Below are 288,358 nucleotides of genomic sequence, written 5' to 3'. Positions count from 1 at the left end.
ATTTTCGAGAAAGAGCTAACTGAGCCTGTTGTATTACACCTCCTACCTACTATAAATAAGCTCTCCTACCCACCTAATTCTTTTGTAGTTAAATCAATGGCAAAACTAGTTTGAATCTAAAAAAACACCCAATAGATATATCACTATGGTTCAATACCTCAATTTATAACAAAGACATTTCATATCTCAATTGGCAAATATGGAAGAAAGCTGGAATATGGTTTGTTTCTCAGTTGCTAAGTAATGGGACCTTTATCCTCTTTGATATGCTACTATTACTTACCATTTCTATAGTGCTACTAGACGTACGCAGCGCTGCTCACACAATAATATAACCTATCTACCTCTGAACATGCCAACTGGGTATTTCTGACAGATTATATCACACACTTGGTGAATATATCTGAATTTAATCCATCTATATCTGACTATTTGGTGCCACTCATTGTCAGTATCATTGAAGACAGCCTCCAAAATATACAAAACCCAGGTATCAGACACTAAATCCTGTAAACCTCTGGAGTCAAACTGGGAAAAAGAACTTGGATATTCTAGTGATGCTATTGACTGGCAAATCTTTTGGTCAAAATCGATCACCCAACTTTATCTGCAGCTATTACACAATCTTCCTATTTTCTTATCCGTATGGCATATTGGACTCCTTCAAAATTGGAAAAGCTATCCTCAGAATCTGCTCCAACCAAATGTTGGTCATTCAAATGAGGCCCCACAATGAGTCTCTGCACGTAGTCTTGCATCCTTCCACATCTCCCACAGGCTGTCCCTGTTACATAACCGAAGGGATGGTTACCAAACAACTCACAAACTATCTCAACATGTTCTCCATACTGCATGATTCCCAATCAGGATTCCGGTCAAATCACAGCACAGAAACAGTATTAATTACCCTAATGACCAAATTTAAACAAATGATTGCAACCGGCACCAATATACTCCTCTTACAATTTGACATGTCAAGTGCCTTTGATATGGTAGACCACGGAATCCTATTACACATTCTTGAATATTTTGGCATCGGAGGCAATGTCCTAAACTGGTTCAAGGGGTTCTTAACCTTACGCTCAGATCAAGTCACATCAAACTCAACTACATCTGCTGCATGGACACCTGATTGTGGAGTACCGCAAGGATCCCCCCTCTCACCAACTATTTTCAATCTAATGATGACCCCCCCTGGCAAAACTTCTATCAAACCATAACCTTAACCCATACATATATGCCGATGATGTAACGATATATATTCCATTCAAAAAAGACATTAATGAAATCTCTAACGAAATCAACCAAAGTCTACACATCATGAACACCTGGGCAGATGCATTCCGACTGAAACTGAACGCAAAAAAAACTCAATGCCTCATACTTACCTCCCAATACAACACAAATAAATTTACCGCCATTAACACACCTAAACTAAATCTGCCAATCTCAGAAACTTTAAAAATCCTTGGAGTTACTATTGACCGCCACCTAACACTTGAGACTCACGCGAACAACACAACCAAAAAGATGTTCTACTCCATGTGGAAACTAAAAAGAATAAGACCATTCTTTCCAAGATCTGTCTTCCGCAACCTAGTGCAATCACTCGTACTCAGTCACCTGGATTACTGCAACTCACTATACGCAGGCTGCAAAGAATAAATACTGAGGAAACTTTAAACAGCCCAGAATACAGCAGCCAGACTCGTCTTCGGAAAACCAAAATACGAAAGTGCAAAACCCTTACGGGAGAAACTACACTGGCTCCCACTCAAGGAACATATCACTTTTAAAGTATGCACCTTAGTCCACAAAATCATTCATGGTGAAGCCCCTGCATACATGTCTGATTTAATAGACCTGCCACCCAGAAACGCTAAAAGATCGTCCCGAACCTTCCTCAATCTCCATTTCCCTAAGTGCAAAGGCATAAAATACAAAGTACTGCACGGATCAACCTTCGCTTACATGAGCACGCAATTCTGGAATACACTACCACGCAACCTGAAAACGATCTACGAACTAACCAACTTCCGCAAACTACTGAAGACTTATCTCTTCGAGAAAATTTACTGCAAGGATCAAAACACATGAAGTCCATACACACTAATAGATACGCATCAATACACTCTCTTCTGAATTCTTTTCCCCCGTATTTTCACCACACCTAAAACTCTACCCACAGATAAAATTGTTAGACCTTTATGTTCCCTTGCTTTTGTTTTATCGCCTTATCAATTCCCCACTGTTATATTCCATTGTTCTATTCCCAAATAATATCCTGACTCTACTTTGTCTTCCCATAACTCTTCACAATGTAACCCATAATCGTACTGCAACAAATTGTATTTCCATCATTCACAATGTATTGTAAGCCACACTGAGCCCGCAAATAGGTGGGAAAATGTGGGATACAAATGCAAATAAATAAATAAATGTTTGATACTGAGCAAGTGTGCTTTACCAATTAATTCAGCATACTATTCAGCAAGTCTGCACTATTAATGGCATTGCTACTGAAAAGAAAATTCAATTTAAAAAAAAACACAAAACTAAGCAAAGATTTCTCAAATGACATGGGAAACTAAACAAAGTGAACATTTTTGGACTGTACACTCCTTATGTGTTTTAGGACGTGTGAGGTTATCAATAGAAATCAAACAAAATAAAACATGGAAAAGAAAATAAGATGATACCTTTTTTATTGGACATAACACATTTCTTGATTAGCTTTCGAAGGACGTGTGAGGAAATTGTCTTGAGGAGTATCGGTGTAAAGGTGAAGTGTGTGTGTGTGTGTGTGTGAGTGGGTGAGTTTGGAAGGATGTGAGTGACGTATGTGTGTAGGGAGGTGAGGGTGGATGTACAGTTTTGGAGGTGTGAGATTGCATATGAAAGGATGTGGTGGATCTTCATGTATGTGTGTTATGCTATGCTATGTTTATATATTGAACAAAAACCCAGGATAATAATCAGATACTGTACATTGTTATAACCCTGGGTCTTGGGCTCCTTCAGCCCTCCAGGCAGTTGCTCCACTCTCCCAGCCTTGTATTTTCCTCAAGTCCAGGTCTGGGCCATAAAGTAGTCTGGTCCTGGCTTTTTCCCCTTTTTTTCAACAACAAGTGTTTAATACTTCCACCAAACAAAAGAAGCAAAAACAAAATACACAGCCCAGTAATCCAAAATCAGTCTCATTGTCTTTGGTGCCCTGTATGGGCCCCTACCAGCCTTCAAGGTGAATCCAGTTCAAAAGTTCAAAAGTCCAAACATTCTGCTCTCAGCAGTCTGCACTTCCACTATAGAAGGGCAGGCAGCTCACCTCCCTCTCCACAGCACTAATCTGAGTATGTCCTTCCACAGCTGCCTTTTCAGGATCCCATTCCATCTCACCTCCTTAGTGTTCAGAGTGCCCTCCTCTGTGTAATCCATAAGTTCCATACCTCCCAGAGAGCCGCCACCTTCCAGTTTAAGCCAATATGTTTTTAGCTAGGCTGAAAGGAACTCCTTCCCTTCCCTTTCGAGGAGGCATTACATATTGTTTCTTTACCCAAGGGAACTGGGCTTCATCCTTGGCCCCCCCTTCTAGTGACCACCCAGAGTAAGTTTAGCTCTACTCCTGATGGAGTTACCCTGTTCCAGTGGCGTAGCCAGAAGGCAATTTTTGTGTGGGCCAACGGGTTGGATGGGTGGGCACTACAACCCCACCCCCACCCACACACGCGTCTGTCCAGCACATTTAAAGTTATCGGCGCTGCCTCCACTTACCTTCTCCCACCCCCGCCGTAGCGCTGCCTCCTCTCCTGCACTTCACGGTCTCTGTCTCCCACCCTCGCGGCAGCGCTTGCAATTTGCTATCGGCGCTGCCTGCCTGACAGCTGACAGACGCGGCGTGACGACGTCCTGCTCCGGGACCTTCCCTCTGCCATGTGCATTCCACCCTGCGTAAACAGGAAGTTGAATCAACGCGGCAGAGGGAAGGCCCCAGAGCAGGAGGACATCGCGCCGCATCTGTCAGCTGTCAGGCAGACAGCACCAATAGCAAATTGCAAGCGCTGCCGCGGGGGTGGGAGACAGAGACCATGAAGTGCAGGAGAGGAGGCAGCGCTACGGCGGGGGTGGGAGAAGGTGAGGATGGGCCTGAGACAAAACTTAGTGGGCCTGGGCCCATCCAGGCCCACCCGTAGCTACGCCCCTGCCCTGTTCCTTTCTTTCTGAGTGTGCCCCGGGTCTTTCTTCTCTCCCTCTTATCTATGGCCCAGAGCCCTTTCCCTGGAGATAGGTTTCTTAGGAACACTCCCCCTAGGGGGGATCACTAAGCCTGCCTGATCCCAACATAGATACATCAAATTAAATATATATAGGGCTATAAGGATGGATGTGTATGCTGAGGACCAAGAAAGGGATCTAGGTGTCGTCGTTGATGATACAATGAAACCTTCTCAGTGTGCTGTGGCGGCTAAGAAAGCAAATAGAATATTAGGTATTATTAGGAAAGGAATGGAAAACAAAAATGAGGATGTTATAATGCCCTTGTATTGCTCCATGGTGCAACTGCTCCTCGAATATTGTGTTCAATTCTGGCCACCGCATCTCAAAAAAGATGTGGAGGGGCATAATCGAAAGGGCGCCCAAGTGTTGTTGAGGACGTCCTTGCAAAACATCCCGATGGTGGGGTAGGGAAACCTGTATTATCGAAAAAGATGGATGTCCATCTTTCATTTTGATAATACGGTCGGGGAGGCCCAAATCTTGAAATTTAGGTTGTCCCTAGAGATGGTTGTCCCTAGACTTGGTTGTTTCTGATTTTCGGCGATAATGGAAACCAAGGACACCCATCTCAGAAACGACCAAATGCAAGCCCTTTGGTTGTGGGAGGAGCCAGCATTTGTAGTGCACTGGTCCCCCTGACATGCCGGGGCACTGCAGTGGACTTCATAAATTGCTCCCAGGAACATAGCTCCCTTACCTTGTGTGCTGAGCCCCCCAAAACCCACTACCCAAAACTGTACAACACTACCATAGCCCTTACAGGTGAAGGGGGCACCTAGATGTGGGTATATTGGGTTTGTGGTGGGGTTTGGAGGGCTTGCTGTTTCCTCCACAAAACGTAACAGGTAGGTGGGGATGGGCCTGGGTCCGCCTGCCTGAAGTGCACTGCACCCACTAAAACTGCTCCAGAGACCTGCATACTGCTGTCACGGACCTGAGTATGACATCTGAGGCTGGCACAAAATATTTTGAAAGATATTTTTTGAGGGTGGGAGGGGGTTAGTGACCACTGGGAAAGTAAGGGGAGGTCATCTCCGATTCTCTCCGGTGGTCATCTGGTCAGTTCAGGCACCTTTTTGTGGCTTGGTCGTAAGAAAAACAGGACCAGGTAAAGTCGTCCAAGTGCTCATCAGGGACGCCCTTTTCTTTCCATTATGGGTCGAGGACATCCATGTGTTAGGCACGCCCAAGTCTCGCCTTCACTACGCCTCTGATACGCCCCCTTGAACTTTGGCCGTCCCTGCGACGAAAAGCAGTTGGGGACTCCCAAAATCAGCTTTCAATTATACCGATTTGGACGACCCTGTGAGGACGCCCATATTCCGATTTGTATCGAAAGATGGGTGTCCTTCTCTTTCAAAAATGAGGCCAATAGTGGAATTAGAAAAGGTGCAGAGAAGGGCAACGAAAATGATAAAGGGGATGGGACGACTTCCCTATAAAGAAAGGCTAAAGCAGCTAGGGCTCTTCAGCTTGGAGATAAGGTGACCGAGGGGAGATATGATAGAGGTCTATAAAATAATGAGTAGAGTGGAAAGGGTAGATGTGAAGTGTCTGTTTACTCTTTCCAAAAATACTAGGACTAGGGGGCATTGAATGAAGCTACAAAGTAGTAAATTTAAAACTAATCAGAGAAAATATTTTTTTTCACTCAACGTGTAATTAAACTCTGGAATTCGTTGCCAGAGAATGTGATAAAGGCAGTTAGCTTAGCGGGGTTTAAAAAAGGTTTGGACGGTTTCCTAAAGGAAAAGTCCATAGACCATTATTAAAATGGACTTGGGGAAAATCCACTGCTTATTTCTTGGATAAGCAGCATACAATGTTTTGTACTTTTTTTGGGATCTTGCCAGGTATTTGTGACCTGGATTGGCCACTTTTGGAAACAGGATGCTGGGCTTGATGGACCTTTGTTCTGTCCCTGTATGGCAATACTTATGTACTTATGAGGAAGGTCTTTGCGTGGGGGATGTATATCAAAGTATTAGGCATATTGGGGAGTGTCTGGCATTTGTATGTTGGGGATATCGGTGTGGGAATATGGGAGATATATATGCATGTTGGTGGGGTGTGTTTATGCAGAAAGTGTGTGTATGTACTGTATATATGTCACTCTCTTATACTCGCAGGGCTTAAGACAGATCTCTACGTTATTCTAACACATCAAAATATGATCCTATCATTAAACTTGGTTGTGGTGGTTTTTAAATTATGGAGGAAAAGCCTCAATAGATATCGGGGTTACTCCATTGTAGACTGCTTTACCAGCTCCGTCAACCTTAAGGAGCCCCCTCACTCATCATGGGCATATAAACCTCCAAATTGAGCTAAACCTTAATGATTAGTCTGCTACGCTCTCCAAGACATGAGATGTACAAATTCAAACTTATCTTTGCAGCTGGTCAGTCTCATGTACCCGCCCACGGCCAACTTTGGCCAAGGTTTCGGTTCCTGCGTCAGGGTCCGTGGCGTACTTGACTGTTTCTACAAAAGAACATATTCATCAGTGAACTATTCCTTACCGGTTTTCTTACCACACTTCCTGTCTCAACGCCTCACTTTTACTGCTCAATTCTGTTCTCTCAGTCCGGAGAGAGATCCCACCGTAGAGTGGGATCTTTATAGTCCTGACATCACACGCCTTCAGCGCTGTGACCATCTCTGATAGGTCAGATTTGGACTAAGCTCCACCTTCTTAAAGAGGTATCCCTTGGATTTGGCCGGGTTCGAGATGGCTGCCATTAGTTTCCATTATCGCTGAAAATCAATGCCAGTCATCTCTAAAGCCGGCTCAAATGTTGAGATTTGGCCGGCTCCGACCGTATTATCGAAACGAAAGATGGCCGGCCATCTTGTTTCGATAATACGGTTGGGACGCTGCTTTACGGGGCCGGCCTTGAAGATGGCCATCCATATAGATGGCCGGCCCTGTTCGATTATGCCCCTCTTAGTCCCAAGCAGGGGACAGCTAAGAGGGAAGAGAGCCTGCTGTTAAAAATTTACCAGCACACCACTGGATACAATTAACAATGTGTCAGAATTTCACAGTCACTGTGAATGCTCAAAGTGTCCACCCCCAGCTTTAACACAGACCCTCAATCACTTTAGAAAGTTCTTAACAGTCTTGTTGATCAGTTCTGTGGCAGGCTGTCCTAGATCATCTGCAAAACTTCCTTAAGTTTGGCAATTGCAGCTTTGGGTGGAGCTTGTGATAGGCATCCAACATTGCTCCCCAGACAAAAGTCTACATCACTGTGATGTCATTAACAGGAAGCTGGTACCCCAATATTTTTCAAATAATGGTAGTTTTATAGTGCAGGAGAGATCAGCCACAAAAAGTGGAAGAACGCTCTGTTCCTTGGTACACTCCGACGGTCACTTAATGTGATTTTCTTCAGAATAGCATACTTTTCATAATTCGGAAATTGATTTGTGTTTTACTGAAGTGCATTGTTACTCAGTAACTTTTCCTGCTTTTTTTTGAGTATAACATCTGATACACAATATTTCCTGTTGTACACCACACTTTCAGACTCCTGAGGCAACCTACCCTATTCTTGGATTGTGAGTTTTATAGTGCAAACATTTTTGAACGTGCAAGAGTCGTTGGGTGGTCATGCTGAAAAGTCTGTAACTTTGCCATGTTTAAATATAATCTCATTCCACTCAGCACATAAACATAAATAGTAACAACAAATAAAGCTCTAAAATGTTCACATTGAAAATTCCAAGTGCTTGCTGAGAAAATGGCAAAAAACTTCAGGGGATTAGTTTTTTTTACCCTGTAGAATAGTGCACAGTTAGATATGCGTGTAAGTCCTAATTAGTGCCAATTATTGCCAACAATTGATGGTTAACAGTTCATTAACTAACTAGTGTTCACTCAGATCTAGGATCCGTGTCCAAATTTGGACAACCTTTATAGAATCCAGGGGAGCTTAGTGGAACAAAGCCAACATGGAATTCGCCAAGGGAAGGCTTGCCTCATCAATCAGCTACACTTTTTGAAGGTGTGGATAATAATGATCCAGTTTATATAATGCAGTGTTTCCCAAGTCCAGTCCTGGAGTACCCCTTGCCAGTCCGGTTTTCAGGATATCCACAATGAATATGCATAAACTTGATTTGCATACACTGCCTCCATTATATGCAAATCTCTTTCATGCATATTCATTGTGGATATCCTGAAAACCTGACTGGCAAGGGGTATAGCTCCCTTACCTTGGGTACTGAGCCCCCCCCCCCAAAAAAAAACCCCACTCTCCACAACTGTACACCACTACCATGGCCCTTTGGGGTGAAGGGGGGCACCTACATGTGGATACAGTGAGTTTTGGGGGGGTTGGATGGCTCCCATTTACCACCACAAGTGGAACAGGTAGGGGGGGATGGGCCTGGGTCCACCTGCCTGAAGTGCACTGCACCCACTAAAAACTGTTCCAGGGACCTGCATACTGCTGTCAGGGAGCTGGGTATGACATTTCAGGCTGGCAAAAAAGTTTTTTTTTGGTTTTTTTTTTGGGTGGGAGGGGGTTGGTGACCACTGGGGGAGTAAGGGGAGGTGATCCCCGATTTCCTCCAGTGGTCATTTGGTCAGTTGGGGCTTCTTTTTGAAGTTTGGTCGTGAAAAAAAAGGGACCAAGTAAAGCCAGCGAAATGCTTGTCAAGCCTGGCTTTTTTTTTTCCATTATTGGGCGAAGCCGGCCATCTCGTGAGCACGCCCCCATCCTGCCTTCACTACCCTACTGACACGCCCCCTTGAAGTTTCGCCGGCTCCGCAACGGAAAGCAGTTGAACCCGGCCAAAATCGGCTTTCAATTAGTTTCAGGAGATCGCCGGCCATCTCCCGATTTGTGTCGGAGCATGGCCGGGGATCTCTTTCAAAAATGAGCTGGCTAGTGGTTAGTGCAGCGGACTTTGATCCCGGGGAACTGGGTTCATTTCCCACTGCAGCTCCTTGTGACTGTAGGCAAGTCACTTAACCCTCCATTGCCCCAGGTACAAAATAAGTACCTGAATATACTATGTAAACCGTTTTGAATGTAGTTGCAAAATACCACAGAAAGGCGATATATCAAGTCCCATTTCCCTTTCCCTTATTAGGAAAAGACCACATCTTTGGCACTGTGAGCAATTCTGTTCACTACATCTCAAAAAATATACAGCAGAATTAGAAAAAGTACAGAGAAGGGTGGCCAAAATGATAAAGGGATGGATCAACTCTCCTTTAAGAAGAGATGGCTGAGGGGAAATATAACAGAGATCAATAAAATCCTGAGTGGAGTGGAAAGGTAAATGCAAATCAATTGTTTACACTTTCAAAAAGTGAAGCTACTAAGTAATACATTTAAAACAAATAATAAAAACAGATTCCTCTTAAACAAATAGGAGAAAATATTTCTTTCACTCAAGGCATAGCTGAGCTCTGTAATTCACTGCCAGAGGGTGTGGCTGACAACTACAATCCTGCAGCTTCAAGGCAGAAGGAAAGTTCCTTACTGTGCTGTGTACTGCCCCACACAGGGCCAGATTTAAGATATTGTCACCTATAGGCTGGACTGGCGAATGCTGGCAGAGGAAGTTTTCTCCCCAAGAGATCATAGACCATGATCCTGCAGCAAGTGATGGTATTTGGTGCCTTCAGCATTTATTTATTTATTTATTTTTATTTTATTTATTCATGACACTTATTAGCCTGAAATAGACTCAAGTTCTATGTGACTTATAAACAAACAACAAAGTGAATAAAACATAATAATGTACAGAATATAACACAAATTACAATAACTTTCAATAAGCAAATTAATACATGTGCAGTAAGTAACCAGGGATTTAGACTATCTCAAGGATAAACAAATACTTAAGGGTGGATAGGTGAGAGCATAATTAGGCAGGACTAGATGGGAAACAAGATTAAGAAAAGGGTGTAGGTAAAATTCAAATAGAGTTCTTTGCATTCAGAAAGGCCAGACTGAAGAAACATGTTTTTAGAAGACTTCTAAAAGTTAAGTAATCATCAGGAAACTTGATTGATTTAGGAAGACAATTCCAAATGTTGGTGCCTTGATAGGAGAAATTAGCAGAGTGAAATTCTTTTCTATATTACATTCTTACAGATAGGGAAGATAAGATAAGATATTCTCTAAATGCTGCAACAGCATTATGAGGGGGTAATTCAATAAGGTTATTCATATATGATGGGGCTTGACCAAACAGGATTTGCTGAATGAAAACGCATAATTTGAGATATTCTGTCTCTTATTGGTAACCAATGTAGCTCATGGCAAAGCGAGGAGATCTACATATAAGATGAGCACCAGCATTTAAGCTGTTTATAGTACTTTGAGAAGACCACCTTTAAGTCCAGCATAGATGGAATTGCAAAAGTCGAATTTGGTGAGAACAAGGGATTGAACCAAAGTACGAAAGATGGATTTTGAGAACAATGGCCTCAATCTCTTTGGCTTCCAAAATGAGTGAAAGACACTCAAGATCAACTTTTAGAGACTTGCAGGCTCATTTTCGAAAGAGGATGCCCATCTTTCGAATAAATCAAAAGATGGGTGTCCTTCTCACAGGGTCGTCCAATTCGGTATAATTGAAAGCCGATTTTGGACGTCCCCAACTGCTTTCCGTCGCAGGGATGGCCAAAGTTCAAGGGGGCGTATCTGAGGCATAGCGAAGGCGGGACATGGGCATGCCTAACACTTGGACGTCCTCGACCCATAATTGAAAGAAACAAGGACATCCCTGACGAACACTTGGACGACTTTACCTGGTCGTGATTTTCTTACGACCAAGGCACAAGTTGCCTGAAATGACCAGATGAACACCGGAGAGAATCGGGGATGACCTCCCGTTACTCCCCCAGTGGTCACTAACCCCCTCCCACCCTCAAACAATATCTTTAAAAATATTTTGTGCCAGCCTCAGATGCCACACTCAGGTCCATGACAGCAGTATGCAGGTCCCTGGAGCAGTTTTAGTGGCTGCAGTGCATTTCAGGCAGGCAGACCCAGGCCCATCCCCCCCTACCTGTTACGTTTCTGGAGGAAAGAGTGAGCCCTCCAAAACCCACCACAAACCCACTGTACCCACATCTAGGTGCTCCCCTTCACCCGTAAGGACCATGGTAGTGGTGTACAGTTGTGGGGTTTGGGGGGGGGGGTTGGGGGACTCAGCACACAAGGTAAGGGAGCTATGTACCTGGGAGCAATTTATGAAGTCCACTGCAGTGTCCCCTAGGGTGCCCGGTTGGTGTCCTGGCATGTCAGGGGGACCAGTGCACTACAAATGCTGGCTCCTTGAGTTACTAATATTCATAGAATGGTGAGGGTTAGTTATAATTAGAAATTTAGTTTTATCCATAAGTTTTAGCCCTAGACTAATCATGCGAGTTATATCAAGTAATTTCTTAGAGAATGGGATATAAATTGTGACATCATCAGCATATATGTATGTCAAAAGACCATGTTTTTTCTAAAAGACAACCAAGAGGTATCATCATAATGTTAAACAATATGGGGGAAAGAGGGGAACCCTGAGGGACCCCACAGCCAGGAGAGCAAGTGGAAGAAAGTACACCTTTGTTTCCTATGCCTAAATACAGGCCTTGCCCCCATCAGACCTAGTATATTAGGCAAATGCATATTGGTACAGTTGACCCTATGCAACAAGGTGAGACGAAGGTGTGAGATAGACAATTATGAATGAAGAAAATGGAGGAAGATCCAAATGTGTACAGTAAGAAAGGGTAGAGCCAGGAAGTTGAAAGGTGGGAAACGTCAGTTGAGAACACAGAAGGAAAACAGAAGATGAGAATGAAAGAAGGGAGGTGGCATGAGGTAAGGAAACATAAAAGCAATGAGTAGAGATGCTGAGCGTACCATTGAATGGGATGGAGAGCAACCTGATGGACTTGGATAAGAAACAGACATGGTCCAAATGTCTCGAGCTATTCTGGCACTTATGTACACCGGGAATTTTGCAGAATAGATCCCTTACAATGCCATTCTACTATCAGAATTAGTCATAAATAAAACATGCTGTAGCTGCTGTTTCAGTAAGTGCCACTAAATTAAATCTTATCAAATGAAAAATGTTATTGCTGCATACAACTTTATGAGCACTACTCTAATGAGCTACATGAATTAATATAATACTAATATACAAATATGGCTGCTCCTAAGGGTTTTTCATTTTGTTAAAACTTTAAGGAATAGAAAAGCTTGAAGACATATTAAAACCACTATCTGCTGATAAATTACACAGTATATAAAATTTAAATGTGATCATGCCACACTTAAATTATTATAATAAACTATTCTGTTTTCCTTCCCCCTGACATTTATAAAATTCATTTGGAAGTGTGGGATATACCTTGAAGAGATTAGTGATAAATCATGTATTTTTAATGAATATCAATAGGAGAAACCCCATGACATAGCCTACCATCTAATTTGATTAAACTGTGCTTAAGGCAACACTACCTTTCTGGCTAGGGAATAGCACCATAATGATTTTGTGAGCATTATTGCAGGCTGTTTTAATGATTTAATGAACTGCCTCTATATTTAGTTCAATAGTCTTAAAATGATTAGTGTTTAAGAAAAATTAGCTCACTTTGATTTAATTCTATTTGATGGCAAGTTTAAATAATCTAACCCCTCAAAACACAATGGAAAAAAGATTCCTAGAACCACAGCCTGCTACCTGCAGAAAACAATGCACCAATCATTCACAGCAGTTGGTTTCTATACAGCTGTATGGAAAGATACATTTATCTCTTAAGATGGCCTTCAGTAACAAACATGTCTATAGTTGATAACTGGTAATTTTCCTCTTATAGCAGGTAAGAATAATCACTCTAATATAAAATCAAGATTACAGCCTTCATTTTCAGGATCCACAATGAATGTGCACGAAGTAAGCTGGCTTCTCTCAGTTAAGCACTTAGGTGTCTTTTTACAAAGCTGTGGGGAAAAGGGCCCTGAGCTGGCAGCAGGGGTCATTTTCCCACACCAGGGCCCTTTTTACCGCAGCGGGTAAAAAGACCCCAGGCACACATGGCCATGTGGTAAGAGACCTCTTACCGCATGACAGGGGCATAGCCAGACCTCAGCGGGAGGGGGGGCCAGAGCCCGAGGTGGGGGGGGGCACTGTTTAGCCGCCGACCCCCCCTGCCACTTTGGACCCCCCCCCCCCGCAATCACAACCCCCCTGCCACCACCACCGCCCACCCGCCCCCTCCCCCGCATCAGGTACCTTGTTTGCTGGCGGGGGTCCCCATTCCCCACCAGCCAAAGAGTCTTCTTCAGCACCAGTCGACTCCAGCACCTTCGTTATGTGATCATCTGTTTCTGACACCTTACGTCCTGCCTGTTCATGTCAAGGTGACCGCATACCTGGTTTTTCTGGCCACAGGAACCTTTTAGACCCCTGTGTGGGAGATGTTGCAGGCATCAGCCCATAAGAAGCAACTTTTCAAAATGATTGGGGGTGCTGAAATTTATTTATTTATTTTTTACAGGCAGTGCGTCCCCGTCCCCCCCAGTACCTTAACATCCTGTCTGCTGCAGTCTTCACCTGGACAGTGGCAGCACCACTCAAAGGCTGCCTGCAACCTGCACCAGGACTTCTTCCCTTGCCCCTCAGTCCCCCTGTACTGTGCAAATATAAAGAGATGCAAATTTCAAAAACTGACATATTTCAATCACTATAGGTTAACAAATACAAATAAAACAAAAAATGGAAAATATGATAATATTTTATTGGACTAAATACATTTTCAATTAGTTTTCAGAGGCCAAAACCTCTTTCCTCAGGTCAGGACAGTATACTGCTGTTATGGTATTCTGTTCTGACACGAGAAAGGAGGGTTTATTTATTTTATTTATTTATTGCACTTGTATCCCACATTTTTCCACCTATTTGCAGGCTCAATGTGGCTTACAAAGACCTGTTATGGCATCGCCATTTCAGGGTAAAGAAATACAATTGGTGTTACAAATATATTAAGAGTAACAAGGCTAACAAGTCGATCTAATCAAGCAATTATGGAAAGAAGGCAATTATAGTAAGGGAGGAGTGGTGAAGTGTTGTGGTTAGTTATGGTCTCCAAGCATTAGTCAAAAATGTATTAAAATTAGTCCAATAAAGATATCACCTTACTTCCATTTTCTGTAGTTATTAACACAGGTACCACACTACTTTATCCTAAACTAAAAATAAAATTCATTTTTTCCTACCTTTGTGGTCTGGCCGTTTACTGTTTCTAATTGTGTTGGTCCCAGTCTCTTGTTTCTTTTTTTCTCGATCTTAACTCTCTCCCTTTTCCATCCAGCATCTGCCCCCCTCTCTTCCCCTTTTCCATACAGCATCTATTTTCTCCATCCATGTGTAGTTTTTCTCTTTTCCCTTTCCCTCATCTCCTTCCTCTTTCTTCCCTTTCCTCCATCCATATACATCTCCTTCCTCTCTCTTCCCTTTCCTCCGTCCATGTCCAGCATTTTTCCTCTACCCCTCCATCCATGTCCAGCATTTCTCCTCTCTCTCCGCCCCTCCATCCATGTTCATCTCACTTCCTGTCTTTTCCCTCCCCTCCATCCATGTCCAGCATTTCTCCTTTCTCCTCCATGTGCATCTACTTCCTCTGTCTTTCCTCCACTCCATCCATGTCCAGCATTTCTCCTGCCCTCCCCTCCATCCATGACCATCAACTCTCCTCTCTCCCCTGCCCTCTCCCCCATCCATATCCAGCAATTCTCCTCTCTCCCCTGCCCTCCCCTTCATGTCCAGCGATTTCTCCTCTCTCCCCTTCCCTCCCATTCATGTCCAGCGATTTCTCCTCTCTCCCCTTCCCTCCCATCCATGTCCAGCGATTCTCCTCTGCCCTCCCCTCCCCTCCCATCCATGGTCAGCAATTTCTCCTCTCTCCCCTGACCTCCCCTCCCTGTCTAGCGATGCTCCTCTGCCCTCCCCTCCATGTCCAGTGACTCGCCCCAAGCCCCACCTGCCCACCCTCTTCTCCCTCAACAGCCCTCCTTGCCTTCCTGCCGCCTAGCGTTTAAAACTCATTTTACCTCAGGTTGCGGTGGCAGTGAAAGGAGCAGGCTCGCCTTCAGCCTTCCCTTCCCTCTCAGCATCCCATCCTCATTTTCTGTTTCCACGATGGCGGGACGCTGAGAGGGAAGGGAAGGCTGAAGGCGAGCCTGCTCCTTTCACTGCCGTCACAACCTAAGGTAAAATGAGCTTTAAAAGCTGGGCAGCAGGAAGTCAAGAAGGGCTGTTGAGGGAGAAGAGGGCAGGTAGGTTGGGCTGGGGACATTGGAACCGGAACTTCGGACGCGTTGGGTGACTGACGGGTCGCAAAATATTGGGGTGCTCAAGCACCCACAGCACCCACAGAGTCAGCGCCTATGCATCAGCCAGCAAGCCACCTCATATTGTATTGCACAGTATCTGAACTGTTTTCTGAGGAAGGAACACTCAATACAGTATACTTCCCATGCGTGAGGTAGAACAAGAGGGCCATGATGTTATTACTGTATATGTAACTTTGTAATCTGCCAAGAACGCAGGATTGTGTGGAATAGAAATGTAAAATAAATAAGTATAAAATAGAAGAAAAATCCCCAGATAACTGTCAATGAATGTTCATTATCCCAGATTAGGTTTACCAACGTTTTTGGGGACAGGCTAGTTGGTTCTTGCTTTATCCTATTCCCTGCATGGACTTGTCTTGGTTTTCTTAAGGAAATAAAAAAAAGGAGCACCAGAGCTACAACTTGGAGCAGATCAGCCTTTCTTGAAAATCTGAAGCCAGTTGGCAACCCTGACTCTAGCTGGAACTTCAAAGGAACAGAAGGAAACTGCCAGGTCCAAAAAAGTAACCCTACCCACCCTACTAATGTCTCACTGATCAATCTGCAAGAACAGATGTGCAGTGCTCATGCTGATTAGCTAGTGAGACTTTATGACAATCCAAACCATCAAACAAGATTTCAAGGTAGAAATCTGACCACAATATTTCTATTATTTTTATATGTGTCAAAATAAGTTATTTTTACAAAAGCAGGTGTACAGCATACCTAAGGCATGTATGTATTATGTGTGCTATATATATACACTGTATGTAACACACATATATGATTGTAGGGGATGGTTCTGTCTTTCTCCAAATGTGAGTGGGATTTCTACAGCACCTACAGCCTCTTAAACCAGGGATTAGAGACTTGCAGCTGAACCACAGAAGCTGCTTAGCTTATTTTGAGCTGCCGGAAAAGAAGGCCATGCTCAAGAGGAGTCAATTGGACCAGTAAGAGGTGCGCCTTATCAAGGACAGTAAATAAGGAAGCCCAACCAGACACACTCTTCCTGGTTTAACAGTTTTCAGTGGGCCTGTCCCGAGTCCACTGCCATCCCATTTCCTTGTGTTACCTTCAATGCATATTTGTTTCTGCTTACTTCACCTTTGATCCTTGCTCTACTTTTGGTTCCTGTCTCATGCCTGGTGCCTGCTTTACCTGTGGTTCCTGTTTCATGCCTGATGCCTGATTCCTAATCCTGCTTGCTTTCTGCCTTGCTTGACCCTGCCCTGGGCCTAGCCTCTCCATGCTCTTGCTCAGAGTTGGCTCTTACCGACTGTCAACCAGAATGAAATATAGTGAACCCAGCTAAGAATCATACCTAGCTACTAACATTCAGAGTTAATACGTAGAACAGCAAACACTGGACTCAGACCTCATTATTAGATTTGTAAAGTGTGTATTTATGCTGCTAAGATTATGTAGGCAATTTTAGTAATTTGTGGCAATTGAATTAAATAGTCACTCTAGCTCCAAAATGTCAAATTCAGTTTAAAATGAAAAATAAGGCTTGGTCTTTGGGATCTCTTTTGCCACAAACATTACAAACTCCTAGAGATTTCTAGAACAGGGGGCCTCATATTCAGTGGTACTTATCTGGATGGGAGGCTGTCTTACCTAGATGTGCCACTCACTGGGGCCAGCTACTTACTTTCAAAATTTGCACATTTTCATTTGAATTTTACATAAGAACATAAGAGTAGCCATACTGGGTCAGACCAATGATCCATCTAGCCTAGTATCCTGTTTTCCAAACAGTGGCCAAGCCAGGTCACAAGTTCATGGCAGAAACCCAAATCGTGGAAACATTCCATGTAGAACCCCAAAGAATAGCAAGATTCTGGAATCCTAAAGAGTGACAAGATTCCATGCAGAATCTCAAAGATTAGCAACATTCCATGCTACAAATCCCAGGGCAAGCAGTTGTTTCCCATGTCTGTCTCAATAGCAGACTATGGCCTTTTTCTCCAGGAATTTGTCCAAACCTTTTGTAAACCCAGATACACTAACTGCTGTTACCACATCCTTCGGCAAAGAGTTCCAGAGCTTAACTATTTGTTGAGTGAAAAAATATTCCTTCCTATTTGTTTTAAAAGTATTTCCATGTAACTTCCTCGAGTGTCCCCTAGTCTTTGTGCTTTTGGAATGATAAAAAAATAGATTTACTTCTACTCGTTCTACACCATCAAGTTGGTGATCCTTTCTGTGCATCTTTTCAGTAGTAGCTCGAGATGTTACATTCATATACACTAGGTATTTCCCTCTCTCTGGAGGGCTCAAAATTTAATTTTGTACTTGAAGCAATAAAGGGTTAAGTGCCAAAGGTCACAAGGAGCCACAGTGAGATTTAAATAAGGCTGTCAACTGGATCAAGATTCAAAGGACAGGGTTGATTCAGTCCTGAGTTTACCCCATTTCATTCCCTAAGAAAAACAAGACTATAAATCTCAGTGTAACCTGGTCCTGCTATCCCGGGTTAGAGGGGGTGGGGCTCGAGAGGCTAGCAATCATTTACTTAGATCCAGGTCCCATCAGCTCATTCACTCAAGAACCACATGACACTCAGAGGATTAAAAGTAACTGGAACACTTATTTAACTGTTTAACTGATGGTTTCACTGCATTGATCATCATACAGTTCACATGTAAAACATAATTGCTTTCAAGGTGGTCACAAGCAATAGTACATTTCGAGGTTAACACATGTGCACAACCCGTATGCCTGTCCTGCAGTCTAATTGGAATCCAGAATGGATTTCACTCTTCTGATGTACTTCAATACCATCCGGGCCAGACTCATTGTAACTGTCTTCTCCCTTCTGGCTGCCACCCCAAAGGTCTCACCTCAGCCAAGGGTAGACCACACTCCACCCGAACCCCAGTTACAGCTGGACTCCTCGATCTGCCGAGTTTCTGGCTCCTGAAGTGGCTGATGCAATGTAACAGCTCACTATCTATGGCTTCAATCCGCTGGGTACAGCACTAGAGAACTCCCCTTAATTTCAATGGGTCACCTGGCAGGGGGCTATAGGTAGCTCAGAACTCAGGCAACCAAGGATGTAGTTACTCTATCAGGAGGCAGAACCAGAGACAAATTTTTTCCTCTGAGTTTCCCTTTTATAACCTCTGAGCTCCTTCTGAGTCCTCCAGTCACTCCTTTAATGACCTGCTACCCAGGGCTCACTCTATCATATTTTTAAACAAACCAAGGGTTACACCAGCATGCGCTGGGGTAAACCCAGGACTGAATTAACTCTCTTCTGCGAACCTGGATCCAGTTGGCAACCTTAGATTTAAAACTACTTCCCCTGGATGTCAAGGCTAGCACTCTAACCATTACTTTAGTCACTAAATCATTACTGACTACCCCGGTGCAGTCCAGAGATGGAACCAAGGCAAAGTTGGAACTTATTTGGGTATGGTTGACAGTCAGTGCTACTACCCAGATAAGTATCCTGGGTAAGTTAAGACAGCCAGTGCCAGTATCTGGTTACAGCCCGGTGTTGAATATCCAGGTATAACTTTAGACCCCATGGTTGGCATTTTAAAGCAATCTCTACTTTCCAACTATGGATTTTAAATATCGAGAGCTGCCAAGTTATACAGCCCTGGGATGGGAGACTTTCACATGGCCCGTTCTAGCTTTGAACTTACATCCAAAAATATTTGAACCCCCTAATTCTACCCATTGCAATAGCTGCTAAGGGTTCTATAAGGCAACAGGCTAAGATTGTCAGAAATCCAGAACTGCTCCAAAATCTCCCTCCTGGAACTGGGCAACTTCGAAGAAAGCAACAGCATCATAGGAGCCGGCTCTGTGGGTGCTTGAGCACCCCCAATATTGAGAGAATTCCTTGTATGTGTCCAGGGAGGGGTTATTGCCATTGGGCTTAGCACCCCCAATAATTCTAAAAAGTTGGCTCCTATGAACAGCATTACTTAACTTCTTAGAGGGCATTTGAAATGCAAGAATCTTTTGCCAAATTGCCTCAGGTACTCAGAAAAACAAAATGCTAGAACACTACCACGAATACAGATTAGGCAAAAACCAATTGCAAATTTCAAATGCCTAATCTCCACCAGCTAAAGCCAAGCAAATAAAGCAAAATGACCATGACTGTAAACTGAGCCCTTGTATCCTCTGTGGCTGCCTTTGTATCCTGCTAAGAGAGAAAGAACTGGTCAAAGAAAGAAACCCAGTTGAAAGCAGTGAAATTCAAGCTCCTTCAGCTAGCACAGTTATTTTATATTATTAAACCTGTTGAAAGAACAGGTGAACCACATAATTAGTCATGGCTCCAGTTTGGAAGGAAAGGGGTTAGGCTCTATAGTCTCAGGAATGATACCGTATTCAACACATTTTCTATTGTTTAGGAGACACACAAGTAAGAACACTGCTAACAAAAAATACTGAAATATCTTAAAAAGCCAGAAATAGTGCATTGTCCTTCCAGGGTAGCTGTTAAATGTTCTGCCTTTTGTGTCTATATGATGTTTGTATTAGGGACAATGATTGCTTCATTGTTAACAATGAGATTTTATTGCATTTTCCATCTGACTAATTTTGTTCTTAATGTTGCAGGTTTATACAAATGTTGCAGTTTTATTATTGGCACTTTTTATGATTAAAACAAATAGAATGCTGGAAAATAATTATAGGAAAGAGATCAATGTTATGTCTGTCTGTAAGCATAATAACTCTCCAAAAAAGGGAAGGACAATTCACCAAATTTGGCATGCAGGATGAAAATGTGAATACTTTGGGCAGGTTTGAAAACCAGGAACATCAGGTCAATATTTTTACAGTACTGACACTCCAAAAATGGAAGGGGGGATGGGAACACCCATTATTTTCTATGTAAAAAGAAATTTCTATTGCTTTCTATGAGAACAAAATCCCCATTACTTCCCAAGGAAAACTGTTAGAGCTGTAGAAGGTGGATCACTAATCCTCTCTCATGTTTCGGGCACTGTGACACACAGCAACCTTGGAAGACAGGGGTAATGGAAAATAGCTGATTGAGCTGGTGACACGATTCTCCCCCTCCCCCCCCCCAACATACACACAAAGGAACACACTGAATAACACACACCCTAAATACCACATTCATACCACTACATGTACACCAGCCCCCCCCCCCAGCCCCCCCCCCCCACACATCCCTTCACATCCTACAATTCCACATCCACACCAGTGATGTAGGCACAGACCCACCCACTTTGACCTCAGGCCCACCCAGCAGGGGCACAGCTTGTTTGTGGCTGGTGGGGATCCCCAAGCCCTCCTAGCTGAAGACAGACATACCAAGTTGCACACGTATTCAGCTCCATTTTCCAGCTCAAAAACCAAAGCCCCCTCATCTCACACATTCAGCTTCCCACTGAGGGCTGTTTTTTGAATGGGCAAAGGGGGCAGCTGCCATAGAAGGAGGGTCATCAGATCTCCAGGCTTGGGCCTCTCTCCATCTGCCATCTCCTGTGCTGCCATACCTCTGAGTCTGGGCCCCTGCCAGCAACAGCAAAAGACCAGGTCCACCAATCAGCACTAACTTCCGAACCAAGGAGCCTTCCAGCCTATCTGCTCATGAAGGCCTTGTTGTTACCACCCCCTCTGATGCATACACATTTGCATCAGAGAGGGCGGTACCAACAGGGTGTAGAAATCTGAGTGTTATACTAGCCACTGAAACTGGCCATTTAAGTGCTTAGTGTACACTAACGTGGAGGGGCATAATCGAACGGGGGCGGCCATGTATAAGGGCGGCCATCTCTAATGACGGCCCTGTCAAGCAGCGTACCCGACTGTATTATTGAAACAAGATGGCCGGCCATCTTTCGTTTCGATAATATGGTCGGGGCCGGCCAAGTCTCAACATTTGGGCCGCCCTTAGAGATCGCCAGCGTTGTAGGCTAGGGGGCATGTAGGTAAAGGTTAGAATCCAATCAGGGCCAGAACTGTATTCCTGTAAGTGAGAGAAGTAGACTGATACACAACAAAAATACATGCTAGTCTGGGGCAATAACAGAGCTTCCATGTTACGCTGTTTAGGAGGGAGGCGTGTGGCCAGTCTTGGATTTCTGCCAAACTCATTCTGATGCATTTGATCTGCAGTGGGCAGAATCAGACACTACAAATCCCCCACTGCTTTTGGATACTATTACTAACAATCATGGTGATGGGGGCATGATTTAAAAATCTGCTCAAGCATGTATTGCACTGCACATCCCATACCAGTGTGGTCTGTGGTTAGTCACAGATGTTACATATCTAGCCTATTATTTATTTAGATTTTGCTCACACCTTTTTTGGTAGTAGCTTAAGGTGAGTTACATTCAGGTGCTCTGGATATTTCTCTGTCCCAGGAGGGCTCACAATCTAAGTTTGTACCTGAGGCAATGGAGGGTTAAGTGACTTGCCCAAGATCACAAGGAGCAGCAGTGGGATTTGAACCAGACACCTCTGGATTGCAAGACTGGTGCTCTAACCACTAGGCCACTCCTATGTATTATTCAGGGTCCCTTATAATAAGTTCCCTAATGGTTGGGGCAGCTGACTAGGAGCCAGAGGAACTGGGTTTAAATCCCACCTCAACAATTCTGTTATTAGTTTATGTTTAAATGTATTTTTATGTAACAAATGAACCTGATATGTTAACAACATCACATTTTCCATACCCCAAATTGGGTTTAAATAAACAACTAGTTACTTGTACTTACCATCTGTCTGGTTACTGTGTCCTAAAATCCTTTTAGTTTTTTTTCCTCTCCATGGTTTAGGACTTTGGAGACGAGGTTAGTTTAATTGTCTCCAAGCTTAGAGGTGAACTGCAGGCTTGAGGTATTCGGACAATGGTAATAGTAGAGCTTGCAGGGCCTTCTGAGTCGAGGAAGCTACATTCAACAGCCTTGGGCCAGACTGAGGTTAAGGAGGCCCAGGGGAGGAAGAACAGAAGCCCCAGCATATGCCGCTACAGCCTATGTCTAATGATTGTGACCTGGCTGATGTAAGCCACTTTTGTTTCCTGATTTGAGACTAGTGTGGAACGGAAAAAAGTTAGTTAACATTTCTGTCTTTCAAATGCAAGAATGAAATGAACCATAAATAAATAAATAAATAAATTTTAAGTGAATTATTGACAAATGCTAGCTTAGCTGATCTTAGAGGAAGGCCAATAAGTACAAACAGAAATATTTACTACATATTAAATCTAGTTGAGAAATGCTATGCAACAGACTTTCCATTGTACTATGCCCTTATACTTTAGACTTTTTGGCATATTTGCTTAGATTATATTAAGCATTCAAAAAAGATGTCTTGCTGATGCTATGGTATTCTATGTAGATGGATCAAGAACATCATATGTGACTGAGGGTATAATTGCAATCATTTGGGTTGTCAAACTTCAGGGAGACTTGGAAGGAGAGAGACTTCTCTCCCTGTCTTCCCTCCTTGTCGCAACAAGAAATCTTATGCAGCTCTAATAAAAAGACCAGTTTTACTGATCTCATGTGGTACAATGAATTTTGTTTCTAAAATTTTGTGTACATTCCACACTAGCAAGCCAGACTTGGAACTCAGAGAAGAACTTACAGGTTGTGTTTGGAACTGATCTTTGGAAAATCGTACTTTGAAAGAGACCAATATGGATAGAAAAACAAAGACAAATCATGGATTCATTCATATATCATAAATATCATTTTGCTAAATTTGGGAATAAGCCAGGAAGACTTGCCCACATAGTTAAGACTTAGAGTGGATCACGTGCAATTGGAGCACTCCGAGACACGAAGGGAACAATAGTTAATCACCCTGATCGAATAGCACAAATCTTTTTTGAACATTTTCAAAATTTGTATCAGGCACATCCCCTTGTGGACTCAGAGATAGTCTCAGCGTTTTTAGATAAAGCAAGTCTCCCAAATATCTCAGAGGCAGATTTTTAGGTCTTAAATGCACCTCTAAAGGCTAAAGAGTTGCAACTTGCAATTAAACAGCTTAAAGGTCACCCTGCACCTGGGGTTGATGGTTTTGAGGGAGAATTTTATTCAATGCTCCTACCGCAAATTATTGGTCCTTTTTTAGATTACCACCAGCCACTCCATGAGAATGTTGCATTAATCTACTATTACTATTACTACTTATCATTTCTATAGCGCTACTAGACGTACGCAGCGCTGTACATTTGAACATGAAGAGACAGTCCCTGCTTGACAGAGCTTACAATCTAATTAGGACAAACAGGACAAATAAGAGATAAGGGAATATTAAAGTGAGGATGATAAACTAAGGGTTCTGAACAAGTGAATAAGGGTTAGGAGTTAAAAGCAGCATCAAAAAGGTGGGCCAGAGGGTCTGCTTTTGTAATGTCTGTTTACCTGCACTGTGGGGGCGCTCTAAGAGTCCAAGCTCTCTACAGGGGGATTTTGCTCACAGATCTCTATGTTTTAACAGTTTTTGATTGTATTATTTGTTATAAAATATTAATAAACAGATTTCAACATAAAGGGCTTTCCCATACCTCCTACCTATCCCCTCCCTCCCTCCCACCCTGCCAGACTGTCAAAGTAATGCTTGGATGTCTCACTCATATATACTATCTGCTACCACATTTGCTTTTTTTCGATTTGACGAAGAAGGGCAACCTTCGAAAGCTAATCAAAAAATGTATTAAGTTATGTCCAATAAAAAAGGTATCATCTTATTTTCTTTTCCATGTTTTATTTTGTTTGATTTCTATTGATAACCTTTAAGAGTGGACTAACACGGCTATCACACCTCTCTAGCCTGAATTGAAAGGCTATGCCGCCTCCTCCCCCCATCCTCCGGCCAGGGATCCTCCATGCCCTGGTTGAACAGCATTAATCACTCTGATTCCAAAACCGGGTAAGCCTAAGGAGGAAGCAGATTCCTACTGACCTATTTCCTTGCTTAACGAAGATGTTGGCCATATGCTTTACCAATATATTACTCAAGCTCATAGACCCAGCGCAAGTAGACTTTGTTAAGAATAGAAAATCAGTTCAAAATACAAGGCATAAGACATAAGCATCGCCACACTGGGACAGACCAAAGGTCCATCTAGCCCAGCACCCTGTCTCCGACAGTGGCCAATCCAGGTCACAATCACCCAACAAGATCCATGGAGCAAAGCATTTTGTACTGCTTGTCCCAGGAATAATGGATTTTTCCCTACGTCCATTTAATAATATTCTATGGCCTTTTCCTTCAGGAAGCCGTCCAAACCTTTCTTAAACTCTGCTAAGCTAACCGCCTTAACCACATTCTCCGGCAACGAATTCCAGAGTCGAATTACGCGCTGAATAAAGAAACATTTTCTCTTGTTTTAAACTTACTGCACTCCAGCTTCATCGCATGCCCCCTTGTCCTAGTATTTTTGGAAAGCGTAAACAGACGCTCCATATCTATCTTTTCCACTCCAATCATTATTTTATATACCTCTATCATATCACCCCTCAGCCGCCTTTTCTCCAAGCATGCACCACTGTAAAATATTCCGGCTATATTAGCTAGTTTAGATGCAGCTAAGGTCTTTGATCAAGTACATTAGCAATTTCTTTTTTTAGTGTTGAACAGGGTGGGATTATCGGGTTGGTTTTTAGAGGCGATTCAGGCATTATATCAGAATCCACAATCTCATGTATTGGTGAATGGCAATTGTACTCTTCTAGTAAATATTGGGTGTGCTACACACCAGAGTTGTCCACTATCCCCTTTACTTTTTGTGCTCGTTAGAACCACTATTACGGGTTTTGAACTCTTCTGCTAATATTGAGGGAGTGCACATTAATGGTTATCCTATAAAAAGCACTGAATGTAGCAAAGAATCTCCACCACAAGATTCTTTGCTACATTTATTGGAACTGATTACGTACTGTGGTAGTTTCTCGGGTTTTGCCCTTAACATATCTAAGTCCAGGGCATTGCCTCTGTCTAGTGAAGTGCAGGCCACATGGACTGGGACATTCCCTCTAGTGTGGGAGGTCTCCACACTTCAATATTTAGGCATTTTACTGACTTCTGACTTGTCTTCTTTGTACATGGTAAATATTGTTCCTTTACTAGAAGATACTAGGTGGAGGTTAGCTCTCTGGCAAGCATATCCTTTATCTGTTTGAGGTAGTGTACATCTATTTAACATGGTATTAGCCCCCCCCCCACTGGCTCTACCTGTTTCAATTACCTTTATTTTTAAAGGGGAGGAAAGAGCGTAAATTGCAGACTACTGCAAAATGGGGAGGAAAGAGACCTCGCCTCCCAATGACCTTACTTCATACGCCTGTGGATCATGGAGATATGGGACTCATAAGTATTCATTATTTGTTGGTGGCCAGTGGGATGCGACACATTCATGATTGGTTTAGGAGTACCTCATAATATTCTATAAAAGAATTAGAGACCAAGTTAGTTCCTTGGGTACTTTTCAGCCACATATTACACACAGTCAAGGTGTTATCAACTGAAGTTGGTCTCAGAAGCCTTCACTGCATGCTGCAAGAGTAGTGTGGTGCTTTTCAGTGTCTGTTATACCCTATTTATCCATATGTGGCAATCCTGAGTTTCCTCCTGGACATGGTAATAGCGCTTATACTCGCTGGGCACAAAAAGTGATTGTATATTTAGTGAATGTGTTAACTGATGAGGGGCAAATTAAGCTTTTCAAGGTCCTCCAACAAGAACATCAGTTCACACAGAAACAATATTTTGAATATTTGCAACTGAAACACTACATGTCTAAATTACAGTGGACTGATCTCACTGAAGAAGTCCAAGAAACTTTATCCGACACGTATACCCTTAGAGCACAACAACAAATACCATTGGCTTTTCATCACCAATATTCAAAAGATACAACCCCAGAATTACATTAAGGACAGCTAGTGACTCGGTGGTCCACAGATTTTCAGTGTTTGGTACAGATTACTACAATTCAACAGTTTGTACAATGTATCCCACAACAGACTCAGTCATTGATTCACAGGAAAATGCTCTATAAATTTGTACTAAAGACTGTATATATCACCATGCAGGGCGCATCGAGCGACAATAATATCTGAGTCATCTTGCCCAAAATGTAAGCAGTTAGAGGCATCCCTGGGCCATATGTTTTGGAATTGCTTGATCATAACAGCATTTTGGACTGTAGATTTTGAGCCTTGAAAGACTGTTTGGGTTGTGATGTAAAACAGAATCCTCAAGTGCTCTTTGGTCAATATGTTTATGAAGGTCCACCACCACCTGGTTTCCGGAAATTCCTTTCCTTGGCAATTATGTTTGGTTTGAAAACAATTTTATGTTCATGGTTGAACACCACAGAACCCACATTACAAGTGTTTTGGCAAGTATGTTTAGATTGACAAGGTGTTTTTTCCTTGGACAGTGAAAATTGAGTAGACAATTTCAAAAGACTTGGGAGCCATTTTGGTTGACTCTTTCATCCAAAGCACACAGTTATCTGTTAAATAGTTAATTGTTTCTGGATATCAGTTTGGTAATAAAGATAAGTTAACGTGAATGGGGAGGGTTGGGGATAGGGGGTACATTTGGGGTTAACTTCTTTGCAAACATGTAACAAAAGAAAAAAAACTTATTGTACGATTTTACTTCGGTTTATTTGAATAAAAGTGATTTAAATATAACAGTTGGATAGCAGACTGAGCCTCACTAAGCTTGATCCCTAGGCATGTGCCTAGTTTGCCTATGCCTTAATCTGACTCTGCATATATTAACTTATGTGTGCACATAAATACCAAAAATCTGACTACACACTATTCTGTAAATACACGCATCTTTGCATAGCACATAATTTAGAGGTAACCATACACCAGAGCCGCTAGTTCACCGAGAGGGATATTTCTGCCCAGCCATTTCCCCAATACCCTCCCACTTTACTTCTTGGCTCCACCTCCAACAGACCTTGGATAGCACCAAGAAGCCATTTTCCCCTCCCCACCTACCCTGGGCAGTAGGAGATGGCTTAATAAAATGTCATCTCCTGCTGCCATGGGACCACTCTCGCTATTAGAGCTGTGTTATGACCCAGGCAGCCAGGCAGCCAGACAACCCCTAGCTTCACCTGGGAAGCGGCCACCGTTCACCAAGAGTTGAGCTCCCAGCTGCAGGTGGCCACCAGGACTTCTGGAACCGGCAGGGTTGCACAGCCGCTGACCAGGCTGACGGGCAAGCAGACACAGTCCAATAGCCAAGTAATCCGTAGGGCAAAGAACAGTCAAACCAGTCCAAGGTCTAGGCAGGCAGCAAACAATCGTGGTCAGGAAAACAAGCCGAGGTCTGGTACACAGGAATACAGGAACTGAGGAAAGCCGGTGAACAGAATTCCGGCGTGGACCTCTGAGACAATTGAGGCCGAAGCAACGAAGGGCTGAAGGCAGGGCCTTAAGTAGTGGAGGAATTAGGCTCAAGCATATGCAGCTTATTCAAGATGGCTGCCCCCATCAGCAGAGGTTCCTACGTCCAAATATTGGCTTCCTTCCTGACCTCGTTACTCCAAGATGGCTTCCCAGGAACTGATCTATCCAAGATGGCTGCAGCTATTGATCCAACCCAGATGACAGTTGCCAGAAATAGGAAACAGAAACAGACCCTCCTTCCTTCCTGAAGCTAACCAACATCAAGATGGCCGGCTATCTTCGCCGGGCCACGACTTGCTGGCGAATCGGCCATGCAGGCCTGGCACCAGGTGAGGGATGTAACAAGCTGTGAGAATTTGCAGCTCTTATCACAAGACTGGTGCCATGACAGTAGGGGATTATGTCTTATTTAACGCATCTCTTGCTGCCGATAGAGGAGGAAGCTACTCAGAGGGAGATCTCTACATCCCAGTGGGAGTGAGGCAGATGATTCGCAAAAGCGGGAGTCTCCTTCTGAATGCAGGAGCATTGGCAGGTTTGCATACACATAGGGGGAGAGTCTGGGTGGAGCATGAGCAGGACTGACACTTATGCACGTAACATAGTCTTCTTTGTTATATGCATACCTCCACCATCTAGGCCCGAGCATTTACACCAGATCTATGACTGGTATAAATGTCTACACCTAAATTATAGCTGCATATTTCACCTGTCAAGGTAGAATTCTATAGAAGAAAGTAGGTGCCTACTTTGCTTTATAGTGTAAAGGATTAAAAAAAAATAAAAAAAGTGGGCTTAACCAGTCAAGGGGGGGCTCTGGTCCTGGAGTGCTGCTGGACTGGGTTTGGAACATTTCCAGTTGATCCAGGGCTGGCCCGGACTTGTTCCAACTTTATTGGGACCCATTTTAGGTCACCATATGAACTTCCGAAACCTATTCCCATTTCCCTTCCTTTTGTGAATTCCCTAAGACAAGTGGTTGGTTTAAGTGGGAACCCTGCACCCATGACATATTTTCATCAAAGTTGTAGTAACATCAATTCACCATTAGGGAATTTACAATAGAAGAGGCTTCCAATAGGTGCTCCTTTATAGAATTGTCCTCTTGCTGTGCAACTATACATGCCTTTTTACTTGCACACAGTGTGGATAATTTTCAAATAGCTGATTTCTATAGAAATGGCTTTGTAAAATACTTTCTGATAGGCAGAGTTACTAACCTGTGCTAACACATTAGTGTTACATGGAAATATTTTAATAACAAATAGGAGGAAACATTTTTTTCACTCAACAAATAGTTAAGCTTTGGAACCCTTTGCTGGAGGATGTAGTAATAATGGTTAGCGTATCTGGGTTTAAAAAACGTTTTTAGACAAGTTCTTGGAGGAAAAGTCCATAGTCTGCTATTGAGACAGATATGGGGATGCAGCTGCTTGCCCTGGGATTGGTAGAATAGAATGTTGCTATGATTTGGGTTTCTGCCAGGTACTTGTGACCTGGCTTGGCCACTGTTGGAAACAGGATACTGGGCTAGATGGACTATTGGTCTGACCCAGTATTGCTACTCTTATGTTATGTGCACTAACACCCTTTACAAATGTTCGTAACTAGGTCCTGTTGTATAAAATGGGACCCGCAGTAAAATAACATGCTGAAGTGGTAGAGCAGGTTAGTGACTCCAGTTGTGAATATAGTCTTTCTTTCTGATATGTGGTACCACGTATACTGATGGCACTTTTGAGTAATAGGCCATAAAAATAATCATGAAGGTGTGGAAACCATCATCACTTGGTAATTACCAGATGGTCAAACAGATTCCAAGATTATTTCCATACACTGATACAGCATTAAAATATGAGAGAGTTTGTTTACAAATGGTGGCTGAGATTATATTGGAACAAAATGTTCATTTAACTGACATCAAAACTGTTACAGATGCAAACATGAAGTCTTCAGAACACTACCTGTGGAGATGGGTAAGTTATTGATTCTAAGCAATGCAAAACCCAAACCCAAGATGCAAGCTATTTCTTCAGATCAAGGCTGTAATTTATCTACTGTTCATAGCTTGCTAGGTTTTCATGTTAATTTACAGCAAAAAAAGAAATACTAATTAGTAATAATCAGTAAGTCCGTGAATTTGAACTTCTTTAAATGGTTCTGTTATGTTTTGCTCATAATCTCAATGCTGAGGGTTAGTAGAAACCTGAGGATAATTTTGCTATCAAATGTTGGTATTCGTAGGTGAGAATAACACAGCTGAGACTTTTGTCATCACCCCCTGGAACATTCTTCATTATTTGTAATATTATCACTTGTTGAATGTGTTCATAATCAACAAAATGAGAGCGCAGAGATCTAGAAACATCTGGCTCTTTGTTCTTATTAAAATTCACTGAGTGAAACACACAAACAAGGCCAGTTTGTCTAGAGAAAAAAATGGTAGTAGATTCATAGGGATGGCAGGAAAATGAAGGCTGTTGTTTCTCACAGATAAACAGTAACCCTATCAGTGCCTGAAAACATGTAACAACCAGTCACAAGCATACATCTGTTATGAGAGGGAAGGATTCCTTTTATCTCCACACAGAACTGTGACATATTGAAATAGGGAAGGTCAGTGTAGTCTTATTAGGCTGAAAACCATAATGCAAAGAGACTACATGCAGCCTGGCAGCAGTTCTGGTAGACATACCTTCTTCCATTTGCACTTTCTTTCTCCCCTGTTTCTCTTACAGTTAGCCTTGCAATATTCACAAGTTAGGGAAAGGCCAGCAGAGGAACAGGATGGGGGAGGGGGGCAGTGGCCTTTAAAGAGCATGCATGGCTGCAGTTGCTATTCTTCCTAAGTAGCATCTCCAAGCACCTGCCTACCCATCCCTTCTTTTGTGGTTATATGGTTGCCACAAACCAGTTCCTTTAGCTCAACTCTCTTGGTTAGGAACTCAGTACTAACTTTCCGTTGCATAGATAAGAAAGGGACACTGGTTTACTAATTAAATGTTTCATGTACATTAGCAACTTGCACATCCTACAGCAGCCTTGTACAACTTAATCTAAAGTGCAATTATAAACAGTAGCTGTTCTCCCCCTGCAGTCTTATACTATTTTTATAGTGTAGTCCTAAAATGTGTTTAATGTCTTTAATGTTATTCTCACTTCTAAGGATTGTTACTGCCATGGTCACTCCCTGCAAAGATATATGAGCAATGCATTGTGTGTAATATAGTCTCACATGTACTGCAGCCACCCCCGCTTGTTTGTATAAAGTTTGTTACTAGTGGTCTATTCTCCTGCACAGGCCTCCTCCCTCTCTCAGCCATGCTTGATTCCTGATTATTTCTACTTTGTCCTGATGGGTCAGCTAGGGTATGACCTGTCTCTCCAATCAAGGACTGCCTTCTAGGACCACCTCTACTACCTGTTCTCAGGTTCTGTCCCTATTGGTCCCTTTACCTCACCCTCCCTGGGCTTGTGGGTGCCTTTTCTTGACCTCTTTGTCTCAGACTCTCCATGAGGCAGATTTCTGTTGCTCTCCTACAGTGAACTTGTCTTTTCACCTCCGCTCATTCAGCATCCCATCTCTGAACCTGTCAGCTCTCCCTCCTCTGCCATAAAGCTTCCTTCTCTTCAAATTTCCATTTCCGCCCTCTGATACAGAACTATGAAGTCTCTTGCCTCAGGGCACTAACTTCTGAGAATCTACTAACTGTAAATACATTTTATTTATTCAATAAAGTAAATTTCAGAAAAAGATAAGAGACTTCTGGTGTTTGCTATCATGCCGATATTATACTATTTGATTATTTTAGCACATGTCTTCTTTAAGAAGATATTATGCTTTAAGAGATCAGAACAGTAAAAAGACAAATAATTATTAAAGGAGAATCTAAGAAATGTTTTTATCAAGCATGCTTCTAAAAGTGTATTCTGCAGAAATCAAGTAAATGCACTGAATCCTTCTGAAATTCTACAAGTCTGTATAGAATTGAATTCTGAGATAAGAAAAGCAATGTTTCTGACTTAAGTAAGACTATTTAAGTGCATTTATCAAGAGAGCTAGTTTGTGAAAAAGCAGAAAGTTTGTGGAGTTTAAAACCAACATTTAAAAGATTGTGATAGCATTTCCCCTGGCTGCATTCCAAAGAGTAAAGTCAAATGCTCTCCTTGGTCTTGCTAAAATCTTCCCTGCTCAAGAGGTGTTCACCACCTTTCCTTTCTCCATTGCCTGTAGTAGTTCAAAGCCAGTAACTTGAAAGAGAAACCATTTGCATTTGTAACCTTTTATCAAGCACAGCAAAAGATATTGGCAAACATATGAATATTTCAACTAAGAATGAGAAGCATTAAGAAATAAACTACGTCTGCAGCATGGACACCTGAATGTGGAGTACCACAGGGATCCCCCCTCTCACCAACTATTTTCAACCTAATGATGATTCTCTTGGCAAAACTGTTATCAAACCATAACCTTAACCCATACATATATGCCGACGATGTAACAATATACATTCCTTTCAAACAAGACATTAATGAAATCTCCATCGAAATCAACCAAAGTCTACACATCATGAACACCTGGGCAGATGCATTCCGATTGAAACTGAACGCAGAAAAAACTTAATGCCTCATACTTACCTCCCAATACAACATGAAAACATTTACCGAAATTAACACACCTAAACTTAATCTACCAATCTCAGAAACCTTAAAAATCCTTGGAGTCACTATTAACCGCCACTTAACACTTGAGACTCACGCGAACAATACAACCAAAAAGATGTTCTACTCCATGTGGAAACTGAAAAGAATTAAACCATTCTTTCCGAGATTTGTCTTCCGCAGCCTAGTGCAATCACTTGTACTCAGCCATCTGGACTACTGCAACTCACTATACGCAGGCTGCAAAGAGCAAATATTGAGGAAACTTCAAACAGCCCAGAATACTGCAGCCAGACTCATATTCGGAAAACCAAAATACGAAAGTGCAAAACCCTTATGTGAGAAACTACACTGGCTCCCACTTAAGGAACATATCACCTTCTAAGTATGCACCTTAGCTCACAAAATCATTCACGGTGAAGCCCCTGCATACATGTCTGACTTAATAGACCTGCCTCCCAGAAATGCTAAAAGATCATCCCGAACTTTCCTCAATCTCCACTTCCCTAAGTACAAAGGCATAAAATACAAAGTACTGCACGCATCAACCTTCTCTTATATGAGCACGCAATTCTGGAATACACTACCTCGCAACCTGAAAACGATCTACGAATTAACCGACTTCCGCAAGTTATTGAAGACTCATCTCTTCGAGAAAATCTACTGTAAAGATCAAAACACATGAAGTCCATACACACTAATAGAAATGCATAAATACACTTCCTCTGAATTCTCCTCCCCATACTTCCACCACACCTAAAACTCTACCCACAGATAAAACTGGTACACCCTAACGTTCTCAGGCTATTGTTCTATCGTCTTATCATCCCCCTTTGTTACACTCCATTGATATATCCCAAATGATATTCTGAATTGACTTTGTCTTCTCTAAACTCTTCACAATGTAACCAAAAAATGTATTGTAACAAATTGTACTTCCATCAATCACAATGTATTGTAAGCCACACTGAGCCCGCAAATAGGTGTGGAAATGTGGGATACAAAAGCAATAAAATAAATAAATAAATAAATCTTGCAAAACTGATAAGGAAACTTTGAAGCAGGATCTAAGAGTAAAAGAGAATCTCAGCTTACGTTTTTTGTGTTACATTTCTCACACCTCCAAGCTAATTTCCCTCAGAGACATCCTACCCCTCCCTTCTGCACCTACCATAACATCAAACTAGCCAGACTGTGGCAGAAGGTGGGGAGAAGCGTGCTTAACATCTCAGAGGCAGGAATAGTCAGTGAAGCCCACATATCACAACTACAGTCCAGGTACAAGCTCTATCAGCAAAAGACAAAAGAGTATATCCAGTTCCTAAATGAGACCAATACGGAGCAGAGTCTTGTGGAAAAGGAAGACCAAAAATCCATAGACCAGGAGCACAGAGTTATAGTAACAAGAGCCATAAAGAAAGCAGAGAATGAAACTGTAAATCCACAAGACAGTGCTTCTCAGTGCACTTGCATTTCAAAAAATAGTGCAAAAACATCCAGAACTGCTAAGTCTTCAAAGTCACACAAAACAAACTACTCCCGGTCTGCGAACAGCTCAGCTGCCACTCTGGTGCAGGTTCAAGCAGAGACTGCTAAATCAATGATTCCTTACATTGAACAAGAAGCAGTCATAGAACTTGAAAAAAGAAAGAAAGAAAGAAAGAAAGAGAAAGAAAGAAAGAAAGAAAGAAAGAAAGTGCAAAATCCAAGGTTGCTGCTGCCTCTAAACGTAATATGACAGAGTTAAGCATTGCCCTGAAGAGTGGCAGTGAGAGCCACCTACATGAATTGTGGCCTACATGTTGGCTCAGACCTCAGTCCCCAAAACTAACCAGAAGCAATCTCATCCAGAGGAAGCTTCAGATGATGAAGCATGCCCCTCTTCACCACTGGCTATCTTGCCTGTAAAAAGCTGGCCTGAGGTGCAACATGCCATAGCAGCTGAGTGCCACCACACTGATTTACATGCCCAAGTGCACACGGATGCTGTACCACTGGCTCACATCCTGTGTATGACCAGTGAAGCAGGGCTTCACCTTGACCTCAGGCCCCAGTATCTCATGGAAGCTGGACACAACAAAGTTTTGGGCTGCTTCTTTCCAGGAGAACACTAATTGTATACCCTTCACGCAAGCAGGAGACATCTGAGTGGTCATACTCTGCATCAGTTCCCACAAAGGACAAAGCCAGCCAACCAAAGAGCAAATCCCGCAGTAGCCAACCAGTAGTGGTCTCAACTGCTCAACCTGAAACCTCAGAAAGAGATGACCTTCATGAGTTGGAAGCAGCCAAAGTCCATCTTAGCAAAGCTACCGTACAATATAAGGCAGAAGTGGTCATTAATCAGCATGCAATATAAAGAAGAAAATCAGGGGAGATATCCTCCCTTCAATATCTTCACAAAGTTCAAAAGAGACAAGCTAAAAGGAGGAACAATCCCTGGTTCATGGTTGAGTCACCTGAAACAAGTGAGTCGAGCCAATTCCTGAATGAGAAACAGGTCACAATATAGGAAGTCTATATCTGTACATAAGATGGAGGTGTCACCCTCAGCATCTGCACCATCTGCCCCTTCTTCCACTACAGATAAAGAAAAGGATCCATAAGTACATAAGTATTGCCATACTGGGACAGACCAAAGAACCGTCAAGCCCAGCATCCTGTTTCCAACAGTGGCCAATCCAGGTTACAAGTTACTGGCAAGATCCCAAAACAGTACAATACATTTTACACTGCTTATCCTAGAAATAAGCAGTGAATTTTCCTCAAGTCCATTTTAATAATAGCTTATGGACTTTTCTTTTAGGAAGCTATCTAAACCTTTTTTTAAAACCCGCTAAGCTAATTGCTTTTACTACATTCTCTGGCAACAAATTCCAGAGTTTAATTACACGTTGAATGAAGAAATATTTTCTCAGATTCATTTTAAATTTACTACTTTGTAGCTTCATTGCGTGCCCCCTAGTCCTAGTATTTTTGGAAAGAGTAAACAAGTGATTCCACTCCAATCATTATTTTATAGACCTCTATCATATCTCCCCTCAGCTGTCTTTTCTCTAAGCTGAAGAGCCCTAGCCACTTTAGCCTTCCCTTATAGGGAAGTCGTCTCATCCCCTTTATAATTTTCATCACCCTTCTCTGTACCTTTTCTAATTCCACTATATCTTTTTTGAGATGCAGTGACCAGAATTGCATACAACATTCAAGGAGCAATACAAAGGCGTTATAATATCCTCATTTTTGTTTTCCATTCCATCCAAACCGACAGTGCCCTATACCCAAGAAACCTCACTCTCTCAGAAAGTGTCACAGGTTCACCGAGAAACCCCTGAAGGAGCACAAAGAGTTGCTCAAGAAATATAGAATCTGCTACAAATGCTGTTCTTCCTTAGACCATCTTGCCAAAGACTGCAGAGTACTCCTCAAGTGCACAGAATGTAGCAGTGCCCAACATATCTATGCCTTACATCCAGAGAGGGCTCAACCAAACTCCACCCCCAAGTTGAGTCATGGCAGGGAGACAGAGAAAGAGGAGGCATCAGCACTCCAAGTCACTCCAAAATGCAAAAAGGTGTGTGGAGGAAACCAAGAAGGGAGATCCTGCACCAAGATATGCCTGGCCAAAGTATATCCTGAAGGATGGCCTGACAAGGCAACCAAAATGTATGCTATCATAGATGAGCATAGCAACAGGTCCCTCACAAGATCAAAGTTTTATGATCTGTTTGACACCCATCAAGACTACTCCTCATATAGCATCAAAATTTGTGCAGGGGTCGTAAAAGTGTTGGGGAGAATAGCAAGCGGTTATGTGATAGAGGCAATGGATGGCAGCACCATGTCACAGATGCCCACACTAATTGAATGTGACCAGATACTAGACGACAAGGATGAGGTTCCCATGCCAGAGGTTTCCTGGAATCACCCCCAACTGAGGCTCATAGATAACCTCCCTTTGGACCCAGACACTGAGATCCTGCTCTTGCTGAGCAGAGATGCACCAGAACTGCTGAAGAATCATGACTTATGCAAAGGCCCACACGGTGCTCCTTATGCACACTGACTCGTCTTGGGCTGGATGATTGTGGGTAACGTCTGTTCAATCGAAGAAGGTCAAGCATCAATATATTTTCCACCAATGTCCTAGAAAGCAGGTGCACCTCCCTGTTCAAACCATGTACCAACCACCTAACCACCAAGGAGGCTCCCATTTACAAGGAACAGAGCATTAACCTGATGCACTGAAAAACTGTCTCTTCAGCAGATTTAGGAGAACACTTGGAAAGCTCAGTGTTCCCGACTACCAAGGATGACAACAAACCTGGCTTCTGCATAGAAGATAAAGAGTTACTGAACAGTAAAGATGAGTCAAAGAGCTGAGTGGCACTCCTCCCATTCCGAAGCCCAGGACTCGACTCCCAAGCAATAGAAGTCATACCCTTTCATGACTTGCCTCATTGCAGAAAACCTTGAAGAGGAAGTCTCCGCTGCATGCAAATCTCTCTCATGAATATTCATTGTGGATATCCTGAAAACTTGACTGGCTAGGGTGCCTCCAGGACCAGGTTTGGGAACCACTGGTCCAGACTACAACCTGTGGGTTTTAAACACCATACGTATAACTACCTTGCCTGCCTTTATATTATGCAGTTCTTAGACTTAGTACTGTTCTAATCAGGATTTTTTTTACCCCAGGGACCTGGTCAGTAGCAATTTGCAACACTATAAACCAGGTTATATGTGTAATGGCACATCACTTATTTCAGATTGTCTGTCTGCTCCCCAGCACAATGTTCCCCGACACTTTAAATATCAGACGAATGCTTGTCTTTGAATTCTAATCAAAACCCTTCACACAACAAACACAGAACTCTTTTGACAGCTCCTTAATTCCTTAATCCAAAATCTGTAACAGCATTTCGGTCCCTGCCTCATTTCAGGGTCTGACAACTGAGCCAGCATTTCCCACCTATGTACTTCCCCCTTCTGACACTATTCTGTAGCTTAGCAGTCCTGCTATTCCTGGGATCTTCTACCTTACTTTTAGCAGCTTCCACCAGCATCCTAACTGAGTGAAGGTGCTCAGTTGTCTTCACCTATGCTCTGAGTCCTGGCAGTTGCCTTAACTTCTCCTAAGCTGCCTATTTCAAATGCAGGAGTTCTCAAACCAGTCCTCGGGACATAGCTAGCCAGTCAGGTTTTCATGATATCCACAATGAGTACGCATGAGCTATAATGGAGGCAGTACATGCAAATCTATCTACATTTTTCAGCATTCCTGTGAGCTCACTTTCTTTCAGAGCTCTTCCATATCTTCTGGACCTCCCTCTAGTACCAGACTGATATATAATCAGTGGCACGCTACCCAGCAAATCTCAGTGCTTTAAAAAAAAATTGTTGAGTTAGATGTTGCAATGTTTATAGCAATATATTGGTTCAATTGTTGTTTACGGTTGTTAGCAGTGGCTTGGCATTCACCTGTATACCATGCATATATTAACTTGCTGCTGGTATAGCAAGGTACCTGAAAGAAAAAACTGATGTTTGTCAGGTAGATGTTCAAGAGAAGGGGTTCTCTAGTTGGCTATCATGGCAAGTACCTCAAGCAAACAGGGTACACTGGTGCTGACTGATTTGGTTTTACTTTGGAGGCCTGCCCTTTGGACAGCAGCATGAAGTAGTGGGAATGGAAAGGGCCTAGCTTGATACATCATAGCAGGCCTGTATTGCAACTTGAATTAGCAAAGGAATCATGCAAAGTAAGATCAATTATAGTCACCCAGCTGACAGCAGTTCCAAGAAGCTGGAAATTGGCTTAGTAACCTCTAAGGATGTGCTGTGTCTCACACCCCTTTTTAAATTGTTAATAAAGACAACATTCATCACTCATATTTGTCTATTAATCAACTCCATTTTTGTTGCAGTAATGATGGAAGGTTATGGAGAAAGGTACCCAGAGGTAGTCCACTTGTCCATATTATTCCCCTTCACTTACTGCAGGATCCCTCTTCCCAACTCCTGTACTGTACCATTCGCTTAGGTTTTTGCAACCCAAATGAATAACTCTACATTTTTGAAGCATTAAATCTCAGCTGCCATTTCTCAAGCTTCAATAGATCTCTCCTAATCTTTTCCAACCCTTCCAGGAAGTCTTCTCAGTGGCAGATTTTGTAATCTTCCACAAAAAGGTAACTCATAAACAAACACATCAGAAGACAAACTAGGTACCTGCTTGCTTCAGGAGAGTAAACTCTTAGCATATACAGTCATAGCTTAATGGTTCTAGCAGTAGACTGAGAACCAGGAAAGCCAGGGTTCAAATCTCACTGATGTTCCCTGTGATCTTGAGACAATGGAAGTTTAAGCAACTTGCCTAAGTACAAACTTAAAGGGCAATGCTATAAATTGGTGTTTCAGTCTAGGCACCACAATGCTGTGCGCTTAGTGCCAATTCTATAATGACATCTTGGCACCAAGATACTAGCAAGCATATGTCAACATTGGCCAGCCCATGTGTGGGTGCGCCCTCTTCAGGCATAAGTAGGTGCACCAGGTGATGCATGTAGTCTATTATCTCTATATATAAAAGGCACTTTGAAGCCTCAAGCCGGAAACTTGAGGCGCCCGAGATATCCGGTTTGGCCTGCAGGCTCCAGTCACTGTAGCTCCGCCCTCGCGTCAAAACGCAATGATGTTGAGGGTGGGGCGGCCCTCGCGTCAAAACACGATGACGTTGAGGGCGGGGCGGCCCTCGCAACCACGTCACTGAGGGACGAAGGGACGAAGAGGAGAGGTGTGCAACTCGGAACGGAGGCACGGAGGGGGTGTCTGCAACTCGCGAGGGAGGGAGGGAGGGAGGACGGGGGGGGGGGGGGGATTACCCTGCTAGCGCCCGTTTCATTTTTGCCAGAAACGGGCATTTCTTACTAGTATCCTATAAAGAACATGTGTACTGGAAGACACGTTCATGGCCTGCCCATGTATATGTCCCTCTTGCAGTTAGATGCTATGGCACATAGGCACAGCCCTTTATAATAGCATCTAGTGCATAAAGGTGTCTGTCAATTTAATGGTGCCTTTGGCACATATAAGTGGCACCTATGTCTAGATGCCACTGTATAGAATTGCCCCCTTAGATTTTAAGCCCCCTGGGGATACAGTAATACCTACTGTACCTTAATATAATTAACATTGAGCTACTACTAAAAAGGTGTGAACTAAAAATCCAAACCTGCGGAACAAAACTGTGTGTAGATAAAGAGCTGCTAACCCTTACATGCAGCACAAAGAAATAGTACATTTTTGGCCAACAGTCCTCTAGAAGCAATCATAAACAAACTATTGACCAGAAGACTTGCAAAATTGCAGTAACTATTGCTTCAGTTGCAGAACTTTGACCTGTCGGCTGCGTATAAGCCAAGCAATGAAATACTGATGGCAGATACACTATCATGCACAACTGCATATAACACACATGATTATATGGATAATGTCATGGAAGTAAAGGAAGTCATATCATATCATATATCATATCATTCATTGGGAGCAGAGCTGGTAGCTAGAATGAGCACAGCAATGCAAGCAGACACAGATCTGAGAAACATTAATTCTTTTTACATAGCACCTGCAAGACCAATAGCAACCAAAGGAGTGTACATTTGGGTATAGTAGGTGCTTTTCTGTCCCTGGAGGGCTGAAAAATCATCTACTAACAAGTGAAAATTACCTTGTGCTATATGGTGAAAAAGTAGTGGTTCCCAGACAGGTAAGGGAAGAAACCCTGAGGAGCTTACATAAGTGCCACCAAGGAATGTAATGTACCAAGGAAAGGACAAAAGCACATATTTTGGTTCAGCCTGTGAAAAGTCATAGAATACCAAATGACAGCAGATAAAGAACCACATGTTCCATCCAGTCTGCCCAAAAGAGGCCAAGCTGCACCCGCCACTCTGTGCAGACTGTAGTCATTCATGCTTAAACACTGGTTAGCAATGTGCCATCCTGCCAAACACATATAGACAGTTAAATATGATGCTGTCTTGGGACAATATTTTATAACCAAAGTACTGATAACGGTATTTAACCTGTAAATGTAAAAGATGCTTCCCCTCCCCCTTGCAATGCATAGCACTCTCGCTTGCAGCATATGATAATAAAATGATATACAATTACACACTTGGATCGTCATCTATCTTTTGCCATCTGTGGAACACAGACCACATCTGTCTTGGGTCCTGCAGATGAGAAAAGTAGACTCAAAGGGTGAGACAGTTGGTCCTTATGACGCATTTCACCACTATCAGACACTCAAAGCGGAAGCTGTTTGATGAGGACTGGGGAGGTCTTACTCCATTATCTGCAAATGCCTTAAGGGGGGGCGTGAAGGAGTGGTTTGGAGGTTGGGCTTGGGGAAATTATTCTATTTCTGTTTTGTTTATTGTGACTCTATTATTAAAGGCTTTGGGACATCCCGCTCATAACATCCCAAAAAAAAAACGCATCCATCTCACAGTCATTTTTGAACAGGAAAAACGTTGGGGGTGACACCTGAAGACTAATGTCTTTGAAAAAGTGCTTTATTTGAATAAGCACCTTTACTCACGGTTAACTGCAGATCAGAGGTTGTGCCCCACTGGCAAAGAGTCTCCCTGATACTGAGATCAGCAGTAGGTCTGAGCTGGCAGAATGCTGTACAATGCCCTCTTTCAGCAACATTCAAGGTAATAACGTTTTCTAACGTGGGTAACACATGAAAGGGATCTAAAACTGGCTTACAAAAATGGCCACTACCTCATAGACTACCGGAAACAAAACAGGGCACACTTTGACCCAGTTAGCAGGGGGGAAAAGCACCATGGGAGTAGAGCCCAGTACCCTACACCCACCACAATGCATTGCTGATGTGACTCTGCAGGGCACCTAACAGAAAAGGTGTCACACTCACCCGAGAGCCACATCGCAACCACGGAAAGGCTGTCAGACGATACAACACATTCTGCTGTCATGGAGGTGGGTACGGCATTTGAGGCTGGCATACAGGCTGGCAAAAAAGGTTTTCATTTTAACTTTTGTAGTATGGGAGGGGGTTGGTGACCACTGGGGGAGTAAGGGGAGGTCATCTGGTCAGTTGGGGCACCTTTTTGAGACTTAGTCGTGAAAATAAAAGGACCAAGTAAACCTGGCCAAATACTGCTTAACGCTGCTTTTTTTTTCCATTATCGCCGAAAGCTGGCCAACTGGTAGCCACGCCCATACCCGCCTTCACTTCGCCGGTGACACGCCCCCTTGAACTTTCGCCGGTGAGGCGACGGGAAAGTGGCGATGCTGTTTAAAAGCCAGCTTTCGATTATACGCTTTTAGTCACTTTTGCGAAATCGCCGGCGATCTCCCGATTTGTGTCGGAAGATCGCCGGCGAAAAGTTTCGATTATAAGCTGGATAGTAACATAGTAGATGACGGCAGAAAATGACCTGCACGGTCCATCCAGTCTGCCCAACAAGATAAACTCATATGTGTATACCTTACCTTGATTTGTACCTGTCTTTTTCAGGGCACAGACCGTATAAGTCTGCCCAGCACTATCCCCTCCTCCCAACCACCAGCCCCGCCTCCCACCACCGGCTCTGGCACAGACCATATAAGTCTGCCCAGCACTATTCCCCGCCTCCCAACCACCAGTCCCACCTCCCACCACTGGCTCCATTCCTTCTGCACAGGATTCCTTTATGTATATCCCACGCATGTTTGAATTCCGTTACTGTTTTCATCTCCACCACCTCCTGCAGGAAGGCATTCCAAGCATCCACCACTCTCTCTGTGAAAAAATACTTCCTGACATCTTTTTTGAGTCTGCCCCCCTTCAATCTCATTTCATGTCCTCTCGTTCTACCGCCTTCCCATCTCTGGAAAAGATTTGTTTGCAGATTAAAACCTTTCAAATATTTGAACGTCTGTATCATATCACCCCTGTTCCTCCTTTCCTCCAGGGTATACACGTTCAGGTCAGCAAGTCTCTCCTCATATGTCTTGGAACGCAAATCCCATACCAATCTCGTAGCTTTTCTTTGCACCGCTTCTATTTTTTTTACATCCTTCGCAAGGTAGTGCTAAACATCCGGAGACCAGGCCGCTGATCATACAGAACTTGCCAAATCTAACTTTGAAGAGCTTCAAGACTGATTCCAGGAAACAAAAGCAGAAATGGCAGCCACCAGACTGGATTTTGCGGCATTAGGCTTCAGGCTGCATGCAGATATGACTGAGCTGAGCCGGAGCATTGAGAAAAATGAGACACGGCTGGATAATCAGGCCACGTACATTACATTACCCATCATTTATATTCCACCCACACCAAATCTTGGTTCGAGGCAGATTACGCAATGCAAGAAAACCAGCAGCAAAAACTGGGATTATACATACAATAGAGTTTTATTAGTTGGAAAGTATATGACTCTTAAATAAAATGGTCTTAATGAACTTGAGAAAAGAAATATAATGAGTTGTAAGGACTACATATGCAGGCAAATTATTCCATAACTTAACTGCCTGATATGAGAGAAGAGCAGAAAAAAATTCTTTTAAATTTGGATCCCTTAAAAGTTGGAAATGCTAACTTTAAAGAATTACGAGTTTCACATCTAGAGTACAAAAATTTGATTAGTGAGAACACGCTACTGAGCTGGATCATAAAATGTCAGAATTGGCAAAATAACAGACAGAACTTTAGGAGCAAATGGAGGACCTCGAAAAAAGAAGTATGTGGAGGTTATTCCACATTAGAGGCTTTCTGGAAAATCTGGAGAAGGCGGGGGTTGCCCTGTCCTATGATGATATCAAGATAGACCGAGCGCGCTAATCAACTTAAGGACATCATTGAGTTTCCACAATTACTCATTGAAAGTCAATATTTATCAAGTGGCCCGCAAACAGGAGTGTCATCTAGGATACTTACACTATTGAAATCTTCTTGTACCTCTCACCACTTATGCTAAAAAGGTGCAGAGAACTAAGAGATATCACAGCAAAACTTTGTGAGGAAAAAGTTAGATACAGATGGACTTTTCCCTTTGGCCTGGACTTCAATGCACAAGGAAAATCCTACTGGGTCACATATAGAGAACTAGTGATCTCGACCCTATGCTCTCTTGGATGATGGAGCATTGAAGATTCTTCACAAGAAACCACAGCAGATTTTATTTATTTATTTAAAACATTTATAAACTGTTCTATCCAGCTGTACTAGGCAGTGTACATATTAAAAACATACATAATCATAATCTAAGCTCACTACTGAAATGGCAAAGAGCACCTACTGGTAAAGCGCACCTTAGACATCGATTGCATCCATCATCACGTATTTCCAGTGGCATTAAGTCAACTTTTTTGGATATATATGTTTTGTAATTATAGGATCTGCATATAAGGCATCAAAGGTCATGTGGCCAAAATGCTGCAATCCACTACTTTTCTTTCTATTTTATGTTACATTATTTCATATGTAAGAGGTGACTGATAGTTAAATCTTTGTTGATGATTTATAGCTGATCCCAGAGCAATGGGGTCCTTCCTCTCATTTTTACCTGTTCTGCTACAGAAATGGGGGTAGGGTGTGTCAGATAAAGAGAGGGGGAAGGGATGGGTGGGTAGGAGTAGGAGTTCAGGGGGGGGTTAGAGATGGGTGGGAGTTTGAATATTAGGTAGGTTGTTTATAATATGCAAGTTATTTTATTCTTAGGATGTCCCTCTTAGAATTATGTATACAGACTTACTTGATTATGGCTGAATTAAGGGTGGTAATGATGAATGTCAAAGGTCTGAACTCACCAAATAAAAGGAAGTGTCTCCTAAGGGAAGCGAATAAGCTCTCTGCCTCTATATTTCTGGTACAGGAAACCCCTCTACTGAGTCCTGCCACAGGAAATTGCATCATAGGAGGAAGGACATGGCCCATGGGCTGGCCAAAGGCAGCCTGTCATGCTGCTGCTGCTGCTGCTGCTGCCTGCAACCGACTCAGACTTTACAGGACCATGGGGGAGGGTGATAGGTAATGGAACACTGCTGGACCCATGGGGAGGGGAAGAAAAGGTATAACCTGCAGACCAGTTGAGGTCAGAGGCTGGGTATTTTGGTGCCCTTATTTGCCAACACCCTGGGCCAGAGTCTCACCTGGTCCAATGGTTAAGCTGGTCCTGCCCCTCCCACCAACATCTCTCCTTCTGGCTTCCCTTGTTGCCACCTGTTGCCCACCATCTCTTCCTCCCTCCCTTCTCACTTCCCTCCAAACCTCACCCCCACATCTCCCCCTCTGGCTTCCTTTCTTGCCTCCTGTTGCCCACCATCTCTCCTCCCTCTCCTCTGCCCCCAAGGCCAACATATCACCTTCTATCTTTCTCCCCTCTTCCAATTCCAACTTCTTTCCTTCCATTCCCCTCCCCTCCCCCCCCCCCCCCCCACATAGGAGATTCAGCATCTTTCCTTCTACTGTCCTCCCCCCACAGCCCAGCATCTTTCTTTCCATTCCCCCACCCCCTGCAAGTGGTCCAGCATTTTCCCCCACTCTCTCTCAAACTCCTTCTCCCCACTTGCCTTGCATATATCATCAGGTGCCTTCCGCCAGCCCTTGAGGAAACAGGGTTGCAAACAGAAGGCAGCATGCTTTTAAGGTCTAGCTTATTCCCCAATGCAGCGGTAACATAGATAGAAACTGCAAAACACTGACCATCGTGGTAACAAGGCCCATAAGTCTATATGTTAAGTTTAAGGGGTTTTTTTTTCAATTTGATCATTGATGTTTTGCACAAGAATATAAATATATTATAACACATGGGAAGGTTTGGGGTTTTTTTTAATGCCAATGACTGAATTTAAACCAGGGGATCAAATCCATTGAGTTCTCTGAGGCTTTTTTCTTCCTGTATTCTCTTTACAAGACCTACATTAATTATTAGAATAATTTGCAATTATATCTGGTATTTATTATTCTTCCTGTTTTTGAGTTGTAAGTTTAATTATAGAGCCACCCCCTAGATAGAAACATTCCGATATTTTGATCAGCAGGTATCCCAAGTAGTGCTTGCAGATTTCTGTACTTTGAAGATGTTACATTCAGTGAAGCCTTATTTTGATCATGCTGTGTTACATGTCTTTTTGCATGCTTTTGTAGTTTCAAAACTGGACTATGCTGATGTGGTTTATGTGGGAATTGCATGTTACCTCCTAAAGAGGATAAGGACATTGCAGAATGGGGCTATTTGGTTGTTGGGAAGCATAGGGTGGAGAGATCATGTGACCCCTTTGTGCATTTGATATCATTGGCAACCTGTGGAATATAGGTCAATATATAAGGTCTTGACTTGTATGCATAGAGTTTTGCATAAGAGGATGCCTGCTTATTTATTTATTTATTTGTTGCATTTGTATCCCATATTTTCCCCACCTTTTTGCAGGCTCAATGTGGCTTACATTATGCCGTAATGGCGATCGCCATTTCCGGAATGAGAAATACAAAGTGGTATTGCATTAAAGTTCATAAATGATAGAGTAAATTATAGAGTAAGTTAGATAATCAGTTCATTTAATTACCAGGGAACTTTATTTAAATTATACTGAACTTTTTCAGACTTATAAGTTCAACTTATATATTGTCATACAAGGAAATTTCTTAAGTCAAATTCACTCCTAAAGTTTACTCATGAATGTTTGGTTAAAAATACTATATTATAGCTTTTGTAATCCATGTATGGCGATTTCGCTCATATGGCTTTGAATCTTTAAGTTGAAACGATGAGCACCCCAGTCTGTAGTGTATATATTCGTTGTTAAAGTTAGTTGTGGAAGCTGGAGTTGGAAAGAGCATCCTACAGTGAGATTTGAGACTGATCCACCATTTCAGTGACAAGAGTATCCTGTTTGTTATTGGAACTTTCTTGCTGAGTGACTGAAGATGTTGGTTCAAATGTCATTTTAGATGCCACTGGAGTTGATGAATGGACATTCTGGATAAGCGAACGACATGAGGCCATGTGGCCCACAAGTTGTAGAAAGAAGTGAGCTTAAGCCTAATGCATGTATGACAATCTGTTTGTGAAAAACTGAAGGGATTGAAGTCTGTTCTCTGGCACAAAAAAAAAAGGCAATTGCTACTGTAGATCTAAGTAACTCTCAATGAATTGCAGGACTTTTGTTATGTGGTACCTATGTTACATCCTTATGTTCCAGTTCGAACATTGCGGTCTACCAAGGCATCATTGTTGGCTCCTCCTGCAGTGACTCAGGCTCACCTGACAGTAACTTGAGAGAGAGGGCATTTTTTTTGGCAAGCTCCACTTTTGTGGAATCAGCTCCCCCAGGAATTGCATGATAAAGCATCTTTCAGACAGTTTAAGGTGAAGCTGAAAATGTATTTTTTTTAACAAGCATTTGGGTCAGTTAGCAAACCTGTGTAAGCATCATTTCAGACCTGCAGGATGGTTGAATGACTGGGCTGATTTTATTCTGGATGTGTAAGTGGTGAACATGTTTTGTCCTATTTTGTAATGGCATTCTTTTCTGACTTTTATTTTAGTTTAAATTGTAAACCACTCTGGCTAATTTTTTTTTCTTTAGAAGAGTGGTATATCAGTATATCAGGTGTTTTAAAACTGTTGAACATGGTTCTTTGAATTTGTTTGACAGCAGTGGCGTACCTAGGGTAGTTGACACCCGGAGCTGGTCATTTTTAACACCCCCTCCAAAATCCAGTACTAGGCATACCAAGAATACAAAACACTCAGGACCTATAGAGCAATTCTAGCATACCATAAGCAGTAATTTCTACGAGTCACACAAGGAAAAGGAAAGCATCTTAAACACTACAGTGAGCACTAGAACATCAATTCACCTATTGCTGCCCAGTTACCACCAGGTTAGCGCGGGACCCCTTACCTCCACCTCAATAGGTGGCGGTAAGTGGTCCCCCTGAAATGGTCGTGTGGCAAGTGCAAACTTACCACACGACCATTTCTTTTTTGGTCTTTATTCCCACTGTGGTAAAAGGGGACCCTGGCGCAGGTCAAAAATGACCACTGCAGCTATCACAGGGTCCCTTTTAAAGCAGCTTAGTAAAAGGACCCCTTATAGTATTCTAGGAGTTATACACATGTGTGTGCCATTTCGTGCCTCTAGCCATGTACCCACCCACTTGCAAACTATGCACTATCAGAGATATATTTAAAGTTACAGAATATAGCACATTGATGCATAAATGCCAGTATTCTAAACATTTGCATGCAGAACTGGCACAAAAATAAATGTTAGCTCCTGCTTATAGAATTACCCCCTTAAAAGAGCAGTGATAAAAGCCATTTCCAGGAGTTAAAATATCATTTTACTGGCAGAAACTGAGGTGTTCATTATTGTTCAATATAGCCCCAACCACAGATAAAAGCATGCAGTTCAACAGAATACAATTTATTCACTTGTCTACTTAAGAGGTGGTACGGGGGCAAGACTGGGGATAGATCTAGGGAGGGTAAAGGGGAAGGTTTTTCTCATTTAAAAAGTTGGTAACCCTACCTGTGAGTAAGTACAAAAGCATCAGCAGGTTTAGGGCACAACAATGCCTGGGAGAATGGATGTCTTTTATGTAACACTCTAGGCCTTACACAAGAAATGAGGAAGAGGCTGTAAATTGCATATGACCCTTCAATTGAATTCCAGTTGTGTTTAAAAATAACTCACCTCTCTGGTTCCCTCCAGTCAGATCCAGGAAGGCTTTATTTTTATAACAATGTATACACCAGTGGTTCTCGATCCAATCCTGGAGGCACCCCACCCCAGCCAGTCAGGTTTTCAGTGTATCCAAAATGAATATTCAGGAGAGAGATTTGCATGCACTGCCTCCACTGCATGCAAATCTATTCATGAATATTCATTGTGGATATATTGAAAACCTGCCTGGCAGGGGTGCCTTCAGGACCAGGTTTGGGAACCACTGGTATACACAGTGATGCCAAGTTACTCAGTTCCAAACTGGAGATTTTTGGTCAATCCTGGTTTTGAACTTACATCCCAATGCAGTATGGGATTTGTAGTGCCTAACATGCCCACTGAAATCAGTGCTGAAAATCCCATAATGCACCCTGATGGAGTAGTCAGATATCCAAGACTGTCCAAAATCTCCAGACTGAAAGCGGGTAACTTGGCATTGCTGTGTACATTAGGCTTCAGAAAAAGGAGGAGAGGAAAAAGGAGGACACATTGATCCAGTCCGGGTTTTGCTTCCATTGGCTGTAAAACCCAGACTGGCTCAATCTGCCCGCCTTTTTCTGGAGCCAAAGGGTAACCCTAATAATAAATTATGATTATGATGATGCTGATGATTATTATTTGATTTTTTTTATATACTACCCGCAAGCCTGAAAACTATTGAAGTTGTGTTGCCAACCTAATACATAAAGAGGCGAAAATCAAAGGGAGAAACATATTATCTCCTTCCTTTAATGTCTGTGCCATGTTTCCCTGTCTATCGTAAAGTTAACCGACAGGGGCGCTAGCATCGGCCACGGCTCCTGATTGTACTCGGGCTGCTTTCTTGCTTTTACGTTTCCTGTAGGTAGGCCGCCCTTTAGGCGCAAGGAATGTCGGGAAGCCGGCGAGCGCCATGTTGAGACAGCTTTCTCATTATAAATAGGAAGCTGCTCTGGCTGTTCTTTATTGGTGGCTTGTAGCCGATTTTTGTTGGGTTAGACGGCGGCTGGTTGCTGGAGGTTATGAAGGAAATGTCGGTGTAAGTGAAGGCCTCGCTGGTTGGAAGCTGTGAGGGGGAAGGGACGGGGATTGTGGCTGGGTTTGTGATCCTCGCTTTCCAACTGCCGGCACTGGGTTAGTCATATTTCTTAGGATAGCCGTTAAAGGTCCTACGGGAGATGACTGAGAAGTGTGTGGGGGCTGCTAGCGGAAGGTCTGTGACTTTAGCTTAATGGGAGTCGTTGAAGAGTTGTCTGTTTCTGTCTGCCCTTTTTCATCAGGAATCTCTGCGGAGAGGTGGCAGCCGGGCGCTGGAGATCGTGCGTGAATCTTCTATGTGCCGGTCTCCTTTCTTATCTCTCTTTTATTTTATTTTATTTCTACTGCTACCTTTTTTTTTCACGTTTTGATGGATCGTCCTGTAGCATCCTTCTTTACAGTCCAGGAATAAAACCCTGACAGAGAAGTGTGAGAATTTCTGGAAGTGCTGGATGTCGTGTGGCAATTTATTCCCTTGTTTCCGTGTGTGTGTTTTTTTGTGAAATCCTGAAGCCTGTGTGTGTTTTATATAACCTGGGTATAAATCACTTGCTTCTCAGTTCTTACAGCCTTAACCTGGTTATAAGTCCTTGATTCTCACACTCAATATCATTAAACAGACAGTAAATGAAGAAATTAATAGGCCTGTAGCTGTCAAAGTACAGCATCTTAATTGGCTGTGCCAACCCCCCCCCCCCCCCCCCCCCGGAAATTATGATGGCAGACGTGTTTTCTTCCTGGTATGGTGTTATAGGCTGCAGTTTTTCTTTCACGTTTAGTCTACTGATTCTCTGCTTATACCAGGCATTCTTGCTGTCATTGTTTCCTCCAGTGCCAATGGACAGGCTGTTTTTAACCTGAAGACCTTTTTTGGAAATTTGTTTTGGAGGACTGAATTAAATAGTTTGTGGAGGTCATTGTTTGTAGCCAGGAGTGAGTAACAAGGAATGTGTCTGCTAGCTAATTTACGGTAACCAATATTGCTAGTGGTCAAAATAAATAGTTGTATTCATTCATTTCTGAATAACTCAAGTTTCCCAAGTGACCTTCCATAAATGTTGAGTATTGTGTTTTCAGAGATACAGCAGGCTCAAAAAAAAATATGGACAGGATTAAAGCCTGATGGACACTTTAAGGTGTGTTTACAAAATTCCATAGACTTACAAAAGGCTTTGAAAATTAACCGTGTTGTGTGACTTGGCATAACATTAATTTTACACTTTTCTTTTTCTTTTTTGTCTGTCATAGGAGAAGACACTTGCAAGTTATTTTCATTTAGCATTTCTCAGGAATATTCCCCCTGCTCCTGATCAATTACGTCCATCTTATAGGCATATTCCTATACACTACCTTGAGTAAATTGCTTTATGAAGGTAGTTAATCTAAATAAAAATCACTTTAAAATGGTACTCAAGCATGAGAAATGGAAAACTAATTCCAGGAGGAGCTTCTTAATAGATTCAAAAGCAGTAAACTAGGTTAGAAACTGATAGGCAGAAGGCAGTGGTATATGGTACACTTAGAGATGGGGGGGGGGGGGGGGTAGCCATCAATGGTATAGTTCTGAATTAGCAGTTGACTAGAACAGGACCTATATTTTCATAAGGAGAACTGTAGTGTGGCAGCTATTTTTGTAGGTAATATTTATTTATTACATTTGTATCCCACATTTTCCCACCTATTTGCAGGCTCAGTGTGGCTTACATAATACCATAAAGGCAATCGCTAAGTACGGTATGGAAACAAATACAATTTGATATTAGGGTCGGGTAAGGTTGGTATATTCAGGTACATAGGGATCGAAGATAGGAAGGGATTTATAATGTAACATAGTAGATGACGGCAGATAAAGACCTGCACGGTCCATCTAGTCTGCCCAACAAGAAACTCATATTTATTTATTACATTTGTACCCCGTGCTTTCCCACACAAGCAGGCTCAATGCGGCTTACATAGTAAAAAGTAAATAGAATTACAAAATACCTTGAAGGAAATTAACAATTTGTAGTAAACATAGTAGTAGTAGGGTAAGGCTATATAAATTGAACATGGAGAGGTAAATGAAGATAGGATATGTAAAGGAGAAGAATTTGCATATGTCCTACTTCTTGTGTGTACCTTACCTTGATTTGTATCTGCCATTTTCAGGGCACAGACCGTAGAAGTCTTGCCCAGCACTAGCCCTGCCTCCCAATCTCGGCTAAGTTTCTGAGGATCCATTCCTTCTGAACAGGATTCCTTTATGTTTATCCCACGCATGCTTGAATTCTGCTACCGTTTTCATCTCCACCTCCTCCCACGGGAGGGCATTCCAAGTATCTACCACTCTCTCCGTGAAAAAATACTTCCTGACATTTTTCTTGAGTCTGTCCCCCTTCAATAATGTCCAATACAATCTATTGTTTTGCTGTGTTGCAGATATGAATGATAATATGAAGATCTGTAACAAGTTTGACAATGCAGTTTGAAAGTTAACCTAAATAGTGAGGAGTGGTCAAGAGCTTTGGTTACCAAGACAGCAGTAAAACCCCTTAGATATGACATGCCAACATTTGCACCAAATGAGGCTACTCCAAATACCCTCTGTTAACCTTCAATATACCATGAAATTCAGTACTTAAGATTGCTGAGGGATCCTCCAGTCAACCGGTGTTGGGATCCCAAATGAATATTCACAAGCTTGCTGCTAATCGCATGCGTATATTAATTGAAAAACGTACACAATCCAACTGGTTTGGGGTCCAGTGAACAGGTTTAGGACCCATATACTAGCATGAAGAGACAGTAGTACTGTATACGCCCCAATCCCACTTCTAAGACTATGGCCAGAAGAATAGTGTAAAATCAGAAGAAAATAGGTGATAATGCCTTTTTTTTTTTTTTTTTTTTTTTTACAAGTCTTTAGTAAAGCTACTTAGGTTTGTGCAGATTTGGACACATCTATTTGTTTTGACCATTGTCAATAACTGTTACTGTAACTAGCTTGGCTGGCAGATACCAAGCAGACACACGTCTTGTTGCTCACTTCTGACTAAATATAGTGACTTCCACAAATTGCTATATTTTTTTCTCTAGAAATTTGTCCAAACCTTTTTAAAAACCTAGCTGTACTTATTGCCAGATATCAAATGCCATGACCTTTTCAGTCAATCCATAATAAAACAGTTTTCTAGAATTTGTTTTATATCTGCTACTAGTTACTTGGACTGTCCTCTAGTCCTAGTACTATTTGGTTAAATTGATCTGCTCATTTTACTCAATTATTTAACTTGGTCTTCTCCAAGCAGGCTTAACCAGTTCAGATCTCCTTCCTTCTTAAGGGAGCCATTTCGTCTTTTTGTGTGCCTTTTCTAGTTCTACTTTGCTGCTGTTTTTGAAATAGGGGACCACAGTTCCACAGAATATAATGCTTCTGTATAGATATACTGATAATGCAGCCACGCTGCTTTTTTTCTTTCTGAATTCCTAACTTTTACACTTGCTTTTTTCATCATCTCAGCACTCTGAACTGATGATGTCAATATGTGGCCCATAATAACTTGGGTATTATTTAGGAAAAGATGTTCAGTGTGGAACCCAGCGTTGTGTACCAGTAGTTAAGATTATTTTCCCCTAAGTGCATTACTTTGTGCTTGTCCATATTAGCTTTCATAATATGGCGTGTATTTCAGACTGGATAGTGACTATAAAGCCTGGTAACTCCTATACTACTCACAGGCATCTCCTTCTGAGTTGCTTCTTTTATAATGTGAAAGGGATTTGAGCTTGTTTTTGAAGTGCTGCTTGTCAAATTAGTTTATAAACTACATGTGGCATTCAGTTTATCTGTTTTGAATGGGGTTTCACTTTTTATCTTGCTCCAGAAGAAATATAGTGCTCGAGAGCAAGCCTGTGAAGCATTATGGCATCACCTCTCCAATTAGTTTGGCTCCTCCCAAAGAAATAGATCATATCTACACTCAGAAGCTAATTGAAGCAATGAAACCTTTTGGAGTGTTTGAAGACAGTGATGAACTTAATCACAGGTGAGGCTTCTGATATTTGTTTGTAATAAGTTCAGGAAGCATAAAGATGGTCTTGAAGTGCCTCTAAAAATATTTAGCTTGACTGAATCCTGCTATGTTAATGGTATTTATGGGTGCGTAGTGCTACAGTAGAGCATCACACTCTCAAATCTGAGACATATTTTGCTATTCACTAGTTTACAAGTGTACCAAGACAACTGTTCTCTGGGTATGCTGGCATCTCATCAAGCTGACCAGAGCTTTATGTACCCATTGAAGCTAGTTGTCTCCATTTGTGGAGAATTTGGGTAGCCAGATGAGTGCTTTAACTTGGCTTTCCTGGCACAGTATTGGAGTGAAGAAGTAGCCTTATTGCAGTGGGGTTTGATTTCCACCGCAGTTCCTAGTGACTCTGGGTAGGTCACTTAACCCTCCATTTCCCCAGGTACAAAATAAGTACCTGTCTATAATATGTAAACCACTTTGGTTGTAACCACAGAAAGGTGGTATATAAAGTCTCTTTCCCTTATTTACCTCTCTAGCAAGAGGCAGGCTTTGTGATAGTTTGGAGTTTCCAGGTTTAGATTGACACTCAGGTGGGTACATTGTGGATACCTGGAAGCCTTCAGGAGTTTGCAGGAATGATTGTTACCAACTATTGGGTAACTGTGCTGTGGCTAGCAGTAGTCATCTGGCTGCGGTAGTAGAGGTTCAGAAACTTAAAAACTTGGAAACACATATTCTAAAGTAACTCAAAATTGCATACTCTTCATGTCTGCTTTACCTTCCCAACACCTCTGAGGCATGTTTTAAACTCCTACCATATTTAAATTCAGAATATAAGACTCTTGATAAACAATAATTGGAGTTTGAAATATTCCTCAAGGGGTCTCAACTATGTGTCTATGTGGTGGGGGGGGGGGACCTGCCTCACTCTACTCGTCCCTAAACTTTTTTTGTGCCAGTGAGTAGTGCATCATGCATTTTTATTTATTTAGTTTTTTGCTGGAAGTTCACCCTTGTCTTTTTTTTTTTTTTTTTTTTTTGTGCAGCCCTTTCATTTATGGAGAGAGAAGCCACAGAAATGCTGCTTCTGTCCTCTTGGGGCCAATGATGTGACTACCTTCTGCTAGCACTCCAATTGAAGCCAGACTTTCAGAACAAATACTTGGCCAAAGCCAGTGGCATTGGCAATAGGTTATTTGCAAAACATAGCTAGAAAATCATGCTGCCACCTTTGCTTGTATAGGGGCATAGCAGCTGTGTGACACTCTTTATTGTCTGGTGGGTTCTATTTTTAAGAAAATTTAGGTCCATTCATAAGTACATAAGTACATAAGTAGTGCCATACTGGGAAAGACCAAAGGTCCATCTAGCCCAGCATCCTGTCACCGACAGTGGCCAATCCAGGTCAAGGGCACCTGGCACGCTCCCCAAACGTAAAAACATTCCAGACAAGTTATACCTAAAAATGAGGAATTTTTCCAGTCCATTTAATAGCGGTCTATGGACTTGTCCTTTAGGAATCTATCTAACCCCTTTTTAAACTCCGTCAAGCTAACCGCCCGTACCACGTTCTCCGGCAATGAATTCCAGAGTCTAATTACACGTTGGGTGAAGAAAAATTTTCTCCAATTCGTTTTAAATTTACCACACTGTAGCTTCAACTCATGCCCTCTAGTCCTAGTATTTTTGGATAGCGTGAACAGTCGCTTCACATCCACCCGATCCATTCCACTCATTATTTTATACACTTCTATCATATCTCCCCTCAGCCGTCTCTTCTCCAAGCTGAAAAGCCCTAGCCTTCTCAGCCTCTCTTCATAGGAAAGTCGTCCCATCCCCACTATCATTTTCGTCGCCCTTCGCTGTACCTTTTCCAATTCTACTATATCTTTTTGAGATACGGAGACCAGTACTGAACACAATACTCCAGGTGCGGTCGCACCATGGAGCGATACAACGGCATTATAACATCCGCACACCTGGACTCCATACCCTTCTTAATAACACCCAACATTCTATTCGCTTTCCTAGCCGCAGCAGCACACTGAGCAGAAGGTTTCAGCGTATCATCGACGACGACACCCAGATCCCTTTCTTGATCCGTAACTCCTAACGCGGAACCTTGCAAGACGTAGCTATAATTCGGGTTCCTCTTACCCACATGCATCACTTTGCACTTGTCAACATTGAACTTCATCTGCCACTTGCACGCCCATTCTCCCAGTCTCGCAAGGTCCTCCTGTAATCGTTCACATTCCTCCTGCGACTTGACGACCCTGAATAATTTTGTGTCATCGGCGAATTTAATTACCTCACTAGTTATTCCCATCTCTAGGTCATTTATAAATACATTAAAAAGCAACGGACCCAGCACAGACCCCTGCGGGACCCCACTAACTACCCTCCTCCACTGAGAATACTGGCCACGCAATCCTACTCTCTGCTTCCTATCTTTCAACCAGTTCTTAATCCATAATAATACCCTACCTCCGATTCCATGACTCTGCAATTTCTTCAGGAGTCTTTCGTGCGGCACTTTGTCAAACGCCTTCTGAAAATCCAGATATACAATATCAACCGGCTCCCCATTGTCCACATGTTTGCTTACCCCCTCAAAAAAATGCATTAGATTGGTGAGGCAAGACTTCCCTTCACTAAATCCGTGCTGACTTTGTCTCATCAGTCCATGTTTTTGTATATGCTCTGCAATTTTATTCTTAATAATAGCCTCCACCATCTTGCCCGGCACCGACGTCAGACTCACCGGTCTATAATTTCCCGGATCTCCTCTGGAACCTTTCTTAAAATCGGAGTAACATTGGCTACCCTCCAGTCTTCCGGTATTACACTCGATTTTAGGGACAGATTGCATATTTCTAACAGTAGCTCCGCAAGTTCATTTTTTAGTTCTATTAATACTCTGGGATGAATACCATCAGGTCCCGGTGATTTACTACTCTTCAGCTTGCTGAACTGACCCATTACATCCTCCAAGGTTACAGAGAATTTGTTTAGTTTCTCCGACTCCCCCGCTTCAAATATTCTTTCCGGCACCGGTGTCCCCCCCAAATCCTCCTCGGTGAAGACCGAAGCAAAGAATTCATTTAATTTCTCCGCTACGGCTTTGTCCTCCTTGATCGCCCCTTTAACACCATTTTCGTCCAGCGGCCCAACCGACTCTTTGGCCGGTTTCCTGCTTTTAATGTATCTAAAAAAGTTTTTACTATGTATTTTTGCTTCCAACGCTAATTTCTTCTCAAAGTCCTTTTTTGCCCTCCTTATCTCCGCTTTGCATTTGGCTTGGCATTCCTTATGATCTATCCTGTTACTTTCAGTGAACAGGAATGTCATAGGTTCTTAATTTTAGAAGGTTCTTAATTTAGAAAACTACTACAAGTGTCCTGTATATCAGAAGTTTTGGGTGAGATTTTTTTTTGTTTTGTTTTGTCTCTAGAATCCTTTGGAATGACTACATGACTTGTAGTAGCAAATTGCAAATGGGACTTGACATCCAAACTGTTGGGAATGGTTTCTAGTGTTGACAACTGATTACCTAGTTGATGCAACTTAAGAGCTTACTATCTTATTAGGAAGATCAGGATGTGCCACCCATTCTAGAACACTTCTAGCTACCAATTCTGTGTGCCTTCAGATGTATCTTGCCATTTGAGGGAGAGATTTGGAGAAGGAAAAAATTTTCATATAGGTTTTGTGGTTGACCTCTTCTTCCCCCCCCCCCCCCCCCCCCCCGTGAGTGTATGTGGCCAAGATCCCTAAAGAATGGGAGTTAAGTGCTCAGTGTGTAAAAAGATGTCTATATGCTGACACTGTATTGAAAAATCTATTATGTATAAGCCTGGAGTACATATCGAGAACAAGTAACTATATTGCTACATCTTCAAAAAGTATGTAAGTTGGGGAGAACAAAGGGAAAAACCTTGGAACAATGTAGCTTTTCAATTAATGAAAAGAGGTGATGGCCAAAATTGAGATCTACAAGGTGGCCTTAAATGCCATTAGTGCATTCCTTTTATTTTTCTTGGTCTCCCTCTTTTTTTTTTTTTTTTTTTTTAAATCTATTAGGCTCAGTGGCAGCAGATAAAGACCTGAACGGTGCCAAACAGTCACATTCATTATCAATTCAAGATTAAATCAATGAACATATACTTGATCATGGTCTTTCTTTGGTGTTTCTGGGAGATAGACCGTGTAAGTCTGCCCAACTCTGTCCTTATGTTCCAATTACTGCAGTTGCTGTTAAAGCCCACTCCAACCTATCCAAATCAGTCTTTGTCATTTGTGGGACACAGACAGCAAAAGTCTGCCTCGCACTGTCCTCGCGTTCCAAATTACTGGCGTTTGTCTGACCACTCTCCAGCCCTTCCTAAACCGGACTGCTATATGCGGGACTCAAACTGTACAAACCAGCCGAGCACTGGCCTTAGTTGATGCAGCCAGAATTGCCATCTAAGCACCACTTGACATGCAAACACTTATCAATCCTTTTTTTAATTTATTTTTAATTATTCCATTTATTTTCTCATTAGGGATCCTCTGTGTCTAGCCCATGCCATTTTGAATTCCGTGACAGGTGGTGTAGATATTTGCAGTAGGGTGTGCTGGGTTGTCTTTTTTTTTTTTTTTTTTTTTTTTTTTTTTGTCCTGCAAACAGGTCTGCAAGGAGTTGGTACCCCCCCCCCCCCTGTAAAAAAAAAAAAAAAAAAAAGCAGCTATTTAGTGCTTGGGGAGTGATTGAATATTTTAATGAAGTCCTGTACCTGTGGGTAAGATGGGGCAATGCACAAACAGTGCAACAAAGAAATGGAGTTTGCTTGAATGAAACACATAAATTGCCTTCTAAAAAAGAAATCTATATCTTGCTACCGATGAATTGATGTTAAGATTAAATTAAATATTATTGGTTGGTTTCACTAGAAAATGATAAATCTTACTAGTGAGGAAGGTTAAAATGTAAAATTTTCTTTAGCATTCTCACCAGAGTAGCCCAGAACCTGATGTCCCATCAACCAGCCGATGGAGATAAATGTAGTTCTGTGTGATTTGCCCTACAGGGCACCATGTAGGCACAGAATTGGTATTTTTGTCTCCAGTAGATGGTAAGTGACGGTATGCTGTGTACACAGTCATGACTGGATAAGCAATGCATGCTTCTTAGCCAGTTCATGTTGGTTAGGTTGAACTAAAGGTGAGGAGAATTATTTGGATGAGTCAGTCCCTTCCCTCTGACTCTCCCTTGTTCCCTGATAGGAGTTTTACTTGGAGTTGAAGGGCCTCTAAAGCAGTGTTTCCCAACTTCAAGCTAAGTACCCCTAAGTTGAACAAATTTCAATTGAGTATCCCCGAGCTCTGTTCAGCAGATATTTAAAAAATGTACACATAGCTCTGACAAATGTACATTCCAAAAACTTGACATATTTTTATAGAAAATAGTTTTTCTTTTGACTAGTTTATCAATATGATCAGAAAAATAAAGATCCCAGTATCTGGTCTTAGTGTTTTGTCTTCCCAACTCTTGCCAGAGTCTTCGTTTTATTTTTTGATAAACATCCTAGGGAAAGTTACCATCAACTGATAACAGAAAAGAATTACGATAAGGACAGGAAAGCAAACGCGTAATAGAGCTAAAAAAAAAAAAAAAAGAACAAAGTAGTACTAAAATAACTAGGTAAGTTTGGAGAGACACCATTATGAAGCCTCGTTTAGGCCTGCTTCCCATGATGTGCTGCAGGATTCGTAAGCAATAGTGAATTAGTGAGCCTTAAGGTCCCCATCTGACATTTTTCTGTCTCTGGCACCTGCTGCCTCAGCTCTGGTGGGACAAGAAACTGAAATCAGGTGCCCTGTGCACAGTGTGGCAGCTTGTACCAGGCCTGCCTCTCAAGCAGGAAGTTGAGGTCACTTCCTGTTTCAGAAGGACAGAATTGGTATGAGACACCACGGCATACACAGGGCCATTGCCCCACACCTGGTTTCTTTACAAGAAACCAAAATAAGAGGAATACCATAAACTTTTGCTCACAGAAATAATTACTAAATAGAAATAAAAAGGCATTTGGGTGAATTACAAAGTGTTGATTTTTGAAAAAAATCTCTGTGTATGTCACTTGGTTAACAGGATATTTTTAGTGTATAGAAATCTGTGTGAGAATGACATCATATTCGTAGAAAACAAGGTCATAGGACCTCCTATAGGGCATAGCTATTCCAAGTCTGGGACCTGAAGAAAGATTCAAATCATCTGTCACTCCTTCCTTAAAATACTATAATGTGCGTTAAACTGTGTTCACAAACTACAATAAAAGTAAATTAAGTGCATTAATGATACTTCAAATAAGTAGAATAAACAGCAGTTACTTATCTGAAAAACTAGGTATTGGTGCTGAAATGAAATGCCCAACAAAGGACAGCTCTATAGTGGTTATGAATCACTCTATATGTGAGATTGTACATCAAATCTTGGGACACATTTGTTTTATCATGATGTTCATTATGATCCCACTGTAAAAGTTGAACATCTGTTGGATGATTTTCTGGGTAAGGGTGAAGCTAAAGATCTGGTGAATGCTTTCCTGGGGTAAGGTTGAAAAGAGTTCTACTGCTAAGGAGTGTCTTTTTTTTTTTTTTTACAGGCATTTCATCTAATTCTTTTTAATTATTTATTTATCATTTTAAATCAAATTAAACAAATTGTTACATTTGAACAGGTAATGCAGACAAAAAAAATTTTTTTGAAGAACATTATTTTCTCCCATAAAGGGAGCAAAATTAACAAAAAGAGGATAAAACATTTTACTCTTCTTTAGACCACAATATAAAGGGGATTAACCCTTTAGATGCCTTTAAACTATACTTGCTGGAAGTATTAAATTTTTCCCCGAAATCTATTCCACCACTGAATAAAGTATATTATATTCCTTCAAAAAACATCTGTAACTTCTTTACAAGCTATTCCAAAGGAAACTCAAGAGGACTCTTTGAATATTACTGAGATATTAGAGACAACTTTAAGCGTGAACTCTGAAAGATCAACACTAATTGTCTTTTATTTTTCAGCCAGACTTAGATGCTGTGCTACAGTTATACTTTTAAAAAATGCAGGTATTGTTTAGGGGTAAAAAAGTATGGATATATCCGGATATAACTAAGCAGACTCAAGAAAGGAGGAAGCTGTTCTTATTACTGAGAACAGAAGTTACATCTATAGGGGCCTCCTTTTATCTTAATTACCCCTGTAAATGTGTAGTAAAGTATCTGGGCTTAAAATATATTTTTCATCAACCAGAGCAGTTAAAGGTATTCATAAGTACGAAGAAATTGGCTAACCGTTGACCTGCTTGAAGATAATTGGGAATTTCTTAAAGATAGGGTGCATGCTATGCATATTACCGCTGTTTAATTACCTATAATTTAGTCTTCTTTAGATGACGTTTGATTCTTGTGATTTCTCAGGAAATTCAATCCTGATGGTCACAGCTGACATTGAAGTGTAGTATACAAACATTCCTCAATGTAGCTAGGAGATTTTGGGGCCAATCTGTTCGACCAATTTATCCTCGGATTGTTTCAGGACAGATAATTTGGGAGAGGAAAGGAAAAAAAGGTGCTGCCATGGGTGCCACAGTGGCACCTAATGTGACTAACTTATATGTAGTTGAAACGGAGCCACATTATAAACAAATTGAAAAAAGTATATATGGTCACTTGGCTTCAAATATAACACATTTTCCCTCCTTTTTTTAAAAAGGTTTTGATCATCAGAAGCAATTTTCGACTCCTTTACAGGAACCATAGCACAACTTCCTCATCGGACAATTTTTATCACCATTTTCATGTTCATCTTGATAATCAAACTGTATTATTAAAACAGAGTAATTCACAACAAAAAAAATCTTTGAAAAGTTGACATCTGAAATGTAGCTGAAACGCAAGAGATTAACCTGTGTTCCCCCCCCCCCCCCCCACCCCCTTGGCTCATTGACTTCATGTTGTGATCCTTAAGTATTGGCACATTCTTCAGCTATATCAATATTTGTTCTTCACTGTTTTGCCTTTTGAGCGAGCAGGAATCTGTTTTTGTTCCATCTTGACTTCCCCCTTTGCAACCCACTGCTATATCTGAGATTGTGAACGTTCATTACCTGTGTGGGTATTGCATTGTTTGTGGTTCCTCCTCTTCTGGTTCCACACTGCCCCTGAATGGAAAAACTCTGTGGAACTTCTTCAGTATGTTAACTAGTGCCCTTGATCCTTGTATGTTGGAAAAAACTGACACATTGCAGTCAGTTGCAGTGCCAGGATATCGCTACATCGCTGGTTTCTCACTGTGGCTTTATCACATTCTTTTAATGACTTAACGTTTTGCTGCTCTGGAAGTGCTGTTAAGATCTCTGTAGAACTGTAAATAAAAAAATAATAAAAACCACTACCCTGTGCTCAGTTTAACAATTGTTTATTGATATAGCAATATGAGAACATACCTTGTCTGCCATTAAGACTTGTATGTTCTAAATTTTGGACAGGAGCCAGTTCTTTGTATAAGGAATTTTGCATCTTGAACACAAAAGGATCAAAAGAATACATAAAAAGATTGATTTATTACAGGAGCATAGGTTAGCTTACTAATGACTATGTACAAAAATAATTTTTAGCCTCTGTGATAGACTCCTTCACCCCTTGACCATCAAATTACAGATTATATATTGGAATCATTAATTGCTCCCTAAGAGATACAAATGACATACAATATTTTTCCATTCCTAAAGGTCTCTGGGTCATCTAACATCTTACCCTGTTTTTCATAGTTAAACAGTGAAGTAATACACATTCAGAAAGTGGTCATACTGACTAAATTCTAACCTACTATTAAAATATCTTTCTAAGGTAGAATATTTTCCCCATCTCCACCTTGTGAAGTTAATATTAGTCCCCTACAAAGGGAGAAATGGTGGATACACCAACTTTTTATTTAGTGTCTAATTGCCTTAATAGGACTATTGATTTACTGTGTAATTTTAGTGTATTTTCTGACTGACGAGTCTTCTCTAGATTTGGAAGAACTTTTTTTTTTTTGGGGGGGGGGGGGGGGGGGGGTGTTTGTTTTTTTTAAGTTATTCACTTCTATCACTTTTATTTTTGCATAGAATTTTTTTAATACGGACATTCGTGTCTCCTTTTTCATAATGTGTATGGAGGAAGCTTTTTTTTTTTTTTGCTATTTATGTCATTTTGTTATTTACGTATTGGACGTAAGCCACTTCTGTCTTGCACATTGAGCCACTGTTAAAAAAACAGTGTTATGCTGCTTTGAGACCTGTTGAGTAATTATATATGCTGACATTCATTTGTGCAATGTTGATGGCAACATTTTAAATGTTTTGTTTTCGGCAGTCCTATATTTGCAACAACCCCAAAAGCAGGCTGTATGCCGAAACACCTTCTGTTTCCCTGTCGGCGTCGGGTGGTTTGTTTTAAGTGCATATAAGTGATTTGTTATTTGAAGTATTAACTCATTTACCATAATTTTACTTCTATTTTGGTTTGAACAGTTTAATGCACATTGATATTTTGAAGTCTTCAGGTCCCAGACTTTGAATAGCTGTGCGCTATAGGAGGTTCTATGACTTTGTTTTCTGTTATGATCTCCTCCTCCTCCTCATCATCATCATCACCACACAGATTTCCATATATTTGTTGACATTCAGAACATGTTGTTCTTTGCAGTCAACATATATAGAATTTTTTTTTTCAAATAAGTTTGTGTTATAGTTTATAAGCCACCCAAACATCTTTTCCTTTCTATTTAATAATTTTTTTTCAGCCATGGAATCGGGTAGGCAGTGGGCAAGCCTATCCTAATGTCCCAACCTAATCTTACCAACCTCCACTCCCAATTCTGTTCTAAATTAGATAATGACCCCATCATTTGGTTTTACTTACCCCACCTCCCCATTCCCCCTCTACTCATCCCATCCTTCTCCTCTCCATCTTCCCTTTATTTTATCCCTCCTTACCCCTTTTCTCTCAAATTATACTATCCTATTCTTACAAAGCTGAAGGCAGTGATACCAGACTGCCAGCTTCTTCTTCACCTCAGTACATCTCTATCTCCAGTAGCTCCTGGGTCCTGTGGGCCAGTTGAGTTTAGGGGTGTCTGGCTGGTGGTGCTGATTTTGGGAGCATACTTAGTCTTCTGGGTCCCTGCTTCACCCTTTTCCCCCTTGCCTCCCGGTCTTTAGATCTCTAGCCTTCCTCACCAGTAAAAAAAAAAAAAAAAAAAAACCAAGAGAGCTCCTTTGCCTTCATTTGGTGTTAAAAAAACAAAACGGAAGATTTCTGACTGCACCAGGCAGTACAGGGTTTCCCTCTGTTAGTGCTGTGCTTTTAGTCTGTGTGCCGGTTAGGCAGCAGGCTGCTGTATCTGTAGGACTCTGCTTCTTCTCCGGAGACACCTGCTGTTCGGTGAGTCTCTGCCTTTCTCTTTCAGCGCAGGGGTACCGTGCTTTAATATGGGCGACGCTGGGGAGGGAAGTGCTCAAGTTACCCTTCCCAGAGCAGTGTTTTCCTGCGCTAAAATGGCGGGCACGCGCCTTTTTGTTGGCCTGGCCCTCTTTTCTCCTGATATCAGCTCTGATCCTTTCCCGCCCTGCGGCCTTGATGTGGGCAGGGGGGAGGGGCGGCTTCTCCTAAAGGACCTTGTCTTGCATTAGAGACTGCTGGTCCAGGGGATTCCCCTTTATTTTCTCCAGCCTTTGGTTTCCTTTACCAAAATCACTGTTGAGTCAGAAACTGTTTGCATGTAGCTGGGGCAGTGGCACACATTCTTTTCAACCTGACCCCACTATGCAAGGGGATCCAAGGAAAGAACAGAATTACTTTAAGCTGTTTTCTATATCTTCTGAGCAGGATCTCCTCTGCTCTGGGACCCATAATTTGAACCTTTCTTCTTAAGAGAGCTTGGCCTCAGTAGCCCTTTTTGTGATTGGGGGAGTTTTTATGCCAATCTCAGGCAGATGGGTTCTAGAGGGCTAAGTTTTCCAGAAGGAATCTGATGGTCCTGCGATGTGCCTTGTTGTTTTTGGGATGCACGCCAGCCACTGGGGGCTTCTTTGAGGTAGGGGATTTCTGACCTCCATGCCTCCCTCCCGAGTTCATTCTGCTGCTCTATATTTCTATATGTTGCAGAAGTCTGGTAGGGGAGCTAACAGTTCCTTTTGAGTTTTGTGGCTTGTTCCCTGTCTCAGGCTCTTCTGATGGACCCTGCCCCGAAGAGGGGATGTTTTCTCTCCAGCTGAGCAGTAGGGTCCATTTCTCCCCTGTCTTACTCTATTCGGAGGGAGTCTTTTTCAGGGCAGTCCCTTTATGCATAAAGGCAGCAAGAATCTCCTGAGTTGGAAAGCCATGTTTGCCAAAGTGGGTAAATTGATAGCAATAGGCCTCACTGTGGTGAGTTTAGATTTTCTTATAGTTCCTGCGTTGGCTAAGGCTGTTCCTGGTGTGGGAAACAGTGAACAGCATCAGAGTTCGGCCTGTGAAAGGGCCTATTTAGTGTTTGGGTTTTTTTTTAATTTACAGACTTTTCTGTCCCCTCTTTTTTTTTTTTTTTTTTTTTTTTTTTTTTTCTCTGAGGGCAGTTGCTTGAACAGCTTGGAAGTTTCCCTCCTTCCTTTTGTGAAACGTTTTTATTTATATACTGGCAGTACAGGGATTGCCTATGAGCACACCACCCTGAGTGTGCCTGATCTCTGATATTGGAAGCTCAGCAGGGTTGGGCCTGGCTAGTTTCTACTTGGATGGGAGACTGCCTGGGAATACCAGGTGCAGTAGGTTTTCTTTTTTTTGTTTGGTTTTTTTTTTTCTGCACCTTTTGCTCCTTTACAATTACAAGTGGGAGTTTCTAGACTTAGTGCCTTTGGCTCCGCCTTTCTATGGGAACTGTTACATATTGCTTTCTGGGGCTAGTGCTCTGGTCTCCATGGGACCATGGGGTCTTTTACTCCAGGTTCAGTAGCTTCAGCAAAATAGTTGTGTTTTTCTGGAAGATGGTTGGCTTTCAGCCTGAAGGTCACAGGTTTAAGGCTGGTGTGTGCATCATATTAGAAACTATGCCCCTCAGCTCCTTTTCTATGGGGCATATTTTACATCCCCCTCTCATATTGCCTTGACAAGCTGTTCTTTCCATAGCTGGGACAGTTTACACTAGGCTACAGTGCCAAAGGTTAGCAGTGGTGGTTTCCCACAGCAGCTCTGCTCTTCTAGTTTTGCTGTCTGACTCTGATCAAAGTATTGCATTTCAGCTCCAGCTTCCACTGTATCTGTGGCACTTCTAGCTAGCTGTTTGTTGCAGTGTCTCTAAGGCTTTTATTGTAGTTTTTCTTTATATTGGACAGCTAGCTATATTCAAAGCTACTTCAATTTAGCCTGCACATCAATTTTCCCAGCACTTCTCCCTTAGGAAGCATTTCTTTTCTTTCCTCTTTGGCCCCATCATCTGCGGTTTCTCTGTTTGGCCGTTCTGAGCCCTCATGTTCAGTTCCAGGCTTTGCATGTCGGCATGGCTATGGCACCATTCACCTTTTCCTAGGTTTGGGAATTTTGCGGCATTCTCCGCATGAACAGCATCAGAGTGCACCTCACTCTAGATGAGATCCGAGAGTTTATCTTCCCGGGTCTTCTGGAATCCTTGAGCTGGTGGTCACCCTTCAAATGAGCCACCTTGTCCCATTCCAGACAGCTCTGTACAATTTCTTTTCATGACCGAGGACTGGAGGATCTAGGTTCAGACATGGAGTGCGCAGTCTGCTCAGGGCACTGAGTCCTCGGGCCTGGCTATGCATTCATGTCTTGGGCTCTGTGGCGGAGATTTTGGAGGTAGTGCTGTGGTGGTGCTCATAGACACCATCTACAGCTCTTGCTTCTGACGGGTGGTGTCCTGTGTTCCAGGAGTATCAGCAGTGTCTTCCGTGGCTGTTCTTGGTACACCAGCGCATGAACTGGTGGCTTCGCAATTCCTCTCCCTTTGAAAGGGATGCCTTGGCGCCGCCACAGTGGATGGTGGTGGTCAAGGATGCAAGTCCTCGGACTGGAAAGCCCTTTGCCTCCTCCTTCCATCTCTGAGATGGTGAATGGCACAGGGGACGGGTAGCAGATCTCCCACCTGGATCTGCTTTTAGTGCTGGTTGTCTTTTAGCAGTTCAGGACACGTTGCGGGCTAGGGCGGTGCTTCTGCATCAAATATGAGGCAGTGGCTGCTTCTTCACAGATGTGGGACTCTGGTAGTCAGACTTGACCGATCCGGGCATGTTCCGCCCCCATGGAATGGGCAGAGGACCTCGTGTGTGTTTCTACACGCCCACTTTGCAGGCTTTTCCTACGGTGGAGCTCTCTTTCTGCCATCTTCTGGTCTCGGCAGAATGGTTATTCTGCACCAGTGCTTCTCCACATGGCCTCGGGTAGAGCGCTCCAATAGGTAGATCTGATGGCGTCCTGGCTGGACACCCAGGTGCCTCCTTTCTTCTGTCATCGGAGAGAGGGTGATTCGGCAGGGCTGGTTGTTCTATTGCATCCTTGGCCGGAGGACGTTCTTCAATAGTGTTTCCTCCATTGCCTTTCTGCAGCCGAGTTCTTTTCAGATCGCTGTCCACCAGAGTCAAGTCATTCTGGTAGCTCTAGATTAACCACAGCGCCCTTGGTATGTGGATATAGTGAGGCTTCTGGTGGTGCCTTCGTTTTGGATCCACTTGACTTCTGGCTCTTAGTTCTGGGTCTGCTCCTGAGTGGATGATCCCTCTCGCTTTGGTCTTACGGCCTGGTGTTTTGAGAGGTCGACTCTGAGGAACAGAGTTCTTTGGACGCTATGGTTACTGTTCTGTTGCGATCTTGTATGTGGTCCACTGCAACCACGTATTCTCAGGTGTTGAGGATTTTTTAAGGCTGGTTGCGGCCCACGCTTGGTCTTCATTGTGGGCGTCTGTTCCTCAGCGATTGACTTCTTTCTGCAGGATGGGTTGCAGAAGGACCTGGCCTGGCCGTGCACTCGGAGGTGGTGCATTTCTTACAGAGTGCTTTGCTCCTCCGCTGCTGCGACCTTCTCCCTGAAACCTCGTTTGTATTCTCAGTGTATCTCTTGGGATTCCTTGTCTACAGAGCATTGCTTAGGACTCCTTTTGTTCCTTTGCAAAATGCTTCGCTTAGGAACTTACAAGCAGTGTTCTTGGTTGCCAATTCTTCGTCACGCAGTGTCTGAATTTTTAGTGCAGCCATTCCCAGCTGTTTTTCTGCAATTTGCTGAGTCTGGAGTGACCTTACTTTCGGTTCCTTCTTTCTTTTCCGGCTGTGGTTTGGCTTTTCTTTTTCAGCCTCTCTTTCTTCCCTTCTTTTGGGAGGGGGATTTTTCACATGGAGTACACGGCGCTTCGTCTTCTGGATGTTCAGATGGCTCTCCGGTATTTGCAGATGTTGCATGTTTTTCAGCATTCCGATCTTGCCTTTGTCGCTGGTTCTTTCTGTGGGACGGCAGCCTCTGGTCCTGATCTGATTTTTGTTTTTCTCGTTGGATTGCAGCTAATTTGTGCATTTTTTTGGAAAGGTTGCATCCTGCTGGTGGCATTCCAGGCTTGTTTCATGAGTTTGCTATCTACTTCTTGGGTGGAACAGTGTGCTTTCACTGTTCAGATTCTGCCTTTGCAGCTGCGGTTCTGTCTCGGGGACCGGCGACTTCTCACCCTACTTAGGTATTGCTTTGGTACATCCCACCAGTTCTTGGATTCATCTGTTGCATACGCTAAGGAAGGTGAAATTATGCCTTACCTTCTGATATTTTCTTTAGTAGCAGCAGATGAATCCAGGATCCCGCCCTTTGTCAGCCACGCTTGTTTTGCCTGTTTTTGTTCTGGTCCTTAGTTTCCAAAAAAAAACAAAAAGAGAAGAGGAAAGAACAAACCACTGAAGAGAACTCCATCACAGTTGTGGTTTCTCTTAAGTCAAACTAACAAGTTTCTGTTTTGTATGGTTGGTGAGGAAGGCTTCCTGGTTTCTTGTCCGATTCTGCTTTGTGATGAGACATGTACTGAGGTGAAGGAGGAGCTGGCCGTCTGGTATCACTGCCTTCAGCTTTGTAATCTCTGTCTCCACCTGCTGGTAGATGGACACAACCCACCAGTTCTTGGATTCAGCTGCAGCTACTAAAGGAAAGAAAATCATCAGGTAAGGCATACTTTTACCATTTATTCTCTTAAGAGTTCAGTTAGTGGCATCTACAGCCTCTAATTTTTCTTGTTTCCTCTGCCGCATTTCCCTTGAGCTAGAGTTGGGCATAGCAAGCCTTACCACTGTTTCAGTTAGGGTCTTTCATCCATTTAACTGTGGTTGACATGGTGCTCACCTTGTTTTGTTGGTTCATAAAAGGATAATGTCTTCCTGCCTTCACTTTTTTAATTTTCCGGTTCACAAATTTAAGCAGCAGCATGTTGTGTTGAAGCTAGCCTGGTTAAATTTGTTAGGCGGTTCCAGATTTGCTGCCTCAGTCTATACCTTCTCTTGAAGTTTCCACTCTGTCTTCATGCCTGGGATTTTCATCTTGAATCTTTGTGTGTGTGTGTGTGTTTTTTTTCCTGTGATCTCATGCAGGGAGGATATCCTGAGCTCTTAAGTAGCAGTAACAAATACAGAAGAAGTAGCAGACCTTCTGTCTTATATTTATTTTGCTAGGGATTTTTTTTTCCCCTCCAAGCCTTATTGGCATTTTTAATGGATGCTTCACTTCTCTGCCATCAACCATTAAGTGTCTACTCCATCTTTTGGAGGTGTGAGGTTTTTTGTTTTCCTTTTTCCTCCTTAACCAGGAGGTGGGGTATCTGGGTTGTCTTTGCCTTTCTTCAGCATCTATATCGGCCCTAGAGATAGGGCTAAGTGTGCAAGGAATTAGTTTGTCATGCTCTTGGAAATGAGGAGCTTCTTAGGCTTTTCTGCTGATCCATGGCTTCGTCCACAAGGTTCTGAGTAGTTCTTTGGATAGATATGGTTGAAGCAGACTCATGGTCATCCTTTTTCATACAAGGGACACTTGATTGCAAATTTTCACAAGCTTTATGGCAGAGCACTCAGTAGAAGTGTTTTTTTTCATCCCACTGATATTTAGGATTGCTTTACTCCATCCCTTAAGTTCTGGACTGTTCTGAGGATTCTAAGGAAGAAAATTTTTGCCTTGTTTTCTTTCCTTTAGTCTACCAGACCAGTCCAGAAGTCCACTCTCTAGCACTTCAAAAAAAGTTTTGTGTTTTCTTTTGTCCAGTGGTGGCTTTGCTACTGTTCAGCCAATAGATTAACCTTCTGAAGTCATTTCTCAGTGGTATCTTGGTTGGCTGTATTATGGCAGATGACTTGATCTAGTGTTTCCGCATTTCCACACTGCTTTGTCAGTTGAAATACTGATTATCTGTGCATACATGGTGCCCAGCCCTTAGGGTGAATCACACTGAATTACTTTCTTAGTCATCGTCTGGTTGATGGATGCAATCCACAGGTTCTAGACTGGTCCAGTAGGACTAAAGGGAAGAAAATGTGGCAGGTAAAATTTCTTAAATTTTAAATGATTCTTCTAAAAAGTATTAATGTGGCTAAACACAAATGGCATCCAAGTGGAGGTGGTGAGCAGAAGGAAAGTATCAAAATTCAAGAAACAGAGAATCTTAAGGGAGAGGAAAGGCTTATAGAGCTTAGTAGTACAGTGTACTTGGGCAGACTTCGTAGGCCATATTATCTTCACCCACTATCCTGTAGTGGTGTAAAAGTCTGATGCTCTCATAGCTGTGATAGTAACATAAGTGAAATACAAATAAGCAAAATTGTGTACAAAAGAAAAGCATTCATGACCATTCTAAAGTTCTTTGTTTTTTTAATGCAGTTCTTTTCTCACTCTTCAGAAAATAAAGATTCCAGACACTTTAAAAATGTCATTCATGTGTTATAATGTTTCAGTTTAAGTCGGGTATAGTATAATAATAATGGAATAGCCTGTATAATTGAGCCCTTGGGCCCAGTCAAGGCTTGCCTAAGATGCTTTTTAGTTTTCATAGTATTTCTTTTTATTTTTGCATTCTGTTGAGAATTGTCTAATGTGTTTTGTTACAGGCTAGTAGTTTTGGGTAAACTAAACAATTTAGTCAAAGAATGGATTGCTGAAATCAGTGAAAGCAAGGTAAGAGCTTTATCAATGTGCTCCTATGTGAACAGTGAAAACGTAACATCTCCTAATTTTACTTGTGTTTGGGTTTTCTTGTGTTTAATACGTCTAGATGATATTTTTGTTAGGAAAAAAAATCTGGAAGATCACAGCTCCTCAAATGTTGAGATTTTTAGGTAATATGACTTCCCCAGTGCATTTTGCTCCATGGCATACCTGCATTTGAGAGGCTCCCAGTTTGATCCTGGGACTACTATTCTAAATTCCTACTCCTCCGGTATTGACAATGAATTCATCCACTCTGGCGTGGAGAGTTTATGTAGATGGGCTTAACACCCAGGGGAGTTGCTCCATCCAAGATTCCTAGTCTCAAATCAACCTGGAAATTTGGGCAGTCTTCAACAGAGCAGACAAAGATAAAAGAGCAAACACAGCTGTATTAAAATCAAGTGCCTGACATGGTCATGTTTTGCCTCACAGAGGCTGGTCAGGGCCTTGACTCTCTATAAAAACATACATAAAAAGAAATGTAAATAAAAGGATAAAACTTTTTAAAATCATAAGCCAAGGATGCCTTCTTTCTTGTAACACTAAAAGCGCTGAATTTTCACCAGGAACCCAGACTATACAAAATTTTGATTTTAAAATACAGTACAGCTTATCTTGTCTCTGTGGAACCTCCAGATTACTGTAGGAATAAACCAGTAATCATACTGACCATTAATGGACAGTGTAGGATAGAGACATATATAAAACAAAGCACTCTGGATATTTAAAAGCATGCCTCCCAATTAGCTGTACCAAGCTCAAACACGTAACTAATAGTAATGACCAAGAAATAATTTACGAAAAGAATGATGGCAAATAAGACTGGAGATAATTAGTGCATAAATTATTTACAAGTGTTTAGAGTGACAAAAGGTTTATGAAAACCGGTACTTTAAATGCAGTAATAAACACTTTGCAACAATAAACACTGATCAGGTACTGGAATAAACACATCCCGGCACAAAAATTAGTTCACCTGTTTGCTACCTGGTAGTGATTACAGAGCTTGAGTAATGTGACTTGGGTCAGTGATGCCATTCTTTCTTCCCTGGAACTGCAGGTGGTAGTTGCAGGCAGTGTAGGGAAGTGTTAGCGACTGTCAATTGATGAGAAGGTGTGGTGATCCCATCTTGCAGTGGCATATGGCCGTTTTTGCAAGCCGAAGGGGTAGGCACTTCAAAAGCAACAGGAAAGATGAAAAGAATCTTGTCCTAATTAAATTTTTACATACAAGATCTTTTCATCGTTTTTGGACTGCTTACCTCTTCACCCTACTCGTTTGGCTTGTTTATAATAGTCGTAGGGATTACTGTCCCACCTCTTGTGGATTCTTCCTTTTACTGTATATGCTCTTTTATAACTTTATCTGCAATGTCTGATCTGATAACATCGCAGAAAGTGATTTGCCTTGAGAAACCACAGGGATGTCTAACGTCATTCTGGAGGTTTCTTTCTAGAATTCTGGGCACCAGGTAATCTGAGATCAACATAGCCAAAAGTCCTTTCACATTGCCCATGTTCCTGTGTCTTGCATCAGCCAAATTGTTTGCTTAAGGACACGAGTATGCCTGGGCAAGTCTGAGCAAAGGTTTCTATGCTGGAGTACACACATTTGAGAAACTATATCAGCTGTGTACCATCGGTATATCATAGTCCAGGCTTGTCCAACCTACAGCCTATCGGCCAGAATCCAGCCCACCAAGTGCTTTTTTTCTTTTTTCTGCCCTTCGGAAACTTGCCAATTCTTGTGATGCTTTATAGCAGGGTTCCTGCTTCCCACCGCAATTCTGCTCTGTAAGCTCGGTCCACGAGGGTACAGAAGTTCAGGTTGGTCCTGCAGTTTCAGTGCTCAAGAGACCAACCTGAACTTCCAGCACCACACAGCCCAAGCTTGCAAGGGACGTGTGTCGCAGGAATTCCACTTCTGCAGCTGAAGCCAAGTGAGGGTAAAGACTAGGTTAAAAAGGCTAGGGGATACCTGAGAAAAGAGACCAGGTGAAGGCTGGGAAAGAGACAGTGCACTGTTGTATTTTGCCACTAACATGCAGCACAATACGATGGTGTGTGTGTTTTGGTCCTCCAAATATGTTACAATGTATAAGATATGCCCCCTTCCTCCCGATAGAAAAAAGGTTTCACAAGCCTGTTCATCTCTGTAATACGCTAGTTATCTTGTGGCAGGGGCTTTTACCCTTAGAAATGTACGTTGGCTCTTAATGCCAAAATTCAGCATGGTGTTCAGTCTTTATTTTTGGTGGTGGGGGGGGGGGGGGGGGGGGTTGTTTGGGATTTTGTTTTGTTACATAGGGGCAATTTTAACCTTTTGCTGTACTTTGTGTGACTAACAGTGGTTTTAGTACTGATTACTCCTAATCTTAAATTTTAGCACGAGGATCACACAGATTATTGCATCAGTGTGGTTCAGTACATATTCCTTTTCTTTGAATCATCCTTCAAACTGTCCCATTAGCTTGATAAGTTTGAACCAAGTGGCATTGTTCTGCTGAGACATGCCTTTTAGATGTGGTAAGACAGTCCTGTTTACCCATGCATAAAACATCCAAAAGGTACTTGTTGTATGAGTAGGGCTGCCAAGCATGCTGGTCTGTTTTTTTTTTTGTTTGTTTGTTTTGAGGTTATATTTACTCTCACCTCTTGGTTAAGGTGAGACATACAGGTACAATAGAAATTGCCATTAAAAGCTGATGTGCATGTAATCTTGCCGGATTTAATACTTTTTGCGTAATACCTTACTAAGGAATACATTTTGTAAAACTCTGTAGTGCATGTATTTGCACACTTTAAGTTCACTGATTGCATCACTGTTCTTTTATCCATTGTGAGCAGTGCATCTGTAATTAATCCAGGGGCAAGTGTGCCAGCTGAAATTTAAAAACTAAAAATCCCCCTATGTTGCAGTGGAAAGAATATAAGGGGAAGTAAACCTTTTTGGCTTTTTTTCCGCGTAGCTTTTTTGTGGAGCCCCAAACTATTAACAGGTGCCACATTCTAAGTAGGGTGCCCAGGATGTTTCACACTTGTGACAATTTATAAACTGTCCTTTGGCAGATGCAGCTAAAGGAATTGGTGTTTAGTACCGCATTGATATGTACATATATTTCTCCCCCCCCCCCCCCCCCCCCCCCCCCCGGAGAGCAAGGTGGCTGTGTTCAGTTGCAGCTCTGGGACCCTCACCTCTCAGTATAATTTAAATTCAACATCTTTGGCGAACTAAATAATATCATTTTGACAGCAGCACTTAATCTAACTGCATGGAAAGATATTTAGATAAGGCTCCATCTGCAATGACGCAAAAACCAGCAAAGAGGAAAAATAAGGCAGGAGGTGGGGAACCTAAGATGGTAGAAGTTCATCCCTACATGCTGGCAGTGTTTTCGAATGCCCAGCTTTCCCAACTTAAACGCAGCAGTAGATAAAGCATTTGAGCCACAGTGGGGGGTGATTTTCACAAAAGCTTGATACATTTTAAACTCTGCTGGATGGACTTACAATTCGGGCTGGTGACTTAGAGGCCCGTGTCTCTGCTATGGAGGATGACATGCACATGCAAGGCCCCAAGGTGGACCACATGCAGCAGCAGATTAAAGAGCAATTCGCTAAATTGGAGGACTTGGAAAATCGTTCCTGTAGGAACAACCTTCGCATTATAAGATTGACTGAACAGTTCTCAGAATGAAATTTTAGCTACTTTTGGCTAGAAGACTGGCTTACAAAAGAACTGGCTATTTCTGACTGCATGGGGCCCTTGGTCATAGGGCACATCGAGTGGGCCATGCAGCTGAAGATCGCAACAGGCCCAGAATTACTAAATTACAGGAATAAACTGGATATTCCTTGTGGGTTTCGGCTGAAACGTGATAGTTTAACATACGAGGGACAACATATCTTAATTTTTCAAGACTACTCCTTCAGTGCAAGAGCAGCAACAGAAGTTCCATCCGCTTTGTACGATAATCCAAAAGGGAGTTTGTCTCTTATGCTACTTTATCCGGCCCTGCTGAAGGTTTTTATCAGTGGCATTGGCAGTCTTTCAAAACTGTCAAGGAGGCCAGGAATCTCCTTTTTTGAAGGGGAACCTAATGAATCTGAATCTGAGACTTGAAATTAATGTCCTCAGCCATGTTCGATGTTGCTGCTGAATATTGGTTTATCTGCATTCTACCATTAGGCAAAAGTAATAGCCTCGATGTTTAATACTGTTTTCTCGTATGTGTTCATTGAGGAGTAGGGGTACCCTGCATTCAAGAGATCTCTCATTTGCCCTGAGAAAGTTCTGGTCTGGGTAAATGATTCTGGGGATTATAGGGGTTTCGGGGAAGGGGGTGAGGGAAAAGAATTTGGGGTATGTTGCCTGTTTCTTGTTTCTAAATTGTTTTCTGGCATTTATTGGTTGGGAAGAGGAGAGGGATAGGATGGGAAGTAATGGAACTTAAGACCATCACTGCATTGCTCACGAGTTCCTATTTTGCTCTTGGTATATGACTCTTGAGATATTGTCTAATTTAAGTCGCCCATTCTATTTATATAATACATTTAGCTGTTGGTCAAGAGGTAATTTGGAACCTAGGCGCGGCTGGGTGTCTGGGTTTGATTCAAGTTGGTAAGGAACTTGGACTGTTTCTTCTGATAGTCATTAGTTATCAGTGTCCACACGAATAGTTTCATGAATTGAAGGGGACGTAATGTCTCCTGTGAAACGTGCAAAAATATCAGCTTTGAAGCGTCACAAAGCGGATATTGCTTGTTTGCAGGAAACGCGCCTCATAGAAACAGTTACGACGTTCCTGGGTGGGAAAAGTATATACTTGGCATCTTCACAAGGGTGGAGGGGAAGGGTTGCTGTCTTAATTAGGTTAGCGATAGAAATCAAACAAAATAAAACGTGGAAAAGAAAATAAGAGACCTTTTTTTATTGGTCATAACTTAATACATTTCTTGATTAGCTTTCGAAGGTTGCCCTTCGTCAGATCGGAAATAAGCAAATGTGGTAGCAGATAATATATATAAGAGAAACATCCAAGCATTACTTTGACAGTCTGACAGGGTGGGAGGGTGGGGATGGGTAGGAGGTATGCATGGGGACGTCAAAGCATTTCATTGATAGTCTAACAGGATGGGTGTGGATAGGTGAGAGGAGGGTGATAAACAGAGAAATACAACTTTATGGTTTATAATGGGCTAGAAAACCCAGGTCCTTGTTAAGTCCTGTCTTTTGGGTGTCAAAATATTCAATCATTCTGACTTAAAAGGTCTTACGTTCCTGTATTGTTTTAAAGTTACCTTTCAGGATTCTTACTATGGCATAGCTGCATGTGGAAGATTCCTAAAAACATCCGCACTGGACCATCAATATTCACCAGAAACTATTACAAAATAAATCAAATTTATTTTAACTCGCAACTACTTTCACTTTAACAATGATATCTATCTACAAATAATGGGCACCGGGCCAGCACCCCAATATGCCAACCTTTTTATGGCTGAGCTGGAAGAGATACAGTGGGGGAAATAAGTATTTGATCCCTTGCTGATTTTGTAAGTTTGCCCACTGACAAAGACATGAGCAGCCCATAATTGAAGGGTAGGTTATTGGTAACAGTGAGAGATAGCACATCACAAATTAAATCCGGAAAATCACATTGTGGAAAGTATATGAATTTATTTGCATTCTGCAGAGGGAAATAAGTATTTGATCCCCCACCAACCAGTAAGAGATCTGGCCCCTACAGACCAGGTAGATGCTCCAAATCAACTCGTTACCTGCATGACAGACAGCTGTCGGCAATGGTCACCTGTATGAAAGACACCTGTCCACAGACTCAGTGAATCAGTCAGACTCTAACCTCTACAAAATGGCCAAGAGCAAGGAGCTGTCTAAGGATGTCAGGGACAAGATCATACACCTGCACAAGGCTGGAATGGGCTACAAAACCATCAGTAAGACGCTGGGCGAGAAGGAGACAACTGTTGGTGCCATAGTAAGAAAATGGAAGAAGTACAAAATGACTGTCAATCGACAAAGATCTGGGGCTCCACACAAAATCTCACCTCGTGGGGTATCCTTGATCATGAGGAAGGTTAGAAATCAGCCTACAACTACAAGGGGGGAACTTGTCAATGATCTCAAGGCAGCTGGGACCACTGTCACCACGAAAACCATTGGTAACACATTACGACATAACGGATTGCAATCCTGCAGTGCCCGCAAGGTCCCCCTGCTCCGGAAGGCACATGTGACGGCCCATCTGAAGTTTGCCAGTGAACACCTGGATGATGCCGAGAGTGATTGGGAGAAGGTGCTGTGGTCAGATGAGACAAAAATTGAGCTCTTTGGCATGAACTCAACTCGCCGTGTTTGGAGGAAGAGAAATGCTGCCTATGACCCAAAGAACACCATCCCCACTGTCAAGCATGGAGGTGGAAATGTTATGTTTTGGGGGTGTTTCTGTGCTAAGGGCACAGGACTACTTCACCGCATCAATGGGAGAATGGATGGGGCCATGTACCGTACAATTCTGAGTGACAACCTCCTTCCCTCCGCCAGGGCCTTAAAAATGGGTCGTGGCTGGGTCTTCCAGCACGACAATGACCCAAAACATACAGCCAAGGCAACAAAGGAGTGGCTCAGGAAGAAGCACATTAGGGTCATGGAGTGGCCTAGCCAGTCACCAGACCTTAATCCCATTGAAAACTTATGGAGGGAGCTGAAGCTGCGAGTTGCCAAGCGACAGCCCAGAACTCTTAATGATTTAGAGATGATCTGCAAAGAGGAGTGGACCAAAATTCCTCCTGACATGTGTGCAAACCTCATCATCAACTACAGAAGACGTCTGACCGCTGTGCTTGCCAACAAGGGTTTTGCCACCAAGTATTAGGTCTTGTTTGCCAGAGGGATCAAATACTTATTTCCCTCTGCAGAATGCAAATAAATTCATATACTTTCCACAATGTGATTTTCCGGATTTAATTTGTGATGTGCTATCTCTCACTGTTACCAATAACCTACCCTTCAATTATGGGCTGCTCATGTCTTTGTCAGTGGGCAAACTTACAAAATCAGCAAGGGATCAAATACTTATTTCCCCCACTGTATTTCTGAATACATACCAGACCAAACCTCTAAAATACTATCGGTACATCGATGACATTTTTATGATTTGGACGGAGGGGGAAGAAACTCTGAAACAATTTTACTATTCCTTCAATACATACCATCCTACAATCAGATTCAAAATTGACTACTCCCCAGAAAAAGTCAATTTTTTGGACACCACGGTCTCAATCAGTGATGGCTGTATACAAACATCTATATACAAGAAACCCACAGACAGATGCAGCTACCTCCACAACTCCAGCTTCCATCCTTCACATACAAAAAAAAAAATCCATTATTTACAGCCAAGCCACAAGATACTACCGTATCTGCTCAGACCCAGGGGATAGAGACAGACACCTTGAAATCCTGACTGCATCCTTCAAACAGGCTACAACCCCAAAATAATCTCCAAGAATATTGCCTCCTCCCTCAAAACACCCAGGGAAAATCTGCTACAGTACAAAGAGAAAAAAAGCCACAAACAGAATCCCCCTTGTAGTGACATACAATCCAGAGCTGGAAAAACTGAGGAAAATCATAAGAGATCTACAGCCGCTACTCCAAGAGGATGAATTACTGAAAGAGATATTCCCATCCCCACCAGTGCTGGCCTTCCGACAGCCACCCAACTTAACACCAGCTAATCAGAAGTAAACTCCCAACACAGACTGAAAAAGAAGAGAAGGGCACATTTCCCTGTAATATATCCAACTGCAAACTATGCCAAAACGTTTCACAGGACCCCACAGTCATTCACAAAGGAAAAATATTCAACATAAAGGAATCTTTCACATGCTCATCTTCCAATGTGGTATATATCATTCAGTGTAAAAAATGTAATAAAGGATGCTATATTGAAGAAACAGGCCAGATGCTTTTAAGACAAGATTTAATCTACATAGACATCACATGAAGAAAGCCCAATGCCAGTCGGGTTCCCACCCCTGTGGGCCAACACTTTACAAGACCAGAACTCTGTACCAGTGATTTCATAGTAAGAATCCTGAAAGGTAACTTTAAAACAATACAGGAACGTAAGACCTTTGAAGTCAGAATGATTGAATATTTTGACACCCAACAGACAGGACTTAACAAGGACCTGGGTTTTCTAGCCCATTATAAACCATAAAGTTGTATTTCTCTGTTTATCACCCTCCTCTCACCTATCCACACCCATCCTGTTAGATTATCAATGAAATGCTTTGATGTCCCCCATGCATACCTCCCACCCTGTCAGATTGTCAAAGTAATGCTTGGATGTTTCTCTTATATATCTGCTACCACATTTGCTTATTTCCGGTCTGACGAAGAAGGGCAACCTTTGAAAGCTAATCAAGAAATGTATTAAGTTATGTCCAATAAAAAAGGTATCATCTTATTTTCTTTTCCATGTTTTATTTTGTTTGATTTCTGTTAACCTTTAAGAGTGGACTAACACGGCTACTACACCTCTCCACTTCTGTCTTAATTAGGAAAGGGCTGACCTATTAGTACGAGGTCCGGAAGGAAGCTATCTCCTTTTGCACCTCTGGCTTAATGGCATTGAGATCTTACTTTTAGTCCTATATGGCCCAAACAAATGTGACCCAGCCTTTTTCCATTCACTTATTCAATTATGTCTTCCTTATTGTTACGATTGATGGTGCTGAGAGATTTTCATTTAGTGTTTGACCCTACCTTAGATTACTCCACTCCTTGCTCGTCTCACCATGGGGAAACTCATGCCAGAGTCTGTCCTGCCTTTTTGCATTCCTTAAATCTTATTGACACCTGGTGTACTTTACATCCTGGTGAGGATGATTAATGCATCTCCCTCGGGCACATAGTAGGACTTTTACACGTTTAGATTACATTCTAGTGAAGTGTTGTTTTTCCATCCATCTTGTCTACGGTTATAGGCCCAGAAGAAATATCTGACCATGCGCTAGTGACCAAGAGATCGCTCCCTATTATTTTGTGAATATCGCCTGCATCGTTTTGGAAATAGGCCCGGTCATTGGAAGAGTGGCCTAGTGGTTAGGGTGGTGGACTTTGGTCCTGAGGAACTGAGTTTGATTCCCACTTCAGGCACAGGCAGCTCCTTGTGACTCTGGGCAAGTCACTTAACCCTCCATTGCCCTAGGTACAAATAAGTACCTGTATACAATATGTAAGCTGCATTGAGCCTGCCATGAGTGGGAAAGCGCGGGGTACAAATGTAACAAAAATAAAAATAAAATATGCTCGTTTGCATAGTTAAAAACTGGGGAGGATCTAGAGCAGGAGGGCATAGCTTAGATATTCACAAGCTATTTCTCTAAACTTTATGAAGCTGATACAAAATTGGAGGTTCTGGCTTTGAGAGCTTATTTGGAGAAGGCAGGCCTTCCTAAATTAACTTTCCAAGAAATTGGACTGTTGAACGCTCCTCTTACAATGTCTGAACTGCAGATAGTGGTTAAAACGTTAAAATTGTACTCTGCTCCTGGCCCCAGCAGATTCACGGGGGAGTATTGTAAGTCATTATCTTCTAGGGCACCGGAGCACTTTTGGCATATTATGAGGAGGTGGTGGATCGAGGTCTCTTCCCTTTGCATGCTAATACTGCTTTAATAACTCTAATACCAAAGCCCGGTAATCCCCTTGAGGAAGCAGAATAAGATTGCCCTATTTCACTTCTAAATATCAATATCAAGTTGCTTTCCAAAATCCTAGCCAAGCGTTTGGCCCAACTCTTTCCCCGATTAGTAGGGCCAGTGGGGTTTGTGTGGCACCGCCAATTGGCACGTAATGTCAGGCACCTTTTACTTGCGGTTGCTCATTGTCAGACCACAAACACGCCTTCCCTGACTGTAAGCTTAGATGCAGAAAAAGATTTTGATAGGGTAGGTTGGGACTACTTATTTCAAACTTTGACGCATATGGGGTTTGAAGGCTGGTCCTTCGTGCGGTGCAGTCTTTAAACTCGCATCCCACAGCTAGTTTATTAGTGAATGGAGTGCGAGAGCCAGCGTTTCCAATCTCATATGGTACAAGACAAGGCTATCCATTTTCTACTTTGCTTTTCCTTCTTTCTATAGAACCCTTGTTCCATACGGTTGCTTTGCTAGATGAAATGAAGGGGGTCTATCTCTTGGATCAGCAAATTAAAGGTCTTGCCTTTCTAGATGATCTTCGTAGTAGTCTTAACTAACCTGCCTCATTCCTTGGACACTTTTACTTCACTCCTTGCTTAATTTGGCAGGTATTCTGGATTTAAACTTAATTTGTATAATTAACAAGCTGAGTGTTGCCTGAAACACAAGCACATTTGGTTGGGCTTTCCCTTTAAGTTGGGCTGAAGGTTCATTTAAATATTTGGGACTATATATAACCTCAGATCCTACATAATTATACACATTAAAATATTAAACCGTTACTTTAAAATATACAGCTTGGCGAGTTTTCCCTTTCTTTATTGGGTCGGATAGTGCTACATAATATTATTATTCCAAAATGGTTGTTTTTTTCAGCTTTTACCGTTGTTTCTTAAAACAGATGATGAGAAATGTCTGAATAAACTTACGTTTTATCTGGCAGGGAAGGAGGGCCTGTCTCCCCATCTCTTCATTACAAATACCAGTGGAGTATGTGGGTTTGAGTACGCCACATACCAATAGCTAAATGGCGTGAGACATATAAATGATTGGTTTCACTCCACACAAGATTTCTCCATCATGCCTTTGGAAACGCAGTTATCTCCAGATATACAATTCAGTAGTCTCTTGCACGTGGTGGGGGGTGTAATACCACTGGTATTGCAGAGCTCTCTCATGTCTACTGCCAAAGTGGTTTGCCATTGGGTTTGCCGCCTTCATCACTTTTCTCCAAAAGTGACACCTTTCGTGACCATCTGCAATAATCCAGCTTTTCCTCCCAGGCAACAATATTCAACTTTTCAAAAATGGAATAAATTGGAAATTGTTTGCTTGCTGCAGGTAGTGACACCGGATGGTCATATCAAATCATTTTCCAAACTTCAAAAAGAATTTTCTCGCCCAAAAGACGATGTATTTTTCTATTCTCAACTACGACTATCCTGCCTTGGGAATCTTTGGCAGAGGACGTTCAGGAGGAACTTTCTGCTGCATTTTCACTGGAAGTGCAACAAAGTGTCACTTTCCTCTCATTGTCACATAGGAAATGCTGTACCAGAGCTTGATTACACTCACTTAACTACTCTTTGGCAGAATGACCTATTAGTTCCTTTAGCTGTATCTCAACTCAAAACTCACATTCTCATGCTAAGCCGACAATCTCCCCTTACCTCCCACTAGGAATTACAATAGAAATTTGCTCGGAAGGAGATTTTGACCCAGGTCTCTCGAGTGTGGGGAACAGGATGGCATTATGACCCCATACTTTTGTTTCGTTTTGGTTGCCCCAGACTTGGATCTCCTACACCACAAGGCTTTAAGCCATTTAGTGACTAGAGCTACCATTGTGTCTAAGCAAGTTATTTTGTCCGATTGGCTGTCTTATAGAGGGCCCTTAATTTTTCAGCAGTGGCGTACAGACATGATCTTTCTACTGCGTATACAGCGCACAGAGAGACAGGACATTCTTCTCCTCCCCCCCCCCCCCCCCCCCCCCCCCCCCCCCCAGGAGAACATTTTCAGAGATGTCTCCTAAAGCCCGGAGCCGTTTATTGTACTTGTGATTGGAACTTCTGCAGTGATACAAGTGATCTGATGAGTAGATGTAATTTAACCAACAAAGGGAGGGGGGGTGGAGGGACAGGTTAATTTTGTGTTGTAAATTCCATTCAACATTTATTTCATAGTTGTATTGCTGGTTAATAAAAATGATTGAATCATATATTTTTTTTTTCTTTCAGAATCTCCCACCCTCAGTTGTAGCCAGTGTTGGTGGCAAAATATTTACTTTTGGTTCTTACAGGCTTGGAGTGCACACAAAAGGTAGACATCCTGTACCATTTAACATCTTTGCAAGTGTTTTTAAATATCTTCTCTGAAAACCTGATACTAATTTTATTTTGCAGGTGCTGATATAGATGCGCTGTGTGTTGCACCAAGACATGTGGAAAGAGCAGACTTCTTTCAGTCGTTTGTTGAAAAATTAAAATGCCAAGAAGGAATTAAAAATTTAAGGGTACTCTCTAATTGTTTTTGTTTGCTTCTTAACCATCGTCTTCTGAAATTCAACATTTTAAACCAGCAGATTTGATTTCACAATAGTGTCTTCTTTTAAGAGACCACAGTTTAGGCTTCCTTTTTAAGGACTAGCAGTGCTAAGAGAACTGTCTGGGAGGTAAAGGCCAACTACTAGTTCTAGGCAGTTGTGTGCATTCTCCATAAGGACTTACCATCTAGCTTTGCCAGTCTGTTTCTGGGAACAGTTAACTAGGATAGGTGATGGGAGAAGAGTAAAAACATGCACAAAACCAAGAGGTGTTATATTCATATGGCTTTAGGGAAAAATTGTTGGATGCACCCCCTATTGAAAGCAGATCAATGCCTAATCTTCTCATTGGATTGGGCATTTTCATACTTCAGGGTGGTTGTAGAGCAATTGAAATGTAGGCTTCCAAAGAGCCAGAATGTTAAGGTTTCAGCACACTAGGAATAGGTCCCTTTTTTAGCATTGTGATGTCATGAGCACTAGTGTGCTGATAGTCCACAGTTCTCTCCTCCCCCCCCCCCCCCCCCTGTTTTTTAGCCCAGTAATTTTGGGCTTGTCCTAGTTGATACGTGTGGGTAACTGTGTTTTTTAAAGGGTATAACACTAATGTGCTTTTTGTCACCCAGATGCTGCTGTTCAGTGGGTTGCAAATGCTACCTTTGTGGTATCCCTGGTCAACGTGACCATCCACACCAGCTCTCCCAAATGGCAGGGCTCAATTGGCTTTGTTCTGAATCTTTTAAAAACCTGAAAATATTCTGTAAAAGTGGAAAACTGATAAGTTTAAATGGCGCTCCAACATTTCAAGTGGCACTTCTAAGTAGTGAGTAGCGCTGCTATATTTTGAGAGAGGCAGACAAGCCCTGTTGTACACAGTTATAGTAGAAGATTTAGATAGGAGCAGATGAATCAATACCTTAAAAAAAAAAAAAGTTTCCTTGGTATTAGCCAAAAGTATGGATTAAAAGTGGGGTGGGGGAGAGTTTTCAGAAGAAATCTTTTTATGGTTCTGCTTTCCAGATGGATGGATTCCTTTGTAGTACTCTGACAAATGTATCATAGGGTGTTTAGAATGATCTTTCCACCATGGATAAGTGAGACATATGTATTTTTAATTATCGTAATTGTATAAAATCTCATCTTAAACAGGCAGTCGAAGATGCATTTGTTCCAGTCATCAAGTTTGAATTTGATAATATTGAGGTAGGTAGGAACTATGTTATTGATAACTCATAAACTACTCACTTGGTGGTGGTATTTGCAGAGCCAAACTATTTAATTCTGTTTTCTGGATAATGGAAGTCTATTAAATCCAGTTCACGTAATTTCCTGACCAGTCCAGAACCTGTGGGTTGTCTGACCAGCAGATAGAGACAGAGAAATAAAGTAGTTCTGTGTGACTCACCCCTTGAGGGCACTGTGCAGCATTAGATACATAGTATTACTCTGTCTCAAGCAGATGGTGATAAGCAGACTGTGCAGCTTCTGAAATTGTTGCTGAGACAGTGCCTGCTCCAGTTGAACTACATACATAGTAACATGGTAGATAAGGGCATATAAAGACCTGTAACGTCCATCTAGGCTGACCAATAAGACAAACCCATTACATAAGGTATGATGTAATACTCCATATGCACATGCTTCGGACGAAGTCCAAGAAGCATCATCGGTCGCCCTCAACGCATGGTGCCGGGAGCTCCTGGGAATCAAAGGGTTCGGTCCGAGAAGCATTGGCACCGAGAGGACCACTCCCCCTCCATAAAGTAATTGCCAATGTGCCAGTCTCCCAGCAGCCAAGACCCAGCTCCCACTTTGACACCAGCGGTTCTGCAGTCTGCGCCTAAGCCGGCACCCCAGCCTTTCCTGGTGTCTGCTCTCAATGAGCGCAACATGGCCTCATATGAGTTGCTTCGGGGGATGCTTGCGCCTACTTTGCCTATCGTTGAGGCCCTGCTTGGCCCTCAGCCTACGGTTCAGCCTCCGACATCAGTGTCACATGTTGACTGCCACCCAAGCTGGCATTCCATCGACGTCACTGGAGAAGCTTCGCTGGAGTTGAGGCAGGAACTGCCTTCTCGATGCTGCTCTCGCGCACATGGTTCCTCCACGTCGAGGCAGGATTGGTGTCGACCCAGAAGAAAACTATCTTGGATCCTCCTCTGAATCCCATGAGTGCTCCTCTTCAGAGTCCTATGGAATTCCCTCTGAACCCTCCTCTCCACCTGAAAGGAGGAAGTGTCCTCCAGAGAGCCTTTCATCCTTTTCTTTTGTTAAGGAAATGGCTGATGCTGTTCTCTTTTCTTTGGACGTGGAGGTCCTGGACTACACGTCGCCTTCTAGGGAGGCTGTGACTGTCCCTGTCCACAAGGTACTCCAGGCTGTCCTTGTTAGGAATTGGGTGTTCCCCTTTCAGTCCTGGTCATGCCCAAGAAGATTGACACCCAGTATCGGATCCACATGGCACCTGGTTTTGATAAGCCTTTGTTGCCTTACAATTCCACGGTGGTGGAATCGCAAGGGCCAGGGGTTCAAGGGTCTATGTCTCTGTTCTTCCAGGTAGAGAAGCTAGAGCCCTGGATTCTTTTGGGAGAAAGATGTACCAGGCTTCAGTCCTCATCTCTCGAATATAATCATACCAGCTCTTCACAAGCATCCATTTGCGCAACTCGGTGCGCGATTTGTCAGACCCGGCTGAGATGCTCACCCAGTAGCTGGCTGAGTCACTTCGCCAGTTGGTCAAGCAGCAGAAGATGTCGAAGTTCTTGGCCAGGGGCACTTGCAGCACTTTTGATGTGGTATCCAGGATCTCTGCCCAAAGTGTAGCAATGCGCAGACTCTCATGGCTGCATATTTCTGACTTGGAACAGTCTGTTCAGCAGAGGTTGGCGGATTCCCCATGGGGGAGGGGGGAATAACCTTTTTGGAGAGAAGGTTGAAGAGAGTGCTGACCAAACCAAAAAACATACTGATACCATCTCCTGTCTCCCACCGGGCACCTTCTACATCTGCCTCCTCAGCTAGGAGGACTTTTGGCATGCCAAGGAGGGAGTACCTGTTACTGTCGGAGGTGTAGGTACAACCCCTTGGCTCACCAGCCTGTTCAGGCTCAACCCCAGCGTGCTCGTTCATGTCAGCGTGCGCCTAAGGCCTTTGCTGCTCCCCAGTCAAAGCAACGGACAAGCTTTTGACTGGCTCCAGCAGAGCATAGCAGCAGTAAAAGTGTCCGTCCCGGATGACTTGCCAGTTGGGGACAGGCTGAAGTTTTCCTTCAGAGGTGGCCCAACTGGTGAGTTCTTCAAATAGTCTCTCTGATACACACTTGATGGTATCAAAGACCTCCAGATTGCCCACCGAGTGCTCATTGATTTAGCTCTCGGCACAGGCAGGTACTTGCAGAGGAGCTCTTCACCCTTCTGATGGCCATGCAGTCAAACACGTTCCACCAGGGAATGAAGGGCAGGGATTCTTTTCTAGGTATTTGTTAAAAAGAAAATTGGAGGGGGGGGGGGGGGAGGATATGTCCCATCCTATACCTAAGGGTCCTGAAAAAATTCCTAGTCTGAGAAAAGTTCAGGATGGCTTTACCTGGGCACCCTTCTTCCATTGATTCAAAAAGACGATTATGCTCTCTGGACTTAAAGGATGCATATACTCCACATCCCAATACTTCCAGCCCACCGGAAGTATTTTTTATTTTGGCTGGGAACACATTACTTTCAGTACCGTATGTTGCCTTTTGGTCTCACATCAGCTAGGGTCTTCGCCAAATGTCTAGCGTTAGTTGCAGCATCACTACACAGACTAGGGAGTACATGTGTTCCCATATCACGACAATTGGCTGGTGAAGAGCACCTCTCTGGATGGAGCTCAGGAGTCCATGCAAATGACTGTTCGGGTGCTCGAGCTACTGTGGTTCATTTTAAACTACCCCAGGTCCCATTTTCACCCTGTCCAGTGATTGGAGTTCATAGGCGCCCTGCTCGATACACTGAAGGCTCGAACCGACACACTTTGTCGCATTTGCTTCCAAGATTTGAGCCTCTCGGCAGGTCACAGCTCAGCAGACGTTGAGATTGTTGGTCCACATGGTTTCCAAAGTGTATGTTAACACCCATGAAATTTCTTCACATGAGATCAGCTCAGTGGACCCTGGCTCCACAAAGCTCTTTTTTTTTTTTTTTTTTTTTGTTTACTAATGGCAAAAGCCGGACCGGGTGACACAGATTGGCGTAATCCACTTGTGAGAATATGAAGCCGGCTGTCCTCGAAAAATACCTGCTACAGGTAAGCATCTTCACTTTCTTGGATGGAGATTCCTAATATGGAACCTTTTGGGTTCCTCTTTCCTACATGTATCACTTTCCACCTGGAAAACATAAACAAGACTGTACACTCAGCACAAAGCTAGCAAGCAAGAAGAAAACAGCGGAGTTGACAAAAATGGCAGGGTTTCTTTTATTTTTTCAAAATGACTTGACACAGACAGTTTCAGCAAAAGGGTCTGTATCGGTCTATAAAAAATGGTAAAACCACAATAAATATATTGAGACAAAACAACATAAAACCCACCAGATAAAAAGTTATTTTTAACATATGTATAATTAATGTAAAAATATATTGACCCATATGTCTACCATATAAAAACTGATTAATCATTTGGATGTTCAGTCTTAGTCTCATAAGATCCTCTTGTGATTTAACAACTTTGAATAACTTTGTCAAAGGCAGATTTGATCACTTAACTACTTCCTGTTTACAGATAATTTGTAAATATTAAAAGCAGCAGTACAGCACAGTTCCCTGAGGAACACCACCGTTTACCCTTCTTTGATGCTGACCATTTAACCCTGTTTGTTTTCTATATTGTAACCAGTTCTTAATCCACAATTGCATACTGTATCATATTCCATGACTTTCTAATTTCCTCAGGTAATGAGGTACTTTGTCAAATGCCTTCTGAATATCCAGATACTCTCAACTAGCTCACCTTTATCCACATGTTTTATTTACCCCCTCCCTTCAAAAAATGTAGCAGACTGGTAAGGCAGGATTTCCCTTGGCTAAATCCATGTTGGTTTTATCCCATTTAATCTATGCCTGTATATATGTTCAGTAATTCTTTATAGTGGTCACTACCATGTTGCCTGACACCTGTGATGTCATATATATTCTTCAGAATAAAGACACGTAGAAATAGCTCAGAGGGATCCATAAAAATTCAAGTTGCAACTTTTTCATGCTTTCAAGGAGAGTTGCAAAGGTTCTCTCAAACATTTCATCCATGTGTAGTGCACAATCTCCAGGTAGGTCAGTATACATCTTTCTGGGTGTTTCTCCTGTTCTGAAAGGAGTTTGATTCTGCTGTTTAGAGCTTTCATTCTTGACTCCCCCTCCCCCAAAACAGTGTCTTTAAATCTCCCCCTTAAGTATTTCATACTGATATCTTTTCATTCAAGAGCATTTGGAGCTAAAATTATCGCACACAGATCCCTTTCTTTGGCTCCCAGAAGCAGGCGTTTCATTCAGAACTATTGTCATTGCTTCCAGAGATACTATCCTCATTTCAGAAGTCATATCTTTACTTTTGTTCCATGTTTGTGTACTTTAGAAGTACATTAAAGTAACCAAAGAATTTCCAAGGTCAAGCAGGTTTCAGGAAAAGTGAACCAACCTCTATTCTGTCATTTCCTGGTGGTTGAAATGTTTTGTTAGTGTGTATATTTGATGTCATGAAGAGGTGACCTAAGGTTGCAAAGCCTTCTGTCAGAGGTATTGAATCTAAGTTGCAATGATACCTCTGAGCAGCTCAGACAACTGCAGGTAAGAGTGCAACGATTTACTGCGTTTGGGACTGAAATTGGGGAGAAAAGAGTTCCACCTACCTTTAGGAATTACTTTTGATAACATACCGGAGATTCTGGACTAGTCTGCTGAGGATGCTAAGGAAGGAGAAGTTAGATAATACCTACTAATTTTCTTTCCTTTATCCCTACCAGACAGTCCAGAGGCTCATCCTAGCATATAAATGGTTATCGAACCACTATACTTCGTATAACGCTAGTGCTTACTGTTCCTTCTAGTCACACTCAAGATTCAATTTTTTCTTCAGCAGGGTACCCTTTCCAAATTGTGGACATATTATCATCTCAAACTGAAGGGATGATAATATAATCGGTTTTGCCAGTAGGAATACTGAGTGATTAAGGCTTCATGGTGCCCTTAAGAGTGGAGGAGTGGCCTAGTGGTTAGGGTGGTGGACTCTGGTCCTGAGGAACTGAGTTCGATTCCCACTTCAGGCACAGGCAGCTCCTTGTGACTCTGGGCAAGTCACTTAACCCTCCATTGCCCCAGGTACAAATAAGTACCTGTATACAATATGTAAGCCTCATTGAGCCTGCCGTGAGAGGGAAAGCGTGGGGTACGAATGTAACAAAAAAAATCACACAGAACTATTTTAACTTTGTCTCATCTGCTGGCTAATTATACAATCCACAGGTTCTGGACTGGTCTGGTGAGCCTAAAGGAAAGAATTAGCAGGTAAGATCTAATTTCTTCCTATAGAAGGGCCTCCAGTAGCAACTTAGAATGAGCTTGTGGTATAGTAAAACAGAAAGCTTGCATATGCTTCATTCCTTTTGGATGTATAAAATTTCCAGTGCTGCTTTTCTGGCATCTTTCATGATGCCTCGGTTCACCAGAAAGTAAAAATAGTATGTATCAAAATGAGCCTCATTTTTCATTGTCTGAAATGTCAGTTCTGGACACCTTACTATGGCCTAAATATTTCAGACTTAAGAGCCCATTGTAGCTCCTATGCTTTGAATTTGACGCACTAATATGCAAGATTGATCTATCAACTCCAACAGGGCCTATGAAGAGGTTGCAGCTTTTCTGTAATATCTGGTTACATTGATACCCTGTGGCCAATGCTGGTACTGCAGGCTTTAACTGGGCAGACAACACTTGAATTCACTATCAATTTTTCCAAAGTCCAGTTTACCTGGAACTTTTCTTCTGACTGCTTTCTGAATCTGTGTGGGAGGGAAAGCTAGAGTACATTGTTTCTATCTTTATGATCATTTTAATACATATTGGAGTGGAGGAGTGGCCTAGTGGTTAGAGCACCGGTCTTGCAATCCAGAGGTGGCCGGTTCAAATCCCACTGCTGCTCCTTGTGATCTTGGGCAAGTCACTGAACCCTCCATTGCCTCAGGTACAAACTTAGATTGTGAGCCCTCCTGGGACAGAGAAATATCCAGAGTACCTGAATGTAACTCACCTTGAGCTACAACTGAAAAAGGTGTGAGCAAAATCTAAATAAAATAAATATTTCAGATTCTTATAGCACTATTTCTTAACACTGTACTGAAGACCTAATTAGTTTTTTTTTTTTTTTTTTTTTTCTTTTTGGTATAGCCATAACAAATATGCATACAAATCTCTTGTGTATCTAGCGTTCAGATAGACTGTACCAGATTGGTTAGATGTGTCTCCAGAACAAGCTGGGCAATGGATTTGTATATGCTCAAGTATCTTGACACTGTTTTTTTTTTTTTCTTTTCTTCCCCACCCCATTTAAGATTGACCTTGTGTTTGCTAGGCTAGCCCTGCAGACTATTCCTGACACTTTGGATCTCCGAGAAGACTCGCGCTTGAGAAGCCTAGATATAAGATGTATACGAAGCTTAAATGGTAATGATAAAACAGTGAATTTGTATATAAAACCCATTTTTTTCTCCCCCCCTCATTTTCCTAGGTTCAGAGGTAAATTTTCAAAATGTGAAGCAATCAAGATGGCTTAGTATGTTCAAAAGTTTAGACAAAGTTCGCACAGAGCTTACATATTGTGCCCCTAATAAGTTGCAGGTGGGAGATTTTGGAGGAGGGAAGGACATGGTAACATAGTAACAGAGCAGCATAGAAAGGACATTAACTCAGTACATCACAAATGGATAACCATCTCGCAGGTATTTTAGAACCAAGTACGGCTGGTTCTAAAGTACATGTGAGGATATCGTGCTAGAAGTGTCCAGCCTGAACATGCATTTTACAAACTGAGGTGTCCAAATTATGAACAGGAAAAACAAGGGACTTGGATGTCTGTGTGGCAGCATAGGAATATCCATCTTATAAAAGGGCCACATAGACATTGGTGTATAGCAGAGGGGAAGCTTAGTGGTTAGAGCAGTGGACAACCAAGGTACAACTGCTTTAATTTGAGCCTCCTGGGAACAAATACCTATTATAGCTGAATGTACATCACTTCAGTAGCTTTTAGGCTTGTGGGTATCTTTATTCAGGTACAGTAGGTTTTTTTGTATCCCTGGAGTACTTACAATTAAAAAAAAAAAAAAAAAAAAAAGAAAGCTGAAGTGGGATTTTAAAACCTGAGTTGCTTGGTTATCAATCTTCTGCACTAACCATTAGGCTTCTCAGATCTGCATTCTGCTCTGTTTAAAGTCCTTAATACCTGAAGCTGTCAAAAAGTTCAATATCTTTGCCGGTTTCACATACAAGGGAGGTGGATAGTAGGCACTGGGGGATTAAGGAGGAGTTGTGCCTTAATCCCTCCAGTGAACAGCTACTCAGTCGGAGCATCTTTCTGTAACCTGCATATGACAGGTCTAATCGTCTTTTTTTTTTTTTTTTTTTTTTTTTTTTTTTTAAAGACCTGAATATAACTTCCCCCTTCTGTGATCAGAGATGGATGTCTATATTAGTAGCAACATTCCATACTACCAGTCTCGGGGCAAGCAGCGACTTCCCTCAAGCCTATCTTAGCTATAGACTTTTCCTCCAGGAACTTGTCCAAATCTTTTTTAAACCCAGATACACTAACTGCTTTTACCACACGCTCTAGCAATAAGTTCCGGAGCTTTAACTTCTTGAAGTGAAAAAATATTTCATCTTATTTGCTTTAAATGTATTTCCATGTAACTTCATTATGTCCCTTGGTATATTTACTTTTTGAACGAGTGAAAAATTGATTCTCTTTTTTACCCATTCTACACCACGCAAGATTTTGTAGACCCTTAGTCATATCCTCTCAGCAGTCTCTTCCAAGCTGAAAAAGCTTAACCTCTTGAGCCTTTCCTCATATGGGGAGTTCCATTCCCTTTATCATTTTGGTCGCTCTTCTTTGAATCTTTTCTAATTGCATTGTATCTTTTTTTTTTTTTTTTTTTTTTTTTTTTAATGTACAGTATTCAGAATTGAACGCAACACTCAAGGTGAGGTTGCACTATGGAGCAATACAGAAGCATTATAATCTTGGTCTTATTTTGCCTTGGTTAACTTTTTTTTTTTTTTTTTTAATTCCAAACTCTTTCTGCAGAATACAACTTCTAGACTTTTTTTTTTTTTTTTTTTTTGGGGGGGGGGGGGGGAAATAAAAATTGATAGATCCTCACCTCTGAAAGAATTACATTGGTTGCTGATAAAAGCACATATTCAAGTTTTTAAGACTTTTGTTTCTTAAATCTTTTTACGGGATGACCTCTACACTTTTAAACGCTGGAATATTTGTCAACCCTGGCCAGATTACACTCAAATCAAGTTAGCTTCCTCCTCTATTAAGCAGATTCTTTCTAAATCTATTCATGAGAAGTCATATAGGTAACGCATAGTTGAGACCTGGAACGGACTTCCATTATTAGATCTACAGGCTGAGGCAAAAAAAGTAAGTAACCACCTAGAATTTTGCTGTTTTCTCAGCAACCGCTTGGAATTTCAGTATGAAATTTTACAGCTTTATTAATATGTTTGTGTGCTGAATGGAATTTGTTTATCTTTAAACATGGCAAAGTTGTGCTCTTTTTAGCACGATCCCTGTGACTTTTTCATGCGTTCAAAAACTTTTGTCCTGCAAAATTACCATTATTTTTTTTTGGGGGGGGGGGGGGGGGGAGGGAAGGGGTGGGTGGCACAAACTTACTGTTGATGTCTGTGATTTGCTAACTTGTCTGATAGCAACGTTGGAGGCCTATCAGTTCCACACAAAGCCACAAACAAATTGCTGAACTCAAGGAAGCACTGCAGATCTTGGACAGCCTGCCACAGGGACTGATCGACCTCATACACATCCTCCTTGCCTGCCTCTTCTCTTCAGTCTTTTCTATCATATTGATCCACTCACTCTTTCAGTTAAAGCTAAGGGTGGACACTCGGTGTTCAGTGACTGTGAAATGTTAATTATCATTTAAGTGACACATTTTACTGTGTTTTTAGCTTGAACATTAACATGCAAAAATTGTTAGGTAGTAACACTAAAATGGTGCAAAGGACACCACCATTAATCTAATCCTGTAGCTACCACTCCTCTCTCTATTCCCCATTATGTATAGAACCAAATTTCTCCTAGCATCTTACTCTTTCACTCATCCAACTAATCTCTTCAATCCCACCCACAGGCTTCAATTTTATTCCCATTATACAAAATTTATTACAGATTACCTAGACACTCCGGTCCCCGCTTTACCAACAAGTACCTCTACACGTCCCGAATACCTAATCGTGGCCAGCATCTACAAAATGGAAAGAATGGTCACCACAATGATCTACCTGCTAAAGCACGTCAACTTTAAAACGGATAAAACCTTATTTCCCCAGAGAAATATTTCATAACCTAGTTCAATCACTGGTATTAAGCCACCTAGACTACTGTAATGGAATATATGCAGGATGCAAAGAACAACTTCTAAAGAAATTCCAAAGCAGCCAGATTAATTTATGGAAAACTAAAATTTGACAGTTCTAAACCCCTTCGTGAGAAACTGCACTGGCTTCCAGTAAAGGAACGAATCACTTTTAAAATTTGCACCCTGGTCCATAAAACTCTTTATAGTGAAGCCCCAGGTTACATGGATACCCTTATCATTCTGCCATCTAGGAATTCTTGCGGATCATCTCGTTCATGCTTAAACCTACATCATCCTACCTGTAATGGTCTCAAATAAATATAAATCCACCTACGCTTCCACCTTTTCCTTTATTAGCACTCAACTATGGAATGCATTACCTAAATCTGTGAAGATCATTCATGATCATCTGAACTTCAGAAAATCTCTTAAGACCAGCTTATTTGGAAAGGCTTACCCTAATGGATCCGTCTTAAATCCATAATTCCTGGAACATGACTGATTTATGGACCTCATAGACTCTATTACCCTTCCCCTCTTTTCCCTCAACCCTTGTAATTACTATCCTTCCTATTCACCTTACTATACTTTTTGTTTGTTTACCGGATTGGCGGTTGCCTATACGGACTGATGTTAGCCACATTGAGCCTGCCAATGGGTGGGAAAATGCAGGGTATAAATGTTATAAATAAATAAAAATGTCTGTCAGTAACATCAATATAGCTTAAGATAATTAAATGTTTAATAGTATTACGTAAAATTTCTCGTTGAAATTCAAAGCGTTTGCTGAGTGGTAAACTCTAAGGTGGGGATATGTGTAGGGGTACTTTTTTTTTTTTTTTTCTCCACCATGTATGTCTTCATTCTCTGTGTCAGAGCTGTTAAAATTAGGGCTGCATGTCAATTACAAATTTTAATCGCGCAATTAGGGCATTGGGGGGGGGGGGGGGCATAGGGATGGACAAGGGCACACATTTCCTCTTCTCCCCCCAAACAATCAAAACCTTTGCTGGTGGGGATGCCGAAGTCAGTCGAAGTCCACTGCCAAAACATCCCCCGTGCTCCTTGTGCTGCCTCAGGAGTGAGGAAGTCAACATGATGCCTCCAGATACCAATGCCCACACTCCCTGAGCATGCTCAGTTCATGCACAAACTGTGCAGCTGGAGCCACTCCACTGACTTCCTTGCTCCTGAGGCAGTACAAGGAGGAAGGGGGTGATGGGCAGCAGATTTCTTTCAGCTGACAAGGCTTCAGCTACCTAACCAGCCGTTGAATAGGTACTGCAGCTTTGGAGGGGGCCTGAGCCCATTTTCTCCCCCTCTCTCATATGTACCCTCCTTTGCCTTCACCCATTCTCTCTCAATGCCTGCCCTCCCTCACCTGCACGCATGGCCAGTCTGGCATCTCTCCTGAACCGCCGGCGGCTCTCTCCTCTCTTCTCCCCCTCCCCTCCTGGTTTACCTTTTCTATTTGCAGTAAGTCTTCGCTCCGCAGTGGCAGTATATTGAAACGCTGCCTCGGCCTACACCAGGCCTTTCCTTCTGACCCGCCCCTTCTGATCAACTTCTGTTTTCAGAAGGAGGTGGGGTGGGGCAGCATTTCAATACACTGCTGCTACAGGGCAAAGGCTTACTGCAAATAAGGTAAACCGGGAGGAGATAAAGGGATGCCAGACTGACTGTGCGGGCAGGAGGGAGGGAGGGCAGTCAGTTTAGTAATCACATTGTGTTAATCGCTATTAATGCCATGATTAACTTGCAGCCCTACTTAAAATATATCTATTTTCTTTATCATATGGATCTTGATTAGAATGTTTTGTAATGTTTTGATCATAATGTAGGTTTTAACTTATTGTAATTCCTAACAGAAATGTATCAACTTGTGATCCATCTTGAATCAAGGTTGAAGTAAGACATAATATAAATATTGGATTGGATGTACTTCAACATTAGACATCCATATCCTGCCTCTGTAAAATTGGATTTTGGATGTCCATGCAATATGGATGTGTAAGTGCCAGTTTTCAGACTTCCAAAACAAGAATAGAGCTGCTAAAATAACTACCATACTAGTGTAGTAGATGGCGACAGATAAAGACCTGTACAGTCCATCCAGTCTGCCCAGCAAAATAACTCTCATACCTTATGATGTGCGATATTGCTTATGCATGCTTGATCTTGATTTGTCCTTGCCATTTTTAGGGCACAGACTGTAGAAGTCTGCCACTGCAACTGCCAGTGAAGCCCCACTCCAGCCCATCCAGATCTGTCCAGCCATTGTTGGGGCACAGACTATAGAAGTCTGAGGATCTGAAGGTGGCAAAACAATATACCAGGCAGACACCTCACCCTAGTGACATCTGAGCGGTGCTTATAAACATCCCGCCTCCTATCTCATACATCTTCTTTGTATTTCTGCATCCCAAGTTCATCATTCTACATTTCTTCACATTTAAGTTTTGGGGGTTTTTTTAATGCCAGATTTTAGACCAGCCATTTCATAAGAATACAAGAGTAGCCATACTGGGTCAGACCAATGGTCCATCTAGCCCAGTATCCTGTTTCCAAACAGTGGCCAAGCCAGGTCACAAGTACCTGGCAGAAACCCAATTAGTAGCAACATTCCATGCTACCAATTCTGGGGCAAGCAGTTGCGTCCCATATCTGTCTCAATAGCAAAGTATGGACTTTTCCTCTAGGAACTTCTCCAAACCTTTTTTAAACCCAGATACGTGAACCGCTGTTACCACATCCTCTGGCAATACTGAAAAAAAACACATTTCTATGCTTCAACACAAAACCAGACCAAATCCCTAAGTCATCATCGTCGACCAAGTGAACTTCAGTCTCTTTCCTACCATTAAACTCCTAGGTATTCATATCAACTGTGTTCTTTCCCTGGAAGCACAATTCAATGCCCTGGCCAAAAAATGTTTCCATCTATTGAGAGAGCTCCGTACCATTCGGAAGTACTTCGAAATCAACAAATATGCAAGGTTGGTATATGCGCTGCTGGTACTATCATCTCTTGACTACTGCAATCTAATATACCTAGGCTGTACAAAAACCTTACTCGAGACTCCAAACCATTCAAAATACAGCAATCTTCAGGCTATCAAAATTCAACAGTGTCTCCCCTTCCTACATCAAACTACACTGGCTCACCATTGAGGCGAGAGTGTTTTTCAAACTGGCCTGCTTCCTCTTTAAAACACTGCCAGGACTAATCCCCAGCTATCTACTAGCTCATTTCGGCTTTGCAACCTCAACTAGATCTAGGAGGTAAGAAACCACCAAATTCTTCACTTCCCCTCATCTAAGGGCAAGAAGAGACTAATGCTGTCTTGACAAATCCCTTGCCATTCAATCTCGCAGACTCTGGAAAGATATTGCCGGAATATATTTCTCTGCACAATCTTCTCATGTTCCGAAAAGAGAAAAACTTTCTTTTAAGAAATATGTATTGTAGTTAGAATTTTGCATGTCTCCAAAGCAACCATTGTAATTCTCAGAGGAATGTTCTGATCTCTTTTTACCTACAAAGTGTGTAAACTCCTTAGAACTGAAAAGATGTTAGCAGGATTTAAGCCCTAATGTGATCTGCAAAAAGGCAAACTTTTTTTTTTTTTTTTTTTCTCTAACCATTCAGCAATGACTTTCTCAAATTATATTAGAATCGTCCCCAGTACCGATCCGTGAGGCACTCCACCACTCACTTCCTTTCCTCCACATGAATTCAATTTACCACCACCCCGCTGTCAGCCAGTTTCCAATCCAGTTAAGCCCTCTCAGTTTGAGATGAAATATACCAGAGGCACAGTTAAAGCAATCTGGTTGATTTTTAGTAGGATTTTCCTTTGGCAAAACCATGTTGCCTCAGATCATGCAACTATTATATTCTAGAAAGTTAACTATCTTTTCTTCCTTTTATTTATTTTTCCTACCATCAACATGTGGCTTACCAGCCTGTAGTTTCCTACTTCTGTCACCACTTTTGTGAAGAGGGACCACATCCACTCATCTCCAATCAAGCAGAACCTCACCGTCTCTAAAGAGGTTATTGAGTAAAACCTTGAGGTCCTGCCAGGATTTCTGAGCTCTTTCTGTATCTGGATGTATCCCATTCACCCTTTCTCCACTTTCAGATTTTCAAGGTTTTTTTTTAATAAATGCTTTCTGCTGTGAACTATGCAATATCCACTCCATTCCCAGATGGTGGAAAGAGGGTGTTTTTGGTTTGTGGGTTGGTTTTTTTTTTTTTTTTTTTTAATCCAAGCTTTGGAGCAGCATTCTTGGAGCCAGCTTGCCATCTGCTAATGCCAAGAAGTATCCTAAATGTATCTCTTGATGATATTGGCTCTGTTCCCTCTGCTGTTTTTTTAAACCATTTCCAGAGCTAGCAACTGGTGCAAACATTTCTACAAATTCTGAATACTGTCAGAAGGGATCATATCAGGATTTAACAGTGTATTCATGGCAACAGTGAAGTCAGACATCCTGTTTTTACTTAAAAAAAAAAAAAAATCAATGGAATGTACAGATAGTAAAGCACAAGGAAACCTTTACCAAAAAATCTTGTTCTTAAATTACATATTTTGTTTCCATTTGTGGTTTGTGTGTGTGTGTGGGGGGGGGGGGGTTCTTTCTACCTCTCACCGTAGCTCAACTACAGAATATTATATAAAGAATGGACCCTTGGTTAGTATATCCTCTGTAGGAAACTTAACTGTTTGTGAGAATTTACTCAAGACTCCTACAAAGCTATATTTTGTCTTTACTCATTTTCAGGTTTTTTTTTTAATAGTTCATCCTTTTTATTGGTAGAGGTGAATGGGAATTAAGGCAGATCTATTAGTCGAGCCCTGCTATAACGCTCCTCTGTCATCACTCCACTTAGGTCTGGCTATGCCTCTGCCTGGCTCCCGCCTGCATGAAAAGCACTCCAGTCAGTGAATAGCTACATTACCTCCCCCCCCCCCCCCCCCCCCCCATGCCTGCATGAAAAACACTCTGGGTAATGTCTAACCATGCCAGGGAGGGGGGCCTGTGGGTGTGAGCTCTGTCTACACATTTTCTGTTGGTGGGGGGACCTTTGGGTGAGCTCTGTCTACCCAGCTGAAGGCCGCTCCCATGGAGAAACTATTTTATAAGCAGAAGTCTTTCACTATTCACGAAGCTATCTACATTCAATCATTGAATCTGGTAAGCAACGAACTTGGCATCGTTGAAATCTACTTTAAGAGGGTGGAGGAAAGAAGAAGAAAAGCTGGTTTGCCTTGTTCTTTTAGAAGAGGAAGCTGGATTACAGAGGAGAAAGTGACTAGTGATAAACTTGATTGAGTGCTTTCCAAGCTTGATCCTGTGGGGGGGGGGGGGGGTCTCTTATTTTGACTGACAGCTAAATGGTCAAGAGTCAAGGTTCAAAGCTAGTAACAGATGGATCAACAGATTTAAGAGACATGCCATCAGTCAAGCCCTTGGCTTGGGAGAGCTTCGTTCGGTTGACGACACAGCACATTCTTACCAAAGAACTTAAACTGCTGGGAGGGTACACTGAGGATCAAATGTACAACTGCGATGAAACAGAATTGTTTCAAAATGTTTCCGGATTGCGCGCACACAGCCAAGTATGTCGTACATTTTATTTATTTTTATTTATTTGTTACTTATATCCCACATTTTCCCACTCATGCAGGCGCAATGTGGCTTACAGAGAATTAAATAAGAGTACAAACTTAAAAGCTTAGGCAAGCATAAAAGATAAAACGGGAAGGCTTTAAACAAAGGAAGGACAGAGTGACAGTTCTCTTTTTTTTGTGTCTGTGTGTGAATAAATCTGGCAATTGTAAAGCAAGTCATGATTAGGAAGTCCAAATTACCCAGGTGTTTTCACCAAATATGAAATCTCTGCCTTTTGAATATGCAAACAACAAGAATGCTTGGATAAATTCTTCAGTCTTTACAGACTGGTTTCATAAATTCTTTGTTCCAGCTATTAGAGCTCATTTTGCATAAACTTAAACATAAGGCCATACAGCACACCCTCCAGCAGAAGAGCTCATGAGCCATGATGGTAACATCGGTGTCTTATCTATCAAAGAATACAACTTTGTAGATCCAACACTAGGACCAGGGCGTTATTTCAGCCTTTATAAACTACCAACATGAATTTATTAAGATGATGGTGTTAGATAACACTGCCACAGTTGATGTAGCACTGGCATCACTCAACGTGAAGGAAGTTTACCACCTTGGTGGAAAGGCCTGGGATGCTACCTTAGCACCTTGCATTGAGTGGTGCTGGACAAAGGGGTTTGGGTCTATTCCCTTTGCTGTCAATTGATGAGGAAGATACCCACAAGAAGGCTTTTTTGGCCTTTCACCGGAGGACATGCAGTTAGCTGAAGAGGTATTAAAAAAAATTTTCAAACATGCACAGTATCCTGAATTGGATTTCAGTTGATATGTGCCCCATTACAAGCATGTGACTAAAGAAATTGAGATAAATGTTCAGCAACAGGTCACAACCATGCCATTGGAAGACAACACTGATGATGATATAAGTACATAAGTAATGCCACACTGGGAAAAGACCAAGGGTCCATCAAGCCCAGCATCCTGTCCACGACAGCGGCCAATACAGGCCAAGGGCACCTGGCAAGCTTCCCAAACGTACAAACATACTATACATGTTGTTCCTGGAATTGTGGATTTTTCCCAAGTCCATTTGGTAGTGGTTTATGGACTTGTCCTTTAGGAATCCGTCTAACCCCTTTTTAAACTCTGCCAAGCTAACCGCCTTCACCACATTCTCCGGCAATGAATTTGAGTTTAATTACGTGTTGGGTGAAAAGAACGTTTCTCCGGTTTGTTTTAAATTTACTACACTGTAGTTTCATCGCATGCCCCCTAGTCCTAGTATTTTTGGAAAGCGTAAACAGACGCTTCACATCCACCTGTTCCACTCCACTCATTATTTTATATGCTTCTATCATGTCTCCCCTCAGCCGTCTCTTCTCCAAACTGAAAAGCCCTAGCCTCCTTAGTCTTTCTTCATAGGGAAGTCATCCCATCCCCGCTATCATTTTAGTCGCCCTTCGCTGCACCTTTTCCAATTCTACTATATCTTTCTTGAGATGCAGCGACCAGAATTGAACACAATACTCAAGGTGCGGTCGCACCATGGAGTGATACAACGGCATTATAACATCCTCACACCTGTTTTCCATACCTTTCCTAATAATACTCAACATTCTATTAGCTTTCCTAGCCGCAGCAGCACACTGAGCAGAAGGTTTCAGTGTATTATCGACGCCAACACCCAGATCCCTTTCTTGGTACGTAACTCCTAACGTGGAACCTTGCATGACGCTATAATTCGGGTTCTTTTTTCCCACATGCATCACCTTGCACTTGCTCACATTAAACATCTGCCATTTAGCCACCCAGTCTCCCAGTCTCGTAAGGTCCTTCTATAATTTTTCACAATCCTCTCCTCTACCAAAAGTGTCAGAACATCTTGAGGCAAATTTCAGATGGGGTTGTGGACAGCATCAAACTTTACAGCTACAAAACATTCGTGATTTTGTAAGAAGCCAACAGTTAACAGACCACACTAGATAAGTTCTTGTACTAATACAGAAACTTATTTTTCATTAATGTTATATGTATGTGTGTGTGTATATATAGTAGTAATTCAGCCACCATGAGTGAAGTTTTATAATACATACAGTTTTGTTGATTCTTTCTTAGTTTTTAGTAAATATTTTTCATTCAATTGTGTATTTTCTATTATCCTTGTTATAATGCAATAATACCTTAGGGACCTCAATTATCATATTGGGGTTCCACGGTAGTACATGATTGGCCATGGTTTGAGCCTTAATAGAGGCCAAATGCAGCCCCTCTTCATGTTCATATTCACTACCTAGCAAGGTGAAAAAAGGCAATTTTAAGATCTCATTTACTAGTTTTTAACAGGGTGTAACTTATAAAGGTCATGGACTATTTTGTTAAGAATTGCTTAATGCTTACAACATATGGATTTGAGACACAGAACATAAGCCCTTCTATATCTCTCTCCAGGTTGTAGAGTTACCGATGAAATTCTGCACTTGGTACCGAACAAAGAAAACTTCAGGTTAACACTAAGAGCTGTTAAATTGTGGGCAAAAAGTAAGTCCTTGAGGTGCATTTATCTGAAATGGAAAATTTTGTCTATTTGGTTTGCAAATTGGTTTGTAACCAATGGAAATATTCTTGGTGGCTTCTTTTGACAATGACACCTCAAAAAGGTTATTGCTGGGCGCTATTGTACACATTTCAAGTTTGTAATACTGTCATACAATCCTATGATGCATTCATCTCTTTAAAATTAAAAATAAAAATTTTCAGTGAAATGGCTCGAGTTTGGAAGAGATGCACTAAAATTGTGACAAAATAGTTGTAGCTTTTTTCCTTTCCCTTCCCCCTATCCCCATGTTAATACTTGTGTGAATTGTCTACTGTGGTACACTAAGCATTTTGTAGTACAACAACCTAGAATATTTGGAAAGAAAAATGTTTGTTTGACCTTGTAGCAAATTCACATTCCAGTCTACAGGATTTTACCATTCTTGCTGTTTACCCTCAGATTTTATTGCCTTGGTATATAGTTTTTTGAAATATTGTGATTAGTGGGATATAAATGATATGAAATCGTTTTAGCATTTCTTGATTTACAATTTTGTAATGACTGGCAAGGGCAATTGACGGTAAAGGAAATTCAGTTCCCAACAGTCTTCCTAGGATGGTCTATATTTTAAGCATAGTTAAGGGTTTAGTCATATCGGAGTATAAATAGTAGTAGTATAATCTAATCCTGGTAAGATAACACCATTGACTGCATAACTGAAAAGATGGGTTTTTTAAATTTATTCAACAAAGATCAAAATTGAATTCCTTATTGTCCCACTAGACCAATCCAGACTGTTGAGAATTGAGGGGTCCCGAGCCCCCCAAGAAGGCTAGAGTGACTAGAGTGACCTTAAATCTGACTCCATTTCTAAATAGCACTAGTACTGGGGTAATCAGGGAGTTGTGCAGTTCTAAAAGGAATTGCCACTGAGAGAGACGTTAGATCTAAGGGACCCGCATTAGTCCGCCTCTCAGCACTGGCAAGGAATAGATACCAGCCTTATGACAAACTGGATTTAGGTTACAAGTTATACAATGCTGCGAATGATAGCCTGATTTAGCAAAAGCATTTATACTTACAGCCTTTGAACATTAAGTGAAGCACACAAATCATCATTTGGAATTAGGAGTTTATTTGCCAAGGTATAAGTCAAATCAGTGATTGACAACAGGCACGTACAATCAATTAATTATAGGAATATAATAAGCTGCAAACAGGTGTTAATTATTTGCTAATCTTTTATAATTTCTTTTACCAATTAGAAGTTTTACAAGGGAAAGCAATTAGGTAATTTGTCAATTCTGCTGGACACGTTGGTTTCCCTTGGAGAGAGAGTGGCAACCCTTTTCTCTCTCTAGCTTAAACCAGGAAAAACCCTGATTTTTATAGGTGCCCTCAGGATATGGGTAATATGACAGTAGATATATCTGATTGGATCTATGCTAATGTCATGGTTGTCACTGATTGGCTCATGCTAATGAGTAGCTTCTATCTTGCTACGCCTTTCCTTTCTCACACCAGCTGACCACAATCCTGCTCACAGGAAAGTCTCCCTCCTCTCTTGGACAGCTAGTTCCCTATTTTCTATGCACCTGGCATGACTCACTCATTGCTCAACTTGTTTTTCTAACTTATATTAGAGAAAATTCCACTTTGTAACAGATACGGGCTTCCATTTTGTGTTGAAATCCTCCATTTTGTTTCCATATCTATTTACCTAACTTTTAGGCCTCAATCCGGGCTACAAACTAGGCCATACTTTTCCAGTAAGCTCCCAGTTATGTCAGCCATCAGATTTCTGACTCAGCCAAGGTCTGTAATGGCCTGAGCTCTATGACTGGGCCCTCCACCATTCCAGTGGGGGGGGGGGGGGGGTCTCTGGCTGTACCATAATTATACAAGACCAATGGGTTGTGTCCCTTCCTGACCAACAGATAGAGGCACTGGATTTTTCAGTAACAACACTGGCCTATAAGGAGCTAGTGCAGGCTAACAATGTTCAGTATTCTCTAATTTCAGTACACCAGTAAGGATATACTGGTGTACTGTGTCCTGATCCCCTAGCTGCCAGTTTACTGCCTGCATACAGGGTTGTATCCATAGACCACTTGAGCTTCAGACCAAGGTCCCTAACCCAGTTGAGCACAGAGACATTGCAAGAGTTTCCTTGCCCTGGGCTCCAGCTTGCTGGGTGTGCCTGCAAAGGTAGCCATGAGGACTTTGCCAGCAGGGGGTTTGTAGATGGTGGGGGGAATGTCTGCAGAAAATACATTTTTAAAAAAGGTCCCTGTGTTTATTTGTTTAGTGTGTCTAATTAAAGCTTGTAGAGAGGGGAACTCATCCACCATCAGGTAAGCTGCTTTCAGGCTTGTTCTATCCAGGTTTGGCATTGAAAAGGAGGGGAGGGTAAGCCACCGCCCCAGCATCTGAGTAGCACTGCCAGCTTCTTCTGCCTGACTTTGCAACAGTGCCACATCAGGAACTTCAAGTTTAGCTTCTGATATTGGAGCCAGCAAAGACCTGTGCATGCATTCCTCATGGCTCTCAGAGCTGGCCATCTTGGTGGGAATGGCAGTCCTCTTGGCACTGACCTGCCAAAGCACAGAGGGACACAGGACCACAGCAACCATGTCACAAAGAGAGCCTAATTGGGTGGGTGGGGGATGGGGGCTAATTCTCCTCAGAGGGCCTCCAGCACAAGTGGCTCTCCCAGAGGTCCCTCTTGGCCTGAGGTTTGTTCAGGCTGTCACTGTTCATAACTTGTTGGCAGGAGGTGTAAACATTTATGCAGGGGTTGCTTGCCCTTGCAGTGTCTGGGACAGTAGTTCTGGGTTCTCAAGGTTCTGTTGGCCAAAAGGAAGCATTTGCATTTGGACTGCAGAAAGCCAGAGAACAGAGTCCTTCTCTTGGAGTCTCCAATAGATCCCTGGGACGCTGATGCAACTTCTTTATGCTGCCCCCTCTCCAGAGGGGGAATGAGTTGGGTTTGGATTTTCTGGTTTGGGGTACGGCTTAAAACTGTTTCCTCCAAATCCTTTTTTTCCTTTGTTCTAATGCTGGACAGCAGCAATCTTCCTTATGAACTTATTCGATGACAAATTTATCTCTTATTCTGTAAAACTTTGAAAACTTGTTTGTTAGGCTATGAGATTTTTTTTTGTTCTTTTGTTAATTTTACACTTGCTTTTTTGTTAACTTTCTGATAGTTTATCAGTGTTTGTTCTGTTTAGAAATTTGTAACTCACCTTGAATCTTGGTTAAGAGAGTTGGCGAGTAACAAGTCCTCATTAACAAAACATGAGTGATGGATCTCCACTAGTGGTGCTGTTTAGGAGAGAGGAACTGAATCAGCTCATTTCAGTGTGCTCAGCCTCGGAACAGCCCTATGACAGGAATCCCATCTTGGGGATCCATAAACCCCTCCAGGGCATTTCCCCTGCATAGGGTTCTATTCCAGTTGGTCTTGGCTGAGTGAGAGACACCAAACAGCCCCTGAAGGGGACAAGTCACCTAGGTAAGTTGTATCTCTTCCAGTGGGAAGACCAGGAAAAGTGGTTCTGGCTGCCTAAGGTGGGTACAGCAGTCATGGGAATGACCAAGACTATTCCAGTGAAGGACAGATCTGCCTTGGACACTCATGACAGTGGAACAGTTCCTCAAGCAAATTCTCTTCTGCCTCGAGGCATGCAGATCTGTCCATGCAGGATATGTTGCTGGGGCTTCTCATTTGAACTCAGCAGCTCCCAGTTTCGGAGAAGGTGACTGACTAGAGTTGGTGCTGCCTTCCTCACGAATGCTCTCTGACTGACTTGGTTTCCTTATGCATAGTAGCCCTGTGGTAGGTGTCTTCACCACTGGCAGTGGATGCTGCCTCCAAAGCATGCCTTCCTTTATACATTGCCCTTCAGGAGATAGTTATGCTTTGGAGATGAGCTTGGGGAAGCTAAGGTGCTGGAGGACCACGAAGGGGCGCCTCAAACCCCAGGGCAGCAAATCACACTAGAGACTTGGGGGGTGTTTTCAGCAGGGCATATGGGCCTGCCTGGTTCAGAGGAATCTGCTATTTCATGGAAACTAAAGGCATGACACTCTGGCAACTCTGCCTCCATGGGCCCTCGGAGATGTATGTTGGGCCCCTTGGAGGTGGCGGTGACAATTTGTCCTGTTTCATCATGAGTGGGATCTGATGACTATTATGTCCTGGAGGTGGTTCAGCAGGGGACTGCTTTGAATTTTGCAAGGCCCATTCAAATGCCACCCAGGAAAGCAAAAGCAATACTGACCACTAGACCCCCTTGATTTGGTTAAGAACAGTGAATCCAGCCCCGTCCATTAGAGGGGACTCGGGCAGTATTCCTTCCACTGTTATTCCCAAGAAGGATCATCTTCATCCTGTTCTGGATCTAAATGGGATCAATGCCTCAGTTCCCTGCTTCCAAAAGAAGACCATTCTGGTTGATAACATCAGTCAGACAAGGCAAGCTTCCTGCTTCACTGGAGCTTACCTACACATTCTGATTTAGCAGCATCTCATGCACTGCTGAAGTTTTGCATTCTGGGCAATCATTATCAGTTCAGGGCCTTACCCTTTTGGGCTGGCAACTGGACCATATACCCTCTCCAAGGTTGTGGCGGCGGCGGCGGTACACCTTCAGGTAGGGGTAAACTGTGATCCCTTTCTTGTGGAGGAGTAGCCTAATGGTTTAGAGTGCAGTGAGCGGAGATCCTGGAGAATAAGTTAAATGCCTCCTGCAGCTCCTTGTGACCCTGGGCAAGTCATTTAACACTCCATTTGCCCCCGGTACAAAAAGCACCTTAGATTGTGAGCCCCCTAGGAACAGAGAAAATACCTGCATATGTGTACAGTGCTGTATACCTCTAGTATCAGTATAGAAATAGTAGTAGAGCCTACAGCGGGCTTTCCCTATCATCAAGCTGATCAATCCATAGACTGGTGGGTTGTGTCCATCTACCAGCAGGTGGAGATAGAGCAATCTTTTGCCTCCCTATATGTGGTCATGTGCTGCTGGAAATTCCCCAGTATGTTCTCTATCTCAGCAGGTGTGTGGTCACACAGCAGCAGCTCTGGCTAGGTCTCCAAGCCTAATTGTTTAGGTTTTGTTGAGTACCTGGGGTTGAGGGCTCTTCGTGAGCAAGTGCAAACCTGGTGGTGCCAGGTCCCTCCTTTTCTCCCCCTCTCGCTGGCTCCGTTAAACAAAAAAATAATTTTTTTAAACGTTCAAAAAGGATGTCCATTTGCAGCTGCTCACTGGAACAAGTCGTCACTGCTCGGAGCAAGAAGCAGGTAATTTTTACCTTTTACTAGCGGGCAGGGGGTTCCCCGAACGGTCTCCACGTGGCTATGGCCGCGGATGGCAAGGGCGCGAAAAGAAGCTCCCCGGAACGTGTTCGCGCGCCTAGCAGGGAAGCGGGGGGATCGAAGGTAGAGTCGCCCTTTCGGAACCAGGAGAGTTCACCGGTTTTTCCTCCGGCGCGGCGGCCTTTCCCGCCTTAGGCGCCCATCCCCTGCTGGCCGCCCTCCCGGTCGTGCCCGGCCACGCGACTCGGTCGGCTTCTTCTTGGGCCGCCCTCGAGATGGGAGACGTTAACAGCTTGGTTGCCCTTGAATCGGGCGACAGTAAGAAGTCGGCGAAATTAAAACGCCCTTCTTCCCGCACGGCTCCTCGGAGTTTCGTGCCGGACGCCATTTTGGACGCGCAACACGCCTCTCCCCCGCTACTGGGAGCACAGATGGAGGGCGCCTCTAGGGCCGCGGCACAGGCTGCAGAAATGCACAGACTGGGGGGTTTCTCCCCTGAGTTCATTTTGCTGCTGCATCAAGCCTTTCTTATGCAGAACACTGCCCCTGCCCACCCCTCTGATCGGGGTGATGAGGCCTCTATGCTTAAGCGCCCTCGGGGGACTCGGTCTCCTCTGATGTGGATGACTGCAGCGTGTCTGAGTTCTCCCAGAGATCCTTAGCGGAATCAATGGAAGAGACTGATCCTCGTTCGGATGGAGCGGACGACCCCTCTGCAGCGCGGCTTTTTCGCTCCGAGGATTTGCCCAACCTGCTTGTGCAGGCCATGAGCATTTTGAAGATTGCCTCTCCGGAGGAAGGCTCTCTTAGCCTCTACTGGCTCTGCCATTATGCTGGGAACGAAGCGCCCGCCTAGAACCTTCCACGTTCATGAAGCCATGCAGACCTTAATTTCAGCGCAATGGGATGCCCCTGAGGCGAGCCTGAAAGTAGCCAGGGCTATGTCCCGTCTGTACCCTTTTCCTGAGGGGGAACGGGAAGCCTTTGTCTGGCCCACGGTAGATTCCTTAATCACTGCCGTGACTAAGAAAACGGCGCTACCGGTGGAAGGTGGCACTGCCCTGAAGGACACCCAAGACAGGAGAATGGAGGCGGCCTTAAAGTCGTCCTTTGAGGCGGCCGCTCTGAGTTTGCAAGCCTCGGTTTGCGGCTCCTACGTGGCTAGGGCGTGCCTGACTGTTTTGCAGCGGGCTTCCCCCTCAGACCCTTCCTGGAGGGTGGAATGGCCGACCCTGGAGTCTGGTTTGGCCTACTTGGCAGACTTGCTGTATGATGTTTTGAGAGCCTCGGCCAAGGGCATGGCTCAGACAGTCTCTGCGCGGCGGTGGCTCTGGCTTAAGCACTGGTCTGCTGACCATGCCTCTAAATCTCGCCTAGCCAAGTTGCCTTTTAAAGGCAAGCTGCTCTTTGGGGACGAGCTGGACAAGATCGTGACGGAGCTCGGCATGTCCAAGGGCAAGAGGTTGCCGGAGGTCAGGGCTCGGGCCGGCAGTGCCCGTCCTGGTCCCTCTAAGGGCCGATTCCAGGCAGCCCGTCGGTATCGCCCGGGCAAGTCGGCCTCCTCTGCCTCGGCTTCCTTCAAACGGAACTTCTCCCCCAAGCAGCATTCCTTTTGTAGGGACCGCCGTCCCGGAGGTTCGTCCTCCGGCCCGTCCCCAGGGTCGCGTACCCAATGACGGGGACCTGGTCCATGACCCAGTGCAGATAGGAGGAAGGTTATCCTCGTTTCTGGGCGAGTGGACCAGGGTAACTTCAGACGCTTGGGTTCTGGAAGTCATCAGAGACGGCTACAAGCTAGAGTTCTGCCAACCCCTAAGAGACGGGTTTGTAAACTCTCCTTGCAAGTCTCAGGTCAAAGCAGCTGCCTTGCAGCAGACTTTGAGCAACCTGATCCGCCTGGGCGCAGTGGTCCCGGTGCCAGTAGATCAGCTTGGCAAGGGGCGCTACTCCATTTACTTTGTGGTGCCAAAGAAAGAAGGATCTGCTCGGCCTATTCTCGACCTCAAGGGAGTCAATCAGGCATTGAAAGTTCGGCACTTCCAGATGGAGACCTTCTGCTCCGTAATAGCTGCGGTGAAAAAGGGAGAATTCATGGCCTCCCTGGACATCAAGGAAGCTTACTTACATATTCCCATCTGGCCGCCTTACCAGCGCTTTCTGCGCTTTTCAGTGCTGGGCCGACACTTCCAGTTCAGAGCCCTCCCGTTCGGGTTGGCTACGGCTCCGCGGACCTTCTCCAAAGTAATGGTGGTCATCGCGGCCTTCCTCCGCAAGGAGGGAGTGCAAGTCCATCCCTATCTGGACGACTGGCTGATCCGAGCCCCTTCCTATGCGGAGTGCGGGAGAGCTACAGACAGGGTCATTGCTCTTCTGAGCTCCCTGGGATGGATCATCAACTGGGAGAAAAGCCAGCTGCGCCCGACTCAGTCCCTGGAGTATCTGGGAGTTCGATTCGACACCCAAGTGGGCAGAGTGTTCCTGCCAGACAACCGGAGCGTCAAGCTTCAGACCCAGTTGGGCCAGTTCCTAGCCTCCTCTACTCTTCGGGCTTGGGACTATGTGCAGGTGTTGGGCTTCATGACGGCCACGATGGCGGTAGTGCCCTGGGCCAGGGCTCATATGAGACCACTATAGCACTCTCTTCTGCGGCGGTGGACTCCAGTCTCGGAGGATTACGCCGTACGCCTTCCTTTGGATCCAGCGGTGCGAAAGGCGCTGAGCTGTCTGCAGGGATGCCTCTTACGACCCCGGAGTGGGTGGTCGTCACGACGGACGCCTGCTTGACGGGCTGGGGAGCCCACTGCCTGGGATGGACAGCGCAGGGGCTCTGGTCTCCTGCAGAGACAAAATGGTCCATCAACCTCCTGGAACTCCGAGCCATTCGGTTGGCGCTTCTAGAGTTTCTCCCGGTACTGGTGCTAAGGCCTGTATGGGTCCTGTCGGACAATGCCACGGCTGTGGCCTATGTCAATCGCCAGGGAGGTACCAAGAGCGCCCCTCTAGCCAAGGAGGCCATGAAGCTATGCCTGTGGGCGGAAGCGAATCTGGAACAGCTGTCGGCGGCCCACATTGCAGGAGTCATGAATGTCAAGGCGGACTTTCTCAGTCGCCATACCTTGGATCCCGGAGAGTGGCAACTGTCTGCTCGGGCGTTCTTGGACATCACGAAACGCTGGGGCCGGCCGAGCCTGGATCTGATGGCGTCCTCGGCCAATTGCCAAGTGCCACGTTTTTTCAGCAGAGGACTGGACCCTCGATCTCTGGGAGTCTGTGCTCTTCTCCAGCAGTGGCCAGCACAGGAGCTTCTCTACGTGTTCCCGCCCTGGCCCATGATGGGCAGGGTACTAGGCCGGGTGGCAAAGCATCCGGGCCGGGTGATCCTGGTGGGTCCGGACTGGCCCAGACGTCCCTGGTATGCGGACTTAGTTAGATTCTCGGTGGACGGCCCTCTGCAGCTGCCAGCGGAGCGGGGCCTCTTACATCAGGGTCCCGTGGTGATGGAGGACCCCTCCCCCTTTGGTCTTACGGCCTGCCTCTTGAGCGGAAGCGGCTGAGGAAGAATGGCTTCTCAGACAAGGTCATCGCCATTATGCTGAGAGCGAGGAAGCGCTCTACTTCCACCACTTACGCCAGGGTTTGGCGTACCTTTGCGTCGTTGTGCGAGGCAGGCTCTGTATCGCCCTTCACTGCTCCAATATCTTCAGTGTTGGCGTTCCTGCAAGAAGGGCTGGAGAAAGGCCTGTCGCTCAGTTCGCTTAAAGTCCAGGTGGCGGCTCTAGCTTGCTTCAGGGGTCGTCAGAAGGGGGCTTCCCTGGCTTCACAGCAGGATGTGGTACGCTCTCTCAAAGGAGTTAATCACCTGCGCCCCCCTCTGCACTCGATAGTGCCTACGTGGAATCTCAATCTGGTGCTACGGACTTTGCAGAAGCCGCCCTTCGAGCCCTTGCCAAGGGCATCGCTGAAGGACCTGACGTTGAAAGCAGTCTTCCTGGTGGCTATCACATCAGCCAGAAGAGTTTCCGAGCTCCAGGCGCTCTCGTGTAGAGAACCGTTCCTACGATTCACTGAGGCAAGAGTATCGTTTCGCCCAGTGCCTTCCTTCCTGCCCAAGATTGTTTCTCGATTCCATGTGAATCAGCAGCTTTACCTACCCTCCTTTCGTAGGGAGGATTACCCAGAGGAGTACACTGCGCTCAAATACATGGATGTTAGACGGGTCATCATCAGATACTTGGAAGTGACCAATGATTTCCGGAAGTCGGATCATCTGTTCGTGCTGTTCGCAGGCCCTCGTAAGGGTCTGCAGGCATCTAAGCCTACGGTGGCACGTTGGGTCAAGGAGACGATCGCGTCAGCTTATGTGGCGGCAGGAAAGATTCCGCCTATTCAGCTGAAGGCATACTGTACTAGAGCACAAGCAGCCTTGATGGCAGAGTCCAGATCTATCTCCTTGGAAGAGATTTGCAGAGCAGCTACTTGGTCGTCGGCTCATACCTTCTCACGACATTATCGCTTGGATGTGGTTGCTCGGGCCGAGGCCCAGTTTGGGGCTTCAGTGTTGCGTTCAGGGATTTCCATGTCCCACCCTGGGTGAGTACTGCTTCGGTACATCCCACCAGTCTATGGATTGATCGGCTTGATGATAGGGAAGGTAAAATTATGTATCATACCTGATAATTTTCTTTCCCTTAATCATAGCCGATCAATCCATAGCCCCTCCCAGATATCTGTATTGTTTGTGTTCTGGTTATATTTCAGGTTCAAGTTCAGTCTTCATTTCCTGTTCACGAGGACTTCGCGTTCAAATTCTTCCAATTGAAGTCTCTTCGAGTTGAGACGATTTTGTGTTACAGTGAGCTGCTGCTTCCTCTCCCCCCGTTTCGGCAGTGGCTGGATTGATAACTAAATTATGCTGGCGCTCCCTCCCGCTTCGTGCGGCTGTAGGGTAGCTTTGTATCCCTCCCGCTTCGGCGGTGTTAGGGTAAGCCAGCTCCTCCCGCGGTTGCGGTAGCAGGATAAGCCAGTTCTCCCCCCCCCCCCCCCCCCCCCGCATCGGCGGGTGTGGTTTCCCGCCCACCGCCCCAGCGGTGGTGTGCTGGAATATTTCCCCTCCCCCGCTTCGGCGGTGGTGAGCTGGGCAGAGTGTCCCTTTGTGGGTGTAATTCTCTAAGTGCTGATTCCTGCAGATGGAGCTTTGATATCGACATACTGGGGAATTTCCGGCAGCACATGACCACATATAGGGAGGCAAAAGATTGCTCTCTATCTCCACCTGCTGGTAGATGGAACACAACCCACCAGTCTATGGATTGATCGGCTATGATTAAGGGAAAGAAAATTATCAGGTATGATACATAATTTTACCTTCCCTATTCATTGAGCTGGGTCTAGTTTTTTTTTTTTTTTAAGGTGTAGCATAAAATATTTATTGGCTGGCAAATTGTCACATGTCATGTTTCGGCCACTAGACCTTCATCAGGAGTCTGAGCCAAACCAATTGGCTGTGGAAACGCTGCCCAATATGAACACTAGATCTGGATGCATCCAGAAGCTGTGCTAGTTTGTTGCACCTGAGTTTGCTGCAGTGTTCGTGAGCAGTTTTTTTTTTTTTTTAATTTTTAACAAGAAGCTTTATTGGGTGAAACCACAAAGTACAATTCAAAACTGTACAGTCACTTATCATACAGGTTCCTCTCACATTAATTTCCATAATACATAAAGACTCCTAGTGTAATTTCCATAAAAAGCAAAAACATTTCTTGTCACATTTAAACCTTTTATAACCCCCCAGTAACCCCAAAGAACTCCCCCCCCCTCCCTTCACTTCTCCATGTCTCATCCCAAAAGATGACTCCAAGATCCATATCTATGATAACGATGTGTTTACTGGTGCCCAAATCTGTTCCCATTTTGCTAGGGTTTTACGCTCCTTAGCCATTAGTTTTTCCATATTACTTATATACCACACCAAATTGTACCATCGCCGTATTGAGGGACATCCATTCTGTTTCCACATCCGTGCTATCAGCAATCTAGCTGCATTGATGCAGTGTTTTGCCAGCTGGCTCCCCTGGCTAGTGAGCCCCATGATTGGTCTATTAAATAAAAACACTGCAGGGTCCCATGGTATGTTACCCTCCACCCATCTATTCACCCTGCCTCGTACCGATTTCCAAAATGCTTGTACTTTTCTACAGGACCACCAAATGTGTCCCATTGTGCCAATCTGTCCACAGCCTCTCCAGCATAATTTCGATGCCCCAGGGTACATATGATGTAGCCTTGCCGGGGTGAGATACCAGCGATATATTACTTTTGTACAATTTTCTTGGATATTGACTGCTCGAGAGCTGTGAACTGAGGCCCGCTCCATCTGTTGCCACATTTCAGGGGTATATGTCACTCCCAATTCGCTTTCCCACTTATCCCGGTGTCTACAACTAACCCCTAGGGAGTCCCTCAAATGGCTGTATAACTTAGAGATCAAACCCTTGGATTTTTCAGTTTCCACACATAGTTGCTCTAAAAAAGTAACTTCCCCACATAACTTACGCTTCAAACCTGCTGTCTGAAGGAAATGAATAATCTGATTATATGCATATTGGTCTTGCTGAGGTAAGTCATATTCACTAGCCAACTCCCCAAATGTAATGAAGCGCTCATCTTTCATTAACTGCCCCCACCAAATCAATCTAGTTTTCCGCCATTTAATAAAAGGAGACAGTGTGCATCCAGGAGGGAATGCTGCATTGTAAGCTATAGGTGTTAGTCGTGATTCATAGAATCCTTTCATTCTCTCTAGTTTGTCCCAACAAGAAAAGGTGTATTGAATGATTGGATTTAAGGGTTGAGGTAAATATCGATATCTAGGTGCCAGCCAAAGTAATTGTCCCAACCTTAGTGGGCTCTGTATCATATACTGCTCTATCTGAATCCAAAGCTTATGTTCTGATTCATGAAACCATTCTATTGCAGCTTTCGCTTGGGCAGCTCTGTGATATAGCCCCAAATGTGGTACCCCCAGTCCACCCTTACTTTTCCTAGCTGCATATAAACGGGACCTAGGGAGACGAGCCCTATGACCCTGCCATATAAAGTGTTCTATTCTGGTTTGGAGCAAATGAAGCATACGATTATTAATTGGAAGCGGTATAGACTGAAATAGATATAGCAGACGTGGGAGAATATTCATCTTCACAGTTGCCACTCTCCCAAACCACGAGAGATGCAAGGGATCCCATCTATCTAGATCTCTCCTAATTTCCTTAATTAAGGGCAAATAGTTGGCTGTACTCATGTCATTCAATTTACTGGTAAGTATCACCCCCAAATACCGTAATCCCTGCTTGACCCAAGTCAACAGATATGTCTGACAGCAGGTCTGATAGTCTCTCTCCTCCATCCCCACTGCCATGGCTTCAGTCTTTGTATAATTAATTTTAAATCCTGATACTTGACTATATGCCTCAATCTCCGTAAATACTGCTGGTAGAGATGTTAAGGGTGAGATTAAGGTCAACAAAATGTCGTCTGCAAAAAGAGCAATTTTTGACTCCCATCTCCCCGCCTTCAGCCCTTGGACACCCGGGTTGGATCTGATATTATGAGCTAAAGGTTCCAGTACTAGAGCAAATAATAAGGGGGAGAGTGGGCAACCCTGACGAGTTCCTCGAGATAACTCAAAAAAAGGGGAAGAGTTACCATTAATCTTAACACAGGCCCTAGGTGCAGTGTATAATTCTTGCACCAACCCTCTAAACATAGGTCCAAACCCAAACTTTTGTAAGACCGAGTGCAGAAAGGACCAATGCACCCGGTCAAAGGCCTTCTCAGCGTCTATACTTAGCAAACAGCATGGGGACTTTTGCTGCTGCGCCAAGTACATGACGTCCATCGTCCTTCTAATATTATCAGAGGCTTGTCTGCCCATTATAAAGCCTACCTGATCAGAGTGTATTAGGGTCGGTAAAATACCCACCAACCTAGTGGCCATTACTTTGGCCAGGATTCGTACATCAACATTTAGTATAGAAATCGGGCGGTACGAAGCACATTCAGTTATCTCCTTATTGGGTTTGGGAATAACTGCTATCCAAGCATCCTTCATGGTTGGAGGCAAATTCCCTCCTTCCCTAACAAAATTCAAAACCTCTGTCAATATAGGCGCAAGATATGGGGCAAATGTCTTGTAATATTCTCCAGTATATCCATCCACCCCCGGAGATTTGCCTGTCTGCAGTGTCTTGATAGCTTTAAGGACCTCCTTAACCTCTATCGGAGCTTCCAATGTGCTCCAGTGCTCCGGGAGCAGGACTGGAAGATTTAATTCCTCTAGATATGCTTGGATAGCAGTATTTTGTATAGAGGAATCTTTAGTATATAATTCAGCATAAAATTCCCTAAATCGCTCTCCAATAGCCTGAGATGTGGAAAGAGTTGTGCCCCTTTTATCTTTAACTCGGAATATGTTCCTGTCCATCCTAAGTTTACGTAAACGTAGGGCCAGTTGACGGTTAATTTTATTTCTTCCATTGTACGCATGGAGACGGAGCTTCTCATTAATAAACTCAAGGTCTCTAAAAAGCAGCTCATCTAATTGGAGCCTCGCTTCCTGAAGAGATCTATATATCCTAGGTGAACCTGTTTGCTTATGAATAATCTCAAATTCTTCAATCTTACCCCTCCAGTATCTCTTTAGCGATTCCCGTTGCCTCTTAAGGCGACCCGCCACTTTCATAAAGTGGCCACGGGATACCGCTTTCAAAGCGTCCCAGACAATAGCAATGGAAGGGCCTGAATCCAGATTAAAATGTAAATATTCTTTAAGCATCTTCACATAATCTGCACAGATGTGTTCATCTTTTAGCATAGTGTTGTTAAAGGTCCACCTTTTATGTCCATCAGCTATCCCAGAGAGGGACAATAATACCTCACAGGGTGCATGATCTGAAATAGTAATATTTCCAATCTGTGTATCTTTCACTTGTCCCCCCAGTAATTTATCTAGAAAAAGAAAATCTATACGGGAATATGAGGCATGTACTGAAGAGTAGAATGAGTAATCCCTATCCAATGGATGCCCATCCCTCCATGTATCAAAGAGACCCATTTCTTCCACCCATGTAGCCATCTGACCCGCCAGTGTTCTATCCGTTCGGGAGACAGGTCCCGATCGATCTAAGTTCGGGTCCATGGTAACATTAAAATCACCTCCCAATATGAGTTGGCCTCCTACCATAGGTCTAATATTCCTCTTTAACGTTTTTAAAAAGGAGGTTTGGTTTGCATTCGGCCCATATATAGATCCCCAAGTATATTCCTTAGCTTCCAGCATTCCCCTAATAAGAAGGTACCGCCCTGCTGGGTCTCTCTTAATTTGCTGAACTTGTATTGGTATACTATCATGAAAAAGTAAAGCCACTCCTCGCTTCTTACTATTGGTAATATCAGAGGCAAAATAGATTTTTGAATATGAGGTAGGGTGAAACAAATGTTCATGTGCTCGTTTCAAATGTGTTTCTTGTAACATTACCACCTGTGGATGCAATCTGGCTAATTCTTGATATATCAACTGTCTTTTTCTCGGAGAGTTTAAACCCTTAACATTCCAGGTTATTACTTTTAGATCTGGTAGCATCTAACTTCCTTAATTAGAGACTGCATATACCAGCACCTATAGTAGAATCCTTCCCATTTACAGACATAGAAGAAGATTAAGAACCCCTCCCACCCACCCTCCCCAACCCCAGCCCCAACAATGTATTCCATGTGTGAAGTGTAGAAAACAGAAAAAACTCTTCCCACACTCACCCACATGAAGCTCCCAACAAGGTCAACAGCCTCTCACACCGCCCGATTCCCTAACCTCCCTTCATCCCTGAAATACGACTCTTCAGTTCAATACAAGTGCACCTTTCTTTTCACTTCTCTGGGTGCTCTCTTATCATGAATAACAAAATCTTAGTGTTGTCCCAGTTCAAGTCACAGATCGTGTTGTCGTCTTACGCAGCTTCTTTGCTTTATTGAAGACTTGTTTCCATTGATGAACTTTATCCCGCGCCTTGCTGGCCGCTGTTGTCTCCTCCGCTTCCAGTTCCATTAGGCCTGCTACTTGAAGAAGTTGTTTCGCATCTGCTACAGTGCGTGCTCGATATGATTTGCCTGCTATAACAAAGCAGAGGGCAAATGGGAAGGCCCATCGATATTTGATATTATGTTTATTCAAAGTGTCCAGTATTGGTTTCATCTCTCTACGCCATTGCAATGTATTTGCTGACAGGTCTTGATATACTGTTATCAAAGTCTCATTATACATTAGTTCTTTCTTCTGGCGTGCCAAAGCAAGTAATTGCTCTTTTTCAGTGAATTTCCAAAACCGAACAATAATGTCTCTTGGTCTGTTATTTTGCGAATTACCCAGCGCTCTATGGGCCCTCTCGACCTCTGGTAAAGGCATATCTGGCTGTGCCGCTAGAAGCTGTCCACAAACCTCTTGCACTATTTTCAAGACCTCTTCCTGGCTCCCTCCTTCTGGCACCCCACGAAATCGCAGATTTTTACGTCTACTGCGATTTTCAATGTCATCTATCTTATATTGTAGGTCAGTTATCTGCGTTGTAGTTCCTTCCTCACGTAGGTGCATTTGTTGTACTACTTCCACGTGCTCATCCATCCGCACTTCTAGATCTTCTATACGGGTACCTACTTCTTTAAGTTCACCTCGTAAATTATCAATGCGCTCTACTATGTCCGCTTTCATATGCGCTAAATCTTTTTTCAAATCCATAAGCAAACGAGCAGAATGTGAGTTCCTCACACTGCCTGTGTCTTCTTCCGATCTTTCCGACTCAAAATCTGAGGCCTCTTCGAGGTGTGGTGAGACATGGCGCGAGGGCGTTTTAGATGTACGCTGGCTACTGCGCATCGCGCTTTTCGCCTCTGAGTTCTTTAACTTTTGTGCCATTCTACCTTCCAACCTTTCAAACGAGGTTCGATCAGCGGGAATGAGTCAAAATGCGTCGTATTTACTGCTATAGTTCGCTATTTTAGCTGGATTACTCGGGAGCCACAAAATCAGGCTTCCATCGAGGACAGTGACGTCACCGGAAGTCGAGCTGGGTCTAGTTTTAAGTGTTTGGGCGTTCAGATACCGTGGGATTTGAATCAATTGTTTTTTCTTTAAATTACATTCCTTTTTATTTAAGTAGCTTTGAAGGGATTTGCAGTGCTGGAGAATGGTTGGTTGTTGTGATGGGGGCATATAGCTGCACTAAAGATGAATTTACTCTCTCAATTGCAGTCTTAATGTAGTTCTTTGAGTCTCTCTGTCTCTCGCTCTCTCGTAGTCTTAGGCCACCTGGTCCAAGACCATACAGCTTTTCTCTTTGTGCTGTCAAGGTTTGGACACCTTTATTTATATTTATCCCTGGAGTCCCACGCTTTGTGGGCACTGCTTCACTATATCCCATTACTCTAGACTGGTCTGGTATGATGACAATAAGGAAAATTTGTCTTGCCTGATCATTTTTCTTTTAATCCTACGAGACCAGTCCAGAAACCCACTCTGTTCTTTTCTTTAGTGTTTCTGTCATGCGACTTTCTGTCTATTTGAGTTCAGAGCAAACGTCGAAAAATAAAATGGAGAACTCCAGTCTCCTGCTTCAGTGACCACCTGTATGCCAGTGGTATATATGCCTTTGTTATTCTTTCTCATTCAGCCAATACCACCATCTCAGCCATGACCTGCAATATGGTCAGAAGCACCACTGTTTGGCTAACTGAAATGAACATTCCAGGCTGCACAATACTCTTAAGGGATGAATCACAAGCATAGGTGGTCGGTGGCTCAGCTGTTTGGGTTGGCTAAAGTGGGTGGGGGTGGGGCTGGGACAGGGCTTGAGTCCTTTATTGTCTGACAACATGTAGAAGAAGAGCAGCAAACTAGTTTCAGATAATGCATATCTTAATATCTAAATTTAATAAAAGCTATCAAATGCTGAATAAAGGAACTGACAGAAAATTAAACAGCACAAACTTCAGTTAAAAAAAAAAATGTGTGTGTGTGTATATATGTGTATATATATATATATATATATATATATATATATATGTATATATAATGCTACTGAATTAAAGTGGATTAGTATCAGTAGATGCCTACGCCTCTATAGAGGCCTGCGTCCAGTTGACTTCCTTGTTTCTTACATCTCTCACCTGCCCCTCTCACACACATCCTTTCCTCTCCAACCCTCCGTTTTTTTTATTTTTCTGACCCATGAGACTGGTAATCACAAGGTCAACATGTTCGTCATGAACCTCAGGTTTCTCCAACTGTCTCCTTGGCTGCACAATGTAGTTGGAAGGCATGGGGGGCAAGGAGGAGAAGTATAAAGAAGCTGATGGGCATGGAGTATTGGCAGAAAGGAATATGCTGGACCAGAGTGCAAAGATGCTAATAGTGGCTCATCAAGAAGAGTGATATATACCACCCCAATAAGTGAAACTGATCCTCTGTGAGCGAAGTTCTTTTCGCAGTGCATTCAGTGTATAAATTTGAAATGGTGACGGGACTGAAGCCCAAGGAAGTACTGCTGGCTGCTCTTATTGACAAATAATGCCTTCACGTGCATTCATGGATGATATTACATATTTTAAACTCAATTATTTCAAACTCTAAATCACATACAGACCTATGAAGACAATTCAGCTGTATTTAAAGATTTCTCATTTGTCAGTATCTCAATTTAAACTTTATCACACAGACGTCTGCTATAAAGACAGCCACCTCAACATACAATGGATTCTGCAACATCCAAAGGCTTGTCTGTTATGATAGCCTAAAATTAAAGTCTTGATGTCACTTCAGTAGGGCCAGCAAACAATCCTTCCACTTCAAAATGCTATACACAAACTTGTGTAAAAACACATTCAGAACCTTGCTATACCTTAACAGCACTAACTCCCAAGACTCAAAAAGCAGCAACCTTAAACATGAAAAGGCAGCACTGTAAATAGTACACCATGCTCTAAAACACCAATACACTACCTGTTGGGGAAAAAAAAAACTCGCAAAACAAATACGACTGCAACAAGATCTCTACACAGAACTACATACTAGCACAGTACTACACCTTAGTCGAGTGATTTTAAACCTGGGTTCTGTGAAACCCTAGAGATCCTCAAACTCTCTTCAAGGGTTCCTTAAAAATTTAGATTGTAGAATCTGTTTGTATAGTAAGAAGTATGAAAGCAAGAAACTGAACTGGAAACCTCAGGAAGTCAGAATCTGCACACAACAATAATAGAGAAATAGAAACAAATGCAAAATACCAAAGATGTGCATTTTCAAAAGCCAACATATTCCAATTAATACATTCAGAATACTTTTTTTCTACCTTTGTTGTCTGAGCATTTTTTTTTCTATTTGTGTTGGTGTCTCTCTTTTCTGATGTTTCCTGTCTTTGCATTGGTCCCAGTGTCTCTTTTCTGGTGTTTCCTGTCTTCGCAGGGTATCCTGTCCATTTGACGTTTCTTCTCTCCATGTCCATCATCCATCTTCCCTCAGCATCCATATCGGTCCTGTCCAGCATTTCCCCTCTGTATCCCTGTCTCTTTCCTTATTCCTTCCTCCCTCCCTCCAAGTTCAGAATCTAGCCTGTCAGTGGCCTTATCCTCCTATTTTCAGCATCTGTGCTCTCAGCATCTCTCTTCTGCATCCCTATCTTAACCTGTCCTGCAGTCCACATCCCTTCCCCTGTGATGAGCATCTCCTCTCCCCCCCCCCCCCCCCCCCCCCCACAGTGTCCAACATTAAGGACACACTGGGATAATTTCCTCTGTCCAGCATTGTTTTTCGGTGTCCCTATTCCTATGCTCCCTCCATGCCCATATCTCTTCTGTCTTCCTGTTCCGCCTCTCTTCTCCCTTACTCCCAAACCTCGCACACCCTCCTCCATGCTCTCTAACCTTGGACCAATATCCCTCTCTCCCCCCCCCCCCCCAAACCCATTATATCTCCTCTTCAGTCCAGTGTCTTCCCCCCTCTCTTCCTCTCCTCTAGTCTCTCCCTCTCTCTCCCTTCTACTTTCCTTGTTGGTCCAGTACCTCTTCCTGTCTTGTCTGTTCCTCCCCCTTCCCCTGGTCCAGTAGAGCAACACTTCTTTTTCCTCCATCTCGCTTATCCAGCTTCTGTTTCCTTTCCTTCCCCTCCCTTCTCTTTCTCCTTCCCCACAGTCCCTCTCACTTTTTCCCCTTGCCACCAGGAGTGGCATTGCTTCAATTGAATTGGCCTACCTCAGGGCTTTGGGCCTTCCCTGTAACCCAACTCACCCTCGTGGAAGCAGGAAGTCATATCATTGAGGGCGGGACACATCTTAGGGAAGGCCCAAGGCAAACTGATTCAATTGTTGCAGCAGCAAGGGGAAAATGTGAGAGGGTCTGCCATAGGGAGGGAGAAGGACAGATGCCGGAACAGTCTGGGAAAGGGGAAAAGCTGCTGGAACCGGGATGGAGAGGGAAAAATGATGCAGGCATCTGGAGCAGCCTGGTAAAAGTTGGGGGCTTGTGGCTGGGGAGGCTTAGTCTTCCCAAGCCTCTTATACCTAGTGCCTATGATCACAAGAACTATTTTGTCATCTGCTGGTGGATGGACATAACCCATTAGGCTGGATTGGTCTGGTAGAACAAAAGGAAAGAAAATATCAGGTAGGATATAACTTTTTCCATTTTACTTCACTTCATTGAACATGCTCCTTTGTCTCAAACACAGAATTGTTTCTTACCTGTATTTCATAAGATTGTTTTCAATTAAACAAGGGTATCGTGGTAAAAACATGTTCTCATTGTACTTTAACAAACTTTCCATTACGTTCTATCCCACTATTCCAGAACAAGTGGGCAGTTGTGTCCATCAACCAGCAGGTGGAGATACAAAATCCAGAACTGAGCACTACTACCTAGCCATGTGCTAGCCACCCAGTTCCTCAGTATCTTCAGCAGGTGGATGGACACCGTTTCTCCTGGTCCGGTTGGTGACTAAATTTCCTCAAGTGTGACTCAGCTGGGAACCAGACATACCTGGTGCTGCTGGGTCCCTGTCTTGCTCCCCCCCTGGAGGCTTTCTTCCCTTTATTTCCCTCCTGAGCCTCTCTTGTGGCATTGTCTGTGCAGCAACCAAAAAAAAAAAAAAAAAACCACGTTTCTTCTGGTCGTATCAGAACGACTCCAGTCCAGTGGTGTCGGTTGTGGGTGAGGAGGTTGGAGAGTTCCGGGGGGGGGGGGGGGTGCACACCCTGTTCCAGGATCCAGGTGGTGAGTTGGGGTTCTGTTAGTGGGCCATGGTAACGGTCGTGCGGTTCCCGCGGCGTGCCTTTTTTTCTATTAAACAGTAGCGCCAAAATTAAAAAATATAAGGAGAGAGCAAGTTAGCGGAGCTTGCCGTGCATTCTTGTGAGTTGGGCCTCTGACCGGGTGTTTTTTGGCACGGCAGCATGTCGGTCCCCTCTGAGGTGGTGAAGCGCTGCTCCTTCTGTGGGGGTAGACTCCTGGGGCCGCTGCACGGTATGCCAACCTCATCAGTCTTCTAGACAGCCAGCCGCTGTGGCTTCCACAGGAGAGGGGTCTTCTCCAGCAGGGACTTGTAGCCATGGAAGATCCTCCCACTTTGGTCTTATGACATGGCCATTGAGAGGTCTCATTTGAGGAAGAAGGTCTATTCGGATTCGGTTTTACTATCCTGCTTCAGGCTTGCAAGCGGTCTACTTCTTCGGCCTATGCCTGTGTCTGGCGTATATTTGAAGATTGGAGCGCGGAAAGGGGTTTGGATCCCTTTAGCACTTCAGTGAGCAGCATCCTTGATTTTCTGCAGCAGGGGGGTGCACAAGGGCTTGGCGCTGGGGTCCTTGAAGGTCCAGGTGACGGCCTTGGCCTGCTTCCAAGGGCGCTTGCTCAATTCTTCGCTGGCGGCTCACCCGGATGTGGTCCATTTTCTGAAAGGAATGGGTCGTCTTTGATCGCCCTTTCGGGCTCCCTGCCCTGACTGGGATTTCAATCTGGTGCTTGGAACGCTTCATCGTCCTCCCTTTGAGCCTCTTCATCAGGCTTCCCTGAAGGATCTTACTCTGAAGGCGGTATTTTTGGTGGCTATCGCTTCAGCCCGTCACGTTTCTGAGCTCCAGGCACTCTCTTGCAGGGACCCCATTCTCCGTTTTTCGGAGGGGGGTGTCTCTACAAACAGCGCCGTCTTTTCTGCCCAAGGTGGTCTCGGAATTTCATCTTAATCAGTCGGTAGAGCTGTCGTCTTTTCGTTGGCAGGACATGGGGAGCCGGTATGCGTCCTTGCGGCTTCTGGATGTTCAAAGAGTTCTTATCCGGTATCTGGAGGCAACTAACGAGTTTTCGTCGCGCTGATAGATTGTTTTGTTCGGTAAACAGAAGTTGGGCCTAATGGCCTCCAAACCATCCATTGCCTGCTGGTTGAAGGAGGCGGTGTCATCCCCCTACCTCCTGGCAGGGAAGACTTCGCCTTTGGATTTGAAGGCCCACTCGACTAGGTGTGTGGCAACGTCGTGGGCAGAGACGTCGTTGTCTTCTCCGGTAGACATTTGCAGGGCGTTGACGTGGTTGTCGTTGCAGTCTTTCAGCAAGCATTATAGAGTGGATGTTGCTGTGCGGTCAGATGCGTCCTTTGGGGCGGCGGTCTTAAAAGCAGCAAGGCTGATGTCCCACCCTCGCAGGGATTGCTTTTGAACATCCCTTTTGTCCTGGAATAGTGGGATAGAACATAATGGAAGGAGAAATTAGGTCTTACCTGATAATTTTCTTTCCATTACTTCACACTATTCCAGGAGACCTCCTGGTGTTTTCAGCCTGTTTTGCTTCTGACTGCCCTGCTCACTGTTCTGGATCCTGTCGTTGGTTTTCTATCTCCTCCTGCTGGTCGATGGCCATAACTACCCACTTGTCCTGGAATAGTGTGAAGAACTAATGGAAAGAAAAATATCAGGTAAGACCTAATTTCTCATTTCTCAACAGCCTACATGCAATGTTTTAGACAGACTGTAGAAATCGGTCTTGATAACTCCAGGCTAGGATGTGTTTAATGCTGGTATTTTAGAAAAGGATCTGCTGGAGTAATTTCCTTTCCTAATATCCATAAAGGAGTGTATGCATAGCAGGAGAACATTTTTACAGAGACACATATTGAAAACCCGAATGGAGAGAACAATGCAATTTACACATGGAAATTGGTATTCCACATGTCTACATGGTTTTTTTTGTTTGTTTTGGTTTGGGTTTTTTTTTTTTTTTTTTTTTTGTAGTTAGGTATGATAGGCATTTTCACCAGAAGGCTTAGTTTTAAGCACCAAAATTAATAGGCATTCAAATGGCTTGCCCATGACCACAAGGACCCATAGTGGGATTTTTAGCAGACTCCCCATGTAAGTTTCAAATAGTGCTCCTAAAATAAGGGTCAGAGTATTAATGTCCATTGTCTAAATGTGCTTTATAATTGTACAAATTGAAAATAAATTCTACACTAATCAGAGAAAAGATGCCCTAAGTTGTATATTTAGTAGATATTTGTCCAATTTAACTTTTTAAAACTAAGCAAGAAATAAAATTTGGTTTTGAGACTTTTTGGCAGTACTATATAAATAAATTGTACTATCTTGAGGTGAAACACTGAAAACAAATAGATACAAAGTTTTAGGAATTATGTTAGACTCCAATTTATCCTTTAAATATCGGATTGATGTAAAATAAAAAAAAAATTTGTTAGCTCATTAGTTGTGAATTTATTTAGTCTTCTTTAAATGATAAAAGTTTCAGAATGGAATCTATTTTAGTTCCACAATTGGATTATTGTAATTCAACATAGCTAGTTCTCTTAATTACAAAGGAAATTGCAATCATTACAGAATATGGCTGCAAGATTGGTTTTTCAGCTAGGAAAATTTGGAAGAGCAACATCACTTCTGAGTAGGCTTCACTGGTTTACAGTAACTTCACATATTTTAAAATACCTTAAAAAAAAAAAAAATGTTCATGGTCAAAATGCTTGAAGATCCAGGGCGATTACACATGTTTCCCATTTTCTAATTGAACAATAAGGACTGGATCGAGAATTCCCTTCAGTGAAGAATATTAGTTTGCAAACATTTTAGTACTCCTGATATAAAAAATAGGAACGATATTTCCTCACAAATTTGACAATTAACATCCTACTTGAATTTTAGAAAAGCATTTAAAAACATATTATTTAAGGAGACATTAAAATCAATGCAAACTTTTAAATTGAAATAGTTTGTAGTTCCCTTACTGTAAAGCTGCTCTTTATGATCTGCTTTGCATTCAAATGGGATAAAAGAATATAAGACAAAGTACAATATATTTCTGTGTCTTGTTTGGGGGGAGGAGATGGGGGCTTGCGCATTTCATATGGTTCTTATCTTGCTTAATGACTATTTTAATTTTACCAACAAAACCCCTGCAGTAAGAATGCACTGCTACTTTTAAATAAGCCTTTGTGTTGTATTTTCTAAAACTTTATGCATACAATTTTATTGTTCCCAGGGCGTGGAATTTATTCGAACATGCTAGGATTTCTGGGTGGTGTCTCTTGGGCAATGTTGGTAGCCAGGACGTGTCAGTTATATCCAAATGCAGTAGCATCCACTCTTGTCCACAAATTCTTCTTAGTTTTTTCTAAATGGTAAGTAACACTTTTCTTCATAATTTAACCTCGTATCTATATTTTCTATTCTTTGTCTTTAAAAAACACAAGGAATCATTTGTTTAATTAGCATGGCAAACTGTAATTTAGTTGTGAACATCTGTGTGGAATCATTGAACTGATGTATTTCTTTATAGTAATGTTTTTCTATATGGGTTTGTAGAACCAGGTTTCCTTATCTTGTTATTGGACTAGTCCAGACTAATGGGTTATGCCCCCCACAGCAGATGGAAGGCAGAGAATGCTGAAGGTTGTTGACACACTATAAGGATTGGTTCAGCCCTGATTTTTTTTTTTCGCTCCAGTATTTTCTCTGCCTCTGGCAGGCAGCTACAATCTTAAGTCGGTGCAACAATTAGACTGGTTCCATCCAGGATCAGGAGCCTTAGTCTAACTTTTGGGAATCCTAACTTCAAATGGAGCTCTTGGTCAGTGCAAAGACCTTATCTCAGCTGTATATCCCCCCCCACTCTTGCCTCTAAAGGGGGGGGGGGGGGAGCTGAACAACTTCAGAAGAGACTGAAAGAAAGCCCTTCTGGCAAAGGAAAAACACTCCAGAGTTCAGTTTTTCTCTTTTCTAATAATGCTAAACTTTATTAGCGTAAACGGTTACAATAAAAATTCTTTTATCCCAATGTTACAGAAAATTGAATTCTTATTTATATCACTCTAAATTTCAGTATAAGAAAAATAATCTCTGTGTTTCCTTTGTAAGCTATTAGAATCTGACTGGTACAAGATGTACTTAGCCAAAATACTGAAGCTTAATTTTGTCCAATCACTTATATTTTCTCTCTTACTTATCTGGTATTCTTCAACTCTGACCTCTAAGGTCACCTTCACATAATTGTTTCTTTGGTATTTTTCCCAATTATCCGTCATTTGCCCTTTACAACCTCCCTCCCTTGAATACTTATCACTCATACTTGTCCTTCACTGAGGGTGTCTCTGTATTAATTCAGAGTCTGTTTGTTTGAAACAGAGGTTTTAAAGTTTATGGCCATTATTTTAGGCCAAGCAAACCTTTCTGTTAACTTGTCCCTGAGAAAGCCAAGAAGACACAAGCTATAGCTATAGATCATAGATAAGGGAATAAGTTATATATACAAAGCTGGCTGATCTGCAAAACCAAACAGCTCTGTACTAAACATAGCTGAGCAAAGGGTATTTTATAGCCTTGTATACCAGGAGTGGGCCATGGCCCTCTCCTGAGGGGATAGAACCAGGGAGTGAAGGTCCCATGGGATCCCAGCCTGCACCCAAATGGGCGGTGCTCAGTAAATGGCCAAGGAGCCTCTCAAGGGGAGCACCCCTCCCTAATATGGTGATCCTTTGCCTCTCTTCCCCCCCCCCCCCCCTTCTGAAACTACCTTAGGGCAGAGGCTCCTTTGGGAGTTGGGGGGAGTGGTCCTGCAGAGCAGAGAAGAACATCCTGAACTGTTGTGGTGGCAGAAGACCAGGAAGGAGGCAGACTGCAACATCAGGGAAGGTTTCTAAGAGATACCAGCACATGGTATTCGTGGCTGGCAATTTGAAGCGTGCAGCATATGTCACTTCCCCTTGGCAGCAGGAACTTACTGTCCTGCGTGTGATGGAGAGGCAGTGGGGAAACAGGAGATTGCAGTAAACAGCTGTATGCTGTGTGAGGACCTGAGTGCACAAGCTGTGTCACAGTAGTTTCCTGCCTGCGGGAATAACAGCCATGGTGGTAGGGCTGCTGGTCATTTGTGCAGTGGGGTACAAAAGGAAGGATACCTAGAATAACCCCCTAAGGCCTTGTCCAGCTTCAGAGAAACCCAAGTAGCTCTTTGGGTCTGGAAGCAACTAGTGGTAGAGATTACCAACTGCTTGCAGAAGGTTCTAGCATTCCTCCATGGGGTAACCCAGCAGAAGTAGTATAGTGGGGGCTCCAGAGCAGCACTCAGGAAGATGCACCAGGTGGCCCTTGAGTCACAGGAGTATAATCTGGAGGTCCTGTGGGAACCTAGCAGGATGAAGATTGTGGCTTGGATGTTGTCAGTCTGGAGGAGGGAAAACTTCCTCAGGCAGATGAGTTGCCTGTGGTACACATTTTCAGGGGTGAAGAACTGCCTTTGACATCTCGGGTGACTTCTTAAAATGCCAGATGCTCAAGCAGAGGAGGTTCTAGAGGGAGACCCAGTTCTGAAGAGTTTCAGGAGGCCTGTGTGTTCCTTCCCACTCCATAAGGCCCTTCATAGGATGGGATAGATCTGATTCCTGGATGTGCATTTTCTTTTTGAACAGGAGGAAAAAACTCTGTCCTTGCTTATTTTGCAGCTTTCTGCTTAAAACACAGGTTCTACATAGCAATCGTAGGTCTTTAAAAAACCCAAAAGTTTGATATGCTACCTTTCTGTAGTTACAATCAAAGCAGTTTATGCACGTGCTTATTTTGTACCTGGGCCAATGGAAGGTTAAGTGACCTTGCCCAAAGTCACAGGGACCTGCAGTGGGAATTGAACTCGGTTCTCTGACCAGACGACAAGCATTTGGCTACTTTATTTTTTTTTTCTCATTAAAAAGGCACCGCTGAAGGATCTGTTGCTAAGGGATGGTGTTTCTGGTGGCAATCTGCTTGACATGACAAGTATCAGAGTTGCAGGTCCTCTTACAGAGACCATTCAGGTCCTTTTTGGAGAATTCAGTGTCACAGTACCTTTCTTTTTACAAGAGGTTGCTGGCTTTTAATGTAAACCAGGAGGTTTGTCTTCTAACCTTTTTTTTTTTTTTTTTCCTGGAAGAGTAAGGAGGGCCGCAGCATTTCATGTGTTGGTTGTCCACAAATTCCTTATCAGGTACTTGGAGGTGATATATCCATTCCAGAGGTTGGAACACTTGTGGTACACAAAGGTCTCAGAGGGCAGGCAGTATCTAAATCCAGAGGCTGGACCATTTGTGGTACACAAAGGTCTGAGGGCAGGCAGTATTTAAATCCTAGATGGATTAAGGAAGTAATAAGCTCTGTGTATCTCTTGAAGAAACTATTGCCACCAGCTTTGCAGGCTATTTGACAAGTGCTCAGGTAACCTCATGAGCAGAGGCACAGGTAGCATCACTATTGGAAACCTTTTTCTTTTTTTTTATAGGGAGGCAGTGGGTTGTTGCTTCATTACTTCATGAAGCACTACAGGCTAGATATGCAAGCAAAACAAGATGGTACTTTTGGGCAAGCAGTCATTGGAGTATTGTCTTCCCAACTTGAACAGAAAACCTTGAGTACATCGCACTAGTCTGAGTTGGTCTAGCAGGAAGCTAATAGACATTTTTTCACTTACCTGATATTTCCTTTCCTCACAGGGAAAGGGGGTGCAAGATTAGAAGGATTACAAGTAGAGACAGAATTGACAGAAAAGTGATTCAGTCATTATGGGATTTCCTCTTTGAGTACATAGGTGCTCATTTTCAAAGTACATAGTCTTACAAAGTTACATAGTAACCTATATAACTTTTACAGTCTCTGTGCTTTGAAAATGAGCCTCAGAGTCTCCTATGCTTGGGTTTTGGCTATGACAAATCTGAGTTTTGGCTTCAACAAAAACATATTGAAGAGAATGGGGGCTGCACCAATCCTTATAGTGATGGTGAGGTCACTGAACTTCACTGTTCTCTGCCTTCCTCTGCTGTTAGGGAGGTACAGCCCACTAGTGTGGACTGGTATGGCAGGATTTTAATTTCCTTTCCTTACCAGGTTAGAAGTAATTTCTCCTTTAATTTCAGGGAATGGCCAAATCCAGTGCTGCTGAAGCAACCAGAGGAGAGCAACCTTAACTTACCAGTCTGGGATCCCAGGGTATGTGGCAGTAGCAACTAGACAGGGACTAATGCAGTAAGCCATGTTTCATTGTGGTAGCAGGGTTGGGTTTTTTTTTTTTTGTATGTGTGTGTGATTTTGTTTGAATTTATATGTAACAATTTTAGAACCATTATATTGGAGGCACTGCATACAAATAGATCTCTTGCATATTCATTGCTTCCTACCAAAGTAACTACACTATTTTATATCATATTTGTCCGCCTCACAACCATAGTACTGGATACTGTTTGGAAGACTTAATATATCACTTGATTACTGAAGGAGTGCGTGAACTTTGAACTGTATCACTTTGTAAGGCTCTTCTTGAGAAATATGTATGCAGTGATAAATTTTCTGTGGGACCTCAATGTTGTACTCACCAATCTGATATAATTGAGTGGCTCAAAAGGCATTTCTGTCATCTGAAGTACCTGATCTGGAAGGTTTTGTTTTTGGTGACAGTATAGTTACTTCAGCTCTCAGGGTCAGTGAGCTTCAGGCCCTAGTAACAGATCCACCTTACACAGCTTTATCATAGGATGTGTGTGAAGACCTACTTAAGTTCCTTCTTAATGTGGTGTCAAGAGTTCCATTTTAATCATTCAGCTGTCCTTCCAACAATTTTCCTGAAGCCTCATGCCTGCCCTGGTGAAAGCATACTGCCTGCCTTGGACTGCAAGTGAGCCTTAGCCTTCTATCTGGAGCGTACTAAAGTCCATACAGTCCATCCACCCAGCTTTGTTTATTTTGACCCAAGCAGGATGGGGGCAGTCATTGGTAAACACACTTTATCCAAGTGGCTAGCAGACTGCATCTCCTTCACTTAGTCCAGGCCAGGGTCATGTCACGGCTCAATGTTGAACCCATGTTGGCAGTAGCCCACTTGAGGTCTGCCTCCAGTTGAGATTTGCAGAGCTGCAACATTTTACATCTCATTACTTCTTTGAGCAGCACATCTGACATGACAGCTAGTTTGGGGGAGTCTTTTACTAAGCCAGCGGTAAGCCCAACACGGGCTTACCACTCGCTAAACCGGAAGTACTGCTGGGCTTATGCAGCAGCCGTACTACTACTTACCATTTCTATAGCGCTACAAGGCATATGCAGCACTGTACACCATACACAAAAGACAGTCCCTGCTCAAAGAGCTTACAATCTAGATAAGACAGGTAAACAGACAGAACAATAAGGGTAAGGGAATAAAGAGGTGAGGATAAAAGGACAGGGCAAGGTAGTAGTGGTTAGGAGTCAAAAGCAGTGGTAAAGAGGTGGGCTTTAAGTTTGGACTTGAAAACGGCCAAAGACGGGGCTAGACGTACAGGCTCGGGTAGTCTATTCCAGGTGCGAGGTGCAGCAAGATAAAAGGAACGGAGCCTGGAATTAGCAGTAGAGGAGAAGGGGACAGATAAGAGAGATTTATCTACAGAACGGAGTACCCGAGAGGGGGCGTAGGGAGAGACTAGTGGAGAGGTACTGGGGAGCAGCAGAGCGAATGCACTTATAGGTCAATATAGAAGTTTGAATTGAATGCGGAAACGGATAGGGAACCAGTGAAGTGACTTAAGGAGAGGGCTAATGTGAGCATAGCGACTTTGGCGGAAAATGAGTCGCGCAGCAGAGTTTTGGACTGATTGAATAGGAGAGAGATGGCTAAGAGGGAGGCCGGTGAGAAGCAGGTTACAATAATCAAGACGAGAGGTGATGAGTGTGGATAAGGGTTCTGGTAGAGTGCTCAGAGATGAAGGGATGGATTTTGCTGATGTTATAGAGAAAGAAACGGCAGGTTTTGGCAATCTGCTGAATGTGAGCAGAGAAGGAGAGAGAAAGGAGTCAGATGACCCCAAGGTTACGAGCAGATGAGACAGGGAGTATGAGTGCCATCCACAGAAATATAGGGGGAAAGATGAGAAGCTCGGTTTTGGCCATGTTAAGTTTCAGATGACGCTGAGACATCCAGGCAGCGATATCAGATAGGCAGGCTGAAACATTGGTCTGGATGCTGGTTGAGATTTTGGGGGTAGAGAGGTAGATTTGGAAGTCATCAGCATAGAGATGGTATTGAAAGCCATGGGATGATATCAGAGAGCCAAGGGAAGAAGTGTAGATGGAGAACAGGAGAGGGCCGAGAACAGAACCCTGAGGCACACCGATTGGTAGAAGGAAAGAAGTGGAAGAGGATCCACCAGAGTGTTCACTAAAGGTGCAAAGCGAGAGATAGGAGGAGAACCAGGAAAGAACAGAGCCCTGGAGTCCAATTGAAGCCAGTGTATCAAGGAGTAGGCTGTGATCAACAGTGTCAAAAGCAGCGGATAGATCAAGAGGATGAGGATAGAATAGAGACCTTTGGATTTGGCCAGGAACAGGTTGTACAGTAGTGGTTGGCCTTGCCAATGTTGCAAGTCCCTGTTGCTTTGATTTCGGTGAGCCTGGTAACTAGGGATTCCCATTCATGGCAATCAGTTGTCCTGCTTACCTTTAGCATGTGTTCTCAGAGGTAGCAGGACACAGGTTACCACAATTTTCCCACCTCCCCTAGGAGTTGTATTCACTGTACTTTTTTAATACAACTGCGAGACGTGTGTGAGGCGTGTGCGCATGTGATCAGCTCTACCAAAATCTCCAAGAATCTTCTGAATGCTGAGTAGCATCCATGCTGAGGCTCCATCAGTGACCTCACCCATTTATGGTAATCTGTGTCCTGTCCTTGGAGAGCACCTGCTACAGGTGAAGAAGTTTGCTTTACCAGTAGGCATGCACAAAGGTGGAGTTTGGGCAGAGCAGGTAAGTACAGATATAGATTATATAAATACTATAATTTGTGCACCAATTTGATAAATATTGGGCAAAAACATTTACACCAGCTCTAGGGCTGGTAGAGCTCTGCACCTTGGCATTTAATGCTGGTATTAATAAAGACAAATAGGTGCCTACTTTTGTAAAATAGGCTTCATGTAAGTTCCTTAGTGGCACTTTCACTAAGCATTTTCTTGTACTTTAAGAGGATATTTTACAGTGCCCTTGACTACACATCTAAACTTTTTAAAACTATTTTTTTAAACCTAACAGTATAGTAAATGTGCCTTGGTTTAATTTGGACTCCACAATTTCATAGGTGAATCCAGCTGACAGATACCATCTCATGCCTATTATCACACCAGCATATCCACAGCAGAATTCCACATACAACGTGTCTACTTCAACTCGAACAGTGATGGTGGAAGAGTTCAGACAGGGTAAGGTTTCATGTTAATTGGATATATGTTCAGTAAGAAGTCTAATTGACATGCGTACTATTCTGTAGTTGACTAGCTGGTTTTTTTGTTGTTTTTTTTCTTTTAATCTAACTACAAAGCCTATACAATGATTTCTGTACAGCAGTAGTTCTGAGCAACTGAGGCAAAATAAATCGCTATTTGGAAAAGAAAGAGAAGCTCAGGCTGCCATAAATATTTACTTTGTGGTCTTATCTGCAGCAAATGCTTCTGGATCTTTTAGGGCTTTTTGCCACATAGAGTATCTCCAAAAAAAGCCAATCTGCTCTGTAGGTTTGTGGTATTGCAGTGTTATCTGTAACAGGGTTCTCCATAGACGGCAGGGGCATGCAGCCTTTCCCCTCCCCCTCCCCCAGTATGAAGCAGACAGCCGTCATACAGACTGAGGAACAATGGGGCAGAGTGATTGTCATTCTCTCCCCATGCTCAAGGAGAGCATTTATAAAAACACTCCTGAGCTGTCAGGTGTCTGCATTTCCCTTCCTTACCCATAGAAAATAGGTGGTTTATTCCAACAATATGAAATTCTATAATTCTTAATTTCTAAACAGGTGTTAGACTATAGTACAGTGGTTCCCAAACTTTTTTTGGTTCATGGCATGCTTAGTGTCCAAGCAATTTTTTGCCCTCCCCCCCTCCCCCCCCCCCCCCCCAACACCACCACCACACAGGTCTCCCTTTCCCTGCAGCCCCAGCTCTCACTCAGCACACCTCTCCTCTCCTCCCTGAAAGTTCAGCACACCTCTTCTCCCTGAAAGTCCAGCACACCTCTCCATTCCCTGCAAACCCCCTTCTCCTAGAAAGTCCAGCACACACCTCAATTCCCTGCAGACCCCCCCTCCTTCCTTAAAATCCAGCACATCTTTCACTTCCCTGCAACCCCCTCCTCCCATAAGTCCAGCACACCTCTGGCTTCCCTAAATCCAGCATTGCTCGGCACATTCCTTCCCGCAGGTCCAGGATTTCCGCTTCCTTCTCCTTCTACCGCTGCAGTGCTTGCAGCTTACATTTTCAGGCTGTCCACTGTTCACACAGGCACTCCGGGGCCTTCCCTCTGCCACATCCAGTCCTCTCTGATGTAACTGCCTGTTGCAAGGGCCGGACGTGGCAGAGGTAAGTTCCCACAGTGCCTGTGTGAATCGCGGGTGGCCCAAAAATGTAAGCTGCAAGCATTGCAGGGAAGGAGGAGGAAGCAGCAGATTCTGGAACTGTGGGAAGGGAAAATAGGGAGTGATGCTGGATTTTAGGCGACTGGACAGAGGTTAGGATTTGCCGCAGCACCCCTGAGAGTTTGCTGTGGCGCACCAGGGTGCCACGGCGCACAGTTTGGAAACCATTGATATAGTATTTGACTCCCAAAGGCTTAAAGGTAGCCCATTCCTTTTATTTAGTCTTGATGTACAAAAGGAAGGTGCTTGGTCATAAGATAACATAACCTTTTATTGGTTATCACAGGTCTTGCTGTCACAGATGAAATTCTACAAGGGAAATCAGATTGGTCAAAGCTACTAGAGCTGCCAATTTTTTTTCAGAAGTACAGGTGTGTATGAAGCTAGCATTTCAGTTTTATATTTACAAACACTGTGGCTACTAAATTCTTTGAAAATAGACTGCCTCCACCCTATTCTGCCAGCATGGTGATCTAACATCTCTAGACCAGAAAAAAATCACTCTGTTGGGCATTTGACACCTGTTTAAAGGCTGATCAATGGAAGTGGTTCTTGGGCTGGTAGACCTGACTTGAGTACAGGAGGAATGTTGTGATCTTGGGCAAGTCACTTCAACTTCCATTGACTCAAGTACAAACTTAGATTGGGACAGGGAAAATACATTCTGGTACACTTGGGTGAATTGTTATCGTACATTATTCCATTAAACTTAAACATAGTTCCTTAGCGTATGCAGCAGATGAATCCAAGAACTGGTGGGTTCTGTCCATCTACCAGCAGGTGGAGATAGAGATTACAAAGCTGAAGGCAGTGATACCAGACGGCCAGCTCCTTCTTCACCTCAGTACATCTCTATCTCCAGCAGGTGGTGGACGGCACTTCAGCAGCTCCTGGATTTGTCTGTTGGGGATACTCCTGGGTTCTGTGGGCCAGTTGAGTTTAGGGGTGTTTGGCTGGTGGTGCTGACTTTGGGGGCATATTTAGTCATCTGGGTCCCTGCTTCACCCTCCCCACCCCCCCACCCCTTCCTTCCCGGTCTTTAGAGCTCTAGCCTTCCTCACCAGTAAAAAAAAAAAAAAAAAAAAACGAGAGCTCCTTTGCCTTCATTTGGTGTTAAAAAAAAACCCAGAAGATTTCTGACAGGACCGGGCAGTACCGGGTTTCTCTGTCTTAATGCTGTGCTTTCAGTCTGTGTTCCGGTTAGGCAGCAGGCTGCTGCGTCTCTGGGACTCTGCTTCTCCGGAGACACCTGCTGTCCGGTGAGTCCCTGCCTTTCTCTTTCAGCGCGGGGGTACCATGCTTTAATATGGGCGACGCTGGCATTTGAAAGCTGTTCCTTCTGCAGTAGCAGATGCTGCGCAGCGGGATGGCGGGAACGTGCGCATTTTTGCTGGCGTGGCCCTCTCTTTTCTCCTGATATCAGCTCTGATCCTTTCCCACCCTGCGGCCTTGATGTGGGCAGGGAGGAGGGGCGACTTTTCCTAAAGGACCTTGTGTTCCATTTGAGACTGCTGGTCCAGGGGATTCCCCTTTATTTTCTCCAGAGTTTGGTTTCCTTTACCAAAATTACTGTTGAGTCAGAAACTGTTTGCATGTAGCTGGGGCAGTGGCACAAATTCTTCTCAAACTGCCCCCACTATGCAAGGGAATCCAAGGAAAGAACAGAATTACTTTAAGCTGTTGTTTTTTTTAATTATTATTACATTTGTATCCCGCGCTTTCCCACACAATGCAGGCTCAATGCAGCTTACATAGTAATTTGAAATACAAAGTTAATAGAATTTTAATAAAACAGTAGTAAAACAATGTAAAGTTGGGCTTAGTAGTGTATGATAAGTTGAGCTAGATAATGACTAGGATAAAAGAGGGTGGATAGGATAGGGTAAGGAGGGATAAAATTAAGGAGAGATGGAAAGAGAAGGATGGGACGTTGATATTTAAGTCAGAACAGAATTGGGGGTAGAAGTTGGCGAGATTAGGTTGGGGCATTTGAGTAGGCTTGCTTAAAGAGATGAGCTTTCAGCATTTTTCTAAAGGGCAAGAAGTCGTTTATTAATCGGATTGGTCTGGGTATAGCGTTCCAAAGCTGGCTGCCCAAACAGGAGAAACTGGATGTGGCCTTTGCAGTAGCGGTTCTGACTCTGGGAGCGGCAACTTCCCACCCTACTTAGGGATTGCTTTGGTACATCCCACCTGTTCTTGGATTAATCTGCTGCATACGCTAAGGAAGGTGAAATTATGCCTTACCTGCTGATAATTTTCTTTCCTTTTAGTAGCAGCAGATGAATCCAGGATCCCGCCCTTTGTCAGCCGCGCTGGTTTTGCCTATCTGTTCTTGTTCTGGTCTTTAGTTCCCCCCCCCCCCCCCCCCCCCCCCAAAAAAAAAAAAAAAAGGAGAAGAGGAAAGAGAACAGAAACCACTGAAGAGGACTCCAGTTCAAGCAACACAGGGGAGGCCCTTTTGGCGGGAACCTCTGCCATTTTATGTTCTGGCACGCAGACTGTCGACAACAGAGGGTCGGCATGATGTGGGAGCATCATAGCTTCCATGGAATTTGTGCTGCCTGAAAGATTTGCCTGCACGTGCCAACATGGTTGCCGGGGGTCCAGGTGCCTCAGAGTACTTTAGCAGCCAAAAAAGCACTGCTTAAGTATTTTTTTTGTATTTGCAGTATAGTAAATAAAGGTGAACTATGAACTAACTGCAAGGTTTGAAGATGAGGGTTTGGACTTGGTAGCAACTGAGGCCTCAGGAAGAGCCCTGGAAAGAGGACCTACCTGAGTTAGAAGCTGTGGTTCCTCCAGAGGAGGACCCTTCCATTGTGTAAACTTTCAGGAGGCAGGAACTCTCCTTGTTGACATCTCAGGTTCTAGAGGTCCTCAACATAGTGGCAGACCAACTGTAGGTGGCTAAAAATGGAGGTTTTCTCTCTTCTGACAGGGGTGCAGAAGGCAGCTAGGACGTTTCCCCTGCTTGAGGATCTGACTTCTAAAGTCTGCTTCAGCCAGTTGCCCTTCAGGGGTTGTCCAGTGAGTATTTGGAGAAGTTGAGTGAGGATCTGGGGAATCTAAGACTCTTCGGTTTCCAGAGGATGGATCTCGTCCAGGGTCTAGACTGACCCTGAGGGGTGATTTGGGGATACTAAGAGGTACTGCCAGGATAGAGTTGGTGGCAATCGGAAGTCCTGGGGCCAGTCCTTTCGTGGAACTCATTGGGGTGGCTGTGTTGGGACCCAGGCTCCGGTAGTTCACATTAGGGTATGTTTAAAACTGTCAGAGATGGACCCAGATAGCTTCACGCTAGTGGGTTCTGGAGGTCATTTGACAGAGCTATACCCTTGCGTTCACTAGGCACCTTGCAGATGCCTTCCTGGTGTCTCCCTGTCAGTCTCGGCATCCGACAGTGGACAAGTTGCTGAATTTTGTAGGTGATAGTTCTGGTTCCACAGAAAGAGAGATTCTGGCAGGTATTCCATTTTTTTTTTTTTAGTGTCCAAAAAAAGATATTTTGCCGAATTTTGGATTTTAAAAATGTCAACAGGGCCTTGTGTGACCTTTCTTCACATGGAGGCTTGGGTCAGTCATTGTTTCCGATTATCAAGGAGAATTCCAATCTATCCAGTCAGAAGTATTTGTGCTCTGCGATCCTGGGAGGCCATTATCAATTCAAAGCCCTACCCTTCAAATTGGCCACAGCGCTAAGGACCACCTCAGAGGTGATTGTGGTGATGGTGGCTAGTCACCTCTATCAGAAGGGGTACTGGTGCATTCTTACCTTGATGATTAGCTGATCCATGCAAAGGCTCCAGAAGAGAGTAGGCGTTCCACATACCAGATAGTCAAACTGCTACAGAGCCTGAGATGGCTAGTGAATCTTTTCAAAAGTTCTCCGATTCCATCTTAATTGTTGAAATATTTGGGAATCCGCTTCACTATGTCCAAGGACAGTCTTCCTGATTCAGCAGCTTCAACCAACAGCCTGGGAGGTCCTACAAGTCCTTGGCTTGATGGTGGCCATCATTGAAGTGGTTCCCTGGGCGGGAGCAGATATGCATCCCCTTTAATGAGCCTTAGAAACAGTGAAAAATGTAGACAGATAATCATGGCTATCCAGTCTTCCCATCCGTGCCATCTACTCTCCCTATCACGCCATTTGAGAGTGGAGGAGTAACATAGAGGCATATTTTCAAAGCACTTAGCCTTCCAAAGTTCCATAGAAACCTATGGAACTTTGGAAGGCTAAGTGCTTTGAAAATATGCCTCATAGTAACATAGTAGATGACGGCAGAAAAAGACCTGCACGGTCCATCCAGTCTGCCCAACAAGATAAACTCGTATGTGCTACTTTTTGTGTATACCTTACCTTGATTTGTATCTGTCATTTTCAGGGCACAGACTGTAGAAGTCTGCCCAGCACTAGCCCCGCCTCCCACCACCGGCTCCACCACTCAATCTTGGCTAAGCTTCTGGGGATCCATTCCTTCTGAACAGGATTCCTTTGTGTTTATCCCAAGCGTGTTTGAATTCCGTTACCGTTTTCATCTCCACCACCTCCCACGGGAGGGCATTCCAAGCATCCACCACTCTCTCCGTGAAAAAATACTTTCCTCCAGGGTATACATGTTCAGGTCAGCAAGTCTCTCCTCGTACGTCTTGTAAATCTAGCCTAATGATTAGTCCAGCAGGTGATTGTGAGCCCTCTAGGGACAAAAGAAAGTACCTACATATAATGTGTACAGTGCTACGTACATCTAGTAGCGCTATAGAAATTAGTAATAGAGAGCCTATGTACTTGTCCTATGCTGTCTTGAATTCAGATACTGTTTTCGTCTCCATGACTTTCACTAGTGCGCCACTTCACATATTTACCACCCTTTCTGTAACATTTCCTCAGGTTATCCCCTTACACCTTCATCCTATGCCTCCTCTTTACAGTGCTTTCTTTCAGTTGAGACTCGCCCTCTGTTTACAGGGGGAGAGTGAAGGGTAGTCTCCAGTGGTGGATGAGCAGCTCCAACTTGTTGCGAGGTGTGGACCTGGAAACTCCATATTGGTTTATAGGGATAATGGACGCTAGCATGATAGGCTAGGGAGCACATTGCCAGGGACAGGTGGCACAAGGTCGGTGGACACTAGTGGATTCTGTGTGGTTCAACTGATGAAGACCAGAGTTGTTTGGTGCTTTGGACATTTCAGCCATTTCAGCACAGGGCTGTGCATGCATTGTCAGACAACACCATGGGTGTTGACTTATGTCAATTGCCAGGGGGTATGAAGAGTCTCTTTTTGTAACCTTGAAAGCAGCTGAGCTCAAGGCTTGGGCAAAGTCATCTTCATTTCCTGTCAGTAGCATGGAAGCGGACTGTCTCAGCAGGCATGTGCTTGGATCTAGGATGGTGGTTCTCAACCTTTTTTCAGTCAGGACACATGATGGATGATGATTGTATCCGTGACACACTGCATACATAACCCTCATGGACCTTTGGTCTGATACAGTACATTAGTTCTTATATATTAAATGTAACATACTCTGCATACACAAAATCCTAATCTCCCCCACAACAGGTACAAATCATAATTAACACATTTACTCCATGGAAGTTACCATACAAAACTTAAAAAAAAAAAAAAAAAAAAAAAGAGAAAGTTCTGATGACAAGAATCCTACTTAACAGCAGCACTACAAATATTACACAGGGCCCTAAAACACCAATACATTTACTGCTGGTAAAACAGAACAAGTGGGACTGCTAAAGAGTTGTACGCAGAAACTACTTGCCAACAGAATACCACACCTTGGTCACACACCAATTACAGAACAAGGGATCACAAATTAGAAACATAAGGATGAAAAATTGAATTGGAAACCCCAAGAAGTCAAACTAGGCATGTAGGAGAAATGAAAACACAAATGTATTTCCTCTTGTACTGAAAAAAAAATTGCAAAGACATGTGTGATGCACATTTCCCAAAGCTAACATATTCCACCAAAAAAAAAAAAATGATTTTGAATTTGTTATGTTGGTCCCAGATTTTTTATTTTCTGTCTTCTGCTCTTTCCAGTTGGTTCATCTGTCTGACACATTTTCTCTTTCTTTTCTGTCTCTCACCTCAAATTTCACCTTCTCACGCTTCAGTCCTCCACCTGAATTTCATTTACTAGTACCTATCAACTTTCCATCTCCTCCTGTCATCCCTACTTCTGCTGTCTCACGCCTCCTTCCCTGGCCTTACATTCCCTTCTTTCACCCACTCCCCATTATACAATTCTACCCTCTGTACTTACCATCCTCCTCTCACTCATCTGTCCCACATTGTTCCACCATGCCAAGTGTCTCCCCTTCCCTCTCCCTTCTTTTACACTTGTAGCCCAGCATCTCCCTGTCCTTCCAACCCCTTTCTCTCCTTTACCACTATAGTCCAGCAATTCCCTCCCCCCCTTCTCCCCCTTTCCTCCTTATTGTGCCAGGAGACATGGCTACACAAATTCCCAATGCCATGTGCTTTCCCAGGTTGTATAGGCAGCAAACTGCACACCAGAAGTGAAAGCCTGTTAAGTGTGGTTTACTGCATATGCAATCCAGGAAAGGAGCACGCCATCTGGGTTTGTGTAACTGCATCTTTCCTCTTCTCTTATTTGCTCACTCTCTCCCTCATCTTCACGCTTCCCCCGGCCCCCCTATCCTTGGAGGTCCAGCACCTGTCCCTCTCATGTACATCTCCCCTCAGCCCTTTCCCTCTCAGTCCAGCACCTCTTCCTCTTTCATTTAGCCTCTCCCCTAATTCAGAAAAAGTTTTTCTTTTTCCCTCAGCACCCTTCCTGAGTCCAGTACCTCCTTCCTTCAAACCCCTCCTCTAGTGCTGCCTTCTTCCTTCAACCCTCTTCCCCAAGTCCACACCACTTTGTGTTCTTCCTCCCCCTGAACAAGCCTGCTTCATTTAGTGGCTCCTGCATCTATAACACGCTGCCTGAGCTGGTGTTGGATCCTTCCTTCTGCTGTGTCCCGCCCATCTGACACAACTTCCTGTTTACGCAAGGGAAACATGCAGAGGGAAGGATCTGACGCTCTTATATCGTCTGGATATGCACAGGACTTTGCATTGCTACTCGAGGATGGAGGTATTGCGTAGGTTGGACAAGCTGTTTCCTTCAGAGGGTGAGGTGGCCTCTAAAGCTACTGTGGCAAGAGGTAGAAAGGAGGCAGTATCCTCAGCCAACTTGAAAGGTCACCCTGTGCCTAGAACTAAAGGCCCATTCGACCAGAGCCCATGCATCATCGTGGGCAGAGCACACCTTAATCTCGTCACAAGACATTTGCATGGCTGCAACTTGATCCACTCTGCATTCTTCCAAGCGTTACCAGATGAATGTTCAGACTAGGCAGGATCCAAATTTTGGAGCACAAAATTCTGCAGTGTGGGTTGTCAGTTTCCCACCATCTTGAGTACTGCTTTGGTACTTCAACTCTTTGGGACTGGTCTAGAGAGATGAGGAAGAACTAATTAGATCTTACCTATTAACTTTCTTTCCTTGAGTCATTCCAGACCTATCCAAACCTGTCAGTTTTTCTTGGAGTATCCGTCTGTCTGTATAGTTCATTCTAGAGGACTAGCGGAACACAGTTTCTCTGAAGTTTTCTGTTTCTGGAGTCTATTAAAAAATTAAAACAAGGAGTTGTTCTGTCCCTGGGTTCTTTGTGGACGATTTTGTTCTAATTCTGCCATTCTGCTTTGTCAATAATACTGGCTGGGTCGTGACTGCACAGAACCTTATAGGGATGATGTCGCTTAGCCAGTAGTTCTAGTATCCATCTATCTGCTGATAGGGGAGTATATACCCTTTTGTCAGGACTGATCTGGAGAGACTCAAGGAAAAAAGACTGGCAGATAAGATTTTTTTCTTTTTACAATTCTGTGCCTGTGGGGGGGAAACTGAAGTCTAATATGCAGAAGCAGATGTCATACTCACTAATGAGGATTAGTTTTATATACATTTCACATATTCTTGGTTTCTTTTTATAAGGAAGTATAACACAAAGCTAGTCACAAGTGTTGATGCAATAAATATCACCTGCAGTGTTCAAACCTTTTATTTTTACTAATATAAAAATGAAATGGTTGATTTATAATGCTTTTTGAAAAAGTAGTTTATTTGTTCTAATCTGTTTTCTAGGCATTATATTGTGTTAACTGCATGTGCATCCACTGAAGAGAACCATTTAGAGTGGTAAGTATTTGATGGGAAGAAAATTATGAAAGAAAGTGCTCCACTAGTATAAACCAGTTAGGATGTTGGCTTTTTGTTTTCTTTTTCTTCTTTCCCCTAGGATTGGAGTAGCTTTGATATCAGAATACTTCAGGATAGAGATTTTTACAACCATATAGCAGGAAATGTAGAAGGTAGTCAAGCAGTCCAAAAATAACATGAGGTTTGTTTAATCTTCATAAAGTGTGACAGTGTTTGGTTCTGCAAATGGAACCGTCATCAGGGTGATCAACCACTATTTTGTTTATTAACATATACGTATATCAAGTTTTCCTTCAGAGCTTACCAGGAAGTCAGACTAGTGAAATCATGATTCATCATTAAAAATCAGGACAACATAAGTACATGGATCACCATTTTTGTATGTAGTAAAATGTTGTGGGGTTTTTTTTTCCATAAGATAGGTCATGTGTAAATAGTTGCTGGAGCAAGTGATTGCTATGCCCTTTTAATTTGATCTAGAGAAGCAAGCATTCCTTTATCTTCCATACCAGAGCAGTTCAGACAAATGGGTTATGTTCCCCTTCCAGCAGATGAGACCAGAAAAAAAAAGATCAGAGCTGGCTTCACTCCCCTTTTATAGGAGCTGGTGCTGCCTTCAGCTCCTTAGTATTTCTGTGGCTTCAGCAAGTGGTGCAGACATATGGTCTGGTAGATTAATTGAATGGTCTGGGAAGCCTGTAGGCCCAGATTCCCAGTGGAGAACAGAATCTGAGGGACACGGCAGGCAACAGTCCTTTGAGGTTGATTTTTTTTCCCTTCCTTATTAGAGACAAAGTTTAGAATTGGCAGAAGCCAGTCCACAGAACGCAGGAATGAGGTGGGGAGGGGGGGTTATGGCTACCATGCCTACATAAGTAATGCCATACTGGGAAAAGACCAAAGGTCCATCGAGCCCAGCATCCTGTCCCCGACAGCAGCCAATCCAGGTCAAGGGCACCTGGCAAGCTACCCAAACGTACATACAAGTTATTCCCAAAATTGTGGATTTTTCCCCAAGTCCATTTAGTAGCGGTCTATGGACTTGTCCTTTAGGAAACCGTCTAACCCCTTTTTAAACTCTGCCAAGCTAACTGCCTTCACTATGTTCTCTGGCAACGAATTCCAGAGTTTAAGTATGCGTTGAGTGAAAGATTTTCTCCTATTTGTTTTAAATTTACTACACTGTAGTTTCATCGCATGCCCCCTAGTCCTAGTATATTTGGAAAGTGTGAACAGACGCCTCACATCCACCTGTTCCACTCCACTCATTATTTTTATATACCTTTATCATGTCTCCCCTCAGCCATCTCTTCTCCAAGCTGAAAAGCCCAACATCCTTATGTAATATTAAATGTATATTCTCTTATATATTTCCACCATTCATGATGTATTGTAAGCCACATTGAGCCTGCAAAGAGGTGGGGAAAATGTGGGATACAAATGCAATAAATAGCCTCCTTAGTCTTTCTTTCTTAGGGAAGTCGTCCCATTACTGCTATCATTTTTGTCTCCCTTCGCTGCACCTTTTCCAGTTCTACTATATCTTTCATGAGATGCAGCGACCAGAATTGAATACAATACTCAAGGTGCAGTCGCACCATGGAGTGATACAACGGCATTATAACATCCTCACATCTGTTCTCCATACCTTTCCTAATAATACCCAACATTCTATTCGCTTTCCTAGCCGCAGCAGCACACTGAGCAGAAGGTTTCAGTGTATTATCAACAACGACATCCAGATCCCTTTCTTGGTCCGTAACTCCTAACGTGGAACCTTGCCTGATGTAGCTATAATTCGGGTTCTTTTTTCCCCACATGCATCACCTTGCACTTGTTAACATTAAACGTCATCTGCCATTTAGCCGCCCAGTCTCGTAAGGTCCTTCTGTAATTTTTCATAATCCTCTCGCGAGTTAACACGAGTTAACAACTTTGAATAACTTTGTGTCATCAGCAAATTTAATTACCTCGCTGGTTACTCCCATCTTTAAATCATTTATAAATATTTTAAAAAGCAGCGGTCCTAGCACAGACCCCTGAGGAACCCCACTAACTACCCTTCTCCATTGTGACTACTGCCCATTTAACCCCACTCTCTGTTTCCTATCCTTCAACCAGTTTTTAATCCACAATAGGACATTTCCTCCTATCCCGTGACCCTCCAATTTCCTCTGTAGCCTTTCATGAGGTACATTATCAAATGCCTTTTGAAAATCCAGATACCCAACATCAACCGGCTCCCCTTTGTCTACATGTTTGTTTACTCCTTCAAAGAATTGAAGTAAATTGGTCAGGCAAGATTTCCCCACACTAAAGCCGTGCTGACTTGGTCTCAGTAATCCATGTCCTTGGATGTGCTCTGTAATTTTGTTTTTAATAATAGCCTCTACCATTTTCCCCGGCACCGACATCAGACTCACCGGTCTATAATTTACCGGATCTCCCCTGGAACCTTTTTTAAAAAATCGGCGTTAAATTGGCCACCCTCCAATCTTCCAGTACCATGCCCGATTTTAAGGATAAATTGCATATCACTGTAGGGAGGAAAGGGAAGGGAGGGGTATAAGGGGCAGTAAAGGTCTGGATGGGGGTTTCATCTGGAAAGGGAGGGGGGGGAGGATTGCCCTTTCCAGTGTACAGAGTACATGGGGACTCAAGTTTGCTCGCCTAGTTTTCTACTGTTGTAATGTTGGTGATATAATGTAGAACAGATTGGTTTGTATTGTGTCAAATTATGAGCAGTTGTTGTTTCACATACATTGTGGTGTAACTGTTTTCAAGCTTCCTCAATAAAAACGTTTAAAGTGAAAAAAAAATTGCATATCACTAACAGAAGCTCCACAAGCTCATTTTTCAGTTCTATCAGTACTCTACTCTAGGATGTATACCATCCGGTCTAGGAGATTTGCTACTCTTCAGTTTGCTGAACTGCCCCATTACGTTCTCCAGGTTTACTGTGAGTTCAGTAAGTTTCTCTGACTCGTCCGCTTGAAATACCATTTCCGACACCGGTATCCCACCCAAATCTTCCTCAGTGAAGACTGAAGCAAAGAATTCATTCAATCTCTCCGCTACGTCTTTGTCATCCTTGATCGCCCCTTTTACCCCTCGGTCGTCCAGCGGCCCAACTGATTCTCTTGCCGGCTTCCTGCTTTTAATATACGGGAAAAAATTTTTACTATGTTTTTTTTGCCTCTAATGCTATCTTTTTTTTCATAATCCCTCTTGGCCTTCTTTATCTGTGCCTTGCATTTGCTTTGACACGCCTTATGTTGCTTCTTGTTGTTTTCAGACGGTTCCTTCTTCCATTTTCTGAAGGCGTTTCTTTTAGCCCTAATAGCTTCCTTCACCTCACTTTTCAACCACGCCGGCTGTCTTTTGGACTTCCGCCTTTCTTTTGTAATTCGCGGAATATGTTTGGCCTGGGCCTCTAGGATGGTACTTTTGAACAGCATCCATGCCTGTTGTACAGTTTTTACCCTCTCAGTTGCCTTAAGTTTTTTTTGTTTTTTTTTTTTACTGTTCTTCTCATTCTATCATAGTATCCTTTATTAAAGTTAAACGCTAATGTATTTGACTTCCTATGTAAAGTTACTTCAAGGTTGAAATCAAAACTGATCATATTATGATCACTGTTATCAAGCGGCCCCAGTACCATAACGTCCCTCACTATATCATGCGCTCCACTAAGGACCAAGTCTAGAATTTTTCCTTCTCTCGTCGGCTCCTGCACCAGCTGCTCCATAAAGCTGTCCTTGATTTCATCGAGGAATTGTACCTCTAGCATGTCCCAATGTTACATTTGCCTAGTCTATGTTTGGGTAATTGACGTCACCTATTATTATCGTATTGCCCATTTTGTTTGCATCTCTGATTTCTTTTATCATTTTTGCGTCTACCTGCTCATCCTGGCGAGGTGGACGGTAGTACACTCCTATCACCGTCCTTTTCCCTTTTATACATGGAATTTCAACCCACAATGATTCAAAGGGTGTGATTTGTGTCCTGCTGAATTTGTAATCTATCTGAGTCAAGGCTCTTGTTAATATATAATGCTACCCCTCCACCAGTCCGGTCCAGCCTATCACTACAACATGCTTTGTACCCCGGTATGACAGTGTCCCACTGGTTATCCTCCTTCCACTGGGTCTCAGTAATGCCTATTTTGTCCAATTTTTCATTTTGTGCAATATATTCCAACTCTCCCATCTTATTTCTTAGACTCCTAGCATTTGCATATAGACATTTCAGAGTATGTTTGTTGTTCCTAATTGCATGATGCTTAGTGCTTGACACTGTTGATTTGCTATCTTTTGTCTGATCTTTAGTTGTATTTAAGGGCACCTGGCCTACCACAGTCACTTGTGTAACCTCACTATCCAGAAACCCTATCTTCACTGTTTGTGAGGTATCCTTGCAAGATACCTTATCCCAAACCATGTGCTCTTGTGCGACTGTCAGCCTTTTCCCCATATCTAGTTTAAAAGCTGCTCTATCTCTTTTTTGACTGCTGACGCCAGCAGCCTGGTCCCACCCTGGTTAAGATGGAGCCCATCGTTTCGGAATAGGCTCCCTCTTCCCAAGAATGGTGTCCAGTTCCTAACAAATCTAAAACCCTCCTCTCTGCACCATCGTCTCATCCACGCATTGAGACTCCGAAGCTCTGCCTGCCTCTTGGGGCCTGCACGTGGAATGGGTATTTCAGAAAATGCCACCCTAGAGGATCTGTAAGCTCCTTGAGCAGGGACTGTCCTTTCATGTTAAATTGTACAGCGCTGCGTAACCCTAGTAGCGCTTTAGAAATGTTAAGTAGTAGTAGTATCTGGATTTGAGCTTTCTTCCTAAAAGCCTAAATTTGGTTTCCAGAACCTCTCTCCCACATTTTCCTACGTCATTGGTACCCACATGTACCAAGACATCCGGCTTCTCCCCAGCACTATCTAAAATCCTGTCTAGGTGCCGCGTGAGGTCCGCCACCTTCGCACCAGGTAGGCAAGTCACCAAGCGATCCTCCCGTCCCCCAGCCACCCAGCTATCTACATTCCTAATGATTGAATCGCCAAGTATGACAGCTGTTCTAACCTTTTCCTCCCGGTCAGCCATTGAAGATATATCCTCGGCGCAAGAGGATAGTAAATCTTCTGGTGGGTAGGTCCTGGCTACAGTAGTACTTCCTACTTCACCTTCTGGGAGACCTCCCTCTCCACGGTAGCACAGAGGCTACCTGACTGGAGGTGGGACCTCTCTACTACATCCCTGTAGGTCTCCTCTATATATTTCTCTATGTATTTCTCTATCTCCCTCATCTCTACCAAATCTGCTACTCTAGCCTCGAGAGAACGAACACACTTTCTGAGGTCTAGGAGTTTTTTGCATCGGGCGCACACATATGACATCTCACCAACTGGGAGATAATCATACATATGGCACTCAATGTAAAAGACTGGGTAGCACCCCTCTCGCTGCCTGATGGTGTGGATAATGAGGAAGGATTTATCAAAACTAGAGAAATGGTCTGGAATCTGGCAGCTAAGATTTAATGCTAAAAAATGCAGGGTCATGCATTTGGGCTGCAAAAAACAGAGGGAACAGTACCATTTAGGAGGTGACGTGCTTTTGTGTATGAAAGAGGAGCAGGACGTGATGTGATTTGTATGTGATGATCTTAATGGCAAAACAAGTAGAAACGGTGTTGGCGAAAGCTTGAAAGCTGCTTGGATGCATAAGGATGGGAATGGCCAGTAGGAAAAGAGGTGATGATGCCCCTGTATAAGATTCTAGTGAAACCTCATTTAGAATATTGTGTATAGGTTTGGATACCACACCTTCAAAAGATATCAACAGGGTGGAGTCGGTCCAGAGGGCAGCTTCTAAAATGGTCAGTGGATTTCATCTTAAGGCATATAGTAACAGACTTAAAGATCTCAATATATATACTTTTGAAGGAAGGCAGCAGAGGGGACATGTGAAGACATTTTAGATTTAACAATTTTTTATTGATGACAAAACCAATAATAGTCAATACCTGGAGAATGCAGAAAATTAAAAAGCATACACAGGCTCCACAACAGCAGACGTATTTAATGTCGTTAGTTTTTAATCTATAGTATATAGCACATCAACTCACTACCCCCACCCCAATAGTAAGTCCTAGCAAAGACCGTTGACTGAGATCTGGGACTCTGAAAGACCCCAGTCACACTAGCCTACTGAATAATAGGCCTCCCCAGCCCTGAAGATTCTAGTGCACTGAATACTTCTACCACCAAACTCTGAAAACAATTCAGTATATGGCTACAAGGCTTGTGTGAAATTGTGTATAAATAGGGTTCCCAAATGAGCAGAAATACTTGTTTCTTAGGATGACCACAGGCACCATAGTATTCCCACACCATTAACTCATGTAATATATTACGCCAATGCAACAAACAGCAGAAGAAAAAACCTCTTGCAGATGGTGGCCAGGGAAAATCTTTATTTAGCAACAATTTTCAATAACAATAAAGGGGACCCGACACGACTGACTCGTGTTTCGGCCCTAACAGCCTGCATCAGGGGTCTAGGAATTTATCATTTCAAACACATTCCCAGACCAGTCATGAAACACTCCTATTAGCAGTCTTTCTGTATATAAGCAGTTTTGTCACAAACTGATTTTCAGAGCGCTGTCTGGGAATATGGTTGAAATGATAAATTCCTAAACCCCTGAAGGCAGTCCGTTAGGGCCGAAATACGAGTCAAGTCAGGTCCCCTTTATTGTTGTTGAAGATTGTTGCTAAATAAAGATTTTCCCTGGACACCATCTGTGAGAGGTTTTTTCTTCTGCTGTTTGTTGCCTGGGGCTTGCCCTCAGTGGAATTTTTTTTCTTCTGTTTGTGCTTGACATATATTACGCCAATACCAGAAACTGGGCGCATGATCTCCCAGTCAATGATTGAGGAATGCATTTGTTCCCCAAGATGTATGCCTTTCGTAGGAAGAGGATCTCTCCCCTTCCCTGTGCCCCTATAGAGGCTGCATTGGACAGAACCAGCCCCTCGAATGAAAACAAAAGTGGGTGAAAAGCAATGATTGAATATCTGACCATGTTTGCCCAGAAAGATTTTATGTGGGGACATTGCCAAAGCCCATGTAGCAGTGGTGAAGTGCTAAATCTACATTTGGGATACTGGGGGTGAGACACTGAACCCCCGTAAAATGCCTGACGACATGAGAAATATGCCCAATATACTACCCGGTACTGGCATTCCCTCAGCTCTCCGCACTGTGAACTGCCGGAATCCTCCCCCCCCCCCCCCCCCCCCCCCCCCCCCACCACCCAGAAATGACGACCCACCTCATGCCTCCAACAATATCCTATAAGGTTTACCTGGTAATTGTGAACCAAGTCTTTTATGAAACCAGGAAAATAGACACTTGACCCCAAGCATCCCCTTCCAGAAAGTCCTGAATACTACTCCAGTGTGGTATAGATCTTGAGGAGACTGGGAGTGTACATAGTGCAACAGTTGTAAATAGGCAAAGTAATCTGACCCCCTCCCCCCCTCGTGGAGCTGAGCCTTTTTTTTGATGACTGGAGTAAGTGATCAGCTCGCTTTGGCAGCCTCCCAGAAAAGGATGGGAGGCTCTCTATAAGCCTGATTTGGTTTCCGCATATATTTTCCTCTTGGAGAGCAAAAAAAGGCAAAAAGTGTGCATCTGTATGTAATCCAATCAGAAATGTCCCCACTGCATCCCCAAGATACAATCGCAACTCCACCCAAGCATGGTCTAATATAGTGACAGTGGTCACATATGGGAACAGTTCCCTCGAAAGCAAAAGGTAGCCAATTCTGGATATGGTGGAGTTGGGTTCAGGAGAAATGAGTGAAGTCCCTTTCAGTTGGATGTAGAGTGCACCACCCATCCACCAAGTCCATCGAGTCACAAACTAAGGAGACTCTCTGCTGCTTGCAGATCAGATCCCATCCCCTAGGATGTGACCTATCCAAGGCAGGATCCAGCACATCATTAAAATCCCCCCCCCCCCCCCATCAGCATGCACTTAAAAGGGGGACACTAGCTAGGAGTAGAATTTCTTATCCCCAAGGTGTTTGGGGCATAAATATTACATAACGGCATTCTCTGCCCATTCAGGGTAGCCAGTACTAGCACAAAGCGGCCCACGTCATTGGCAATAACTTTGCATATGAGCATTCTTTCGGATCAAGATGATCACCTCGGCCTTCTTCCTTACAGCATCAGAAGCATAGGAAGCTCTCACACACCATCTATGAAGTTGAGTGTTCCTTGGCATCCAAGTGGGTTTACTGCAGAAAGGCAACAGATGCTTGCCTTTGAGAGTATGTAGTATGTTCCGCCTTTTAATAGGAGAATGTATGCCTCCCACATTCCAACCTTAAACTGCACTGCCCTGAAGAATGTTAAGGCATTATATCACAAATGTAACCCTAATAAGGAGTCAGGGGGCCGTCCCAGCCACACCCCCCCCCAGCAAGTAGACTGAGTTCAGTGAGTACACCAAGTGATAGCATCTCAGTTCAAATAGCACAGTATATAAACACCCTCAGTCTCCTCCCCAGTCCTCCGCACACCCTCTACTAAACATTCTCGCACCTAAAGGAGCAGGTCACTTTGAATGTTGTGCCCAAACTCTCACCATTCAAGCAGATACATACTTATAATAGAGAGATGCGAAAAAAAAAGTCTGTAGGGCAGAAGATGTAGGTTAAAAGTGCAATATCCAGCAAAACAGCACATGCCCAGGTAAACCTTAATGTTAAACTACACATCCAAGAATAACCATTAGGCAATAGAGCTGAAATTGAGAGTGTAAACGTGCAAGTTCCCAATCCAGGTTGTAATATGCAGTATAACAAAGGAAAAGGTAAAATTCACTCCAGTTCAACAATGCAGCAGGGATCATTGCATTCCAGCCATGTCCATAAGCAAGCTCTCCCACTGGGAGCTTCCATGCAGCCTGATTCCAATATTGATGTCCCTGGCAAGAGCATCAACAACTCACAAGTCGCCCCTAACTTGGGGCATAGTAAGTAGATAGAGACCACTGGGTGTCGTTGTCGTTCCCTCCCCCCCCCCCCCCCCCGATCCACTTGTACGCTTCACCAAGAAATCGAGAAAGAACAACAAAAGGCAAGGTTATGTCGCCTTTAGGTGGCAGTATCATTGTCCCCTATGCTTTGCAGGAAGTTCTGTGCCAAGGAAATACTCAAAGAATTTGGGCTGCCCATTATGGTGGATCCTCAAATTTGCAGGATAATATAAGGCATGCAGAGCGGTGTATACCGGAGCAAATGCCTTACATTGAGCTTGAACCTGCGCTGAGTAGTCCTGAAAGCAGAGAATTTTGTGCCCCGTTGTAAACTAGATCAGTCCCAGATCGGATCTTCTGTAATACAGCCTGCTTCAAAGTTGAGGACCCTAAAAAATTACTGCTCATGGACGATCCACCGCTTGGTGCTGCGTGCCTAATCTCTGCACTCTCTCCACCCTGAAGGTCCCCAGGTGGCCTCCAAGTTTGCAGGTTTTGCGGTATCCAAGTTTCTAGAAGGGCGCAGGTCACGTTCTCAAACCTTAGATTATTATGCCTTGATCAGTTCTCTGGGTCATCAAGGTGTTGCTCCAGGGCAGCTATCTGGTTCAGGATCTGCTGTTGAGCAAGTAATAGGGAGATGGTCTGGTCTTCAAGTCTCCAATCTTTTGGAGCTGAGCATTTAATTCCAAGTTAAAAGCATCCAGCCTCTTATGAGCCTCCTCAGCCCTTTCTAAATTTGCTGTAAGTTTTTGTCCAAGGCTGCCTCCACCACTGCAGTAACCTCCGTGTTTATCTCCAGTGATAATGTTGGAGCTGATGGAGGGGCTGGGAGGTGAGTGAGGAGAGCTGCTATCTTGCTCTCCTGGCCACACTGCTTGTCCTGATCCTTAACTTTCACAGATCTGGCCACCGTCATGTATCAAAATCACCAACAAAAGTCAATCACAGAATAGCAAGTGGTGTCACACAAACTGGCGGTATGGTAGGTACAGGAATGAAGCAATACTGCAGCAGATGTTTGGCAAAAAGTTGGGGCATGGAGGAGCTTTGCTTTTCAGCTGCCACTCTCATCATGTCATGTGACCTCATGATGGTGACATTTAATTACCTACACAGCATAAGTTCACAGGAAGCAAGTCAATTTATAGGAAGCTCTAGAATGAAGGTGAAAGTGGATACACTCTGAAGTAACCTGAGGAACTACTTCACGGAAAGGGTGGTGATTTCGTGGAACAGCCTTCTGATGGAAATTGGTGAAGACGAAAACAGTATCTGAATTTGAGTGTTTGGGACAAGTACATTGGATCTCAAAGGGAGCGTAGATCACATGTCTGCCTACATTTTGTTGTTTGTGTTTTTTCAATTTTGAAATATTCAATTAAAAAAAATCACTGCTGTTCTACATATGAGAAATCTCAGCTATTTTCAAATTAATTTACCTGGATAACGAAGCAGTAACCCAAGTAAATCCCCTGGCCTAAAAATTGCCTCTTCAATGCATGTGGGGGGAGGGGGAGAAATTAGAGTAGGGGAGGCAAAGTACATACAGGGATTTCAATTTGAAATCACACATACTTTCTCTTATAAGCCAGATGCAAAGCACTTAGAGGCAGATGCACTAAAGCTAAATGAGCCTTTAATGACCCTCCAACGAGGAAAATTTGATCCGTTGCATGCATCAAAGGGCTTTTACCGAGGAAGCCAGCAGCTAACGAAAACGGAATGGAGATGAGCAATTAGTGTGAAAACCCCATTGAAACGACATGCACTAACCTTTTCCGATTGCCTTTACGCAGGAAAAAGGCAGGAAATCTAACGAGAGGTCTGGACCTCTCGTTAGGACAGCTCTGTGCCAGGAAAAATCATTAAGAGAAAAAATAAACAAACTTTGAGCCAATCCCAGCGCATTAGCAGAGCTAAAAGCGCTGTGATTGGTCCAAAGGACGTCAGAAAACACATCAAATAAAAAAAGGATCGGGAGGGGGCAAGGGCGCTCATCAGGAGCGTCCTGTATGGACGGCCTTGCTCCCCCCCCCCCCCCCCCCCCCGAAAAAGCAAAATGCTAGCTGCCCCGGTCCCCCTCCCTTCCCGTTCCTGTGTTCTGCAGAGCTAACTCCGCCCCCCCTGAGGTCGACTACGCCGCTCCCCCCCTCCACCGAGACCCCCCTCCCTATTAACGACCCGCGCAGCGCCTCTCACCTCTTTCTGAAGCGCTGCACAGGCAGGAAGATCTATTGTGTTGGTTGTAGAGTCTCCATGACGTCTCTTCTTCCCTGGCCCAGGCCCCGCCTCCTTCTGACGTAGGTTTACGTCAGAAGGAGGCGGGGCCTAGGCCAGGGAAGAAGAGACGTCATGGAGACTCTACAACCAACACAATAGATCTTCCTGCCCGTGCAGCGCTTCAGAAAGAGGTGAGAGGCGCTGCTCGGGTCGTTAATAGGGAGGGGGGTCTCGGTGGAGGGGGGGAGCGGCGTAGTCGACCTCAGGGGGGGGCAGCGGGGGCGGGGCACGGGGCGAAAGAATGACGGTAGGCGGTTAGCTCTGCAGAACACAGGAACAGGAAGGGAGGGGGACGGGGCAGCTAGCATTTTGCTTTTTCGGGGGGGGGGAGCGGCGGAAAGTGGGGAGCAGCGGGGGGGGGGGCAAGGCCGTCCATACAGGACGCTCCTGATGAGCGCCCTTGCCCCCTCCCGATCCTTTGTTTTTGGATTTTGCTGACCGGGTAGCCACGTGTATGTGTTGTGGCTTTTTTTTTGTTTGTTTTTACGTTTGCAGCATGCGCAGAGCAGCCAGCAAAACGCTTGGCTGCTCTGCGCATGATTTAGGGGCCAATTACCGATGTGTATTGTGATTCTTTGATACATTGTACGTTTGAATACCGATCTGAGCATGTGTGACTTTTTTTTTTTGGTGCATTCTTCGTTTTTTAAAAATCGTTAGGGACTTTAACGATTTTGATTTTTTTACGTTTGGTTGCTGCATCTGCCTCTTAATGGTCCTTGAGGTCTGACTTTCTGAAGGACATTTCCATTTTTGAAAATCAACTTGCAGGACCTGCAAGCTCTTCATGGTGTTTGAAAGTTGTTCCTCTAAAGATGGTATTGCCAAATGTAAATTACTTTGAACAGTTTTCAGAACTTAATTCTTGAATAATGCTTTTGACTTTTTCATCTGATTACTGTACACCATGCACCACCTAAAATACCAACTTGCTTTCCTTCTAGGGTTGGTTTGGTCGAATCAAAAATTCGTGTCCTCGTTGGAAACTTGGAAAGGAATGAATTTATTACTCTAGCACACGTAAATCCCCAATCTTTTCCTGGTAACAAGGAACATAGTGGAGAGTAAGTTGAAGGTCTGAATTTTTTTCAGCATGATGTAGTCCTCATATTTTAATAGGAGCAGTTTCCCTTTTATCTGAAAGAAGCAGGAGTATTTTGAAAGTATTAAGGATTTTTAGGTTCTGTAAACCACTTTGGGTCCATCTTGGTGGGGGTGAGGGGTAAAATCATCCACCCCTGAGGGTTGTACAAAGCAGTGGTCAGTGGTTCACTTACATGTAAGCTCCTGTTTTGATCCTGTATCATCTCTCTATATAAAAAGCAACACCAACGTTCTATGAAGCCTCTAGCCTGAAGTGTGAAGGGGGCGAGATATCTGGTTTCCCTATGAGTGTCTGCCCCGCCCTCTCTGTAACACAGTCAGTGAAGGAAAACAGCAGAGCACGAAATCAAATTGCTGGCTCTGTAACAGTGAAGGACTCAGAGGGGGGAGGGGAGAGAGGCCAGAGGGCAGGGACACACACACTCCCACTCCCACATGCACACAAAAGAAAACATTGCTAGCCCCCGTTTCATTTGCATCAGAAACGGGGCTTTTTTACTAGTAGTAAATAAAAATACATTTGGCCTTTTTTTCTTGCCTAAAAAATGGCAGGAACTACTTAAGGTGTATCTGAAGCTCATGAAAGCAGAATTGATTTTCCTACATGTTTCTTGAGTTATAGGCATGCTGGTAAAAATTTGAAAGCTTATAGATGCTACCTTTGATGCTCCCTTTGAAGCTTACTCCTAGGGGTATTATGCATAATTCTACCCAGGGACTAGGCTGCAGCAATGACATTCCCAAAAACAAGAAACAAACTCCAGAGTAAACTAGTGAATCAATTTAATAGGTCTGAATTATTTTCGTATTCGTAACAGTGAATAAGGTGGCAGACCATCAAATATCATTTGTAACCATTGCTTGTAGTTCATATTTATTGCACATTTTTAAATGCAAAAATAGTGTCCCAGTCCGTCAGAAACAAAATACTAACGATAACAGTTCACACATTGAAAATATTGATTGTAAATTGTCCATACTGCTGAAGAAATGTTTTCTTGTCTCCAGTGTATTTGAATTTCTTCTGTCATTGATGTTTGCAGATAATTTGTAAAATTCTGTAGGGAGTTCTGTGGAGTGTCAGCACTAACCATAGCAAGAAGAGGAGAGTTAGCTGCATATCAGGTTGTCATCCTCTGCTTCCCTGAGTTTAAATGCCGATTGCAACTACAGGGGACACCATACAAGCTATATTGCTCAGATCAACAGCAGAGGAGGATATGGTCCAATGTGCAGCTGATCTTGCTGTGTGATCATTTGGTGAGGGAAGGGAGAAAAGCAATGTGGCAGAGAAAGCGGAGGGTGTCCACACTGGAGAGGAAGTAGTAAAAGCTGGAGGTTGAAACTTGCTTGGCAGAGGGGGAGGATTCAAGCTATACTGGAATGATATTGCTGGATAGGATTGATGGTGCAGAAAGAATGAAACATTCAGAAAACTGATACTGAATTGTACAAATGTGTTGTTTAGAATGGCAAAATATTAAATGCTTTTACTTTTGGGCTAACTGAAGATGCTTCAGAGTGGTATCCAGCTCAGAATGGAGCTGGAGGAGAGAGAAGACTAGCCATTTCATAAGGATACCTACCGGCTGGAACTAAATTACAAGTAGAGCAAGGTTTTATGCTGAGGGAATTCTGCGCACCATATTAAATTCTACACCTGTATTCATACTTTTTATGTGGAATTCCTACAGCAGTGGTGGTATGGTAGGGTAGTTCTTTTATTTCACATGGCCTTTTGCTTCATAAAAATGAATGTTTAGAGCCTTGATGTGCCACTTCAGTGGCAACATTTGACAACTGGAGTAATTAAGAGTAGTTGAGGTAGCATCAGTATACAGATGAGGGTAGTACTTAACGCTGTAGTTTTTTCCTGTCTTTTTCTGTTCATGCTTTCTACAAACTTATAGTGTGCCTTAAGTTCTTGAAAGGATACTGTTTTTACAGAAATGGTGTAAATTCCTTTAGCAGTGAATATGTTTCGATGTGGTTCCTGGGAATATGCTTTAAGAAAGTGGAAAATGCAGAAAGTGTCAACATCGATTTAACATATGACATACAGTCCTTCACAGATACAGGTAAGTTGTTGGTTTTTTTTTTTTTTTGGAGGGGTGGGGGGGTCTTTTTAAGCTTCTAGTTGTAAAGAAGCTTCAGTAAACATTCAGAAAATGTATACTAATTGTAGAAATATGTTAAATGCTTTACTTCCTGGGCTAATTGGAGAAGCTTCAGAGTGGTGTTCCTATCAAAGGGGTGATAGGAGAGAGAAAACCATTGCATAATGCTGATACTTACAGGGTGGACTAAGTTATATGTATAGTGGGTTCTGAGGAAGTTCAGACTAGATTTTGTCAGGGCCAGTTAGTACTGTAATAGCTGATACAGTGAAAGTGATTGATTTTAATGGTATATCTGGGGAAATTCTGTGCCAAACAGAAAATTCTGCAGACCTCTGCATACTTGGTCAAAACTTAGTCGCTGGGCCTGATTTTTAGTCAAAAAGACTTGCATTTACTAGTAACTGGTAAATGTTTAAATCCTCTGGCTACCAACTTTCAATAGCAATGTGGAGGTAAAGTAGGCTGAATATTAACCCAACCTTTTTAGTGATTTTTATGTTAGAATACAATGCAAGAAAATCAATTAAATGCAAAATGTAATGTTTGTATAGAGATCCCTAGGCTTAACCCCCCCCCCCCCATTTCCCTCCACCCCCCCCCCCATTTCCCTCCACCCCCCATTTCCCTCCACCAGGGCTTATGACAACATTCTCCCAGCAATTTCACTCCCATTTAGATCCTCTCCCAACTTATTCTCCCTTCAAGCCACAACCCTAGTGCCGCCCCCCCCCCCCCAAAACCACTCGTACACACTCAACACTTATGCCCCCTCCTAACCACACTGCACTGTGTACAGCCATCCCCCCCCTCCCTTACTAAGCTTGATTCCTGTTGGCCTTAGCAGGCTTAATCAGTCTGCTCTCTCCACCTTAACCTGACGTGGAAGTGGAGTGGTCCAAGCTCAAAGCTGCTCTAAATATGGCAACTGATGTTTACACAAGGAAAGTAAACAAGAGAAACAGGAAGCCTATCTGGTTCTCCAAACAAGTGGCTGAAAAAATAAAGGCAAAAGAAGCTTTGTTCAAGTAATGAAGAACACAAGAAGAGGATTACAGAAAAGATTACTGGATTAAACTCAAAGAAGTGAAGCGGAGGAAATACGGCTAGCGAAAACCGTAGGAGGAAGAAAAAATGGCTAAAGATGTAACGAGGTGACAAGACCATTTTCAGATATATTGGGAAAAGTAGAAAAGGTGGGAATGGAATTGTAAGACTGAAAGATGCTGCTGAGTGGCTATGTGGAGAGTGATGAGGATAAAGCGAGCGTGCTAAACGTGTACTTCTCTTCGGTGTTCACAGAAGAAAATCCTGGAGAAGAACCACGATCGGCTGCCAAGAGTATATCTGGGAATGGAGTGTATATTGCACCATTCACAGAAGAAAGTGTTTATAAACAGCTTAAAAATCTGAAAGTGGACAAGGCTATGGGGCCGAATGGGATCCCAGGATATTGAGGGAGTTCAGAAGTCCTGGTAGGAACGCTTAAGGATTCAGTGCTATGATGGTACAGGGTTGTTGTGGTTAATGCTGATACTGTGATAAATGGTAGACTAGCACTACAAGATACACTAAGCACTGCATATTTAAAAAAAACAAAAAATTATTTTAAGTCTGCAAGTGGAATAAGTTAAGAGTGGATGTTACTGGTGTAAATTGGATATCAGTTGACTAAATTTTAACTGCCAGACCTTTGACCATTCTTCTAAATTTTGGAAATTTTCTTCTCAAGGTTTCTACTCCCTCCAGGGTATCCACTCTATTGGCTATCTTCGTGTCATCCACAAAAATGCAAAAAATGTTTCTAACCCTTCAGCAATGTCTCTCACAAACATATTAAACAGAATCAGTCCCAGCATCGACCCCTGAGGCACTCCATTGCTCACCTTCCTTTCCTACGAGTGGATTCTATTTACCACCACCCTCTGCCGCCTGTCGGTCAACCAGTTTCTTATCCAGTTCACCACTTTGGGTCCCAAGTTCAGCTCTCTGTTTATTCATGAGTCTTCTGTGAGGGACCATATCAAAGGCTTTGCTGAAATCAAAGTAGATTACTCCTAGCGCATGTCCTTTATCCAGTAATTTGGTCACCCAGTCAAAAGTCAGATTAGTTTGGCAGGATTTCCTTTGGTAAAAACTATGATGCCTAGTTCACAAAATCATTCATGGAGATGCACCAGCCTACATGTCAGACCTGATAGACTTAACACCCAGGAATGCCAAAAGATCATCCCGCGCTTTCCTTAATCTGCACTTCCCTAACTGCAAAGGTCTAAAATACAAACTAATGCACACGTCAAACTTTACCTACTTGAGCACACAGCTATGGAACGCATTGCCGCGCAACTTAAAAACGATCCATGAACTAACGAACTTCTGCAAACTACTGAAAACCCATCTCTTTAACAAAGCATACCACAAAGATAAACCAACGTGAATACACAACTCCTCCTCATATATTCAGAACTGTGTTACAATATATGCTTGTTATACTACTATCATGTTTTATCATGTTGCCCAAGATCCTTCTGTAACACTAAATGTATAATTTCTAATGCATTTTCACCACTCATGATGTATTGTAAGCCACATTGAGCCTCCAAATAGGTGGGGAAATGTGGGATACAAATGCAATAAATAAATAGATGGCAACATCTCAGTATCTGTTGTGTGGGACATATCCAGGCCATTATGATGGTGATACTCCTGAAATTTACTATATCTTTTCACAGCAATCCCAGTTCCCCTATTGGAGGCTGCCTTCAGGCAGTCGCATAAGAAGGTGTTTAACTACATATGGCAGAAAAAAAAAACCTAGGGTCCAAAGAAAGATGCTTTATCAACTTCGACAGCAGGGTGGTATGGCAGTACCTAATTTTCAAATTTTATTACCAAGCAGGACAACTTCAGTACCTCACTTCTTGGGTACATGATGTGCATAAAGGTTGGGTCCAGATGGAGCAGATCCTGGTTGGAGGGGTGTCCTTGAGGGTGATTCCCTGGCTGTCATTTGATACCATACATTGTCTGAAACAGGGAATCCCGTTATGGGCTTGACTATGGCTCTGTGGCTAAAAGTCAACTAAAAGCTTTTGAAAGATGGGACTTATTTTTCTGCAACTTCCATCTTTTATGCAGAAGGCTTTGCTCCAGGCTGCCAGGATAGAACCTACACTAGCTGGATTGGGAGGGGGCTGCTTACCTTGGGCCAATTGATTTGAGGATGGAGGTGAAAGAAGAGTTTGGCCTTAGCATCAGCTTTTTTTTTTTTTTTTTTTTTTTGCTGTAGGCAGGTGAAAGACTTTTATTTACCGCAGAGCCTGGTCAGAACTACTCTTGGAGGAATCCCTTGTAGAAGCAGAACAAGGGGCAGTGGCAGAGGGAGTATTACTAGGTTCTGTCAAGCCCTGTTGCTCCAAATTCTGTGCCAACTCACTACAAAATGACATGGGAAAGCCACATTAGGATGTGAATTTGAAAATGAGGTTTGGGAGAAGCATATCAACTCTTTGTGTGTTTCCATAGCATCTGATATGGCGGAAAATGGCAACAAAATATCAATGTTATTACACACCTAATTGTCTTAAATATATGTATGGACAGGGTAGCAATTTATGCTGGTGGAGTTGGGGGGCACAGGGGACATTTTTACTCATATGGTAGGCATTCCCTACCTCATAGGCCCTTTGGCACCAGGTTATGCATCTAGCATTGGATATGTTGGGCCTGCCTCTTCCTGAAACGTTTGCTGGCTGCTTGCTTAATGTTGTCCCTTTGCTGTGCCTCGTGATAAGAGGAAGTTAGTCCATATGATTGTTATATCTGAATGCCTGATACTGGCCACCGCTTAGAAAGCTCCTAGTCTACCGGGCTTTCTAATTTTATTTTCACCTATTTTTAATAAATATTGTTTTTTCATCCACATATCTGCTTTGGTTGTTTTCCATCTTGGAGTTTTTCAGATCGGTTACCCTGTTGTTTTCTCAGATTGAATCACATACATCTGATGTCTAAATTGACAGCGATCGAGAGGAATAAAATCTTATTGTTCCACCGTACTTGGGACAGTTGTTATTTTGTTGGACTTGATCCTACCAGCTCCTACAATAGTTACGCCATCTTGATGGTTTTGGATTTGCTTGTGTAACCTCTTCTGTGTAATATGATTCAAGGGGTGGGGCAGGGGAGGGAGTTTAGGGGTAGGGAGGAAGTGGGGGGGGAAGAAGTTCATGTGTGCAGTTATGGTTTTGCACTAATTACGTACTGAACTATGATATGTCAAACACTGATTTCAGTGACCATTTTTGTATTTGTTATACTTATTACAGTTGCTGTTTATACACTTTGAAAACTTTAAAACTTAAAATAAAATAATAAAAATGTAAACACTTAAGAAGAGAAGCACAAATTATTGTGGCTTATAGTTAAACATTTTTTTTAATGTTTCAGTATATAGGCAAGCAAATAATATCAACATGTTAAAAGAGGGGATGAGGATTGAAGCAACTCATGTAAAGAAGAAACAACTACATAACTTCCTGCCTGCAGAAGTCTTACTGAAGAAAAAGAAGGTAGGATGACTCAGATCTGTGTGAAATATAGTGCCTGACCCCCCCCCCCCCCCCCCCCCCAGTGTTTCTTCCCCCTCCTTCCTCCTGTGTATCTATTTAAAAAATGCTATGGAAACAGGTTTTTCTATACAGTCTTAATCTAAATTTTTATGTTCATTTGACCAGCAAAGTATACCCGACATTACCCAAAATGCATGTGGCTTAGAATCCAAAAGAACTTCGCTGGATGGCAGTTGCTTGGACAGCTCCAGAGACACTGATACAGGAACACCTTTTACTTCCCCAAATTTTTTCAGTAAAGTGTGTAATCCAAACAGCCTACCTGTGACAGAAGCTTTAAGGTTAGCATTTTTTTTTTTTTTACTGTTAATGATTTATTTCAGCTTTTTAGAGACTTTGAAAAGTACATCTTATAAATTTTGAAAGCATATTCTGTGAAACAGCTACAGTATGTGCACAATAAGAACTGAAATTTAAAATTCCAGCTACTATGGACCTCAAGTTGCTTGCTGCTGACTGAGCATTTGGTAGGGCTTTTATAGTAATTGGTCTCTCTCTCATCAGTTTAAACCAATTCTAATCCATTAATTCCCAGATTTTGACAAATAAATTATTTAAACAGCCTAAGAGTAGGGTGAAAATCTAAAGGAACATCTGTAAAGTCAGTAGATCCAATTACCTTAGTGTTGGGTGAATTGTTTTTGGGGTTTTTTTCAGTATTTTCCCTCATGATTTTTTTTTAATGAGTTTTCGAGCGCTTTTCTTATCAGGCTGCTCCCAGATTGGATTAATATCCCTTTTGTTGAACAACCAACCAACCTATTCTCTATTTTGCAAATATTAAAGACTTTTAAGATAATACAATAAAAATTGTACAAAATCTAAACAAAATTACTATTTCTTTTTGTGGTAAATTGCTTAGAACCAAACTTTTGTGATTAAGCAAGTTATACATGTTTGTGATTTTGTGTTGAGGCCCCCTATTCCTACTAAAGGAGCCCTGTTAAACTTACCATCTCACAACAGCCTGCCTCCTCTCCCCCCCCCCCCCCCCCCCCCCCCCCCCCCCCCCCCCCTGTACAGCTGCAGAGAATGGGAGCAGTAGCAATGTACATAGTGCATCCTGCTGAAAGAAGCAGTCTGCTGCCCATAACAAAGCCTGGAGCCATTACTGACGAGAGAAGAGGATCGGGCAAAGAGAAAATGAAACGAATAACTTCTGCTGATTTTCAGTCATCTTTATTGTAACACATTGAAATGCTGAGAAGAAATACGAAAAATAAAGTGTCAGAAATCGTGCTTATATTTAAGGCATGATCACTTACACAAGCCCCTATAGCTGGTGTAAATGTCTGCATCTCAGTGTTAGCCAGAACACACAGATTAGATTTTTTATTTCGCACCTTTGTATGCTTCACACATATACATGCATACATTTCTGCTTTCAGTATTCTGCAAGGTCCTTTCTCTGAGGACAAGTAGGCCTTCATATTCTCACATCTGGGTGACATCATCCAACAGAGCCTGTTGCGGATGCTAACTAGCTAGTAAAGTAGATAGTTCTAGCATCATCCCACTATGCATGCACTGGTGCCTTCCTGCCCGACTTGCGTGGGTCCTCCAATCTTAGTTTTTCCGCAGAGCTGAGAGGATGCGTTTCGTGTTCTCTCCTTTACACTGTGCTACTTTCTTGTAAATGCCTTCCCAGCCTACTTGAGATCAGTCTTCATAGAGGATATTTTACAAGGCTGCAACATGGTCTTCAAGTCCACACATTCACGTCCCAATACTGTTTGGATCAGGACAACCAACGCGACAGTCGATTCGGGCAGGCAGTTCTGCAGAATTTGTTTGGTGTCTAGAATCCAATTCCACCCTCCTAGGCCCTGTTTTATTCTGTTCCAGGCTGCACCTACACAGCTATTGTGTATATAGTTTAAGGCTGGTTGAACTTTGTCTCGACGTTTCGAGACTCAATTATCCTAGCCGCCTTGTTTTTGGTGAGCCTGGTAGCTAGGGATTCCCAGATGTGAGGATATGAAGCCCTGCTTGTCCTCTGAGAATGCAAAGATACTTATCTGTTGCTGGTGTTCTCCAAGGACCTCCCACCTGCCCTAAGAGTTGCCTTTAATTATAGGCTTTTTGCTTTTTACCTGACTAGAGGACCCACGCTTACGCATCTGGCAAGAAAGCGCGTGCGTGGTGGGACGCTGCTAGAACTTTCTACCTTACTAGCCAGTCAGCGTCCGCACCGGACTCCATTGTATGACATCACCCAGATGTGAAAATAATTGGCCTGCTGTTCTCGGAGAACACCAGCTAGAGGTATCTTTGCTTTACGCTTGGAAGTGGGTAAAATACCACCATTTAAGTATGCTCCGCAGCCTAAAATGAGGTAGCTACTTATAGAATTACCCCTACTGTGTGGAAGCATTCCCCAGGGCAAATTAGAGGGACTGCAAACAATGCATGTAGCAGGTATATTTAAAACAGTTTTGGCTAGGAAAAGCCACCTTTGTTTGTTTAGATTTGCTATACTGCTTTTCATTACAAAATGTCAGGGCATTTAACAAATAAAAATCCTAAAAGAAACAAAAGTCTCCATTCAACTCAATAAGAAACAAGATGAGGAAAAAGCAGGCATGCTTGCACAAAACCTGCCAACATCACCAGGATCCTATGAGCTGGTGAATGCAAATAAGGAAATATTTTGAGATGCTAAAATCTTTTTTTTTTTTTTTTTTTTTAAAAGAGGCCTCCACCTGCAGGTCGAAGGTAATATGGTCCAAAAAGAACTAAAAAGTAAAGGGAACAATGCCTTGTATATTCCAACTGCATGCAGAATGAGAGGGAGGGGAGCTAAGGAAAGTCAGAGGTCATGTAACAGAGCAAGGAAAATGCGTGTGAAATAAGCAGAGAGTTAAGTAGCAGGGACTACCAAAATGGAGTGCCACATGAGCCTGAGCAAATTTCTTGAATTAAATCTTGTAACACATTGGCAACCAATGACACTGACATAGCAAGTGTGTGACGTGATCATATTTGTTGGCCTAGCAAAGAATTCTGATGGCAATGTTTTGGACTGTCTGAAGACATTTCAGCTCAATGACAGGTATTCCCACTAGCTTCATTATAGTAATCTAGGCAAGAAGCCAGGGTGGCTTTGATAATACACTGGACTGCATCATCTAAGTAGTGCCAGACAGAACCAGACAGCCTGCGTTCAAAGGACCTAGCATTAACCTTTCTGCAGATACGTTTTTCCCCATGGCAGTTCTCAAAAGGAAAACACATTTTTGAAAACTGATACAAAGCCAACAGATGAAAGCACCTGTGGAATTTCTTTTCATAGAAAAGATTTCCAAGGCGTAAGCTTTTATATTAGCAATTCACAGGTACACCTAGCAGGTTGCAATATACATATAAGTATTCTGCTTTCTGTTCAGTTTGAATGTAATACTTGCAGCATGTTTTTACTGCTTATAAATGTGGACTGAGCAGAAAAAAATGAACATTTTCTCATTTTCTTTAAAGGAACACTGTACCTGAGAAGAAATCTACCACAACTGAGAAGCCGTTGGATGTGACTGTTCCTTTAGAATCGGTTAAAGGATTTTCTATTCCAGTTATTGGCTCAAGTATGTATCTAAATACAGCCAGTTTCAACAGAGAATGTCACCATAACACTTCTAAGGAGATTTCTTTGTACACAGAGGTGGAGTCTACAGTTGCAATAACAGCTGAACCTTCAGTCATCTGTACCATTCCTACAGTGGTGGGGCGAAATGTGGTTCATCATCTCATCTCCCCTCCCCATTCTGCTCCTCAGCCACCACCTCACCTTAATGGAAAATCAAATATCAGTCCCAAAGGTGCCATATCCAAGAGGCCTCACTCGCCACCTTTGGAAGAATCTCCTAAAAGGCTCAAAGACACCGAGGAGGTAAAGTTTAAATATCGTCCTTGTATTAGTCTTTAACATAAAGCAACTAAATGCATTGGCTTGTTTTACATACATCTGCAAAGATCATGTTTCATTTTTGTTGATTTGCAGTGTCAGGGCTATATGAAGCTGTTCTTGGTGTTAACTTTTTAACTTATTAAAACACTCAGGGACCCATACAGAAAGAAGCAGCAGGCTTAGCCATAGAGTTACCGCAGTTTGTATGCGCTGAGTGATGCAGAGAGGAATTGTGCGCAGGTGTTAGCTCGTGTGAGAAGACACAGCCACAGCTATACTAATGAGCTGATTGAAGTATTCCATGCAGTGCACAGTATACCGACTTTTGACATGCACAGCATGAAACTTTTTATGCCAGGTTCGAAGCTGCATGGAGGGTTTTGCAGAGGATTTTTTTTTTTCAGTCTTTCACGTGAAGTGCTGATTTTGTCTTGTTTTGCAAGCAGAATGAAACCCGTACAAGTTTTAAAGGCAGATGTAAGTAACAAATGTGTGTGTATGAACAAAACCAAAGTAAAAACGCAACTCGTCACTGTCAAGAAATGCCTAGCCACCCGCCTGGGGCTACCCTGCAGAGGGTCTGTTGCCAGCACAGCTCATGTCCACCTGCACCTGCCACTTGCTCTCTACACTAGCACCCTCCTCCCACCAACTGGGTCCCAACCGCCTCTGGGAGAGTCTCCTGCTCTCAAGGTGTTCCCCAGTGATTTCTAGATTACTGGGGCCACACTCCCAGTATCCCACAGTTCCTAAAGAGCACCCACAGAGCCAACAGACAAACCACCAGGATTCTTAGTCAATCCAGACAACCAGAGGCAATAAACTAAAATAGTTTGTCATGAAAAATATTGAACAGTGAACCATAAAAACAGATGAAACAAAAACAGCACATAACAGGTATCTGAATATGGATCAATTCTATCTAAACATTTGTTTACTATATAAATAGTACCTGGGGAGATCAGGACATATAGCTGCTCGCAAGTTATCAAATATAACTGTTCACAGGGCCTCAACAAAGAGATCCTTCGGTCTTTTCTCCCTGGCTAAGAATGGAGAAAAAGCCAGTACATCCTAGCTGAATTTTGAGCTCTTGGGCCAATCAGAGCCCAGAACAACAAGTTTTAAAAATAGCTGGCCACATCACTGCAGGTTTCCTATTAGGTGTGTTAACTAAAGAGGGAGCAGTCATTTCTCGGTAACAGCTTTAAACATAAACACGCACCTCCTGCTTGCCAAACTAGAGAAATACACTTCAAGAAATAGTTAATACAGTTTTACTGTCTTAAAAACTCACTGTTTTGTCATAGGCACCTGCATTCAAATTTCAAGTATAAACAGTTTTTACAAGGTTTGTATTTACACAGACAACCAGCGCCAGTGTGTGCTGATACTTTTGCTTTTAGCTTGGACAAGCACACAAACCACACTTAAGTGAAACCTTGTGCACATGAGCCTTTCACACTCCCTTCACATTTGCTGAAGGTTTTCTGTGCATCAAATTTAATTATAATTAACTTTCTGCATTCCTCGCTACTACCCTTGTAGTAGACGTCACTCACTCAGACATCTGCGTGCAGCTCGATCACAAGCCTTTTTGCATCAACCCCTCAGATTCTATGACAGATTCAGAATGGGAGAAAAGATTCAGTAAACTCTTAAGCTAGTCTAAATCTTTCTGTATTTCAGACTCAAGACTATATGCTCCAGACTTTAAACTTTGCTGACAAAGAGCAAACGTTTCACTATCTTGCACCACAGAATTAAATATTTAATCCTTGTAAAAGATTTGGAAAATATCTGTGAAACATACTTTGATTAGAAAAATAGTACTTAGGATTGGGGGATGGGATTTGATATACTACCTTTCTGTGGTTAGTCAGTGGTTTACATGTAATATACTGAAACTTATTTTGTACATGAGGCAATGGAAGGTTAAGTGACTTTTCCTGAGTCATAAGGAGTTGCAATGGAAATTGAACCTGGTTCTCAGGCCACTGCACTAACCATTCAGGCTCCAAAATGAGTCTGCTTACCTTGGGTGTCAAAAAATGCAAAATACTGTTGCATAAAATAGCTTGTGGGGCAGGTAGTTAGTTGATGGGTGGTAGGTTACCAGTGTGGGGAGCGCAGGTGTATGTAGGGCCTGAGCAAATCCAGTAGGTGTCAACATGAGCGAGCAGCAAGAGTAGCATTAAGCATTATGTGAGTATATGTGGATTGTATCTAATGGAAACTTACTATATTTCACCAGTGCCTATGAAAGCTCCACAGGATACGGTTCTGTATCAAGACCCTGTGTTACTGCTGGTCTGGTCATATGTCATGCTCAGTCAGGACTGAAAGTTTTGTGAATTCTGGGTTCCCCTCTCTGGGTCCTAACCCAACATTGGTTTCTGGACCAAGAACATAGCGTAACACTAAACATATAGGGCCTGAAATTCAGTGATATTTAACCGGCCAAGAAGGGCTCCCTAACCAGTTAAATAGTGCTTAGCTGGCTAACTGCTAATAGTCGGCATGAGAACTGGTTATCTCTGCTGAATATTAGCACTTAGTGGCTATCCGCTAACCGGCTGTGCCATGCAAATTAGCCAGTTAAGTGTGAATTAGTGCTAACTGGCTAAGTTTAGTGGTTAAAGATAGGACTGCTATTTATGTGGCCTATCTTTAACCGCTAAGCACTTAATCAGTTAGCGCTGAATATCGGATTAACCGGTTAAGTTGATGCAGACAAAACAAACCAGACATTCAATGCCGGTCACAGCGGTGGCAGCTAACTGCACTGCCTGCCACTGGTTGAATATCAGGGGGATAGGTCCCAATGCAATAAGCTGCAGTTTCCTTTTGATTTTCCATGATAATTTTACTCTTAATGTAGTAAAATCTTAGCACAGAAAAATGCAGCAGTAAACCCATTATTAAAGGGTAACACAGTGGGCATGTAAAAGATTGAATAACAAATGGCTCCTTGTGCATGTATTAACAACAAAAAATATAGTATGTTTGTTTTTTTTTTACTTCGTTCTTCTAGTGCTGAATCTTTACACCAGTTCAGGGCTGGAGTAAAGGTGCAGTACACAGGCAAAAAGGTGGTCTGAGATGAAGTGCAGCATTTAATCTCAGGCCAAGTTGTCCCCCCAGTTCCTGGCCCTCAAATAACCTCAAATTGGGAAGTAGGAACAATATTCCTGCTTCTGGCACCATAGTTTTCCAAAATGGTGGCACCTGACCCCTAACTTTGTGTGTCCCAACACACCAGTAAGGGTTAGCCAAATAAGGTAATGCTCCCCAAACAAGGGAAGCAATCCTTGTTTAGCAGAGTAGCTTCTAGCAGTGAACCCAAACACATCACTAGGGGATCAGGTGGCCACCGTTGTTTTAGAAGATGGGTGGCACTGGAGCAGGAGTGAGTGGAACACACCTCCCCATTCATCTTGTATTGGGAGGGAAGAGCAATGCTCAGACAGGGCCACAGTGGCAGTTCGTAGGGAACTTTGAAGTTCAGCAGGTCTCCCTTGCCAGGAGGGGAGACATTTTATTTGCAATACAGCAAACTGCTACTTATTACCATGATGATGATGATGCATGCTGTCTTTTTACAGCACATACTTTAACACCTTTGTAACTTCCATGCTATTAATTTAGTTTACTACAATATTTACTGCTTTCTGGGGAAAAGCAAGAAATGCCTCCATTTTGAACCAAGGGACAAGTGTAACCCTTCTAGTCCATGCTAATATAAGGAATTTGTAGAACAATCAAGGCCACTTGTATGCTCAAGTAAGTTTGTAGGTTGTAGTGCCAGTGCACACACAACTCTGTTTCTCCACACACTACCAGGCTACAGCCCTGACAAAGATTCTCCAGCTGATGGCATGTTTGATCAATTTAAGAAATCTGTCATATGAACTTGATCATCGTTCAGTGTGGTTAAAGTGTTTTTGCTGCAGGTTTCTCTTCAGATTGCATCTTTGTATTGTAAAACTGACCTTTTATCTGTCAGGATCCTAATGCACATAAACGGTTCATAAGTACATAGGCAGGTCCCTGTGCTATTTATCACAGTAACAGCTCTTTTTGCACAGTGGTCCAGAAGGCAGCAGCTTAAGGCTTTAGGTCCAGACTCATCAGGTGTCTATTACAAATAAATATAAAAACCTACGATAAGTGTTTTAGAAGGATCATGAAACACTAAGTTGTAAAGATCTGGTTTTCACTTTGAGGCTCTGACCTTTTTGGGCTGTGTGCTGAATCTCTTCCCTTTCACCTTTTTTACAGCTAATTGGGCTTGATTCTACATTGGAAGAACCTTCCCCCAATGAAGAAGTGAAGAAAGATACTGTGGTAAAAATTCTATAGGCTTCTTAATTGCGGTAGAAGAACTTTTTTAATATAAGTGCAGGCTGGGGTGTGTTCTGTCAGAGCTACAGTCCAGACTGATCCCAATGATTCTGTCTCCTGCATACTTGAGTCTATTTCCTCTCTCCGCCCCCCCCCCCCCCCCCCCCCCCCCCCACCCCTCAAATTTCTGATTCCCTTCAGTTCCAAGTGAAAATCAGAGCTGACCACCTGGACCTCTGTGTAATGGTGAGAAATCCGAGGGGTGAATGCTCACCAGTCTAGCGCCAGTCAAAACACTGCATTCCTGCAGCACCAGCAGCCCTCCTGGATGAGTTTGATTACCAGATTTTACCTCTTCTACAGCACCAAGGAACAACTTTCAAACAATCGGCAACATGAGACTACCTATTGCTGATCATGTCTGTCAAGCAGGGACTGTCTCTTCATGTTCAAGTGAACAGCGCTGCGTATGATTAGTAGTAGTAGTACTATAGCAGAGTGCAGGTGACTAGGAATGCAGCGCAAGGCTCCTCCTGCCATGTACATAGCTGCCATGCCTACATGTGCTTTTTGTCGTGCCCCCACTCCATCCCCAAATCACCAAGTACAAAATTCAGATGTGTTCTGATGCTTATTGCTATTTGCCCTCACTTACACCCTCAGCTGCCTGCACCAACCGGCCAGACTCTCCTCTCTTATAAAGTAAGTTCCTCATGTTGGCTGTAAAAAGATATTTATTTATGTTAAAAAACAAAAACCACAAACAGTGGAAAACACAAAGGTCCCACAGAGTTGACAAAGTCAAAAAATGAGGAGTGGGAACGGGATCAGTCTTTTCAAAAACAGACTCGGGACTCCAAAGTGAAATTATATGTGTTTAAGCTGAGTCAGTTAAATAAACACCTATAATTTCATTTTGTAGTCCTAAGTCTGTTTTTGAAGAGCCTGATCCAGTTCCCACTCCTTATTTATTTATGACCTATCCCGCATTAGCCCGAGTAGAACTCTGGTTCAGTGTGGCTTACATAACAATTAGAAAAGCATGAACATGTTCAAATATATTAACAGAAAGTAAAATACATCATATAATGTTAGACCAATAAAACTTGAGTTAGGAGCAGATGTAATTAAATACTTGGTGATTTAAACTAGATAATTGAAATATGGAGGAAAAAGGTAAGGACTCGGATTAGCTGAGATAGACAGGAGTAGTGGGAGGTGGTATGAGGTAAAAATTAATGCCATGAGTTTATTTGAGAAGAGTGCTTGTTTCCTTAAAGGCTGAACTGAAGTGAGTTTTCAATAGACTTCAGAATAACAAATAATCATCTGTGCATTTAATGGTTTTAGGTAAGGTGTTCCAAATTTTAGTGCCTTGATATGAAATGTCAGTAGTATGGAATGTTTTGTAGGTTACTTTCTTACAATTCGGGAAATATAGAATAAGATATTCTCTAGATGATTTAGAGGCATTATGTGAGGGTAATTCAGTGAGGCTGTTCATGTATATTGGGGCTGACCTGTACAAAATTTTGTGAATGAAGGTACATGGCTTGAATGATATTCTATCTCTCATTGTCAGCTATTGCAAATCGTACAGAAGGAGGGGTTGCTTTGGTGAAGCGTGGTAGTCTGAATATGATATGTCCGGCAGTGTTTTGAGCGGTTTGTAGTCTTTTGAGGGGATCCCCTTTAATTTCTGCGTAAATAGAGTTGCAGTAATCAAATTTTGTTAGGACTAGGGATTGAACTAGGGTACAGAAGACTGATTTTGCGAACAATGGTCTTCGTCTGCATAAATGAATGTTGGGAGACCATTTTTCTCCAGTATATTGCCTAGTGGAATCAACATGATAGGATGGGGGACAATGGAGAGCCCTTGGACACTCCACGAACAGAGGACCATGCTGATGAAATTATACCTGATTTGTTTCACTTCCTATGATCTAGACCTTAGGAAATCTGAGAACCATTTTAACACAGTTCCACAGATTTTGTAATGGTCAAGGATGTTTAGAAGGATATTATGATCAACTGTGTCAAAGGCACTGGACATATCAAATTGGAGTATTAATATTTTACCAAAGCTAAGTTCTCATCTAAATTTAGCTAGGAGGATGGTGAGGACAGTTTCTGCTGCGAGAAGGTCTAAAACTAGATTGTGAGCTATGTAAAATGGATTGAAGTTGAAGATAGTCCATTAGTTGGTGTGTGAGTAACCCCTCCATTACCTTTACCAGTAATGGGATTGAAGCCACTGGTCTGTAGTTAGAGACTACACTTGGGCTGGTTTGGGTGTTCTTTGGTATGGGAGTCAAAATAATGTTGCCATTTTGAGGGGGGAATAGGCCCTGAGATCTGTTTGAGTGCAAATTGCTTATTAGTAAATTAGGGGCTGATTTGAGACGGTAACTTGGGCAGTTATCAAGTAGGCATTGTGATTTTAGCATATTTGTAAAGAATGCATTTGACTTGTTCAGTTGTAAGTGGGCGAAAATCTGACCAGATTCTGTCTGCTTGGGAGCATAGTGGTGAAGGATCATATAGGTTAAGAAAATGATGATACCATTAGCCAAATCGTTATCCAACCAAGGACTCAACCCATACATCTATGCAGATGATGTCACAATATACATCCCGTTCAAACAAGATATAACTGAAATCACAAATGAAATCACACACAGCCTCCAAATAATGAACTCATGGGCGGACGCATTCCAACTAAAGTTAAACGCAGAAAAAAACACAATGTCTTATCCTGTCCTCACAATACAAACAAACCCAATACCATAAATACCCCAGACTACACCCTTCCGGTCTCAGACAGCCTGAAAATTCTGGGAGTCACAATTGACCGAAATCTCACACTCGAAGATCATGCGAAAAACACAGCAAAGAAAATGTTCTACTCAATGTGGAAACTTAAAAGGATCAAACCTTTCTTCCCAAGGGAAATATTCCACAGCCTAGTACAATCAATGGTACTAAGCCATCTAGACTACTGCAACGCCATTTATGCCGGATGCAGAGAACAAATCATTAAGAAGCTTCAAACAGCCCAAAACACAGCAGCCAGACTCCTATTTGGGAAAGCGAAATACGAAAGCGCCAAACCCCTAAGAGAAAAACTACACTGGCTCCCACTAAAAGAACTAATTACGTTCAAAGTTTGCACCCTAGTCCACAAAATCGTTCACGGGGAAGCCCCGACCTATATGTCAGACCTTATAGACTTACCTACTAGAAACGCAAAAAGATCAGCACGCACATTCCTCAATCTCCACTACCCTAACTGCAAAGGGCTAAAATATAAATCCACATACGCGACCAGTTTCTCCTTCATTTACACGCAGCTATGGAACGCACTACCGAAGGCCATAAAAACAACGCAAGACCTAACTATCTTCCGAAGGCTACTGAAAACAACAGATTTGTTCAAGAAAGCATACCATAAACAGCCATCTTAAATACTAAATAATAAGACTATACACGACCTAGACATAGCCAAAATCTTATCATTTGACTGATTAACCTCCTTGCTTTTATTGAACAAGCATTACCACTTTAATCCTTATGTCGAATATGTTCTCTCCATATTCGATGACCTAATGTATGTTACAATCCAATTCATTACTCAGGAACCTTCATGCACTACCATAACGTATTCTTCTTTACCATGTATGTATGCACATGGTATATATATATATATATATATATATATATATATATATATATATACCATGATCTATTCCATGTATGTTATGTTCCATGTATGTATGCACCTTAATGCAATACCATCTGTAATTTTGTTACCCGGAAAGGGCAACCGCCACCACGGCAAATGTAAGCCACATTGAGCCTGCAAATTTGTGGGGAAATGTGGGATACAAATGCTACAAATAAAATAAAAATTTAGTTATTTTCTGATTTTAATTATTTTCTGCTCAAAATATGATGACAATTGATCAGCTGTTGGAGTAGGTTCGTTTGTAGTACTTACAGGTTGAGTATTCAATAGCTTTTTTTACTAGTGTGTAAAGTTTTCGTGGATTAACTGTTTTTTTCACCTATAAGTTTTGAATAGTAAGTGGTTTTTGCTTTGATAATCATGCTCTTGTATGATTTTAGGAGTTTTTTTCACAATTAGTTGTTCATTGGATTTGTTTTTGATCCAAATTCTTTCTTCTACATTACATTTCATTAGTAGGAGCTCTTCATTAAACCATGGAGATACGTTCTTTTTTGGCTGGGATTTGTTTGTAATTGGTGCAAGTTTGTCTAGAACAGTTTTGCAAGTGTTGTTCCATTATTGGATGAAATTAGTAGATGGGTTAGAGAAAAGTAAGTTACCAATTGTTTGGCCAGAATTTTGAGGAGTCAATTTTACCTCTGGTTTTGAAGGTATGTGATGTGTTAGGCTTAGGTGAAGGGTGGATTCTTTCCAGTTTAGCTTGAAAGAAAAGCTGCTATGATCTGACCAAGGTATCAGGAACCATTGTGGTTCAGATATGTGAAAGCTTAATAGGGTCTGTAAATTTGGTTGCTAATAAATCTAGCTGATGTCCTTTGATGTGGAAGGACATTCCATTGAAGAGTAAGAATTGCCAGACATTTAGGAAATCAAGGAATTGTTTAGTATATGAAGATGATAGCATTTTCAAGATGTAAGTAGATATCGCCAGTCTTAATGATATTGTCATTATTGACACATATGTTGGATATAAATTCAGTAAGTTTTTGGCCTCGGCCAGGTTCCAGATATTGGGAGGACAATATAGTAATAGGAGGCAGATAGATTTGGATAGGGAATTGTCTTTTATAGAGTAGGCAACAATTTCAAGGTTATGGGATTGAAATTCAGTAATAGTTTTTACCTAGAGGAATAATTTATAAATAAGCCGCCTCCTCTCTTTTTGGCTCTGGGGAAATGAAAAATGGCGTATCCAGGTGGACATATGGTTAGGATTGCTGGATCATCTTTTGCATGTAGCCAAGTTTCAGAGATGAGGGCTAGACCGAATTGAGCTTCGGTTTTGTTGACAACCAAGTGAGCATTGGTATAACCTATATGGTTAGGATTGCTGGATCATCTTTTGCATGTAGCCAAGTTTCAGAGATGAGGGCTAGACCAAATTGAGCTTCGGTTTTGTTGACAACCAAGTGAGCATTGGTATAACCTATGGGTAGGGGCAGGTAGGAATGCTCATCAGTGATTGACAGTGGGACTTTAGTGAGTATGCATTTGTTGTATGAGATTTTTGAAAGTTTTTGTTATACTTAGTGTGATGTTTGGAGCATTATGAACCAGTTATTGAGATTCTAAAGTAAAAGGATTATTTTGGTATCTGGTAGGTAATCGATATGGATAGTGCCTAGGGGTGTACATCATAGGGATATTATATATAGATGAATTCAAAAGCATTGGTGAAATGATTTGTGTGTCTTGATAGAGTAGGTAAAATAACCAGTATATTTATTTAGCAATAACATTGAGTTTATTTTGGGTAAAATTTTGAATCCGTATTTATACCCTTAAATTTGGATTGTAATCATCCAGGCTTTTTTGTTTTGGAATCAGCCACAATTCAGTACTCAAAATGCCGGGTATCAACTAGCAAGGAATAGTCAATCATTGCTTAGTGCAGGGGTTCTCAGCCAGTCCTCAGGACATACCCAGCCAGTCAAGTTTTCAGACTACCCACAATGAATATGCCTGAGAGAGATTTGCATAGAATGGAGGTAGAACATGCAAATTTTTCATGCATATTCACTGTGGATAGCCTGAAAACCTGACTGGCTAGGTATATCCTGAGGACTAGTTGAGAACCCCCTGGCCTAGTATGATACATGTAATACTGTTTTGTTTTGGGTTTTTTTATGTGTAAACTGCTTTTGGATTTTAGTTTGGAAATATTTTCTGACAGAAGCACCACTACTACAGTGACTATTTTCTTTAAGGTATGAAGCCCTAAACCAGAGAAACCTTTTTACAATAATTTCTGAAATTGGTTATTTAAAATTCTATTCTGTACAAATCTCAGTTCCAGGCAGATTACAAATTGAACATGGAGGATATTAACAGATTAAAAGTACACTTTTTTAAATATAAATAAGATGATAGGAATTGTAATATAATTTGCTTTCTATATTTTTATGAGGTTATTGTGAAAAGGTTGCTTCCAGAACAGTCATTGATATATGAAGTTCAAGAAGTAACATGTTTCACACTGGAAATGAAGTAGCCTTTGTGAACATGTTTACAGCAAAATGACAAAACTGGTTCATTGAGGAAAAACATGTGCACCTTTTTATGAGCTATAGCTTAAACCCATTTGATGATGATTACTTATTTTGTAGGATAACCTTGGAGGAGAAGTGATGCCAATCCCTACCATTGGCGCAACCAGATTTCAGGTACAGTTAAGTCCTGGCTTAATTTTATCTGCAGTTGTGAATGTTCTTAATTGTTTTAATTTCCAGTTCTATGTTAAATTTGGGTTTTATATGCTATATTTGTCCCAGGGAATGCAAAGAAACAGCAACTGCACATTATAGATTAAAATATCATAAAACTCAACAATTCAAAATGTATATTAATTGTATTTCATATTTTTCTTAACACATTTTCCACTAATTCAGTCTATTCTCAACACGTATATAATACATAAAATATAATATAGAATAGTAAGGAAGCATGGCTTAGAATTCTTTCCCTACCCCTGTCTATGTCCTTGACCTGGAGAGGAAATGAGAGGGGGTGGTTTGAACTGAGCAGTGACTATTAAAGAATAAATTAACAGTGTGATACTATATGAAACTATTAGATGTCGCTGTTGACAGATTAGGAAAGATGGATTTAACAGTTTATCCACAGAATGCCACAGATATTGACGGTGCACATAGCAATCATTAAAACTATAGGATTCACGCTGTAAACATTTAATAGTTTGTTGAAACAAAACATGAAACTGTCTGAATCATTTAGGGGTCTTTTACTAAGCTGCGGTAGCATTTTTAGCTTGCGGTAAAAGCCAAGACACCCATTATATTTCTGTTACCACATCAAAGGCAGACAAGTCACAAATGATGTCATTTAACAGTGCTTCATTTAAATCCAAAAGCAGCTTCTGCAGTTTATCGTTGAATTTAGATGCCAGTTGTCTAAGATGTGTTATGTTTTTACATATTGATACTAGTATTTTATTGATGCTGTTTTATCTACTTGGAGCAGACTGTTTAAGGCTAGTCTCAAGCTTTTATAGAATGACATGGGGATGGGAACACACAGTTAACCCATAGTTAACTCTTTGTCCCCATCCCCGTGTCATTCTCTGTGCTCCAAGGACTGGGTTGGGAATGACTGTCCTACCTAGTCCCATCAGGTTTTCAGGATATCCACAATGAATATGCATGTGAGATTTGCATGTACTGCCTCAATTGCATGCAAATCTAACTCATGGATATTCATTGTGGATATCCTGAAAACCTGATGGGGGACTAGGTATGCCCCGGGGACTGGGTTGGGAATGACTGCTATAGGCCATAGACCCTTTTTCCACAGAAACTGCTTGAATACTTGCTACGTCTGTCAGGTTTTAAAACCAATTCAGAGGTACACATTAGTGTAGTTGGTGCATATCATCATGCAGAAGGTAAGCTCATCTCTGTTCAGCTTTTACTTCACTTTATTTGGGCTTCCCTCAATGCCACCCACTATTCCTACCACTGTTGCCCGGAACCTTACCATGCATTCTGGTTACAATTAAACATTTTTGTTTGAAAACTATCCACGGTCTTCCAAAGTAAAGATCTTATTATCTTGCTTGTCAGCTAATGGAGGTGGTAGTTACAGTTCAAGGCTGCTTTGTTACATCAGTATTTAGATGGCTTCCCATCATTGGTGGCATTTTTAGAATTCTTTAAAATGAAGCAAGATTCATGAGGAGAATATCAGCTGATGCTGAACCAAAAGTAGTTCATGCAGGTTAACACTAACATAAATGTACACGATGGCTGAAAAGTTTGGGACTGATATTCAACTGCAAAGCTGGGCCGTTAATGCTGCTAGCAGCCATCTATAAAATCAGATATTCACTGCTGGTACCCAGATTCCAGTCAGCCCAGACATGTTATCCACTTAGCAACAATATTCAGACAATTGGGAAACAGTAATCATAACATGATCAAGTCTGAGCTACTATCTGGGATGAACTCTCAAAGGAAATCTACTGTAGCTGCATTTAATTTTTGAAAGGGCGACTATAATAAAATGAGGAAAATGGTTAAAAAGAAACTAAAAGGATTGGCTGCAAAGGTTAGGACACTAGATCAGGCGTGGACATTATTCTAAAATACCATCTTGGAAGCCCAGTCCAGATGCATTCCACGTATTTGCAAAGGTGGAAAGAGAAAACATCAGCCAGCTTGGATAAAAGGTGAAGTAAAAGAGGCCATTACAGCCAAAAGATTTTCCTTCAAAGAATGGAAAAAGGACCCAAATGAAGAAAATAAGAAGCAATATAAGCACTGGCAAGTCAGATGCAAAGCATTAATAAAGAAGGCTAAAAGAGAATATGAAGAGAAACTTGCCGCAGAGGCTAAAACAGTAACAACTTTTTCAGGTACATCAGAAGCAGAAAGCCTGTGAGGGAATCCGTGGGACTGTTAGATCACGAAGGAGCAAAGGGGCGCTCAGGGAGGACAAGGCCATAGCGGAGAAACTGAATAAATTGTTTGCTTCTCTTTATGGAAGAAGATGTAAGAGATCTGCCTGTACCAGAAATGTTTTTCAAGGGTGATGATGTGGAGGAACTGAAAGAAATCTCAGTGAACCTGGAAGATATACTGAGCCAAATTGACGAATTAAATAGTAGTAAATCACGTGGACCGGATGACATACATCCAACAGTACTCAAAGAACTCAAGTATGAAATTGCTGATCTGCTGTTAGTAATATGTAACCTGTTGTTAGAATTATCTGTAGAACCTGACGATTGGAGGGTGGCCAATGTGACGCTGATAGTTAAAAAGGGTTCTAGGGGTGATCCGTGAAATTATAGACTGTTAAGCCTAACGTCGGTGCCGGGCAAAATAGTGGAAACTATTATAAAGAATAAAATTACAGAACACATAGACAAACATGATTTAATGGGACAGAGTCAGCATGGGTTCAGCCGAGGGAAGTCTTGCCTCACCAGTTTGCTTTATTTCTTTGAAGATGTGAATAAACATGGATAAAGGTGAGCTGGTTGATGCAGTGTATCTAGATTTTCAGAAAGGTTTTGATAAAGCCCCTCATGAGACTCTAAGAAAATTAAAGAGTCATGGGATAGGAGGCAAGGTTCTGGTGTGGATTAGGAATTGATTATTGGACAGAAAACAGAGGGTAGAGTTAAATGGCCATTTCTCTCAATGGAGGAGGGTGAAGAGTAGAGTGCTACAGGGATCTGTACTGGTACTATTTAACATATTTATAAATGATATGGAAATTGATCTCCTCACTCGCCGTTCCAAATTTTTAGATGATACAAAACTATTCAAGGTTATTAAAACACGTGTGGATTGTGAAATATTGCAGACAGACCTTACAAAATTGGAAGACTGGGTGTCCAAATGGCAGATGAAATTTAATGTGGACAAATGCAAGGCGATGCACATTGGAAAGAATAATCCGAATCATAGTTACCTGATGCTAGGGTCCATCTTGGGGGTTAGCGCTAAGAAAAATATCTGGGTGTCTTTGTAGAAAATACGCTGAAATCTTCTGCTCAGTGTGTGTTGGCAGCCAAAAAAGCAAACGGGATGCTAGGAATTATTGGGAAACAGATGATGAATAAGTCCAAAAATACTATAATGCCTTTCTATTGCTCCATGGTGCGTCCGCAGCTTGAGTATTGCGTTTAGTTCTGGTCGCCATATCTCACAATATAGCAGAATTAGAAAAGGTTCAAAGAACAGCGACCAAAATGAAAAAGGGGATGGAACTCCTCTCGTTTGAGGAAAGGCTAAAGAGATTAGGGCTCTTCATCTTCGAAAAGAGATGGATGAGGGGAGATTATGATTGAGGTCTACAAAATCCTGAGTAGTGTAGAATGAGTAGAAGTAAATCGATTTTTTATTTTTTTTTATTTGTTCCAAAAGTATAAAGACTAGGGGACACTTGAAGTTACATGGAAATACTTTTAAAACAAATAGGAAGAAATATATTTTTTCACTAACCAAATAGTTAAGCTCTGGAATGCTTTGCCGGAGGATGTAGTAACAGCGGTTAGCATATCTGGATTTAAAAAAGGTTTGGACAATTTCCTGGAGGAAAAGTCCATAGTCTGCTATTGAGACAGACATAGAAAGCAACTGCTTGCCCTGGGATTTGTATTGTGGAGTGTTGCCACAATTTGGGTTTCTGTCAGGTACTTGTGACCTGGCTTGGCCACTGTTTGGAAAGCAGGATACAGGGCTAGATGGACCACAGGTCTGACCCAGTATGGCTACTGTTATGTTCTTATGTAATTAGCCAGATAACAAACTGGGAAGTTAGGACAGCCTTTTTGCTATCCTGGTATCTGGTTAGTGGTCTGGATATGGCAGCTAACCAGAATCTCCATTTCTGCCCACAGACTATTTCAGTACTGTTTGGTGGTCAGAGGAGATATTCAGTGGCACAGTCCAATTAATGCACTTAAATATTCTACTCACTAGCACTTGTCAGGTAACAGGACCTGCTAACTGGATGAGTGCCTTTAAATACTGGCCCCTTTGATTTTTGGATTGGCCAAGACAAAAGTACCAACTTAGTCTGTTGTGGCAAGATTTGAAGCAAGTAGTTCATGCAAGATGCTCTTATGTCAGAGATGAAAGTGCCTTTTCCATGGAAGTATAGACCAATATTTCTCAAGGATGGTGTTGAGACTACTGAACAGTTCAAGAAAGATTTAGCCGAGTTTGATTTCTGCTGACTGAAAAGTTTTAAATAATTTTCAAAAGGAAGGAACTTAATAAATCAAAATATTTTCATTTGAATAACTTACTTGGTGTTTATATTCAAAACATGATAGAGCCTGCTCTAAACTGGTAAAATATAGATCATTCTAGGGGATTCATTTTCCTCAATACTGTTTAAGGTAAAGGATGTCACATTGTTGAATGGCTGTTCATTACTCTTATGGGACATGGTAGACTTAACAGTGACTTTAATTTGCAGCTGTATATTTGGATATGTGTTTTGGACACCCTCCTTCCCCCATAGCAGTGACTGACATGCAGTGTAAAGAGCAACAAGTGAACAGAGTTCTTTGGCTTGTTAAGTGTTTCAGGTGTGACTGAAAATCGCAAAGGTTTGTGCATAAAATACACATTTACACCTGCCTTGAAACAGTATTCACTTCTGTAAAAGCATTTGCAGACTATTGGAGATAGAGGGTGACCAAAACCGGGTTTGGTTTCGACTGAATCTGCAGCCAAAATTTGCTACTCTGTTTTGGCCAGAACTGAAAACAAACATGTCTCCTTGGGCTGCCACCCTCCTTCCACCCATAGGCCCTTCTGGGGCCTACCTTCAAAGCCCTTGTAGTCTAGTGGCCTTTTTGGAGCAGGAGTAATCCCAAGTCACTCCTGGCCCCACTGGCTCCATAGTCAAAATGGCTGTCATGGGAGGCCACAGCATTCATTTTGAGATTGGAACTGGTGCGGACTTCCTCCTACCCATACTGGTTCCGTTTTCCAAATGGCTGCCACAAGACTTCTGTGGGAAGTTGCGGGGGCAGGAGTGACTCTATCGTTCCTGCCTCAGAGGCCACTAGACCACCAGGGCTTTGAAGGTAGACCTGGGAAGGGTGGATTTGGTGGGCATCTTGGAGGGACAGGTTTATTGCCCGGGGGGTGGGGGGGGGGGCACAGCACATTTTTCACCTTTAGTTCTGGTTGAAACTGAATGGCAAATTTTCAGCCCTGGTTTTGGTTGTTCTCTAGTTAGTGTACACCCAGCAACCCCTTTAGCCCATAACACTCATTGACACCCACAACTCCCTAGCTCTCTCGACTAACAAAGGCCTTTAGTATAAAACCACACAATGCATCTAGATTTTCCATGGACAACAGGATACGACATCCTGACTGCACCAGACCGGATCCTCTCTTCCATCAGATTACTTGTTTCACAGAAACTTGTATCTGCAATAGTCAGTTTGTCTTCCATAAATATTGGAGCATTTCAAAAGAATTGACCTAAATCTCCTTTAACGTCCCCACACTTCTGAAGTTTAGACCTTACACGAAAGAGCTGCTAGTTTTAGCCTACAGGACAGCTGAGGAAAAGTTAGGGACTTTGCTAGGGCTTTTTCTGTTTTCTTTCTACAAGTGCAAATATTTCTGCTGCCATGTCACCAAAGCTGTTGCCCCAGTTAGTTTCTGCCTCTGTGCAGACAGAAAATGTGATCACAGGAGAGGGGCTAGTTCCATGTGCAAGATATCTTCCGCTTGAACCCCTCATGAAAGAAGTGAAAGAACTGAGAAGTGGTGGCAAGGTTGAGGAGCATCTGTGAAAAAGAGAAGTCCATGAAATGCTTCATGAAGCATCAAAGATTTTCAGTAGTGGGGAAGAAGCTATGCTGAAAGAGGACAACTGGACTCGGATCACAAGACTGTGCAGGATCGCTACCATGACTCTGAGGAGCATGTGAGAGCATCCCAGAGAGGAGGAGTTGGAGCTCAAAATCCCCAAAGTTGCTGGATCAGTGACCACTAAGATGCAAAAGGTAGTGGTGGTTGGCTATTCTTTTCTGAGGGGTACAGAGGCATCTAACTGCAGACCAGACATGATGTCCCAGAAGGTGTGCGTACTGCCAGGTGCCAAAATTCAAGATGTTACAGAGCTTGCCAAGACTCATGAAGCCTAATAACTATTATCCAATGCTGCTTATCCATGTTGGCACAAATGATACTGCCAGGTATCCCTCTGAACATATCAAAAGTGGCTTCATGGCTCTGGGAGAGAGGGTGAAGCAGACAAGTTCCTAGGTTGTGGTCTCGTCAATCCTCCCTGTTGAGAGTAAAGTCCAAGGCAGAGAAGATCGCACCCTGGAGATGAATATATGGGGAGAGTGTTTTTGATGTTGTAGTTGATCTGGCATCCAGTGACCACCAGATGTGGTTGAATATTAAGATGGATGTGGAGAGGGACCATTCAAAAGTGAAGGTTCTGGACTTCAAAAAAAAACTTAGCTTTGTTCAGATGGGGGGATTACCTCAAGGAATTGGCTGGATGTGAATATATGGAAGAAGTTGGAAAGCAATGGACAAAACTAAAAGAAGCTATTGTAAAGGCAACAAACCTTTTGTAAGGAAAGTAAATAAAAGTGAAAGGAAAAGGAGGCCACTTAGTTCTCAAAAGTAGTAGCTGAAAAGGTAAGGAAAAAGAGGTTAGCCTTACAAGAGATTGCTTTCCTAACTGCTCTACCAGCTTCTCTTAGCTTTTCCAGAATTGTCGCCTGTTTCCTCTTTCTGCAAAGATGCAAATGGAAGAAAAAAATAGCCAATACGGTAAAATGGGGGGTGAGACTTTTTTTTTTTTTTTTTTTTCAGATAATGTTAGTGAAGAAGGAAATGCAGAAGTGGTATTGTGATACTCAAAAGGTGAAGGAGAAATATATAGAAGCTGATAGAGAAGACTGAATTGCTTAACAGATATTTCTGTTCTGTGTTCACAGCTGAAGGGCTGGGAGCAGGACCGCTGAAGACAAACACAAGGGATAGAGGTTTGATAGTCTCTGAACGATTTTCAGAGGACTGTTAGTAAAGAGCTGGCTAAACTAAAAGTGGGCAAAGTGATGGGGCTGGATGGCACATATCTGAGGGTACTGAAGGAATTTACAGAAGTTCTACTGGCTCCACTGGCTGACCTTTTCAGTGCTTCTCTAGAGTCAGAAGTGGTCCCGGAGGACTGGAGAAGGGCAGATGTCCCTCTCCACAAAAGTGAAAATAAGAAAGTGGTTGATAACTGTAGGCCAGTAAGTTTTTTTTTTTTTTTTTTTTTTTTACCCCTTCTTTCTGTGGTAAGTAAATTAATGGAAACACTTTTAAAACAGAGAATAGTAACGTTTTTGGAATCTACTGGATTACAGGACCTGAGGCAACATGTTTTCACTAGAGAGGTCTTGTCAGACAAATCTAATTTCTTTGACTGGGTGAGCAGAGAGTTGGATTGAGGGAGAGAGGTAGATGTGTATATAGATTTTAGCAAAGCCTATGACCAAGGTTCCACATAGATGACAAATAAACCGAGTGCCCTTGGTATGAGCCCTAAAGTGACTATGTTAGGAACTGGTTGAGTGGAAGGTGGCACAGGGTAGTGGTAAAGCTTATCCTGAGGAAAAGCATGTTACCAGTGCTGTGCTGCCAAATTCTGTGCTTGGGCTGCTTAACATTTTTGTAAGCAATATTGCTAAAGGGCTGTCAAAGTTTGCCTCTTTGCGGATGATGCCAAAATCTGCAATAGGGTAGACGCCCCTGATAGTGTGGATAACATGAGGAAGGACATAGCAAAGCTAGAGAAATGGTCTGGAATTTGGCAGATGAAATTTAATGTTAAAAAGATAATACAGGGTCATGCATTTGGGCGCAAGGAACCGGAGGAAACTGTACAATTTAGGGAGTAATGAACTTTTGTGCATGAAAGAGGAGCAGAACTTGGATGTGATGATCTTAAGGTGGCCAAACGGGTAGAATAGGTGGTGGCAAATGCTAGAAGGATGCTTGGGTGCACAGGGGGAGCAATGGCTAGTAAGAAAAATGATGTGATGATGCCCTTGTATAACACTCTGGTGAGACCTCATTTAGAATATTCTGTGCAATTCTGGAGACCAACTTCAAAAAGATGTAAGCAGGATGGAATCAGGCCAAAGGGTGGGTACTAAAATGGCCTGTGATCTTTGTCATAGTGTATGGGGACAGACTTAAAGATCTCAATATGTATACTTTTGGAAAAAAAGGTGAGAGTGGGGGAGATATGATAAACTTTTAAATACCTATGTGGCATAAATGCACAGGAGGTGAGTCTTTCAGTTGAAAGGAAGCTCTGGAACAAGGGGGCATAGGACTAAGGTGAAAAGGGATAGACTCAGAAGTAACCTGAGGAAATACTTCACGGTAAGGGTGGTGAATTTGTGGAAGGGCCTCCTGGTAGAGGCGAAAACGGTATCTGAATTTGAGAGCTTGGGACGAATACATAGATCTCTAAGGGAGTGATGGAGAGAGTAGATGACATGGATGGGCAGACTGGATAGCCATGCGGTCTTTTATCTGCCTACATTTTTCTGTTTCTAGGGAGGGGGGATTCTATGGAACCTGCATGATAGAAATGTGTTCATTAGTGTGCATTTGCTCCATTAATGTGTACTAAACTTTAAGGCATGCTAGCTTATGAATTTCATGTATGCTAATTGAACTTAAAACTTATAATGCACATTAACATTGCATTAATTAAAACAAATTGTGTGAAGGACTGAAAGGCAAAAATTCTGGAAAGCTCAAACCCAAAATGTTTGCTTTGTGTACATCCCCTAAGTTGCACCTAATTCTGCTATCATATGTTCAGCCCACTAGGTGGCAGGCGCACACTGCTTTCTTTTTTTTTTTTTTTTCTGTAATGCAGTAGTATTCTTCAGCCAGTCCTAAAAGCTAATGAATGTACTCACACTTTGCATGCATATTGCCTCAGTACTCGATTGTATTTTTATTTATTTACTTGGATTATGCTCACACCTTTTTCAGTAGTAACTCAAGGTGAGTTACATTCAGGTACTCTGGATATTTCTCTGTCCCAGGAGGGTTCACAATCTAGGTTTGTACCTGAGGCAATGGAGGGTTAAGTGACTTGCCCAAGATCACAAGGAGCAGCAGTGGGATTTGAACCGGCCACCTCTGGGTTTCAAGACCGGTGATCTAACCACTAGGCCACTCCTCCACTATGTCCAAGAAGTGGAAGGACAGTGCTCCAGGCTGAAAGAAGCTATAAATAGAGCCACAAGCATTTATGTAAGGAGAGTAAATAAAAGCAAGAGAAAAAGGAAACCGATATGGTTCTCCAAGCAAGTGGCTGAGAAAATAAAGGCTAAAGAGTTGGCGTTCCTGAAATACACCAAAACTCAAGAAGCCGAACACAGAGAGGAATACCGGAGGAAACTGAAAGAAGCCAAGAGAGAGATACGTCTGGCAAAAGCGCAAGCGGAAGAAAAAATGGCTAGAAATGTAAGGAGGGGTGACAAAAATTTCTTCAGGTATATTAGTGAAAGGAGGAAGACAAATAAGGGAATTGTGAGACTGAAAGACGCTGCGAACCGCTATGTAGATAATGATGAAGAAAAAGCAAATTTGCTAAATAGATACTTTTGTTCTGTATTCTGGAGAAGGACCGCGATGGACTGGCAAAAGTGCAAATGAAAATGGAGTAGATATAGCACCGTTCACAGAAGATAGTGTGTATAAACAACTTGAAAAGCTAAAGGTGGACAAAGCCGTGGGACCGGACGGGATCCACCCCAGGATATTAAAGGAGCTCAGAGAGGGTCTGGCGGGTCCTCTTAAAGATTTGTTTAATAAATCATTGGAAATGGGAGAGGTTCCGTGGGATTGGAGAACGGCGGATGTAGTCTCTCTTCACAAAAGTGGTGATAGGGAAGAAGCTGGAAACTACAGGCCGGTAAGCCTCACTTTGATTATTGGAAAAGTAATGGAAGCGATGCTGAAGAAAAGGATAGTGAATTTCCTGGAAGCCAATAAGTTGCAAGATCCGAGACAACATGGTTTTACCAAAGGGAAATCGTGCCAAACGAATCTCATTGAATTCTTTGACTGGGTGACTGGAGAATTAAATCAGGGATGTGATATAGACATAATCTACCTAGATTTCAGCAAGGCTTTTGACACGGTTCCCCACAGGAGGCTCTTGAACAAACTGGACGGGCTGAAGATAGACCCGAAGTGGTGAACTGGATTAGGAACTGGTTGACGGACAGACGCCAGAGGGTGGTGGTTAATGCAATTCGCTCGGAGGAGGGAAAGGTGAGTAGTGGAGTGCCTCAGGGATCGGTGCTGGGACCGATTCTGTTCAATATATTTGTGAGTGACATTGCTGAAGGGTTAGAAGGTAAAGTTTGCCTTTTTGCGGATGATACTAAGATTTGTAACAGAGTGGACACCCGGGAGGGAGTGGAAAACGTGAAAAAGGATCTGCGGAAGCTAGGAGAATGGTCTAAGGTTTGGCAATTAAAATTCAATGCGAAGAAATGCAAAGTGATGCACTTAGGGAGTAGAAATTCACGGGAGACGTATGTTTTAGGCGGGGAGAGGGATCTTGGGGTGATAGTATCTGAGGGTCAGAAGGCGACGAAACAGTGTGACAAGGCAGTGGCCGTAAGTAGAAGGTTGCTAGGCTGTATAGAGAGGGGAGTGACCAGCCGAAGAAAAGAGGTTTTAATGCCCCTGTATAAGTCGTTGGTGAGGCCCCACCTGGAGTATTGTGTTAAGTTCTGGAGGCCGTATCTTGCTAAGGATGTAAAAAGAATTGAAGCGGTGCAAAGAAAAGCTATGAGAATGGTACGGGATTCGCATTACAAGACATATGAGGAGAGGCTTGCGGACCTGAACATGTATACCCTGGAGGAAAGGAGAAACAGGGGTGATATGATACAGACGTTCAAATATCTGAAAGGTATTAATCTGCAAACGAACCTTTTCCGGAGATGGGAAGGCGGTAGAACTAGAGGGCACTATACGAGATTGAAGGGGGGCAGACTCAAGAAAAACGTCAGGAAGTATTTTTTAACGGAGAGAATGGTGGATGCTTGGAATGTTGTCCCACGGGAGGTGGTGGAGAGGAAAACGGTAACAGAATTCAAACATGCGTGGGATAAACATAAAGGAATCTTGTTCCGAGGGAATGGATCCTCAGGAGCTTAGCTGAGATTAGGTTGCAGAGCTTGTGGTGGGAGGCGGGCCTGGTGGTTGGGAGGCGAGGATATTGCTGGGCAGACTTTTACGGTCTGTCCCAGAGCCAGTGGTTGGGAGGCAGGGATAGTGCTGGGCAGACTTGTACGGTCTGTGCCCTGAAAATGACAGATACAAATCAAGGTAATGTATACACAAAAAGTAGCACATATGAGTTTATCTTGTTGGGCAGACTGGATGGACCATGCAGGTCTTTTTCTGCCGTCATCTACTATGTTACTATGACTCAGCTTAACTCCTCAACCCACTCTGCCTCAGGTCTGGGGGCTTCATTTAGCCCCATTGAAAGGGTTCCTCCCATAGACCCTGGAGGCTTAATTTTAGCAATTTCCTTTAAAATCATGTGAACTTGCTACTGCCAATGAAGTAAATGTGAATGAGAAACCAAGCCCTCCATCTGTGGGTAAGAAAACTTATTTGCCTATTCCAGTACCACTATCCTTGCCTACAGACTCGGCGAGTGCGTCTCTCTTGTCTGCAGCTCCTGACAGGTTACTCAGGATATTTGGGCCTTATTGTGTAGTAACAAAGTATTATTGAAGGGTAAATCCTAGCTCAAACATATTCATTAGGTGTATCCTAAAAACCCAGTCTGGTCCTCAGATCATCGGTGAACATGCAAACAACACAACCAAAAAGATGTTCTACTGCATGTGGAAACTGAAAAGAATAAGACCATTCTTCCCAAGATCTGTCTTTCGCAACCTAGTGCAATCCCTCATACTCAGCCACCTGGATTACTGCAATTCACTATACGCAGGTTGTAAAGAGCAAATACTGAGGAAACTTCAAACAGCCCAGAACACAGCAGCCAGACTCATCTTCGGAAAACCAAAATACGAAAGTGCAAAACCCTTACGAGAGAAGCTACACTGGCTCCCACTTAAGGAACGCATCACTTTTAAAGTATGCACACTAGTCCACAAAATTATTCACGGTGAAGCCCCAGCCTACATGTCTGACTTAATAGACCTACCACCCAGAAACGCTAAAAGATCATCTCGAACTTTCCTCAACCTCCACTTCCCTAACTGCAAAGGCATAAAGTACAAAGCGCTGCACGCATCAACCTTTTCCTACATGAGCACGCAATTCTGGAATATACTACCACGCAACTTGAAAACGATCCACGAACTAACCAACTTCCGCAAAACTATTGAAGACCCATCTCTTTGACAAAATGTATTGTAAGGATTAAAACACATGAAGTCCACATTCACTGTTTCAGAAATACACCAATACATTCTCTTCTGAATTCTCATTCCCCATAATTTTATCACATTTATACCGTTACTCACAGAAAATGTTATACCAAATGTTCTATTACCCTATCAGTTTCCCGCTGTCTCTTTCCACTGTTCCATTGTTCTTTTCCTCGGTCCTATTCCCTTAATGATAATTTGACTTTGTCTCCGCATAACTTCTCATAATGTAATCCATAACTGAGTTGTAACAAATTGTATTTCCATCATTTACAATGTACTGTAAGCCACACTGAGCCCACAAATAGGTGGGAAAATGTGGGATACAAATGCAACAAAATAAATAAAAATAAATAAATAAACATCACCAGCAGTGTAGCTTTTTACCATGTTAGTTACAAAGCCAGTTAAACATGAATTTAAAAATCAAAAACTTGTCTCTTGGGAAAATAATTTCAAACAGTTTGAAACTGGTATGAATTGGATATAGAAAAATTCACTTGGAGCTTTCCAAGTCAGATCAGTTTCCATGGCTGAGGGCATAACCTGGCTGCTGGCTACATGGCTCCTTGGTGCCTAGATCAAAAGTAAACGCGGGCACTAGAGGCCACTAGCGCTCACATTTACCCGGCACCCATGATCAAAGGGTGTCCAGTGCGAGAGCACAGCGCTCTGATTGTAGGGGTGGAATAGCACCTTAACCCTACACCAGCTCAGAGCTGGAGTTGAAGCTAAGACTCTGTTCCTGCCCCCACACCCCCACCCGTCAGTCAGGCAGCCTGGGCTGTCACCATGTCCTTGAGGTCCATTGGACCCCTGGTGCCCCCTCCAAAACTGAGGCCCTAGTGACCTCCCCCCTGATATAGCGACATGGGGAGCTGGAGGTCCAGTGGATGTCCAGTTCCCACCTCTATCCCCTGTAGCAAACCCCCTCCCCCGTACCTCCTTGTTGGAGGAGGGAGTATCGCACTCCCTCCTCTTCAGCGCCGCTTTCAAAATGGCAGCGCCTGGGATGCACTGGGCAGGGCTTCCTGACCATTTTGAAGGCCGACCTGAAGAGGAGGGAGTGTGATTTTATTTTCCCCCCACAAGGATGTATGAGGGAAGGGGTCCAGTACTGGGAAGGGGTAGAGGTGGGGAACCCATTTGCGCCACCAGGGATTTATTTTGCATTGGGGGAGGGGTTAAGGCGGCTGGAGACCCACCGGATCTCCAGCTCTCCTCCCCCCCCCCCCCCCAATCCATGCCTTCACATTGGGGGGGGGGGGGTTAGGGTATCAGAAGCCAGCTAGAGGAGTTGAGGGATATGCACTCTTCTGATAAGTACACTTGGGCTCAGACTCCGTCAAACTCAAATCCAGAAGTTCTTGAAAAGTAGATTTTCTACTGCTGTACTGTAATTAAGTCACTGTTTGAGTGTTCATTAACTGCGATTAAATATTTCTATAGCAACAGTGGCAACCATTTTTATTTTTTCTGTCCTTTTTTTTTTTTTTTTTTTGCGTACGCAAATATGGTAACCCTACCCATAGCTTACCATCTTACTTTTTTTAAAAGTCTGCAAGAAGGTTATGTCCTTGGTTCTCTTAAGACTGCAATTATTCATCCCATTTTGAAAAGTTCTGGCCTTGATTCTGATTTGCCAGTTAACTTATCGTCCTACTTCCAACTTGCCATTTTTTAGTGAAATGGATTTCGAATGTAGTTTTTTGCAGGACCATTTAGAAACATCATTGATCCTCCCATCCTCGTCAGTCAAAGTTTAGGATAGGTTTTGGTACAAAAACTGTACTGACCTCTCAGTATTGATTGCATTGGCTGTTGCATTAGAGAAATGGTTTTTCTTCTTTTCTAAAAAATTGTTTGTTTAGGGTGCGTAGCCAGGGAGAACAATCAAGTTCATCCATTAACCTGTGGCATTCTACAGGGGTCTATACTTTCTCCAGCTCTCTCTTAACATCTATTTGAGCCCTTTAGCCAATTTAATTCAATCTTTGGGACTTAGTTCTTAATTTTATGCAGACATTTTATTAACCCATTATGTATCTGCTATAGCCACTGATCTTTCGCCCTTGCAGTCTTGTTTAGACAGAGTTGCTCTTCAGCTTTGTGAGCATCATTTCATCTTAAATTTGAAGAAGACAACTGTTTGTTGGCTTACTGGCCAAAGTTCAGTTCCTTCCTTGACACCTGTGTAATTTGGTGAACCTATCTCTCCTGTTAATTATTTTAAGTATTTAGGGGTCCTAATAGACTCCAAACCGACATTCTCTAATCAGATCTCAGCTGTTCTTAAGTGGGGATTTTTCTCCGGAGGATAAAATCAATGCTAAGTAGTAGTGGTAGTAGTAGTAAGAGGTATTTTGGATTTCACAGCATTACATGCATTGTTCCATGGTTTGGTTTATTCTCAGTTGGATTATTGCAACGTGGTTTATGCTAGCTCTCCAACTTGTGCAATAAAACATTTGCAAATGCTTCAAAATACAGCAACTTGTTTACTTTAAGGCATATTTTCAAAGCACTTAGCCTTCTAAAGTTCCATAGAAACCTATGGAACTTTGGAAGGCTAAGTGCTTTGAAAATATGCCTCTTTGTCATGCAAGACATTCTGACCACATCACTCCTTTGTTGTTGAAATTAGATTGGTTGCCAATCCACTTAAGTATACAATTTAAGATTCTTAAAGCGATTCATGCTGGTTCACCTGATGACCTGGCATCATTAATTATTACACTCCAGCACATTGTGCTCGCTCAGTGATCATAAAACTTGTCTTACCCAACCCTAGACAAGCATATTATGAAGCAACAAGAAAAAGTGCCTTTTATTTCCTGGCCCTGTACCTGTGGAATAGCCTTTCTCTGTATAAGAGAGCTGAGCCTTTTAAGAACTTTAAAATAGCTCTGAAGACTTTTTTTTTTTTCAATTTAGTATGTTTCTGAGTTAGCGGATCATTGGTACCAGAAAAGAGTGTAGTAGTTATGCAGCTATATTTTGGTGTGATTATTTTCTTTTCTATATATTTTTCTGGATTTTTCTTTTTCCAAATGTTTTTAATTATTTTGTAAATAGCTTTGATTTATTTGTTGAATACGGCAATTCATCAAGTACAAATAAATATAAACATACTTAACTCCAAATTAGATAGTTATCATTTAACACAGGACCACTTACCATCACTTAAGTAGGAAGCACAAAGTCTTCTGTGTTAACCAGATCATGCGTTAATTTGAATGTTAACACACTTGCAATAAGAGTGAGAATGCCCTAATAGGTGCTGCATTAAAATGCAGCAAAATCCCACATTAAGCCACAGTAGCTAAAACTTTTGCTGTGGCTTACTAAAAGGGCTCCTTAGTTAAGTCTTGTTCTGCTTCCATGTTATGGTGGATTTTGGACTTGATTAATGGGTCTTTATCCTGAGGGGGGGGGGGGGTGGAAGTCCTTACCTGCTCATTTAAGAGGCACTAGTGACTCCTTGCCTAAAAAAGGAAGGCAGGATTGGATTTGACAAATTATCAATTTTAGGGCCTACTTCTAACCTTCCATTTTTAGCTTTAAAAAATTTAAGAAGTGATGCACCATCTGTTTGGGAACGGGGGCCATTGGTCAGGAAGACTTGAGCATCTATCCTATGACAATTAAATCTGTTAAGTCCTTGGAAGTGATCCTGAAATCTTACGGCCTGTGACCAGAGGGGCTTTTGCAAAAGTTAATCTGTCAAAAATAAATTAAAACCATTTTTAGGGGACTCTGCATTATGTACTGTGGTTGAATCACTTGTATTAAATACTTTGTTTATTGTAAGTGTTATGTTGGTTTATTATAAAAATATGATTGGTTTCAACTGGTCTGGAATGTTGCAGTTTGGTTATTTGGCAAGAACAGATAGTGCTTGCCCTTCTTTGCACCATGTACATTGGTTCCCAGTCCAGGAAAGCTGTTTATTTAAACTTTTGGTTTTGACTTTCAAGGTGTTAAAACCCTGAAAGATTATGGTGCTCCAGTGGCGCAATTGGTTAGCGTGCAGTACTTACAGACACGCCGATGTTGTGAGTTCAACATGTTGAACTCGCAACACTCTTGTTGCCTTAGGAGTGGAAGAGTAGCCTAGTGGTTAGTGCAGCGATTCCCACTGCAGCTCCTTGTGACCTTTGGTCAAGTTACTTAACCCTTCATTGCTCCAAATACAAAAACTTAGATTGTGAGCCCTCTAGGGACAGAGAAAGTACCTGCATATAATGTATACAGCACTGTGTATGTCTAGTAGTGCTATAAAAATGAAGAGGATGATTAGATTAGTGCCTTATGTCTTTAGATGACCCCTGAGAATGCTGGTAGTTCCAGGGAGATAGGTACACTTAGAAAATCTTCTAATGTTCTAATGCATTTTTTAGTGTGATAGGGCCAGAGAAATGGAATGGTTTACCTCTTGCTATAAGAAATGAAAAAAAAATTGTTGGTTCTTCATAGGAACCCAAAAACATTAACTTTTTTGTGGCTGTTGGTTAATTTATAAAATATGTTTTAAAAATTTGACATTTGTAAGCCATTTTGAATGAGTTTGCACAGTAAGATGGTGTATAAAACCTGCTAAATATTTAATATGTTGGCCTTATTGCTATTTTTGTTTCCAACGCAATGAGAATAAGATGTGTTCATTAGCTTGTTACGACTTAATATTTGCTTAAGCCAAGGGCTCCTTTTAGAAAGCAGCACTTCCGATTATCGGTGCGCTGAATACATAGAAGCCTGTTCAATTCCCATGGGCTTCTTCACATTCAGCACGTACTAATTGGTAGTGCCACTTTTGTAAGAGGAGCCTCAAATTTGCAGTTGTTTAATATTTGTATTTCTCTTCTCTTGTAGAGATTATCTAGTAAAGAGCTACCTGATGCTGCTTCCCCTGTTCCAACAAATAGTATTCGTGTCATAAAAAATTCCATCAGACTCACTCTCAACCGGTAGCGATGGTGTTTAAGGTAAAGAGACTATGCAATGTAAATTCTACTCCCTTTTTATATAAATGCCAAAGCATGGGAAATTGCCTGTTGCCAGACTTGGAAAACATGTGCAAGGTTTTATGTTTTAAAACCATATTTTGACTTAATATTGTATGACTCTTCATTACTAAGTTTTGCTAGCATTGTTTTTTGCCAATCCAGTGTCTGAAATTATGGCCTTAAGTTGTTGTTGGTTTGTGTTTTGGTTTTTTTAATGGCCTTAAAGTTAAAACCTTGTCCCTATTGGAGGGTTTATTGCCCTTTCAACAAGGATAGCCATTGTAGAAATGGTTAAGTATTTTCTGAATCTCTCATTTCAAATTGCAAAAAGTGTAAAGAAAAAAAATGAAGAAAAATTAAAAAATAAAAAAAAAATAATAAAAAAGCAAAAAAATACTAAAAATGAACACTGCCCCTCCAAGAAGTTTCTTAAATGTATGTCAGTTTTATTTGAAGCCACACTGTAATTTCTATCTATAGATATAGATTCAATTTCTAATTGATGTACCTATGCATAAAATACTTGTTCTAAATGGTAGTTCATAAAAACAGAAGCAACTGCAAACTAGATGATTGTGCTTCTGACACATAGCTTCAAGAGGATCTAGAGTGGTGCCTCTTAATCCTTGTTTGCCTCCTATGGAGGTCTAAGAGGAAGTTAAATGCATTCAGTTCTTGTCACATTGTAGACCAGGCTCCTCCAAACTCAGTCCTTGAGGGCCACTAACAGACCAGGGGCCCTGTTTACATGGTTAGCACACGCTAAAAATAGTTTGCCTTTGTAAATAGAGTCCCAGGTTTACAGGATATTCCTAACGAATTCAGTGGAAATAATGAACATGCAAATCTTTAATGCATATTCATAAGATGATATGAAAATCTGACCTTTTTATGGCCCCTGAGGACTTAACTTGGACACGCTTGATATGGACTGAACATGTCATACCTAACAGTACATAACGTGATTCAGCAAACTGCAGTGGAATGGCCAAAATCTTGGTATCTTATCTCTTACAGTGAGGAAACCAACATGCTCTGGGGTTTCCATCTCTACCTGTCCCCCAATAAGGAAGGAATGCCATACTGTCAGATTTAAGAATAGTCTGCCAAATCTTCATTCCTCCTTGAGCTCTGATTTTTGGTGTAAAAATGACACATCAGTTGTTGGGCCCCTAACCAGCACTACTGAGATTTATGTAGTCTATTCCACTTTTGCGCAGTACCAGAATAAAATTGTTCCTATATGCCCCCCCCCCCCTCACACACACACACAGCTGAATGGCAGTTTAAATAATGAAAATCTAAAGTAATGTAGAAACTTGCCATCTTGGAATTAACTCTGTATTAACTAGATGTTGAAGAAGGAATGAGTGAATTTTGAGGAATTAGGCAACCTGTAAATAACCTCCGGGTCTGTTAATGAGCTAGCTACATTTTAATGACTAGTCAATGCGTGCCGTTAAAAGACTTTATACAGACTTGCAGCATGCTTTCCTTAAATTTAACTGTCACTAGCCATTGTAATTCTAATGTTCATTGTTTTGTAATTGGAAGTATTATGTATTTGCAGAATATTTTTGTATGTACTGTAATATAATGTCCTTTTGAAAAACATTTAAAATTGTCATCTAAAATTTATTTTTATGGAAAGGTATGAAGAGTTGACTTAATAAAGCTGTCAACTTGAAGGAACTGTGAGTGTGTACTTATTTTTAAACTGTGTATGGTGTAATTTAACCAGGGCTTTTTTTGAGGGGGTACTTGGGGGTACTGAGTACCAGCACCTTTTCCATTGTCTGCTAAAATTGACCCATGGTCCCCAAATTTTAATGAAGGAGCTCAGGCTCTACAAACCAATTCTGCCTTGTCATAGATTCTGTGACTGGTTGCAGGGGGCCTGGCTATTGTGGGGTGGGTCACTCAGTGATCACCCCAACCCTGAAGGGTGGCCTGGCATTTGAGGAGCAGCACTTTTTTCACTAGAAAAAACACACTGAATTTAACTACCTTTTACCTGCTACTGTCTAGCATTTCTACTATAGTGCTTAATCATGACTCAGAACTAAGCTGTTCTTGGTTGTCTTGGTGGGTAATTAGCACGCTTTCAAGGCAGTAAACTGAGGAAACACTTTAAAATCCAGAGCCAGCAGTCCTTTTGGAGCTTCCAATTCAGAGCAACATGAATTGGTGGTGGGTGCCAGTTCTGTGAGCCTTCCTTACAACTACTTAGGGATGTTTTGCCTACTTCATATCCCCTTCCCAACTTACATAGCCTAGTCCTTGGCTGGGAGGTATGCGCAAAGGACTCTTTCAAAAGCATGGCAGCATGGGCCCTAACTTTGTCCACTAGGTGTCACCCTTACACAAATGACTAGGATTCTTTTCTCTGAAGACCATGAATATTCTCTGCAGCATCTGAAAGTGACCTAAGGAATGAAAGATCTGAACCAGGAATTGAGGCCAGACCCGCTGCATAGTAGCACACAGCACTACCATTGAGTCAGTGGATTGCTCAGATTGGTAAGCCTTAAATTTAGGCAGTTCAGTGTGAAAATGCATGCTTATCAACACTTTGATATAGAGTTTGGTTCCCAAACCTGGTCCTGGAGGCACCCCAGCCAGTCAGGTTTTTGGGATATCCACAACAAATATTCATGAGATTCGCATGCACTGCCACCACAGCATGCAAATTTCTCTCATGAGTATTCATTGTGGATATCCCAAAAACCTGTGATAACTAGCATGACTCAACCACTCTTGACACACCTAGTACCAAAATGTATCAGTTGTTTCCTCATTGATTAGTGTGCAGCCAGTCAAGCGATGAATGTAAGATTCTTCAGGAAACATTTACTTATTCAGTTTACATGTTTTCACTTTTTTTACTGTTGGAAGCAGTTATGTCCTGTTAGGAACTGAGGTTTTGATGCCTCCTTTGGCCTTTGATTCTCTGTCAGTATCAGTCTAGGGTTACCATATGGCTCCAGAAAAAGGAGGACAGATTGAGCCAGTCTGGGTTTCAATGGAAGCAAAACCCGGACTGGGTCAATGTGTCCTCCTTTCTCTGGAGCCATATGGTAACCCTAGCCGAGACCTTTTTAACTATGGAAAGCTTGGCTTATCTCTGACATGGTAGCATAATGACAAATGGTATTTCTGTACAACACCAAGAAAATGTGTCCTACAATTACAAAATTGTCACAAACCCTCTGTCCTGTTTGAGTGTATTGCAGAACTCTTTGCTGCTGTTGTAGCCTAAGATACCGTTATTGCCATCAGAACACCATAACTATAGTACCTGTGAAGAAAATAACCTACATTTACAACATTCAATCCACTAGTTAGCTAATCTGTGAGCATTGCATACCAAAGATCATATGAGATTTGATACTGATACAGAATATTTTCCCTAAACACTGACTCAGTTTTTTAAATTTCCTTACTCAATGGTATCCTTCAAATCTGAGAATCAGTAGGGCCCCACAACAAGTTGAGGGCCTCAAATTTTTGGTGCAAGTACTATTTATCAATATAAGCAAGAGAGAGAAGCTGTAACCAGATATCTACCCTGTATGCTCGTTAGGTGAAATGTTTCAAGTTTTTGGTGAGGTAGGGACATAGATATACACTTCATCTTGTAATCAGGGAATCTTATGTTCACTGTAATTTCCCAGGAAAAACACTTGGTGGCATAGGCTTAACTATTTTTGAGGAATGGCCAAGTGATATACAAGAACCCTCTTTTGTTAGGTGCCTTGCACTGGTTCCTTTCTGCCTACCACCCACGTACATGTCCCTCAGTCTCATTTTTCTTCCATGCAGCAGGAAGGATGCATTTTGTATTCTCATAGTGCAATATCTCTTTCACAGTGCCTTCCCATTTGGATATTTTTCCTTTTCTAGCCTCTTATTCTTTTTCTTTTTCCAATTTCCCTTAATTTTTAATTGGTTATTTCAGCTCTTCAATTTTCCTTTATTTTTCACAAGCTGCTAGGACCGTATATGCCGGAGCACCAACCTCAATTTGAGCGCTTTCCCTTTTTCAGACACAGAGGGCACAGGTCCAACAGGAGAAACATTTTGACTCCTCGAAGGCTGGTACATACATTATTAGCACCAGAAGCATGGACCTGAAGGTCTCCATCTCTCTCAACATTGGGTGCTGAGAGCAGGCCCTGGGACCGGTCAGCATCTGACCCAGAACCAAGGAAACATATGGGTTCGTCGTCCTCGGGACTGAAGGATTGCCATGCTGAGCATCGAGAAAAGCCCAACAAGCACAAGCATTGGTGCTTATCAAGGTACTGGGGCATCGGCTTCGCCGGTACCCAAGAAGCACCGGCACTAGGAGGAGAGCTCCCCCCTCTTTAGAAGAGGTGCCGGTGTGCAAGTCTCCAGGCAGTCAGGTCTCCACTACCAGTTCAGTACCAATGCTTTCTTAGGCTACACATCTCCCAGATCCCCCCACCTATACCAATGCTGTCCTTTGAGCAGTTCCAAGCCATGCTCAGGAATGAGTTGGCACAGATGCTTCAGCTACATCAAGGGCATTTGCATCAGCTGGTCCATGCCTGTGCAAAAGGTCCTCAACACCGGCACTTTCAAAGGTACGTACTGTACAACATGTGGAGAGGAAGCTTCCCTGGAGTCAGAGGGTAGGGCTGTACCTCATTGCTCTTCAGGATGTGAACATGTTTCCACTGAGGCAAGGCAGACACAAACTCATTCAGCCAGGTCCGAGTATGGTGAAGAGTCTGAGTAGGGACTGTTTGTGGGACTCTAATGGGATACCCTTTGACCCCTCCCCACCTCGAGAGACATATCTCCAACTGAGGGGCTGATGCACTTATGTCCCCCGAAAGAGCTACGTGCTATTTCCATTCTGGTAAAAATTACCGAGGTGGAAATAGTGGGCGATTTCAGGAAAGAAATCCTATGCAAATGAGCTGCACGGAATTTTAGTTTGCAGCTCGGTAGGGCAGGCTGCTAGGGCATGTGCAGAGCAGCAGTCAATCTCTAAGTGTGGCTGCTCTGTGCATGCTCATTCAGCGTGTGCTACACACGGCTTTCATACACGTATGAAAGCCTGAGTGTAGCGTTTTTTTGTTGGTGTTTTTTTTTTTACTTTTTTATTTATATATTTTTTTTTTAATGTACATTCCCAACATAAATGTAATGGTAATATAATAATCACAAATTTTAGCAAGGTAATCCATTCCCCTTTAACTTTGTCCACAATTCACAGATCCAGATACTAAGCAAAAAGAATAACTAAGAGAGAGAAAATTGTTACATCATTGGAACATGAAGAGCACTACTAATCCCGCTAATCGACTTACTAGCATATTAACATTGGGGTGCAGCCAAAGGCACATTAACACTTTCTTTAGAATTAATGAATTGTAGCAATTTTTTTTTTTTTTTTGGGGGGGGGGGGGGGGGTCAAAGAAAACATAATTGTTTGTGTGTAGGGATACAAGGCACCTACAGGGAAATTTCAACTTAAACAATGCTCCTAAGTTGAGAACTCTTGTTTTATATACCAAGAATTCTCTTCTGTGTATCCTTTGCCAAGTCAGGAAAAATCTGAATCTTACACCCCCAAAAGCCTGCATTAGCATGATGAAAATAAGTCTGAAAAATATTATTCCTATCCATCTCTAAAGCAAAGGTAACCAATAGTGTGGTCTGTTCTGTCACCATCTCCAATGAACTTTATAAAAATTCAGTCAGATTTAATTCCGGAACAGTTTGAGGTTATCCATTAGATATTTTTGAAGTTCCTGTTATGTACTGAGTTCTAGCAATAGGCAGAAAGCCTTCTGCTGGTATTCCCAGTACTTCCACAAAGTATTTTTTTTAATATCTCTAAAGCTGGAATTTAACGGCGATTTAGGAAAATTTATAAACCTCAGATTGTTCCTGGGACTCTGGTTTTCAAGGTATTCAAGCTTATGTGCTTGAATATCCTTCTCCTTAATTTAGATGTAACATTTTGAAATTTAGTAACCTCCCCTTCCAGCACTGCTACCTTATTTGTTCTTGAAGATTTTCAGATAGATTCCGAGAAGATTGTTTAAGTTCCATTACTTCTCCCCGAAGGGAGTTAGAAATTGTTAGAAAAGTAGTGTTTAAACCTTGGATTGCATCCCAAAGCCATTCCAGCGTTACCACAGCCGGCCTTACCACTCCTCCATTTCCTTTGGGAGTATCACTTCGGGCTAAAGACGAGGGATACTGCTTCTCCATTGTTATTTTGCTCGGAGTTGAGGCGTAATGGGCCTTCCCCTCAACAAACGAGGGTTGCATTCCACCAATCACCTCCGTCTGTTGCTTCTCTGTCAGCGCCAAGACACTTCCAGGTCGCAGGGGGGCTGTGTTGGAGGGAGGACTCAACGACACTCCCTCTATGCTATGGTCCCCTCGGAGCGGGCGTCTGCTCTCTGAGCGCTCTCGCCTCGAAAGTCTCTAAGGTAGTCTGGCGCACAGCAGGACCTGTAGCTATGTTCGGGGAGGTAAGAGCCTTAGCTTTCCCCTTCCTTTTCTCCATGCTGTTATTCAGGGGAACAAAGGGAAATATCAATATGTGGGTATCAATAAATATATATATATATATATATATATATATATATATAATATCAATCGACCAGATAGGGAAACACCACTACCAGGACCATGTTCTGTCGTTTGGCCTTGCCTCCGCTCCCGGGGTTAACTCCCAAGAGTCTAGTGCTAGTAGTGGTGTATTCACACAGACTGGGAGTATGTGTTTCCCTATCTGGTCGATTGGCTGGTCAAGAGCACATTGCAGGAAGGGTGACAGTCAATGTGCCTAACTATTCGGGTGTTGGAGTTACTAGGGTTTGTCAAAAACTACCCCAAGTCCCACCTTCTTCTGGTCCAGTGACTGGATTACATAGGAGCTGTGCTCGATACATTGCAGGCTCGGGCTTTTCTCCCACAAGCGAAAGCAAACACTTTGACAGCACTAGCCTCAAAGGGCCCCAGCAGCAAGCAGGTCATGGTTGGGAAAATGTTAAGATTGATGGGCCATGTGGCCTCAACAGTGCATGTCACTCCCATGGTACAGCTCTATTTGAGAGCGGCCCAGTGGACCCCTAGCTTCCCAGTGGTCTCGTGGTTGGGAGTCTGGCAGAAGCAATCCAGATTCTGCCAGAGTTAACTCATGCCCTTCTCTGGTGGACAATTCAGTCGAATTTAACATTCTAAATTCCGCCGCCTCAGAAGGTGTTAAGATGTGTCCAACCTAGGATGGGGTGCTCATGTAGATGGGCTTCACACCCAGGGAACTTGGTCTGCTCATGAAACAGATCTTCATATCAACCTCCTCAAGCTGAGTGCCACTTGGAACACATTAAAGGCTTTCAGAGATCAGCTACAGAACCAAATTTATGATTGTTAGAAATTCTTGATATATCACCAGAATTGGACCAGTCAAGACTAAGTGATATACAGTTAAAATGCAAGGAAAAAGAAAAGAACTCCATTTATATAGGAAAGATAATCCAAACATCCTTAAATCTGAGAAAGAAAAGAAGGGGAGGGAAAATGTAAAAATAAATAAGGGACAATGATCACTGCAATTGTTTGCCTTCATTCTCAAGAAGCATTTAATACATTTCTTGATTAGCTTTCGAAGGTTGCCCTTCTTTGTCCAATCGGAAATAAGCAAATGTTGGTAGATGACAGTATATATAAGTGAAACATCAAAGCATTCCAGTGACAGTCTAACAGGATGGGGGTGGATGGGTGAGAGACAGGAAGAGGGACAGGTATCACCTATCCACCCCCATCCTGTTAGACTGTCACTGGAATGCTTTGATGTCTACCGTGCACCCTTGTCCTGGATCCGGAGGACCAAATCCCAGCGCCAGTTCCCGGTGCACATTTAAGCGACTTAACCATCTGGCCACTTTTTCAGCGCCGGTTCCAAGTGCACTGAAGAGACTTCCCGACTCTGCAGTCCAGCACAGATCTTCCAAGTCCCAGTGCTGCAGTCAGTACTCTGTCCTCTTTCCAGTGTCAGTTCCCTGTACATCCTTGTCCCAGCGCTGCAGTACTCTGTCCTCTTCGAGTGCTGAAGTGGGGATCCTGGAGTATCGAAGGGTTTTTTTTCTTTACTGCCGTACAGTAGTAAGGGATCCAAGAGGGTGGTAGCACAGGAAGGTGCTGGGGTTGACAGCACTGGATCTGGCACTCGATCAGTGTTGGTTGAGGATGGATGCCTGAGGTTTTGTTTGCTGTACTCTGTAACCCAGAGCTGAAGAGCTCTTTCCCTCTCTGCCAGGTCACCTACCACATAATGGTAAGGGGGGGGGGGGAGGGGTAGTGATTGCTGGTGATGTGTGCTTCTTTGCCCTGCTGCTTGCTGCCAATAGAAAAACTAAAGGAATTAAAAGGTACCAGGGGACTGGGGGAGTGGATTTAAGGGGCCCGAATTGGCTGGTGGGGGGGGGGGAGAGATGGCAGGAGCCTTGAGCTGGAGGGGTTTGGTTATCCTTGCTAGCCACATCACAGCTACGTGTCCCTTTTAAACAGCAGTAAGCACCCACTAGTGCTTACCACAGCTTAGTAAAAGGAGCCCTTGATGATTTATTTTAACTATAATTTTAATAATTAAGGGGTTTACATTTATCGTATTTTTAAAGTGATTTTAAATTTTTTAAGTTTTTAACACACAATTTGAACTAGTTTTATCACACTTTTAATATAAGAAAACAATTTTTACTGCTAAAAGCCTGATTATCTTTATTCTAAAAGTTATATACCAAGTACTTTTACAACAATTACAGAACTTTAACATCCATTCTCTTTATTTAGCTTTAGGTTCTCTCTTCCTTTTTTAGAGAAGGAAGGAAGAAGGTAACTTTTTATGTGCTTACTCACTTTTCTTTCAAGAAACCTTACCTGAGGTAAATCTTGGCCATTGTGACACCTGTTTTAACAAACCTAGTAAATGTAAGGTAAGGTCTTGGAAGGTGGATTCCTTACATTAATAATTTGTAACATTCCTATTACCCTTTCTTCCTACCCTTTCTTTTCTGAATAAATTCTAGCCTGGTCTTATTATATTCCAGTCTAGAGGCTGACTGAAACTGTCTAAACACTTCCAGCCAAAACTTATCACCTGGTTTTGGCTGAAGCCAAAACCGAAAACTGAAGATTGGTTCAAAACCAACGAGGTCCACTGGGGATTGTCAGAATGTGTAGCTGGGCAGCCCTGTACTAAACTCACAGGACATTACCCTCCATTTCAGGAACTGCAAGCACAGGCTGCCAACTGGGAGAGTCATTTGAACACAGACTTCTCAACTAGTCGGACATGTTTAGGTTCCCAAGTCAATGCAGAGTTAGTTAAATATCCTGTGAGACAGGAGCCTTGTGAGAACTTTTTTTTTTTTTTTTTAAATCTTTTATCAGCTTTTATGCTTACCCAAAGTGTGAATAAGAGAAAGTAGCACTTAAGATGTTTCCCATTTTATATTTAGTTATAAAACTGATTAGGGACAAGCATGATATAGGGCCCTGTTTACTAAGCTGTGGTGTAGGCATGCTAGCGTTTTTAGTGCATGTTAAAAATTAGTGTGCGCTAAAGCTAGAGAGACCCATATATTCCTATTGGTGTCTCTACGGTTAGCGTGTGCTAAAAACACTAGCATACCTTAGTAAACAGGGCCTGTTGATTTTTACTAAAATAGGGTAAAGAAGTCCAGACACTGGTCTACACCATGGACATTATACTAGCCTGATGCACAACCCAAATAAAAAAGGCCATTGATTTTACTTAATCTGAGGACTATATGCTTGGAAAAATTACAAGAGAGTAATACACTTATCAATTTATTTTCTAATATATAAACTTCATTTCATTGTAATATTTCCATACTACCACTAAGTGAAGAAGTACTGGTACTTGAAAGCAATCACTGTGCCTTTCTCATAAAATCTGGCTTCTGCACACCACAAATTTGATTAAAACATTGCATCTTCATCATACCCAACAGTGCCTGGAAATTGTATGGAATCACACAAATAGTATCCAAGCCAGAATATATGCAATAATTTAAATAATGAAAGACCATATTTTACGTCCATGCAAAATAGTCTCTGCACTAATGGACCTCAGCCAATGACAACTGAAGCTAAAAGCCACAATGGCTGATTTTGCACCACATTTAGGGACAGCTGATGTCATACTTCCACAGGGAGACTTTATTTTCATGTTCCAGCCCTTTGGAATTCCCTCACTCCCTCCATTTAGAGAGATCATATTCCTTTTGTAGGTCATCATTAAAGACCCATCTTTTTAATCTAGCTTTTGATAACTGAAGCTCTTTTGTGTCTGCGTCTGATCCTGCCTCGAGTTTGATCCACTTCCTAAGATTTTAATGCTAGTCTTATCGTTGTGTGATTGGTCTGTCCTGTCAAATAATGGAGTTCCTTTCTAATTTTGAATCTGCTTTGACTCAGTGCAAATGAAGTGGTATAGTAAGTTATTCAAACAATAAATGATAATACCCCCAAATTTACAGACTTAAATTCTTTCAAAAGCACTCTATTTTCCAAATAAACTACTATGCAAGATCATAACTGCATTACACACAAAAATGCAAATAGAATTCCCATCTTCCCTCCCCCCCCCCCCCCCCCCAACACACACAAAATCTCTGGTGGTGTATTCAGGGCAGGAGTGATCCCGAGTCACTTTTGCCTGTGTCAGTTCTAATCTCAAAATGCCTGCCATGACTTCTTGTGGCAGTCTCACGAGATTGCCATTAGAGGTCATGGCAGTGATTTTGAGAGCAGAACCGGCATGGGCAGGAGCGAATGGGGATCACTCCTGCCCTGACTATAGCAACCACCAGGGATTGTAACATTGGCCTCGGTTGGGGGGGGGGGGGGCACCTAAAGCTGTGCAGGAGGGAGAGGCAGCTCCTGTTCGGAGGGAAGGAAGGAGACACAGGAAAAAGCACACATGTTCAGCTTTCACCAGAAACACATGGTAAGTTTCAGCTGAAACAGAAACCATGATCGTATTCTTTTGGCCAAAACCGGGCAGAAAAAGGATTTTGGGCCAGTTTCAGCACCATAACAAATTCAGCTGTCTTCTATCCTCCGTCATATTTCTCTGTGAACTATGTCTCAGTAACTGCCACTGAACCCAAGTTAGCCTCTTCTATCACAGCCTCTAGATCCAGAACCTTATTTCCCATATTGTAGACATAAGTATACCAGGTGGCGTAGCCAGACCTCGCGGTGGGAGGGGTCCAGAGTCTGAGGTGGGGGGGCACATTTTAGTCTGCTGCCCCACTGCCTCGCCCTCACCACCACCTTGCCACTCCCCCTCACCTCCTTGTTGCTCCCCCTTACCTCCTCACTACTCCCCCCCCCCCCTGCAAAAACAAATATCTTTGCTGGCAAGGGTCCCCAACCCCTGCCAGCTGAAGCCTTCTTCAGCGCCAGTCTCCGACACAGCCACGTTCGCTGCCCTGCTCTTTCTTCTTGCTGACGTCCTCCTGCGCACGCTCCTTTACGTGAAACTGAGAGTTTCACTTAAAGGAGCGTGCACAGGAGAATGTCAGCAAGAAGAAAGAGCAGGGAAGCGAACGCGGCTGCGCCGAGACCGGTGCTGAAGAAGGCTTTGGCTGGCGGGGATTGGGGACCCCCTGCCAGCAAAACCTAGGGGGCTCCCATGGCCCCACCTAGCTACGCCCCTGTATACATAGCTTTCCAGATGTTGCCCTTTTTCCTCACTTCTATATAAGTATTATTTATTTATTTGTTTTAACTTAAGGGCTTTTACTAACTTGGGACCTTTGATTACCCGCTCACAATGATCCAAGTTTTAAAGCCTAGGTTGGTCAGTCTGCTGCAGAAGACACTTTGTACCTTTTTAATAGCTGGATACCATCTCTGCTCAGCAGCCTTTGGAAAATTATTACATGGTCCAGGAAGCTAAGAGACTCTCCAGTACTATCTGCACAGCCATACATTCATCTCCAGGACCCAAGCCTCTTTCCTTAAGCTTTTATCCTTGACAGAGATGACAGATGAGAACACTATCTGTGCACCCTCTCTCCCAGCACCATGAAGTCACTTTTTATATGTTCTATGGCAGGGGTGTCCGACTTTTGCCCTTGCCAGGTTGTGTTCTCAGAATTTCCACTATGAATATGCATGAGATCTATTTGCATACAATGGAGGCAGTGCACGCAAATAGATCTCATGCATATTCATTGGGAAATCCCAAAAAACAGACTGGCTCGAGGACCAAGAATGACCACCTCTGTTCTACTACTACTATTTAACATTTCTAGAGCGCTACTAGGGTTACGCAGCACTGTACAAATTAATAACTAAGGACGGTCCCTGCTCAGAAGAGTTTACAATCTAAAGGACGAAATGTCAAGTTGGGGTAGTCTAGATTTCCTGAGTAGAGGTGTTGTGATTAGGTGCCGAAAGCGACATTGAAGAGGTGGGCTTTGAGCAATGATTTGAAGATGGGTAGGGAGGGGGCCTGGCGTATGGGCTCCGGGAGTTTGTTCCAAGCATGGGGTGAGGCGAGGCAGAAAGGGCGGAGCCTAGAGTTGGCGGTGGTGGAGAAGGGTACTGAAAGGAAGGATTTGTCTTGAGAGCGGAGGTTACGGGTAGGGATGTAAGGGGAGATGAGGGTAGAGAGGTAAGGAGGGGCTGCAGATCGAGTGCATTTGTAGGTTAGTAGGAGAAGCTTGAACTGTATGCGGTATCTGATCGGAAGCCAGTGAAGTGACTTGAGGAGAGGGGTGGTATGAGTATATCGGTCAAGGTGGAAGATAAGACGTGCGGCAGAGTTCTGGATGGACTGAAGGGGGGATAGGTGGCTAAGTGGGAGGCCGGTGAGGAGTAGGTTGCAGTAGTCAAGGCGAGAGGTAATGAGAGAGTGGATGAGAGTTTGGGTGGTGTGCTCAGAGAGGAAGGGGCAAATTTTGCTAATGTTGTAGAGGAAGAAGTGACAGGTCTTGGCTATCTGCTGGATATGCGCAGAGGAGGAGTCGAAGATGACACCGAGGTTGCGGGCAGATGAGACGGGGATGATGAGGGTGTTATCAACTGAGATAGAGAGTGAAGGGAGAGGTGAAGTGGGTTTGGGTGGGAAAACAATAAGTTCAGTCTTGGCCATGTTCAGTTTCAGGTGGCGGTTGGACATCCAGGCAGCAATGTCGGATAAGCAGGCCGATACTTTGGCCTGGGTTTCCACAGTGATGTCTGGTGTGGAGAGATACAGCTGGGTGTCGTCAGCATAAAGATGATAGTGGAAACCATGAGATGAGATCAGGGAGCCTAAGGAAGAGATGTAGATTGAAAAAAGGAGGGGCCCAAGGACAGATCCCTGAGGAACTCCAACAGAGAGCGGGATAGGGGAGGAGGACATAAGTACATAAGTAATGCCATACTGGGAAAAGACCAAGGGTCCATCGAGCCCAGCATCTTGTCCACGACAGCAGCCAATCCAGGCCAAGGGCACCTGGCAAGCTTCCCAAACGTACAAACATTCTATACATGTTATTCCTGGGATTTTGGATTTTTCCAAGTCCGTTTAGTAGCGGTTTATGGACTTGTCCTTTAGGAAACTGTCCAACCCCTTTTTAAACTCTGCTAAGCTAACCACCTTCACCACATTTTCCGGCAATGAATTCCAGAGTTTAATTACACGTTGGGTGAAGAAAAATTTTCTCCGATTTGTTTTAAATTTACTACACTGTAGTTTAATCGCATGCCCCCTAGTCCTAGTATTTTTGGAAAGCGTGAACAGACGCTTCACATCCACCTGTTCCACTCTACTCATTATTTTATATACCTCTATCATGTCTCCCCTCAGCCGTCTCTTCTCCAAGCTGAATAGCCCTAGCCTCCTTAGTCTTTCTTCATAGGGAAGTCGTCCCATCCCCGCTATCATTTTAGTTGCCCTTCGCTGCACCTTTTCCAATTCTACTATATCTTTCTTGAGATGCGGCGACCAGAATTGAACACAATACTCAAGGTGCGGTCGCACCATGGAGCGATACAACGGCATTATAACATCCTCAAACCTGTTTTCCATACCTTTCCTAATAAAACCCAACATTCTATTCGCTTTCCTAGCCGCAGCAGCACACTGAGCAGAAGGTTTCAGTGTGTTATTGACGACGACACCCAGATCCCTTTCTTGGTCCGTAACTCCTAACGTGGAACCTTGCATGACGTAGCTATAATTCGGGTTCTTTTTTTCCACATGCATCACCTTGCAGTTGCTCACATTAAACGTCATCTGCCATTTAGCCGCCCAGTCTCCCAGTCTTGTAAGGTCCTCTTGTAATTTTTCACAATCCTGTCGTGAGTTAACGACTTTGAATAACTTTGTGTCATCATCAAATTTAATTACCTTGCTAGTTACTCCCATCTCTAAATCATTTATAAATATATTAAAAAGCGGTGGTCCTAGCACAGACCCCTGAGGAACCCCACTAACTACCCTTCTCCATTGTGAATACTGCCCATTTAACCCCACTCTCTGTTTCCTATCCTTCAACCAGTTTTTAATCCACAATAGGACATTTCCTCCTATCCCATGACCCTCCAATTTCCTCTGTAGCCTTTCATGAGGTACCTTGTCAAACGCCTTTTGAAAATCCAGATACACAATATCAACCGGCTCCCCTTTGTCCACATGTTTGTTTACTCCTTCAAAGAATTGAAGTAAATTGGTCAGGCAAGATTTCCCCACACAAAAGCCGTGCTGACTCGAACCATGAGAGTGTACTCTGAAGGTACGATGGGAGAGATAAGAGGAGAACCAGGAGAGGACAGAGCCCTGGAACCCAAAGGAGGACAGTGTGTCAAGAAGTACGTTGTGATTGACAGTGTCAAAAGCGGCGGATAGGTCAAGGAAGATGAGGCTGGAGTAGTGACCTTTGGATTTAGCAAGGAACAAGTCATTGCAGACTTTAGATAGAGCCGTTTCTGTCGAGTGTAGGGGGCGAAAGCCGGATTGAAGCAGATCAAGGATGGCATGAGAGGAGAGAAAATCAATGCAGTGGCTGTGAATGGCGCGTTCAAGTATCTTGGAGAGGAAGGGTAGGAGGGAAATGGGGCGGTAGTTGGAGGGACAGGTAGGGTCAAGAGATTGGTTTTTGAGGAGTGGTGTGACCATAGCATGCTTGAAGGTGTCTGGGACAGTTGCAGTGGAGAGAGAGAGGTTGAGGATATGACAGATGGTGGGGGTGATAGTAGGAGCGACGGTGCTAAGTAGGTTGGTGGGGATGGGGTCTGAGGAACAGGTGGTGGATTTCGAGGAGGAGAGGAGATGGGCGGTTTCCTCTTTGGTGATATCAGTAAAAGAGGAGAAGGAGGCCTGGGTTGGTTGGTTGAGAGAGTGGGTTATAGGATGAAGAGGAGGAGAAGGTTTGGTGGTGAATTTGAGGTTGATCTTCTGGACCTTGTCACGGAAGTAGTCGGCCAGAGATTGAGGAGAGAGTGAGGGGGGGGGGGTGGGAACAGAGGGCACTTTGAGGAGGGAGTTGAGGGTGGCGAAGAGACGACGAGTGTTAGAGCTGAGGGAATTAGTCATTCATGCTAACAAGAATGAGTACCATCTGTTGATGTCAATGTGTCACTTATACCATGATATCCCTTCACTGGGTCACCTGTGGTTTACAAAAGAGAGTGAATTACATAAAAACGCAAATCACCGAAAATTACATACAAATTAAAATAACATTAATTTTGAAACAAAAAGGTTTTCAGTTTCCTTCAATATATTAAAAGGGTATTCTCCAACCTTTTAAAAGGGGGTCGATCATAACTGCTTCATGAGTCTTGTGACTGACTGAATAAATAGATCAATAAATAGAATAAATAGAGAAAAAGGAAACCGATATGGTTCTCCAAACAAGCGGCTGAGAAAATAAAGGCTAAAGAGTTGGCGTTCCAGAAATACACAAAAACTCAAGAACAGGAACACTGGGAGGAATACCGGATGAAACTGAAAGAAGCCAAGAGAGAGATACGTCTGGCGCAAGCGGAAGAACAAATGGCTAGAAATGTAAGGAGGGGTGACAAAAATTTCTTCAGGTATATTAGTGAAAGGAGAATGACTAAAAAGGGAATTGTGAGACTAAAAGTTACTGCAAACCGCTATGTAGATAGTGATGAAGAAAAAGCAAATTTACTAAATAGATACTTCTGTTCTGTTTTCACAAAAGAAAATCCTGGAACAGGACCGCGATGGACTGGAAAAAGTACAAATGAAAATGGAGCGGATACAGCATCATTTACAGATGAGAGTGTGTATGAACAACTTTTAAAGCTAAAGGTGGACAAAGCCATGGGACTGGACGGGATCCACCCCAGGATATTGAGGGAGCTCAGAGAGGTTCTGGCGGGTCCTCTTAAAGATTTGTTTAATAAATCCTTAGAGACGGGAGAGGTTCCGAGGGATTGGAGGACGGCGGAGGTGGTCCCTCTCACAAAAGTGGTGATAGGGAAGAAGCTGGAAACTACAGGCCGGTAAGCCTCACTTTGGTTATTGGAAAAGTAATGGAAGCCATGCTGAAGGAAAGGATAGTGAATTTCCTGGAAGCCAATAAGTTGCAAGATCCGAGACAACATGGTTTTACCAAAGGGAAATCATGCCAAACGAATCTCATTGAGTTCTTTGATTGGGTGACTGGAGAATTGAATCAGGGACGAGCTATGGACGTAGTCTACTTAGATTTCAGCAAAGCTTTTGACACGGTTCCCCAAAGAAGGCTTTTAAATAAACTGGATGGGCTGCAGATAGGACCCAAAGTGGTGAACTGGATTAGGAACTGGTTGATGGACAGACGTCAGAGGGTGATGGTGAATGGAGTTCGCTCGGAGGAGGGAAAGGTGAGTAGTGGAGTGCCTCAAGGATCGGTGCTGGGGCCGATTCTGTTCAATATATTTGTGAATGACCTTGCCGAAGGGTTAGAAGGTAAAGTTTGCCTATTTGCGGATGATACTAAGATCTGTAACAGAGTGGACACCCTGGAGGGAGTGGAAAACATGAAAAAGGATCTGAAGAAGCTAGAAGAATGGTCTAAGGTTTGGCAATTAAAATTATCCTGAAGGGATAATTATACCCCAGTAGTGAAGAATCATATTTGGGAATTAAAATTCAATGCCAAGAAATGCAAAGTGATGCACTTAGGGAATAGAAATCCACGGGAGACGTATGTGTTAGGCGGCGAGAGTCTGATAGGTACAGACGGGGAGAGGGATCTTTTGCGTGATAGTATCTGAGGATTTGAAGGCGACGAAACAGTGTGACAAGGCGGTGGCCATAGCTAGAAGATTGCTAGGCTGTATAGAGAGAGGTGTGACCAGCAGAAGAAAGGAAGTGTTGATGCCCCTGTATAAGTCGTTGGTGAGGCCCCATCTGGAGTATTGTGTTCAGTTTTGGAGGCCTTATCTTGCTAAGGATGTAAAAAGAATCAAAGCGGTGCAAAGAAAAGCTATGAGAATGGTATAGGATTTGCGTTACAAGACGTATGAGGAGAGACTTGCTGACCTGAACATGTATACCCTGGAGGAAAGGAGAAACAGGGGTGATATGATACAGACATTCAAATATTTGAAAGGTATTAATCCGCAAACGAACCTTTTCCGGAGATACGAAGTTGGTAGAACGAGAGGACATGAAACGAGATTGAAGGGGGGCAGACTCAAGAAAAATGTCAGGAAGTATTTTTTCACGGAGAGAGTGGTGGAGATGAAAACGGTAACGGAATTCAAACATGCATGGGATAAACATAAAGGAATCCTGTTCAGAAGAAATGGATCCTCAGGAGCTTAGCCGAGATTGGATAACAGAGCTGGTGGTTGGGAGGCGGGGATAGTGCCGGGCAGACTTATACGGTCTGTGCCAGAGCCAATGGTGTGAGGCGGGGATAGTGCTGGGCAGACTTGTACGGTCTGTGCCCTGAAAAAGACAGGTACAAATCAAGGTAAGGTATACACAAAAAAGTGGCACATTTCTTGGGCAGACTGGATGGACCGTGCAGGTCTCTTTCTGCCGTCATCTACTATGTTACTATATGGAAACCACGGGCATAGCCAGACACCCAATTTTGGGTGGGCATGACACCCCCTCACCCAGTACCTTTAATCCTTCGGGTCTTCACCAGCAGTGAGCAGCAGCTCATCCCCCTTGCTCGTGCCGGCTCTGAGCCTTCCTTCTGAGACAACTTTCTGGTCCTGTGAACAGGTAGTTTTGTCAGAGGGAAGGCTCAGGCCAGAGAGAACAGGGGGAGCATGTTGCTGCTTGCTGCCAGTGAAGAGCTAAAGGATTTAGGTACCGAGGGAGTGGAGTTGAGTGACCCTCCTCCCCCACATAATCACGTAGGGGGAGAGATGCTGAAAGTCTTCAGCTGGCAGGGCTTGGAGATCCCTGACAGCCACATTGCTGCTAGGTAGGCCTAATCCAAATTGGGTGAGCCTGTGCCCACCCAGGTCCACCTGTGGCTATGCCACTGATGCCAACTTTGCCTTAAGGAGGAATTTCACATTTTTTTCTATAAATTTCTCATCCCTCTTTCATGTCCAGTTTTACCTATCCATAAAGTTATCCTAAGTTTGTCAGCTGTCTCTCAGTGGGGTAACTTTTTTCCCGTTTAAGTTTCCACTGGAGAGATGGGAGAGAATGTGAGAGAAAAAAATCTAATGCTGAAATTTTACAATGCATATTAACACTTACGTAACGTACTCCTTTTTTGTCAAATTAATTTGGTAGTATTGTGTATCAGTAGCAAGAAGAGATCTAAAGTGGAAATCCCCAAAGATCATAGCTGCTCCTTCAGAAATATATTTAATGAGCTTACTGGCCTGAAATAGAAGGCATAGTTCCTGCTGATGCCTTATAAATAACTGGGGCGTATACTCTTCTTTAAACCCCAATTATTTTTCATGTGCATACTTGCATCTGTCTGTCAATCTCTTATTTCAAAGCTTCCTAACCAATATTTAGGCACCTAGCCTATGTTCCCATGCTGGCAGTACAGCAATCCTACCTTTCAGTACACAAGTCTGGGCAGTGGATGAAGTCCTCTACTTTTGTGCTTCAGATGCACATGCTTTTCTCTGAAGTCCTTATTCATCAGTAAAGCTTATGATGAGTAGTTTATCCTTTTCTTTTTTTTTTTTTTGTAGGAAACATACTTAAAGGGAAAGGGGGTGTGATTTGATATACTGCATTCCGTGGTTACAATCCAAGTGGTTTACATACATTATATACAAATACTTGGGACAATAGAGGGTTAAGTGACTTGCCCAGAATCACAAGGGGCTGCAATGGGAATTGAACCCAGTTCCCCTGGTTCTCAGGCCACTACATTTAAACATTAGGCTACTCCCCCACTTAGTGTAACCACTGGAGAAAGCTTATAAGCAGATAAAATTGACAAAGTGCTGATATCTTACATTAATTTGAGGTATGCGTGTCCATTTCATCAGTTGTGTGAGTGCAGATATTTGGATTGGACCCTTGGTTTTATCCCACTAGTTGTTTCAGAAATGCCATAAATAAAATGTCTCTTCTGTTAGGAAGAGGAATTACTGAATACGTGATGAACAGCCACTTAACCTTCCATTGCCCCAGATACAAAACTTAAGATTGTGAGCTCATTAGGGACAGAGAAAGTACCTGCATATAATATGTAAACCGCTTTGGTTGTACCACAAAGGTGGTATGTCAAAAACATGACCCTTAACAGCCTGCTAAAGGTACACAAAGTGATGGGGGCCAGATGGGATATATTCAAGGATATTGAAGGATCTTTGGTGGTTCTGCTGTATGACCTTTTGGGAAGTTCTGATGGCTCCCCTATCTGACTTTTTCAAAGCTTCTTTAGAATTGGGAGTAGTCCCGGAGGACTGGAGAAGAGTGGATGTGGTTCTTCTGCACAAAAATGGAAGGAGGATTGGAAACTACAGGCCGTTAATGTGAGCTATTTAGCATATAAATTAGTGAATATGTTTCTAAAATGGAGAACAGTTTGATTTCTGGATTCCAGTGGAGTGCAGGAACTAAGGCAGCATGATTTTACTAGAAGCAGATCCGATTAATTTCTTTGACTAGGTGACCAGAGATTTGGATCGAGGAAGTCCAAAAGACACAGTGTACTTAGATTTTAGCAAAGTTTTTGGCACGTTCCACATAGAACTTATAAATAAACTGAGTGCCCTCGGTATGTGTCCTAAAGTGACTTATTTGCTTAGGAACTGGTTGAGTGGAAGGCGACAAAGGGTAGTAAAAAAAAGCTGACTTTTCGGAGGAAAGGGGTATTACCAGAGGTGTGTCACAGGGCTCAGTTCTTGGTCCAGTTCTTTTTAACATTTTTCTAAGTGATATTGAGAGAGTGCTGTCTGATGAGGTTTGCCTTTTTGCAGATGATATCAAAATCTACAATGATGTAGACACCCTAGGTAGTGTGGATAATATGAGGCTTTCGGAAACCGTTCCCATTCTCACAGATCCAAGGACTTCCTGCTGAGGTAATCTGCCTGTACCTTCAGCATTCCCACAATATGAAATTAGGGCTGTAATTATTGCCCAAACTGTAGGTCAGCAGATGAATGGTATTCAAAAGGCATTGTTTTGCTTGCCTACTGAAAAGGGCAAGAGTTTTCTAGTGGAGGAGTAGCCTGATGGTTAGTTCAGTGGGCTGAAAACCCAGAGAACTTGGTTTGATTCCCACTATAGCTCCTCTGACCCTGGGCAAGTCAGTTAACCCTCCATTATCCTACATGCAAAATCTTAGATCATGAGCCTACTAGGAAAGGAGAAAGTACCTGTATGTAATACGTAAACCACTTTGGTTGTACCACAGAAAGATGGTATATCAAATGCATGACCCCATACTTCAAAAAGCTGCTGCATTTTGTAGGGTATCTAGGCACTTTTGATAGGTATTAGACCAAGCTGCGTGGACTATAGTGCCATAGTCCATGTGGGAAATCAATAAAGCCTGAAGCAGGGAATGTAATATCTCATCAGTCCTTAATGGCTTTACTTAGGACAAAAAAAACCTTTCTTCACAACCTCAGAGATTGTTTAGAAAAGTCAACTTATAATCTATTAAGACCCCTAAATACTTGGAGTCCACCAAAGTTACTGGGGAGCTGAATAAAACTGGTATCGTATCAGAGTGGCACACATGTCCTATGATCCAACACACAGTTTTTATCTTCAGCACTAACTGGTGTCTTACAAGCCAATCTGATATTAGCTGAAGGCAACTTTGTAAAGATCCAGTAGAATAATTGCAATAATTGATTGAGATGTTCATCACTATAAATAAGGGTGTTATCCCAGCTCTGGAAGGCCATGCTCTGGTTCTGAGGAGAAAGTGACCCTTTTGCTCCTTCATGATACAGTCCCACAGATTCCCTCACTGGCTTTCTGCTTCTGATATACCTGAAAAAGTGGTTACTGTGAGTTTTTGCCTCTGCTGCAAGTTTCTCTTCATATTCTTTTTTAACTTTCTTCAGTGCTTTCCATTTAACTTGACAGTGCTTATGTTGCTTCTTTCCTTCATTCGGGTCCTTTTTCCATTCTCTTGAAGGATGTTCTTTTGGCTCTAATAGCCTCTTTCACTTCACCTTTTAACCATGCTGGTCCTGGATTATCCTTCTCCACCTAGAGAGGCTGCAATGGCTCCTTTGCACAATGTACTGTCTAGCTTGGTTGATGCACTCCCTCCGGAGCAGGCTGAGCCTTTTCACCAGGTGGTCAGGAAGCAGAAGGCATGTCGAAAATTCCTGGCCAGGGGTACATTCAACACTTTTGATGTAACATCCAGGATCACTGCCCAAGGTATAGTGATGCGCAGACTCTCATGGCTGCGTGTCTCTGACCTGGATCTTTCAGTCCAGCAGCTGATGGCGGATGTTCCATGCCGGGGGGATAACTTTTTTGGTGAGAAAGTAGAGGATCTAGTTGACCAGCTCAAGAAGCACAATGATGCTATGGATTCTCTCTCCCGCCAGGTGTCTTCTGCTTCTACCTCCTCATCTAGGAGGTTTTTTTTTGGAGGGAAGAGGAGTGCTCCCTATTCCTATCCTAGGCGCAGGTACAATCCTGCTTCTCGGCAGCCTGCCCAGGCTTAGTCCCAGTGCGCTCGTTCTCGTCAACAGCGTGCGCCTAAGGCCACCGTGGCTCCCCAGCAAAAGCAAGGGACGGGCTTTTGACTGGCTTTAGTTCAGCATAGCCTCGGTAAACGTGTCCATACCGGATGACTTGCCGGTTGGGGGGAGGTTAATATTTTTTCACCAAAGATGGCCTCTTATAACTTCTGACCGCTGGGTTCTTCAAATTGTCCGGTTAGGATACACCCTCAATCTGGAATCCAAGTCTCCAAATTGCCCACCGGGAGTTCAGTCCTACAGCTCCCAGCACAAGCAGGTACTTGCAGAGGAACTCTCCGCCCTTCTACAGGCCCAAGCGATCAAACCCATTCCACCAAGGGAAGAAGGGCTGGGATTCTATTCCAGGTACTTCCTTGTGCAAAAGAAAAAAGGGGGGGGGGGGGATGCGTCCCATCCTAGACCCAGTGCTTTTTTCGTGCTGGTACGCGGCGGTACGGCATTCTGGCACCTCTTTTGTGCGGTCCAGCTCACCTGCCCGCACCCTTCCATTCGTCGTGCACATGGCCGTACTCCCTGGGTTGCAAAACTTTTGTGCACCTGGCCGTACTCCCTGGGTTGCAAAACTTTTTTGTTTACCTGAAGTTGCGGCGAACCAGCAGTAGCTCGCCTCCTCTTCACTCGCTTCCCTTCCCTCTCAGCACGTCCCACCCTCGCAGAAAGGAAATTACATCAGAGGAGGGCGGGACATGCTGAGAGGGAAGCAAAGCGAGCAATGAGGAGGCAAGCTACTGCTGGTTCGCCACGACTTCGGGTAAACAAAAGTTTTGCAACCCAGGGAGTACGGTCAGGTGCACGAATGGAAGGGTGCGTGCCGGGAAGGGTGTTTCGAATATGTCCAATTTGAGAATTTAAATATGCTGTCTTATTTTGCACTGGGTATACTGGAGCTGTAACAGCTTACAGAAATTATTTATAATGAAAAAAAAACACAAGTTATTTTTTTTCTCCTATAATATATTTTCAATGATGTCTGTTTATATGCACCATGTTACTCCGATTTTTAAGAAGGGTTCCAGAGGAGATCCGGGAAATTATAGACCGGTGAGTCTGACGTCGGTGCCGGGCAAGATGGTGGAGGCTATTATTAAGAATAAAATTGCAGAGCATATACAAAAACATGGACTGATGAGACAAAGTCAGCACGGATTTAGTGAAGGGAAGTCTTGCCTCACCAATCTAATGCATTTTTTTGAGGGGGTAAGCAAACATGTGGACAATGGGGAGCCGGTTGATATTGTATATCTGGATTTTCAGAAGGCGTTTGACAAAGTGCCGCACGAAAGACTCCTGAAGAAATTGCAGAGTCTTGGAATCGGAGGTAGGGTATTATTATGGATTAAGAACTGGTTGAAAGATAGGAAGCAGAGAGTAGGATTGCGTGGCCAGTATTCTCAGTGGAGGAGGGTAGTTAGTGGGGTCCCGCAGGGGTCTGTGCTGGGTCCGTTGCTTTTTAATGTATTTATAAATGACCTAGAGATGGGAATAACTAGTGAGGTAATTAAATTCGCCGATGACACAAAATTATTCAGGGTCGTCAAGTCGCAGGAGGAATGTGAACGATTACAGGAGGACCTTGCGAGACTGGGAGAATGGGCGTGCAAGTGGCAGATGAAGTTCAATGTTGACAAGTGCAAAGTGATGCATGTGGGTAAGAGGAACCCGAATTATAGCTACGTCTTGCAAGGTTCCGCGTTAGGAGTTACGGATCAAGAAAGGGATCTGGGTGTCGTCGTCGATGATACGCTGAAACCTTCTGCTCAGTGTGCTGCTGCGGCTAGGAAAGCGAATAGAATGTTGGGTGTTATTAGGAAGGGTATGGAGTCCAGGTGTGCGGATGTTATAATGCCGTTGTATCGCTCCATGGTGCGACCACACCTGGAGTATTGTGTTCAGTACTGGTCTCCGTATCTCAAAAAAGATATAGTAGAATTGGAAAAGGTACAGCGAAGGGCGACGAAAATGATAGTGGGGATGGGACGACTTTCCTATGAAGAGAGGCTGAGAAGGCTAGGGCTTTTCAGCTTGGAGAAGAGACGGCTGAGGGGAGATATGATAGAAGTGTATAAAATAATGAGTGGAATGGATCGGGTGGATGTGAAGCGACTGTTCACGCTATCCAAAATACTAGGACTAGAGGGCATGAGTTGAAGCTACAGTGTGGTAAATTTAAAACGAATCGGAGAAAATTTTTCTTCACCCAACGTGTAATTAGACTCTGGAATTCGTTGCCGGAGAACGTGGTACGGGCGGTTAGCTTGACGGAGTTTAAAAAGGGGTTAGATAGATTCCTAAAGGACAAGTCCATAGACCGCTATTAAATGGACTTGGAAAAATTCCGCATTTTTAGGTATAACTTGTCTGGAATGTTTTTACGTTTGGGGAGCGTGCCAGGTGCCCTTGACCTGGATTGGCCACTGTCGGTGACAGGATGCTGGGCTAGATGGACCTTTGGTCTTTCCCAGTATGGCACTACTTATGTACTTATGTACTTATAAGGGGTGTGGCCATTATAAGGGTGGAGCCATATGTGGTGACCCCGCCCATAACAAGTACCGGCACCTTTTTTTTTTTTTTTTTTTTTTTTTTTTACAAAAAAAGCACTGCCTAGACCTAAGGGCCCTGAACAAATTTCTTGTTCGAGAAAAGTTCAGGATGGTTTTCCTAGGCACCCTTCTTCCCATGATTCAGGAAAACGATTGGCTATGCTGTCTGGATTTAAAGGATGCTTACACACACATCTCGATACTTCCAGCTCGCAGGAAGTATCTTCGATTTCGGCTGGGAACACAGCACTTTCAGTACTGTGTACTGCCTTTTGTCCTGGCGTCTGCTCCCAGAGTGTTTACCAACTACCTAGCTGTAGTCGCAACATCGCTACGCAGAGTGGGAGTGCATGTGTTTCCTTATCTCAGTGATTGGCTGGTGAAGAGCACCTCGAAGGAAGGTGCTCTGGAGTCCATGCAAATGACTATTCGGGTGCTAGAGCTACTGGGGTTCGTCATAAATTATCCTAAGTCCCATCTCACTCCAATCCAAAAATTGGAATTCATTGGAGCTCTGTTGAACACTCAGACAGCTCGAGCTTATCTTCCCAAGGCAAGGGCGGACAACCTTCTGTCCCTGGTGTCCATGGTTCGAGCGTCTCAGCAGATCACGGCTCGGCAGATGTTGAGACTTCTGGGGCACATGGCCTCCACAGTTCATCACGCCTACATATGAGATCAGCTCAGTGGACCCTAGCTTCCCAGTAGTTTCAAGCTGCGGGGGATCTAGAGGATGTAATCCAACTGTCCACCGGCTTTTGGAATTCTCTTCAGTGGTGGACTATTCGATCCAATTTGACCATGGGACGACCATTCCAAGTTCCTCAGCCACGAAAAGTGCTGACGACAGATGCATCTTTCCTGGGGTGGGGAGCTCATGTAGATGGGCTCCACATTCAGGGAGCCTGGTCTGCAGATCAACCTCCTGGAATTAAGAACGATCTGAAACACTCTAAAGGCTTTCAGAGATCGGCTGTCCAACCAAGTAATCTTAATTCAGACAGACAATCAGGTTGCCATGTTTTACACCAACAAGCAGGGGGCACCAGATCTCACCCTCTGTGTCAGGAAGCCGTCCAGATGTGGCTTTGGGCTCGCCGTCATGGCATGTTACTCCAAGCCACTTATCTGGCAGGCATAAACAACAGTCTGGCCGACAGGTTGAGCAGGATAATGCAACCTCACGAGTGGTCACTGAACATGGGCGTAGTCCGCAAGATCTTCCGAGCATGGGGCACCCCCCTCGGTGGATCTTTTTGCCACACAGATCAATCACAAGGTCCCTCAGTTCTGTTCCAGACTTCAGGCCCACGACAGACTAGCATCAGATGCCTTTCTCCTATATTGGGGGACAGGCCTTCTGATTGCTTATCCTCCCATACCTCTAGCAGGGAAAACTTTGCTGAAACTCAAGCAAGACTGCGGAACCATGATCCTGATTGCACCCTTCTGGCCGCATCAGATTTGGTTCTCTCTCCTTCTGGAGTTGTCCTCCGAAGAACCGTGGAGATTGGACTGTTTTCCAACCCTCATCACTCAGAACGAGGGGTCGCACTTCTACATCCCAACTTCCAGTCTCTGGCTCTCACGGCCTGGATGTTGAGAGCTTAGAATTCGCCTCCTTGGGTCTTTCAGAGGGTGTCTCCCGAGTCTGTCTTGCTTCCAGGAAAGATTCCACGAAGAGGTGCTACTCTTTCAAATGGAGAAGGTTTGCCGTCTGGTGTGACAGCAAGGCCCTAGATCCTCTTTCTCCTACACAGACCCTGCTTGAATACCTTCTACACTTGTCAGTCTGGTCTCAAGACCAACTCCGGAAGAGTTCATCTTAGTGCGATTAGTGCTTATCGCCGTGTAGAGGGTAAGCCTATCTCTGGACAGCCTTTAGTTCGCTTCATGAGAGGTTTTCTTTTGTCAAAGCCCCCTGTCAAACTTCCACCAGTGTCATAGGATCTCAATGTCATTCTCGCCCAGCTGATAAAAGCTCCTTTTGAGCCGCTGAATTCCTGCCATCTGAAGTATTTGACCTGGAAGGTCGTTTTCTTGGTGGCTGTTACTTCAGCTCGTAGAGTCAGTGAGCTTCAGGCCTTGGTAGTGCATGCACCTTATATCAAGTTCCATCACAACAGAGTAGTCCTCCGCACGCACCCTAAGTTCCTGCCAAAGGTGGTGTCGGAGTTCCATCTGAACCAGTCAATTGTCTTGCCAACTTTCTTTTCCCATCCTCATACCCGCCCTGGAGAAAGCAGTTTGCACACCTTGGACTGCAAGAGAGCATTGGCCTTTTACGTGGAGCGGACAAAGCCCTTTAGACAGTCCGCCCAGTTGTTTGTTTCTTTTGATCCCAACAAGAGGGGATTCACCATCGGAAAATGCACAATCTCCAATTGGCTAGCAGATTGCATTTCCTTCACTTATGCCCAAGCTGGGCTGTCTTTAGAGGGCCATGTCATGTCTCATAATGTTAGAGCCATGGCTGCGTCAGTGGCTCACTTAGTCAGGCTCCATTGAAGAGATTTGCAAGGCTGCAACGTGGTCATCAGTCCACAGAGTCACATCTCACTACTGCCTTCAGCAGGATACCCAACGCGACAGTCAGTTTGGGCAGTCGGTGCTGCAGAATCTGTTCGGGGTTTAGAATCCAACTCTACCCCCCTAGACCCATTTTTGTTCTGTTCCAGGCTGCACTCTCAGTTAGTTGTTTATGGTTTCAGGTCAATCTCTGTTATGTCCTCGCCATTGCGAGGCCCAATTGACCAATGTTCATTGTTTTGAGTGAGCCTGGTTGCTAGGGATACCCCACATCTGAGAGCAAGTAGCCTGCTTGTCCTTGGAGAAAGGGAAGATACATACCTGTAGCAGGTATTCTCCGAGGACAGCAGGCTGATTGTTCTCACAAACCCGCCCACCTCCTCTTTGGAGTTGTTGTTTCTTTTTATGCTTTTGATTTAACTGAGGAACGCGTTCACACAACGGGCGGGAAATCGGTCTGCGCATGCGCACCACAAAACTGTAGCAAGACTTCTTAAATATTTTGCTTGCAAAATGCTGATGCCAGGGCTGACGTGGACGTCGACCCACATGTGAGAACAATCAGCCTGCTGTCCTCAGAGAATACCTGCTACAGGTATATATCTTCGCTTTATGTAAGCGCCTTCTCCTTGCTTACTTTTTAATGAGCAAAAAAGTGATGTGCTCAGGGCCAAATAGGCTAAGGAGGGGAGGTTTGAGTGTAGCATTTGCCAACATTCTGCATTTTCTGCTTCCTATAAGCACCACAGTTCTATCAAGGGCTTATACACACACCTTCACCCCAAGACTGCGAAAAGTGAGGAAACTATAGTGAAACAAATATAAGAACTCTATCATCCCCACCAGAAATCTGCTTGACAACAATTTCCAAATTCATGTGTTTGTATGCTTTGCCCACAGTTTTTGAAAACAGTGTTTCTGAATTTGAATGAATTGATACCTTTAGCTGCCTAACCATCTACCATTATTTGCTGAATTTGTCACTGCTTGCCAATGAGATTATTATTTCTTTTTTCTCTTTATTTGTTTTTAAAGATTTCCTTTTATAACAGGTAATTGTGCCAAGTATAAGGGCAATAAAGGGTACATCCAAATATCTCTCTGTTTCTAATAAACTAATCATTGCCCCTTCCCAAGCTTAAGTATCTCCATCTGCTATAGCAGCGATTCCCAAACCTGGTCCTGGAGGCACCCCAGCCAGTCAGGTTTTCAGGATATCTGCAATGAATATGTGTGAGAGAGATTTGCATGCACTGCCTCCGCTGCATGTCATTTTGTCTCAAGAATATTCATTGTAGTAACACCTTAATAATGTAACTACATTTTGTTTGCTTTAAATTATTTATTGTAAACTTTACACCTATAAAATCCTCTCAAAGTATACCAGGTCCTTCTATTTCTCATGCGTTCCATTCATCCATTCTATCACACTGCTTTTATACTACTACTACACACTATTTTCACTCACTGCTGTTTATGCTCATACACTTTTCCCTTGGAGACTTTATAATACGTGTACATCTATATGCCAGATTATAACTGTTTTCATTACAATTTGTGTAACCCTTGTAATTGCTGGTAAGCACACTGTAAATTAACTCCCAATTCTTTTACTTAGTTCATTCCGTGCTGAAGAGCTGCTTTTAATTCACTCTACCCCCAGTGTACTTCAGTTAAAGTTATTCCATATGCATTCCTAAAGGAATGTAACATAACATAGTAACATAGTAGATGACGGCAGAAAAAGACCTGCACGGTCCATCCAGTCTGCCCAACAAGATAAACTCATATGTGCTACTTTTTGTGTATACCCTACCTTGATTTGTACCTGTCCTCTTCAGGGCACAGACCATATAAGTCTGCCCAGCACTATCCCCGCCTCCCACCACTGACTCTGGCACAGACTGTATAAGTCTGCCCAGCACTATCCCCGCCTCCTAACCACCAGCCCTGCCTCCCACCACCGGCTCTGGCACAGACCGTATAAGTCTGCCCAGCACTAAATCCGCAACCACCAATCCCACCTCCCACCACTGGCTCTGGCACAGACCGTATAAGACTGCCCAGGACTATCCCTGCCTCCCAACCACTAGCCCCGCCTCCCACCACCGGCTCTGCCACCCAGTCTCGGCTAAGCTCCTGAGGATCCATTCCTTCTGAACAGGATTCCTTTATGTAATCACTGTTCTCCTTTTGTCCATACTTGATGTGCTCCTCCAAACACAAAATTGCTCCTTCAGTACCTCAGCGATGAGCCTCCATAATCAAATTCAAATCTCCAACTCGCATTGTTGAAAACCTTGTTTCTTTTGAACTGTATCTCAATCGTCAAACCCTAAGCAATCGATGCGTTTCATTTTACCGCGTCTTCAGGGGTTTAACTATAGACAAGCACAAAGAACATAGACCCTATTTCTTTTCCTTCTTAAACCTTTACATCTGCCAGATACATGTATACGTATTAAAAGTCTCCAAGGGAAAAGTGTATGAGCATAAACTGCAGTGAGTGAAAATAGTGTGTAGTAGTATAAAAGCAGTGTGATAAAATGGATGAATGGAATGCATGAGAAGTAGAAGGACCTGGCATACTTTGAGAGGATTTTATAGGTGTAAAGTTTACAATAAACAAAGAATTTAAAACAAACAAAAAGTAGTTACTTTATTAAGGTGTTACTTAAATTTGTAACTAGAGTGGAATATAGGGATCTCATTACAAGGATAAGAATATTCATTGTGGATATCCTGAAAATCTGACTGGCTGGGGTGCTCCAGGACCAGATTTGGGAACCACTGTACTATAGTGTAAAAACATTCCCACATGGTAGTTATCCTAACATATAACACAATAAAGAAAAACACTCAACTATATTTCTGCCCCTCTCCCTCCAGTCTTTCATCAGCTCCAAGATTCTCATGCTTTTATCCTGCTGAGGAGGCCAAATTATGATTTAGAAACCAAAATACTTCATGTCAATAATTCTCCCTACATAAATATAAATGCTTCCTTGATTGCAATTGTTTCCTCCTTCCTGTTCCAACAGCATAAAAAGTTATCATTTATAGGTTGCAACGTGTTTATATAATGCAACTTGTTTATATAACTCTTTTATAATGGTTGCAGGTGTGGTTTTGAGATTATGATAAATTTGGGAGGGGGGGTTGTTTGCAAGCCTTCCTTTAATCATGTGGTAATTGTAACACCTGTATGAGGGTTTTTACATTCAAAAGGGTAGAACACATTTAAAAGTAGGGCATTAGTAGTTGTATGGTTTTTGGCTCTTGGTTAGTGGAATCAACATCATTCTTACCTCTGATTAGATCGTGTACTATGTTATACTAAGTATTTTTTTTAATCACCATCCAACCTATTCTTTTCAGTTTCTCTCATTATCTTGCTTGAATTACTATCTCATTGGTAAGTTGCACTGTAGTGTTTCAAAGGCTGCGTATATCTAATTATAATATAGTATGTGTTAAATCTTGTAATTATGTACAATAACAGATCTAAAAATTCTTCAGGACACAAAACACATCTTAGAATCCCTATGGATAGAAATTTCATGTGTAAAGTTGAAAAGGATAGTGATAGGAGTGAACTATCATCCACCTGGCCAGGATGAACAGACAGATGCAGAAATGTTAGCAGAAATTAGGGAGGCTAACAAACTGGGTAACACAATAATGGGTGAATTCAATTACCCCATTATTGATTAGGTAAATGTAAAATCAGGACATGCTAGGGAGATAAAATTCCTTGATGAAATCAAGGACTGCTTTATGGAGCAGCTGGTTCAGGAAGCAACAAAAGGGGGAACAACTCTAAACCTAGTCCTTAGCAGGGGCGTAGCTGCTATGGGGCCACGGGGGCCTGGACCCCCCTGCCGGTGACCCTCTCAACCCCTCCTCCCGCCACCAACCTGCCACCTGCTACCTTTGCTGGTGGGGGACCCCAGCCCCCGCCAGCCGAAGTCTTCCTTTGTTTGGTTTCTTCTGACTGAGTCTGACGTCCTGCACGTCAGACTCGCAGAAACAGAACGAAGCCCTGCAGATCGCAAGGCTTCGTTCTGTTTCTGTTGTACGTGTAGGACGTCAGACTCAGTCAGAAACCAATGAAGGAAGAAGACTTCGGCTGGCAGGGGTTGGGGTCCGCCGCCAACAAAGGTAGGCGACGGCGGGCGGGGGGTCAAGAGGGTCATCGGCAGGGGGGGGGGTCAAATTTGTTGGAGGTGTCAGCAATGGTGGGCGGGCAGGGGGGGGATTGTAGGCGCCAGTGGGGGCTAAAATGTGCCCCCTCACCTCGGCTCTGGACCCCCCTACCGTTGAAGTCTGGCTACGCCCCTGGTCCTTAGTGGAGCGCATGATCTGTTGCAGGAGGTAATGGTGCTGGGGCCACTTAACAGTGATCATAACAGGATCAGATTTGATTTAATCCATGGAGTAAGTACACACAGGAAATCCAATACGTTATCATTTAACTTTCAAAAAGGGGACTATGATAAAAATAAGGAGCAGCTGCAAAGGTAAAAAATTTACATCTGGCATAAATGCTATTCAAAAATACCATCCTGGAAACCCAGAACAGATATATTTCATGTATTAAGGTCAAACAGCCGGCACGGTTAAAAAGCATAAGGAATGGTAAGTCAGATGCAAAATGCTGATAAGGAAGGCAAAGAGAGACTTTAAAAAAAAGATTGCATTGGAGGCAAAAACACATAGTAAAAACTTTTTAATGTAAAAAACGTTTTAATGTATATTAGTAGCTAGAAACCAGTAAAAGAATCAGTTGGACCGCTAGATGACCGAGAAGTAAAAGGGACACTCAGGGAAGGCAAGGCCATATCGAAGGGATTAAATGAATTCCTTGCTTCAGTCTTCACCAAGGAATATGCAGGAGAGATACCAGTGCCAGAAATGGTATTCAAGGCTGGTGAGTCAGAGAAGCTGAAACAAATCTCTGTAAATTGGAAAATGTAATGGGGCAATTTGGCAAACTGAAGAGTAGTAAATTGCCTGGACTGGATGGTATAAATCGCAGAGTACTGACAGAACTGAAAAATAAACTTGCAGAGCTATTGTATTAATATGTAATTTATCATTAAAATCTAGCATTGTACTGGAAGATTGGAGGGTGGCCAAACTAACACCAATTTTTAAAAAAGCATTCCAGAGATGATACAGGAAATTGGACTAGTGAGCCTGATGTCGGTGCTGGAAAAAATGTTAGAGACTATTATAAATGACAGATTAGAAAACTAATAAATCTAATATAATTGTACCAATATAGAAATTGATAAAGAACAAAAATACAAAGCATGAATTAAAGAGACAAAGCCAACATGGATTTAGTCAAGGAAAATCTTGCCTCACCAATCTACTACGTTTCTTTGAAGGGGTAAATAAACATGTGGATAAGGGTGAACCAGTTGATATTGTGTATCTGGATTTTCAAAATCATTTGACAAAGTACCTCATGAGGACATTAGAAATTCATGGGATAGGAGGTAGTATTCTATTGTGGATTAAAAACTGGTTTAAAGATAGAAAACAGAGAGTAGGGTTAAATGGTTAATATTCTCAATGGAGAAGGGTAGATAATGGGTTTCCCCTGGGATCTGCTTTTTAACATATTTATAAATGATTTAGAGATAGGACTGTGAAAAATTTGTAAGAGGACCTTAAGATGAGCGGGAGACTGGGCATCCAAATGGCAGGTTACATTTAATGTGAGCAAGTGCAAAATGATGCATGTGGGAAAGAGGAACCCAAACTATAGTTACTTGATGTAAGGTTCCACATTAGAAGTTGCCTCCCAGGAACAGGATCTAGGTGTTATCGTTGATGATACATTGAAACCTTCTGCTTAGTGTGCAGTGGCAACTAAGAAAGCAAATAGAAAGTTAGGAATTATTAGGAAAAGAATGGAAAACAAAAAGGATAATGCTTTTGTATCACGCCATAGGGCAACTGCAATTCTGGTTACCACAGCTGAGGGGAGATATGATAGAGGTCTATAAAATACTGAGTGGAGTGGAATGGGCAGATGTGAATCACTTATCTACTCTTTCCAAAAATATTAGGACTAGAGGGCACACAAAAAATTTAAAACCTAACCAGAAAAAATATTTCTTCACTCAATGTAGAGAGGTGTGGTAGCCGTGTTAGTCCACTCTTAAAGGTTATCAATAGAAATCAAACAAAATAAAACATGGAAAAGAAAATAAGATGATACCTTTTTTATTGGACATAACTTAATACATTTCTTGATTAGCTTTCGAAGGTTGCCCTTCTTCCTCAGCCCTGTGGGCCTGTGGGCCAACACTTCACTAGACCAGAACACTGCACCAGTGATTTCACAGTAAGAATACTGAAAGGTAATTTTAAAACAATACAGGAACGTAAGACCTTTGAAATAAGAATTATTGAATATTTTGACACCCAACAAACAGGACTTAATAAGGATCTGGGTTTTCTAACTCATTATAAAACATAAGCTGTATTTCTCTGTTTATTTCTCTGTTTATTACCCTCCTCTCACCTACCAACACCCATTCTGTTAGAATATCAATGAAATACTTTGATGTCCCCATGCATACCCCCACCCTCCCACTCTGTCAGACAGTCAAAGTAATGCTTTGATGTTTCTCTCATATATACTATCTGCTACCTCATTTGCTTATTTCCGATCTGAGGAAGAAGGGCAACCTTCGAAAGCTAATCAAGAAATGTATTAAGTTATGTCCAATAAAAAAGTATCATCTTATTTTCTTTTCCATGTTTTATTTTGTTTGATTTCTATTGATAACCTTTAAGAGTGGACTAACACGGCTACCACACCTCTCTACTTAAGATGGAAGATACCGCATACAGCCGCATGAAAAAGCAAATGAACAAACTTTTGGAAAAAGAAACAAAAGTGAACAGCCATCTTTACTTTCTGACAATCTGCAAGAAGAATTACATCATTCCCAAAGGACTGAGGATCAAAAATCATTTGGCTACCACTTACAATTCTGAATATGCAGAGAAAATCTGCAAACGCACTAGTCAGAAACTAAGAAATGAACTCGTACATCAACTCAAGAAAAAGAGAATAATACAAACCCCAAGGGATGAAATCATGAGGAACATGGAGGAACTCCATCCACACCATAGGAACCAACTTCAAGAGGACCTACATAACATCCAAAGAGAAAAGCAACACATGGCTATCCGCAAGAAAAAATAAAGCTATCTTTTCTCCTGCAGGATCACAGAGAGAAAAACAGCCTATATTTGGATAACCACAGCTCTGCAGAAACAACATCCCCAGACACCTTGGAGACACTTGGATTACATATCTGAGGCATGTGAAAATCAGAGCCCAAACAAACCAAGGAATACTGATCACACCTTCAGAGATGCAGATCAGATGGGTATAATAAACCTCTCCAACCATCAATTAACACAGCATGAAGTCTCTGTGCTCTCCAAGGGACTTTCTTTTTGCCCATCTGGCAAACTTGATGAAATCCAACTATATTCAGACCTAGAAGAATTCTTCAGAAAAATGCGTCTTAGAGCACATTTCCACAATAGAGGGAAACCAAACAGACCGGAATACAGTCTTAAACAAAAGAACACTTATTTCACCCCACAGGAGGGACAAAACTACAAGCTGGATAATTACATAGAAAGTTTCAGACATAGGGTTAAATCACAACTCTCCAACAAACAAAAAAGAATTCTGTACAATCTTACCCCACCAGAAAGAGCAGCCATAAGAACTCTACAAACTATCGAACACATTATCATCAAACCCGCAGACAAAGGACGCGCAGTGGTAATTATGGACACACAAAAATACATTGAAGAGGGACACAGACAGCTCTCAGACAACAAATACTACAGGAAACTAACTGAGGACCCCAAACAGGATTATACAAAGCAGCTAAAAGATCTTATCAGAACATTTCCTACACAAGCACAGCCACATCTGAAGAAACTCATACCAAACCAGCCTTCTGTGGGCACATTCTACATGTTACCCAAAATCCACAAACCTGGAAACCCGGGCAGACCAATCATATCAGGTATTGGCATGCTCACGGAGGAAATATCTGGACTCATAGAGGGAATTCTGAAACCTCTCGTGCACAAAACTAACAGCTTCATACAAGACACCACAGACTTTCTGAATAAATTGAAAAATATCAAACAATTACCACCAAACACCCTTCTGGTCATGATGGATGTAGAATCACTATACAGCAACATTCCACATGCGGATGGCATAGCTGCATGTGGAAGACTCCTAAAAAAATCCACACTGGACCATCAATACTCACCAGAAACTATTACAAAATTAATCAAATTCATTTTAACTCACAACTACTTCCACTTTAACAATGATATCTATCTACAAATAATGGGCACTGCAATGGACACCAGGACAGCACCCCAATATGCCAACCTTTTTATGGCTGAGCTGGAAGAGACATTTCTGAATACATACCAGACCAAACTTCTAAAATACTACTGGTACATCGATGACATTTTTATGATTTGGACGGAGGGGGAAGAAACTCTGAAACAATTTTACTATTCCTTCAATACATACCATCCTACAATCAGATTCAAAATTGACTACTCCCCAGAAAAAGTCAATTTTTTTGGACACCACAGTCTTAATCAGTGATGGCTGTATACAAACATCTATATACAAGAAACCCACAGACAGATGCAGCTACCTCCACAACTCCAGCTTCCACCCTTCACATACAAAAAGATCCATTATTTACAGTCAAGCCACAAGATACCACCGTATCTGCTCGGACCCAGAGGATAGAGACAGACACCTTGAAACCTTGACTGCATCCTTCAAACAGAAAGGCTACAACCCCAAAATAATCTCCAAGAATATTGCCTCCTCCCTCAAAACACCCAGGGAAAATCTACTACAGTACAAAAAAAAAAAAAGCCAACGACAGAATTCCCCTTGTAGTGACATACAACCCAGAGCTGGAGAAACTGAGGAAAACCATAAGAGACCTACAGCCACTACTTCAGGAAGATGAATTACTGAAAGAGATATTCCCATGCCCACCAGTGCTGGCCTTCCGACAGCCACCAAATTTAAAACACAAGCTGATCAGAAGTAAACTTCCAACACAGACGGAAAAAGAATAGGGCACGTTCCCGTGTAACACAGCCAGCTGCAAACTATGCCAAAACATTTCACAAGACCCCACAGTCATTCACAAAGGAAAAATATTCAACATAAAGGATTATTTTACATGCTCATCTTCCAATGTGGTATATATCATTCAGTGTAAGAAATGTAACGAAGGACGCTATATTGGAGAAACAGGCCAGATGCTTAAGACAAGATTCAATCTACATAGACATCACATGAAAATAGCCGGTGCCAGTCAGGCCCCCACCCCTGTGGGCCAACACTTCACTAGACCAGAACACTGCACCAGTGATTTCACAGTAAGAATACTGAAAGGTAATTTTAAAACAATACAGGAACGTAAGACCTTTGAAATAAGAATGATTGAATATTTTGACACCCAACAAACAGGACTTAATAAGCGCTGCGTAACCCTAGTAGCGCTCTAGAAATGTTAAGTAGTAGTAAGTAGTTTTCGAACTCATTATAAAACATAAGCTGTATTTCTCTGTTTATTACCCTCCTCTCACCTACCAACACCCATTCTGTTAGAATATCAATGAAATGCTTTGATGTCCCCATGCATACCCCCACCCTTCCCACTCTGTCAGACAGTCAAAGTAATGCTTTGATGTTTCTCTCATATATACTATCTGCTACCTCATTTGCTTATTTCCGATCTGAGGAAGAAGGGCAACCTTCGAAAGCTAATCAAGAAATGTATTAAGTTATATCCAATAAAAAAGGTATCATCTTATTTTCTTTTCCATGTTTTATTTTGTTTGATTTCTATTGATAACTTCACTCAATGTGTAATTTAAACTCTGGACTTCATTGCCAGAAAATGTGGTGAAAGTAGTTGGCTTACCAGTGTTTAAAAAAGGTTTGGATAATTTCTTGAAAGAAAAGTCCATAAGCCATTAAAATGGATTTGGGATAATCCACTGCTTATGTCTAGAATGTCAAAAATTAATGGGCACTTCTCTACTGAAAAATACACTCAAAACTAATGAAAATAGTAGAGGATACACAAAAAATACAATATGTTACGATCTCATACGTGGGTAAGTCTCATATATACTTGACGGCTGATGTCACTTCACTCCTCGGTGAACCTATTGCCGTACAATATTATAATCATAGACTCTTACCCTCCGACCTACCAATGCCTAAGAACTTTACTATTTATTTTTTATTCTTAGCGTTATATGTAAAGGTTAGGCAATGTGTTACTTATCTTAGCTTGTTTCTAACGGGTGTGCACACCCGTTAGAAACAAGCTAAGATAAGTAACACATTGCCTAACCTTTACATATAACGTTAAGAATAAAAAATAAATAGTAAAGTTCTTAGGCATTGGTAGGTCGGAGGGTAAGAGTCTATGATTATAATATTGTACGGCAATAGGTTCACCGAGGAGTGAAGTGACATCAGCCGTCAAGTATATATGAGACTTACCCACGTATGAGATCGTAACATATTGTATTTTTTGTGTATCCTCTACTATTTTCATTAGTTTTATGTCTAGAATGAGCAGCATAAAATCTGTTTTCTGAGATTTTGCCAGGTACTTCAGACCTGAATTGGTCACTGTTCGAAATAGGATACTGTGCTTGATGGGCCTTCTGTCTGTTCCAATATGGCAACACATATGTTCTTTCTAACACCTAGGATTAAATGGGATTATGCAATAAATTGCAAGAGAGCTTGCTGACTGTATTTTGTAGTTTAGACTAGACTGTGGCGTTGTGATGTCACCTGTTGCTCTACCTTCCCAACTGCTAGAAAAACAAACATGCGCTTTAAATTCTATTTGTTTTCTTTATTGTCAGTCAAACTGATGGAAAGCATGGTAGCCAAACAATTTAAAGATTATATAAACAAATTCTCAATATTACACGAATCACAGTCAGGTTTTCGCCCCCTCCACAGCACAGAAACAGTACTACTCACTCTCCTAGCCAAATTCAAGCAGGAAATAGCAATAGGCAAAAACATCCTCCTCCAATTCGACATGTCTAGTGCATTCGACATTGTAAACCATAATATATTAATAAGATTACTAGATAGGTTCGGGATTGGTAGAAACATACTTAGCTGGATCAAGGATTTCTTAAGAACATATCAAGTAAAATCAAACTCAAACATATCATCACCATGGAAAGCAGACTGTGGAGTACCACAAGGATCACCGCTACCACCGATCCTCTTCAACCTAATGATGACCCCACTAGCCAAGTCCTTATCCAACCAAGGCCTTAACCCTTTCATCTATGCAGACGATGTCACAATATTCATTCCTTACAAATCTAAACTGACAGAAATCACCAACGAAATCAAGATCAGCTTGAACATCATGGACTCTTGGGCAAATGCATTTCAACTAAAACCAAACAAAGAAAAAACATACTGTCTCATCCTCTCATCCCTACACAGCGCGGATAACCCCACAATTACTATGTAACAGCTTTTCAGGTTGGAAAAAAAATGAAAAGAGGTGTAATAGAAGTTTAATCATTCCACCCCACTCATAATTGTATAAATAGAGAATGGTTGCTTGAAAGGTTAACAGCATAAAAACAAAAGGACAATCTATGAAGTTAATGACCAGCACCATGACAAAAATTATAAAATGTAATTTTTTCATTCAGTTCATAATTAAGCTGTGGAATCTGTTCCTAGAGGATTTGGTTAAGGAGCTAACTAGCAGAGCTCAAATGAAGGCAGGTTCCTGGAGGAAGTCCATAAAAATGATTATCCAGGTACACTTAGATATGCTATTGCCCACCAAAATGAGCTATTAGAAATAGATGTAATTCTAATCTGTTTTGGGGGATCTGCTTGTTACAGAGCACTGGGCTCAATAGATCTTGGTCTGACTCTGCCTGGCTTTCCTTGAGTTCACTGCTGTGAAGCAGATTTTTGGTGCCAATAAAGTTGCCCTCGTCCCACTGCCCATTGAAGAACATTGGCTTCCTTTCACGTTTCATATCTCATTCATGATTCTTATTTCTTACACACCAAATATTCCATCCTGGCATCCCACTTTTTCTATTTAGCTCCTCGGTTCTCTGAGATCTTTGCAACAGAACCTTTTAGTTATCCCTTCTTACCAACACGTACAACTGGACTCCTACTAGGGTTGACGCACCCACTCCTTGCAATGCTACCTTCCTACTGATTTTTGCCTTGAAAAATCTTATGTGAAATTTAAAGTTACCCTCAAAGCTCTTCTTTTAAGCTCTTCTTTTTCTTTTTTATACTCCTGCTTTCCCTTCCTCGGTGGAGTAACTTTGGGGCCTTTTTACTAAGCCTTGCTAAAAAGTTTCTGGCGCTATTGTTAGCGCATGGGTTTTCCTTCGTGCTGTGGCCACTTTTAGCGTGGCTGTAAAATAGCCGCATTTCCATTTTGTTCTGTAATAGCCATGCGCTAATTTCTCAGTTAGTATGTGGCCATTACCATGTGAGCCCTTACTGCCACCTATTTGTAGGCACTAAGGGCTCCCGTGCTAATTGGACAGCATGTGGCAATGTGCCCGTGCTACCCAATTAGTGCGGGGCACACCTACTCTCTGCCCATTGACATATTTCCTGTGCTAAAAAATTTAAACTATTTTTTAGTGAGGGACTAGAATACCTCAGCGCGTCCCACAGCAGTGATTTTTGGTGCGTGGTAGGCATGTGCTAGTGTCTACTGTGGCTTAGTAAAAGGGCCCCTTTTACTGAGACCTTGATAGTCCAGCAGCTTATACCTTTTGATTCACTGTCTTGCGCATTTCCTCCCTTCCTATTGTGTCCCATAGGATTATTTTAATACACTGATTATTATCCTTGATTGTATTTTAGACCACCTTTAGTATTAAGGGGGGAATAAAAAGAGAGAGAGAAAAGCAAGCATTATTAACTAGTTGTCATAGTGTACAAACCCTTTTTCCATAGTTTTAAACTGAAATTTTCTCTAGAAATAGGCATTTTTCCCATAGTTTTAAACTGAAACCTTTTCTAGAGGTAGAAACTAAACAACCAAAAACTCTTGTTCTAAAAGGCATTTATTTTCTGTTCCTTGGCTACTTGAGAGGTAGCACATCCAGCGACCTCAATTAAGTGTTAATTAAGGTGTGGGGAAGTAGAAGATTTGCATAGGTTGCTGAGTCAGCTTCAAAGAGCCTGTTTAAAAAAGGCCCCTTAGATTCAAAATTATATAAAGAGGAAAGGTCCCACTGAACTTTCTTTCTGAGAAGTTTTGAGAGAAGAGGACATTTCTCTGGTAAGTGAACACTATTTTGCTTTGTGCTTTGGGAACTTAAAGATTGGGGTTTAAAGGAGGAATTGTAGGTTAGTGATAGGCAAAATAAAAATATAAAAAGCAAATTTTATCAACTAATCTCCAACCAATTCCAGAGAATGTGGTAATTACATATTGAATGAATAAATATTTTTTTCTGCTTTGTTTTAAATTTACTACTTAGTAGCTTGTTGATGCTGTGTTGGGCAAAATAGTGGTAGGGCCATGGCCTTAGTGGCCCACCCCATTCTGCTACTCATGTTCTAACTTTAAATCTCTACATCTAAAAGGCAGTATGGACCAAATTTTATAAATGATGCCCAAATTTGGGCGCAAAAAAAAAAGAATGCTAAGTGGTATTCTATAATGGCTCTTAAAGTTGGGCACCATTTATAGAATAGCACATAGTAGCGGGATCTGTGTCCAATTTTAGGTGCGAGGATTTACACCAACTGAACTCTGGCATAACATAATTGGCTTTACAAGCTAATCAGTGTTGTTAACAGCACTTAACAAGCAATAATGAGCACTAATTATCAGTAATTAGCATTTACGCACATAACTCACTAAGCATATGCTGTAACTCACTGCGCCTAAATTCTAATGCGCACATCTAAAAAGAGGCACAGAAATGGGCATTTCATGGGCGTTCCCAAATTTACGCACGTTGTTATAGAATATGGCCCAGCCCATGTAAATCTAAGCAGACGATATTTGTCTTCTATGCCCAGTATTAGAAACCTTTGATAAGACCACAGAACTATTAAATAGAAATTTTATTTAGTAGATGCATGGACTAAGAATAATTTTCTAAAACTGAATAGACCGTTTGGTTTGGTGATTTTGAGTCAATTCCACAGAAGAATTTTATATTGGATACAGGATAAATTTTGCAGATAGAAAATTATTCAAAAGCTTTAGGTGTGATTCTTGATTCTAGGATGACGTTGGATCAAGTTAATGCTCTGACAAAAAAAAAGAATTCCGGTATGACAATTGACGGTGTGCGTGAGTTTTGCACTGCATTATATCTGGAGAAACATATACAAAATTTTGGAAAACATCAGACGTTTGAAATTAGTCTGTTGAAACCTCCTTTGTCATTGGTGTGACCCCTGACGCAGGTGCGGTAGCACCGAAACACGGCCCGTGTCGGGTCTTTCTTCAATCAAAAAGGTCACTATTAAAGGATTTTTCTAATGAAAGAATTGTTTCCTTTGTTTTTAAAGGCCTTTCATGCTGGGTTTTTTTTGCTTGGACTTTTTCTGTACTTAGTTCCCTCTCTCTGTTACATTATACAACCATGCAACAACCACACAGTTTTATCAGAGGGCTCTTAGCAATTTTCTGTTAATTATGCAATTTTTGCAAAATAGAAATTTACTCCACAAGTTCCCTCGCTGCTATTTTCCTTGGATTCAAAACTTGTTGGCAGACGAACTACTGTACCATCAATAGATCTTTGAGAAAAAGCCTACTCCACTGAGTAAACTGGATTACTTCAGAAAATGAGTTATCCAGATCTTTTACAATGTAGACTCCTTCAGTAGCAGTGGAGGGCTAGTGATACTCAAAGCAGGCCTGTCTTACCACGGTTTCTAAATTCCTGGTACTGCCACTAACCCTGTGAAAAATCCATCTGCAAACTCCACTGCAGTCTAAAACTTCCTGTTTTTATCCCGTCTCTTGCACAGTGTGAGAAGAGTAACACACTGCTGAAGTGGAGAGGGGGTATTTTTATCAATTAATGCTTCTTGGCTTTGTTCCAATCAGATTCTGTCATTTTGAAACCAAGAAAGGAGAACTGTCCTTATCTACAGTCCAGTCCAAGCATTTTGTCTGAATTTATTTGTGAAAGTACCTTAATTTTTCAGTTGTTTTTAAAATATGCTGAGATGCTAATAGTGGATGCAATGTGCAGAATCAACCTTTATTTCACCTACCTCAGATCTGCCCAGTCTAGATCCTTAATGCTATTTTCCCCAATTATAAACAAGATGATTCTGACTTTCCCTCCCCAATTGCTTCCATTTATTTGCTATTGTGCATGAAGCTTCCTGGCTACAATATGCCACAAATGCACCTTGCTAAACCTCAGCTATAAGCACATTACGTCTTCTGGACTGCATATGTAATCTGGAATGGTGCAGAAGCAGTACTGGCATACCTACGTCTCACAACTAGGGGACACTCAGATTCAAGGAGATCTATCATAATTTATTATTTTGCTTTGAGCTGATAAAAGCAGTTGTACGGTGCTGGCTCAAGGGATTATGGTGCTTTAGTTGCCATACTGGGTCAAACCAATGGTTAGGTAGAATGTTTAGGTATTATTAGGAAAGGAATGGAAAACAAAAATGAGGATGTTATAATGCCTTTGTATCGCTCCATGGTGCAACTGCTCCTCGAATATTGTGTTCAGTTCTGGTTGCCGCATCTCAAGAAAGATATAGTGGAATTAGAAAAGGTGCAGAGAAGGGCGACGAAAATGATAAAGGGGATGGGACAACTTCCCTAAGAGGAAAGGCTAAAGTGGTTAGGGCTCTTCAGCTTGGAGAAAAGGCAGCTGAGGGGAGATATATATGATAGAGGTCTATAAATAATGAGTGGAGTTGAACGGGTAGATGTGAAGCGTCTGTTCACGCTTTCCAAAAATAATAGGACTAGGGGGCATGTGATGAAGCTACAATGTAGTAAATTTAAAACGAATCGAAAAAATTTTTTCTTCACTCAACGTGTAATTAAACCCTGGAATTCGTTGCCAGAGAATGTGGTAAAGGTGGTTAGCTTAGCGGAGTTTTAAAAAGGTTTGGACAGCTTTCTAAAGGAAAAGTCCATAGACTGTTAGTGGATTTTCCCCAAATCCATTTAATATTTCTGGGATAAGCAGTATAAAATGTTTTGTACATTTTTGGGATCTTGCCGGGTATTTGTGACCTGGATTGGCCACTGTTGGAAACAGGATGCTGGGCTCGATGGACCTTTGGTCTTTCCCAGTATGGCAATACTTATGTACTTATGATGATGTTGGGGGCATCAGGGTGTTAATGCAAGTGCCAGAAATATTCAGTGCCAGTGCCTGTGCCCACATACTAAGTGCCAAAGTTAGGACTGCACAAAATGCTATCTTAACTTTGGCCATTTAGCTATGTTGGGGTCGGTACTGAATATCAGCTAGTACCTACAAAACTTCCAGGTATGGCCTGAATCTATATGTCCATCACTCCCTCCCCCCACAACACGATTGTTTCCCTCCAAACCCCTCATGAAGACTGGTTCCCCTCCAGACCTTCCCCTCCCCAAGAGAAAGCCCCCTTCCTGGACCTCCTGCCAAGAGAAGCCTGAATCTGAAACCCCAGTAAGCTCCCCCTACAACCTACCTTAGCATCCCTGAGTAGGTTGTGCTCAGACCCATCATGTGGGGCATGGGAGGGGTCTTCTCTTGGAAGGAGGCTCAGAATTGTGGTGGAGGCTGACAGATCCCCTTATGTGGGTCTTGGTCGATAGTCAGCCAGGACCCCCATAAATGTGTTCTATGTTGGTCCTGGCTAAATATCGGCCAGAACCTACATAAGTACCAGTGGCCAGCACATGTCTAGTCAGACCTGGATATTCAACACTGCTGCCTGGACGTGTCATATCATTGAATATCTAGGACTAATTTAGCCAGAAAGACAGCACTTTAAACATTGCCCCCTCCCAGCATGAGCATCCGCCCCAGCCCCCTTCTCTCAGCTTTATCAACAGCATCAGCCACCCTCTTCCATCCCCCAGCATTATCAGCATCAGCTTCCCTTCACACTACCCCCAGCATTGGCATCAGCCCCTCAGACTCAGCTCCCCCAATCTCCCTGTCCCTTACCTACCACAGCATAGAAATCCAGTGCACAGCAGTAGGAGCGTATACCTTCGCTCCCACTGCTCTGTGTCTTTGCTTGGTTCTGCCAGCACCACAAGAGGGTTTAAAATGTGAAAACAGTGCTTTCTTGACAAACAGGAAGTGCCTGTTCTCATTTTTTAAATTTGTCCTTAGTGCCAACTAAAGACATATAGAGCAGTGGGAGCAAAGGCACAAGCTCCCGCTGCTGCAAAGGACAGAAACAATGAGGCAGGCTTTCAGCACCCTTAAGCTTTGTCATCCTGAGACAGTGCCTCACTGTCTAACCCCTTAAGCCAACCCTGAAATTGTGGCTCTCAAAAGTTAACCAAAAATGTATTTTAGTCCAATAAAAGGTATTTCCTGCAACTTTTTTCAACTGACTTTTGTTTCGTAGGATATGTTGGAGGAATTACATTAAAAGCAAACAAATATAAATAAAACTATCAAAGTTGATTAACAGAGCAACCACACAACTTTTTGATATAGACATTTACCTATGTTTATAAGTATTACTAACCTGCTGCAGGGTGGCTTTCAAAATGCTTAAGGACCTCATGATGTATAATGCTCTACCTGAGATTCAGCTGACCCCAACTGATCTATTTCCTTTAGGGTTACAACCAGGCCAGTCTTTTCTGTGTCTGTGATGCCAGTACCAAACCACTCTGGCTCATTCAAAGTACTCAAGACTTGCTATCCTGCGGCTGTGCCTAGCACCCTGAGTATGAAAAAATAAAGAGATATTGTTTATTGTTGTTGCTATATATATGCCATGAGGCTGAAACCGGTCACCTTCTCAGCTAGGAAGACCTCAGAGATTCAGAAATGTTGCCATCATCTTCAGCCTGTGTTAGTACCCATGTATTCCTCAGCCGCCTTCTATCAAGGAGTATACTGTGCATGTAATAGCAAGTGCCTGATTTGCTATGTTGTGGTTGGGAGGCGGGGATAGTGCTGAGCAAACTTATATGGTCTGTGCCAGAGCCCGTGGTGGGCGGCGGGGATAGTGCTGGGCAGACTTATACGATCTGTGCCAGAGCCGGTAGTGGGAGGCGGGACTGGTGGTTGGGAGGCGGGGATACTGCTGGGCAGACTTATACGGTCTGTGCCAGAGCTGGTGGTGGGAGGCGGGGCTGGTGGTTGGGAGGCAGGGATCGTGCTGGGCAGACTTATACGGTCTGTGCCCTGAAGAGGACAGGTACAAATCAAAGTAGGGTATACACAAAAAGTAGCACATATGAGTTTATCTTGTTGGGCAGACTGGATGGACCATGCAGGTCTTTTTCTGCCGTCATCTACTATGTTACCATCAGTACGCTCTGCTTCAACCAATCAGAATACTTATAGTGTTCAGCCATGAGTGCACAGCACTAATAAGAGAAGACATCACTGTTGCTCCACCATTCACTTTGCCCTTCTGTTATTCTCTTTGTGCGGGTCTCTGCCTAAGAGTGCTAGACAGACTAATTCTGTACTGCTTCCAGACAGAACACTCTAAGACTCAGGAACTTTCACAGACACTATTTATTTCTGCCTATTTCTCTATGTGCCATCAAGTTTCATGGATGCAGCTCATCACCCCTCCAACCTGAGGTCACCTGAAGCTAGTGTGGGACATACATACCCTCTATGCAGATTAGCTGCCTTCTTGAGATGGTGCTATGAGCTGACATCAGGCCTGCCACAAAGGATTATAAGGTTCTCTTATTTTTTCTAGCTTTGGGGCTATATGGAGGTTTCTTTTATTGAGAAAAAGTGTAATCCAGGCTAGGTGGTTGCTAGGGGAAACTGTCGGGATAAGATAGAATTTTATAGCAAGGCTGCTGTTAGGAAATATTCTTGTTTTGCTGCTGTTATTTATCCTATCATGTTATAATAAATTATTATTTTTGCAGACTCTGATTATATTCTCATGTGCAGTTCTTATTGTCAGCAGATATAATGAACTCAACACCAGGGGCAGGTGTGAATGTTTCCCCTAGCACGGACACCTCTGTACATTCCCCATAAGAAATATAAAACATGAATGGTTGAGTAACAACGTGAGCAAAGGTGGGGTGCAGAGCTTCAACAGACACAGCTACTCAGAGGATTGAGATGAAAGAGAAACACTTTATTAATAGTCAAAATAAGGTTCCAGCCTATTCCTTTCACAGGGTTAGTGTCTTGAAATGCCAGTTAGCAGGTTTCTTAGATAGGTTGTCCATGTTGCATCCAGCCAGCCGGCCATTCAAGCAATTCTTTCAAAGTTCACTACAAAATAATCAAGGTCATCTACAGAGGTCATCTTTGGTAACAAAGGGTGAGTCTGCAACCTAGGATCCTGTAATGCCTGATTGCTTGAGCCAGGGAATCTTTGTTGCAACTTCAAGGATTTCTGTAATGCTTGCTACTGTTCATATTGCACCTACACAATTCACTACAGCTGTTATTGCTGTTCTAGTAGTCTTTCTATGATTAGCCTGCAGCACTTCCAGCCCTAGTGCACACTGTAACTAAAAAGATAAAAAAAAAGAAAAAGAAAAACTTTCCTGTTCTGCTCTGACTACGCTTTTTCTGGTCTAGGGCAGGGCTAGTCCCTTTAGGCAAAATTCCTGGTTTGGTGCTGTAATAAGACCCAGAGCCCTGAAGGTTAATGAATTTGTTTTTTAAATGGAGAAGCTCAGATCCCACTGACAATCATATGTAGCAGCGTAAGTGAGGGTAGGATGCAGAGCCTTAACAGACATAGCTACTCAGATGATTGAAAGCAAAACAGAACCACCTTATTAATAGTTAAAAATAAGATTTCAACCTGTTCCTCTTACAGGCATGGTGAAATGAGAAAAGAAACACCCTTTTTGGATTCAAGGATAATCTCCTTGTGGCCTGTCTCTGGCAGGGCCACAGTGTGCACTAGTCTTTATCTTAAAGATAAATCAAAACCAGCCTCCAGGATTAAACTTTGTGCAAAGTTCCAAGATAAAACTTGGCCTTCCTAATCAAGCTTCTGCTGCTTACACATACATGGTAAAGGAATATGCTGAAAGGCTGTTCTTGTCTTCCCCTGGCCTCTCTGACTTGCTGCACTCAGGAGTTTTATCCTGCCTGGACCATGCCATGCCTGTAGGGTTTAAAGTGTCTCTGTGAGGGAATGTTATTAAGGGGGAACCCGTAAATTTCTATACACTCCCTCAGAGGATGCTAAGGTTGTGTATTAAGGCACATGAAAAGTGTGAACTGGGGATCACTGTCTTCATTATTTGTGGCAGAAAACTTGAAGGAAATTGGAGGAATGATTTAAAGGTTAATGGAGAGTAGGACAGACAGGAGAGCAAGACAGTCACATATACATGATGGCTTTCAGTGGCACTATATATATATATATAGTGCTGCTGAATATGTAAGTATAAATTGTACATATTGTGACATGTACAGGTTGTTCCCTACCATGAGGGTTCCATAGGGGAGAGTTATGGAACCCTGATAGCTTGTTAAATTAAAAATAGCAAAAGAAACTGAAGTGCCCTGAAAAAAGATGAGTAACTACAGAGCCCAGAATGTACCTACTGGACCAGGAGATGCAAAGAGCCAACGGTGGGAGAGGGCCTTGTGGGAAGGGAGAAGAAAGATTATGTAAAACAATGGAATTCAATAAGTAGCTTGAATCTTGGTGTAAAGAAAAAGGTTTTAGATACATAGGAGGATGGGGTAATACATTGAAAAATAGTAGGCTGTACTGTAATGATGAGCTACATCTTTCTGTGACAGGAAAAATTATCCTTGGGATCAAATTCAGAGGGTATATTTTTAGACATTTAAACTAGAGGGTAAGGGTGTAACAAAAGGAAATAAGGAAATTCAGAAAGTCACCCCCAGAATAAACGTGATGGCAGAGGGAAAGGACATCCAAATATAGAAAACCTCCCAAACTCACTTAGCACATAGAAAGCAATGAGTACAAATGCTCGTAGTCTAAGTAAAAAAGTTCAAGATTTGCAAACACTGATGTTTGAAGAAAACTTGGATATTGTTGCTATTACAGAGACATAGTGCAATGATTCCCATGAATGGGATGTAACCATACCAGGATATAATCTTTTTAGGAAGGATAGGGAGGGCTGAAGAGGTGGAGGCAGTGGTGTTCCTTGGTCGGCTGGCACCCAGGGTGGATTGCTGCTGCGCACCCCCCCCCCCAAATGCAGCGTTGTCATCTCCCCCGGTGCATCACCTCAAGATACCCCCCCGGGTGCATTGCCTCTTACCTCTTGGGGTGCTGGGAGCAGCCGCCCAGCTGTTGGCTGTACCGTTTCCCTGCTCCCTCTACCCCGGAACAGGAAGTAACATCAGAGGGATCAGGGAGCTGACAGCTGCGCGGCTGCTCCCTGCACCCCCCCCCCTGCAGCCTGCACCCGGGGCGGACCGCCCCCACCACCCCGCCCTCGGTACACCGCTGGATCGAGGATTGGTGTTGTATGTGAGAAACAATATCAGAGCTGCTGAAATGCAAGGAGCTTGGGGAAAGGAAGAAGCTTTATGCTTCATTCTGGAAAGAGAAGATGGAACCTGTATCCACATGAGTGTTATCTACAGACCACTGGCACAAATGGAGAAGCTAGACAATGTTCTGATAGAAGATATTCAAAAGTTTGGTATGAAAGGGGAGGTGGTACTTTTGGGAGATTTCAGTATGCCTGATGTGGATTGGAATGTCCCGTCGGCAGAATCGGAAAGAAGTAGGGAGATTCTGAGCACCTGTCAAAGTGCCTTGCTCAGACAAATGGTGACAGAACTCACTAGGACAGGGTCGATGCTGGATCTAGTGCTTGCAAATGGAGGAAGTGTTTCCAATGACCGTGTAGGTGCCCACCTAGGTAATAGTGATCATCACACCATATGGTTTGATATAAGGGCAAAGGCAGAGTGCGGTTCCACAAAACTCAAAGTACTGGATTTCAGACGTACTCATTTTGGTAAAATGAGGGAATACCTAAAGGAGGAACTGATGGCATGGGTAGGTAATTGATCTTTACGCAAGGAAAGTAAACAAAAATGAGAAACAGGAAGCCTATATGGTTCTCCAAACAAGTGGCTGAAAAAATAAGGGCAAAAGAGGCTTCGTTCAAGAAATGCAGGAGAACGCAACAAGAGGATCATGGAAAAGATTTTCAAATTAAACTCAAAGAAGCAAAGAGGGAAATATGACTAGGAAAAGCACGGGTGGAATAAGAAATGGCTAAAAATGTTAAGAGAGGTGACAAGACCTTTTTCGGATATATTGGGGAAAGGAGAAAAAATAGGAATGGAATGTTATGTATGAATAAACTGGTAAAAATGTTCACTAATAATCAAGAGGGAGACATTCAAAATTTTTAGAGCACCATATATAAGTTTCACTGTCGTGTTTTGGATTAATTGTAAATGGCAAATCTGGTGTAATGGAGTACCTTGAGCGTGAAATAATTAAAGATTGCACTAATAAACGGAGAAAGAAACATTAAAAAATGACCATACAAGTCGCATCTGTCACATGATGAAAAAATATTTCTTAACTACTGCTGAAATATGTTCAGATAAGGCTAAACAATCATCTACAATCACTCCCAGATCCTTAATGGAGTTTTTTTTTTTAACCAGGATTTGAATACCATTAAGTAGTGGTAGTGGGAAGGTTGTTAAAGGCAAAGAACCGATCAAAGACAAAAATAAGGCAGTAGTTTTAGATGGATTAAGTTTAAGCCTATTTTGCGCTATCCAGTCAGAGACTGAGGAGGGCTTATCAGAAATTATACTAAATCCTTGTATGGAAAAGGTTTTCAACCAGAAGTAAAAGCTGCACGTCATCTACATAAATAAAAAAATGTTATTGCCAACGTTTGTAGTAAAAGAGCAAGAGAAGATTGGAAAATATTAAAGAGAACCCAACACTGAACCCTGAGGAACACCACATGAAAGATTGTGAATATCGGAAAAACAAGAAGACCAACAAACATGCAAGGATCTTTTTAATCAATGGGGTTCCACTATACACAACATTTCTAAACGCCGTACGAGGACAGCATAGTCAACCAAACCGAATGCTGCACTGAGATCAAGTGAAATTAAAAGAACTTCCCTTCCATTGTCATGCATTCAGGGCCCCTTTTATGAAGCTGTGGCAAAAGGGGGCCTGTGCTGGCATTGGCGCATGTTTTTGACACGTACCGAGGCCCCCTTTTACCGCAGCGGGTAAAAGTCAGATCTTTCAAGGAAATGGCCACGCAGCCATTTCGGGGGGAAGCCCTTACCACCACCCATTGAGGTGGCAGTAAGGGCTCCCACACTAGCCTGGTGGTAACCACTAAGTGATTACACACCGGCGCTACAAAAGTATAAATAGTTTTGTAGTGCCAGATATGGTGCACGCTGGGGGTGGGAATTACCACCGGGCTGCTGCAGTAACCCACTTTATAAAAGGGGCCCTCAATGAACTAATTCTAGAATAGCTAACAGTGAATGTTCTGTAGAGAAATGGCTACAGAAGCCTGTTTAACATGGATGGTAGTCATTTGTACCTTCTAAAAAGGTAGTAAGTTGCCAGGATTATTACCTGCTCAGTAATTTTAGATACAAACACCAACTGTGATACAGGATGATAATTTAAATGGTCAGCTATGACTCCGGAAGCAGTTAAAATAGAGCATATAACTGCTGTTTGACTATCCACTCCTTAGGTGTGTATTGCCTAGCTAATTAGGGGTTCTATGAGGGTACAAAACATTGGCATTTATCTGTGCTTTTGTGCCAAGGGTGATATTGATGGGTATTTTTTTTCCAGTGGAATTGATTATATACAGTTCTGTTACTTAGGAACCATTGACACAGAAAAAGCATAAAAACTGAGTGAAGGATACAGGACAAGCTAGGGGAGAGAGAGAGAGAGAGAGAGAGAGCACTAGGGGAAATGGTGTTTTCCAGTAAGCATCTATTTTAATTTTGTGCATTAGAGGTGTTTTATTGATGTTTATCTGCTTCAGCCTAAATTCAAAACCCCTACTTATAGTCCATTCTTATACCACTTTGTTCCCCAGGGGGCCCAAAGCAGTGTACGTCATATAAGGTACAATATATATCAATATAGCATAACACAACGCACACAAAATAATTTAAACAGTCCCTAATGGTGCCCTTCCCATCTCCCACTCTCATCAGGGAAGGAATGGAGCGCAGCATACAACTACCCAAAACAGTGCCTCACAATCTAATTACAATCAATATATACAACAGCATATAAAGATAAGGAGAGAAGAGCTAAAAGAAACTATCATACTGTAATAGCCCCTCCTTTTCCTTTCCCACCACATCAGAACACGACTGCATTCCCCCACCCACCAACAAGCATACATCACTACTACTAAACTTCCTATTGCCACTCAACAATACTGAATGGGACTTTTCAAATTACCTGAGTGAGTCTAAAGCAGAACTTGCTCTTAGCTGAAAGAGAAAGGGGAAGAAAAATGTCACCTACCCATTGTGTTTCTCCCACATGGACTGGCATCTTTATCAACCTATTGTGTATGATGACTGAAAAGTGTACATCTTATCTCTGTTATTATTATCCCTTCAATTGACTGACAGGTGAGTTTTGGTTTCCTCATGGGCCTAAGGCTCGAGGAAAAGTTTATTTCATGATTTCATTTTAGCATTTCCTGTTGTATTATACAAACAGAGAAAACGACAACAGATTACTAGGGGGCATGCGATGAAACTACAGTGTAGTAAATTTAAAACAAATCGGAGAAAAGTTTTCTTCACTCAACGTGTAATTAAACTCTGGAATTCGTTGCCGGAGAACATGGTGAAGGTGGTTAGCTTGGCAGAGTTTAAAAAGGGGTTAGACGGTTTCCTAAAGGACAAGTCCATAAACCGCTACTAAATGGACTTGGGAAAATCCACAATTCCAGGAATAACATGTATAGAATGTTTGTACTTTTGGGAAGCTTGCCAGGTGCCCTTGGCCTGGATTGGCCGCTGTCGTGGACAGGATGCTGGGCTCGATGGACCCTTGGTCTTTTCCCAGTGTGGTATTACTTATCTACTTATGTAAGTCTGCCCATCTACACCAACTGCTCAATTCCACAGTCCTTTTCTCTCCTTCAGAAATCCTCTGTGCTTATCCCATGCTTTCTTGAATTCAGATACAATCCTTGTCTCCACCACCTGCACCAGGAGGCTGTTCCACATATAAGAACATAAGTGTTACCATACTGGGACAGACCAAGGGTCCATTAAGCCCAGTATCCTGTTTCCAACAGTGGCCAATCCAGATCACAAGTACCTGGTAAGATCCCAAAACAGTACAGTACATTTTATGCTGCTTATCCTAGAAATAAGCAGTGGATTTTCCCCAAATCCATCTTAATAATGGCTTATGGCCTTTTCTTTTAGAAAGATATCCAAATCTTTTAAAACCCCGCTAACCTAACTGCTTTTACCAAATTCTCTGGCAACAGATTCCAGAGTTTAATTACACATTGAGTGAAGAAATTTTTTCTCCGATTTGTTTACTAATTTGTAGCTTCATTGCATGTCCCCTAGTCCTAGAAGTTTTGGAAAGAGTAAACAAATTATTCATGTCTACCCATTCCACTCATTATTTTATAGATCTCTATCATATCTCCCCTCAGCCGTCTTTCTCCAAGCTGAAGAGCCACTTCAGCCTTTCCTCATTGGGAAGTTGTCCCAACCCCTTTATCATTTTCATCACCCTTCTCTGTACCTTTTCTAATTCAACTATATATTTTTTGAGATGCGGTGACCAGAATTGCACACACTATTCAAGGTGCGGTCATACCATGGAGCGATACAAAAGCATTATAACATCCTCATTTTTGTTTTCCATTCCTTTCCTAATAACACCCAGCATTATATTTGCTTTCTTCGCCACTACCCCATACTAAGCACATAACTAGTGGGACACTGTCACACCAGGGTACAAATTATATCGTAGTGATAGGGTGGATCGAATTGGTGGAGGGGTAGCATTGTATGTTAAGGAAGGCCTTGAATCAAATAGATTGAAAATTCTACAGGAAACAAAACACTTTTTGGAATCCCTGTGGATTGAAATTCCATGTGTAAAGGGGAAAAGGATAATGATAGGAGTGTACTACCATCCGCCTGGCCAGGATGAACAGACAGATGTAGAAATGTTATCGGATATTAGGGAAGCTAACAAACTGAGCAATATAATGGATGATTTCAATTACCCCGATATTGACTGGGTAAATGTAACATCGGGGCATGCTAGGGAGGTAAAATTCCTTGACGAAATCAAGGATTGCTTTATAGAGCAGCTGGCACAGGAGCCGACAAGAGAAGGAAAAATTCTAGACCTAGTCCTTAGTGGATCACATGATCTGGTGAGGGAGGTAACGGTGATGGGGCAGCTTGATAACAGTGATCATAATATGATCAGATTTTATATTAGCTTTGAAGTAAGTATACACAGGATATCCAATACATTAGCATTTAACTTTCAAAAAGGAGATTATGATAAAATGAGAAGAAAGGTGAAAAAAAAACTGAGGAGTGATTGTGAGGGTCAAAAATTTAAATCAGGCAAGGATGCTGTTCAAAAATACCATCCTGGAAGCCCAGGCCAAATATATTCCGTGTATTAAAAAAGGAGGGAGGAAGACCAAATGACAGCCGGCATGGTTAAAACATGAGGTGAAGGAAGCTATCAGAGCTAAAAGAAAATCCTTCAGAAAATGGAAGAAGGAACCGACTGAAAATAATAAGAAACAGCATAAGGAATGTCAAGCCAAATGCAAAGCGCTGATAAAGAAGGCAAAGAGGGACTTTGGAAAAAAAGATTGTGTTGGAGGCAAAAACATATAGTAACAATTTTTTTTAGGTATATTAAAAGCAAGAAGCTGGCAAAATAATCGGTTGGACCGCTAGATGACCGAAGGGTAAAAGGGGTGATTAGGGAAGACAAAGCCATAGCGGAGAGATTAAATGAATTCTTTGCTTTGGTCTTCACCGAAGAAGATTTGGGAGTGATACCGGTGCCAGAAATGGTATTCGAAGCTGACGAGTCGGAGAAACTGAATGAAATCTCTATAAACCTAGAGGATGTAATGGGGCAATTTGACAAATTGAAGAGTAGCAAATCTCCTGGACCGCATGGTATTCATCCCACAGTACTGATAGAATGTAAAAATGAACTGGCGGAACTAATGTTAGTAATATGTCGATTATCTTTAAAATCGAGCGTGGTATCGGAAGATTGGAGGGTAGCCCATGTAACGCCGATATTTTAAAAAGGTTCCAGAGGGGATTCGGGAAATTATAGACCGGTGAGCCTGATGTCGGTGCCAGGAAAAATAGTAGAGGCTATTATAAAGAACAAAATTACAGAGCATATTCAAAAGCATAGATTAATGAGACAAAGCCAACATGGATTTATTGAAGGGAAATTTAGCCTCACCAATCTATTACATTTCTTTGAAGGGGTGAACAAATATGTGGATAAAGGAGAGCCGGTTGATATTGTGTATCTGGATTTTCAAAAGGCGTTTGACAAAGTACCTCATGAAAGACTCCAGAGGAAATTAGAGTGTCATGGGATAGGAGGTAGGTCCTATTGTGGATTAAAAATTGGTTAAAGGATAGAAAACAGAGAATAGGGTTAAATGGTCAGTATTCTCAAAGGAGAAGGGTAGATAGTAGGGTTCCTCAGGGGTCTGTGCTGGGACCGATGCTTTTTAACATATTTATAAATGATTTAGAGATGGGAGTAACTAGTGAGGTAATTAAATTTGCTGACGACACAAAGTTATTCAAAGTTGTTAAATCACGAGAGGATTGTGAAAAATTACAAGAGGACCTTATGAGACTGGGAGACTTGGTGTCTAAATGGAGAATTACTTTTAATGTGAACAAGTGCAAAGTGATGCATGTGGGAAAGAGGAACCCGAACTATAGCTACATAATGTAAGGTTCCACGTTAGGAGTCACCGACCAAGAAAGGGATCGTGGCATCATTGTTGATGATACGTTGAAATGCTCTGCTCAGTGTGCTGTGGTGGCTAAGAAAGCAAACAGAATGTTAGGTAATATTAGGAAAGGAATGGAAAACAAAAGTGAGGACATTATAATGCCTTTGTATTGGTCCATGGTGCGACCGCAACTTGAATTCTGGTCACGGCATCTAGTGGAATTTAGAAAAGGTACAGAGATGGGTGACGAAAATGATAAAGGGGGTGGGACGGCTTCCCTATGAGGAAAGGCTGAAGTGGCTAGGGCTTTGTTCAACAGGCTCTTCAGCTTGGAGAAGAGATGGCTGAAGGGAGATATGATAGAGGTCTATAAAATAATGAATGGAGTGGAACGGGTAGACGTGTATCGTTTGTTTACTCTTTCCAAAAATACTAGGACTAGGGGGGCATGCGGTGAAGCTACAAAGTAGTAAATTTAATACGAATCAGAGAAAATGTTTTTTTCACTCAACGTGTAATTAAACTCTGGAATTCATTGCCAGAGAATGTGGTAAAGGCGGTTAGCTTAGTGGGGTTTAAAAAGGGTCTGGACAGCTTCTCAAAGGAAAAGTCTATAGACCATTATTAAATTGACTTGGGAAAATCCACTGTTTATTTCTGGGATAAGCATCATAAAATGTATTGAGCTTTTCTGGGATCTTATTTTCAAACCTGGTCATGTATAAACATGCCACAGAGGGGGTGACCGTAGCACCCATTGCCACTCCCTTAACCTGCTGAAAATATCCACCTTCAAATGTGAAATAGTTGTTCTTTTTTCACCAGCTCGCTCATGTGTTTCCAACTGCAATCCGTCGTGGAAACGGGTAAAGTTGACGGGGGCATGTCGAAGGCTTGGTGAAGGTGGGACTGGGGCGTGGTTATTGGCCGAGGAGAGATGGGCGTCTTTAGCTGATAATCGAAAAAAAGGCGTTTTTAACGCGATTTTGGGTCACTTTTTTGGGACCCTTTTTTTTTCACGAACAAGTCCCAAAAAAGTGCCCCAACTGCCCAGATGACCACTGGAGGGAATCGGGGATGACCTCCCCGGACTCCCCCAGTGGTCATTAACCCCCTCCCATACTACAAAAGTTAAAATGAAAACCTTTTTTGCCAGCCTCAAATGCTGTACCCACCTCCATGACAGCAGAATGTGTTCTATCCTCTGACAGCCTTTCCCTGGTTCTGATGTGGGTCTTGGGTGAGTGTGACACCTTTTCTGTTAGAGGGCCGTGCCGACACAGTAAGCGAGGTAAGCATGGCAGGAGGGCGCCATCCTCTGGGGGGCACCCCGCCGCACCATGCTTACCTCACCCTCTTCTCCCCAAATCCTTGTCCTTTTTTTTTTGTTTAAATTTACCTCTCCAGCGCGTGGCAGCGTAGCGTTAGTGAGAAGGCGGCGCTCCCCCGCCCCGACGTGTCAGTCTCTTCCCTTCGCTCGGTTCTGCCTTCTTCTGACGTCAGAAATGATGTCAGAAGAAGGCGGGACACTGAGCGAAGGGAAGAAGACACGTCGGGGCGGGGGAGCGCCGCCTCCTCACTAACGCTACTCTGCCGCGTGCCAGAGAGGTAAATTTAAACAAAAAGGAAAAGGATCTGGGGAGAAGAGGGCGGGTAGTGTAGCGATTGTTTTTTTGGGGGGGGGCGCCGGCGGGGCCAACTGCAGGGGGGCGCTGGAGACCCTAGGCACGACCCTGTTCTGTTATGCGCACTGCAGAGTCACATCAGCAATGCATTGTGGTGGGTGTAGGGTATTGGGCTCTGTGATTCCACTAGCTTGTGGTAAATGCTCACGATGTTGGTAGTTGGTAGGCTGTACTCCCATGGTGCTTTTCCCCCTGCTTACTGGGTCAGAGTGTGCCCTGTTTTCTTTCCGGTAGTCCATGAGGTAGTGGCCATTTTTGTAAGCCAGTTTTAGATCCCTTTCATGTGTTAGCCACGTTACAGAACCTAGTTCTTACCTTGAATGTTGCTGAAAGAGGGCATTTTACAGCATTCTGCCAGCTCTGACCTACTGCTAATCTCAGTACCAGGCAGACTCGTTGCCAGTGGGGCACAACCTCTGATCTGCAGTTAACTGTGAGTAAACGTGCTTATTCCAATAAAGAACGTTTTCGGAGAGATTAGTCTTCAGGTGTCAACTGGTGTGCCAAGGTTATACAGCAGCAACAAGTCCTAGAGGCCTGCGTGTATGCAGGTCCCTGGAGCACTTTTAGTGGGTACCACAGTGCACTTCAGGCATGTGGACCCAGGCCCATCCCCCCCTATCTGTAACACTTGTGCTGGTAAATGGGAGGCCTCCAAAACCCACTGTACCCACATGTAGGCGCCCCCTTCACCCCTAAGAGCTATGGTAGTGTTGTACATTTGTGAGTAGTGGGTTTTGGGGGAGGGGGGTTGGGTGCTCAGCACCCATGGTAAGGGAGCTAGGCATGTGGGAGCTTTTTCTGAAGTCCACCGCATTGACCTCTAGGGTGCCCAGTTGGTGTCCTGGCATATCAGGGGGGCCAGTGTACTACCAATCCTCGCCCTTCCCATGACCAAATGGCTCGGATTAGGACGTTTTTGAGCAGGGCGTTTTTAGTTTCCATTATCGCAAAAAAAACAAAAAATGCCCAGCTCAGAAACGAACAAATCCATGGCATTTGGTCCGTACAAACCGTATTATCAGAAAAAAAGATGGACGTCCAATTTTTTCAAAAATACGGGCTGTCCCACCTCTTCACGTACCTGTTTTCAGACATAGACGCCCATGGAGACAGGCGTTCGCGTTCGATTATGCCCCTCTTTGTGTTTATCCCACTCATTTTTTAATTCTGTTACAGTTTTCATCTCCACCACCTCCCATGGGAGGACATTCCAGGTATCTACCATCCTCTCCATGAAAAAGTACTTTCTGATATTATTCCTGAGTCAGTTCCCTTGCATCCTCAATTCATGTCTTCTAGTTCTACCACCTTCCCATCTCTGGAAAAGATTTGTTTGTTAATGAATACTTTTGAAATATTTGAATGTCTGTATCATATTACCCCTGTCTCTCCTTTCCTCCAGGGTATACAGTTGTAAGCTGAAATCTCATTTGCAACTATTGCAGAATTCGGTGACCAGATTGATTTCTGGGTTGGGTCGGTTTGAAAGTGTTTTGAGGGAGTTACATTGGTTGCCAATTGCACAGCATATTAGTTTTAAACTGATGTGTATGGTTTTCAAGGCTCTCTTTGGGTCTAATGCAGAAGGGTTGATGGGTATGTTGGAGATCTCCTTTTCTGGGAGAAATCTCTGTTATTATCAAACTTTAAGATTAGGTTATCCTTCTATTAAAAAAAATGTCAGATTCATCTTTGAAAAATCATTTTCTTTTCAGGGAGCACGTCAGTGGAATGTGCTGCCTTTAGTCCTGAAAACACAACTGTCATATATTCACTTTAGGAAGTTGCTTAAGACTTATTTATATGAAGGTTAATTCTGTGTTCACACTGAACTTTTACTTGTAACTTCCCTCTTTCTATTGAGTTATTCTTTCTGTAAACCGATGAATACTATTTTGGAAACAATGGTCAGTATATGAGAGCCAAGTAGAATACAAGTTCAGGTCCTCAAGTCTCTCCTCATACATCTTGTGACACAAACCCATACCATTTTTGTCGCTTTTCTCTGTGGGATTGTGTCAGCTGTTCCTTAACTGGTGTAACATCTAGCTATCCTCCCTCCTGTGTTGAATGGAACCTGGCACTGTGGTGCTGCAACTCTGAGCCGGCGCCTTCAGATGACATCACCGGGAGTGGATTTAAAAGGATCCTGAGCCCTGAGTTATTTGAATAATCTTGTTCTGAAACTCCACAGGAATTGAAGGTTGTGACTGTGTCAGCTGTTTCTTAAGTGGCGTGCAACATCTAGCTATCCTCCTCCCCTGTGTTGAGTGGAAACCCTTCATATGCAACTTTGGGAGCAACTGCAGGGAGAGCTGTCTATATATCTGAAATAAGGTTTTCCTTTAATATTGTATGGCTGTTATTATTATTTCTTTTTATTGTTGGTAGAATGCATAAATTTGCTCCGATAGTAGTTATTATGGGATGCAGACGTTATGGCCCTATCTCTGCCATGAAAAAATGCTTGCAACATGGGGGCGCTAGTGAGCATCAGCAAAATGGCAGCATAGTGGTGCAGCTTCGGTGATAGCACAGCAAAATCAAGTTCATTCAAGTGCACAAATCTCAACATTGCTTTTCAAAGCACCTACTACTACTACTACTACTATTTAGCATTTCTATAGCGCTACAAGGCGTACGCAGCGCTGCACAAACATAGAAGAAAGACAGTCCCTGCTCAAAGAGCTTACAATCTAATAGACAAAAAAAATAAATAAAGTAAGCAAATCAAATCAATTAATGTGAACGGGAAGGAAGAGAGGAGGGTAGGTGGAGGCGAGTGGTTACAAGTGGTTACGAGTCAAAAGCAATGTTAAAGAGGTGGGCTTTCAGTCTAGAATTAAAGGTGGCCAAGGATGGGGCAAGATGTAGGGGCTCAGGAAGTTTATTCCAGGCGTAGGGTGCAGCGAGACAGAAGGCGCGAAGTCTGGAGTTGGCAGTAGTGGAGAAGGGAACAGATAAGAAGGATTTATCCATGGAGCGGAGTGCACAGGAAGGGGTGTAGGGAAGGACGAGTGTGGAGAGATACTGGGGAGCAGCAGAGTGAGTACATTTATAGGTTAGTAGAAGAAGTTTGAACAGGATGCGAAAATGGATAGGGAGCCAGTGAAGGGTCTTGAGGAGAGGGGTAGTATGAGTAAAGCGACCCTGGCAGAAGACGAGATGGGCAGCAGAGTTTTGAACCGACTGGAGAGGGGAGAGGTGACTAAGTGGGAGGCCAGCAAGAAGCAGATTGCAGTAGTCTAAACCTCAACCACCTCCTAATGGCACTGGGTAAAGGAAACATGCACCCAAAAACTGATTTGAATTCACCTACCAAATAACAGGGAGGTAAGTCGTAAGACCTTTCCTCTCAAACCATATTAGAAGAAATCAGGTCACTTAAAGATGACCTTGACAATGCCAAATATGATATTTCTGAAATCAAAGACAATATCTCATCTTTAAAGTCTGACCTTGGGCAATTCAGTGCTTGCATAGAAACCTTTGAATGTAAACAGGCCGCTGTGGAGGAGAATGTTCAAACCTTGCTGCACCACATTAAGCGCACGGTTATCCTTGAAACACAATTTAGACAAAGTTAACAACAGGGCTCGTAAGCATAATTTCCACATCCTCAGCCTATAAGAAGGCAGAGAAGGATCCAAATTGGTCAAATTTCGACAAACCTTCATTCCCAATCTCTTGGATCTGAATTTTGAATGCTCTAGAAATTAAAGCGGCTCACAGAGTCCCGTTCCACAGTACACCACAAAACAAATTTCTCAGGCCCATATTAGTCAAGCTTCTTCGCTATGCTCAAACAATCAACATTATGCAATGCATCAAATTAAGAGTGCCACTCAAATTTGAAGGTCAATCTATATTAATTGTACCTGATTTGAGCAAAACAACTGAGCAGAACCGCAAGATCCTCTTGGCCTACAGGACTTGTGTAAAAGAGATCAATGCCCGAATTACACTGATATACCCAGCCTGCATGAGGGTAACTATTCACAACTCTACTAAAAATTTTACTGACCCAGACGAGCTCGCAAAATATCTGACATCGTTAATGCCTACTCAAGAAATCTAGACTGCATCAACTTGACATTTCGTCCTTTAGATTGTAAGCTCCTCTGAGCAGGGACCGTCCTTCTTTGTTGATTTGTACAGTGCTGCGTAACCCTAGTAGCGCTCTAGAAATGTTAAGTAGTAGCAGTAGTACTCCAATTGACAAAACTTGGTCATATAAGTTTCATTATACTGCTTTACCATTTTATTTTAGCTCACAGTTACCTTCATAGTTTACTGTCAGCTAGCATTTAACTACTATTATGACTGTCTGGTGCATGTGCTTACCCTCCTTTATAAATTTACAACTGTACATATTAAATTACTGATCCATAATTCAGAGTGGGAGGGGGTGGGGGGTTTGGGGTAGAAGGGGGCTGGGTACTCGGTAGGGGTGATAGCACCAATTGATTGTCATTACAGTTCTGTGTTTTGTTTAATCTGGACAAGATGTTTATGAGTTTGATAGTATAGTCGTTAGTCAAGGAAAGTTACGATGTTAGGTGTCTGGAACTGTAATGTAAAAGGAACAGCCTCAGGATTCTGATTAAGTCTAAGGAAGATGGGTAAGGGGATGGGGGGAAATAAATAATTAAAGCTGGATGGCTGGTTTTCATAAGTACTGAGGCTTGGATATGACTTGTGAAATAAGTTTGTAGTGCCATTTTTCATTGGTTGGAAGTGTGATTTTCGATATGTCATCAATAAAAATGATTGAAACATAAATTTACAACTGCACTAGTTCATGCCTTTATCTTGTTTCTTAGCAAATGCTACTTGTAAAACAATTATGAATGAGTTAATCTCTGATAAACGAATATTTCCAATGCTTATTATCATACAAATATTCACCTGTCTATTGTTCTCATGTATTGTGTAGTGAACTTGCTGTTTCTGTATTATGTGATGTACATAGAATGACATATGTATTTGTATTTAATACTGCCTTTATACCTGCTCTCTCGGTTTGAGCTCTTCACATATGCTACCTATGCTGATCTTACTGACCTGCGTTTTTTTTAACTGTGCATCATGTTTTTGCATGGGCTTATGGTAAAACATGGATATTTCCTCTAATTTGATTATGCTGTGATCTCTGTACCACAAATTATTAAGTGTACTTTAGATGTTCCTTAAGTGTGTATCTCTTAAAGTCATGGATATTCACTGTCCTATCAAGAGAACCAAAATACTGAATTATCTTGCCAAAGTTTCTCCTGACATTGCCTTTCTTCAAGAAACTCATCTGTCTGCTGCTGAGTCCCTCAAACTATCCTGTCAACGGGCTCATCCCCTACTCTTTTCAAAAGGGGAAAAAAATGGTACATTGATACTGATTAGAAAAAGAGCCGATATCCAAATCTTGTCACATTCCACTGCTGCCTGTGGTCACTGGGTCAAAACCTCTTTAAGCATCAACAACCATAACTTGTCAATTATTAATATTTGCATGCCTAATATGGACTATCCTGAATTCTTTGACTCCATCGTTGATTTAATTGCAGCAGAGGGCGATGCACCACGTATATTAGCTGGTGACTTCGATCTGATTATAAATCCTGAATGGGACAGAAAGTCACCTGCATCATTTAAAAAATAGAGCTTGGTTCAAACTTATAGATGTAATTACTCAACTAAACCTGGTGGATCCATGGCAGCTGCAACAATCCACTGAGAGAGCATACACTTTTTTTTTTTAGCTCCTCATTCTTTATATACCCATATTGACTTTTTTCTTATTTCCAGTGCACTCATACAACATAGTCATACAGACATTGAAACAATATCTGTTTCTGATCATGCCCTTATTGCACTGCAACTAGCAGATGTTGCCGCTCCAACTAAACAACAAAACAAGCGGAAGATATCCAGAAGGACCAGACTGAAGCCACAGATGTTGGAAACCAGAATAATTTATTACGACCCAACACGGTCCGTATTTCGGCCGAAAAGGCCTTCTTCAGGGGTCTAAAACAAAAATATAACATATATAATAAAAACATGAAAACACGTATCATATATAACAGTGGCATTAAAATAAAATTTGTGTTAAAAATATACATATAAAATGCATATATGTAATCGCAACCCATTTATATAATATGCATGACCATTATAAGATTACTGTTTCCATTAGCCTTTCTGCCTCCATGATGTGTAATTAATTTTTTAATTTTTTAGTTACTTTAAATGCTATATTTTTCAAGTTCTTATATACCTTTGTTTTATTATATAAACTAGTAAAAAAGGCCCGTTTCTGTTAGAAATGAAACTGGCGCTAGCAAGGTTTTCCTTGGAGTGTATGTTTCAGAAAGAGCGTGTGTGAGAGATGGAGCGTGTGTGTCAGAGATAGAATGTGAGAGAGAGAGAAACAGTGTATGTGTTTGTGCGAGAGAGAGAGTGTGTGAGAGACAGTGTTTGTGTTTCTGTGTGACACTGTGTGAGAGAGAGGGACAAAGACAGTGAGTGTGTGAGTGAGAGTGTATGTGGCAGACAGAGAATAAGTGACTGCGTGTGTGGTGTGAGGAACCAAACCCCTCCCTCTCCCCTGCCCCCTTGCAGCCAGGCATGTGCAGCGACCCTCCTCTCCCCGTGTTCCCCCTACAGCCACCCATGTCCAGCATCCCCCTGCAGCCACCCATGCCCATCAATCCTCCTCTCCCGCTGCTGCGTCCTTCCTGTCTCCCCTGCTCCCCCTGCAGCCACCCATGTGGTCTCAGGCCCCCCCCCCCTCAGCATCCCTCCTGTCCCCCTGCAGGCACGCATGTGCAGCGTCCCTCCTCTCTCCCCTGTCCCCCCTGCAGCCAGCCATGTCCAGCGACCCTTCTGTCCCCTGCCCCCCTGCAGCTACCCATGTCCAGCGACCCTCCTCTCCTGTGCAGCCACCCATGTCTGAGGACACTCCTCTCCTTTTTCCCTGTTCCTCCCCTGTGGCCAGCCGTGTCCATCGACCCACCTGTCCCCCCTGACCACCAATCCTTCTGTCCCCCTGCCCGCCCTGCAGTGTCCGTCCTGTATCCCCTGTCCCCTTTGCAGGCACCCATGTGGTGTGTGGAGCCCCATCCCTATCTCCCTGTTCCCTGCCCCCCCTGCAGCCACCCATGTGCAGCGACCCTCCCCTCAACACACATTGCACCCCTCTGTACTCACCTGCTTCTTGTTCATCCTGGCTGCTACATGGTGCTGTAGGCTCTGTCACCCCTGTGGAAGTGCCCGCCGCCAGATGTCCACCTACAAAAAGAAGCAAAAGCCAGCTGAATAACGACCAGCTGCTCCACCCACTACTACTGTTCCCTTCCAGCACTCCACAGCACATCAGGTTACTCACTGCCCTCTCTGACCTGGCAATCTTGTGTCAACCTCCAGATGTTCCCCTAGAAGGACAATCACAAGCAAGTTTGATCACAACCACACTGCACCACAGTTCTTGCCACCACCTACTCATCTGCACTAAGACAAAACCAACTCGCCTTCCATTTCATCAACGGCCTCCTCCAACATGCCAACACCCACCATGCAGGCCGACTACCTGCTCGCGGCCGAGGGTGGGCAACACAGCCTCCTCCAGGGGGGTCAGATTCAAGGCGCATCAATGCTCCCCCCCCCCCCCCCCGTACCCTTTGCATGCTTCCACTGCTTTTGTGCCTTGGCCTTGACAGGCAACCTTCAAAAGCTAATCAAGAAATGTATTAAGTTATGTCAAATAAAAAAGGTATCATCTTATTTTCTTTTCCATGTTTTATTTTGTTTTATTTCTATTGATTACCTTTAAAAGTGGACTAACACAGCTACCACACCTCTCTGACAAGACCCCTGAAATCTTGCCACCTATGCCTGCACTGCTCCACAGTGCACCTCTGCACACCAAGGGCACTCACATCCTCCGCTATCTTCTTCCAGATTTGATTTTTCTGTCCTACAGAGAGCTGTGACCTTTTTAAAAAGGCAGCCAAACTCTTCAAGGACACGATGCACCAAAACTTCGAACTCTTCCTCTGTGAATTTCGATGCATGCTTCCGCTTCACAGTGGCATCAGGGTCCCCATTTTGGGCCACTGTTTCCTCCTCCTCTTGTCGGGGCACACCAAGATCCTCCATGGCTTCCTGAAAAAAAAGAGACATTAGCAGGGGAGAAAATGCAAGAACAAGCCACACTTACCACCCGTCCACAGCTTCCTCTCTTCCCATCCCCCTGCATATCCAGCATTTCTCTGCTTGCCCTTCACCATCCACCATATCTCTCCTTCCCCATCCTGCATATCTCCCCCCAATCTGACATTTCTGCATTCCCCCCATTCTTCCCTTCCGAACGGAGGAACCCCCCCCCCCGAAAAAAATTTGGCAACCCATAGATAAGTCTGCATAGTCACCTCTCTCCCTCCTGCCCCTCAACCAATGCAAAAACATGCAGAAATGGGGAAAAATGAGAAATGTCTCACACTCACCAACAAAAATGTGAAAGCACAACAAAAAAAACGGGATGCAAGCAACGTGGCACAGCACACGGTCTGCAGAGTGATTTAAAAAATGCATGCGGACTGGGTCCTACAAGGCTCTGCTTACGAGTGACGTCTATTTCACATGCCTAGGACGCATGTTTATGATGCGATATTTTTAGACATGCGTACAACAGCTGCAGCGCTTGCCATGTGCATAGCAAATGACTATTGTGCGCATGTCTTTGCAACTCTGAAACCGTGGATTTCAACAGGTTAGCGAGACTTTCATGCATCGACCTTTGTATTACCGCGTGGTTCGTTTGCATGCAATATTTTTTGAGCATCGGTCGTATTTTCATAGTCGATGACTTGTAATGTGGATCTTTACGTTTTTAGGTCTTTAATGTTTCTTTCATTGGCATCTTTCCGGGTCAGGTGATACCTATGGACCAATCACACAAAATGCTATCTTAACTTTGGCCACTTAGCTATGTTGGGGTCGGTACTGAATATCAGCTAGTACCTACAAAACTTCCAGGTATGGCCTGAATCTATATGTCCATCACTCCCTCCCCCCACAACAAGATTGTTTCCCTCCAAACCCCTCATGAAGACTGGTTCCCCTCCAGACCTTCCCCTCCCCAAGAGAAGCCCCCTTCCTGGACCTCCTCCCAAGAGAAGCCTGAATCGGAAACCCCAGTAAGCTCCCCCTACAACCTACCTTAGCATCCCTGAGTAGGTTGTGCTCAGACCCATCATGTGGGGCATGGGAGGGGTCTTCTCTTGGAAGGGGGCTCAGAATTGTGGTGGAGGCTGACAGATCCCCTTATGTGGGTCTTGGTCGATAGTCAGCCAGGACCCCCATAAATGTGTTCTATGTTGGTCCTGGCTAAATATCGGCCAGAACCTACATAAGTACCAGTGGCCAGCACATGTCTAGTCAGACCTGGATATTCAACATGATAGTGTCTAGATTCACGCTGCAGGATTTCCTGACACATGTTTAGTTTAAAAGAATTTTATCCGAATTCAGCTGTGGGATTCTGGATAAAAGAAAACATTCCATTTGGTGATCGTTGCCAGATTCAGTCGCAGGATCTCTGGGATGTCGCCAGTGCAGGTTTGTATGCACAGTAGTCCTATGTCACTATTGCCTGTTTGGGTGTTTTAAATCAGGTATACTTGAAAGTGTGCATGTGAGTGAGTTTGGAGCCAGCTGCTGTGAATGTTGCTGTGTTTTTTGTTTGGATTTTGAAGAGAAGTTAATTTTTACTTTTTAATTAATTTTATTGACAGTAGGAAATGGATAGTGTATCTCAAATTGTGTGTACCAGTAAAAAGGATCGGGAGGGGGCAAAGGCCGGCCCCCCTCCCTTCCTCTCTACTCTTTCGCCCCATAGCTCCGCCTCCCGACATCCTCTGCCCAGACAAGGGCGGGCCCCAGAGGAAAGGACGTCCTCCTTTGCTCCTGGGCCCGCCCTTGTTTGACATAAGTAACCTACATTGGTTACTTACGTCAGACGGGGGAGGGCCCAAGAGGAGAGAGATGCGAAGGAAGACTGGGCATAGACAGAGCCATCAGCTGTTCTTCTTGCCTGTGCAGCGCCTTCACACAGCACTGCACGGGCCGGTAAAAGGGAGGGGGGCCCGGTGGAGGGGGGAATGGCGGCGACGACCCCAGGAGGGGGTGGAGGGGGCGGGGCACAGGGCGAAGGATGTCGGGAGGCAGAGCTATGGGGCGAAAGAGTAGAGAGGAAGGGAGGGGGCCGGCCGGGGCTGCTGATTTTTGTTTTGCTTTTTAATTTATAATGCAGGGGAAACGGGGAGCAGCGGCGACCTCGGGTGGGGTGGGGTGGGGGCAAGGCCGTCCATACAGGACGCTGTTGACGAGCCCCCTCACGATCCTTTTTTTTTTTTTGTAATGCTGCATTTTTTTTATACATTTTAGTTTTTAGTCGGACAGGCCTCGGCATTTCTTTCGATTTTCCTGCGTTAAACAAATCGGAAAAGGTTACTGCATGTCATTTCAATAGGGTTTCTACACTAATTGCTCATCTGCATTCCGTTTTCGTTAGCTGCTACCATCGTCGGAAAATGGGCTTTAGTGCATTCAATGGTTTGAAAATTCTTCCTTAAAGGCTCATTTTTGGCTCCTTAAAGCTTAGTGCATCTGGCCCTTAAAGCAGTGGCGTAGCCACAGGTGGGCTTGGGTGGGCCAGGGCCCACCCATTTGTGTCTCAGGCCCACCCAACAGTAGCACATGTTTAGTGGTAACTGGTGGGAATCTCAAGCTCCGACAGCTGAATATTTTCCCCTGATGGTAACGAAAACGACACCTGCGCATGCTCAATTTTCAGTGCATGCCTGCTGCCAAGGTGGAAAGAAGCGTTTTCTCACCCGCTGAGATAATTTTTTTGGGAGGTGGGGGAGAACACTTGGTGCCCACCCAATTCTTGCCTAGGCCCGCCCAAAATCTGTTGTCTGGCTTCGCCCCTGTCTTAAAGTCTAACTTTTTTTTGTCCTGGTTCATGGACGGATCTTTACTGCCCCGTTATCGCCTAAACCTTGCTGAATTGTGACAGGGCTAAAAGCTTGGCATAGCATTCATTACTGTTTGAGAGAAACAGGGCTGGAGAGTTTCTTGTACAGATAGGAAAGCTATTTCTTTTTAAACATTCCTTTTCTTGCTTCCCAGCAGGGATTGTTTGGATTTAGAGCAGAGAAGTTCTTTTCTTTGTTCTACATCACAAGCATGGGTTTGGTACAAGTGAATTACCAGTGTGATGTTTTGTAGAGGGACAGTGAGCTGTACTTTCCAGCATGTTTATTTAACAACCTTCTTTTGTTAGCAGAGCTACTGCTTCTCGAACTTTATTGTACAGAGATTTTTTTCTCTTTGAAATGAACTGTTTTCTTGTATTGCCTTTCGCTATCCTATGTTTTATAGCTAGGTAGCTTTTATATTACTTATTAAATTTACTGACATGCTTATGCCAACATTCCTTTTTCCCCCCTGTTTTATCTATCTGTTGCAGTTTCCCCACTGTACTAATAGCTTTCTATCTCTTTCTTTGGGCTCTGAGATCCCGTCTACTGATAAGGATTTAATTCATTTTGTTATTCGCCCTGCTGCCCTGGCATTATTTTAGCATCATAAAAGAGATGCTATAACTAGTTTGTCAGGTTTGGTTTGACTCTAGTGTTTGTTTTATGCCATTTTATTTCCATGTTTTCTTTTGCATACAATTATGTTCCAGTGTTTTCTTTTCTGTTTAGTTGTAATCATGCAAACTCCTCTAGAGCAGTTCCCTCTTACAAAAAAGGATATTTTGACTTGCCTTCAATCCCTGCCTTTTTTTTTTCTAACCGTATTTCCTGTGTCTGTGAATTTTCTGCATCTCTTTCAGCCATACTGATATAAGATTAAATTATCTTTTTTTCTACACTGACACAATGTAATGAATGCCAGTGAGCTGAACTGACACTGCTGTATGCTTCAGGGAAAAGAGAGGGTAGCAAATGCTTGGAGTGAAATCAGTTCTTCAGATTCCAGTGCTGCTGCTGAAGTCACAGCCAGAGTTCTGGTAACCACAAGCAGCCCTAACATTCAGATCTTAGCTGACCCTGGTGTGCTGGGCCAACAGACAGGAGGTGAGAAAACATTTCCTGTTGTAGTCTTGAAGAAAAAAAAAAGGCAGCTGAAAAGTTTGTGCAGGTGACACCTGACCCTTTTGTCAGATTCAAGTGTTCCTTGCAGTCAGAGCAAGGGAGGAAGCTGTGTACACCATCAAAGCACTCACTTCTGCTTTCAGGAGTACATAGACAGCAGGGCCAGTGCAAAGGTAGGGCACCATAGGCAAACTTTCAGCCTCACCCCCCCCCCCCCCCCCTCAATTAACTTTCATGCCCCTAATCTTCTGCCCCTCCCACCAAGACATCATGCTTTTAAATATTAATCCTTGTTGTACATTACACAATGAGGGCAATTCCTAGTCATTTAGCCAGTTAAATGCTATAGGGATAAAAACTGTTTACCCTTCATGCAGGTAAAAGTATTCATTGGTGGTTCTTTTGAGTTTGTGTGGATGTCAAGATTTTTTGTTTTACTTAGACTGCGTCTTCTTTGCTATCCCCTAGGATAGTGCTGAATTTTGGGTTTGGTTTAATTTTCGTTATGGCAACAAAACTGGCCCAAAATACTTTTTACTGCCTGGTTTCAGTTTTGACCAAAAAGTTATTTAAATTTTCTGCCATGTTTTCAGTTTCAGTTGAAAATGACCATGTGCTTTTGGTGGAAGCTGAAAATTTGTGCTTTGTCCTGTTTCTCTCCTTTCTTCCCCTCTGAATAGGAGTTGCCTCTTCTCTCAATCCCCCCCCCCCCCGAGTTCCTCCCCCTTCTACCCATATGTAGGCTTACTATACGTCCGTATTTCCACGGACATGTCCTACTTTTCAGAGGACTGTTAGGGGTCCAGATGTTTTTTTCCAGTGAGCCCATTTGTCCAGGTTTCTGGGCTGGCGGGCGGGTAGATTAACGGGCTTGCTTTCCTCCTCCCCAGCCTATCATGATGCACCATGGCAGTCTAGTGGCCTCTTCGGGGCAGGAAAGACCTCCACTCTTTCCTGCCCACTGACACTGACCTACCCGCTACCTCCACTTCTTGAAAATGCCTGCTGAGACTTCAAGCGGAGGCCACCACTGTCTTGGTAGCCATTTTCAAGAAGCGGTGCAGCAGGGAGGGCAGTGGGCAGAAAACAGTGGGGTTCTTTCCTGCCCCGAAGAGGCCACCAGACCACCAGGGCTGAAAGGTAGACCCGGGAGAGGAGGGAGAGAAGGGGGCAAGGGGGCAAGCTACTTGAGGATGGGAGGGAAGGGAGAAGAGGGGGATATGCTGTATATGGAGGGGAGGGAAGAAAAGGAAAAAGGGGGGAAATGCACCACATGGATAGAAGGTGATGGAGAGGGGGACATGCTGCTCATGGATGTTTTTTGAAAGTGTACATCTTTTCTAATTTTGTATTTAGACTATGGAAAAAATGCATTCCTGTTACTTTTACCAGCATTTTCACTGCTTATAGAATCTAGCTTCCCTGGGGGCAGTGGCCACCCAGTAGCAGCACACCTATGATGTGGCTTGCAGGGATTCCCAAGTCCCACCAGTTGAAAACTCCCAACAACTGTCCCTCCTGCATACCTTGTAAATAGCAGGTCTTCGCCTGCAGCGAGCCGCAGCTGATACATACTACTCACACCAGCCCCACAGCCTTACCTCTGACTGTGGTGCAAAGTCAGTCACTGTAAAAGCACTATTTTTATTTATGTTACATTTGTACCCCACGCTTTCCCACTCATGGCAGGCTCAATGCGGCAGGCAATGGAGGGTTAAATGACTTGCCCAGAGTCACAAGGAGCTGCCTGTGCTGGGAATTGAACTCAGTTCCTCAGGACCAAAGTCCACCACCCTAACCACTAGGCCACTCCATATAGCTTTTAGTTTCAGTTTTCATTAACTGGTCCATGTGTGTGGAGGTTATTTTGCTCATAGTAACATAGTAAATGACGGCAGATAAAGACCTGTACTGTCCATCCAGTCTGCCCAACAGGATAAACTCATTTTATATGGTATGCGATACTTTATATGTATACCCGAGTTTGATTTGTCCTTGCCTTTCTCAGGGCACAGACCATAGAAGTCTGCCCAGTACTGTTCATGTACTAAGTTCTGAAGCTAAAATCGAAGTCTCTTAAAATTTACACTCAAGCCCATCCCTATCTATTCAGTCACGATCAGGGCGTAGACTGTAGAAGTCTGCCCAGCTCCCGTTTTGTTTCCCAATTACCGGCGTCACCACCCAATCTCTGCTAAGATTCCATGAAACCATTCTTCTAAACAGGATTCCTTTGTGTTTATCCCACGCATGTTTGAATTCCATTACTGTTTTCATCTCCTCCACCTCCCGCGGGAGGGCATTCCACATATCCACCACCCTCTCCGTGAAAAAATACTTCCTGACATTAGTTCTGAGTCTGCCCCTCTTCAACCTCAATTCATGTCCTCTAGTTCTACTGCCTTCCCGTCTCCGGAAAAGGTTTATTTGCGGATTAATACCTTTCAAATATTTGAACGTCTGTATCATGTCACCCTTGTTTCTCTTTTCCTCCAAGGTATACACATTCAGGTCAGCAATTCTCTTCTCGTATGGTTTGCAACGCAAATCCCATACCATTTTTGTAGCTTTTCTTTGCACCGCTTTCAGTCTTTTTCCATCTTTAGCAAGATACGGCCCCCAAAACTGAACACAATACTCCAAGTGGGGCCTCACCAATGACTTGTAGAGAGGCATCAACACCTCCTTTCTTCTGCTTGTTATGCCCCTCTCTATGCAGCCTAGCATCCTTCTGGCCACAGCCATCGCCTTATCGCATTGTTTCTTCACCTTCAGATCCTCAGACACCAACACCCCAAGGTCTCTCTCCTGAGTCGAGCTTACTAATCTCTATCCGGTATCTCTCTTTTGGGTTTCCGCACCCCAAGTGCATCACTCCACACATCTTGACCTGAAATTTTAACTGCCAGACCCTCGACCATTCTTCTAACTTTCGGAGATCCCTTCTCATCGTTTCTACTCCCTCCAGGGTATTCACTCTATTGGCTATTTTTGTGTCATCCGCAAAAAGGCACACCTTTCCTTCCAACCCTTCAGCAATATCTCCCACAAATATATTAAACAGAATAGGCCCCAGAACCGACCCCTGAGAAACTCCACTGCTCACCTTCCTTTCCTCCGAGAGGATTCCATTTACCACCACCCTCTGCCACCTGTCGGTCAACCACTTTCTTATCCAGTTCACCACTTTCGGTCCTAAGTTCAACCCTTTCAGCTTATTCACGAGTCTTCTGTGGGGGATCGTATCAAAGGCTTTACTGAAGTCCAAGTAGATTACATCTAGCGCACGTCCCTCATCCAGTTCTTTGATCACCCAGTCAAAAAAGTCAATAAGATTCGTTTGGCAGGATTTTCCTTTGGTAAAGCCATGTTGCCATGGGTCCTGCAACCTGTCGGCGTCTAGAAAGTTAACTATCCTTTCTTTCAGCAGCAACTCCATTATTTTTCCTACTACCGATGTGAGACTTACCAGTCTGTAGATTCCCACTTCTTCCCTGTCGCCACTTTTGTGAAGAGATACCACATCCGCTCGTCTCCAATCTCGCGGAACCTCTCCTGTCTCTAAAGATCTATTAAATAAATCTTTAAGAGGTCCCACCAGGACCTCTCTGAGCTCCTTCAGTATCCTGGGATGTATCCCATCCGGCCCCATAGCTTTGTCCACCTGCTCAGAGGTAAAATATGGTCTTTATTTAAATTATTATTATTCTGGCTTGGATACTGTGGCCAGATGCACTAACTCCATGGAAAAAGCCCTTCCTTTACCGATCCCTTGTTGCTGTTTAGCGATTTGGAAAAAAATGGGCATGCATGAAGGAAATCGCATGTAAATGAGCTGCTCGCTGTTAGCTTATTTGCATGCAATTTCCTTCCTAGGGGAGGAAGCCAGTCGGTCAGCTGAGCATGCGCAGAGCAGCCTTGCGTTAAGCGTGGCTGCTCTGCGCATTGCAAAGATGGCTTCATATACACAGACTGCGTGTATAATAGCTGTCTACAGCCTCCAATAAATTGCCATCTTTGACATTGTGCTGTAGAGGGAGAGAGAGTGGGACCCTGGAAAGAGAGAGAACTAAAAGATCCAATGGAGACCCAGGTCTCTCTCAACCAATCACAGCGTGTTTAGCTGACACCAGTGACAGCTAAACACGCTGTGATTGGCACTTCTGCTTTTTTTTTTTTAATGCAAGAAGCATAACACATTTTTTTTAAAAAGCAGAACATGTATAGAATGTTTGTACGTTTGGGAAGCTTGCCAGGTGCCCTTGGCCTGGATTGGCCGCTGTCAGGGACAGGATGCTGGGCTCGATGGATCCTTGGTCTTTTCCCAGTGTGGCATTACTTATGTACTTATATGTACTTATGCTGTCAGCTAAATGCGCTGTGATTGGCTGAGAGAGACCTGGGTCTCCCTCAGGTCTTTGCAGTTCTCTCTCTTTCCAGGGTCCTGCTCTCTCTCCCTCTACTGCACAATGCCAAAGAAGACTTCATACATGCAGACAAGCTCATGTATAATAGCCATCTACAGCCTCCAATAAATTGCTCACAGCAGCCCCAGCCAGGCATTAACGAGATGTGCAGTCCTCCCATTAGGTTTTCCACAGTAAAGGTGGGGACTGCTTTTGTGCATGGGGTCGGAAAAACGGCTGTGCATCGCCTTACATGCACATTATAATACTAATTAGCTCATTATAATAGCTTTTAGATCATTTGCATTCCATTTTCGTTATCTGCTACCGTGACATGAAAATGGCTCGGAGGACCCTTTTGTGCATGTCTCGTTTTACTAGTTACTCGCTAGAGCGGCTAGAACTGGTTTAAAAACCACGTTGCTGGCTCCTTAGGTTTAGTGCATCTGGCTCTGTGTGTTTAGCAGAGGGATGCAAACAGCAAGCTCTGACAATCCCCAGAGGCCCTCCCTGGTTCACATTCACACAACCAAACTTGAGTTTTCAATTTCAGTTTTGGCTGAAAACGTTCAGACAGTTTTGGTGGCAGTTTCAGCTGAAACTGAAAAAAAAAAAAACAGTTTTGGTCAGCTTCTAGACTCCAGTGCCTTGGGGAATCACACATTCAACACAGACTCCCATAGAGCTGACTTCACTTATCTCCATGCACCATCAATGCCAACCCCTTCATCCCTTCTGATAATGACAAACCCACTTTACGACAGAGCAGCTTGAACATTGACTCAATTTCACCATGACCCTGCTGGTGTAATTTTTTCTTTTCAGGCTGCTGAACCCCCAGTAGTACTCCTGCTTTTTCCAGCAGATCCTCTGTCCTGCACAGTATTTTCTCCGTAGCTGTGGCGATAAGCAAGTCCCTTTATGAGTCCAAACCTTGTGTCTTAGGTAGGGAAGCCACTACTGGGCAGGGAAACCCAATATGCCACTTCAGTGCCCGTCATGAGAAAAAGAACAGTGCATAAGGGATGCAGGAATTTCTGAGGAAGTTAAGGCCTAAAGGTACCAGGGTGCCATGAGTGAGGGTATGAGAGAGTGGGAAACAAGAATATATTACAGCTGACCCCCTGGGGTGTAATGCACTAGAAAAGGCCAAATTAGAAAGCCAAATTTCGGAGGGAAGTGCTGAAAAAAGTATGTGTAACTACCTTAAAATGTTGGTGGTATTTTAGGACATGCGCTGCAAGGAGATCACAGGAAGATCATGACAATGCATAACAAAATTTGTACAACAGTTAAAATAATGATAGGATAAGGATATTAAAGACATGATCAGCAGTAGGTGATACCCAAATAAAAGTTTCCATACAGAGACATGATTCACTTCTTCAGAGACTGTCATAAGGTGATAAATATAGGCATTGAGTCCTGTAAAGTTCAGCAGTTTATGTAAAGTCTCTTCTCCCATGCCAAGCAGTAATGGATGCACAGCATATGGGATAAAGTCTGGAATGTCAATAGAGTCATTGGTAACCCAGAGGTGTGGAATATGTTGTCCCATTAATAGTGATGGAGACCAGAGGTGTATGGCTGCACCAGGTATTTTTCAGCAAAAAGTTCAAACTGTAAAGCACAGTGTTCTTGGGAAGGTGAATGTCATGTACTTGGGGAGAAATAGAAAACGAATTATTTTAGGGAAAGAACAGATGAAAACAAAAGTGTTCTGCTCTGAGGTAGTACAAAACGTATGAGGTAGTCGGTGAGTATGAGAGTTTGGCAGTCAGGAAGCAGGAGGAAGAATTGCTCCAACAGGAGCTATCTGCCGCTTTAAACTGAGGTTCACACTGGAAATGAAAGGGTGTCTGCTCACACAAAACAGGGGCATAACCAGTGGTGTGCTGGAGCCGGCTCGCACTGGCTCTGCAGAGCTGGTTGTTAATTTTTGAACAATTTTGCGATCTGTTTGTTGTGCTGTCAGCCGGGACTTGAAAGGGGTTTTTTTGTTCACAAATTGCAGCGGGACACTGGAGGCACGCATTCCCAAACATACCAGCTTGTCACGCTTCTCCGCCTATCACAAACAGTGAGCCCTTGGACCACTACAGACGGCCGGCGGTGGCAGAAGAACCCCTCAAACAGACAGCAAGACACAGACCGGACTGGAGCAGCTGGCCAGGGGAAGCAGCAGAGGCAACAAACTGGACCAGGCCACGCAGGAACCCAAGTCTTCACCTGCACTTAGCAGCGATTCACCAGGAGTTGAGCTCCTGGCTGCAGGTGGCTGGCAGGACTTACCGGACAGGGCTGGACTGGACTGAAACAGAAGCACAGGCAGCAAGCAGGAGACAGGTCCACGAAACAAACAAGGTCTGGGGCAGGCAGCAGCACAAGAATAAGCCAGTGAACAAGCTGGGTCCTGGACAGGCCGCAGGCAGAAGCAAAGCCAGTAAACAAGCCGGGTATGGGGCGGGCAGCAAGCAGAAGGATCAACCAGAAAACAGACATGGTCTGGCTGACACGAAAAGTAGCAAGGTAGCACTGCAACAAAACTCTCACAGAACAAGCCTTCTCTGAGGACCTCTGTTGCAAGGCAAAGTGAAAAGCCTCCAGGTGGCTAATAAAGGCAAACCACAAGGGAGGTCACCCGGTAAGGGTACTGCTTAGTTCCAAAAAGTCCCAAGACAGACTGGAGGGCTGGAAGATCCGGACCGGACTGGAGTAACCTCTGGAGCATGGGAACGGCAAGCAGTCAATCCACGGCAGCCACCAGGTGGCAATATGAATGAGAGCAGGAAACATAGGCAATATCGTAACACAGCTGTCACCTGATATTGGTGCATGCATGGTGTGTGGCAACCCTGCCTCCTCGTGCTGCACTGCAGGCAAGATATTCGTGTGCTCGTGGCTCATCTCAGCAGCGCTCCTGATCACAGCCCAGCTGGTTGTGGAGCTGTACTGTCCAACACTAACCTCAACTTGGCTGCCCCCGCCGCTGTCCTAAGATTTTCTGCCAGAGAGGACAGAGGAGATCAGTGCTGGGCTGATCGTTGTGACAGAAGTGCACATTATCCTCTCTGCTGGTAAGAATTTAAGAAGCAGACATTGCTGAGCCCGTTGGTTGGGGGAGGAGAAGTCAAGTGAAAATTGGTTTGGGGACGCATTGCCCCCCCCCCCCCAAACACTTGCACTGTCCGAGTTCCTGATTCTGTCTCCCCTGCTGCTGCCCTTCCCACTGCCCCATGCATTGAACTTTTTATCCTTTCAGTTTCTTCCCTCCCATATCCTCTCCCTGCCTCCCTCTCTCAACCTCTTCCCCCCCCCCCCCCCCCGCCCCGCCACAGTTCTCCAGACCGGACCATTACCATACCTGCAGGCAGTGGTTAGGACAGGATGCCGGCATCGGGGTCCTTCTGCTGCCATGTCCCGCCTACTCTGATTCAACTTGCTGTTTCCGCGTAGGCAGGACGGGGCAGGCAAAGGACACCATCGGGACCAAGAAGGTTTGAAGTAATGAGACGCCTATCTACTCCACGGTAAGCAAGGAAGCCAATTTGGTTAATCTCTGTTTTCACTTCCCCGCACAGCTGTCATCTCCTCTAGTGTACACTCAAACCAAAGCAAGCAAACCTATGAGCTGCTGCATCCACATTATCGTTCTTTATTGTTTGTCCATCTGTAAGAAGTGTAAAGCTGTTTCAATTGGATAGGAGTAGTGCAGTGGTGTGCTGGTAAATTTTTAACAACAGGCTCTCTCCCCGGTCCACCTCGGCGCCCCCCCCCCCCCCCCCCCCCCCCCCGTCCACCTCTGCGCCCCCCCAAAATTGCAGAGCTGGCTATAGCCAGTGGGGGGGGGGGGCAATGCATTACTCTCTCCAGGAAAAAAAATTAAATGATCCCAGGTTCCAATCTAATTCATGTTTAATGTGCGATAAAATGCCATAAATAAGTAAATAAATATAAACTTTTAATGTTGAGCACCTGATTCTCAAAGGGAACATATTCCAAACACTATAATGAAAATAAAATGATTTTTTCTACCTTTGTTGTCTGGTGACTGTTTTTCTGATCATGCTGGCCCAGTATCCGATTCTGCCGCTATCTGTCCTCTTAACTCCGTTTCCAGGGCTTCCTTTCCATTTATTTCTTTCCTTTCCTCCTTTCTTCTTCATTTCTGGTCCTCAGCTTCTGCCTATTTTCTTCATCCATGTGCAGTTTTTCTCCTCTTTTCCTTTTCCCTTATCTTATCTCCTTCCTCACTCTTCCCTCCCCTCCATCCATGTCCAGCATTTATTCTCTCTCCCCTCCTCTCCCCCTGCCCTCCATCCACCCATGGCCAGCAGTGACCCTCCTCTCCCCTGCCCAGCATGCACCCATACCCAGCGACCCTTCTCTCCCCTGCCTTCCATCCACCCATGGCCAGCAACCCTTCTCTCCCCTGCCCTCCATCCACCCATGGCCAGCGACCCTTCTCTCCCCTGCCCTCCATCCGCCCATGTCCAGCAGTGACCCTCCTCTCCCCTGCCCTCCATCCACACATGCCCAGCAGTGACCCTCCTCTCCCCTGCCCTCCATCCACCCATGCCCAGCAGCTCCCTTCTCTCCCCTGCCACCCCCTCCTGACTTGTTTCACAAATTCTCCTGCTTCCTCCCTCCCTCCCTCCCTCCCAATCCGGTCCCTCACCGACCCTACCTTGGCCATCAAATTCTTCGGGGCAGGCAGTGTTGCCTGCCCGCTGCCATCGCTGACTTTCCTCCGCTGCTGGTAGAAACAACAATTTTAAACTCTGTATTTTGTGCTCATTTTTCTACACTAATAAATAAATACACTGTCTGTATATAATACAGATGGCCAAATTTCAGTGAGGATACCCTGTTTCCTGATGGGTTCATCTTAACTGTTGTTGTAATCTACCTTGGGAAGCCTGGTGTTAAGATGATGGAATATATTGAAATTAAATGGAAGTAGAATGAAACTCTCCTTTCATTGGAGCACATGGAATCAGATCTTAATCTGTTTTGTAAAAGTTTACCTTTTAGATACACAAATGGATTATTCTGTTTTGAACATGTTTCAGGGGTAAGTGGTTTTATTAGTCAAAATAAAAATAAATATTTTGTTTCATGCAGATTTCTCTTGTTTAAACATAAATGGGCCATAAGCCCCTAATACAGCCCATTGGTTTTCATATATTTTGTTCTTGTGATAAATTATACTGTGCCAAAACTGAAAACTCTTATCTGTATCTGGTCGATAATAAAAGGAGCTCATTGTGAACACTATCCACCCTAAAAGGTTGTTTTGTGGCTGTACATGAAGAATTATGATATTGACTAAATACGTGTATGTGTGTGTCCCTAGTCCTGCATCCTAAATTTATATAATCCTTTCAAGAAATCCAGTTAATCTTTTAACTTATTAGTGGAGCATAACCTCAGAGTCATTGTATGGTCACATTTTCAATATGGTAATACTAGGGCCCATCTAAGGAACAGCTAGGTTATTTTGAGTTAGTCTTCACTGGACCAAACTTGCTTTCCTTGTGCCATCACTATCCAGCAGGTAGGTAGTGTCTTAAAAGATGGAGGATAAAGGATTTTTTTATTTTTTTATTTTTTTACATTAAAAGAAGGTAAATTTGGATGTAAGGATTGTTTGAAAGCACGCTCTCTCCCCAGGTATAGCCAGCTCTGCAAATTTTTTTTTTGGGAGGGGTGCAGAGGTGGACCAGGGAGAGAGCCTGTTGTTGAAAATTTACCAGCACACCACTGGATAACTATCCAGTTTTGCCTCAGGCCCACCCAAAACAAAGCACACTCCCTCCTGCAGTTCCAACATCTCCGTGTCTTCCTCACTCTCTCTCTCACCCCAGCCGCAGCGCTTGCACTTTGCTATTGGCGCTGTCTGGCAGCAACTCACAAATGCGGCATCCTGCTCCAGGGCCTTCCCTCTGCCGTGCTGATACAACTTCCTGTTTACGCAGGGCTGGACGTGTCAGAGGGAAGGCCTGGAGCAGGACGCTGCATCTGTGAACGATCGGAATCGGGTCGATCTGTAGATTTGACTGGTAGGGGAAACTATACTGCTATTAGACAAGCAGGCACGTTTCCCCTTGCACAAATGGACATACATGGATGGACAGATTGAGGGCAGCAGAGATTTATTTATTTATTTATTTATTACATTTGTACCCCGCACTTTCCCACACATAGCAGGTTCAATGCGGCTTGCATAGTAAGTAGAATTACAAAATCTAGTAAGGAGAATATTACAAACTGTAGTAAACATAGTAATAGTATGGTTTTAAGAATATGTGAATTAACATTGAGAGGTAAACAAGGATAGGATAAGCAAGGGGAAAAGAGATTGGGAGGGGTATGGTGTAGGGAAGATTAAGAAGAAAAGACTGGGGGGATGAGCGTAAGGAGATTGGTAGACATGGTCTGAAGTATAATCATCATCAAAACAGGAGTCATGTGGGTGGGTCTATAAGGTTAAGTTGGGTCGTTAAGGTAAGCTTTCTTGAAGAGATGGGTCTTCAACATTTTTCTGAAGGGTAGATAGTCGTTAATTGTTCAGATGGATCTTGGTAGAGCGTTCCAGAGCTAGCTGCCCAAAAAGGAGAAACTGGATGCGTAAGAGGTTTTGTATTTGATTCCTTTGCAGTTGGGAAGGTGCAAATTGAGGTAAGTACGTGAAGACATTGATCTGTTTCTGATTGGGAGATCGATCAGGTTATTCATGTAGCTAGGAGATTCTCCGTATATGAACTTATGAACCAGTGTATGGACTTTGAAGTTTATTCTTTCTCTGATTCTTTACCTCTAACCCCTTCCTGTGCCAATCCATGTTGCTGATGCCAGGAGCCTGCACTATGGGTGTGTGGGTGCCCTCCACTTTCCTGCCTGCAGAAGTTGGGGGGGGGGGGGGAGTTGTAGATCCTGAATACTGGAGCAGCTTTTAACAAGTGCTGAATGTGTAATGCTGCCCTTTAAAGCAGGAACTTGCACTCTTACCCTGCCCAGCCCATCGCAGATCCTGCAGCTCCTGCAGCTCGGGACTGTTTGTTGTTTGAAAGGATGTTTTTTTTTCTTGACTAGTGAAGGGTGGGTGCCAGCACAGCTGCTCCAGTATGTCTTGTTTCTTCCTGCGGGTCCTTCTCCTCTTGCAGGAATGGCAGAGGACCTGGAGAGGCTGTGGTGTACTTGCTGCAATGAAGAACTGTCAGGACCAACAGCTCCAGACTTTCCATTACATTTTCTACGGTAAAGGTAGGGGCTGTTTCTGTGTATCGCTTTGCATGCACATTTGTACAATAATTAGCTCATTATAATGCCTTTGCATACATTTTTGTTAGCTGCTACTATGACAGGAAAGAGCTCTTGTACATGTCTAGCTGAACTCCGTGTTCACAAAACTGGCTAGAGCCAGTGTAAAAACCACGTTGTGCATTTGGATCTGAGTCGCTAACTTCACGGGGATGATTTAATTTATCTCTTTTTCTGACCTCACTATAGTGGGAGCAGTGGTTTCTAAAATTTCATTGTCCTGTTGGATAACCCATTTAACTGGGACAGCCACACGGTTTGAAGCTGTGTAATTCATACCTTGAATTTCATAAATCTGCACATTTTCCTGGTTTGCAATGGGAGAAGTTCTATTTGTGAAACTAATTCCAGCCCCTGTGTCAATCAAAGCTAATTTATCCTGACCCCTATCCTGCTGTTAACATTGGGGCGTCCAAAAGTGTCCAATATCAAAGGAGCCACAATCCTTAATCTGTATTCTGAGCCCGTATCCTTCCCATCATCCTGAGATTCTTGAAGTGAGTCTGCTGGTAAGTGAGTCAGTGCAGACAGCAAAATCTAGTCTTGGCACTGACGTAGAAACCATGCTGATGTTATACCTGCAATGTGGTTAGTTCTAGACAACACCTTGAAAAACATATGCTGCAGTGCTGGCTACAATATGTGGGTGGCCTAGCAGGGGGAATGGGGTATGTTTAGTGTATGGATTGTCTGGAAAATTGGGGCCAGGACTCATGCAGAGGCTACCTTAGGGGGACAGGTAAGCAGAGTTTTGGGGCTGGTGATCAACTATCATTGGGCCAGAATAGCTCCCCTGAGAAGACTGCTGTCTCTGACTCAAAGGGTCACAGGCCTGAAGCTGGGTGTTGGACCAAGGAGAAAAATGAAAAAGAATATATGAATAGCCATACTAGGTCAGACCAATGGTCCATCTAGACCAGCATCCTGTTTCCAACAGGGGACAAGCCAGGTCACAAGTACCTGAAAGAAACCCAAATAGTGGCAACGTTCCATGCTACCAATCCCAGAGCAAGCAATAGTTTTCCCATGGCTGTCTCAATAGCAGACTATGGACTTTTCCTCCAGGAACTTGTCCAAAGCTTTTTTAAACCCAGATACGCTAACTGCTGTTACTACGTCCTCCGGCAAAGAGTTCCAGAGCTTAACTATTCGTCTGAGTGAAAAATGTTTTCTCCTATTTGTTTTCAAAAAGTATTTCCATGTAACTTCCTTGAGTATTCCCTAGTCTTTGTACTTTTGGAACAAATAAGAAATCAATTCACTTCCACTTGTTCTACACCACTCAGAATTTTGTAGACCTCAATCATATCTCCTTTTATCCATCTCTTTTCCAGGCTGAAGAGCCCTAACCTTTTTAGCCTTTCCTCATATGAGCGGAGTTCCATCCCCTTTATCATTTTGGTCGCTCTTCTTTGAATCTTTTCTAATTCCGATATATCTTTTTCGAGATACAGCAACCAGAACTGAATGCAATAATCAAGGCGAAGTCGAACTATGGAGTGATACAGAGGCATTATAGTATTCTCTGTCTTATTTACTATCCTTTTCCTAATAATTCACAGCATTCAGTTTGCTTTTTTGGCCGCTGCCACACACTGGGCAGACGATTTCAGCGTATTGTCTACAGCAACACGTGGATCCTTTTCTTGAGTTCTGACCCCCAAGGTGGACCCTAGCATCAGGTAACTATGATTTGGATTGTTCTTCTCAATGTGCATCACTTTGCATTTGTCTACATTAAATTTCAACTGTCATTTGGATGCCCAGACTTTCAATTTTCTAAGGTCTTCCTGCAATTTTTCACAGTCCACATGTGTTTATTTTTATGCTAATACCAGCTTGTGATGATCTGTCTGAAATTGCCTCAAGACTATTGTGTTGTTTGGATCATACTCAAAATAGGGCTATTAACAATATGTTAACATTAAACACCAACAAAACCAAATTATTATCCTGGATTCATCTTGAACTTTTTTGAACCACAAATTAACCATCTGTGGCAGAAATAATTTTGTAAACTCAGGCAGTTAAGACTGGTCAGATCTTATTTTGACCAGTCTAGTTTTGCTCTGCTTGTTCTTTCCCATACTGATTATTGCAATGTTCTGTATTTAGGATTTTCATCTAAGTTGATATCTAAACTACAACTTATTCGTAACACGTCTGCTTATTTCATTTTCAGACTAAAAAGGTTTGACAGGATTACTCCTTGTTTGCGTTCACTTCACTGGCTTCCTATGCATAAACATGTGGTATTCAAAGCTTCCTGTTTGTTATTCCAAGTAATTTATGGTCTTACTTCGTGGTTATTAATTAATATGTTCAAATATTTTTTTATTTGGTTATTTGACAAGATTACAATGATCTCTACTTTGTTCTCCAAATGTAAAAACTCTTTTTTTTTTTTTAAATATTGTAATTTATTATTTTCTTTTATTGTTCTTCCCTTTTGGAATACTTTACTGGTTCTAGAGCTTCTTGAGTCGTCTTATATTATATTTAGAAAGAAACTGAAAACTTTTCTATTTGATGATTGAAATGCCATTGCTGTAATTGTTGAGCTTGTATGTTTATGATGCGTTCAATGGATTTGTTGTAAACTGTAGTTAACCCTTATTGGGGATACAGTGGTATGTTAACAATAAATTGATATTGGTATTGATACTGTGTTTTATGTGGTCCCAATTATGCGGTTATCCTGGCCAGGTAAGTGCTGAATATCAGTACTTAACTGGCTAAGGGCCGACTCCGCTCCTGGAATGCCCCTTAAATAGCTAGCTTTCACTTAGGTGCTGCTAATTTTCAGTGGTGATAACCAATTAAGTACCACTGACAATTAGCGGATAGCCCCATACAAGTGATTTAACCAGTCAGCGGCCAATTCTGGCCTGTTAAATCATTTTGAATATTGACCAGAGAGCATTTAGTGCAAGGAGTTTTGTGGCAAGGGAAAAGAGCAAGATTTCATTTTGCAATGTTGGCTCACTCGGTGCATAGGAGGGGACTGACCCTGCCTGATTTAGATCTTTGTGGGAAAGCATGTAATTTACATGAGATATATGATTGGCATAAGGATACTAATACATACAAAATACAATAAGTTTTATAATACACGCATGCAGTACAAAATTATCAAAGTGGCTACAGTGTACTAACCAAGGAGGTTAGATTGAGAACAGGAGATGGTACGAGGCTATTGTCCTGCCCTGGTTTTACAGCCTGCTTCACTGACACAGACTACTCAGTAATTACTGTGGATTCTTTTGGATTCGTATTAGGTAAATGAGAATTTTATTAGAGGTTCTAAAATACACAATGATTTATATATATACAATGATTGGCTATATAACTGAAAAGAAACAATACCTATAAACAATCATTACATCACTGGTCCCTAATCTCTACATCCAAGCAATGCTAGGAGTTTCTAGACCAGGAAAAGAAGCAATAATACACTATAATATACATATGTCCATCGCTGGTCCTTACATCATCCAGGCTTTTTACATCAGCTGAGAGAAGCCCCTTTTTCAGCGAAGCCGGAGTTTGACCAGGAGTCTGGTTCTATGCAATGCGTCCACCCGTAGATGAGCTTCCAGCTTCACTGTAAAAGGCCCCCCTTTTTTATTAGGCTTAGAGCTTATGTTCAGAGCTGAGGAAAATTACAAAATGCTTGAGAATTACTCTGTTTTGGTAAAACAAGCCATACTGTGGGAATGTGGTCACATGTTTCTCAATCCAGGTGGTCAGTCTGAACTCGAAACAGGCTCCACCTCTCCCTTCACATACCAAATTAATTAGAGCTGTGTCTTATCTTCTACATTCCAACTTATTTTCACATAAAGTTAAACAATAATTTTTAAACAGAATTACTTCTAATCAAAAATACAGACCCCAAGTGCACTGGTCGGTCAAGGCAGAGTTGAAAAACAATCTTTTAAATTCACCTTTATTACTGCTATCTACCCATTATATAGGTTGAAGCCAATAGACAGAGCTTGCTGGGAGTAGGTGGAGATTGTGACCACACTGGTTCACCCAAAAGAATAACAACAGCTATTGAAAACAATAGTAAAAGATTATTAGAAATAACTGACTGCCTATGCCTGGTCCATCTGTAAAAAGTCAAAAGCTGTTCCAGTTGGATAGGCAGTGCCTTAAAAGATAGAGAACAAAAGATGTTTTTTTTAAACTTATTTTCAGCTCTTTAATTTATTTGAAAACGTCCCATATGTAGATATAAATATCATGAAATCAAAACTGAATGTCAGTAAAACAGCTTCATAATTTATTGTAGCTGCTGGAAACAGCACTAATAAAGACTGTATTTTGTGCTAATTTTTCTACACTGTTCTATACAATACAGTAATACATGGCCAAATTTCAGTGTGGATATCCTGTTTACTGATGGATTCATCTTAACTGTTGTAATCATAGTAACATAGTAGATGATGGCAGAAAAAGACCTGCACGGTCCATCTAGTCTGCCCAACAAGATAAACTCATATGTGCTACTTCTTGTGTATACCTTACCTTGATTTGTATCTGCCATTTTCGGGACACAGACCGTAGAAGTCTTGCCCAAACACCAGCCCCGCCTACCTTGGGAAGCCTCCAAATGTTATTATTTTATTTATTTCACTTGTATCCCACATTTTCCCACCTATTTGTAGGCTCAAGGTGGCTTACAAAGACCTGTTGTGGCAGCGCCATACAGGACAAAGTGTACATATGATGTTACAAAGTAGTCAAGGAAGACAAAAGAATTTGATCAAGTAATTGTGGAGAGATACATTCTGCCTGAAGTTGAAAGGTGCTGTGTTGAGGTTAGCTATGGGTTCTCGTTATAGGCTTTGTCAAAGAGGTAAGTCTTCAGAGATTTGCGGAAGTTATAAACATTGGAAGTAAAATTAAACTCTCCTTTCATTGGGGCACATGGAATCACATCTTCACCTCATCTCTTTTTTTTAAATTTATTTATTTATAATTTCACATAATTACAAGATACACTTGTTAAAGAAAACTCGGAATTGAAATATCAATCAAAAGAAATTACAATAATATTTCTCATATCAGTAGAAACAATATTTTCCTATCTTAGACCACCAACTCTTGGGGGGGAGTCAAAAAACTTGAGGAGAACAAAAAAACAAAGTATTTTTCTTATTTAGGCAATAAGGCCTAGACCGCCCCACAGGTAGTCAATACTTCATAATTTCCCTTAGTCCAAGAGGTCATTTGACAATCTTCTTTGATCCAATAAAGCTTTTCAATTGTTCAGGTTCATAGAAAATGTACTTATTATCCAAGTATTTGATTAGACATTTACATGGATAGGCTAGCAAAAAGCTAGCTCCCAAAGCTTTAACTTCATCTCTCAGTAACAGAAACTCTCTTCTTTTTTCCTGAGTAAATCTAGTGACATCTGGGTAGATCCACAAGCGAGATCCCAAAAAAGTTTTTTGAGCATTTTTAAAGTATAGTTTCATAATTGAATTAAGGTCTTGTTCAAAAACCAGAGAAACTAGCAAAGTTGAACGGATATGAATTTCAGGCAATGAATTTTCAAGAAAAGCTGTTAAATTTTGTAATCCATTCTCTTGCATTCCCTGTGCTTCTGATTTTCTCCTTTGTTCCTCCATTTTCTTCTGTGGAATTGGAAGATAATATATTTTATTTATAGGAGGAATCATCTCGGGGGAACAATTGAGAACCTCAGTGAGATATTTCTTAAATAGTTCTAAACCACTCAGTTCAACCATTTTTGGGACATTTAATACTCTCAAGTTAAGTCTCCTATTATAATTCTCCAGCTGATTTATTTTAGTATGAATAAAGGTTTTATCCTTTATCAAGGAGAGAGTTGTATTTTTTATAGAAGAAATTTCTTGTTGAAATATATCATTCTGTTTAATAATATCTTGTTTAATTTTTTCAAGAGAATCTTGCAAAGAATCTACTTTAGTCACTAGAGAAGCTGTATCAGCTGCTGCCTTTAGAACTGTTTGATTCAAAGTTTTTAACATTGCCCATATGGCCTCGAGGGTTACCTCCGTGCGAGCTTCCTGCTCTTGTTGTTGAAAACCTCTCCCGCTCGCTGCCTCCGCAGTGCCAACCGCCGAATAGTCCTCAACGTCAACTTCGGACATTGTTGGAGATTCCACCACTTCTTGGTAGTTCGCGGGATACGGAGGTGGGGAAATATCCGGTGAGGATAGAGTGATGGTATCCTGTTCCAGGGAAGCCGTCGCTCCTCCGACCCCTTCCGCAGCGGAACTCCTCACCGCAATCACCCGTGGCGTGCTTGTGGCGAAAGCGTCGAGGGTCGACTGGACCGATCGAGTGGTCGTCGCTGCGGGTGGTAAGCTCTTGACCACCCCTTTCCTTTTAGTATGGGGCATTTTAATTGAAGAAATCTTGTTTTTAAATCAGAAAAGGAGAAAGGTCCAGGGAGACTCGACGAACGCTCTCAAGCTGCGTCCGCCATCTTGAAACTCCCCCTCTTCACCTCCTCATCTCTTTTGTACAAATGGATTATTCTGTTTTGAGCATATTTCAGGGACAAGTGGTTTTCATAAGTCAAAATAATAAATATTTTCTTTCATACAGATCTCTCATTTGTTTAAACATAACTAAATGGGCAATAAGCCCCTAATGCAGTCCATCGGTCCTTGTGTTGACTTATACTGTGCCATAAATGGAAATACAGTGAGACAGAATAATAGAATTCAGTAACATCCAAACTTATTAATCAACATTATAATTGTGTTCACATTTGGGTAATAACTGAGAAAATGCTGTTGAAAAATGACTTGAAGAAATAAATATATATCACAGAACTGGAAAATGTTGGCACATTTAGACTGACTCTGGACTTCTGCATGAAGGTAGCTCTGCCTTCCTTATTGAATATCTCTCTTTTAAATAGTAGTAATAAACAATATTAAGTGCATACCACTACATTCCAAAAAAACAAAAGGAGCAAGTTCCCACAAACCATCTTTTTCTTTTGATCTAGGCATAGGGAAAAAAAAGATTTTAAATGTTCTCAGGTTTCAACCTAATTCATGTTTAATGTGGGATATAAATGTTATAAATAAGTAAATACATAAATAAATAAATAGATAGGTAGAAACTGAATGTTGAACACCTGATTCTCATAACATGATGTCTGTTTTAGTGGCCCTTTAATAGGAGAAAAAAAATCTCTGCATGAATATAACACATGCTAGAGGGTCCCTATAACCAGCCTCTCCAAATGACATACTGATTATGATTTATAACAAACTAGTATAAAAGGCCTGTTTCGGTATGCAATGAAACAGGCACTAGTAAGGTAATCCCCCCCCCTGCAGCGTCCTTCCTGTCTCCCCTGCCCCCCCTGCAGCCACCCATATGGTCTCAGGACCCCCTCCCCACCAACCTTCCTCTGCCCCTGCAGCCACGCATGTGCAGCAGCCCTCCTCTCTCCCCTGCTCCCCCTGCAACCACCCATGTCCAGCGACTCTCCTCTCCCCCTGCCCCCCCTGCAGCCACCCATGTCCAGCAACCCTCCTCTCCCCCTGCAGCTACCCATGCCCAGCGACCCTCCTCTCCCCTGCCCCCCCTGCAGCCACCCATGTCCAACAACCCTCCTCTCCTTTCCCCTTGCCCCCCCTGTAGCCACCCATGTCCAGCGACCCACCTCTCTCCCCTGCCCCCCCTGCAGCCACCCATGTCCAGCGACCCTCCTCTCCCCCTGTCCCCCCTGCAGCGTCCTTTCTGTCTCCCCTGCCCTCCCCTGCAGCCACCCATCTGGTCTCAGGACCCCCTCCCTCTTCCCTGCCCCCCCTGCAACCATCCATGTCCAGCGACCCTCCTCTCCCCCTGCAGCCACCCATGTCCAGCGACCCTCCCCTCCCCCTGCCCCCCTCCAGCCACTCATGTCCAGCGACCCTCCCCTCTCCCCTCGGCGCATCACCCAAAACCCTACCCCCCCCAGCGCATCACCCAAGCCCCTACCCCTCTACCTTGAGCACATCAACCCCCTCGCCACCCGCAGCCGCCAATACTAACGCTGTCCGGCCGCTGCTGCATCTCCTGTTGAGCAGCAGCGGCCGGTACAAAAAGAAAAAAGCCAAAAAAAGATTTTAAACCTGAAACACGGCTCCGTAGACAGCCATCTGGCATTGGCTATCATCTCTGCAGCTGCTCCTCTTCTCCCCTCTGACGTCGCTGCACTCCTCCAGGGTCTTCCTGCAGGGGCAGTGTTGTGGAGGGGAGAGGAGGAGTGGCTGCAGTGACGACAGCCAATGCCAGGTGGCTGTCTACAGAGTCGCGTTTCAGGTTAAAAATCGTTTTTAGGCTTTTTTCTTTTTGTACTGGCCGCTGCTGCTCCACAGGAGAAGCAGCAGCGGCCGGACAGCGTTAGTATTGGCGGCTGCGGGTGGCGAGGGAGTTGATGTGCCCGAGGGGGGGGGGTAGGGGCTTTGGTGATGCGCCAGGGGGAGGGTCTTGGGTGATGCGTCGAGGGGGGGGGTAGGAGCTTGGGTGCTGCGCCGGGGAGGAGGGGCTTGGGTGTTGCGCTGAGGGGAGGGGCACTGAGAGCTGATTGGTAGGCAGGGGGAGGAGTAGGGAAACACGCTCCGTGTGTTTCCCTACTCCTCCCCCTGCCTGGCTCACGGTTTTGCAGGGCAGGGGCTTGGGTGTTGCGCCGAGGGGGGGCCATTGACAGCTGTTTCCCAGGCAGGGGGAGGAGTAGGGAAACACGCTCTGCGTGTTTCCCTACTCCTCCCCTTGCCTTGGAATCAGCTGTCAGTGACATCACTGACATCAGTGCATTATAAACTGCCTAGCAGACCACCTCCGAGGGAGCCACGGTCCCAGGCACATTAGAACATTGGAGGTGAGAATTATTATATAGGATTACTACTCTACTTATGGAAAGTTATTCCATTATTATACTTCCTCTGTGTACATTCATATGCTGCACAAGCTGGCATATTTGAAAATATAAGTGAGATTTAATAAAAATGCCATCAACAATAAAGAATGACAATGTGGATGCAGCAGCTCGTAAATTTGTTTGCTTTGTTTTGAGTGTATGCAGAACGACAGCTGTGCGGGGAAGGGGAAACAGAGACTAACCTAAGTGACTTCAACGTTTTGAAGTCATGCCATCTTCTGTTCACAGTCAAACCTCCTTCCTTGGTAGTAACTTGGTGAAAAAGCCATTGAAAATGGTTTGGGGTTGGTGGTGTAGGCAAAATCAAGTAAATCATTGTATTGAGGGGTGGCTTCCTATGAAGGGTAATGCTAACTTTCCAGTTGCTATCATTAACAAAACATTTAGGACTTGGGAGAGTAAAGGGTTTATCCGAGTCCAACACTTGATGAATGATGAGGAGAAAATACTTTCTTTTACACATATACTTTGCTCTCCACAGATGTTTTTGCTTACTTGCAAGTGAAACATTCGCTCACTGAAACCTTGAAGAAGGTTTAGAAGAAGGTTTAGAACTGGTGGAAGAGACCTTTTTATTTGCCAGGGAACCAGGAGCCAGCATTTCTTATTATAAAATTTTGAGGGCCAAGCAACCTTTGCCTGATCTGGCTCATTGGATCCAGAAATGGACTCAGGATTTAGGAGTGGAGATCATGGGGCTCATTTTCAAAGCACTTCGAGCCCCTTTTATTAAACGGCACTAGCAATTCCCGGTGCGGCAGTGCCAACAAAGCTCATTCAGTTTGAATGGGATTCATCAGCATTGCCAGGCGGGAATCACTAGCGTGGTTTAGTACAAGAGGCCCTTAGAGGTACAAAGTACTATAGGTTACCATGATACTTAGTGCTAACCTAAAAGAACAAATTTACAAGTTTGCTTTTCAGGCTTATATAGCACCCAATCGGGCCTTGAAGATGTGTATTGCTCAAGATGATTGTTGTCTTAAATGTGGAATGAAGGGAACATCTTTGGGCATTTGATTTGGTCCTGTGTGCCTGTTAATCATTTCTGGTGGATGTTGAATGCAAATATCTATCGAATCTTGTGCTTGCACTTATCACTCACACCCCAAATTTTTCTGTTTAATGATTTTTCTACTATCTGATCTTCCATGACAGAAAATATGAAAGGGTTACTTTATTATATGTTGTTGTTAGCAAAAAAGAGTATTTTGGTTCAATATAGACAAGCGCTCCCATCTACAATAATTCATGGGCCGATGATCAGAAGCAAACACATGCGCCATACTAGCACCTGCGTTTGCTACCGCCCCATGATCAGAGCCCCCGAGTGTGTGAAACAACGTGCTCGTGGGCTCTGAACACAACTAGCATGCAAATGCATGCTAAACCTATTCATCCCCAATGATCAGCAACCAGCATGCCAAAGATTGGTGCGCTGGCTGCGGCAAACCCTACGCCAGCTTGGAGCTGGCGTTAGGGTTTGCAGACCATTGGGGAGGAATGGTGAGCAGCATGCATTTGCATGCTAACAGACCCCATTCCCCCCCCCTCCAATGCAGCAGCAGCAGCCCCTCCACAGAAACCCCGACCCAACCCCCCCAGCAACAGGGGGCTGGAAGTCCAGCAGACCTCCGGTCCCCCCGACCCCCCAGACACAGGTTCAGGGGGTTGGAGTTCTGGTGGGTCTCCAGCTCCTCCTAACCCCCCCCATCATCCCCTCAGATGTCCCTGGTGGCCCAGTGGGCTGCGAGTCAATTCCCCCCCTCACACACACTTGGTCTAGCGGCCATTCCCCACCCCCTGCCTTCGGTTGGAGGAGGGAGGTGGCCTCCCTCCTTTTCCATCAGTGCTGCCTCGAAAATGGCGGTGCCCAGCCCTGCCCAGTGCATCCTGGGATGCGCTGGGCGGGGCTTCACACCATATAAGGGAGTGCTCAGGCACAATCCTCCCACACTTCTACCCTATGATCAGAGAGAATTGCGTGTTTAAATTTGCATGCAACTATCTTTGATCATAGGGGCGGTAAAGCCCCACGCTGTTCCAGCGCTATTTTTAGAGCGCTGTTTGGAACAGTACGGGGCTTTTGATCATCAGCCCATCAATGGTTAAATTTTGTTTATGCAATAATGATTTTAGAAAGATATAGAGCTGGGTGAGATCCACACAGTTGGGCTAAGTTTAAAAAAATCTGGGAGCCGATGTGGCTGTCTACATCTCACTCAGCGCACAGTTGGGTCTTGAATTACAAACCAATGATGGAGGAAGGGATTGCAAAAGGAGAAAGAGGGTGTAAATTTTATCCGTGTCTGGTATAAGAACATAGCCAGACTTGTTGATGTCTGGATTCTTGATGCATATAAGAGGGAAAGGTTTCAAAAAGGGAGGGAGTTTAAATGTGTTTGTGTGTGTGTGTGTGTGGGGGGGGGGGGGGGGTGATGTTGGGGGGAGGAATAAGTGAAAGGGGGAGTAAAATATAAAGTTTGTTTCCTGGGTTAATTTATATTGTTGTTAGTTATTTACAATGCCTTAGATTGTGTAATATTTACAATGGTCAATGTATTTGAACATATGGTTCTATAGGTATAGTCTTGTTGTTTTTCTTGGCAACTTAATAATAAAGCCTGGCCAAAATGAAGAGACAAATGTTGAAATGTTAGCAGAAATTAGGGAAGTTAACAAATTAGGGGCCCTATTTACTAAGGTGCACTTGTGTTTTTAGCGCGTACTAAACACTAGAGACATCCATATATTTGAAGTGGATTATCCAACCCCCCATCCCCCCCACACCCTAAAATTCCCTGGTGGCTCAGTGGGCTGCAAACCCAATCCCACCTGTGGTCTAGCAGCCCCCTCCCCCCTTCCATTCCTCCTTGATAGAGTAGTACATACCCTCCTTTCCTCTTCTAGTGCCACTTTCAAAATGGTGGCACCCTTATATGATAGGGAAGCCCCACTCAGTGCATCCCAGGTTGCACTGGGCAGGGCGCCACCATTTTGAAGATGGTGCTGGAAGAGGAGGGAGTGTGCTGTTCCCTCCTCCATCATAGAGGTACAGAGAAGGGGAGAGGGGCAGCTAGACCACCAGGTGGGGGAAGGTTGGGTTTGCAGACCACTGGGCCATGAGGGAAATTTTTTTTTTTGGGGGGGGGGGGGTTGAGGGAGGGTTATAGGGGCTAGAGATCCACTGAATCTCCAGCCCCCATGCCCTTGTGTCGGGGGGAGATTGGAGGCACTAGAGGTCCACCGGACCTCCAGCCCCTGTGTCACTGTGTGTGTGTGTGGGGGGGGGGGGGCTTGGGGTGGCACTAGGAGACTCCGTCTCCTGTGTTTGACAGGTCCGGGCTTTTGACAGCCCGGACCTGTCAAACTAGTGTGTGAGGATGCTCTCAGGCACAATCCTCCCACACTTTTACCCTTATAATCAGAGCTAATAGCATGCCTAAATTTGAATGCTATTAGCTCTGATCATAGGGGTGTTATAGCCTCGTGGTGTTCCAGTGTTATTTTTAGAGCACAGTGTGGAACAGCGCTGGGCACCTGATCATCTGGGTGTCAGTATGTAATTTAAGCTCTGGAATTAGTTGTCAGAATATATGATAAAAATGGTTAGCCTACAGGATTAAAAAAATAAATGGTTTGGACAAGTTCCTAAAAGAAAAGTTCATAAACCATTATTAAGTTGCACTTGGGAAAATCCACTGCATATTCTTGGGATAACATAGTAAATGACGGCAGATAAAAACCCATATGGTCCATCCAGTCTGCCCAACAAGATAAACTCATTTTACATGGTATGTGATACTTTATATGTATACCCGAGCTTGATTTGTCCTTGCCAGCACTCTTGTACTAAACGTTCTGAAGCTAATGTCGAAGCCCCTTAAAATTTACACTCAAGCCCATCCATATCTATTCAGTCACAATCAGTCTGCCCAGCACTGGTTTTGCTTCCCAATTACCAGCGTTGCCACCCAATCTCTGCTAAGATTCTGTGGATCCTTCTAAGCAGGATTTCTTTGTGTTTATCTCACGCATGTTTTCATCTCCACCACCTCCCAAGGGAGGGCATTCCACGTATCCATCACCCTCTCTGTGAAAAAATACTTCCTGACATTACTCCTGAGTCTTGATGGACCCTTGGTCTTTTCCCAGTATGGCGGTGCTTATGTTCTTATGTCTGCCCCCCTTCAACCTCAATTCATGTTCTCTAGTTCTACTGCCTTCCTGTCTCCTGAAAATGTTTGTTTGTGGATGAATACCTTTCAA

The 288,358-nt window shown here is 43.0% G+C and overlaps 1 protein-coding gene across 9 annotated transcripts; it reads left to right on the top strand.

The window, feature by feature from the left end:
- Window positions 1–49,321: 49,321 nt before the first annotated feature.
- On the top strand, window positions 49,322–195,658 carry PAPOLG (poly(A) polymerase gamma). 9 transcript variants are annotated; one of them, XM_030196198.1, is made up of 22 exons: window positions 49,322–49,457; window positions 53,323–53,481; window positions 70,615–70,681; window positions 82,687–82,768; window positions 82,852–82,961; window positions 84,141–84,194; window positions 90,572–90,683; window positions 101,714–101,803; window positions 125,698–125,836; window positions 129,596–129,668; window positions 132,784–132,904; window positions 134,399–134,483; window positions 142,286–142,339; window positions 154,643–154,762; window positions 156,771–156,880; window positions 161,369–161,490; window positions 161,656–161,831; window positions 165,025–165,128; window positions 165,204–165,433; window positions 169,733–169,798; window positions 176,153–176,209; window positions 193,870–195,658. In XM_030196198.1, exons 1-22 carry the CDS (start codon window positions 49,441–49,443, stop codon window positions 193,966–193,968), a joined length of 2,247 nt encoding a protein of 748 aa, XP_030052058.1. In that variant the 5' UTR covers window positions 49,322–49,440; the 3' UTR covers window positions 193,969–195,658. The 9 variants fall into 9 exon arrangements, with proteins under 9 accessions (XP_030052058.1, XP_030052056.1, XP_030052055.1 ...); XM_030196196.1 differs by having other exon boundaries at window positions 53,320–53,481; XM_030196195.1 differs by having other exon boundaries at window positions 53,320–53,481; window positions 156,750–156,880.
- The last annotated feature ends 92,700 nt before the right edge of the window (window positions 195,659–288,358 follow it).

The sequence above is a fragment of the Microcaecilia unicolor genome, chromosome 3 (assembly GCF_901765095.1).
Source record: "Microcaecilia unicolor chromosome 3, aMicUni1.1, whole genome shotgun sequence".
Lineage (NCBI taxonomy): Eukaryota > Metazoa > Chordata > Amphibia > Gymnophiona > Siphonopidae > Microcaecilia > Microcaecilia unicolor.
This window is presented reverse-complemented; position numbering and strand designations above follow the sequence as displayed.

What these genes read in the sequence shown, in the direction of transcription:
- PAPOLG (XM_030196189.1), top strand. An exon ending in AACAAGGAACATAGTGGAGA is followed by an intron (nt 154,763 to 156,749) that starts GTAAGTTGAAGG and finishes CTGTTTTTACAG; the next exon opens with AAATGGTGTAAATTCCTTTA. An exon ending in TTGGCGCAACCAGATTTCAG is followed by an intron (nt 176,210 to 193,869) that starts GTACAGTTAAGT and finishes CTTCTCTTGTAG; the next exon opens with AGATTATCTAGTAAAGAGCT.